This window comes from Rousettus aegyptiacus, unplaced genomic scaffold, assembly GCF_014176215.1.
Source record: "Rousettus aegyptiacus isolate mRouAeg1 unplaced genomic scaffold, mRouAeg1.p scaffold_m13_p_1, whole genome shotgun sequence".
NCBI classification, from domain to species: Eukaryota; Metazoa; Chordata; class Mammalia; order Chiroptera; family Pteropodidae; genus Rousettus; species Rousettus aegyptiacus.
Genome location: NW_023416284.1, coordinates 143,773,412 through 144,061,769, shown reverse-complemented (window position 1 = coordinate 144,061,769; position 288,358 = coordinate 143,773,412). Strand labels below are relative to the sequence as shown.

Below are 288,358 nucleotides of genomic sequence, written 5' to 3'. Positions count from 1 at the left end.
AAAACCACTAGACGTGTGAGTAAAAAACCGTTTTGGAAGTGGACCCTTCCGTCCCTAGCAGATGCCACACAGCTCAGAGACAAACTCCCCAGTCCAACCTTTCCTGAATTCCTGACCCACAAAATGGCGAGATATAATAAGCCACTAAGTCTGGAATAGTTTGAAATACAGCAACCGGCAACTGGAACTGATTTAGGGGCATTCTTTCTGCTGTACTGTGTTTTGTGGATTATTTTTCATGCCTGAGAGAGAAGGATTGTCCACCCGAAAAGAAGGGGGAAGAACCACTTTAAAAAAATAGTTAATCTCCATTTGCTATGGATTGAAATGACAGGCAGAAGTTTTGTTCCATATACAGTTACATCATATACGCACACATCAGAAGTGTGTGTTTTCAGGGGGATTATTATTTTAATAGCATGTGTTTAATTTTACAGTAGTTTATATATATACATTTTTAACAAAAACACTTGATTTGAATTTATGAATGCAATGTAAAGTTGCATTTAAAAATGTATTTATTTAAAAAGGCCATTTAAAGATTTAGTGAGTATTAAGGAAATACAGTACAGGAAATGTATTAGGGTTCTCCAGAGAAACAAAATCAAAAGATGATAGATAGATAGATAGATAGATAGATTGATTGATAGACAGACAGATAGAAAGATAGATGATAGGGATTTGTTATAAGGAATTGGTCCACATGATTACAGAGGCTGAGAAATCCCAAGATCTGGAGTCAGCAAGCTGGAGACCCCGGAGAGCCAATGCTGTAGTTTCAGTTCAAAGTCAGGCAGACTTGAGACCCAAGAAGAGCTGATATTTCAGTTCCAGTCTGAAGGCAGGAAAAAACTCATGTCCCAGCTTGACTGCCATCAAGCAGCATGAGTTCCCTTATACTCAAGCTTTTTGTTCTATTCAGGCCTTCAACTGATTGGATGAGGTCCATGCATATTTGGGAAGGCAATCTGCTTTACTCAGTCTACTGATTTAAATGTTAATCTTATCCAAAACACCGTCATAGACACACTCAGAATAATGTTGGGCCAAATATCTGGGCATTCCATGGTCCAGTCAATTTGATACATAAAACTAACCATCATTGGAGGTGTCCAAACACGACAAATATTGCAAATGTGGACCTAAGGATATGAAGTTTGGTAAGCACTCCTTTGAGCCCTAGGCTGTCCCTGTCTCTGGTCCGAGGGTTGGGAGCTGAGATCTTGGGTGGTATTGCTTACTTCAAAGGGGCTCCGATGCTCCGAGTCCTTCCCATGATGCCTCCTGAGAAAATTACTCTTTGGCTTTCCAGCAGCTTTTAGAGAATCTCCCTGTTGGTGATGCTAATTCTCGTGAAATTTGAGCCACTCTTCGGATTCCCGGCTGCACTCTTGGGAGTGCCATTTCCCAGCGTCCCACAGCTGGCTGCCATGGGTCCTGTCAGTGCTTTGGATGGCCCACAGTTCTGCAGCTGCAGTTTAGGCACCCTGCTGGCTCCCACACAGGATCATATGTCACAACAAGCTTGGTCCTCTCATGAGAGAATGTCTGCCCTGGAAGTCAGGGTGGTTTGGACACCCTGTCTCACTGTCTAATGTTACGTATGGCTCAGTGGTGACAGAGATCTCAGATGTGATGTATATAATATGACTTCATTGGAGCTATGATTGGTCTATGTCTCTTGGCCATGAAGACAGCTGGACATTTTCATGTGCCCCTCTGGGCCCTGCTTGTTTAGATGACGGTGTGTGGCGCCATCGATTTTACTTGCCCACTATCCACTGTCTGTGAATTTGTGTCCAAACTGCCCCTAGAAGAAGGATAAAAATCATTAGAACAACAGTTTTATCTGTGTGGCCTCTTTGACCTGAAGCGTCATTGCAGAACAGAAAGTCATTAGTGGGCGCCTCACCAAGAGTGAAGGAGACACAATGTTTTCTTTGGTGGAAGGCTTCTGATTTGGGGCGCTGACACCAAGTGCTGCAAATCATCACAACCAATTATTCCCGACCCCTGTCTTCAGCTGTCTGAGGGAGAGGTGGAAGCCTCCACCGTGTATCGAGATGAGTTCACCGCAGGACTGTAGAGGACTAGGGGCGCGTTGATTCAGAAGTTATATGAGGAACAACAAGAAGCACAACATTCAATAAAGAAAACAAGCAAGTTCACAAAAATGAGCTGTATTATTTTGATTACTTATTTATAGGATAAAAACGGCAGCAATCTGTGCCTGTAACTGTTTGCTCGGGGTGCCCTAATAAAATACCAGAGGCATTTAAACTGAGTAGCTTAAATAACGGAAATTTATTTTCTAACAGTTCTGGAGCCTAGAAGTCCAAGATCAAGGCGTGAGCGATCTGTTTTTTCTTGAGGCCCCTCTCCTTGGTTCGTAAGTGGTTACCTTGCTATGTCCTCACACGGCCTTTCCTCTGTGTGCTCGCGCCCCTGGTGTCTCTCCCTCTTCTTATAAGGACACCCGTCCTATCGGATCAGGGCCTCCTCACTCTTATGACCTCTATCTCCAAATACATTGGGGTTTAGGCCTTGAATATATGAATTCGGGGTTCACAAAGCAGTGGACAACAGTGCTTATCTTAAAATTTCAGCTGATAGCTTGCATACATTTTCCCTGTAAACTATCAACGGTAAATGGGCTATAATTTATAATGTCCTCTTATGACTTAGCAAACATCCATATTTCTTTGAATTTTAGGTAGGTCACATTTCTGCTGTAGCCACTCCAGATGGCCAAAGGATGTACTTTACAAAGGTTCCAACCCTCCTCTCAGGATGCAGGAGGTTGTCTGAGGTCTCCAAATTCTTTTTAAATGGCAACTGGAATCTCCTCCTACCTCCTCCTCCCCTAGAAGAGCAAGTTCACAAAACCCATAAAATGATGAACCTCATCAAGGAGGGTTGTACTGATAGAGTTGGTCTTGACCCCAGAGCTTCTGCTTGCTGACACAGCTCCCACCGTACACTCTACCTGTCCCAGTGGGACATAAGACAGTGGCGAGGAGACATCCTAAGACACTTTGTGCACCAGTTGGGATGGGGAGTCTTGAGGGTACAGATTCTGTTTGAATGAAAATGTTAATTTTACTTGCATCCCTTTAATTAGATTTATTGAATTTTTCGATCTGGAATTTCCCTCTAATTCTTGAGAGATTAACCTGTTAAAATGAATGATAGTTATTGTGGCCTGAATTTTAAAATTGATGTTCAAATGTATTGCATCGCTTCCCCATCAGGTGTTTCACAAACTTCATTGCAAGGAGACTGAAGTACCATACGTTAAATGTCTTGCTTCAGGATCAATGACAGTAACAGAGTTAGGACAAAAACCTTGCATTCTTGAATCTTAGGCCAGAACTATTGTCAGCTGGCGCACAAAGTTTTCCTAGAATCCTCAGTTTGAGGATGGGCGATATGTGATGCTTGAGCGTGGAGAAGTTCGAAAATACACTGTTTACAACATAAAGCTCACTCTCCTTACTCATATTGGATGGTGTGAACTGAGCTTGACTCTGGCCTGTCCCAGTTTTGATTGACATGCCAGGAATTGAGAGAAAGCACCAGGAGAGCTGCTTAGGCTCTTTAATGGTTTTCCTGGGGGCTTTGTTGGTGTCCTTCTTTATACGCATACCACCCAATCCCCCGACTAAAGATTTCCAGTGAATTCTGGGCCCTGATGTGGCAGGCGGTGTGGGGAAGACCATACTGAGAAGAGTGAGAGTGAGTGCCCTTGGCTTTGGTTCCTCAACTGATAGTGATGGTATCAAGATTGTCGTGTGAGCCTTCAGGACAGAGGCCGATGCCCAAAGCGGCTGGCACCAGCGCTTGGCCCTATCAGCCCAGGAAGGGCCTCTGCTTGTTAACTGTCCCTTCCCCTGATCACGTGAGCCTGGGGCCCGGCATAGGGAGGTGCTCCTCATGTTTTCTGGGTGGATCGAGGATGTATGAACAGACACGGGGATGGGTGATTACGTGAGGGGGTTCTGCACCCACAGACTTTTTTGGCTGGCTCTTGGGTTCCAGGTTGGAATTTCAAGTTTTAATGGACATCTCCACTACATGTTCCACAGGCATCTTACGCTCAACATTTCCAAAACCAGACTCATCATTAACCCCTTTCCCCCACATTTTTTCTTCTTTATTCTGTCTTCATTAAAGCTGCCATTGCTTCCTCAGCTATATAAAAGGATAGTTTCAGAATCTCGGACTTCGCTTACATTTCAAACTGGAAAGCAAGTCCTTATTGATGCTACCTCCAAAAGAGTTTCCTGCACTCCTCCGTTTCTCCCTCCACCTCTCTGCTGCCCTTGCTCAGGCTCCTCTTAGCACCCTTCACTTGGGCTGGCCATGGCCTTTAGCCCTGCCTCTCGGCCCAGAGTTTCCTTCCTTCACCCACCTCATGTGTTGCACCAAGGTGACCTTTGTAAGACGCAGATCCACTGTAGTCATTCGATTGCTTAAACATCTCATGTCGATTCTATTGCTTACATCAGTGATTGCCAAATGTTTGGACGGTATTCTCCATTATAAATAATTCCTTGAGTGCGCATCTCATATATGTGTATTCATAGATTATATACATATGACTATATTATTGCATTATACATATTCTAAAACATATGCAAAAATAGAAATGAAAAAGCTTACATGAGCCTTTTGCTCTCCCCCATACATTCTCAAAGCCTCTGTGGTTTTTCGCTTTGTACTTTTGTTTCCTGAAATTCTCTTCCCTCAGTTCTCCAGGTGATGAAATTTTGGGTGTCCTTGAAGACATTGCTTACACATCCTCCCCTTATCCTGATTCTCCATACAGACTTTCTCTGCGCCTCCTCTTTATATGGTATTTAGATCTTTAACCTTCTCTTGTTGCATAACTTGAGAATATTTTGGACAAAGAGGAAGAAGGAAGGTTTCAGGATGTATGTCAGGTTGACACGTAGAACAAAATTGTAATACTAACTTCTTTCCTTCCTTGTCAAACATTCCAAAGGGGTGCTTTTTTGTTTTGCTTCTTTTTTCCCCCTTATTCAGTTTTTCTATTACTAAGGGTAAAATACGTCTCCCACAGATGAGTATGGAGGAGGCAGGCGGTCTGACAGACACGAAACGGGAGGGGAGTGATTGAGGGGACTGCAAAAGTAAACTTAATTCTGGTATCAAGCAATTAGGCTAATGTAATTTAGAAAAACGTCATGGGTGAAGTTTGTGTTTGTTTTCCCAGACTGTAATTAATTCATGGAAATGCCGTAGGTTGTTACATTTTAGTCAACGGATAATAGAACTGCTCTTTGAAATGAAAGCAGTGGCAACAACCTAGTCATTTTACGGTAGCATGAATGGAAGATAATTACAGTTTGAGAGAACGTTGTCTCCATCCAGAGCGAAGGCTTGTCTTGGGTGGGGGTGGGGGTGGGGTTGCTTTGAGCACAAATAGCAAAGTTTATGCGTGCCTCAGGGAGATGGCTAAGCATTTTCCTCATATAGCCAAGGAGAGAGCTTAACTCATTTTTTAGATATTCCAACCAGTATCCTATAGGGAATTGTGATAATAAATATGACAATAACATTGTAATGAAACAAGAAAGGCTGACGCAGTGTTTTCTTAATTTGTGTTTAGCATTAGCAGGGAGCTTTGCAACCCCTGGGCAGTGGAACAGGAGCATATTGGTTTGACCGTAGGCATTTTAATTACAGGTCCTGGGAACATCTCTGTGCTGTGGCAGCCAGTGAGACCTGGTCCCACAAAGCTTACCCAAGGCATGCTTTCCTCCTGGCCCTCAGCAGCCATTAAACGTCCTTACTGGAGGCAGGGGGCTGGGAGAAGGGAGGAAAAAGTTCCTTGGAAGAGGAGGACTCCTGGTGGGCTGGTGTCCAACACCAATTAGCTACTCTGGCTGTCGGCACTCAGAGCCCTTGTTTTAACAAAGTGGTGGCAAACACTGACAGAAATGGCTTAACCCCGAGATGGACCCCAAGGCATTTTTAAAGGCTCTTTTAACCCTTATTACCTTTTCATAATTTGGCTTAAACACAATGCAGGAATAAAGACATTGTAAATCAAAAGCTGTTAGCACACACGGCCCCTGAAATTTATGGGTATTAAGCAGAAAAAGCTTAGAAACATTTCACCAAATAATTTTCCAGTCCCCTAAGACACATTTAAATTTCTCTCTCTTTCCTCCCCATTGCTAATGAACATTTGCTGGCTGCCAGCTACTTAATGAACAGAACGCCTGAGCCCCAGGGTGAGGGGGGCCAATTTTTGCCATTGGACAGGCTGGTTGATTCTTATGGAGTGGAGCTCAAAGCTCTGCCCAGCTATCAACATCGTATGGACAAAGAGCCAGGAACCAAGAGAAAGATGTGGCCGCTGCCCTCAAGTCAGTGATGTAGCCTTGAAAAATGACAGAGTCTGTTTGCACTGAGCCTCCGACCCCACTTCTTTCACCTTTAGCCTGAGGTTGGAGGGTGGGAAGCTTCAGTGGGAGATGGTGAGACTAACTATAGGTAAGGGACACACTGCTGGGCCAGGATGGGGACAGAATACTCAAAGGCAGCCGCTTTCGTGATGGTTCAGGGAAGCAAGTGCTGGCTTCGGGGACCCGGTCTTGGAAGACAAGGTGCAGAGCAGTGGGCCCTTCGGAGGCCAGCGCTAAGGAGGGGAACCACCCAGTTTATGCCCTGGATGGTGGTTATCAGGTCTCGTTATGTTTGTGGAGACGTAGAAACCAATTGGTGGTGTTACTTCCACTTGTTCGTGAACTTGACATATAGTTATTGAGCGCCTCTGATGGGCTAATGGATGAGGAACATGGAATAACTTACTCTAGCCAGGCAGACGAAGTCAGACAAGTGTCCACGAGGTCCAGAAGTGGGTCTCCTGCCCTTTCAGGATCACTTCCAGGAAACCCCCCTGCCCTTCTCCTGCCCGGAGCTTCTTCTCAGAGGGCCATTCAGGTCTGTATCAGTCCTCTGCTCCCTTGTTGGGGTTATATCTGTGTGTGCACGTGTGTGCGCGTGTGCGTGCATGCATGAGCCTGTGTGTGTCTTCTCATTTAGGGTAAACTCCGAGGGCAGCTGCTCCCTTGTACATGAGGCTCTGTGATACAGCATCGGTGTCTAGGCAGCACAAGGTTTTGCCACTGCCTAGGTGGCAAAATCACCTCTTTTCATCTCTCTGAGCCTCAGCTTTCCCACTGTTAAAATACAGACAATAACACCTAGAGCACAGGTCGCTATGAAGAGCAAATGAGCTAAGATGTGCCCAACACTTTGTCTATTGCCTGGCCCACAGAATGTACGCAAAACATTGAAGCTATTCAAGTTCTATCAGTTAGCACACGGATTGTCAACTGAGCCCCTGTTCGTCTAGTAGGAACAAAATCTCTTTTTGATTGTCTTTCCTTCTTAAGTTGAGAAGGGGCCCTCTAAGTTAAAAGCAGAGAAGGCAGTAGGGACAGCGCCTCTGTGGTGTCACCTGGCCCTGGGATAAAATATCCTATTTCATTCAACAAGGGAAAAAAAGAGAAAGGGGAGGGCATCTCTTTAGATGTTCTTCTGAGGCCGATGGGGACTATAGAGACCCAGACCTCCCAACTGTGGCCTTCTCCCTGTAAATCCTGTGCTCTCGTGCTTCGACCCCCCACCAGTCCTGGGTCCCCCTGCAGATAATGTCTGTCACTTTACATGCCCTTGTTCTTATCATAATTGGGAATAGTATATTTCAGAATCAGGCTGATTTCTCATCAGGTCTCACTGCCCATATTACAGCTGCTATGTGCTCTTAGATCCAAGGACCCATAAAATAACTCACCACATATGTAAAACTTTACGTCACTCTTCGCTTAGCTAAGCTGGAAAATTTATAGTTTAGAAGAACACACAGTCAAGTTGAAAATGTGACTTTGGCTGGGTCTGGGCATAAGTGGAGTTTTCAGGTATAGTTTGGCAGCTTTCGTCTAACAGAAACATCAAGGCCTATAAAATCGGTTCGGTGTCAAAGAGTTTTAAGGTGTTGCATTAAATATTCCTGTGTGGCTGCCATTCCTCACCTTTTTAAAAATGAGGGTATAAAAATGGCAGGATGTGCTGCTTTCAAAAGGCCACAATCTCAATCTTTCTCACATTAGTGGGAATAAGCATGTTGTTAAAAAATATGGTATCCAATGTTTTCTCATTCATTTATACTTTCTGAATATCTATCGACATCTCTATATTTTAGGCACAGTCCTGGAATACAAAGAAAAGAGAGATGTGGTCCTAGTTCTCACAGAGCTGATGGTGTATTAGAGGGGCTGGCAACATTTCTTGAGAGGGGCCAGATAGCAAGTATTTCGGTTTTGGGGGTCATATGGTTTTGATTTTCGCACCCTCAACAGTGATTCCATGACTTTTCCACACCCCTCAAACCTCCAGTCACCCCTCCCTCCCTTAAGGGTACCAACCCCTTTCTCTTCTCCCTACACACATTATCTCCTTGCCTGTAAGACTGGTAGTAATATCTATAGCACAGGCTGATTGTGAGGATAAACTCAGTTGTCACGTGCAAAGCCTTCCCTCATGCTCTAGCTGCCACTTGAAAATGTTAATCTGCCTCCCTCCTTTCCTTCCTGATGAATCTGAGAAAGTAAAACCCCTCCCCCTCTTCCAGGCTAACCCATCTACCCATGTTCCCCTCCAACCCAAACATCTTCCCCAAGACCTTTATCCACTTAGCTCTTTTGACAGTCAACCTTCTCCTCTTCCTTGCTACCCTCTGCCTACAAACACACTTAGGTCTCCTCTATTTAAAAGAAGGATTTAAAGAAGAAGAATATGAAGGAGGAGGAACCTCAGTGTGATCTTACACTTACACTCTCCTCCAGCTACTGTTCTTATTCTCTTTTATCCAATTGACCTCCAAGTGCCTTCACTTTTCCGTGATCTCTCTTGGCTAATTTCTGTTTCTTCCCTATGTTTTTCCTTCTTAGAGACATACTGTGCTGTGGAAAAGGAGGGCTTTAGGGTCAAGCACACATCTCCACATTACCATTTGTAGCGTCACAGACCCTGTGCGACCTACACAGCGCCAAGATCCTCATCTCTATATAGAACGCGAACAATGAGCCCTCCCTCTGGAGGGGATTGTGGGAATCCAACCAGGTGATAAATGAAAGGCACTGTGTCAGGGCTGGGCATGGGGCAGTGCGCTGGACCAGGTGGGGACGGAGTCTTGCCAGGGAAATGTCCTCGGAGTCATTAGGAAGCATGACTTTGAATGCGCCAGTGCCAGCGGGGAGGTGGTAAGGGACTCCAGGGAGCTGAAGCGCGTGTGCAGGACAGCATTGTCTCTGGATCACTGGGAGTGTGCTCTGGGTCTGGATTGCAGAGAGGTAAGGTGAGAAAGACAGGCGGAAGGTGAGAGTCTCACCTAAACCTCCTCTAGAAGTACTAAGACTTTTTTTCCATATGGAGGGGAGAGTGGACTCCTGCATGTAAATCCAGAAGATAGAGGTAAAGCCAGGGCAGAGAAGTCTCTTGGAGGCAGAGTTCAGCTCTAGATTAGGAAGATGTCAAAATTCCAGTCAAGTCCAGCAATGGAGCTGGTTTCTACTTCCCACATGTGCAAGCAGGAACCAACGCACATGGGCACAGTGAACATGGAGGTGATGCTTCTATGCCAAATATAGAAAGAACTCATAAATAGGATGAGGGGGAGAGATGAATTTGAGTCATGCCCCACCCTCAACCCCACTGGATGGCCTGTGCTAGTTCTCAGGACTCAGGCTAGGGAGGGAGCAGGGCCTCACCCAGATAAGGGCTAGGTGTCCTGCTCAGCTCTGGGCTGCCTTGAGAACCCCGATTTTACCACACTATTTCCTTCAAGGGATGAGAAAAAAATGAGACAACAGGATAATGTCTTCTGCTAACAGGAGCAGCTTGGAGAGCTAGCTAATTAAAATTAAATGGATTTGTATATCTCTGCATGTGTGTGTTTATACACACACACACATATATATACACATATATATACCTAGGTATACAATAAAGTATTGTGTTTTGATTCCATATATTAGGTCTACTTGCAATGCTTAAACAACATATTGCAATTTGAATCTGCCCCACGTTCTCTCCTGTATCCTCTGGACTTTCCTTTGACATCCTGCATCAGAAAGGCTGAAATTAAAATTGAAGAATGGAGCCCTGGACTATCTTGCCTTCCCATGGGGCCTGGCCTTGGAACAATGTGGGCATTCTGCCAGGACTTAATTTTGTAGCAAGCCGTTGAGGGTTATTTATTTATTTTTTAATTATTTTTTTCAAGTTACACAAGTTGTACCCACACATATTCATGTTAAAATGAAAATTAGTAAATTAGTACAGAACCCACGTAGCTATGTTCTCAACACAGCAACTAGAGTGAGCCTTTGAAAACGTATCAGATCACTTCTCTGCTCAGCTCAGAAACGCCCAGTGGCTCTGCATCTCTCTCAGAGAAAGAACCCGTACTCATAAGTGGCCTACAGGGCATTGAATGCTCTGGTCCCCCATTCTCTCTTTTACCTCATCACCCACTCCTCTCCTCAGTCTCTCTATGCCCAATATCCTAGCCTCCATACTGTCCTCGAACGCACCAAGTGCACACCCCCCACAAGGCTTTCACACTTGCTGTTTTCTCTGCTCGGAACATTCGCCTCTCACAAAGCCCCATGGCTCACTCTCCAAGTTCTGCTCAAGCATTCCTTAATGAGAGAGGCTTTCCCAGACCATCGATATAAAAAAGCACCCTCACTGCTATCGGTTATCTCCCTTAATTTAGTTTTATAACATTTATTATCACCGGGGTTATTATGTATTTGCTTGTTTGTTTATTTATTGTCTATCTCCCCTCAGTGGAATTTAAGTTCCATGAAATGAAGTGACTTTTTGTTGTTGTTCATACTATATTCTCAGTGCCCAGAATACTGGCACATAGTAGGTACTTGAACACCTAATATTTGTTGAATAAGTAAATGAATCAATGAAAATTACGATAAGAAGTAAGGCTTTCTCTCTCTACCCTCTAATGTGCTCACTCCTTCCCATTCCACATTTCTCAATTCTTGGCACTGTAACAGCGTATCCCTCTAAAAATTGTCTTTGCGTATGCAAGAATACCTAGAGGCTTCTGATTCCAATTAGGATATAGAGCATGAAAGATTTTTAGTCATGAGAAGCAACAAGAATAACCTGGAAAAATAAAATCATTCTTTTCTATGGGATTAATAAAAAGTAATAGACATGGAGAAACCCTCATCAACTATATTCCAGAGAGAAAGGAGGCGTTCCTAGGTGTAGCAGAGAAGTGTAGCTTCTACACCTGGGGAGGTGGGCAGGTATAGGTAGATGTAGGAGTGAGGATCTCCCTAAGGAGATGCCCTGTGAGCCATCTGGGAGGCTGACTTTGAGTGTACCAGGCCAGAGAAGGGAGATTGAGAAAGGATTGCAGGAGCTGGGAATAGTGTGTGCAAAGATACTACTGCCTGGGGACCAGTGAACTTACAACTTGGGACTGCAATGGAGGAGTGCAATTGACAGAGAATTTACAAGGAGAGATCAGTTGCGTTTTATACAGCAGTATGTGCTGGTAGGAGGGACTGGAATCTGAAAAACCCCTGGAGTTTAGTCAGAAGATACAACCCACACCAGAAATTTGAATAGAGAAGATTTCATATAAAGAATTGCTAACTACATAAAAAGTTGTTACCTATTCAAAGAGGTAAAGGAGAGCTCTAAAGTAGTAATTGCAGAGAGCAGCGACTACCCCTACAGCTGAAGGAAAAGTGAATAATGAAAAAACTTAGAAACCTAAAGAAGGGGCCCCTTCAAGGCTGACATTCGGACCTCTGTGGAGACGGTGTGTTGACACACATTGGAGAGCACTTGCTGCTGGACCAAAGAACCACCCTCCTCCAGGTGACTCTGCCAAGACCCCTACATGCTGATCTACTTGCCACCAAGTGGAAAAACAAAACACTGAAAGAAGAAAAAGCCCCTTCTTTCTCTTCCAGGTTTGCAGCGTCTCTCCAATACCCTCTGTTGACAGGGCCCAACACCCAGCCAACTGGCTATGGAGAAATATCGTCTGCAGAATCCAGCCCCAGTATCACAGTGTAGAGCAAAGAAAGGTGCATTTGTTGCTGACAAGCAATAAATTAATAAGTGGCACAAAAATACATACATGAAAAACCCAATAAATTCATCTCCTCCTTTCTGAATTTAGCATCAGTGGAGGAGGGGCTGGTAAGCAGGGAAAAGTTATGTAGTTTCAAACATCCTCCTAGTTTTTGGATTCTGGGGCCCTGTAAGAGGTGAATTCAAAGGTAAACACAAAATTGAGGAAACCATTTGGGAGTTGGGCAAATCACAGGTAAACTTGATCTGAATAAAGCTACAGCTCAGCACCAGCTCAGTTAGATTCTAGGTAAACCTGAATAACCACCTGACAGGAAAGGGCTTGCAACTCTGGGAAATAAACAAAACTAAGCAAAAAATCATGTTCCATTCTCCACTATTTTTCTGTACACAATTCCTGGGGTACAATTTAAAAGAGGGAGAAAGATATAAAGAAGCAGGAAAATTTACTCATGATCATGAAAAAATATAGATGATAGGAATATATCCACAGGTGGGCCAGGTATATTAGCAGGTAAGTACTTTAAAATAATTATTATAAATACATCAAAAAAATATAAGGAAAAGAGATGTTATTTCAGAAACAGAAATGGAAACCGAAAATAAATAAAAACTAGTAAAAGTTGGAATTCTAGAATTGAAAAATAAAATATAAGACAAAACATTTCTGAGAAACACTAAAGAAGACATAAATAAGTGGAGACATATACTACGTGTATGGGTTGTATGACTCAATATTGGTAAAATTTCCATTCTTCCCAAATTGATTGATAGAGTTAATGTATTCCCAATCCAAACACCAACAGGTTTATTGAGCTTCTATGGAAATTCAAATGTAAATTATGAAATAATCCTGGGAAAGGAAAATAAAGTTGGAGGACTCACACTATTTGATTTTAAGACCTACTATAAAGTAAACATAAGAGTTTGGTATTTAAATAAGTATAGACAAATACATCAATGAAATAGAATAAAAGGTCCAGAAACAGGCTCAAATTCATATGGTTAACTGATTTTGACAAAAGCCCCAAAGCAGTTCAAAGGAGAGAGAAAACTCTTTTCGGCAACCTGAGTTGGGATGATTGACTATAGCTGTGTGTGGGAAGAATGAATCTTGAACCTTATTTCATACCATACACAATAATTAATTTGAGATGAATTATATACCTTAAACTATAATAGGTAAAACCACAGAGCTTCATAATTAGAAAAAAACAGGAGAGTATCTTCATGACCTTGGGATAGAAAAAATGTTCTTGGAGAGGCCACAAACACACTAATCATAAAACAAGGGGTTGCTATATTAAGCTTCATTAAAAAAAAAAAAACTTTGCTCAATGAAAAGCACTAGGTAGATATGGGAGGTGAACATACAGTGTGTGTGTGTGTGTGTGTGTGTGTGTGTGTGTGTGTGTAGCTGTTAAAGTGTACAAAGTATTCATGATCATGAGTAAACTTATTGGATTTCATTAACCAATGTCACCATAAAAAAATAAATTAATTAAAAAAAAACAACTCTAGTTGGAGAATGAATAGTCAAGCCATAGACTTGGAGAGTTTTGTAGTTACATGTATTTCACAAAGAATTTGTATCCAAAATATATAAAGAGCTCCTACAGTGCAATAATAAATAAAAAAGGCAAACAACCCAATAAATATTTGGGCAAAAGACTTTAACAGTCACTTCAAACAGAAGTTATACAAACATACACGTGAAGAGATGCTCACCAACATTCTATGTATCTAGGAAATGCTCATTAAATTCCATCCATTGGACTGACAGTACCCGTATTGATGAGAATATGGAGCAACTGGTCCCCTTTTACACTGGTGCAGTGAGGATGATACAACCACTGGACAATTGTTTGGCAGTTCCTTATAAAGTTAAACACAAATCTCCCTTATGATCCAACAATTCTACTCCTGGGTATTTACCCAAGAAAAGAAAATCATATGTCCACAAAAGACTTGTACATGAATGTTTCTGGCAGATTTATTCAAAATATCTTAAAACTGGAAGCAATCCAAATGTCTATCAACAGGCGAATGGACTAACAGATTGTGATGTATTCATACAATGGGATACTACTCAGCAACAAAGAGAAATGACTTACCGATGTATGCAAAAATATGTTTATGAGCTAAGGAAGAAGCCGGATGCAAAGAGTACATATCGTATGATCCATATATATGAAGTGCATGAACAAACAAAACTCATCTATGGTGATAGAAATCAGAGTACTGGTTGCTTTTGGAGGAGTGGGGCTGACTGGAAAGAGACATAAATGAACTTTCTAAGATGATGAAAATATTTTATATTTTGATCAAAGTATGAATTACATTGGTGTGTTACAACTCATTAAATTACACCTTTAAGACCGTGCATTTCACTGTATGTGAATTGCACCTCAATTAAAAAAAAATTATTTAGGAAATATAAATTTAAATGAAAAACTTCACAAATTATGGTAATATTACAAAAAGAACTTTCAGATTTTCTTTGTATTCCCAGAAAGTATAGAAAGAAAAGTGCCTTAAATTATAGCAAAAGGCTTCTGTAGAAATTCATATTCAAGTTAACATACCACTCTAGCTGGTAAGATAAAAGGCAGTATTTCCCCAAACTGAAAGGTTGATGTATACTACTTGTACTGGATTGAATAATGTCCTCCCCAAATTCATGTCCATCCAAGACCTCAGAGTGTGACTTTAATTGGAATCGGATCTTTTTAGATGTAATTAGTTAGGATGACATTATACTGGATTAGGATGGATCGTAGATCCAATGACTAGTGTAACTGTAAGAAGGCCATGTGGGGATACAGAGACCACAGAGAGCGGTGGAGACCGTGTGACAATGCAGTGATGTAGCTGCAGTGGAGTGATGTAGCTGTTGGCCAAGGAATGCCAAGGATTGCTGGCAACCACCAGAAGCTAGAAAGAGGCATGAAATAGATTCTCAGATTCTTCCGCAGGGCCCTAAGAAGAAATCAACCCTGCCTGACAGCTCGATTTCAGACTTCTGGCCTCCTGACCTGTGAGAGATAGACTTCTGTTGTTCTAAGCCAATTAGTTATTAGTTTGTGCCAATTAGTTATTACAGCACTAGGAAGCTAATACACTACTCAACTAGGTTATCAAAAAATAAAGTTTTAAATATTCCACCATCTGTCTGGTGTACTCGAGTAGATTTTAATTGATAAACTAAACAAAATATATTTTAAAAATACATGCCTTTTCTTGTATACATTTGTATAACATACAAATAGGATATACATATCTACTCTTTGGCTACTTTCTGTTGCTTTCTAATGGAACAATAAATCCTGGAGACAGTTCTCTGTTTGCACACAGAGGAGCCTGCTTGTACCCCTCTGGGGTACTCTGAGAGCAGGGAGCAATTAGTCTTTCTAAAGACTGTACCATATTTCAGAATATGGATTTCCCATGATTTATTTTGCCAGTCCAGTTCAATTAGAGAAAGGCTTATTAAATGCCTCATCCTGGGCGCTTTTATTTAAATCTGTTCCGTGCCATCCAATTCAGTGCAAACCAATTCAATAATTATTTACTGAGTGTCTTCTTTGTGCCTGTCATTCTGCTGTGATTACATCTTTGGTTTCATCTTAATTGACTACTGCTGCCCCTCAAGTCTCATAGCAAAGATACTTCTTGAAAATGTGTTACAAAATATAACAAGAAACTGATAATAAGACCATAGTAAAAAGAGATTGATGTTTGGGATGGATGAAACATTTTTATTTTCCTATACTGACTTTTGTATTTTGATAGGCTCTAATGTCCTTACTTAATGGGGCTTCTTAGATTTGGGATTTGCACCCCCAATAGAAAGGTGCAACTCATCCTGCAAAGAAGTGACAGAAGAAGAGATAAAAGCAGAAAAAAGGGGGCCATGTCTGGTTCACAGTGAGAAAGATACCCTCCTCGAAGCAGGAAGGAGGGGCCCAAATGTCCTGTCCTGCAATTGCTCAGCTGTGTTAAGCATTTGTTTGTCCAGTATGTTTCCCAGTTATTGGCTCTGTGTTTCATGTGCATGCAAGGGCTTCCTGCAGAATAAATAGCCACTGGCTGTAATACACACTATCCCATCAGTTCTTCTTACTGCTAATGTGAGGAAGCACATTAACCACTGCTTTCCCGCTTTCGAGTTAGACAGGATTTTAGGTGATGAGAATTCGGAGTAATCATTCTTTTAACTAATAATGTAGTGTAAATTCTTGATGCAGTGTGAGAGTGGACCACACAGGTGCCTGCTATATCCTGGCTCTGCCTTGTGCTGCTGCTTGGAATAATTTGTCCTTTTTCCACACTAAATGTCCTTAATATTTTCAACTGTTACACAAAGGAAAGTTCCCATATACCCTTCTCCTCTTCTTTTGGGTTTAATATTTACATTAATTCTTGCCCCCAGAAACAAGTGTAAAGCTCCAGATGTTCCGCAAACAATGGGGTTATTTTTTCCCTTGAGCTGGACACTCTACAGTCTATATTCCCATGAGCTTCTTGATAACATGGCCTGCACCACTGTCTAAAGAAGACTTGTCATTAACTAAAATTTCTAGACCTTTTTCACCCAGGAAACCTTTTCTGTAAAGCCTCTCCTGTAGATCTGTGAATGATATATCAGCTATTCTATCTTTAAAGTTTTCATTTGATTGCTTTGGTCCATTCAACTAAAATTTTTGCATCCTAATTCTGTAATTGTAGCATTGGCTGTCTTTCCCAGACTTGTGTCATCTATTTATTTAATAGGATTGCCTTCTAGATCTTCATACATGTCAGCAGAGAGAACATAACTAAAACCAGAGACCTTTGGCATGCCACTAGAGATAACCTGCACATCAGCACTATCATTAGTCATGCAATTTGGAACCTGGGTAGTGTCTCAATAGTTATGATTCCACCCCAAAGTAACAGCCTTCTGCTCACATTCACTATCTGAACCACGAAATAATCTTGGGAAATTTTGTCAGATACATTGCAGTAACAAGACAGCCCATGGTTATAGTCTTCCTCTGATTTCCAACCTAATTCTGATTGGCCCACCTCTCCCGCCAAGTAAATCCAATTAAGATAAGCCTTAAACTTTCAGGGACTTTTTCTCCTGGGAGCCAATGTTTCCCATATTAGTGATTACCACATTCTTTTGCAAGAGCTTATTTATTTGTTTAATAATTAGTTTCATAACTAATTATTCACATTCAGAATCCAACCTTTTTTGAAAATTTGGGTAAAATATGCTCCTCTGCCCTACTTAGTACTTTTTCCCCTTTCCACGATTTCTCGGAAATGTTCAGCAGTGGCTCCGAGACCCCATCTGTAAACACCTGCTGTGCTCGAGGGGTGTTTTGTCTGAGCTCAGAGAAGTTTGAGCTCACTAAAGTGAGGAGAAGCCGCCACCTCTGGCAGGCATTTCTTCTCTTGTCACGTGTTCTGCCACCTCCGGGTTGAGATCCTTCCCCTTTATGCAGCAAACAGAAACAAATTGCCCCTGAGCCCTGCTGGTAGGATAATTCCGTCCTTGATATTGGTCTGAAAAATAAAAATTCGCCCCACGACCCATTTCTGTATTCTGTAGTGCTCTTCATGACCCGCAGCCTGTTCTGCGCTTTGACCACCGCCAAGACTCTCCTTCCTGTTTCCTGCGGGAAGGGTGCAAGGTTTGTCCTAGACCAGGCATGACTGCGGCTGCAGGTACTCTTCCACTTGTGCTTGTCTTGACGTCTTTTTGTATCACAAGTGCCTTGTACCTAGTAAGTGTTCAATAAATACTCATATAGCTGCAGATTTTTAATAGGTAAACTTTGAAAACTGGTTAAACTGCTGTTGCATGGTCTCAGGGGACCTTCAACAAGGGAGAAGATCTGGCAAATTATCCAGGAAAACTGCTTGTGGACTGCTAACCCACTGGAGAGAGAACAAGACAAAGGAGCCATTATTTTTCCCTTTTTTGACCTTTCATTTAGCCGCCAAGAAGTGGAAAGCCACAATTGTATCATTCCCCTCCCTTTCTTTCTTTTTATGAGTCAATCAAATCCTATTTGCTGAGGATTCACTGTATATGAGGCCCCGAAAAGTCACATAAGCTTTTACCCAGCCCAGATTAGGAATTAATAATGTTGACGACTTGTCTCAGGGTGTGCACGAGGCTTCTGGACTTTTTGGTCTTGAGGAGTAAGTAGTCAGCTTTCAAAATGCAACATCTCACAGCCAGAGACAAAAGCCCTGGGAAATGACACTGCTTAGGTCTCAGCAGCTAACTTCTTGTTATCCACGTGCTTGTGGAGAGAGGCTGGGCTGAGCATCAGCTGTGCAAACTGTGGCAAGGTAGGGAGCCTTTCTGAGCCATTAACTCTGTAGATTTAAAGATTCTTCATCTTTATAACGGAGGTACCTAATAATACTTGCCTTAGAGGCTTGTAATGACAATTGAACAAAGTAATATATGCGTGCCTATACGCTTCATTAGTTCATTTATCTATTTGTTGCCTTGTTGGTCCTATGAGCTGGGCCCTGTGCTATAACTGTGTCTACTAGGGTCCACCTCTGAAGTAAGAGGACACAAGTGTGAGAGAAGTCACTGACGAGGGCTGGAAGGATTGGAAATCTTGCCTCAAAGATGGAGTGCTCTGAGGGGAGAGGAGTTTGTTCAAGGAAGACCCAAAGACAAACTTGGCTGTTCTGCTATGGGCTGGCAGGACAGCCTGGTCCACAGAGGTTCTGTCTTTGTGGTTATTGGCCAGACCTCCTTGGGACTGAGTGTGTGCTGTGAGTGCTCCTCCCTCTCAGGTGACCTGCGAGTGCCACCAAGTCAGAGCCATCTGGGAGACGGAGATTGAGAAGCTGTGTATTGGCAACACGCACATGGAGAATTCAGCTCTACTACATCCCAGTGAGACCCCCTGGAAGGGGGCGTGAGTGTGTGTGCGTGCGTGCGTGCGTACATGTGTGTATGTGCAAGCTGGAACTCGAGGAGACATGATGACCCGTAGGGGGTCTGCTTTTCTTCCCTTCACCTGAGAGTGGCTGGGTTCACCTATATGTCCCCACTGGGTTCTGCATAGGGACAAACACAGAATAGGTGCCCAGATAATATTTTTGAATGATTGAAAGGATGCATGAGGGGATAAAAGTTCATTGCTGGCCATTGCTACCCTTTTGAGGCTAAGAATGTCTTTTTTGGCCATGGCCTTTCAGCATTGTAAGGCCTGCGGGCCCACCAGGCTGTGCAATGGTGGCCATCGGGATCACTGGTCAGAGAAGCAGTGATGCCCCCATGTCCTTATTGGGCTGACGCTGTGACCGCACCTAACAGGACAACTGAGAAGCCTTGTGACCCTCAGTGATCAGAAACAAATTAGGACTGTGTTTGGTTTTTCCTTTCTTTAAGTTAGAAACACAAACACAGAGGAACGTCTTCCTGTACTCCTCGTTCCAAACCCTCCTTCCCTTTACCCACTCTATTTCCAGACCTGGTGGTAGTTTACATTCCTAATATTTGAAGATACTGGGGTCTTTCTTTGTGAAATAATAGGCGGAAGGCATGCGTCAGTGTGAAGTGACTGCCTGTATAGATGATGGATGGTGACAGGGCCAGGTACCAAGTACCCTGCCTTTCCCCCCAGCCTCACAGCCTTCTAGAGAGCTCTGAAATCTCCGATGCCAGGGTGTCAGTAACTGCTTCCCCCTGTGAGATGGGTGTCATCTAGCCAGGAGACAAGACTACTGTGACGTTCTGCAGGAAGGGATTTGGAGCGTGGCGTTCTCTGGATCAATTTGGGTGTATTTCTTTAGCTTAGTAAATGAAAATAAATGATTTTTTTGTTGTGTGTTGTCTTTAGGGGACTTGCAAACAAGTCGGTTGGAAAATAGAGTTCCTATTAACTGTCCTTCGCAGAGGAACCAAAAGATAAGAATCATTTGTCTGGGCACAGTAGTTAATTTACATCACATGGGGCTTTACAGATAACGACGGGCTCTCATGGTCATTTTCTCATCAGATCATTGAGGCAGCCTGGTAATGTGACCCTGACAAGAACTGGTGTCTCTATTTGACAGGTCAGGGCACTGATACTCACGAGTCACACTGCTGCTCTACTTACTTATCACCGTGAGTCAAAGCCAGCTCTCCCGATCCTTATTTGCTGGCCCCTGACCACCTTCTCTTCCCACTGGCCCCTCAACCACAGAAACATGGTGCTTGTCTATTGGAAGAGCAAAGATTTCAGCTAACAAACATGAAAAAACAAAATCAGTTTCAAGATAACTATGCACTTGCTCTTGACTTTCACCTCTTAAATGCATCTCTCCATGACTCGCACAAGAGGGGAGGATGTTGGGTCCTGATTATTTTCTGCTGACTGGTCCAAGGTGGTGTATCTTTCTTAGACAGTGAGTTTTTCAAGGGCAAATATTGAGTTGCTGCGTCTCATTACATAGTGCCAGTAGAGTGCCTTAGATACTTCAACATTTTGCAAAGAGTAGCGTAATGAAGATATCATAGTTACATATTTCTCAACTTCATTTTGAACAACTGTGTTCCTGAAAATTTGAGTAAAAATGTTTGCGTTGGAAATATTGCTGCCTAAAAAAGCCCTGTGTGAATCCTTGAAGAATTCACAAATCCCCAAGACTGGTGAATGGATTTGCACCATGCAAGGCATTGATTTAGAGTGTTGTGATTTGTGTTATTTGAATCTTGTTGTTTCAATGTTAAAGCTTTAACACTTTTTCTTAGCAAAGTATTTTAAAGGAATCCAGGTGTACGATTGGTGTATATTATAAAAAATCGTCTTGAAAAGAGTTTCTTTGTAGATAAGATTGAACCAGAAACAACCAAAACACCAAGCCACCAGTGCTTTCTCAAAACTGAATGTAAAGTATAAATAGAGAACAAAACAGGAAATAGTGGTTTGCAAAAAAAGAAACACTTGTACCTGCCCTAAAAAGTGCCATTCCTTAAAGTGTACAATGCGAGTTTAGAGACTGATAGAAAGTCACTGACTCCACCTCTCAACAGAGACAAGTGTCTTCCAGCAACCGTTGCCTTACTACTCCCCACGATACTCTTTAATAACCTTTTAAAAAGTCTGGATCATGCTGTACGTCACAGGCACTCATTCCATAGCGTGCTCTTCTACCCACCCGGTCATCATGAGGTCGGCCAGTTGGTTGAGGTGCCTTATACCACCTGAGCTTTTGCTGTGTCAGTGCCATCTCTTCGTATCCTACAAGGACTTGGGAGATATGGCTTGAAGGGTTGGGCTTCCCTCCTGTACTTCCTAACCAGCTCCGTTGCAGGTTCCCGCATGCTCTCTCGGGCTGACCCCAGGAGGCAGCTGTAGGGATTTGTACGAAAAGCCCTTTGGTGTACTTTGAGTTCTACCTACTAATGAGTGATCTCATGCAACCTCTCAGGGCCTCGGTTCATCATCTGTAAATCCAAGGACGATCATACTTACCATCATAGAGTCATGAAAATTAATAGAGATGAAGTAGGTGAAGGTTCATCTTGACAGCATATGGTGCACTGTGTCTTCCTGGAGTGGCTTTATTTTTAGAAAGCGGCTATCATGGGGAAGAGTTCTGAACCTCATGGTGGCAAGTACCCTGGGCTGGATCCTGCTGCCTCAGTGCTAGGGACTGGGAGGAGTCTAGGAAGAGGGCCTGGCTTACTGGTCACTCATTCATTCATATATCATTATTCAATAAACACCTGCTAAGTCCCTAAGATGTGCCAGATGCTGAATTAGGCGAGATATATGCTGCTCCTTCAGGGAGCTCTCGTATATTGGGAAAGACAGACAAGGTTACAAATAAAGAGAATGACATGTTAGAGGCTGATGCCTTTTGGGGAGAGTATAGAGCTATCTCTTGAAAAGCTGAGCAAAATTCAAGTAATACCACTTCTCTGACTCCACCTTTAAGTGGGGCACCAAGTTAGAAGCTTCTAGGGAGACTTATTGCGATTCATTTACTTATCTTGAGTTCTCTTTCTACCTTCCATCCAGATTAGAGGCAGGTCAGTTTTGTTATTATGTTAAAGCCCATGAGAACCCCCTGGAATGAGTGAGGAGCAGGTAATGGGGGGAAACCTCAGGGGTTACTTATAGGAGACCCCTTGAGCTTGGATGTTCTTTGGAGTCAGTAGTGAAAGAGGGAGGGTACAAGGCTCCGTTAGGCAGTGCCAGGAGGCAAGGACCTGGTGAGGGTGAGGTGGAGAGGAGCTGGAAGGTCCTAAACTCTGACTTTCCCTTCCTTGTCCTGTGACCCCCGAGAATCTCAGCCCCACAGGACCTCTTCTCTCTGAGTGTCCTGGGCTCTTTGGTCCTTATCTTTGAGATACTAGTTGTCTCAGAACTGTCTTCCTTTTATAACATATCTCTTCTCCCTTACCAAATGGTTAGCTTCTCAAAGACAGGAGAAGAGTGTAGGAAACTGGCTCTGCCATGGCACCCCAACCACCTTGAATGTCTCCCCAGAGACCACGCAGGCAAGGCTTGTGGGTAGCTGATCTAAGTCTTGGCAGAATCCCTGTGATCCTTCCGGCATGAGAGCATGGGAAGCCCGTTTGCCACTGGCTTCCCTATCTGCGCAAGGGGCTGCTGTAGGACAATTTCTCATTGCCTCTTGGGTGTTGATGAGCTGTGAGGCTTTTTCCTGGCTTTCCCTCAGGGAAAAGCTGCAGGCTGTAGAACTGCTACTCTGCAGCATGATGGCTCTTCTCATATTGCTGTCGCCTGGCCCCTTTTTTCTTCTGTGTTGTCCTGTGGGACAAGGGACAATGGGGGAGTCCGTCTCTTCTTGCTTTTGCTGTCTAAATAAGTAAGAAACTGTCTAAACCTAACATTTTGTTGTCTCTTTACCTACAAATCTTGGGGTTTTGTTTGACAGGGAGTTCAGAGATCTAAACTTGTATAGATGAGATGTCTGAGGCCCAGAGAGGTTAAGTGATTAGGAGTAGAGCCAGGACTGGAGTCCAGCCCCTAAGTTCAGGGTCATTTTCACCGGCACCTAGTTAGTATGCTTGATGTGCTATGAGTACTTATGGAATGGTTGCTGGTCTAGTCCGTCACGTCACTGGGGTTCTTAGCATTCTGGTCAGTGCAGATGTACACTACCGTGGCACATGAGGAGTGTAGTACCCACGGACTGGCTGTTGCTTTGCAGTCCTTTCAGAGTTGAGAGCACCTGGGCATCCCACCATCCACAGCTAGTGCAGCTGGCCCCGGCTGACAAACAGCTGCAGATAGCAGAGTCACTCATTCATTCTTCTCTACAGTATGAGATGGTAGATTAGGTTTATTTGTTTTTCTTTTTTGGATACACACAAAATACAAAGGTAGAAAACAGCATGCAGAGAAAAGTCTCTCCCTCCAGCCCTTAGAACCGCAGTTGCCCCTCCTTTCAAGAGAGGACTGCTATTATTTTTAAACACTTACAGATAATTTTATGTACGTATAGGTATATACGCATGCATATGTGTGTACATGTTTGTAACCTGTATCTTCCTCATTTGCCATGTGATAGCATGCTATACATGCTACTATGTAAATTTAAACATTTATGTTGAAGATTATTTTTCTCTGATTTTTCTTGGCTGTGATTTTGCGGACTACAGCAATGGCAGAGAGCATCCTATCTCCTTCCTCTTCTAGATTCCTTCTCACAACCCATGGGTTTGCATGTAGGCGCGTCCCCAAGTGTGACCACATTTAGACAGACTCTATCTGGAAAGATAAGACATTTCTAAAACAGACCTTCTTACAAGGTTCTCATTCTTCCCAGTCATTAACTGACCTTCCCAAAGGGCAGACAGATACCATTCTCTTCCATGTCTGTCTGCTGGGGTCTAACTAGGAAATCTCTTTAGTATATAAGGTTCTGGGTATTTAATGCTGAGAAACACTCATACAGTGATGAAAGAGAAAAAATGAGACTGGACAGCTAACCACAGTCCCTGTGGTTGCAACCACCCCTAGGCTAGAAGGACAGAGGGAGGAGGTGGTGTAGCAGAAGGCAGGGCCAGGTCACCCAGCACAGTGTGGGATGCTGTGGGCCTCCCTGGTAGGAGCTAGAGCCACAGAAGAGAAGCAGTTCCTAACAGAGACCTTATAAAGCAAAGAGAGAGGGTGATAACTTTCCTGGTTTCATTCATGCCAACTCCACGCTCCAAACTTATACCAGCACCTCCCATTGGGAAAACCCAGTCAGCAGCCTGCTGTCACAGCAACCTCAGAAAACAGCTTTGGGGAGCAGCCCCCTCTCGTACAGAGAATTGCAGGGGTAAGGTGAAGAATGGAGCTGAAAGAGAGAGGCCCGGGGCCAGCCCTCAAAGTCTCTAGAAGGTTGTCTTCTGAAAGGAGGTCATCTGAAGGGGAAGGTCTGTCAGTGTAGAGGACTCAACTGCAAGGGAACGGGTGGACAGCTGAAACAAGAGGTGGCCGCCCATCTCTTCTGGGCCTGGCACCTGCTTTCCCTTGCTCTGTGATGACCACGTTCCAACGAGCTGCTCCAGGTCAGTGGGCCCAGATGGTGGTGCTGGAGTTACAAGCAGCTTCTCTCTTCTTCCTGTGCTGGCTGAGGGGACTGGCAGGTCCCAGAAAATAGGTAGATTTAGGATATAGCTGAGTCACTGCCCAGCCGCTGAATTATTCATACCTCTGTAGTGTGCCTGTCACTCCTGTGTTCAAATGTCATAAAGTTTTTCCAAATCCTGCAGGTTGTAATGGGTGTTTCCTCCACTTCACTATGCATATTCACTGCTCCACTTCACTATGCATATTCACTGCTCTTGCTATGTATATTTCCTCCTTCTCCTTAAATATATGAGTCTTGGCTCTCTATCACCCTGGCTGCTGTACCCTTACTAGGTGCAGGGAAGGTTCCAGTATTGGGGGGAGGGACTTTTATAAGCTCAGGTAAGAGTGGAATGGATTTGACAGGCTTTTAGAGTCTACCCTCATAGCAGATGGCCAGTTATAAGGACACAGGAAGCCCCTGCACCCTACCCAACAGAGTCGGGAGTTCTACCTGTGAAGAAGGAGACACCTGTGTCTTGAACTCTCCATATACTTACTAGGCACATCTAGAAGCTTCATCTCTTCCAGGCTGAGTAAACAAGTCTGCACATTACAACTCCTCTAAAGACATCTGACAGACTCATCACTGTTGACCATTCTATTGGACCCGCTTACTATGTGTGACAACTGGGCTTTTTGTTCCTGGGTCAGTTTCTATTTTTCCAGGACAATTTGGCTTATTTACAGTTTCTCTGTACTCACCCTTGTCTATTTAGACAGATAGAGGCAAGAGCACATCAGTACTTAATGGAACAAAATACCTATAGATAAACTCTTTCGTACGTACTAGAATCAACAAAAATAAATACTTTATTCTATTCACACTTCTTTTGTATTAAAATGATTACAACTAGAGTTTGGTGTACTTTATCATAGTCTTCTGAGACTCATAATTTCAATTTACTGTGTTACGATTGTTATTATTATTGATTCATAAATTGTTACAACTTGCTTCTTTGTCCTCTTAACACTGTCCCTGATATTCTTAAAATCATCCTTGTTCTGGTAATAATAAGATGTTCCAAGGGAATCCTAACCTTTCTCTTTCTCTCTCCACCAGCTACGGAATCTCTAAGGAGTCCTGGTTTTATTTAGAGTGGAGGACAGTACCAGAGAGCAAAATGTGAGCATTAGGACTGAGTGTTGGCTTTGGCTTCTGTTGGCCCAATTGTAGTGTCAGAATTGGGGGAAAAAGTGTGCTAAGGGAGTGTGTTTTACCCATTTAACAGATTGTATTGCTGTCCCTCTTCTTATGGTATAAAGGTTTCATTAAAGTATTCTATCATATTGACATATTTATATCCAAAATTAAGAACTATGAATGTGCACCTGTGACCCCAGTTGTGGGTGATTGACCTAGGTGAGGTGGGTAAGCTGCATGGTGAATGGTATTGTCACAGGTGCCAGGAACACTCTGCAGGTTCAGTATTGCACCTAGTGCTGTAAAGAGCAAAGTGACATATGAAACACGGCTTCTGGCCTCCAGGAATGTACAGAAATCATTTATATGCATGAAACAATGAGAAAACTCTATAAACCATCATTTAACCAATGCTTGCTGAAACTGGAAGTATAAGCAATAGGTGATGAAGGAGTTGAGAGAAGCAAGAGATGAGTGTGTGGAGAAGCAAGATGGCTTGGCCACCTTGGAGAATGGTTGAAGTTTTAGATATATGCCAAGGCCCGTTATCACTGGAAACCACCTCACATACAGACCTAAGCAGCATGTGGAGTGTGAGTATTAGGGCACATACGAGGCCGTTGGCAAAAGAATGGTAGTAGAGACATCGGCTTAAGGTAAATTCAACGTAGTGACCAAGGATGAGAGAAAATAGGATTCTGGTTGTACTTTTGAAATGACAAGACGAAGAGCATTACACCAAGGTCAGGAACCCATTCCATGCAGTTAATAGAAGGAAATAATTTAGAGTCCATTAGGAGTCTAGAGATCCTTGTAACTACCACCCCTTAATGCTTTTAGAGACAACAGAAAGCCATTGATCCTGCTTACAGTCTGGTTGGCCCGCCCTTCTCCATGTACCACCTACACGTACCTGCTCTATCGCCAGCTCTGTTAATTTAGCTTGTTCTCTTTGCCTGGGACAATCCTATCTCTGATATTACCTTCTTATGTTTTTCCTGTCCTCGCTTCACTCCTCTCAGCCCTGTTAAGAGAACTGATTTCTTTCCTTCTTGGTGTTCTCGTAGCATTTCGTATGAAACCTCCGTTATGCCATCTATCTTAAATATTATTATTGCTTCTTTACCTACCAGCTTCTCTATGATCGGTGAATATATTAGGAGATGTGTCTTATTTATTCTCATCTGTAATCCAAGTGCCTAAGCACAGTATTTGACACTCACTGCATAGTCAACGGATATTTGTTGGATGAATTAATAAATGAATGAGTGGATGCATGAATAAATGCTGCAAGTGACTCGGTGACATTGGTATATGCTTTGGATTTGGTGATTCATTGCTCTTTACCTCAGTGAAGCACTATTAGCCAGGACCTTAATTTATATGCATTAAATTTACAAGACTAACAGGTAACATGTCATCCCAAATTCATAGACCAGATCTCAGTTTCTCTTGATTTCAGTTGTACTATTTCTAGACGAGCCTTGTTTTGGTAAGAAGAGTGTGACTCAGGAAACCAGCAACAAATTACCTGATTTGATGTGTCAAGCCAGGACTTGACAAACGTCAAACTTGGAGATTCAGAGACTGATTGTTAGGTTGTGCTAGGGACAGAATTTTTTTGATGTTTACTAAAGTTTTTTGCTTCAAGATGGTTTCCAAACCTGACCTGAGTTGAGGCAATCCATATTCACCAACGTCCACAATTGAAAACAGAGAAATTTAGTGGTATCGCATATACCTTCAGGGTTTTGACAGTTCTCAAATGATTCATACATTTGATTATATCAAATTATGTATCCACGGCCATGCTAGGATGGTTTTGGATAGCATTTGAGGTCTCCGAAGGTCTTTGGAGATGAGGAAAAATCTTCAGGGGAAGAGCACTAACGCAGCTGCCACCTGGTCCCTCAGTGAAAGGACCTAAGAGGATGAGGGTAGTGAGCTTGTTCTCTCAGGGGTCCAGTGAAGCACCCTGTTTACTATCTATTTATTGACATCTTTTTTAGTTCTGAAAATCTTCTGTAATATCTTGTATGATGAAGTCTTTTTTTACCTTTTTGTTATAATTTGTTTAAGATGTTAAAGCCGTGGCCAGCAGAGTTCTGTGTTTCAGGAGCCAAAACCATTAGAAAACAAGAAAACAAAAGGCCATCTAAAGAAGCACAAATTTCCAATAGAAACTTCCAGAGAATGAGAGTTATTCACTCATTGTTAATTTTTCTTTTTATATTATTTTTCTATCTGTGGTTAAAAAATTCAAGCAATATAAAATGGTACAAAGAAGAAAGCAAAAACAGCTTTCAATATTTTACTGCTCAGAGACAATGACCATCAGCCTTTTGATTATTTTTCCCAGACCTCTTTTTATGCCTAAACACATGCAGATTTATCTATATCTCTTTATGTAAAAATATATGAATAGAATCATACTATATATACTATTTCATAATCTTCACATATGCATGCATGTATGTATATACACACATGTATACTTAAATTATAAAGTATTCCACTTAGCAATGTGAAATAATTTAAACTAAGGCAGTCTCGACAGACATTTTGATTGTTTTCAGTATTTCGCTATTATAAACAAGGTGAAAAAAATATCCTTGGCCACATATCTTTGTGTTCTCAGATTATCTTCTTTGGAGAGATCTCACTAACAGAGTATTGTCAGGCTTATTCACATTTTTCTGTTTAATAAGTGTCAAGTGATATCTCAATTTATGTTCTTGAGAACTTACCGGTAAAACTTAGAATCTTTTCTTGTGATAATTGATCACTTACTTCTCTTTTCTTTTCTTTCTTTTTTATTTTCATGAATTGTGTCCTTTGCTCAATTTTTCTATTAGTGTGTTCTTTGTATTTGTTGGTTCATATGTAGCAAATAGTTTCCTCAAAGTTTTATTTACCTTCAAACTTTTTCATGATGTTACTTTTGATATATGAAAGTATTTGAGTTTTATGTAGTTATTTCTATCAGTCTTCCCATTTCTACTTCCTGAGTTTACCATCACACTTAGAAAGTCTATTGCCCCAAGGGTATAAAAATGTTGAGCTATATTGTCTTCAGTACTTCTTAATGTTTCTTTTATTATTATTTTTGTATATTAGTCTTAGATATCTCTAGAATTGATATTGCTGAAATATAGCTTAAATTTTATTGATTTATAAATGCCAGTCATCATAAATCATTTATTGAGCTTTCCTGTGTTGATATAAAATGGTCCTAAATTTTAAACTGATGAAAACTTAATATATGTTTAATTTCTGGACTAACTTTTACATCGATCTGATTGCTTACTCCTGTAGCATACTGCTCTTTGTTTTTCCCATAGTAAATGATCTATTTGTTTTGCCTAAATCCTTATAGATTTTTTTCTATTGCCTTTAAGTATTATTTTTATTAAGATTTATTGTTATTCATTCTTAAAGAAATTTTCTTAAGAGACAGAGATCCTCTTCATTCTGGAAGAGAGCCTTTTAATACATCTTTGAGTATTTTTCTTTTCTGTTACTTTTGATCTTTTCTTTAAACATATGATAAATGGTCACTATCTTCCATAGTTGTATTTTCCCTAAGAAATTTCCATCTGCCTTATTTCCACTGCATTCTAAGATTCCAAGAATTTGGACTCTCTTACTTTGAGTATAGATCTATGCTATTTTTACTTTTTAAATTGTTGTTTTTCATGTCTTAATTTTGGAAAAGGAAGTTTGGGGGATTTTAACTTTTGCTACCATCTTTTCAAAAATCTGTTATTGAAAGATTACTTTCAAGTAAGTGTTTTTCCCCAATTTTTAAAAATTATTCCAAGGAGACATTTAGAGAATTTTCCATGGTTAAAATAACCTCTTCGATTTTTAAGTCATCTATCTTGTTACTTAAAACTATTTATTTGTGATAAGGAGTTGGGTAACAGTATCTTTCTGACTAACAGATGAACTATACAATCATTTAGATGTGGTGAATTGGGAAGATTTCCTCTCTCCAAGTATCTCTCCAGTTATTGAGATACCTAGTATGCCATCAAAATCGTTCGCTGTTGCTCCATTAGCATGAAATTTGTTATCAGATATAGTTATCTGGAAGGTCCTTCATAATCCTAAAATGGATGTGCTTCTATGGAAAGAAATGGAAAATAACACAAGTCCTGGTTTTTCCTGCCAATAGGGAGAGATAAGTAGAACCACAGAAAACCTCAGTTTAAAATATGATTTTCTTCTGAAGAAATTTTTTTGGCATATTGAGGAATTTGGGGATAGTTAAGTATAATTTTGAGTGATACAGACTTTCAGGATAATGTGCTTATTAATTTGTTTTCTTCAAAACCTATTCGACAAGAAGAGTTTTGTGAGGGAGTCTCTCACTTAGCAGAGCATCCCGAGTTACCAGTGAAGAAATGCAGCAACTGACCCTTCAAGAAGACTCTCATTTCCAGGAGAGAAAGGAGATTCGATGCCTTCTCTGATCATGGTTTTTTTCTTGTCGACTTTTGATCTCGATGTCAGTAGATACTTTGCTGACCTCTTTAGAGGCAAGATAGAAAGGTAGAGAAACATGTCTTAGACTAGGAAAAATGCCTGTTTCTAACATAAACTAATAAGATAAACTAATAATGAAGGAGAAACGTAATTATGATAGTTTAAAATGGGACTCAAACCAAGTTTCATATAGCAAAAATCTTACTGGATAAATTTTGGTGGTTCTTCAATATTTTTGAACATCTCTCTCTCTCTCTCTTTCTGAAAATGAATATTTTGGATATTTGTTGGCATTGTAGAGTACAGACATTAAGTATAGAAATAGAGTGATGTTCATTGTTTACATGTTGATACGTTTATCTTTGTCGATCATAATTCTTTGGCTTTAATATGTCTTTGATTATATCATGTGTCATTATTTCATGTAGCACTAAGAAAAAATGCTCCCTATGGCAGGGGTCCCCAACCCCCAGTCCATGGATCGGTACTGGTCTGTGGCCTGTTAAGAAACAAGCCTCACAGCAGGAGGTGAGCAGTGGGCAAGAGAGTGAAGCTTCATCTGTATTTGCAGCCGCTCCCCAGTGCTAGCGTCACTGCCTCAGCTCCACCTCAGATCATCAGGCATTAAATTCTCATAGGAGCCCCAGTCCCTGGTGCCAAAAAAGGTTGGGGACTGCTGTGGGCCCATGGGATTCTGATGGGCTTACAATGCTGTAGGGTACGCCCTAATTTCAGAGATGTTAATGTGTGAAAAATACGCATCTTAGAATTAATGAAATATGGTATTTTTCTTAAACCGACAAAAACAGGGAAAATTGATATCCTTAACAACTTGTCGATCTATCTGAATTATTTAACAACGCAGTCAATAAATAAGTTTATTCTTTAAAGTTTTATTTACTGGGTATAATATTTCCAAGAACAATCAAGATTATTGATAGAATATTGTTATTTTTCAGAGAATTAACAAAGTGAATTTAAATTTATAAAAGATGTCCAAAATTTCACCCAGATTTTTTAAAAGAATTTCCATTATTTGATATTTTTTTCCCTGAGCAAAAATAATCTGGTACCTGCAGTCCCGCCCAGACCAGTGTGTAGGGACTGCTTCTATTGGCTTTTCTCTCTTTTTCTGCAGCTTTTTGAGCAAGAGCCTCTCATTTCTACTGTCAATTACCACTAATTCTCAGAAATAAATTTTATGACCTAATATCACTTCTGAGCTAGAGTCAAAAGTTCTGTCTCATTTATCACATTTTGGAACATTCCAGGAAGTCTGACCCCTGAGCCGAAGGTACAGCCGTTTTCTGGGTTGGGGTCCATCAACTACCTCTTGCTGCAAGATTTAGCTAACTGTACTAGAGACACTTGTTATTATTATTTTTTTTTAATGTTAAGAATATTATAGTACGTGGGTATCTGCTTGGAAGAAAGAATTCGTTCATAATGAACAGTTACCCATAGTCCACCATCTTTGCCATTGTTAATATTTTAGCGCATTTCCTTCTACTTTTTTACTGTGTAAATTTTTGCATAATTGAGATCATTTTTATGTGCAATTTGTGTGATGACTTTTCATTCAGCGTCATGTCATTAAGAGTATTTTAAAAGGCTTTTAATTAGTCTTTTGTTTTATTCTGCAGATAAATCAACTATTCTATTGCTTGTTATTTGAGCTATATACATTTTATTTTTGCAATTCTAAATCATGTTAAAAAGAACATTTCTGTATGTAAATCTCTGTCCACAATTTAATGGGGGACATAATTAACTTTAATATAATTGATTTGTACTCTTAAATTTCTTTCATGGGAAAAAAAGGTCATAACAATTTATAACCCAACCAAAGGGGTAGGAATGAATATGAGATAATGGCTGCATTTATTTAATATTATTATTATATGAGTTCAAAGTTGAACTAACTGGGGAACATGAGACACAGAGTCTTGTGTCTTGCTGCTGGTGACACTGTCGATTGTATCTGGAGCTGAGAATCTATCGTCTTCTACACCTAGCCAGTATCTTCCCCACTTCACTATAGTCCCGTGAAAAATTTGCTATCCTTGGAGTTATACGAGGGACCCAATGGCACTATAAAAGCTCCTAGTAGTGCCTGGCTCTCTTGTATTTGGTCTTCCCCTCCAATAAAGAGTAGGCTGGCCAAAATAACCAAACCAGATCTATGTTTGCCTTGCAAACCAAACAAACACTTCTGTTTTTGTTTTGCTTTGTGTCTGGACTAATTCTTAGCACCTCTTCTGCCTGTGAGCGCTTGTCACTTCCTTCTGTAAGACTGGCACCAGCAGAAATGCAGTCTCAGAGGATCCCTGGGAGAAAGCGAGGCCGACCCCCACTTCACTCAACACCTGTGAAGATGGCAGTTCATAACCTTTATTCTGCTTCAGCTGGTTCTTTACCAGCAGTGAAGATCCCAAAGAAAAGAGGGCGGAAACCCGGGTACAAGGTACGGCTTCATCATCTTTCTCCAAAGTGGTATTGGGCTGGGGTATGGGTGCTTGGGCAGAACTCCACTGCACAGTGTGATGAAAGGTTGGGAGCTGGGTAGAGACAGGATCAATAAGCTTCTGTCAATGGAGCATGTGGTGGACGAGGCCTCATTGTTACAACGTGGCACACAATGCGTGCTGTCGCTGTCGTGTGCATTTTTACAAGTGGAGAAAGCAAATTACACCAGATGGGGAAAGTTGTAAGGCGAGCAGATTTTCGGGTCAGAGCCACACACACATTGTTCAGCCTCACACCTAAATTAATGTTTCAGGCACTGAGCTTTCCCCTAACTGTGCCTGTTAGGGTGGCTCTTGAAACCACTTTCCAGAACTCACTTGTCACTTATTTTAGTAGAAGCAGATGATATCCCTGAGCCATTTAAATTAATAATGCAAGCAGACTTGTGTCAAAGGACATTGAAGAATTTTCCCTAATAGAGCGTCAACAAAGGGAACTCATGGTAAAAACACAGGGTGTTAATTCATAGCTTCCTGCCTATAAAATTTGCTGATGTCAAGTTTGGCTACTAGGAGGCATATCAGGCAAAATTAAAATCCCATGACCCTTTTAAGAATCAATGATTTGGAGAGGGTGAGGGCTGGAGAATAACTTCCCTGATACAACTGCAATCACTAAAGCAACCCAGACCCGAGGATTAGCTTCTCCTCTAAGATGTTTCTCAAGATGCTACTGGAGAGGAAAGACTGAGCTTGTTCTCTGCAACGCTTTCAGGCATTAGAAAATGAGCTCTTGAAGTTTTCCTTCATTTACTTTCCTTGAAATAAAAAGCTTATGTTTCCATCTCGAGATCTGAATAACTCAAACCAAAATGCAAATTGGCAATTAGCTCCTGTATATTCAGGAAAATGTATGGAAATTATTTCAGGTCAGCAGAAAGACAAAGCTTTGGGAAAACTGGTAACGATTCAGCCTTTATCCCTTTGGTTCTCTGCAGTTCTTCCAACTGCTGTGAAATAAAAACTGTAGATGGGGGTGGGGTGGGGGTGGTCATTGGTTTTAGTAAATGAAGCTTTTACTCAGCTATCTCCTGAGGTAAAGTTTTCTGTCACTGGTTATTTTTCTAGCAAAGAGAGCCTCCTTTTTATCATGGGCACATTGGCTTCAGGATTGTGTCTCTGAAGCTGGCACAGGGCAGGTCTCCCTACTCAGCTACCTGCATAGTTGCCGGAGTCTGGGAATTGAATCTGGAAGGCTGGAGCCAGGCAACCTTTCTGTTTATAGAGCCAGGGAACAAATCCAGGATCTGAAGAAACACACTGAAAACTTTTCTTCTTCTGTTTGGCCTTTCTCCTACTCCCCTGGGAGCTGTGACCCAAGAATAAAAATTACTGACAGACACAGCATTTCTGGGGCCAGGAAAAATGGAAATTCACTTCATGGAATGAACCCGACTTTGCAATTTTCCTGTCTCCTTAAAAGGGCGGTTTTCACTGCTCCTAACACTCAGAGACACCTCAGGGCAGGAAGAAAGCTTTTGGGAGGGTTAGCCGACCATACAGACCCTGCAAGAAGCAAGCAGATCTTGAAGCCATGCCTCCCAGGGTTTCTTTTCTGGGGACAGCTGGCCATAGATCTTCCTTGTGTCTGCCTTCCATATATTTGGGGAGATGTGTGGGAATTATTTCAGGTGAGCAGCTCCCAGACAACTAAGCCATGGACTTAGTGTTCAAAAGAATAGCTACCAACCAGGCGTCAGTCTGCATGAAGTTCTCATGATGACATGAGAAAAATAAGAACCATTTGAAAGTCTCATAAAGCTGAAGCAATTCCACTTAAAGGATTATTCTTCATTCTGAAATATCTGCTTTCTACTATTTTGGTGTTAAAGTTTATTATTTTATTTTATTTTGTTTTATTTTATTTTAGTGTTGTATATATTGTCAGGAATTGGCAAGATAAAGTTGACAGCCTATTAAGTCTTTCTAGTTTTATTTTGACAATTTCTTAGACATTGAAGCCCCATTTGCCATTAACAAAAAGGTTTTAATTGTAGAGAAGCCAGAAAAGAAACTGTACCGTTTCATTCCATTTACCAAATAGCCACTAATTTGGCGATTTTAACGATCTGGACACAGTTGAGGAGCCGGAAGCTGTCAAAAAGAATCCTGAGCAAGCAGAATAAGATATTAGTTGGTCTACCATTAAAGATCTTGTATTTTATTACTAAGAAAATGCTTTCAAGTGCTCCCTGAGTCTCTTTACCTTTACTATAGACGCATTTCTTGCAAGCTCAATTATAGCCATTTATTAACAACTTTAGATTTAAAGGGGAAGATATTTGAGGGGAGAAGCCTTCACACACAGCTGGACACCAAGAGGATAATAACAATTATCATTATAATTCTATGATAATATAGTAATAATATAGAACAATAAACTATACAATGTTATCAATATTATAAAATAATAAATAACAATATAATTTTGTCATATCAATAATAACGTCGTGGTATATTTACACTAACAATATTATCATAATAAAATGATAAGTTTTTGCGCCTTTGTCAGGCTCGTCCTCAGGAGGTTCTTAGAACATCTGGTTGTACTGACTGTATCACAGGTCTACGCTGTTTGAGCTTGTCACTTCTTGCCTGGTGCCATACCGAGCTGCTCTGTTAATCACTGCCCCTGCACATGTGGGCACTCTCTCCAGTCTACGTAAAGCACAAGCCTCTCCCTTAAGATCCAAGCACAGCTAACACAGGCTGCGACATTTAACCCCTTCTCTGAGTCTTGAGAATAACATAAGTGAATTACAAGCAGGAAAGGAAGAGTTCAACCAGCAGCTAGATGTCAGTGCTCCAGAGTTCATAGGTCATGCCTCCTCCTAGGGCCCATCTGGTCATCTCTTTCTTGGTCTCGGCCGGCAGCATCATTGCTGGGACATGCTCACTGCTGTGAAAACATTTTATGGCCTTACTGTCCCTTCTCGCCCTAGTCAAAGGAAGCAAACACCTCTTAACATTGTATTTTCTCTGAAGTGCTGTGCTCTGACTGCCATGAAAAGAGCCTTCTTCATAATCAAACAATATTTACATCTCAGTTTCAAGCATCCACTATAGGTTTAGGTCCTTCATTCAAAGACTCTGCAAGGTCAACAGGTAGATTCCATGACTAAAAACACCATCGCGATCTTTTTTTAAAGAGATAAAGAGAGAGAGTCAGCACCAAGGAGAAATTGTAACTTCCATCCTGTAGAGGCAGAAAATTCAAGGTCACCACATAGCAGGATTTCCAGTTTCTGTGTCTTTATGATTGGAATTCTGATTTAAGCAGAAAAAAAAGTCCTGGGTTTTAAAAATAGCTCCTTGTCTTCGATACATAATAATAATAGCAATAATAGTCATACTTGACATTTATTGAGCACTTCTATGTTTAAGGCTCTCGGCCAAAGCATTTGATGTGTATTTTCTTATTTGATTCTTGATAGTTGGATAGTGAGGGGCGTCAGAAAGACTTTAGGAACTAGGCATGAATCAACCAAGCCTCTCAGCCTGAGGCCACTTACTGTCAGTCCAGCAGCCCTCTACACTTTGCAATCTCTTTGTATTATTGTTCAGAATAGGAATTATGCTTCTCAACTCAGAAAAGAATAAATTATGTTCTGTTTGCTATGTTTAATAAGTTAAGAAAAGCATAACATGTTCTAGAAAGATTATCAGCCCTGAAATATTAAAAAAAACAAATGGTTAAAATGTTCTAAAATAGTGGCAATTAAGTCATTCATGATACAAAGTCAGCTGCTGTAACAAAAGCCAAATAACAGTGGCTTAAAGATGATAAAAACTAATTTCTCTCTCATGTTAAAGTCTGGAAAGGCCATGTGGGGCTGATGACTCCATTGTCTTGGGGACCCAGGATTCTTATATATTATTGCTCCGCTATCTTAACACCAAGTCTCTACCTCATGCTCTAAAATGAATCCTCCAGTTTCCATGATTCAACGAGACCAGCCAGCAAAATGGAGACAGAGGTAATGGCACCTTTAAGGGCTGAACCATCAAAGTTAGACACACATTCTTGCATCTCACTGGCCAGAACTTAGTCATTTAGGGGAGACAGGAAAACAGTGCTGGGTGACCAGGTGATAACCTAAAGTTCAGGGATTCCATTATTAAAGGAAGAAGTGAGCATGGATGTTTTGGAATAGCCAGCAACCTGCTAAGTACTTAATGAACAGTCCTCTGTTAACTGGAAAATTTATTTTATAGAGAAAGTAATTTTCTAATGAACATGTGTAAACACAATATTTTGTTTTCTTCCCTGTTTCTTTTTGTCATCTTCCCTGCCCTGCCCCACCCAAAAGGATGTGCTCCTGGAACTGTGTAACAAGGAAGTCACTTTGACAAAAATCTCAATTAAGAATATGTCCGAGCTTAAGTAAAAAGGGCTTTTTCTGTTTGTTTGTTTCAACACTTGCTTAATGTTTCTTTCTAAAATGTATTTTCTTAGAACTGTTGAAATGGTTTCAATGCTTCTTTGATTATCCAGATCTTATATTGCCTTAGAGTCATATTTATGAACACTAAATGCAGCCTAATTATAGGCAAGGGAAGAATGGGTATCTAATAACTCTTCCTGTGCCTATTTCCAAGGTCCCTCTCTTATTGATGGTAGGTACGGAGTGCCACCTGTGGTCTGTGGGGAAAATGATTACACAGGCACAAGGCAGGGACCATTCCCCACGGCCAAATAGTCCAACGCTGAGGGCAGGGACTGTCTCTCCTTTGGTCTCCTGTTGCCCTCCTCCCCTACCCCAGGGCTGGAGCAGGGGTCAGAGCTGAGGGTCAAAAGTGGGTCAGGGTTGAGCGTCAGCAGTGGGTCAGGGCCAGGGGTATGCTCATAAAATGTTTCCAGCATTCTAAGTGTGGCTCTGATATGAACGTTAGTTGATATTTTCACTTACATTAAGGAATAAAACAAATGTAAAAGTGAAGATGTATGTTAGAACTTCGCTCTTCTGTCAAAAATGTGAACGAGTGACTTCTTTGCTGACTTGGATAATAGTTTTGGACACCAAAAATATTCTGTTTTTTTGGTGCTGTTTACAGTGTAACAGCTACAAGCAAGACACATGTTTAAGTTCAGCCAGTATTTTTTAACATTTTTTTAAGTCCGTAAGTTAACAAAATAATAAATACAGCCCTAATTTGTAGCATTTGCCAGTTTTCAAGGTCTAAATATGCCCAGCATGGCCAATTTCAAGGCACCAGTGTGACATCGCTGAACAGAGCTGGGGAAAGATGTGCTGCGGCCCACCCTTGCAGCTGCATGCCCATATTCCATACGGATTCGAAAGTAACATAATTAGGAAGTGATGAGTTTTGAGTATCTATTATCTTTGTTTTGAATATACTTTAATTAATACTCCATAAGTATATATATTTTAGTTTTTAATCATGCTCGTGTTTCACAATCACCTTACATATAGTATTCCTGAAAATCTAACAATCGTTTATGTGGGCCCATATAAGCTAACTCCAGATCCCTCTGTTCTGAGTTCTGCTGTACAGAGGGTGTCTGTAACCAGGTCCTTTGTCTCATCTGCAGGGCAGACTGTTTTGACTCCATGTCCACTGATGCATAGACTTAGCCCTCTCACCAGTTCCCGTAAGCAACCCAATCACGCCAAGCATTTCTTGAAACGTGTGGTCTCTATCAAAGGTTATTGAGGTCACAGGACATAGCAGACAGCATTCCATTAAATAATTCTCACAAATAGATCTGGTTTTCTGAATTTCACTTTATCCAGTGCTGGCGTTTTTGGTTTTGTTTTTCTTCCTTCTTCCTCTGGATACTCATGGAGTATTGGCTTCGTTGTTTTCCTTCTTGGCTTCCCTCTATCGGGAGGAAATTAAACCATTCTTCCGGCCCCACCCCAGGTGGAGCGGCAGCGACCTCTCCTCTGCCCCACCCCACTTTCGCCCCTGGTTGCCTTTACCAATTTCAGCACCTCTCTGGGTCCAGAGGAGAATCTGAACCCAACAACCCATTTGTACTTCTGAAAGGCACAAGGGAGCCAGACCATTCCCCTCCCACATCCATACATCCCCTTCTGTCTTCATTATGAGGCAGGCGGTATATTGCACTAGGGTAATTTATTTTCCCAGGAAAGTTTTAGTGCAAAGATCTTTCAACTAGGCTCTCAGATTTGACTGAGGGGCATGTTGCTGAGGCAGGCCTCAAGGTCAAAGGATACGTGCCTTTCCTTCCCTTTTCTCTCTATATTTCCTTCCACAAATGTAGAGAGAAAAAGGCAAGAGTAAACCCAGAAACAGACTGATTCCCAGGAATGGAATTAGGTCATTGGCTACAAACTTCTTATTATTGGAGATGATTTGCATGTCCAACAAGCAGGTTGTTAGACTAACATCTGAGGTCGAACATGGTGAGGTATTCTATTTTCCCTGACTGTGCATCTCCTCAGAACCCTGAGAGAGTTCTGTATGAACAAAAACTATGAGCCTAAAGGAAGAATGTGCCCCCCAGGAAACCTGTGGGCAGGGACATGGACAAAGCTGTCCTTATCAAACAGGTGTGGGGAGGGGAAGGGAATGAGGGAGAACAAGAATTTTTTTTTTAATTGATATATTAGTTTCCTAGGGCTACCGTAACAACAAAGAACAAACTGGGTGGCTTCAGTGATAGAAATTTATTGCTTCACAGTCCTGGCAGCTGGAAATCCGAGATCAAGAAGTTGGTTTGGTTAGTTCCTTCGGAGGCTTGTGAAAGAGAATTGTCTCAGGCCTCTCTCTCCTAGCTTCTGGCGGCCTCAGGTGTTCCTTGGCTTTTAGATGGCATTCTCCTGTGTCTTCACGTTGTCTTCCCTCTCTAAGTGTCTGTCTTCATGTCCAAATTTCCCTTTTTATAAAGAGATCAGTGATAGTGGATTAGGGCCCACGCTAATGACCTCAGCTTAACTTGATTATCTGTTAAGCTAATTTCCAATTGAGACCACACTGACAGATACTGGGGTTAGGACTTCAACATCTTTTGGTGGGACACCTTTGAATCCACAGCATCCATACAGTAGTCTTTGCCTTTTCACTAGGCATTTAGTCCATCTGTGTTTATAGATGTTACTGGTAAGTTTGGGTTTAAATCCACATCTTATATTGTGTATTCATCTTGTTCCCCTCATTCTATGTTCATTTTACCTGTCTTTCCTGCCTTCTTTTGAATTTTTCAATTTAATTTTTGTCTACTCATTGAAAATTAAGCACAGTGTTTCCTATTGTATTGCTGATCGCTCTCGAAATTGTAGCATGTTTACTTACTAGAGTTTTTTCTAAAGTTAACCTCACCCTTACTTCTTCCTTGATAACACAAGGACCTTGGGACACTTTAACTACATTTATCTCCTTGTTTATTGTTGTTGTCACACATTTTAATTGTTTTGCTTATTTAATCCCTGAAGACATATTTATTTTTGTTTTATGCAGTCATTTTCATTTAGATTTACCTGCTTGTTTATCATTTTATATAAAATCTTCCTCCTCCTCCTCCTCCTCCTCCTCCTCCTCCTCCTCCTCCTCCTCCTTCTTCTTCTTCTTCCTCTTCTTCTTGTTCTCCACCCCCCTTCCTCCTCCTTCTTCTTCTTCCATATCAGACCTCCCACCTGGAATCTCTTTCCATTTCCCTGATGTATATCTTTTAAAATCCCCTTTAATATAGGTCTTCAAGTTCCCTTAGCTTTTGTGGTCTGGAAGTTTCTTTACCTTCATTTTTGGAAAAAATATTTTTGCTGGGTATAGAATTCTATCTATGTTGTCGGTTATTTCCTTCTTTGGAATAACTTTGAAGATATTATTCCATCTGTCTTCTGGTGTCCATTGTTGTAAAGAACTCAGCTACCCATCTAGCTATTTGAGTGTTCTCTGGAACATTTTGTATTTTTAAGCTAATTTTAAGACTTTGTGTTTGGTGTTCTATATTTCACTCTGTCGTGTCTACCTGTGGGAAGAAGCAGAGGAGTAAAAAGTCAGCCTTTGCAAGTGGAGTGTCCACCAAAAGGGGCTGGGGAATCTGGGATTGGTTCAGCTTGCTTTTCTGTTTACAGATCCAAAATAAGGTCCTGGAGAGTTTCTTGCTCCAGTTGTCTTTCAGGAGAAGGCCTTCTCTAAGACATTTACTAGAGAATCACTGGAAAGAGTTGAGAAGGTATCTATTTATAAACTGAGAGGTGTGACAAGGAGAAACTAAAAGAGAAGGGGTCAGTTGATGCCAAATTCAAACATTTTTCTAGAAATATGCAATTATGGCAGAAACAGAAGTACTAACTAAACAGTGTTTGAGAGGTTGACAACAAAAGATTGGTAATTGGAGGATGGAGATTGTGGTTGAGAGAATGTGAAGATGTATAGAGGCTGACTGCAATTTAGTAGAGGGTAAATCAACAGAACAAAATTTAAAAGTAAGTCTGGGGAGAGCGTGAACACATACAGTAGCACACTAACTTTTGGATCTGGGTTAAAGTCTAGCTTGGCACTCACTAAATCCTGTCCTAGGTCTCGTTACTTTGGCTTTTGGAGCCTGCCTTTCCCCAACTATAAGGTAAGGATAATAATACCTCCTCACGGGGAGGTGGCAAGAATTAAATGTAAACATTTAGCATAGAGCTAAAGCAAAGCGAGAACTCAATATATGTTTATCATTATTATTGTTATATTTGAAATTAATATTTTCTTACTTTCTGAATCAACATGAAGCTCCAGTCTTATCTTGTAAACTCCCTGAGCTAGTCCTAGAATCAGCCATTTTGCCAAAGAAGCTTGGTTCCTTTTATTGAAGAATAGTATTAGAAATCCAGAGAAGAACAATTCTGTTTTATTTTTGTTCATTTAAAAACAAATCAAAACCAATAAATAGTTTTTGTTTTTAAAAACCGAGCAATGACAAAGATGCATGTCTTGCCTTGGATAGGTTGGGACATACAAGGAGCTCCTCTTTCCACACACTGGGAGAGGTGCTGACAGACATCATTCCCCGTGTCAGAACCAAGGAAGGTCTTGGCAGCAGGTTCATATCTGTTTTAGGACCCTCCCCAAATCATGGGTGACTCTCTTTTCTGAGCTACGTTATTTTTGATTAGTTATATTAAGCAATGAGATAGAAATTTCAAAATGCTAAGTCAAAGGATATCCCTACTGATGATTTATTCTCTTACCAAAAGGTTATTTTTTAAAAGTCATATACCACCCACATATGCATGAGATTTTTCCTTTGTTCAAAAGTCCCAGCCATTCTTTTAGAAGTTGAATGAATACAGATGCTTCATTTTCTGGCAACCAGCTGACTTACTTCAATTTTTTAAAATTGTTTCACCTGGGCAGAAATGATGGGCAGAGGTAACAGCCAATTATAATTATATTACTTCATGGAGGTGAGTTCAATGGACATCTCTCTCTAATAAATGTTAAAATAGTGAGCAAGCATTAGATGCTAGGGTTGTTATGATGTTTCCATGAACAGTAAACGGTGTCTGGCTATCTAAGTCTTAACTACTATCATCATCACTATCATCTTTCTAGGGAAGGATCACAAGATCTTGGTATGATTTACTTAAAGACCACAGGGCGGCGGGTGGGGGGACGGGTGTGGGGCAGATGACAACTTGCTTGCTAATCCTGTTTTTTCCTCACCAACATCGTTATCTACATGTTGGCAGTTGGTGGACTTTAAGCCTGTAAAGCAGAATTCAGCTAAGGCTCTCCCAGAGTCCACTGCTCATCATTCCTGGGGACTGTCACACCACCCTCTCCATCACAAGCAGTGAAGAGTGGGGTATCAGTCTTAGAAAGACTGTCACGGGGATCCTTGGATCACGACCTGGGAGAACAGGCAGGGTGGCCACAGCCCTCATCGCACGTGGCGGATGAGAAACCACACCACAGCCATGGTAATTGAGTCACAGCAGGTTTCTGATCCGCGCCTTCTATCACTGAGGTTTCTTTTAAATTATTTTTAAAATACTTAGAAGTGTATTATTACCTGATAGGCCCTTTAATTTTTCAAATTCTAAACTCAGAATAAGATGAAATCTCTGCTGTTAATTGCAGCTTTTCACAGGAGCCTCAGATCACGCACCCATAGAGCCCTCTGGAGCCTATATACTCACTTCTGGCTGATTTCATTCCAAATTCACTGCAAGGAATTTAAATTCATCTCCACACATCCTGTTGTACCCTCAACGCTGCTCAGCAGCCACTCTCTCCGTCCTCTCTTACCCTCCTAGCTCATTAACACGCCCTCCTCTGTCCTCACACTCAGCTTCCAGCATCACCGAGAAAGAAGAAGCCATCAGAAGAGAACTTCTGTAAGCTCCCACCTACCTCCACATCCACAAGCCCCAGATCCAGACAATTCTGTTCTGTCTTCCTTCCCATGGCAATAGATGAAAGGTCATGTTCCTCTCTAAAGTCAAAGCTTGCTCCCCACAACCTGTGACTAAATCTCAGCCCCTCTCACCTGCTCAGAGTCCTGATGCCAGCAGTTCTCCACGCTCTCCCCTGTATCATCAATTTTTCCCTCTCTACTGGATTATTTCTACCAGCATTTAAACATATTTCTCCCATCCGAAAACAAAAAATCTTTAAATTTGTTTAATTGTGGTAAAAAAAAACACGTGGCATAAAATTTACCATCATGACCATTTCTAAATCTACAGTTCAGCAGTGTTAAGTATATTCACATTGTTGTGCATCCAATCTCCAGAACTTTTTCATTTTGCAAAAGTTCTCCATACCGATTAAACAACTCTTCATTCCCTCCTCCCTCCAGCCTCTGGGAACCTCCATTCTATTTTCTGTTTCAATGAATTTGACTATTCTTTGTCTCATATAAGTGAAATTATATGGTATTTATCTTTTTTTGTGACTGGTTTATTTCACTTAGCATAATGTCTTCAAATTTCATCCATGTTGTAGCAAGTGTAAGAATTTTCTTCCTTTTTAAGGCTCAGTACTATTTCCTTGTATGTACATACCACAGTTTGTTTACCCATTTATCTGTCAATGAACTTTTGTAGTTTTTCCACAATGACTATTGTGAATAATGTTGCTGTTAACATGAATATACAAATATCTCTTGGAGATCCTGCTTCCAATTCTTTTAGCTATATATCCAGAAGTAAAATTTTTAAATTTTTGAAGAACTGTTATACCGCACCACTTTACATTCCCACTCATCGTGCACAAGTGTTCCAATTTCCCCACATCCTCACCAACACTTGTTATTTTTTGTTTTTATTTTTGATGGTAACCATCCTAATTGGTATGAGATGATATCTCATTGTGGGGCAAAAATCTTTTAATCCTACTTTGCCCTCTCGTTATAGCTAATTCTGCATGCCCCGGCACAATAGTCCTTGAAAGAATTGACTTTACTTCCTAATTCCAATGCCTCTCTTCTCACAATTTCTTGAGTTTATTCCAATCAGTTACTTATTCCACCCACTTCACTACAACCTCTCTTAATAGAAAGTTGCTACATGTAATGGCCACTTCTGGTCTTCCTTGTCTGATCAGAGAATATGACGTAGTCACTCACTCTCTCCTTCATGAAACACTCTCCATTTGGCTCCCATAATGCCACACTCTCCCAGTTGTCTTTCTGCCCAACTAGATGTCTTTCCTGGTTTCTTTTTCTGGTTCCTCCTCAACTCTCCACCTTCTTATGTTGAAGCCTTATAGGGCTCAATGCTTAGATCCTTCTCTTCTCCATCTACATTCAATTTCAATTCTCTGATGATCTCATTTATTATCATGGCCTTAAATATCAACCTTACATTTATGATTCCCAAATTAAATCTCCATTTAGATTTTCCACTAGAATTCCATACTCCAGTATGTGAAATTGTCTACTTAACATCTCTGCTTAGACTTGGACATCTTGAACTTGAGATATACAAAACTAACCTCTAGTCTCCCCTAGTCCCCTATACTCTCATTCTCCTCACTCTGCTCCCCCCCCAAAAAGAGATCTTAGTCCACCTGCAGACTTCCTGGCCCAAACTCTTGGAGCCATCTTTGACTTCCTTCTCTCTCTCACGCACACCACACCCAGTGGGTCAGTAAGTCCTGCTGGTTCCACCTTCTAAATCTATCCAGCACCTGACCACTTCTCATCACTTTTACTCCTATTACCCTGATCTGACCTACCATCGTCTCTCATCTACTCTAGATTAGTGGTTCTTCCCCCTTTGCCTCTTTCGTCTCTTCTCAATGCAACAGTTAAAAAGATTATTAATATGTCTGTTCAGATCCTGTAGTTCCTCTGCTCAGAAAAGCTCAGAGTAAAAGTCAGAGAGCTTACAGTGTCCTGCGAAACCCTGCTGACTTTATTATTTCTATAGCATGTCCTCTAACACGCTATATCATTTATTTATTTTGTTTATTGTCTGTCTCCCCTCTGACAAAGAATGTCAGTTACATGAGAGTAAAGATTTTTGTCTGCTTTGCTCCCTGTTCTATCCCAAGCAGCTAGAAGAGTGTGTGGCTTACAATAGGTGCTCAATATATATTTGTTGAATGAATAAATGAATGAATGTGGAATTGTTGCATAACTAGCAGTAGTAATACTATTTCTTGATGACTATTAGTATTATTTTATCCTAAAAATACGGAAACAAGTTCAGATATGGATGGGTACTACATCTGTATGAACGATAGAATGTACACCCTTGCTACTCAAAGTGTGGCCCATGGAGCAGCAGCATCGGTACTACCTGGGAGCATGTTAGAAATGCAGAATCTCAGGCCCCACCCCAGGTCTCTTGAATCAGAATCTGCATTTTAATGAGACCTCCCAGGTGATTGATTGTGCCTTAAAGTTGAAAAGCACTCGTATTGAGCAGTAGTCCTCAATCTTAATTGTATTGGAATCATCTGAGTATCTTTAAAAACTCCATAAGCCTGTGTCCCATTCCCAGAGGTTGACTTAATTGGTCTGGAGTGGGGTCCAGGCCCAGGTCAGTAGTGAAAATGTGAAGTGACTGACTTATTTATTATTTTGGGATGGAGAGTTAAGAGTAAAACTTGTCTGTCCAACCTCAGTTTAGGAGGATGACTTGTTGGTGTTGACATCATAAACCATTCATCTCCTCCTTAGTCCATAACAGTACATTTCAGCTCCTCATTCATGGTTTCAAGCGAGACTTTGAAAGTGGCTGCTTCTCACCAGTGGAGCATGCACTCAAGTCCACACTCAGGGTACCTTCGATAGTCTCTACTGCAGGAAATAAACATTGAGCAGTATGTCAGCCCCTTAGAGAAATAGCCTTTACTTCTTTCCAACACGATCAGTGATCTTTGTGAGCAGAACACTCAGCAGAGAGCAAGGAGAGTTTCAGTTTCAGTCTCTGGGTGGCTGTTGGGAGAAGCCTTGTCCTCAAGATTCTAGGAAGCACAGGTTAAGAACTGTCTCCCATCCTGCATCCTGCGCTCCAGATCTAGTCAGATCTCTATGTGCTCCCATACCCATTGACTGACACAGTCGTTTTCTGGGTGGCTCTACTGTAAGGGTAGAGCTGACCTCTGAATGTGATCCCAAACATGAATCTTGAACGTGGACTGAATTTGAAGTTCAGCACCAAAGCTGCATGGTAGAAAGGTGTAGATGCATGACAGAGTAACAATGGCTAACTGCCATCTAGAAAAGATTCTGAGAGAGTGTGGAGATAATTTCCAGATTTTCATTGACCAAATGGGCTCTCTCTTGCAGCTCAAGTCTCGGGTTCTTATGACTCCTTTAGCCCTCTCACCTCCTCGGAGTACCCCGGAGCCTGACCTCAGCTCCATCCCTCAGGATGCAGCCACCATACCCAGCTTGGCAGCCCCGCAGACTCTCACAGGTAGGTCAGGCAAATGAACTCCAAGACTGTGATGTGCTGCCCATCATCTAACGGTCACTTTGTGTACTACTAGAAAGCTGCTACCAAGTACCTCAAATGAGGGGTTTAGTTATTGTTTTAGCTGGACAGTAGCTAGGATGATCAGATTCTTTGAGCACATGAGTTTAAGTGTCTCATAGCTTGGATTATTTGAAACTTGGTTTTCAGCGCATCTTGGGTTCAGCTGCTTGCCTTGGGGTGGGACTAGAAAGAGTGGTTGGTGGCCCAGTTTTTCTTTGTAGAGCCCGGTTTACTTTGCATCAATAGTGAAGCTGCTTACCTTGAAGAGTTTCCATCCCTGTGTTTGTACTTCCAGATCTCCTAAAGTTCCTAATCTCCCTAGTCCTACCTGGCACCCTCTAATCCATTCAGGGTGGTGGACAACCCAGTGTCTCATGGGGCACCCACAAACCAACAGTTCCTTTGTAAGAGTAGCAACAATCAGATGGTCCCTCTCTCTCTCTCTCTCTCTCTCTCTCTCTCTCTCTCTCTCTCTCTCTCTCACACACACACACGCACACACACACACACACACGCACACAAATACAGTCCCCCTTCATCACAACCCCACTCCCCACTCCCATCCCACTTAAATCCCTTAATTCTCCTCCCACTGCTCTTAGGTAAGGACCAAACTTGTTAAAATGGCCAACAAGTCCTACAGGCTTTGTTCCCCTGTGATCTAGCCCATTGTTCTCCTCAGTCCCCAGGGCCTGCCACAGGACCTTAGCATAGTCTCTTCTCTCCATCTAGAACAATATTCCCTCTGGTTGTATTTCAGCTCAGGCATACCTGTCTACTTTATGGGCTTCCTACCAGGGTCCCCGGGATTGGGTCTCTGAGCACCTCGCAGTGCTTCTCACAGCCACAGTCCCGCATCAGTTCCTGTGACTCTCTGAGTAGGTCTGCCTCCCAAACTGGGCGCTAAGCTCTGTGAAGCCAGGGACTTCGTTAGTTTGGCTCACCATTTTCTCTGTAAGGCCTAGCACAGTGTCTGACATGAAGGTCTCTTATTAATTATATTTCCTTAATTATCTGAGGTGAGTAGAGGAGAAGACGGCCTCATAGAATGAAAAGAGCACAGGCTTCGATATCAGAAAGACTTGAATCCAAATCCTTGTTGCATCGATAATTACAGACTTTATGAGTATCCATCTAACCACTTGAAGCCTCAGTTTCTTCATTAGTAAAGAAGGAATAATACCTATTCCCAGGCTTATTCTAAGGATTAAATAAGATAAAATATTTTAAGGGACTGGAATATAATAGGTGGTCAATAAAAATTAATTTTCTTTACCTTTGTCATTACTGTTTAATCCTTCCAAATCCTATAAGTGTCCTCTGAAAATCCCTCTTCAACACTCCTTTGCATTACTGGCCTCCTAGGCACAATGCTTGTGCTCTGGGGTGGGGGCGGGAAACATTAGAGCAGAGTCATTAATGTGTAGGATATGGCACCTACGATTAATACTTGTTTCCATCTCATTCTTTAAAAAATTCTATTTCTTGGTTACATGTACACAATACATTAATACAGATAAGAATGTGTATAACCTATTTATAAATAAATGCATTTTGGGAGATGTGCTCAAAATTGTTTTATTAATGTTAGATATTACTATAAAAGTGTGAAAACCATTGTTTGGGCTCACCTAAAGCAATGGCTGAGTTTAGAGGCTGAAACACAGTTTTTGAAGTAATCAACATTATCTTGAATTTTTTTATTCATCAAAGGTTAATAAAAAAATGTGGTAAACATTATGTGGAGCTTGACAGTTCCCTTGGAGGAAGAGGGAAGATTTCGTATGTGTACATGCCCAGCATGGAAATGCTCTATTAATGCAGTCCACATAGGTCTCCATAACTGTCCAATATTCAGATTTGAGTACCCCAAAGGGGACCCACCTGTCCATCTGTCCCAAAACAGGAGGCTCACTTGAGAGCAAGCCCTGGCAGTTGGGGTGATTGGCTCCTTTGCCTCTTTTACTTATTAAGTGAGAAGAACCAGTCTCACTTTTGCCATTTCCAGGTTTTTCAAGGCCAAGGTCAATGGGACATGGCTGAGGCATCCCCGAGGACTTGGGAGCAGCCCCCTGGCCCGATGTGCACAGATGTTGAGGGCTTTGTGGGTCTCTGTTTCCACAGTTTGCCTCTACATCAACAAGCAAGCCAATGCAGGGCCCTACCTGGAAAGGAGGAAGGTTCAGCAGCTCCCCGAGCACTTCGGGCCAGAGAGGCCATCGGCGGTGCTGCAGCAGGCTGTGCAAGCGTGCATCGACTGTGCCCACCAGCAGAAGTTGGTCTTCTCTCTGGTCAAGCAGGGCTATGGTGGCGAGATGGTGTCGGGTAAGGCGCTGGAGCAGGTTGTATGAGCAAGGCCATAGGATTCTCTGAAGAGGAAAGCAGCCATTCTCAGGCTTGGGGGACAGCTGAGGTCAGGGTCTGTCCTCCCTCTACTGGGCTTGAGGGCTCTTCACGAGCCTGTGTGCTGAAGGCCTTTCAGGGCTCAAGGAGAAGATACTTTCAGACCTGGACAAGAAAGCTGGACATCTGGAACCTCACCTTGACACTTCCCTTTCTTTCTACCCTCACTTTCAACCCATCCATAAACCATATTGCTCTAACTTCAAAATATAACCAGAATCCAGCCACTTTCCACCACCTGCAGCAACCACTCTGGTTCTTTTAAAAATATAAGTCAAATCATGCTCCTCCAATGCTCTAAATCCTCAGTGGTTCCCATACACTCCAAGAAAATGCCCACATCCTATAAGGGCCTACGGGCCCTATATGACCCGTCCCTGGATCCCTCTTTGATCTCCTGGTCACTTCTCTCGAGTTCCTCCTCTGCCATGGTAGCCTCCTTGCTGTTCTTCCTCTGTCCTCCGGCCATGCTCTCACCCTAGGGTCTTTGCACCTGCTATTCTCTTTCTAGAATGCTCTTTCCTGGCTGTCCATGTGACTTGCCCCTGGATTTCTTTCAGCTTTCTACTCAAATGCCTTATTTTCAAAGAGCCCTTTCCTGACCACCTTTTCTAAAATATCAGCCTTTGTTACTCTCTATTCTCCCTTACTCTGCTCCATTCCCTTTTCATAGCACTAATCACCATGCAGGGCAGTGGGGAAAGCTCATGAGCTCAACCCCATCTCAGAGGGCATTTTTTTTTTTAAACAAGAGCCTTCAAGGGCAATCCCTTCTGTCACTGTCATTGCCCTCCTCCAGTTTCAGCCATGACCCAACAGCTTCTGGAGGGAGTGGGAGTTGTCACCATAAGTGAGCGGCGGAATCAGGAGCTTCGCCCACTTCACATGTTTGACTACAGAGGCTCTTTCTGTCTTACTAGAGGCTCTCCACAATGGGCAAATGTCACCATCTGCTCTTAAGCCTTAGAGGATCAGGCCTTTGTAAGATGTCTTGAGTCCAAAGACTGGTGTTTTCTCTGGCCCAGCATTATGGACATGACCTGCATATCACCAAGAAAAAGGGAGAAAATTTGCCAGCACTGGGGCCATGAGGGTGACCCTGCGGGCTGTCTAAGAAAGGGTCAGGGAAGAGAGACCTTTAATGTGGCAGCTTCCTGAAGAACAAAAGCAGGGGCATTTTATTTAACCTCAGATCCTCAGGGCTTGGGCCTGGAAAGTATGTCCAACACAGCTTCCCCAGCTCCAATTGATTCAGCCTGCCTTCTGGAGTTTCCTCCAAGCAGGAAGCTGGGTCTGACTCGCTGGTAATTGATTAAAATAGAACTTGGCAAGGTCTGGGTGCAGGTGTCTGACCCAGAATAACTTTTAAGAGACTTTAGCAGATGTGAACAGAGATATAAGGAAGAAGGGCTGCACCAGAAGAGGCCGGGAGAAGAATCCTGTAGTCAGGCCTTCCAAGAGTCGCTTGGGCCGTTCTTCTCCTGGTTTCTGTCCGAGAGCCAGGTTCTCCATCCTGGGCCACAGTCTGAGATCAAAGGCCTTGTCCTTTTCCCTGCTAAATCGCAGGGCTCAAGACACAGACCCAGTGTCGAAAGAAAGCTAAGGCCTCTTGAGCGAGTCCCACCTAACTGTTTCTTTATGGTCCCTCCCCTCAAAGGTGGAAGAGCTGACCCTGTTTTCCCTCCTTGCCTACTCAGCCTTGCTGTGGCCTCAGGGGCCTTGGCGCTGGGAAGGAGCCTGACACCAATGCAAGTACGGGCAGAGATGTGCCAAGTTTCCCTTGGCTGAAGGATTCCCGGGAAGGCCAGAGCTGAGCACTTGGCCTTAGTGTCTGTGAGAATGCAGTAGCATTAAGAAGACTCCTCATGTCACCGCTTTGAGGTTGTGAAGTGGCAAGGTGGTCTTGCACGACACTGATGGTGATTGGAAGCTCAGCAAGGAGAGTAAGCGACAGCACTCAGATGGTTTAGGGAAGGACTCAGGGAGAAATAGCCAGACTCTCCCACTCTCCACATAGAACCTGGTCCTTGGATCACCGCTTTCTAAATATTCCCATGGCAGAATACATGGAATACGATGGTGACACTGGTGCTGGCACAGTGGGCTAAAGGAACCAAACTGCTATGGCTTGGCCCTGGCCCACCCCAAGGGCTGAGGGGAGTGGTATCACAGTACCCCGCAACCTATTCCCAGCATACTTGCTGGGGTGCTTTGCCTTAGCCACCTTTTCTCACAGGGGTGGACTTCATGATCTCACAAATTCCACCTCTTCTTCCAGGAGGTGGAAGGAATATGTATGTATATATATTATCCCATTATAATTAATGATTATTAAAATAAGTGGAAATTTTCCCACTTATGTAATTTCCCAGGCACCTCCAGGAATGCGTGCACACTGACTTTGAGAGAGCCCTGACGCTTGGCTTCAGTTTCCAACACACCTAGTCTTTTAAAGTACCAGAGGCAAGCAACAGTACTCGGGCTAAGAGGGAATTTCTAGAGCATTTGAATGGCTGGGTCAATACCCTTGGTGAGCATCTTGGGGGCTCTTTGACTGGCTTATCTATCTCAGTCACCTGGAGTATGAAAATGACAGGCAAGTCCACTTAGAGGCCACATGAACTAGAAAAAACATTCCAGGACCTCTCTGTAGTTTCCTTATTTGTAGCATCAGGTTTTGTCCACTGTCCGCATGGGACAGTCAGGAGGTCCAAACAAGATGAATATGAAAATTCTTATCAAACTCTAAAGAGCTACACAAAAGAAATGGATTCTTTCAATTTCTAATTAAAATGGATGGTTTATTTGTTTGTTAGTTTGTTTGTTTTTTAGTTCTGGAAACAAAACTAGCTCTGGTCACCTCTGCCCCAGCCCTTGCTGTCTGCCAGCATTTGGGAAATATAATGTAAAAAACCGGGCTGCTCTCTAGGTGTTGACATTGAGTGGCGGAAGCCTAAGGGGGCGCAGAATATCCTGTTTGGGATCTCCTGTGTGTTCTTCACAGTAGGGTGGGGTGCAAGCTTCTTGGGGTGAGACAGAGCTGTGAAGAGAATTACAGGAAGGAACACACTCTAGTCATTTAGAAGAACTGGTGTTTCTTCTACATTCTGGTAACCCTATAGAAATCAAGTCTGATCTAGCATCACTATGGAGAGATTATTGTTCTTTTATAAAGACTTTTCCCCAGAAGGCTAGAATAACCCTGACCTCTGTGATGCTGGATTAGAGACCTCAGTACAAACTCAAGTTTTTTTTTTAATATATATCTAGTTCTATCTATCTATCTATCTATCTATCTATCTATCTATCTATCTATCTCTATCATCTGTCTATCTATCTAATCATCTATGACAGAAATACTTAGATAGAAAAATAATTATAATGGGATAGTATACATAAATACATACATACATACATACATACACACATACATACATACATACATACATACATACATACATACATACATTTCTTAGCTCTTTCCACTGCAAGGCCTCAGAACTGCTGACACCCCAGTAGCAATGAGCACATCCAGTGCCCAAGTCTTGGTTTCTAAACATCACTCTTCTATAAAGGAACCAAGAAATCAACCAAATGGTTGATATTAGGGCTGATGCAGAAAAAATGCAAGATGAACCTGGAGCATTTTTAAGGGTCATTAACCAAAGACATGCTAAAAAATCAAACAACAACAACAAAAATGGAGGCATGTCATAGGGACACAGGAGTCAACCTGAAAGCTTTCAAAGATGAAAGCTGGAAGAATTTGAGTAACAAAATAAATAATGTAGTATTGGAAAACACATAGTACAAAATAAACATATTGAGTCTGTACTGATATCAATGAATGATTGAATGATTGAGTGAATGAATGAATGGATGAATGAATAGAGGAAAAACAACAATTCTTCCTTATAAAAGCATTTCAAATGATATACAGGCTCTCCCCTCTCCAGGAGGTAGAGCTTAATTCCTCCACTACCCTTGAGTGCGGGCAGGACCTTGTGACTTATTTCTGAGGAAATAAGAGAATTGAGAGTACAGTAAAGAAGTGTGACAAACATCATGTTGGCTAGGTGATGAAGGTTAACCCCCCAGTGATGTAATGTGGACATCCTGTAGCCCTGATCTGAAACAATGAGGAGGGCACCTCACCCCTATGGTTTTCCTCCTCAAAAAGTCATCACCCCAGTCAAATGGAGAGAAAATCATCAGACCCAAGTCGAGGGACATTTTACAAAATACCTGACCAGTTCACTTCAAAACTCTCAAGGCCATGAAAAACAAGGAAAGAATGACAAACAGTCACAAACCAGAGGAGACTAAGGAGACATGAAAACTACACTCAACGTGGTCTCCTAGATGAGATCCTGGAACTGAAACAGGATATTTATGAAAAAACAGGTGAAGTCAAATAAAGCCTAGTTAAAAACAAAACAAAACTAAACAAACAAAAGCCTCTTGCCCATGGCTGATGGACTCGTGGCTTTCTCCAGTGTCCTGCTCTGAGGTGCTGTCTCTGGTTTTCCAGTCTCCGCGTCCTTTGACGGGAAACAGCACCTGCGGAGCCTGCCTGTGGTGAACAGCATCGGGTACGTCCTTCGCTTCCTCACCAAGCTGTGCCGAAGCCTCCTGTGCGATGACCTCTTCAGCCACCAGCCCTTCCCCAGGGGCTCCAGTGCCTCCGAGGAAACCCAGGAAAACCAAGAAGGCAGGATGGAGTCAGGTAGGCTTTGTCCATTTGTCCTCCCCATGCCTACAGGTGGCCCCAGGTGGCTCTCTCCTCCTGGCATAGGTGAATATGCCGGTGAGGGAGCAGCCACAGCTCCTCCAAGCTCTCTTGCTGGAGGCCCACACACGGCCTCTCTGTGACGCCCGGGATTAGGGCTGGTGGGGACCAAAGATTCCTAGACCAAGCCCAACCAGGCTGCAGTGGGAAGAGATTACTTTGTTATGGCTTTTAGGCCTATGTTATTAGAACTTAGACAGTAAGACCACATTACATATAATGAGCGATTTTCTTCACTCTTCTCTAATTAAGACTCTTGGGTATTTATTCATCCTTATTGAATAGTTGAAAGACTATCAAACTAAGAAATCAAGAAATCCTGAAAAAACTAGGGCTAAAGAATTGATTACATCGGTTCGACCTGGAGGCCTCAGATGCCTATCCATGTAAATAAAAGGTATACTAAAGTATCTATTATTGCAAGAATTGGACCAGGCCATAAAGAAAATATGTCTTCCAGTGAGAGTTAGTGTTTCTTTCTCATCACAGAACATAAAATGACCCAGGGATTGAGTGTCTTTTGTACCACCAGCCCCAGAAGAGCTCAACATGGGAAAGTGGCCAATGGGGAGCGCAGCAAGGCCACATGGGCAAACTTGCCACGTGTTGTCAACCCCAGGGGCTAGATGCTAAAGGCAGGTGCTCTTCCCCCACTTAGCATCCCTGAGTTATGGATTTGCAAAATGTTAAACATGGCTCCAGGTTCTGGTTTCCAGGTTCCCAAGGCTTAACAGAAATGTTGCCTGTTTTCCTTCTTTGGAAATAATGTTGTCGATATATAATGAACACATATATAGACAGTGAAACTGGAATCTAGTCATTATGTCATTCTGTAGACATATGCTGAACTCTCTTCTGTTCCAAGAACCATGTAAGACCCTATCTTGGGATAAAAGAATTACATGAGCTTAGGAAAATTTTTGTTTTATTGAGCAACCATTATGAACTGACACATAGGCGGATATGTGCTCACAGAAAGCCTTAGAACATTCAACAAAAGGACACTTATAATAAGAATGGCCACATCTTAAGCCTAGGAAGACAGCAGGGAAGGATAAACATTTTTTAAAATTCAATTTTCAATTACATTTAACATACAATATTGTACAAGTTTAATATGTACAATATAGTGATTAGACATTTATATAATTTACAAAGTGATCACCCTGATAAGCCTAGTACTCATCTGATCCCACACATAGTTATTACAATATTATTGACTGTATTCCCTATGCTGTACTTTACATCCTCATGACTATTTTTATAACTGGAAATTTGTACTTCTTAATCCCTTTCATCATATTCATCCATGCCCGCAATCCCCCTCCCATCTGGCGACCATCAACTTGTTCTCTGGACCTATAAATTTGTTTCAGTTTTGTTTGTTCATTTATTTTGTCTTTTAGATTCCATGTATAAGTGAAATCATATGGTTTCTGTCTTTGACTTATTTCACTTAGCACAATACTCTCTATGTCCATTTAAGTTGTTGCAAATGACAAGATTTCATTCTTTTATATGGCTGAGTAATATTTCATTGTATATATGTACCACTTCTTCTTTATCTAGTTACCTATCCATGGACACTTAGGTTGCTTCCATATCTTGGCTATTATAAACAATGCTGCAATGAACGTATGGGTGCATATATCATTTTGAATTAATGTTTTGGATTTCTTCAGCTAAATATCCAGAAGTGTAATTGCTGGATCATATGGTATATCTTATTTTTAATTTATTGAGGAAATTCCATATTGTTTTCCATACTGGCTGCACCACTTTACAATCCACCAACAGTGCATGAGGGGTACTTTTTCTCTACATCCTCTTCAACAATTTTTGTTTGTTTATTTATTAATGACAGTCATTCTGATAGGTGTGAGGTGATGTCTTGTGGTTTTAATTTGCATTTTTCTAATGTTTAGTGATGTTTAGCATCTTTTCATTGTCTGTCGACCATCTGTATGTCTTCTTTGGAGAAATGTCTAATCAGGTCCTCTTACCATTTTTTAACTGAATGGTTTGCTTTTTGGTATTAAGCTGTATAAATTCCTTATATTTTTTGGATATTAATCCCTTATCAGATATATCATTGGTGAATATCTTCTTCCATTCATTATGCTGTCTTTTTGTTTCATTGATGGTTTTCTTCACTGTGCAAAAACTCTTCATTTTGATGTAGTCCCATTTATTTATTTATTTTGTTTTCCTTGCTCAAGGAGACATATCAAAAAAATAAACAAACAAACAAACAAACAAACAAAACTACTGCTGAGAGCAATGTCAAAGAGTTTAATGCCTATGTTTTCTCCTCAGAATTTTATGGTTTCAGGTCTTTCATTTAAGTCTCTGACCCATTTTGAGATTATTTTTGTATACAGTATAAGAAAGTGGTCTAGTTTCATTTTATTTATTTATTTTTGTATGCATCTGTTCAGTTTTCCCAACAGCATTTATCTAATAGACTAACAACCTTATTGTATATTCCTACTCCCTTTGTCATTGATTAATTGACCAGGTAGGTTCAAGTTTACTTTTGGGCTCTCTATTCTATTCTATTGATCTATGTGTCTGTATGCCAGTGCCATGCTATTTTAACTACTATAGTCTTGTAGAACTTTGTTCTTCGTTCTCAATATTTCTTTGGCTATTCAAAGTCAACTTAGATTCTTAGCATAGATTTTCTCAGAAGTGTCAAGAATCTTGCCTACAGTTTAACTTTAATTTCTTTGCAATCTGGGAAACAGAAAGAAATTTGGCCTTTACCAAGAAGGGTACCTAATTAAATAAGGCCTATGTAAGCAGGTGCTGTGTACTATGCTTTTCCTGATGTCTCTGTGTGTATGAATTGGGAAAAGCCTTATCTCTCTAGGCCTCAGTTTCCTAAATGGGGGGTTGGAGTTGCTCGTATATAATGTTCCTCCGGTTCTCACAGTATGAATCTAGCCTCTCCTGTAAAACTTAGTTGATTCAGAAATATATTCTAAAGCTAATGTATCTTCTAATGAATCTTTTGATGAGAATAGCAGAAGTCTGATTTCACTTCTCAAACTCTTGAATCATTGTTACATTGAACAACCAATGACCCATAAAGCCACATAATCCATGTCACCCATTCTCCTTTAAATGTATCCTGTGGGACCACTTCTTCCCAGTCCATGGATAAAATTTAGGACAAAGCTTGACTTTTCTAGCTCCTTTCAGGTAACAAAACATTCCCTAGTCAATGATTAGTTGTCCAGGTCGGTATGATAATTGAACTTTAAATTACACTCGAAAATATAATTACTCCCCATTTCCAGCTCAGGCCTCCTTTGGCCAGTTGCCTGCAGCAGTAAAGGAGGGTATGGCTGGCTTCTCTCTACCCCCTGCCCAGCCTTATGTTTTGCCTTCTCCCATATCTAGATAATAATGATTTCGAATCCTTCATGATCAGAGTGGGGGAAGGAGGAGAGGCAAGAAGTAGGAGAGTTTTTACTCGACTAATCCTGCTGTGCGTTAACATCATGCCCCCTCATTCTGGCAGGTGTGTAAAGCTGATTCTTCATCCTGTGAACTCTTACATGGGGCCTTTGGTGAGTCTACCATCTCTCACCTACATTTTTCCTTGGCATGGACAAATGTAGCTTCTCTGGCAGGTCACTTACAGTTCCTTTCACAGCCTCAAGGTATCTGCAGGTAAATCTCTAACTCCTTTCTACTGAGGCCCCCTTATGTCTCCTGAGGGTCCTGTGGAAAGGATATAAGATTACCTCACTTTACATCTCTTCTGATGGCCAGCACCTGGGTCCTGAAAAACATTCACATTCTTTACCAAAACAAACTGTGGGCATGCAGGGCGATCCTGGCAGGCAGCCCTCCTATGCTCTGCCATCAGATCAGCCAGACTTTTAGATTTCTGATGAGAATCAAACAAGAATCCATTGTGTCTTGCCAGTTCCAGGGACACATATCAAGCTATTTACACAGCCACATTGAAGCCCTTGGGAACATATTGACAGTTCTCACCAGTTCTCTCTCTCTCTCTCTCTCTCTCTCTCTCTCTCTCTCTCTCTCTCTCCTCCTATCTAAGATTTTTATTACTTACAATTTCTTTTGCAGGCTAGATGTAGTGGTCATCTATATGTATAAAACTGGCTTTCCACCATCCCTTTTAACAAGATCTGAATGAACACGTCACTCTGACATGTGATATCTATTGCCTTGCAGCCTCAGCCTAAAAGAAAGCTAAAATAGTTCATTTTAATATCCTGTCCCAGGAGCCCCCTTTCGGCTGTCCTTAAGTGGTCATTAAGGAGCCTTGCCTTGGTTTCTACCTTATTCTCCCCCCTTCAAAGCTCACCATGCTGAATGAAGTTCCAGTTTTCTCCCTGGAGTAGAAGAGCTGCCTCCCTTTTCCCTTGACTGAGGCAGGTATTTCTTACCTGAAAGCTGATGTCATTCCTAGTTGGCTCGGCTTTGAAAGTAATGATGCCCAAATGTCTTCGTGAGCCCTTCCCTGGCCCATGGCTGCTTTGAAAACCTGAATTGCTCTAAGTCAACCACCTTTGTGGAAATGGTTCCTCATGCCTTAGGTATTGCAGAATATTGAGTGCTGTGTGTTTCATTCATCTGGGAGCCTCAGAGAAGGTAGAGGAAGCAGCCATGGCTCAGTATTATCTCAGCGGCCCATTTGCCATAACTTTCCCACCAATCTGCCATGGGGCCTAAAATGACATCATTAGGGAGTTTGCCTTTAGATTAAGACATTGGTTTTTTAGGATATGCTTGTCAAAATTCCCCTAAAGTGTAACAGATCAAATTATTATTACTTTAGATAAGGAATTAGTTTATCACCTTCTTTCCCACCAGTATGGCAAGAAAGACATGGGAAAGATAAGGAAAAAGGAATGGACGTCTGTGTTGATTTTAGGCTTCATATTCATTCATAGGACCGCATCACTGCTAAATAGTTCATTTGCACCAGGCCCTGCTCTGCCCTGACATTGTTCATCGGTGCCACCCAGTTAGAGGGCTTGTTGTTTAAGCACTTTCAGAAGACAGTTAATTGGACAATAAAGAAATGTGAAGCCATGACACATAAGGAACTGTCAAAGAAATTATGTTTGTGGAAGACATAATTTTCTGTTCCAGTATATAACAGAAGGTCCCGTGGATTTGTTCTCTGTTGTCCTGAAGGTAGATTGAATTAAATCTAAGTTCTTGCCAATCAAACTCTAGTCAGGAGCCTCGTCATCTCTTGTGAAAGGCAAAAGCTCAGCAGCCCTCTCACACCCTTTATCAACAGGTGTTTTGAAGATGCATTAAAATTTGAGAAGTGTGGATTTAAGAAATACTCTCTCAGGTAGGGAATTTGGCAGCTGAATAACGAGGTGGAACTCTAAGAAGACAGCTCTCTGAGGAGTCAGGTGGAGTTGGCAGTGTAAAGAACATTGAAAAGTCAAAGCCATTTTGAAGTGGAAAGGGCTGCTTGGGTGGTAGTGATCTCCTCATTTTTGGTGAAAAGTACAGGCGTCCACTTGTCCATGAGGGGGAAACCTGGTAACGCAGAGGAGTGGGAGCAAGATGTCCTTTCTGGTTCTTTCCAGGCTGAGAGCCTCTGGTAGAGGTGGCAGAAGACGGCCCTGGACAGCAGGAGGTCAGGGTGCCCCAGGATCCCCAGCGACAGGACCTCCAGAGGTGAAGGGACACCAAGGCAGAGCGAGCGGAGAAACAGCTTCTTCCCAATTTCTTCCTCAGATCTTTGAAATGTAAATTTTTTTTGCCAAGTGATCTTTCTCCTACATCTGTGGAAAACCAGGCTTCAGACCCACTCCGCTGCCTGGATTCAGTCGGGCAGTTAGAGTTCTTAGCTTGAGACCAGAAACCTTAGTCATTTTCTTCCAATTCTATTAACTGATAGCCATACACGGTTTGTGTTTTGGGAAGTAGAGCAGCTGTCTAGGTGCTTTAGAAGAATGGAGGCAGAAACGTGGATTCGATAACATTTGTGGTTCTATCAGAAGTCATGAGATGATCATGGAAATGTTTACCTTACCTTTGAAGGTTGGAAAAAAGAGATATCAATTATAAATAAGCTTCAGACAGTGCTTCTCAAACTTTAATGGGCTCAGGAACCACCTGTTAAAAAGCAGGTTCTGGCTCCATAGAGCTGGTGCGGGGCCTGAGCGTCTGCATTTTTAGCAGGTGCCCGGGTGATGTCAGTGCTGCTGCTGGTTGGGGACCACGATTTGAATGATAAGTGTGGGCTGACAGAGTCTGCTCACGCAGGGAAATTTATTTCAGGTTTTAAGTAAAACGAGTCTACCTGTGCTAGGACAATGCCTCCCCTGTACAAGCGTTGCCACTGAAGGTGATGCAATGTCCTGTGGAGGTGTCCTGTGGAGGTGTCCGTGAGCTGGAGGAGAAGAGAGGGTTGTGAGGGAGCAGAGTGGTCAGGCAAGGCGACACAGGTACAAATCCAGGTGAGGAAGAGGAGGTTTACAGGGCTAAGAGGAGAGTGAAAGGAAGGAAAGAATGACAGTGTGGACTGGCCACCACTTGCAGCAGGATCTCTGTTCTCCCAAACCCTTGTTTACACATCCACAATGGCACTTAATTCTGCCTATATTGCTGAATCTGGGTCCAGATCTCATCTTTCTGCTAGGTAGACTTGGGGACAGGGCCACGCTGTTCCCAGCAGAACCTGAAACATAAAGAGTCTGCAGTAAATATTTACTGACTTGAATTCTATAAAACACCACAGACCAAGAGTCCGCTTAACAAGAGTAGCGAGTCTTCTTTGGAAACCACAAATGTGACAGCTGAACTCTTCTGCAAGATCTAACCGTAAAGATGGTTTCCTGCCTTTTGAAGGTTTAACATGATAGGAACAAATTGTTTACTTTATGTTGAGCAACTTTTTCGATACACGAATGGTAGGGGGTGGGAGATGAGGAAGCACATTTATTCTTGAGGCTTGATGTTTTCTTCCTTGGCTGGTGGTGTCTGAGCCAGGCACCAGAAGACTATTGGAGTAATGGACACTCCCAGCGTATTTCATTATGGTTGAAACCATACACCCATCATTTAGAAATCAAATGTGCTTTTTTTGTTGAACTATAATTTGTTTAATATCAGAGCTCTACAGAGAATGACTATGCAGAGAATATCTATCTTTCCAAAAGATTGGTTATTCCTTTAAAGAAATAGGGTTTATCCAGTGGCATGAGTTCCTTGATTTTGAAACATCCATTTAGTCCGTCAACAGACATTCTTTGAGCTTCCCCTATTTGTGATGCACTAAGGTCCGCAGGGCTGAGGCCACTTGCTCAGAGCCACACAGAAAGGCAGCAGCAGGGAGGACATTGAGCCCAGATCTTTTCCTCCCTGGCCCTTTGCTCTTCCTCCCTAGCCCGTCTGTCCATCGGGCCCTAACCACTTGCTGGGTGGGGCATACGTCCTGTTTCCCAGCTCAGAAGCATGACTCACAAAATGGATGTTCACGAGTGGCTTGTGGTACACCCATGTCACTTCTAGCAAAGATGTAAACAAACAAGACAACCCCAACCTCCACTTAGCAAAATCTAGGTGGAACCTGCACTCCCAGTAAGTTGATTCTCTCTTCTCCTTCTGGAGCTCCGATCTCAGTCCCTTGAAGCATTTGGCTCTTGCGCTTGTGCCCCTGCTGCATTGCTGCTGGGTGGCATACACAGGGCAGGCAGAGCCAGGAGAAATTTCTCCCTCTACGAAACCCAGAGTGGCCTACTCTACCAGATATAAGGCATAGTATGATCTGATGTTTTAATATTTATTTATTTATTTAATAAACAGCAGAAATTTATTTCTCACAGTTCTGGAGGCCGCAAGTCCGAGACAGGGCACCAGCGTGGTTGAGTGAAGGCCCCCTTCCAGGTTGCAGGCTTCTCCTTGTATCCTCACTCTGCAGAAAAAGTTGATGTGATATTTTAAATGAAATGACAGAGTTTAAAGAGAAATGCAGGAAGGCACGTTGCTCCTTGCAGCCGCTTGCCTCCCGCTGCAGGCCAGTGACTGGAATATCACAGAGCTGTGTTTGTCCTGTCACAGCCTTGAGCCATGTGAACAAAATGAGCCGTCTGGTTCTCAAGCCAGGTGTTGGAAAGGGGGTCATTTGGAAGGAGAACAAGGTACCAGTGTCAAGTTCAGGTCTTAAGAATCCTCGCAGAAAGTTTTGATGGAAAGGTTAAGAGTGTCCAAGGTTTTGCAGCAAATGCTCCGGCGTTCATATATCTTCAGACAGACAGGTCCAGGAGAAGCCCAGCCAGAGCTCCCAGTGTCGAACAGGGAACGTTTGCCAGTGCAGGATTCCGAATCTGAGTTCTGCCTATGTGCCAATGTGATGCATTTAGGAAAAGTTATTTATTATATTTTCAATTATATCATCCCATAAGTTATTGCATTATAAGGCTTAGGTTCTCTTTCGAGTTAAATGAATTAATAAATGCATGTTCCAATTAAGTTGTTAGAACCTCCCAAGGTATGCTGTATATAGGACAAATACCATATTAAATCATGTTGACCAACTTGATAATATTTTAATAGAAAATGTCTATATTAAAACACAACAAAAAGAAATTAAGATAACACTCCTCTTGTCCAAGATCACAAATAAAACCAGATTGAAGATGCCAACGCCTAAGACTTAAAGAACAGAATGATGAGGATGTTTAATACCCACGAGGCTCTCGATGGTTTGGGAGAGATTCCTATGCGGGAGTGTGGAGGAGAAAAAGACCCGCAGGGAAAAAGGCCATGGTGGACTCTTTTTTCCTACAAGGCTGGTCGTGGGAATGCTCTGAAAGACACTCTTCCCTCTGTCTCATTCCTTCTGTTTGAATAAAAAAATCTCCTGAAAATCTGCTCTTTTGTTCCTTTAGGCTAACTGTCTTTTATGTGACACTCCCACTCTTCAGTCCCCCATGAGTCACTCTCCAACGGGCCAGATGATGCTGGGGACCTCTGGGTCAGCTGCAGAAGGCCTCTGTGTCTCTGGCAGGCCTGTCCAGAGAGGCTCCTGCCTATGATGGAAGAGGAGAGGTAGGGAATGGGCCATAGCTCTAAGAAGATCCAAGGGCACGGTGACTAAGTTCTCTGATTTATACATCAGAACACAGGAAGCACAGGACTAATGGAAGGGAAGGACCAAGTATATGAGATGTAGCCATTCCCAAGCTTCCAGGGCCCACAGGAGCTGTAATTAGAGATTCTATCCAGCCCTCTGGGCTGTTCCCCTGGACTGATACCATGAACCCCTGTGGTGGGCCTAAGGTAATATCTGCAGGCTATCCACATCAGTGTCTGTTGGCCATGTATCAGAACAAGTGTTAAAATGGCAAACCATGTCAAGAGGAATTGAAGCAACTTAGGGACCCAATAGGCTTCTAAGATAAACTTCATGAACTCTCCTATTAGTGGGCAGTTTCTGGGCCTCATACATAAGCAGTAATCCCTTTGTTGAAAATAATCCTATAAATTTCCTGGTAGAGAATTGGACAGATATTCCACAGCAGATACATCATAGCTGCTACTGAATTAGTAATCACAGCTTCCAATCTGGATATGCAGAGTATGAAGAAAGAAAGAAATCCCCTTTTCCCATCTGTTTTTATCTATTGCTGTGTGACAAATTACCTCAAAACTTGGTGGTTTAAACTAACATTTATTACCTCACAGTTTCTGTGAGTCAGGAGTTTAGGCGCAGCTTAACTGAGTCCTCTGGCCCTGGGTCTCCCCCAAGATTGTACCTCAAAGCTCAACTAGGGAAGAATCCACTTCTTAGCTCATTCATGGGGTTGTTGGCAAGATTCAGTTTCCCATGAGCTGTTGGTTCCTTGTCATGTAGGCCTCTCCTCAGAGCACCTCCCAACATGGCAGCTTGCTTCATGAGCGTGAGGAATACTGAAAGGCACCATGAGCCTTCCTAAAAGTCAGGATGTCCATTTAGAACCAAAACTTATAAGGTGTCCTCTCTTCCAGGGACTCCAATATCTTCCTGATTAGAGACCACGTTTAATTTCCCCCAAGTTCTGTGAAAGACCCCAATGTGTAGGGCTATTGAGGACAGAGGGCATGTCTGTGGAAGGTCTCCTCCATCTTCACCCTTTCCCACCTCTTGGGAGTTCCCATGAGGCTTGAGGTAGGGGCTTGGCAAAGCTTCAAGAAACAAGATGGTCATGAAACCTGCTTTACTCTAGAGACTAGAAGGCATTCATTATTCCACCCTGCTGACTTCAGGCAAAATTGCCTTTGGGCAAAATTTCCACAGGAGGAAATCAACCCATAGGCTTAGAACAAAGTCTTAGGCAAACCAGAAACATCAGGGAGCATGAAAGAAGTTCACGCGGCAGGCACTAAAATTATGTGCATCTCATTAGGGGAGAAAAGATATAAATGTGCTTAAATGGATCAGAAGGGAGTCATGAGGTGGATTCTGAGGGCTGAGTGATCTGAACTTAGAGACAAGCTTAAAGAGAAAATCTATACTGGCCAGAGACCAAGTTAATGGAAAATTTAATTGAACCGAATGAAATGCTAAGCTTCATAGGTGGTGTGGCACTGTGCCCTTTGAACCAGGAAGGCTGGGACAAGAGGCCACAGAGGGCCCTCAGGGAAAACATGATGAGCTTATCTGATTGAGAACAAGGGGCGGGGCTGCCTAAGAAAAGAAAACCTGCAAACCTCCACAGGAACCTCAGTGAAAGGCAGCTCGAGGGCAGAGAGGAAATCTGCAGGTTTCTAGCACCAAGAAGTCCCTTAGAGGTCTCTCTGCCTCCCGCAGCACTGAGCAGGTGCTGGGCACTGAGCAGTGAGTGCCTGAGAGGAGCGTGTGCGAGGTTGCCTAGTGGCAGAGACACAGCTACGCAAGGTAGGAAAAATGCCCTGTGTCCCTGTGCCGCTCTGCTGGGGACCTGCTACTGTTTCCTAGGGCCTTCTCCCTCCTGCCCCCTTCCTCCTTCTGCTCCTCTCCTTGCAGGTCTTTTTCTCTACATTCTAGATCTTACTGACTGTGCCCCTCACCTGGTGAAGCGCTGGGTAATAGTTCTTCCAGAGCTATTCCAATTGCAGTGATATCGGGCCACCTGTATTATTTTCTTCTCTAATCTGGGTTTCCAGGCTAGGGGTTTTTGGTGCTGCCATCTCTTTAAGCAGCTGAGCCATTCACACAGGAGCTCTCTGGATGCTGACCCGCTGGTTTGATCTTCCTGTCAGCCTGGGCAGGGTTGTGTGGCCTGCTGGGCTTTGCAGACCTGCTGGCAGCAGGTCCCTAGAAAGACACAGGCTGCCAGCCTGGGGGAAGGTGGCAGTGATGATTGTAAAACAGGTTCACTCTTTGCAATTGGGGGGTTATGACTGATGTGGGGAGATGAGGTGGGGAGTGGTGTGTGTGTGTGTGTGTGTGCACGCACGTGTGTGTGTGTGTGTGAGTGTGTGTGTGTGTGTGAGAGAGAGAGAGAGAGAGAGAGAGAGATGGGGAGAGAGAGAGAGAAAGACCGTTTACTACTGGAAAAGAATAGTGTCTAAAGCTCTGGAATTTTGGGGTTATTATTGCATGAATAGATATTATTTGAGAATAATTTTGCAGATGGTGGTATTGTTGCCTTTTAGGGTACTTGGTGAGAGAATTCAAGTAAAGTGCCAGTTTAAATTTTTTAAATAAAATAAATAGTCCACGTTTACTTAACTGTGAGCAATTAGGTCTTGTGTCCTAAATGACAAATGGCAATTAATCAATGCCAGTCTGAACTGAAACTTGGTCAAGAGTGTCTGTGGTTTTACACACGTGGGCCCCTTTTTCCTCTCCACCTGCTCTCAATGCTTTGGGAATTTTTCTTTCTCTTTCTGGGTCTTGGTTTTCTTTTTCCTGTCTGTCTGCCTCCTCCTGCTTTTCTCTGGACGCTCTCTACATTCCAGGTGCTCATGCCTGATCCTATAGAACCGTAGCAAGAATGGGTTGCACTGGGCTTCCTAAAAGCCTGTGCAGAGGCCTCTGCAGGGGTGAGAGAGGAGGGGAAAGCCACGCACTCCTGATCCTGGAGTTTGCTCCCCAAAAAGTGAGGCTTAGACATGTTTCAGATTCAGAAGTAAGGGGGTAACACTTGAGGCTAGAGTGGGTTTGAACTCTTCTAGGGTGTCCTGTGGCCTCACTCACGGGTAGGCTTTATACAGTGGCTGAGGGAAACCATAGTCCAGATTAACCATTGTGAAGAAAGAACATTGGGCTCCCCTGAAGGTTACCTCTGATGGGGTGGCAGAGGCTTCTTTCGAATGTGCCATTTGTACATTTGCCTATCTATTTCAGCACGTTCGTGTGATCGCACAAAAGCAGGTTATTTCTTTTTCTAGAGGAAAGATTTAATGATTTACAAGTGGCATCCTTAGTCTCTAGGATAGGGCAGAAGTTACAGAAGAGAGGTACATAAAATGCCTCTTGTTTACCCTACTTTGCTGAGCTGGTGGTCTTCACCTTAAGTAGAGGTTGGGTTGTATCCTCTTATTTAATGAGAGGTGTCAGGGTAACAAGACAGCTCAATTCAGATGAGAAGGGATTTTCTAAGAATCCAAGAGAAAACGACCATGAATGACTTAACCGGTCAGCCTTGTGGTTGGCTGGAATCTGTGAGCAGGGTTTGTATCGGTGCTGGGCATTTGTGTCTGGACCATCCTAGATCCGCTGGCCCCATCTGGTGTTCACTTACCGGTCAGCCATAAAACCGTTTAAAAATTTTAGTTTTCTTTACAAGTACAGATTTGGTCCTTTTCCCCAACTTTAAATAGTAGTTTTAGGTAACAAACAATCTACGTGTCCTACTTTATCAAATTCTTACGCTACTAGAAGTTCTGCATAGTTGTAATTTAACTACCTCTATGTTGGATGACTTCATGGTTTTAAATAATATAAAGATTATGTATCCAGTAGTCATTTTTTTTTTTTTTACTAAAGCAAGAGGAACTGGAGTTAGATGTAAGGAAGAACTTTCGGGCGATGAGATTTGTAGCACGATGACCTAACCTGAGAGAGAGATTATAAAATGTCTTTGGGGAGGCTTTTAAATAAGAGGTTCAGTTATATTTACCTTACTTTCCTCTCTAGATATCACCCTGCCTGAAAAGAGGGGTAGGGGCTACCTCAATGCATTCCTGTGTTAATATATCACATTTGCAATTTTTACTATGTCTCACTAACACCTGTAGAAGCATTTACTCAAGATATTCTTTTCAATGGATTCATTTCTTTTAACTTTAGCCTTTAGTCATCTTAAGCAATGATGGTATCAGTGGAATCATAGTTTGATGGGCTAATTATATTTTACTGATGTGCACTAAAATATGTGACTATAAAAAAATAATGTCCACCTGTAGTTGTGTCTTCCAAAAAGATATATGTTCAAGTCCTAACCTCTGGTGCCTGTGAATGATAAATGTGAGGAAGCTACCCCCTTTGGTAAGAGGGTCTTTGCAGACATAATCGAGCTAAAATGGGGTCATGCTGGATTATGGGCCCTAATCCAATGACAGGTGCCCTTAGAAGAAGATGGAAATTTGGACCCAGTCATAGATACACAGGGAGAGTGCCATGCGATGGTGGAGGCAGAGACTAGAAGGATGTCTCTACAGCGAAGGAACACCAAGGATCATTGGCAACCACCAGAAGCTAGGAAGAGACAAGAAAGGACCCTCCCCTGGAGCCTTCGGAGAGAGTATGGCCCTGCTGACACTTTGATTTCAGACTTCTTGCCTCCAGATTATGAGAGAATATGTTTCTGTTATTTCAAGTCACCCAAGTGTGATAATTTCTGCAGCCTTAAGAAACGAACACACCAAAGTACCACCTAAAATCAGCTTGGGAACATGCTGGCTGGATGTTCCGTGAAGGTCCTGTTCAGTCCTGTGGTCGAATGAGGAAGGCCTTCATCGTATCAGTCATTTTTACACTCCGCTACGATGTGAGCGCCAACTCCCCTCTTTATAAAGGCAAGGGAAGGTTGTTTAATCAGGTTTGAGCAGATGCATCTCATCACTGGGAATGGCACCCTGGTGTGTGCACCTGGCTGTGCTGTTCACTCCAGGCTTCCTGGGAGCCACGGGCTGTGCGGAGCCATGGCTGGGGTTTGGTGGCGTCTCCGTGGTCGTCCACCTGCCCGACTTCAGAACCATCTTTTGCTGGGTAGAAAACTCGATGTTCTCTTGAGTCAGTTTTACTTTCTAATGAGTTCGTTTGGATCGTAGCCCAGAAGCTGACTTATTACCTTTGATCTGATCCATGGTCGTCGCAGTTTTTAAACCAATAATGTCCACGCTCCCTTGTTTCCCATTTCCACCGTGTCATAGGACAACAATCTTCCATCCGTATCTGTATTTTCCAACTGTCATGCAGCTTAGTGAATTATCAGCATTCTCTATCTTAAACAATCAGAATTATGTGGACATATTTAATTTGGATCTAAAATATTTAATAAACAGAATAAATGTTGTAGTCAAATCATTTTTTATTTTTTTTATCATGCATCTACATGAAGAATGTATATTTAGTCCTTTATAATCTGAATTGTAACACATATTCTGCCTAACAGCTGCCTCACTGCTAAACTGGCCCAAATGAGTGCCGTCTGTATACCAGACACTGAGTAGCTTCCTCACATTTACCAAAGCACCTGACACTGGGAACACAAAAAAGATTAATGTCCCAGACTATGAGTACTTTCCAACAAAGGACATGTAATGGTAACCTTGCTGCTTACTGACTTAGAATAGTGCTGACCCGTAGTAGGTACTCAATAAGTATTAGTTTTTCTCTCCTTCACTCCATTCAGGAAGCAGCCTAGTATATAGCTCTGTAACCTGGTCCTTTTTAGAATCTTCCCGCTGATGTCTTCTGACCCAGAGTAGAGACCACGAAGGCACAGGTGCAGGGTTCCAGGCTCCTGACGACATCTTGCAGCACTCCATTTGCTACGAAGCATGAGGCACAGCGCATGCTCGCCCTTAGGCGGCTCAGCTCCCTTGTGGCCTCGTGGCCAAAGCAGTGTTTGTCCAACTTGACTACAACACCTTCGAGAACATGTTCACACCAAACACGGGCATTCTGCAATGACTTTTAAAAACAGCTTTATTGAGATATGATTCATATGTCATCTAATTTGCCCATTTAAACTGAACAGTTCGGTAGTTTTTCGTATATTCACAGGTATGTGCAACCATCACACCCTTTAGCTAGCACCCTCTATCCCATCAACCCCCATGCCCTAGGCAACCACTAATCTACTTTTTGGTCTTTCGTGGCTGGCTTCTTTCACTTCGCATAGTATTTCTAAGGCTCATTCATGCTATAGCGTTATCAGTCTTTGATTTTTTTTTTTAATGCCTGAATAATATTTCATTGTATGGACACCCCACATTTTTGTTTATCATCAATTAATAACCATTTGGATTGTTTCTACCTTTTGGCTATTATGAATAGTGTTTTTGTAAACATTCGTGTATAAAATTTTTATGGACATGTGTTTTCATTTCTCTTGTATAGAGACCTAGGAGTGGAATTGCTGGGTCATCTGGTAACTATTTTTAACCATTTGAGGAAGAGCCAGACTGTTTTCCAAAGAGGCTGCACTATTTTACGTTCCCACCAGCAGTGTCTGAGGGTTCCAATTTCTCTACAGCATCACCAACACTTCTTAATATATGACTTTTTTTTTTATTATAACCATTCTAGTGAGTGTGAAGTGGTACCTCATTGTGGTTTTGATTTGCATTTCCCAATGACTAGTGATGTGGAATATGTTTTCATGTGCTTATTGGCCACTTGTATATCTCCAACAGCCTGTAAGAGCTGTAAGTACAGAAAGTCCTGATTTACTTGATGGGGGGCAAGCTGTGGATGAGGTTGGCTGATTCTTCAGGTCCTCTACTCCCCCTGCACTTTAGATTGGCTCTTTATCTCATCTGCAGGGTTTCAAGAGGATCATGGCACTGTCCAGATCGTCACTTGTGTCCCCAATTTGTTAGCTTTGGTGAAAGGTTAATGCCCACATGTGTTTTGGGACTAAAAGCCTGGGGAGCAAACAGAATTGCACCTGGTCATCACTCAGGCCAAAGTCTTCTAGCTCTGGGACATTGTGACTCCTGCTTGATCTGTCCCAAGAATCTCAAGCCATGCGAGGGACAGTAGGCAAGAGAAGAGGAAGCAGGGAGATACGGACAAGCCAGCAGAGCCTGTCGGAGGGGCAGGGCCATGGAAACAGAAAGACCTTTGTTTGAATTTTATTTCCAAGTCATCAGTAACCAAGATAATCACTTTTCCCTCTAAATTCAGAGGAGCACATCTCCCAATCCTTATTAGAATATGCTTCGTTGGTGAGGCAGATATTTCAGTTGGCTGAGAGGCCGAGCTATTTGGGATTATGCAGTGCGGTCCATTCCTCCTCAGCTCCCATCTCCACAGATAGTGGCACCCGTAATGCCAGGAAATACCAAGACTGAGCACCGGGTGGCTCCTTGAACTGCTTTCTGATCTCTGCTTCTCTGCTTTGTCTTCTTGCTTAGCAAAAACAGTCATCACTGAGGAGTGTCTGGTGAACCCTGTGGGCATGAGTCGCTACAGCGTGGACCCCTCCGCCTCCACCTTTACTCACAGGGGCTCCTTGCCTACCATCTCCTCGCTGTACTGCAAGAGGCAGAACTCTGGAGACGGCCACCTTGGCGGAAACTCAGCCACCACTACCAGTGGTCCCCGCATCAGCCCCATGTCCTCTGGAGGCCCCTCAGCACCTGGGCTAAGGCCCCCAGGCTCCAGCCCCAAGAGAAACGGGACCTCTCTTGAAGGAAACAGATGTGGTAATGTAATGCATGCACTGGCTTCCTTGTGACTTTACCTCCTCTGCCCATACGTACCCTGGGACCACTGCGCATAGGGGGAGGAGGGGACTGTGGCTGTTTGAACATGGAAACGCTGGGAAAATTAGAAGTTCCCATAAGCCCCTTCATGGATTTTTGTTGTTAATGAAGGCAGCCTTTGACGATAAGCAACGAAAATGATTTATTAGAGTAGGCTGGGCTGTAGTCATAAGTAAATTCCAAAATGTGGCTCAAATGTGATAGAAATTTATCTTTGTTCACAGTCCAAGGTGAGTGTTCCTAGTGGGGGTGCATCCCAGTTTAAGGACCCAGGCTCTGTCCATTTTGTGGCTCTGCTGTCCCTTAGGCCTCCATGCACCAGCACAAAGGGAACGCGTGGGTGGGGAAGGCACGCGTACACCCCTAGAGCCAGGGAGCGATTCGCATCACGTCCGCTCACATGCCTTTGGCAAGGGCTGGCCATTAGGCAAACTTAACTCCTAGGGAGCCTGAGGGGTGTAGACCAGCTCTCTGCCAGGAAAAAGAAGAACCACATGTTGGTAAAGAGTTTCCTTTTGCATAGTGAGTGACACTTGCAGGACACAAATATATGGGCAGAACCACAGTTATGCAAAATTTCCAGTGTTGATTATAATGCCACTTCTGTCTCACCCATTACAGATAGTTTGTTGGGATGTAATGTATAACAGTGTTATCATTCTAAGGACAGCTTGGTGTCCATTTTGGTTTTTGCTTTTTAAAAATATATATATATATATGTGTATTTTCAAGCTTTAGTATTTTGTAAGTGAATAGAGGCCATATAGCATGATGGACAATCACATGGACAGCAGAGCCGGATGATCTAGGCTAAAATCCTGGATATGCCGCTTCCTGACTGTGTGACCTTTTGCAAGTCTGAACTCTGTGCCTCAGTTTCCTCACTTGTGAAATTGGAATAATAGTACCTACCTCATAGGTTTGTTGGAAGGATTAAATAAGTTCATATGTGTAGTTAGTACAGTAAATAAGTTCATATGTGAATTTAGGCCTAGGACATAGTAAGAGCTCAATAAATGTTAGAATCAGAGATCATGTGAACACAATAAAAGAAAATAAAAGAAAAACTTGATTAAAATCTAAGGATTGGTCAGGTTCTCTTCTACCTCCCATCTCCCTCACCTAACAGTGTCTCAAAAATTCTTTCAACAGAAACAGTGGAAACAACAGTGTTTCAAACTAGCCGATGTTGCCTGGGGTGTGGGATAGCCTGGGTACCTTGAATACTTTGCACACAGCCTTGTTTCTAGGAGAGATGCATTCTCTGGGGCCAGGTCACTAAGAGGAGATAAAGACGTCTGCCCTCCCTTTGCCTTCACCCCCATACTTCCCACCCCAATTCCAGCTGCCAGAGAGGCTGAGAAGGCCAAGGAGACTTACAGACAGCCTGAGGTAGGACACTGAGGAGTCCCCTTTGAAAACTGATAGTCTTCCATTCAGGAGGCTTCTTGTCAGGCTCCAACCCCAATCCATATTCACTTGATTCTTAAAATGCTCTTGAGAAACAAAATGAAGAAAATGAGGTCCATAGAGAATGATCAGGGTCAGGACGGGGCCAAACGCCTGGCCACTGACTCTTCATTCAGTGAGCTTTGTATAGGACAGACTTTCAGATGTGTGAGAAGCTAGCTCTCTTAGTGTTGCACAGGACAGTCTGTAGTGTGAAGGGACCATACAGTGTCATAGGTGAAAGGGACTTTAGAGATCCTTCCCAATTCCCTCTTTCATATCTGAGAAGCACAAGTATACTCACATAGCTAGTGGGTGGTAGAGGTTTCATTCCATTCTTCATACGGCTCTATTATTAGCTAAAAAGTTTTCCCTGAATTATGAATACTCAAAAGGAAATTCCGCATGTGCTTGTGGGTATGTGTGAAACAGAGAGAGACCTAGAGACAGTAGTACTAGTACCTGTGCTAAAAAAATGTCTGGGATTGCTTTAAATCCTGATTCATAGTCATTCTACTTCTGGAGAATGTGAGAAATGACAAAAACTATCTTTAATTACACATCCATTCCAAACTGGGTTTTACTTTTCGCATGTCTCTGGCAGCTCCCAGTGAATGGACATGACCATCCATATACAAAGTTCTCCACGCTGGAGAAATCCGCCTTTGTAAAGGCATTTGGCAAAGCACTTTGCCTGCTCTGTTCCCTTAGGAGCAAGATCCATCACGTCTTACCAATGTCCAATCACATCTGCATGGCCTGACTGTCAGTCTGGACCCATCTGTCTTCCTGACACCGGAGCAGTTGGCGGAGCGGAAGGGGGCTAGTGTAGTTATTACCTCTGTAAGCAGGGACCACGGCAAAGCCTTTACAAACCTACCACTGGGAAGTTCCATTTCTCTTCCTTCTCGAGCAACTCCCAAGATGTGACAAGCTTCCTGCTGCTCTCTGTCTTGTATGACTAAAAAGCTCCCGCCCCCACTCCCGAGCCTGGCCCAGCTGCTGCTTTCCAGCCTGGAAAAGTGAAAGATGCCCCCAGCAAGCACCAGGCACCAGAGGTAGAGCCACTTTCCCTCCACGGCCAGCCGTCACCTGAAGCGCCTCCTTTGTAAAGACAAGCCACCCTGCTTGCTTAGCCCAACACCTGGGCTGAGACGGTGGGAAAACAGTTCCCTGACCTTGCTCGAAGGAACTTAGGCTCCCACGGACGAGGCCATGAATTAGTCTGGTATTTTTCTTTCCTATCGAATACAGAAAATTAGGTGTAACTTCTGCTCTGATCACTCTAAAATCATTCTTGGCACCGAAGACTCCCAGCCTTTGTAATCAGAGAATCTATTACCACCCTGATTAACGCCGAAGCTTAGATGGGCGGGATCCAGAAGCGAACGCGGTCTCCGTGAGGCCTCGTCCTCATGTTGAGGGCAGTGAAATCATCTCTAATAATCATGTATCAGCATTCAGATGGCTCTGGGAGGCTTTAACAGTTTCCCGGCAAAACGCCCATGCCAAAGCACCTTAGGGGACCCTTCCAGGTCTAATGATGAAGAGGCGGGGAAAATCTCAAAGTAAATCCAGTTCTCAGCCAAACCATTATGTATTTAGGATAGACTCGGAAATGTGATGCTGTACAATTCTCAGCACTTATGGAGAACTGAGTACTTCTCAAACACCTTAAAAAGAGGAAAAAAGAGACAGCAGACCACTGCACCCTGAGATTAGAGAAGGGGCGCAGAAGTGAAGGCTTCTCCACTTCTAATTCAGGATTACAATGTGGGAAGCATCTTCATTGTTCAGACTTTTTCTGGCCTGAAAACAGGATTAAGGATTACCATGCAAGGCTTTTGTATAAGTTATTTATACTGTTTCTGCAAAGTATATTGACTTATTTTACAATGACCGAGCCCATATTTACAAATACACTTACTTAGAAACATGGAGGAGTCAATAATCATAAACCCTGTAATGACAGGATCCCATTTTTCACCAAACATTTTGTCCAGGACCTGGTAGAGAAGAGAGGCTCAGCAGATGTTTGTGGAATGGATTGGGGTGGGGGTAGGGGTGGGGAGAGATGAAAAAGATTATCCTCTAGAAAGTAACATCTCACTGGAGGTTATAGACAAGCACATGCATAATTGTAATAGAAGGTAGACTGTGGAAAGCACCTTAATAAAAGAACAAAGATTTGGAAGTTAAAGGTGAAGGAAGGTGATGTCTAGACGGCAGGGCACAGAAATGCTGTCTAGGGCGGGGTCTCCCTGGGCTCTGATGGCTGGCGGAATTCTGTGGAAAGCAGGGAGGATAAATGCTTTCTAGAGAGAAGCAAAAGCCCCAGCTAAAGGTAGAGAAGGGAAGCTAGGGGAACACTCTGTCACAGTCAGTGTATAGTCATTCTCTGTCGCAGGAGGTCACTCCAGCCACTGTCTTGGGCTCAAGGGCCAGGTGGGAGCGGGCAGCACAGATAGGCGCTGAGGTCCTCATCCCAGTGTCTAATGGTCTCCTTCTCTGTGCTCACCCATCCAGCCTCAAGCCCTTCGCCAGATGGGCAGGATGCCAGGCGGCCAAGGAGCAGGAACCCCTCCACCTGGACCGTGGAGGATGTGGTCCGGTTTGTGAAAGACGCTGACCCACAGGCTCTGGGGCCTCACGTGGAGCTCTTCAGAAAGCATGTATGCATGTGGTGGGCCTGGCCCAGGAGAGGGTAGGAGGGGCAGGGGAGGCATGGAGGCGTGGAGGAGGTTCAGGGAGCTCTGGGCTGTGGAAGGGGAAGCCAGTGGGTCTGAACTAAGCCCTGGGGCACCACTTAAGGGAGGCCAGTTGGAACCACAGACTTCTCAGAACGCAGCAACCACTTAGTTTTATTTTTAAGGGATATTTGTCCCATATGGTCTGTCATTTTGGCCTGTAGTAGGAATACCTGTTTCCCTGCTTACTCGTCCATCTGTCTGTGCATTTGACAAATATTTATAGCATACCTACGATCTGCCAAGCAAACTATTAGTGCCTATTCCTAAGTTGTTGGAGGATTAAATAAGAAAATGCACACAAAGTTTAAGCATAGTGTCTGGCTCATAGATAGCCTCCTATTAGTAGGCATTCTTATAATTATTTAGGAGATTCTGAAATATATAAAGATGGTAAATGGGAAAAAAAGATAAGAATTAATACTTTGCCCGCCAAGCTGCTATAACCAATTACCACAAATGTAGTAGTTTAAAACAACACAAACTTACTACCTTATAGTTCAGTGGGTCAGAACTCTGACAGGGGTCTCACTGGGCTGAGTTCATGGTGCGAGCAGGGCTGGCATTCTCTGTGGAGGCTTTTGGGAGAATTTTTTCCCTTGCTTTTTCTAGCATCTAGATCCACCTCATTTCTTATCTCCCGATCCTTATCCTCAAAACCAATAACATCAAGCCAGGTCCTTCTCAGGTTGCTGACTCTTCAGTTCTTTCTTCTGTTTTCTTCTTCCACTTTGCCCCTTCCCCCAAATAATCCAGGATACTCCCCCTATCATAAAGTCAGCTGATCAGCAGCCTTAACCCCATCTGCAACCATAATTCACTTTTGCCAGGTAAATGAACATATTCACAGGTTTCACAGATCAGGACATAGAAATACTGGGGGAAGGAAAGGGAACATTCTTCTGCCTACCACAGTAACCATTACTTTTTTCCTTCCTGTCTCATTTCATTTGGTGATTCTGTTATAGAAATCCAACTCTCTGATCTGAGGAGGATCCTTATCTAACCCAATACTCACATTTTATTAGGGATATATTTGACCTCACCTAATAGCAGGGCCTTGAGAACAAGAACCACAGAGTGGGTTATGATTAGACAGAGCTGAGTGGGAGAAGGCTGGATCTCTTCCAGAGTGGCAGGAGATGGCGGAAGTCTGGGGGTGGGGTAAAGAGAGACTATTAGGCAATGACGCTCCTGGGAAAGCCCACAGGTGAGCTTTTCCCACTCTGACATTTTGCCAAGGATATGAGAAGTGAGTGACACAGAGTAGATGCTTCATCCACACTGGCTGGAGGGCTGGCAAGATGAATGAGAAGGGCTGGTGTCCCTTGTACAGTTATACGAGTCCTGTAACCACGCCTCTTCTCCCCATCCGAGTGCCCCAGATTTCTGCCCTTTGTCTCCACCTGAAAACAGCACTAGAGGTGAATAAGAAACCCAGATTTACTAGATTCATAAATTCAACATACATTCTGGAAGGTTCCCATTTTCAGAGACAAATGGGAGCAATGCCAGGCCCTCAAAGGATTGGCATTCTCTTAGTTGTTCTTTGTGCTAAACCCTGGGATGAGGCAGGTGCATTATTTAGGTGCACCGAGAATTATTGACTGGGCCAGAAAAACACCCCAAATCGCTCATAGAGTACAATTCATAATCTGGTAATCAGCTAAAGATAGGTGGGCTTACCAAGAAAAGAAATTAGAGATCAGAGGGATGGATGGAAGTCACAGCCTTATACCAGCACCTGGAATGGAAAGGGAACCACTAGTTTCAGGGTCTAATGATGATACTTTGTCTTAGTCAGTTCAGGCCACTGTAGCCAATGTACCAGGCTGGCTTATGAACAATAGCAATTTATTTCTCAAATCTGGAGGCTAGAAGTCCAAGATCATGGTGCCAGCCTGTTCTGAGTCTAGTGAGAGCCCTCTTCTGGGTTGCAGACTGCCATCTCCTCTTTGTATAAGGACACTAATCCCATTCATGAGCGTTCCATTGTGACGATGTAATTAACCCACAAAGTCACCACCTCTAAGTGCCACCATATTGGAGGTTAGGATTTCAACATATGAATTGCTGGGAGCACAAACCTTCAGTCCATTGCACATTTCTTGCTCCTTTAGCCCTAGATTGGAGGAGGAGATAAACATCATCTGCGGGATATTGGGATCACAGCTGGGGTTATGTTCGATTTCTTCAATCAGGAGAGAGAAGGAAAAGAAAAGATCCAGTGTATTATAATGACCCGAGGGAGGTGATGGGAAGAGGAATACGTAGTAGTTTTACTTTATCTTTTTGAGAAGATCTGGCTTTGTCACTAAGAGAAAAGTAAATCCATATTCCCTTACCTTACCCCCGAACACACCCTAATTGTAGACACTACTTGATCACTCTGACTATCTTCCGGGTTTTCTTTTTTCTGATCATGTTTCACTAGGAGATTGATGGCAATGCTCTCTTGTTGCTGAAGAGTGACATGATCATGAAATACCTGGGCCTGAAGCTGGGGCCTGCGCTGAAACTCTGCTACCATATTGACAAACTGAAGCAGGCCAAGTTCTGACGGCTTTTAAAACATAGAAGCAAAATCCAGACAGCAGATCTCAAGACCATCTTCTGCCTTACAACCTCCAGCCACCATCACAAAATCGATTTTCTTCTTAAAAACAACAGCCACAAAGACTTGGTCTTTTTCTAAAACTCGTGCATCTTGCCTTTTAAAAAATAATTCGGCGTGGCCCTTTTGAAGGGCTCCTTTGTGTTAATGATTTGCCAAAAAATACCTATCATTTTAAACGTTCCCGAGAGGTTGGTCCTATTTTTACAGCGAGAGTGGGGAACTGAATGCTGGCGCCCAGGGAGAACGCCGGCGGGTTCCATGGATGCGCGAAGGACCTTTGTCTCTGCCCGCTTTGCAGGGACACCTGCCGCAGCACCACCTGTCTTTGACTGTGACCTGGGGACCTATCATTGTGAGCCTTGCTTGATTCAGCTCTGGAAGCTGTCTTTTGAGGACAAATGCCTCACCTTGCACTATCTGGAAAACTTGAATTCTTCTGCTCACTGAAAGAGAAGAAAAACTGTGATGCTCCACTAGAGGGCAGACTGCTAATGAAATTTCAGGCCCCTCACTGCAGTAACCTGGTAATTCTGTACTCAGTGAACGGGTTAGGGTTTCTGGAAACAAGAGCTAGCCTACGCAGAGGAAATTTATTCCACAGTCAGCACCACAGATTGCAATTTCAAAAGACCTAATTACTTCCCAAAGGTAATTGGGGCGAAACCATCTTCTAGAAGGTTCTAGTTCACATCCAGTCATTATTACCGACTGGGATATGCAAGCAGCAAAGGCAAGAATTTGGAAGTACACTCTTCCCAGATGGGGCTTTGGAGTTCCTTCCCTCACAGAATCTTTACTGAGGTGTCAATGTGTTGGCACGCTGAAGAATCTTAGTGACATTTAGCCATGGGGGTTTCTTTGAAAAGGAAGAAGAAAAATGTCTCAGCTAAGCTTTGAAGTGGGAGAGTGTTGATTTCTAGTTACATTGCTGGATTACGTAGTTATATCTGTGGCTAATTTTTCTAGTCCTCAACAAATACACAGACATGCTATTATTGGGTTTAATTCAATTTACAAATAGGTCTTTCCTTCCTCACCGTGGAGTAATAGGAAAAAAATTGATTTTCTACTCCTTCACAGCTGTGTCCAGGAAAGTACGATGCGTTCACAATTCACTAGGCAGAAGGGCAACCTCGTCTCCATTCTTCTCTTCTCTCTCTCCTTTCTCTTTCCCTCTCTTTTTCTTTCTCTCTCACTGAACAAAAAGCATATCTTCAAAATGAATTTGCCTTTGCCTTGGGGATAGCCTCTTTCTTAACAAAGTACCCATAGTGTTGGAGGTGAGGAAAGGAATACTAGACTTTGGAATCTCTTGGAGGAGGATGAGGATTTTAAAAAAACGAATCTCAGGGTCTTCCCTGGCCTGAATACAAATTAGAAAAGGCACACCTACCTCCAGGATACAGCTGAGCAGGAGTCTGGGCGGCAGGGTGGAGCAGGGTGGGATTTCAGCCTGCTCACCCCTTAACCAGCTGCCCTTGTACAGGACAGAACCTATACAACCTTGAGGGTAACCCTGGGCAATAGGCATAGTGATCCTCTGTAAATCAGTTAGAAATTAGGTGAAGATCATAAGATACCTTCCATGCCATGCTGTCAGGCCCTCTTTGATGAGCAGTATTTGAGAAAGCACATCGCTTTAAGACACATGAATGGTGGCTGGACTTAAAGCTCAACAGAGAAGGGAAGGAGGAGAACAGTCTAAACCCTCCCACTGAATTGAGGTTGCATCATCAGATTGTGGAAGAGATCAGTGTTTATTGGTGTTGGCACCTGACAAAACTACCTTGAATCAGGCCTTGAGATAGAATCTTCAAGATTTTGAGGTGCTAAATTGATTGTCCCTCAAAGTTAGTTAATCATAAGTACTCACTGCTGGTCTGGAGTTAGGTGATTTTCTTCCAAACGCCATGGATGGTTTCTGTATTCAGAACTGCCAGTGTGAACACAGATCCAGAAACCCCATGCCCCGGGCCACTATGCTTGCTCAACCCTCAACCTTGTGGAGCCTTTTCCTTTAACAGATACCTCACTTAGAGGCTGTCAAAATTTTCTCTCACCCACTCTCACTAGCACCTCCTTCACTACAAAAACTTGAACATGGGTGCCCCCAAATTAAAATCATCCCCAAATAATGTCAAAGGAATCTTTTGAATAGTTTTCAGCAAAGAGAGATTTTCCCATCTCAAGTCTAGAAGAAAACTGGATCTATGTTCACGTGTAACTGCTCTCACGGAGGTGATACTTTATTTCAAATTAAACTTTAAGCAGGACAGATTGCCAAAGCCATGATATTTAAGATTTGACTTTTTAAAAATCTCATTACTCTTAAAGTGAACGCTCCTTTATCAGAGAATAACCTAGGGAAGAAATTCTTCCTTGCCTATTTTTGCTCTGGAATGCAATTAGCTGACCAATTATTGTAGCGATACTGCAATTATAATTAATTTTCACCCTTCTCAAAAATCTTGTCAAATCAACCAGCTAAATAGCTTAGCCGATGTAAAACACACCAGGCCATTTCCTCCAAACAGACCTTAAAGAGTCAGGCCATGTGTGTCACTCTTGCCCAAATGTGAGCTTATGTGGGGGCCTCACATTTGTACAGATATGGTACTTATTATTCCATTGCAGTAGCTTTGCTTCAGGTTGTGGCAAATAACGCTATCGTTTTGCATAATTCCAAATTAGAGTGTATGAGTGTGTGTGTGTGTGTTCATGTTCCAGACATTTTCAATTATACTTGTCTGTTAAAAAGTTTTTAAAGAAATCTAGAGACGATTCTGTTGCCTAAGGTACATTAAATATTTTATGAAGCACATTATTCCTTTTGTGAAGACTTCAGCTAAAAGATGCGGAGTGTGTGTGTGTGTGTGTGTGCGCGCGCGTGCACGCACGCGTGCATGTGTATCCTGACACTGTTGCTAGAAGAGCCTTAGGAAGTGGCTGGGAGTGTATCAGCCACAAATTGCTTGGTTTAATATGCCTCCCCAGCTTTGCAACGTGGAGGCAGAACCTGCTCTAGGCTGTTATTACTAAGTGTCCCCTCTAGTGACAGCAGGGTGCGCCCTGGAGGCAGCTGGGGGATGGTTCTGGGGTTCAGGCCAGGCAGAGACTGTGCGACTGAGGGCAGAGGCCTAGCCAGGGAGCCCTGTGGGCAGGCAGCACCTATCCCGAGTGCCTTGCTTAGTGCCCGCCGGAGCATACACTGGGCTTCCACCCACCATTTCCCTTTGGCAGGGCTGCCAGGTTTTTTTTCCTTTCGGTAAAAAAAAAAAAAAAAAAACGGAGTGAAGCACTCCTCAGGAGAACCAAATATGATATTAAAACACATTGGGAAGGAGCACTGAGCTTAGGTTGGTTTGCTTGAGAAGGAAAACAGTGAGGGAAGGAAGGCAAAAGCATACATTTCTTAGCAAGACACTGAAACGGCACCTCTTCTAACAGCCCCAACCCTTTCGGCTGCGATAACCTGTTTTTGTACTTATGTCTTGTATAGAATATTTCTTGCTGTTTAGAAATTAAAATTATTTTTTAAATTATATTTTGAGATTGCTTTAGGAGAATGATGTCATCTCTCCGAAGACAATTGAAAACTCACAGAGGTGACTGGGGAATTTAGTCATTGTCAGATGGCCTTGACAGATGAAAATATTCTGCTTTCTTTCTAAAAAAAAAAAAAAAAAAATATATATATATATATATATATATATATATATATATATATATATAGCCAGGTCTTCATACATACAAGCGGAAAATGAGTGCTCTCTGATGTTTGGTGTGATGGGGCATTTTTTCAACTCCTCTCCAATGGGATTAGACGATGAGGAAATCTGACTCACATTTTTTAAAATCTCAGTTAACAAGACATGAGATTGTGAAGGAGTAGGTACATTTTTTAAAAAGACTGCAGTATTTTGTTAAAGAGAAGGATGAAAAACTTGTCCGTAGGTGTGATTTCGTTTTTGTCATAAATGCACCCCAAGAACTGAGTGGAGCTGCCCAGCTCTGACACTGTCTTGCCATACGCCGTATTCTCTGTGGCACGAAAAGACTGTACTGAGAAGCCCAGAGGCGAACCCAGCAGATGGTAAGATGTATAGAGGTACGAACGTCACTGTCCCCATCTTGTGATGTCACTTCAGCAGCAACACCTCCGCGGCACGCACACCCAGCACCTGAGCTTCCGGCCTGGCTCCTGGCTGTGCCACCCAAGGACGAGCCCTGGGAGCCTCCGCTTCCAGGGTGTCCTTCCCTCCAATAGTTACCCTAATTGAAGATGATTCCTTCACGGACAATTGAAAGCTGGATTTTTGGAAATCTAGCATTTACTTGAAAGAGAATCGCTCTTATTTATTGCCACCAGTTAAATATTACGGAAACATGTCTGCTAACAATTTGCTTTGTGTAATTTGTTCTAATGCTAATAGGCAACAGCTGGGACACTTCCTGTGGTAAATTCCTTTGTGGTTACAGTGGTATGATCACACATGGACTTCACCAAAACGTTGCGCTTGAGAAGAAAGCTCACGCCGTCTCTCCCAGGCTTCAGGAAATTCCCCTAACTGAGAAGCAATTCTGGGCAAAAGCACATTTTTAGAGGAGGATTTGCTTTTTCCTCACTCTCTGCTTTCCCGAACAGGACCCTGGACCTGTGCTCTTAAAATCCTATGGAATGAACCTGGGGGTTCTCCTCATCCTTAGCATTGAGTGTGATTTCCTCCAGAGGAAAAGGCAGCACACACAGCTTACGAACGACGCCTTCCCACAGGTCAGTGTGCTGTGACAGGGTCGATACTGAGAGGAGGGGGCACAAGAGGAGTGGAGACACATCCAAGAGCCAAGAGCTGGCTTGGTGGTCGATTAAATAATGGTGTGAGACATGTGGGGACAGAGCATCGTTCTGTCCAAAGAGTCTAAATATACCACTGAGACTTGCTCTGGGCTGCCAGCCCACAATTCTCTGCTCTGACCACATGACCGGAGCCTTAGAGTTGGTTCCATGCACTCAATGCTTGTTGCAAACACCAACATGAACGTCTTCCACTGGAGCCTATTCTGGAACACGCCCAAAGCCTTGCTTCTCCAAACACTATGAAATGGCAGACCCTCACTGGGTGTCCTTTTACAGTAAGCGTGTGTGACTGGAGGCTACCTCCATCATCCTGTAGCATCCTCACATCTCAGGAAGGCTCCCTGGCCAGTGCTGGAAAGCTTCCCCCACAGCCCCGAAAAACGGCCCTGCCCAACTACTTCTCATTAGGAGGAGTTCACTCCCATAGGAAGTAGCTTATTTCTTTGTTGGACAGCTCTAGTTGTAAAAAAAAAAAAAAAAGTTATTTCTCAGAGAGACACAGATGTCTGTGAATCAGACACAGACGTTTGAGATGAAGCCAACTCTGCAATCTTTCTCTTTCTAACCGAGCTTGTCCATACAGTAACCACACCTATAATACAAACTGACATTGGCAAGTAGATCCCAGCTCCGGCGCATTAGGACAGAGGAGCAGACACTTTATATAAATGTAGAACTTAGGTCACGGCCTTTTGATTCATCAGTCCTGTCGTGAAAAACTAGTGAAATTTTTGTGGCCTCATACACACACAGAAAGGGTGGCGTGGAGAATTTTCAGTGTAGTCGTAAATCTGGCTGCGGTCACATAAGCATGTGATAAAGTTACATAAGTTTTCGTGAATAAATCTATAAGGTCACGCACCTTACAGTTGTTAAACTGTGAAGAAGGTGCTGTGACGCATTGAGGCTTTATCTCTTAATTGTACTTATTGGTGATATAATGAACTAAGGACGCTTTAGTCTAGACAAATGCAAGTTACAAATGGTGATAGAAAAGTAAACATGATCTTCCGTGAATTTATGAAAGAGTTATACAATTTAAGATCCCCAAGCCCAAATTAGAGTTCGTGCTTGTATGTGCATGCATGAGTGAGTGTGTACTTGTGAGTCAATGCCACAAGAAGTGGTAATTAGGAAAGGTTTGAGAAGGGATTGGAAAGGGAGATTTTGCTTTCTAGAAAATTCTATCTTACTCAGAAGAACTATCTACCAATGATTTAGAAATCAGACCCAAAAATATGTATAGCATGTAATTTATGTAGCTTACTTGGATAACATTCTGGATTATAGAGCGAATTCTCCATGAAAATATTTAAATCTTGGTACTCAGAAAAAGAAGTTGTTATCCAGCACCTTGCCTAGATCCTGCCATATAAAAGGTGCCTCATTAATATTAATTGGATGACTGAATAAATGAATGCTTGACTAGTTTTCATATTTTCTCCAAAAAGCCACTAGTGCTTTCGTTTGTTTGTTTTGAGCCCCGTTATCTTTGGTGAAAGGAAAATTGCCAAAGGGACAGAGACCAAAAGAAGAGCATGAGGCCTTTCGTTTCCTCTGACTCTCCAAACACTCGACTAGGTCAACCTCCACAAGTCACTGACTTGCATTTCACTCACGTCTTTTTGTCTTAAGAACTTACATTCCAATTGGCCTAGTGCTCTACTGCAAGCACTTGAGAGTAACAAATGATTATTGACAGCTTTCCTTTCAAAACATCTTTTTCTTTTCCTTCTCAATCTGTGACACATCTCAGAACCGCGTAGGGTTTCTATTAGCTGCTTAACTGCAGAAAGAGGTAAGTGTTTCTCTGGGAGGGGCAGAGAGCTTTTTCCATGAACCCTGCACACCTAATACCTTGCTTGCCTTGGGAGGGCAGGTCAGCCTCACTGGGCCTTCTCCACAAGCCACTCTCTCATATGTCCTGATGGTGGCAAGACTGAGAATACACAGCCCATAGGAGATGGGTAGACGAGACCCTTCTCCTATCCTTCTCCATTCTTTACCCATTTCTTCCCTTAAGAATAGACTTGGAAATATAGGGGGCTTCTCTTTTTTCTCAGATGGTTACATAGGACCATCAAGCACAGAATCACATGACCAACTTTTTTTCATAACCACACCAAGTGTCAGTGTTTCACCTTCAAAGAAATCACCTCAAAAGCCTGAGCAACTGTTCCAAGGATGTTGTCACTGCTCAGAATATTTTCAGTACCTCTCTTTTGGGGTCATCTTTAGAAGCTAGTACACATTCTTTTCAAAGGTACTCTGAAGCCCATCATCATCACGTGAGAGTAGATTTTTTTTTCTTTTTTGAAGCAGGTGGAAGCCATTGGGGTTGTATCTGGTAATCCATTGATATGTAAAATGACGTGTCTCCATACTCTAGTTTGTTGTTTCCTTACGGGGTCTAAAATGATTTGAGCAATAACAGCCATCATTCATTTGTTAATGTAAATATATTAGGCAGATATCAGTATAAGGAGCTACAATGCATAGGCTACTTTGAGGGCAACATTATTCGGATGTGTAACATTCACTGTGTTCATTTTAAAGGAATCTCATTGCTATGCCTTAAGGCATGGTAAGCTGAAGATATTCTCATACTGAGAATCCTAGAATCCCAGAGGAAGGGATGGGAGAAGCCTAGAGGGACACCTGAACAGCTCACCTCCAGGGTAGATCCTTCTCCACCCCATCTCCCGTGGGTCCCACACCACGCAGTGGGGGCAGATTATGGTGCAGTGCAAAAGAAACAAACTCTCCAAGTTACTGCCCCACATGCCCCCATGTCTTCATCTGGAGGATGAAGGGCCATCCAGATGACGTTTAAAGGCATTTATAGCTCAGTCACTTTCAGCAAAGGCCAGTAGAGTTATCGGTTCCTCACTCCTCCATTTTGTGACTTCTAGCTTCTGCTTCTCCTCCTGTCTGACCTCATCTAGACATTTTCTCATCCTCTTTTCTTACGGGCCCATAATTCCTCCTCAAAGCCATGTAAGCATCACTTTGCTGTCCGTTCTCATTCGTTCCTACTTTCTGTCTCATTCTTTCTTCCTGCCTCTGTGTTTGTTTCCTCTTTTCTGTTTTCCTTCATGCCACTAGCTCAAATGCATTTCGAGAAGGAAAGAAGGTGGAGAGAAATATGGAGATAAATAAAGAATTAATGGCTTGCCTCTTCCCTTCCTGGCCTGCCAGTCCCGGTCCTTGCCTGCCTTCCTCTGTCCTTCTATCGCCTGCCCACAGAATTCCCTGGCTCTGTCATGCTTCCGGCCCAGTCTCCACTGTTCTTCCCATTTCTCAAGGTCCAGCCTTCTCAGTCTGTCCTTGAGTTTGGAAACAAGAGTCCTATCCCCTTTGACTGTTTCATTCTGTGACTCACCCTGATGGCTCACTAATATCCCTCATCGACTTTCTACGAGCACAGGCCCTAATGCCCATCCCAATAGATGTCCCTCCTCCTTCAGCCCTGAAAGTCAAGAGCCAAGTGACCTAGAGCCAATCTGACATACCTCTTGAGAAGCATGAGTTATTTTTCCCAGCCACATTGCCTCCTGCAATCTGCGCAGAGTCACTCTGACATCCAGTAGCAATTACAAACATTCCACGGTTCTTTGTCCAAACCCACTTAGCAGTGACTGCACCTCCTAGTGACCAAAGCCAGGCCAGTGCCTCAAGATTAAGTGAGGAGGGTCCAGCCAGGATCCAAGATGAAGCACAATGACGATATCAGAAGCATTTCTGGGGTGAGGTTTTGTTTTTAGACATTTACAAGTCTGCTGAGATGTGTGCAATATTAAGTGGCTTGTGTCTGGGCAGGGTAAGATGATGATGCATTTCCCAAAGGTGACTGTGGTTTAGATGAGGGGGAAAGGCAGCAAAATTCTAGAAAGGGAATGCTTTATCCCTGGCCTTTATCCAGCAGAATCACACACCTTTAAGGTCTTTCTAGAAGTCAAATTTGTTTCCTTCACAGGAACTGAAAGTGTTTCTGCCCAAGTGTGAAAGCATTTGATGTCTTTGATTAACCATCACTTTTAAGTCACAATATTTAATTTGCTGTCATCTTGCAGCTATATCTTTGATCATTTGAGGATTTTTTAAAAATGAGCTCCTCTCATCTCATCCAGAAGTTTTTAAATATCAGTTGCTTCACATAGCAAATATTTTCTTTTACAGACATCAGTTGATTAGATTGTTTCTCTTCTGTAAATACCTAGAATTTTATTAATATAAAGATTTTATACTTTAAGTACATTTGTAGATAAATTTACTTTTTATTCTATACACCTACAAGAAAACTAAATAAATTCATAAAATAACATCGTTTGGTCATAACTGTCTTCTGTTGTTATTTTCTCTTTACACTAACAGCAAAAACTTTTTGTTAATTATGTGCCATTATAACATCACAAAGTGTTATGAGGCCAAAAGGTTTATGTTTTAGGCTGTAACTGTCTGACAAGTCTCTTGCTAAATAATGAGGGCATCTGGGTAAGTGAAAATCCGCGTCCTCTATGCTTGTGAGGTTTAATGATGATGCCTTTTGTTTTGTGAGTCGAGAGGTTTATTTTCCGATTCTTTCTTTCAGACCAGCCTTAGTTAATCTAACGTTTTCACCTCTTTCCTCTACTTCCCTCCCCGATAGGCCCATGCCGGAGGTTTTCTGATCATCTGGAAGAGTGGCAGCTGTACCCTTTCCCTGGTAAAGCTTCTGTCTTTAATGCGCACTATATGAAAGAACCAGCGACCAAGGGTGCAAATAAGTCACCCCCTCATTTCTGTAAGAGAAAACAGAATTGACCACACTCCCTTTCTCTACCTACATGGCTTGTGTCTGGGCAGGGGAAGACGATGAAGATTCTAAAGATTTTTAAAGGGGATGTGCGCGTGTGTGTGTGTGTGTGTGTGTACACATATTCATGTGTGTATTTATGATTGTATTTGGAAATTTGAGACAAAGATCATCTAGCAAAAGTTTGTGCACCGTTTGCTTGTCCAAGGCACATGTGCAAGAAGGACTTAGTGTATGTACTTTGGATACTCTAATTACCTGAAAATTCATTATGTTTTTACTTTTTGTGGACATAATGTAATTCTGGAACATTACTTCGACTCCATACTTCATTTAGAAGTGCTCAAGGAGTATGGAGCTTTGAGCTTAGAAAATGGTATAGTGTTAGGGCCTAGCTTTTTTTTTTTTTTTTTTAAATACCAATGGATCTAATTATGCAGACCAAAAATCAGTGAACAGAACTCATTGTAATGGGGAATAGCATTCACATCAGAGAGAAAGAGCAGTAAACTCTGTCACCTGGGGAAAGAGCCTCTCCTTAATTTTTGCTCTTTGCAAGCATGATACAATCAATGTTTCCTAATATTGGGACAATTCTCTCACCTCAAAGTGTTCCTATGTAATTGTGTTACATAATGGGAAATTATAATAGGCAATTTGGTTCCGTAATTCAGTTTGCAAAGCATGCAAACATAAGATAACTAGGTTAAATGCAAATAGGCATTACACTAAGGTACAAAAAACAGGGGGGAGAAAAGAGGCTATGTCCGTAACCTAGAAACAACCTGAATTTTATTCCTCATGTGCCTCAAAATGTAGAATTTATTAAAGTATTTATTCTCTAGTTTAATTTCATCACATGTTGTTCATACAGGTACATTATCTATGTGTGAACATACATGTGTTCTTACTGCACATATTTATAAATCTCTCATTTGCAAAAATCAAGCTTCAAGTGAAGCATGTTCTTTAGGAGTAAGTTAATGTGCTCAATTTCTTTTTTACAAAGTACAGTATTTTAACAAACAGACTATTATATATAAGACACCATATAAAAATGGGCTATTAATTTTTCAAAGTCTTTTTGTTCTTATTTGTACTTTTTCCTTTGGGCCAATTCTTTCACTGTTTAAAGGTTTATTTTTAATGTATTCCCTTAAACAGTGACTGGTGGGTACATTATAGTTAGATACATACAGTTTCATGATATAAACAATGCTGGCCTTAATGATTTTAATACTTTGAGTTTTCTTGATGCAGTTTTTTTTTCTAGTACAGTATATCATGGGCCTGAGTGATTCAATAAAATTTCTAAATCTTCAGATTCCAAGACAGCGCAGTATTTTCTGTTTCATGTTGTAAAAAACAGTTCCATGTTTTTAATAAAGAATGGAATTTATATGAGCTTGTGTATATTTTACCTGATCAACTTCTTTATGTTCATTATTTCTTCTGTCGGACTAGTTCCCATAAGTAGATAGCAAGGAAAACCCTTTCAAAGGGGACCCTCGGAGGCCTCCAAGGCCTATTCTCAGTTGCCTGGGAGGCCCCTCCCACCAGCTGCCTGCAGCACCTCAGGGCGGCCAGCCCAGTGCCTCTGGCTCAGGAGTGACTTGTTAGAGGAGCCCAGGATTCTCTATGGACTGTACTTCCTGTCCAGCCTTGACTACAGAAAGGAGCAGCCCAGGCAGGGAAGGAATGTGAGTTTTGATCAGAGCCCCCAGGGGAGTGTCCGCCCAGGGTCATCATCTTGGACCAGTCTCTCCTTCAGAATCTCTTTCCTGGTCAGTAATTAGGCATAAGAGGGCTGCCTCCTGTGGTAGTCAGGAGGATTAAAATAAATTGTAGTACTTGGAAAAGCCCCTCAAACAGTGTCTGTTGGCTCTGGACTCCTATTTCAGGCTGCTTATTCCCGGCAGTTGGTTATGACTGTAGCTGTCTGGGGGTCATGATTGCTCCTGGTTTTTGATCCAGTTCTCACCCCGGCCTGCCAGTTCCCTGCTCAGAGGCCTCCATTCTTACCCTTGTGTTTTGCAATGATCCTTGACAAAGGCAACATGATTCTCAATGAAACAATTTGGGACTTTTTTTTTTACAGGGGGCAGGAGGTGGAGAGGGGGGAAGGTGGGAATCCTCCTGTGCCAGGGTTTTCTGAGGCTGAGTAAAACCAGCAAGGAAGGCCTGGGGCCAACACTTGGGGGAAGTTGAGGTACAGACCTCAAAAGCCTTCTCTCACTACCTGCCCTTGGTTTGCCTAAAACTTAATAGACCCTGAAAATATTAACCTGAAAATATTGCTACTTGCCCTGCCTGAACAAAACCATTTCCAAGCTCATTTCTTCTTTTTCTCCTCTAGCACAGATCCAAACTTGGTGGCCTTTCTCATATGTCCATAAAGTCCCTGAACCACCCCAAGAAAACTCACCTGCAAGCGTCCAAGTACCCAGGTCCTAAGAACCCCTACTCTGAGCCTGCTCTCCTCCAAGTTAAACAAGCTCTGAAAACCTAGAACCTATTACTAGGTTTTTCTCATTGTTATATTAACTATTGTATCCTAATTATAAAAGGTCCAAGTGGGGGAACAGTCCCGAAGTAAACGTTGTACGTGTTTCTTTCTTCTGTCAAATGTGATCATAGATTTGGCCACCTGACCACTCGCAGACCTAGAAAGGAAGAAGGGACACCATAATGAAGGAAGCATCTTGCCCCAGATTTAAAGTGATTGTACGGTGTGAAGCTGACATCACCAACAGATAGGAATAGCACAGCTAGTGTGCATGACCAGGTGTGAAGCTGATGTACAGGCACAAATACACCTCAATGTGTGTATATATGTGTACTGCTCCTGCCTCATCCCCTGTTTCTTAAGGGCCAGAAGATAGACTGGACCAGAAGCCACAAACCTGGGTTTTAGTCCTAGTTTTCCCACAGCAGCCGAGAGCACTAGACAAGTCACTTCACCTGTCCAGACCCCAGGGGAGTTGGATTAGCTAAGGTTCATGTTCCCCCACCCGACAATGGCCCCCTCCAATAGCCCATGGGTCAATGGCTCAGCAGATCAGGCTATTTACAACTAGATTCTCTTTTCATTGTCTTCAAAGTCCTGAGCATGTAAAGAAGAGAAGAGCTTATATGGTAGGTGTGGACCTACCTCAAGGGTTTCACTCCTAAGAATCTACCAGGGAAAGCAGTTCTTAAGAACAGAATGGTGGTGATTTTCTCAGGTGAGTTACCAGAAAAGAGTATTGCCTACATATTATGTGAACCATTGTTGAAGATATATTACTCCATTCTAGGAATCTAAAGCACCATCACACACATTGAGCACGGACAGATCTTGCCTTCTGATCTCTGGCTAAGAACTTCCATTCATTTTAGTGCTCAATGAACTTGCACATTTTCCCATTACCCTTTTCATAAAAAAATCATTTTTTAAGTAGAATTGCTTTTCTCTTTGAACTCTTCACCAAGATTGATTTGATATCCATCTAGGAGTGGCTTCTAACTTATTGTTAACCTATTAGTGGAAGAAATAAAAAAATATTGAAAGGCAAAAGGCTACTTAAATGAGAAGTATTTCTGTAAAATCCCCTGAGGTTGGGAAGTGGAGAAGCTGGATCTGACAGTAGCTCTGTTGCTGGTTTCAGACTAACAGGTTTGGCAAGGATGTTTTGTTAGCAGCAGTTAATCAGCGAATCCCATTACTTAATAAGGTTGTCACTCTTAGCAAAAGCTGCAAATTACAGTTTCTTTCTCTCCAGGCTGAAGATAACATCCTCGAAATTCTGCATCTACAAGTAAGTAGTGTCTCTTAGCAGAAATCGGGTAAATGAAAGCACATTGAAAATGCTGTTTGTGTACCATTCCGGTTGATGTTTTTTTCCCCCGAATTTGCAGTCATGTTAGCCTGCGCTTCCCCTTTCCCCCATTGTTTGGTGCTGATGTGGACTGTGAATGAGAAAGAGATAGGAAAACACTCTTTTGTCCATCACCAGCTGCAGGAGACAAATCCTCATGTCCACTGAGAATAAATTCATAAGCTTGTAAAAGCCTTGCTAAGTCACCTCCCACCCTAAGCGCTTCTGCTCGGCAACCTTGACGGAGGCTTCCTGGTGATTTAGTGATCCAGGAGAGCCGCTTTCTTCGAACGAAACCACCTCTATTAACCCCCATGACTCTTAGGACGCATCTCATCACAGGGCTCTCAGAGTGAGTGGCCTATGAACTGTGCCTCCCTGTTCTCTCCGCTCTCCCTGCTCCACTCCCCTTCGCTCTTGCTGGTGTTTAAATCCCACAGCCTCATCTGCCAAACTTCCTCTTCCTGAGTTCATACATATCCACCCATCGCTTTCCCCGTGGGGCCTGGGAATCTCTGAGAAGAACCAAGTGGTGCTGAACACGTTGGCGTCAGCCTCGGTCTCTTACCAAGACGGAGTCATGTCCCATGTGGAAAGGGAGGCGGCGTGATGGTGAGCTAGTCTGCAGCGGAGGGGAAGTGCTGTGGACGCCCTCAGAGAAGGGGCAAAGGAGGCAGTCCCCCCCCCAACCCCCACCCCCACCCCCGGCAGAACACAGGACAGGAGGTGCTTGGGGGAAGGCATGTGGGAGCCTGGAGAATATTCAGGGGAGACTTTCTAGCCACATCACCTCCAGAGGGGCAGGTCGGTGTCTAACCACAGCCACTACGTTCACAGATGTAGACCCGGCGGGTCCGCTCTTCCAGCTCCACGGTGCTCCACTTTCTAGTTCCGCTGGTTTGTTCTGTCTGTTTTTCCTTTGGGCTCAAAAACCTCCAGAAGGGATGAAATAGAGAATTTTTCTGGTGCGGATGTGTTGTGTGTATGCACCGAGTTGCTCTACCTCGTTCCAGTTGTTGATGACATTTTCCCTCCAGCCCTTTCTCCCCGCCCACCCCTTCCCACGCATCCTCCGGTCCCCTAGCATCTCTTCAAGCTGAATATAATTTCCCCGGGGAGGGACTTTGTTTTTTCTGGCTCAATTATTCTATATGCATTTGCAGTCAAACACTTTCCCCTTTCGGTTGCACCTCTGTATCCTTCCTCCACTTGGCTCTTGTAGCATTTTTTTTCTTGGTGTTTTATTTCCTCCAATTGCCTCTTCCACCCCCACCCCCAGTGAGAACATCTCTCTGTGCATGTCTCGCAGCCTTACATTTTCCACCAGCAAACACACTTCCAAGGGCCTTAGTGACTTGTGAAAATTCCTTCCAAACTTGTCTCCTGGAAACAGGATGGCAGATGAAAGATTTCTTCATTGAAATTAGGCACTTTAAAGAGGCATCCAGTTAAAAAAAAAAAAAAAAAAAAGTTCCCAGTGGGCTTCTGTCTACACGGAGCTGCGGAGGGGTGCAGAAGGAGGCGTGGGCTTCAGGAAAGCCCAGGACCAAGCGCGCTGGGGTTCAAGGCCCCTCTTGCTGACACAGAATCCCTCCCCAAGACGGCGGTTTTGAGCCTGATGGATCATTACCTCGTTTCCTACCCATTGCTCATACAATGACTGCTGCTTGAAATATCTTGTGCGTGAAGTGGCCAGAGTTCCTCACGACCTGCTGTTCTCTGAGGGCAGAATATGATTTATGACTTGAGAAGCGGGTCAAGGCTCTGGATGTAATTCCAAGCTCTGATTTCTCATTTGGGCTCCTAACGTTTGGTTACGCAGCTGGGCGGTGTCCCCTCTAAAAGGCAGCTTTCGAGACATGAACCATTTCCCAGCTGGGGGTTTTAACTGGACCAGCAGAGTGCAATCGGAGCTTGGAGGAAACTCCTGGACAGGACGGTAGGAAACTCAGGGCCTGGGAAAGTGGTTGTCAAACTCTGGCTGAAAGCAGGTGGGAAGGAGGCACCAAAGGGGTTTTTCTTCTGAGCCCGGCTCACCCTGGGTGCTTCACACGCAGCAAAAAGGCAGACATCTCACTGCTTCCTCAAATGCTCTTGCTCTGTGGTTACCTGAAGGTCAGGGTAAACACATGGGGAACAGGCTCTAGCACGTCACTGAGATAAACTAGAAATCTGAGGGGCTGGCAGGGGCCCCTGTCTCTGTCAGGCCTTCAGTGCCTCCACAACCAATGTAGGCTGGATTATCTGGTTTTATGATTAGGCCTCTGTCCTAGGCAAAAACCAGCTTTCATAGGCCTTGTCCACAGTCTGGGTAGCCTCTTTCTGTTTCTTCTAGGGATCTGAGATATAAGCCTCTAAAAAGCTACTGAGATACCAAGCACAAAATTAGAGATCTTTATTTTATGTCACCTGGCCCACTTCAAGGAAGCCAAGGATAAAACACCTTCTCAGTAGGCATGTGTGCATGCACACGTGCAAACACACACATACACACACACACAGAGTGCTAGCAGCAGACGTGCCCATTATTTACTGTAGACCATAGTTGCGTCTGACTTTCAAGTAAACTATTAGGATCAACATCTTTGCCAGAATATTGAGTACTGAGGCATAGATGTGTGACCCATGCCAATAAAGTCTCCTTTTTCCAGCCTACAGTTCACCCTCCTCAGCCCGCCCTCTCAAGATTCACTTTCACACGTGCAGGTATTGTTTCTGCCAGCAGACATTAGCCATGTCCTGCAATGCCTTGGCGTGTGAGCACTTTCCCTCAGGAAGCCGGGACTGCATTTCCTCATTTAGCTATGTTGCAATCCGACCCTAGCTATTGACCTGAATTCAAAGGGTTGGGGTGAAGATCAGGGGCAGACCTTGAACAGTACATGCACCATCTTCTGAGCCTTTATAGGAAGCCTTTCATTGTCTCTAGGCAAAGGGAAACTGTTTTCCTATGTCATATAAGAGAGGCCTGCTTTGGCTGGCCTGGACAATTAAGAATTGGTGGCCAAAGATTCTTAGGTGCTTCCAACCAATGTCCCTATCCCAAATCTCAGGTTCCCACTCTTTTACTTGTAGGGCCACGAGTTTGACATAGGAGACCTAAGGCCGTACATTCAGTATCTTTTACAGCTCTGCTACTATTATCATCAGATCTTGGGACTGATTTTCAGTGCAGTTTGTCCTGGGGATGCAGGAGATAAGAGTTCAGGGCTGCCATAGAGGCCTTCTGGCTTTCCCAGCATCTCTAAGTCGGCAGTAAGCTGTCCTGAAAGGTTTTGTTTTTGTTTTTGTTTTTTAAACAAGTATTGCAATGTCATCAAAAGTAGCCAGCACCCTTCCACGGTCCTTATAATTATCCCATTCTATCAATCAAGAGCCACAGCCAATGTATATCCCAGTGGTTCCCAAATTTTGCTGCACAAAGAATCACCTGGTGATCTTCAAAAAATACCGACACATGGCTGGCTCCCGTTAATAGACAGTTTGATTAAATGGAGCAGGACCTAAATATGAGGTTATTTTAAAGCTCCCTACATGGTTTTAATGTGTAGCATTTTGGAAGCCACTGGTCAGTTCAACTCCAAAATCCATTCTGAGAGTCTACTTTCTAAGACCACTCTTGGAACTGTCTCTGCCCAGATTCCCCAGGAAACAGAGGCCAAGCAAAAGCCAATATGTTAAGATCTTACAGGGAAATGGGATTTCAGGGAAGCAGAAGTGAAAATAAAAGAGCAAATATTAGAGAGAGAGAGAGAGCAAATATAAGGAGGTGTATTACCAAACTGACCACAGCTTTCTAAGAAAATGATTGCTCAGTCATGTAAGAAATCACCAGAGGTACCATGTGACACTACCCATCCTCAAACAGTCCTTCCCAGGGGAAAAAGGGAGAAGGATTTATTTTCCAAGTCCCATCTTCCATTGAAGGGTTTTTCTTCCAACTCCCATCTTCCGTCGATCCTGGTCTTCTGGTTGCCATTCCTGGATTGTATATGTATGAGCACCAAGTGGGTCCCTTAGTATCTTACATCTCCACAGCAGAAGAAAAGCCCCATACAGAAGACGACAGGCAAAGATGTGTGGCATGGCACATGCAGAGAGGCTTTGCATCAGTTGTCTATTGCCTTGGAAAAAACTACCCTAAATTTAATGAGTTAAAACAACCACCATTTTATTTGCTCGCAATACTAAGTGTAAGCAATTAGGGCTGGATTCAATGGAGTGGTTCTTCTGTTGGTCTTGCCAAGGATTACTCACAGAGCTGCAGTCATTTGGTGGCTTACCTGGGCCTGAATGCTCCACGATGGTCATGCTCATATGTCAGGCAGTTGTTGCTTGCCGATGACGGGACCTCTCTCATCACAGGGTCCTTTACCCCTAAGGAGGCCAGCCTGGGCTTCCTGACGTGGCAGCACCACATTCCAAAAAGGAGAGACAAGGGACTGAAAAACCTCTTGAGGCTGAGCCTTAGAAGTTACATGAGGTCATTCTTGAACATTCTATTGGTCAAAGAAGTCACAAGGCCAACTCAGATTTAAGGAAAGGGAAATAGGCCTTGATAGGAAGGGTAGGATAGGCACACCGCAGCGGCGTGCACAGCAATGGCAGAGATCACTGCAGCTGTCTTTATAACCTACTGCAAGCATTGTTACTTGATGCTTACAAGCAGGCCCTGGGTCCATGGCACTAGTAGAGGTGGCAGCAGCCACCTGGTCCCGAGACAGAGGAAACAGCACAAGTTAGAGCCACTCCAGCCAAAATCAGAGAAGAATGTATGAATCTGAGTGGCTAGTACTTGAATCCAGTTCAGAATGTACAACTATCATCTGAAATAACAAAACATAAGAACAACTTAAAAATCTATCAATAAGGGAATGGACAAATAAACTCTGATGTAGTCATTCTAGGGAATACTTATATAGTAGCTAAAATGACATAGATGTAGCTGATGAATGAATGCCAGAAACAGAATGGGAGTGCAAAAAAGAAAGTTGAGACATACAATATTGATATAATTTGTGCAAATCTTAAAAATAATAAAACACAGAAATGATACCTTATACTGTTTAAGTATGCAATGTACATAGAAAAATATAAAAACACATATGGGAAAGATTTCTCAACTTCAGGAAAGTGGTTATCTCTGGGAGAGGAAGGGGCTGGGGGAGAGTGCTGTCAAAAATCTGCAACATGGTGTTTATTGAAACAAAAGGCAGCTGAGTAAATATGAAAATGCTAACTTTGGCTATATGTGGGCCTTAGATTCATGGATTTTTGTATCGTTATTTTCTATACTTATCATATATTCCTATATTTGTCATATATCATAATAAATGAATACAAATATTCTTAAAAGGCACCAGATTCCTTTTCTAAGATTGCTCCTTGATGGAAATATGTCTAAGATACACACCAGAATGTAAATAGTGATTATCTCTGGGTGATAGGATTTTAGATTATCTTTGTCTTTCAGTTTTTATTGCATTTTTAAGTATTTTTATTATCAGAAAAAAATATTTTCAAAAACCTTGTTTTTGGTTGTAATCACTCAACTTTAAAGCCATGTTATGTATGTATCATAAGAAAAATTAACAGGGATCATCATTTTGTTTATTGGGCATCTGTCTTGGCCTATGTTATTCCGCACCATTCTTCTGCACATCACATGTACAATTAGACACTCAATCCAGCTGTACATCAGCATACCTGGGTTTATGGTGGATGGGAAGGCAGGGACATTATGTGGCAGACAAAGCTCTTCCTCGCTGCAAAATGGATCCTCCACCCTACTCCTTTAGTAAATAACTCTTGGCAACAATAGCCTACCTGAGAGAGGACCCTCTCTAAGATACCATCTTCTAAACACAGTCCAAGGATACACACCATGTCACATGTATGCTGATTTTACAGTACTATCTTCCATCATTTGATATGTTCATCACTCTCATGTTATGGGACTCTGGAGTTTCTTTGTAATAACCAGGCTTGGCTCTCTTATCAAGGAGCTCTACTCGCTTCCTGCCCACCAGTGAATGAGAACAGCTTGTTTGAACCATCACTGCTAACTGTGATAGGCTGCATTGACTGCAAGTGAGAATTGTAAACTGAGAACACAGAGGCAGCACGATTACCCTCAGTCCTGATCTCCTCATTCAGCTGATGTTGCCATGAGTGAGTCAGAAGATGCAACTTAAAGTAGCTTAAGAAAAAATGGAGTTACTTAACAGAATGGATAGGAGTGGATCCAGGGACTAAAAGTACCTCAGCAGGACCATTTCTCAGCTGGCCATCTCAGCTTCTTTTTTTGTGTTGATCTTATTCTGTTTTTCTTCAAGAAATTCCTTCCGGTATATAGAACCAAAGAAATGGAAAGCGACAGCAGAAAGTTCCAGACTTACATTCTTCCTGCTTAGGATCCAAGAGAAAACAATGGGAGATTCACTAACACCATCAGCGCGTTTAATCTCCTTGAAGAACTCTAATGAGACCAACTTGAGTCTCCTGTCTACCATATAGACCAATCATTGAGGCCAGAAAGTAGGCCAAGCTTGGGCCACACTCCCATCTTTGTAGTGGGGTATGAAGCAGAGTACAGGGACTGCTGGCCTCATCAGAACCAATGACATGGACATGGAGAAGCAATTCTCTAAAGGAAGTTGGTGTGCTGTCATCTGAGGAAGGGAGGAGGGAAGCCTGAAGAAACAGAAACAAATGTCTGCCTAAAGCATGTAGGACACAGAGCTCCTATTCTGTAACCAAGTCTCTTAGACAGCATGGAGGCATCTCCCCGTGAAGCCTGTTTCCCCTGCCCCCGATTCTAAGACATGTGTGGGGCTAGCAAAAGGTATTGGGAAGACCTCAGTAGTACAATGACAGAAGTTCTTGCAGTTGTCTGGTAGGCTGGGGTGTTGGGAGGGTCACCTTGAATTAGCTCTAACTCCTCCTCTTTCTCTCCAGCTCAGTCACCACTCCCTCCCCTTGCTTCTCTTTCTCTTACTCATCTCCTTTTTTTATAAATGCAATAACCTTCATGTTTATAACCTTCTCTGGTAATAATTAAAAAGTTCCTTGCTTCTTTGAAGAAAGCCTTTGTGTTTCAGGGTCAGAGAACAATGAGCGAAACCAAATTTTAAGCCGATCTCATTTACAAACTTACACACAAATATTCTAAACAAATCATTAGCAAACAGAATCCAACAACGTATTGAGTTGCTGATACTCAACCATTTTGACCCACGAAAACAGCAATTTTATGTGCTTCAGTCTAAGTTTAAAAAATTCTATAACCAAGCTGGGTTTCATTTAGAAATACAAAGAGAGCTTGACATTTTGTATTATCATTGTAACATTTCATATTATCATCTCGATAGATGACTTAAAATATAAGATTTAAAAATTCATAATTAAAAAATTTTTAAAAACCACCAGGAATAGTATGAAATATTCTTAACCTAATAAAAGATAGTTACCAAAAAGCTTCAGCAAAATTAATGGTGGAACATAAACTACTCTCTTTATAAGTAAATGAATGGTAGATGTGGGAGCTAGATTTCCACTGTTAGAGAGCGAAGTTACAGACAAGAAAGGGTGATGGCTAGAATGGACCAGGTGCTACTGGGTTAGAATATGAGACATCAGTATGAACTCATGTTTAGTTTAATAAAGATGAAAATAGACATATACAGATATAATTATAGATATGTATATATATTGGTTAGTATATATACATGTATTTCTTAGCTATGTCTGCTGAGAAGTCTAAAAGCTGTAACACTCCAGTTGTAATGAGCACACCAATCACCCAGCTCTTGGTTTCTAAATTTCATTCTCCAATAAAAGGAACCAGAGCTCCTTAGAGAAATGGCTGACTCTAGTGCTACAGCAGGGAAGTTACAAGATGGGATTGGAGCATCTTATATTACCAGAAAGAAAGGAAGCATCAAAAACAAAAGGACGGGGCATGTGAAAGAGACACAAGCGCCAACCCGAAAGAGCTCCTGATGGCCAAACCTGGACCAATTTGAGCAACAAAATAAGTAATGTAATATATCTCAAAGTATAAAATAAATATACATGAGTCTATACTGATATAAGTAAATTTTTGAATAAAAAAACAAGTCTTCCTTACAGAAGAATTCCAAATAATACGTGTAAATATTCTGTCCTCTTGGACGTAGAACTTAATTCTCCCTCCTTGACTGTGTAATAAAAAGCTATAACTTATCTAGAAGTTAATTTAAGATGTGCAAGCCTTTATAAAGAAACAGAACATTTTTATTGAAAGATATAAAAGAGAATTGGATAAATGAAAAGATACACCACGTTCATGGGAGGAAAAATGCTCTATCATAAAGATGTCACTGTTCCACAAATTAATACATAACTTAGTAAAATTATAATCAAAACCCCATCAGAGTTTTTCCTGGGATATTTTCAGAGTAATTCATTTCCACTGACAGTTGGGTCACAGGAAAAGCTCGGCCGAGCAATGAGCAGTGGTGAGGGCCTAGGTTCTTTTCCATCATCCCAGGATGGTGGGTTCTGGGCCTCAGTCCCTCATCACTCCAACAAGGTGATGAGCAGAGGAGTCTTGTTTTAGGCCTATGACTGGGATGTATTTTGACATCAGCTGCATTCTGCATTTTTGAAAGAGAAGCAATGGAGAAAATTGTTTCTTACTATTTCTATTGCTCAGGAACCAAAGCTTCTTCCACCCGGGGCCAGTTAAGCCATAATAAATAACCGCACCAGTGGAAAAAATACCTCATTTCATTCCATGAGTTTCTAAATCAGTGTGTTATTCAGTTATCCCCTGACTTCATCAAATATTTTTCTCCATCACTCCACTATTGGGGATAGTGTCCTGCAGGAAAAACTTACATTCTAAAATGTGCATTCCATCTTCTTCCAATATGGAAAATCAAGTCAAAGAAGGAGGAAGAGTTAGCAGCCACTGCCAGCATGGAAACAAGCCATGGAAAGGCATCCGGGAAGAATCTTGTTGGAAGATGACTTTTTCAGGCCAGATCGGGAGTTCGCGGCCGGCAGCTCATGCAGGAACTGGCTCCTTCTTCTGCTTCCATGTCTGCTCCTAACCATCTCAAGGAAGCTCTGGGACACAGCTCAGGTCAAAGATGAACCCCAACAATTGCACACATGTGTGTAGTTTGCAAATCATTTGTCTAATTTGATCCACATAACGACCCTGTGTCTATTGCTATTTGAAAAATGGGGAATACGGCATGTTACATACAGATGAGGAAGCAAACCCAGACTTCGAATTCACAGCTAGTAAGCAAACCAGCCCGAACTCATGTCCAGATTTTTAAAAAGTCACTGTCCTGCACTCCACTGCCTCCACACGCCTCACATCATTGCTTTCCACGGCGTTATCGCCCCAGTGCCCACTTGCGTTGAACTCTTCAACTTGCGGTTTAGTTGCAGCGGTAGTTATACTTATCTAAAGACACATAGCGAGGCATGTGGTTAGTCCACAGGCAAGACTGAGGAGGGGGGGTCTTTTGGTAACTTAATCATCGTACCCTACGAACAAGAAAGGCAGTTCCTCCACACAGACCATTTCAAAGGGCAGCTGGCAGCACTGTCTCTGCTCTCTGTGTGTGGTGCTGGAGCCTTCTTCCTAGGCCTGCACACAGAGCCGGCATCTGGCCAGCCCACTGCTGACACCTTGTGGCGGAGAAACTGTGTCCCTGCCCATTTCCTATCAGAATCACCCCAAGAAAGAAGAGGCGGAATGCTAGGACCAGCCAGGTCTCTCCTTCTTCTGTCCTTTCCAGATGCCCCTGGCAGGCCACTCCCTTGAACCTGCTGCTCCAGGATCGCTTAGGGGCTGTTGTAACCCTCAGTGGATGGCTGCAGGTCTTCCTGAGGGCCTGGGCTGCCCAGCTCCTGCCGAGCCATGGTGGCAGTCACAGGGCCCTGTAGGTGGCACCTGTTGCCCAAGGCAGTAGCTGGCACACACGGCACTCGCCAAACAACTGACAGATGAAACAAGGATTTGCTCATAAAAATAGGCATGAACCAGACACCTGAACACTGGGTCTACTTTGGGGCCCTGTGTCTGCTGCTGTAAGCATCAGAAGGCGAGAAGAGGACACCCTGCTGGAAATAGAGCTTGTGGTAACCAGCCTCTTGTGACAGCCTTTGAGGCAAATTACAGTTTAGAGGCAGAAATCATCAAGGGACTTGTTCTGATGTCAGCAAGAACCCTTCACATTCTAAGGAGACACTACTAGTGATTGGAGACGGTTGCCTCTGAGATCTATATGTGTACTCTTTTAGTAGAGGCATCTAAACATGGAGTCTCATCACTGCTTGATGATGTGGTGTTCAATGATTTCAATTCAAGGTATTTTTAATATTCCTAATATTATCATCATCAGTGTGGCTATGGTTCACTTAATTTGCTTAGTCCAAATGTAAAACAGTTCTATCTCAACGCCCACGATGTCCCATTAAGCTTAGTAGCTAAGGGTCCTGAGGTAGGTATTTTAATCTCTAGCCCTCTGTTTCTCCATCGAGATGAGGAAAAGTTTGAAGAAATCTGTAGTTCTTAAAGTGTGGTTTGTGAACATCCATGCATCAGAATCCCTCGGTCTTATTACAGACCCAGAATTCAAAATCACTGGTCTGGGGCCAAGGAATCTGCATTTTAATCCATTCTTCAGGTGACTCTTATGCACATGTTGGAGAATCACTGAAGAAGGTAATGTGGAGTCTAGGATTTATTGAGACTTAATGTGCACCAGGCACTGACAACAAGAAGCTCTTCCCTCCTGGGAACACAGACGAGTGAACGAAAGGCATGAAATGACGACAAAGGGAGAAAGGAGGAGAGCGTGGGTAACTGCTGGGGGCAGTGTCCCTGAAGGCTTCACAGGGGACGTGACCCTAGAGTTGTCTGGAAAGATGTGTTCACCAGGTGCACAAAGAGTGCTGCTGACAGAGGTCCGGAGAGACTCGTGAGCAGCATGTGACTTTCCACCCCGGCGCGGCAGCAGCGGTGTCCTAGGGCTGGGACTGTCAGAGATCAGAAGCCCCACCCCTACTGTGAGGCCAGCATCTGTAAGAGGAGAGGAACACACTAAGGATTAGCCTGGGTTTTCATTTGATCCAAAAATGGATCCAAAGCTCTGGTAATCTCATCCTCTCCTTCCAAAACAGAGAGAGGTCAGGTCCTGTCAGAGGGAATGCCCAAGGGAGGGACTGAGCTATGTCCCTCGCAGGCACACAGGTGGGAGGGACAAGGGAGTGCCCGCGAAAGCGGGCTTAGGGTTTTGTGTCAGCAGATTACTTTCTTAATACAGAACATTTAAAAAATAACGATTCTTTTTCTCCTTCTTAAGTCTTTTTCCTGTCCCCACTCCTCTTCTCACTTTCAATTTCCTCGACTAATATTTAAAACTGTTTACTTTCTGTAGCTTTTGGAAAGATGTACCAGACCCATCCTTTCCCCCAACCCTCTCCAAAAAATTAAAACAACAACAACAACAACAACAACAACAACAACAACAACAACAAACCTTTATTTACTTATCGTGTGAGATCTGATCCATGTTCTTAAATCTACCCTCTGTCCTTCAGCATGAGCTCTGCCCAGGCCATCTCACCCAGATGGCCATTGTCCTGATGGCTTTGTGCACACACGGAGAGGAAGCAAAACACCATCCCACCCATCTTCTGCGTGGTGTGCTTGAGGCTGCTCCTAGCAGCCCATGAGAGCTGATTCTAAAATTTCAGAAATTTTTCAAGTCAGTTGTTAAATACAGACACTATTAAAAATTAAATTATACACATTACAATTAAAACAAAGGCAATAGATGCTCAAAACCTATCACTTCTCAATTATTTTACGGCATTATGCTATTATCTATGCTCTTGAGATTATAACATCCATTACATCTGAATAGCGGAAATACTATGTAATGAGGTGCCGCTGCACGTGTCTTGCCAACTCTGAGTTCAGTGACATCATGTTATTAGCTTAAAATTCATCATTGTGAAAATATTTACACCACAGAAATCAGCATAGGGTAGAAAGCAGGGCTCAATTTATTGCTTCGTTGATTATCTAGACTTCAGAAAGTGATGGAGATGTTAATAACGAGGATTAAACTTCAAAGTATGCCATAGCTATTATATTGGTACATTGCGAATAGCACAAAAATTTGAGGAAATATTTTCCCATATTTTAAAACTATTATCTGATTTAGAAAAAAAAAATGTCACTTGTGTCATCGATGAATAAGCAATGTTCCAACCTACATTTTTGTGGTTTCACTTTTGTCTTACATGTTAGCATAAGCAAATGTCACTGGTTTCCAAGTCCCAAGACTAGGTTGCGTACAGTTTAATTGTGGAACATTAAATAATTTTATTTTAAATGCTTACTATGCAGGCTTAAGCTTTTATAATGATCAAAACTTAAAAACCAGAGTTTTTCTTTAATAAAAAAAAAAAATCGAATGCTCATTCAGCAATTGCAGCCAGGTACAGGTAGAAGAATTCAGCAAAAATCAGCAAAAGCATTCTGCGATAATCAATTGGCTAATGGAATTTATAACAAAAAGTATTGTATATTTTATTATCATTTGTAAATTGTGTGCTATACATCCCTTGAATCAGCAAAATGTATGACAAATGTGTGTGTAAATATGTATATGCGCACATTCTATTTTCCAGAGAACCCGTAGTCTTTTCTGAGCTTTACATCTGTGGAACGCAACTCATACCCATCAAGGCAGCAAAAGCTTTAATTGGTTTTAATTGCCATGATGGCTACTAGAAGGAGCAGCAGAGAGTCCATGAAGACCGGGTTCTCATCTTGATACTGCCACTCACTAGCTCTCTGCCACTGGATAAGTCACTCAGCTTGTCTCTGTATCTCAGTTCCCTTAGTCACAAAAATGGGTGCATTGAACACTGTGAACGGTAAAGTCCATTCCAGCTCTAAACTGTTATGATTTATGACTATGTGAGAAAGGGATGTTTCTGAAGTTGCAGGACTGCAATCCAGGAGATTTTGGTAGCTCAAACATACCAACCTGAGGATTCCCAACTTTACATTTGGATACCAATAACATCTGTGAGGTCACAGATATGTTTTAAATACCCCCATGTTGTTTGTTACTATACTTTCAGTAGGAATGACACGAAATCCAGCCAAAGGGGAGGAAAGAAATCTTACCCATAAAGAATGTCTTTCAAGTTCTGTCAGTGTGAGGGAAAATAATGTAATTCTGCATATGGAGGTAGGAGTGAGATAGCTGTACTAAATCCGCTCCTCATGCAGGACACCGCTGTCCTAACTCCTCAGTCCCTGCCCCTCTCCCCACATAGCACTTGCAGGTCACTCAGCACCCAACGAATAATGACTCAAAAGAAATAATAATTAAATAGGTAGCACTTTGTAGCCTTCACAGTGCTGGGCAAGAAATAGTTAAGCAAGGCTGTCCTGAGCTAGGGCAGCCATAGGCAGGGAAGGGGCGCCAATTAATAACACTACACGGGAAGTGGGGAAGTGTGGGCCTCCTTCTCTCCGCCCAATGGGGAAATCCATTTTCAATTCTGACCTCAATGAGGAAGTTTCTCTTCCTGCCAAAAGGAGCGGAGTACACCCTTCCCCGCCCCACGGCTCAGCAGAAACAGAAGACAGAGGGCAAAGAGAGGAAAAACAGCACTGACTGCAGGGCACAACCCAGGACAGACAGAGCGGGAGTCGATAGAAACAACTTCCCTTAGTGAAGTTCAAGCGATAAAACGACTCATCACACACTCACTGAAACGACAACAAGGCCAGAAACAAGAAAACGCTACCTGATGAAGAACAGGAATAGTGGGAGACAAAGGGAAGGGCAGCAGAATTTGGAAGAGTCTAGACACACCACACCACTTTGCCTATAGGTTCCTCGGCAAAGAGTATACGGAAGGCAGAGCAGAAGCCCACTGGGTATATTTTAGTATGGTATATATTTTTTAACTAATATAAGATAAAAACCATATGTAGTTCTTATCCCATTTTTCTGTCCTTATAAAATTCTAAGTTGAAGAACCAACCCCTTAGGAACTGCTTTCAGATTGACAACTGGCCCAGGAAGATCCCCACTTTATGGTTAAAATCCAAGATCTGACACTTAGGGTAAGAAGAACCGGGCAAGCAGCCCTGCCCCTCTTTGTGGAATGAGAACTCCAGGATGTCTGTTTCCATCGAGGTGTGTGACCCTTTTACATGTTCACACGCTCTATCAGCCAAAGGTCCAACCAGGAGAACAGAAAGCACCTCAGACACCTACATACAAGGAAATTCAATGAAGGGGACTTGCCACATAGATGATGGTGAGCTGAGAAGTTGAGCCAAGGCCCGTGAGGTACCGCTGAGACCAAAGGGACAAAGAGAGAAGGCCATTATGGGAGTTGCAACATTAAGAGTTTTCTAGAGGGGTTTGGAAATGGGGCACAGAGGAAGCTGCTGCTGAAGAAGCTGCCTGAAGCGAAGAGAAAGGGAAAGAAATAGCTTCTTCCAGGTTCAGCCATACAGGCAGAGCAGGGGAAGTTAAGGAATGGGTCTGAGGGAAAACAGGCCCAGAGCTAGCACACATACTCTCATTTGGTCCTAGAAGTAACTCCAAGAGCAGGTAACATAATCTCCATATTACTGATGGAGAAACCAAGCCTCAGAGACATTAAAATCTAACACAGCCAACTGCTCTGCCTATGGTGGAGCTGAGACGGAAACTTAGATCTTCCGTCTGCACACCCACGCTCTGCCGACTCTCCCGGGTCCTGCAGTGGCGTGGGAGGCAGGTTTGCCTGTTAAGCTTCATGGCACATCCAAGCTACCAATGGTAGTGGTCCTTAACCTCCTGCTTGTTCCTGTGCCAGGAACCACAGTCAGGGTGCCACATGGTGCTCTGGCATGAGGGAAGGCCATTGTGGGCCAGGACTGCCAGCCAGGGAGGTGGACTCACAGAAGGTTTCTCCCAACTGCCCTGAGCCTCCACGAATGGCCTCTGTGTGCTCTTCAGAAGGCAGAGCAATGGGCCAACACAGAGGCTGTGCCAGCTAATTATCTAGCCCTCCTTCTGCTCCCTGGAAGCCCCAGCCCTGCTGGACGGCGGTGTTCTGTGTGTCTGATGTCAGATGGCCTGGTTCCACCTCTCAGTGGAGCTGGTATTTGGTTGATCCTTCAGGCTCCCCTTTGGCTCATAAAACATAAACATCTGTTGGGGTTCTGGTTGGCCTGTGGTAGACTTCAGAGTGGAGAGGGGTGGAGAAAAGGTGAGGGAAGGGAGAGGGGAGTTAGGGGAAAGGGAAGACTAGAGCAGGCTTTCTGGAGGAGTTAATCAGCTAATGTGTGACGGGGGAGGCTTTATCAAGCCAGAGCCTTGACCAGACCCTCCCAAAGAAGGGAGAGGCAAAAGATAAGATGGATTTTCATGGAGTTTCCTTGGAAAGCCTGAAGTAGAGTCTGCGGGTGCTTTTCCTCCATTGCTCTGCTTCCTCCAACTGTTCCTTTTCTCACCAGTTGGCTATTATTTTCTAACGCATTTTGATAATTACTTTATCAATCAAGAAGGATAAACAAAAGCCTAAAAATACATCCAAGTGAATGAGATCCCACAGCCAACCGATCTTCAGTACTATGATTTTTCTGTGTGTGTGTGTGTGTGTGTGTGTGTGTGTGTGTGTGTGTGTGTGTTTCTTTTCTTTTCTTACAGACGCATTTGAGAAACAGTTCGGCTCCTCATTCACTGGCGGTCCAACAGGACGTACTCACTACCTCTGCCCTCCTGCCGCTCATCCATAGGGCCAAAGAAATTCAGTGAGTTAAGGAAATGCTATCCAAGCAAAACAAACACGCTAAAAAGAAAAGACTCGCCCGCAGTCTTATCCTTATTAGAATGATTCTTTGCCTGTATTTGCTTATTAAAGCAACAGAGTATTGGATCAAGAGGTGAGAGAGCACTTCACGAGCCACTGTTTAAAAAAAGTAAAATGTAAGGTGTTTATATCGGTGCAACTGTTTAGAAAGAAAAGTTCCAGTTATTCAATGAATAGAGCTCATATTCCAAAAGCCAAAATATTGTCGAGATGTGCCCTGTGAGTGACTGAACATGAACCCAGACCATTCTCCTCAAGTGTATCTCACCAAGTGGCCCAGCCCAGCCAGGCTTATTACAAGCCCCAGGGAGAAGCCAGTGTGCACTGCACTGGGGAAGAGGCATGACCTCAACTTCTGCTTTGGTCCTAAATCCATGACTTTGGAATGAAAAAATCATTGGGCAAATCACCCTAGTGACCAATTCGAAAGGTTTTCCTGCCACTCCCACCTCCCCCCCTTCCCACCCCCTCCCCAGTTTCCATTTCCCAAAGTGACAGTGTCCCCTGCCAGGAGGGGGTCTGAGTTTTCTTTCCCATCGAGAACAGAACAGGACTAACAAATTCAGTGACTATTCCCGACAATCCAGTGCAGGTACTATAGGGATATCAGACCTGAAGGAAACTATCCAATTTATAGCTGCTCACGTAAAAGCCATCAGGAGAATCATGAAACGATTCTCCATATGGTGCCCTAAAGCTTCCAAAAACTATATGAGAAAGGGGCTTGGAAGGAATCCTTTCCTTTTCAGAAACAAGGAGGGTCGAAGCCAAGCATCTGCGGCAACCTGGAAAAGACACTCCTCCCCGACTGTGTCCCCAGGGCTGGCCTGGAGGGTCTGTCTGTGAAGCGGCCCAGGCAGCCGGGGTCGCCGACCTTGGCTTGTTAGGCTTTTCCACTAACCAAGCTTATGTTTTCTAGCATAAATGAACTCTACAGTTACATTGTGTGGAAGCTTCAGGACATGGTTTGCCAAATGGAAAAACATTTGGAGGTTGAGAAAATATCTTGCACATAAATTACTGAAGGCACAGAGAATCTAAAAGAGGGATGAAATCAGAAGCCAAGGAAAAGCAGGGAGGGTGCCAAAGTAAAAAACGGAGAGAGAGACAGAGACAAGGAAAGCGATGTAACGATCTCTCTTAATGACCTGCCTTCAGACCGAAAGGCAAGTTTCTAAGCTCTGTTTGAGCCTCATAAAAGCCATGTGCCTGAGTATTGGGAAATATCCTTTAAACGGTGAGATCAAGCCCCCATTCTTCACCCTTCCTAAGTGGAGTTCTTCATTGATTACGTTAAGTGCTGGCCACCAGTAAGAAACACAAAAAGCTCATTGTCCTTGACGGTGGTAAAGGCCAGTTACACACTTGTTAATGTCCTGATTTATGACACTGAAGAGATGGAACTGAGAATGGTGCTTCCTCTCTCTCTTTCGTCCTCTCCTTCTCTGCCTTTCTCTCTCTCTCTCTCTCTCTCTCTCTCTCTCTCTCTCTCTCTCTCTCACTTGCTTGCACTCTCTCTCTCTTCGTCTTTTTCTCTGTGTCTCTCTTGCGCCGTCTCTCTTGGTGGTGGTGCTGGTGGTGGAAACTATTAAAACAGAGGCAGATCAGGAAGTTTGTGATAAAGAGAAGCCAGGCTCTCTTCTGACATTCTATCTCTCTCTTGGCTTAAGTAAACTTGCTCCTTCAAGGCCTGCCATCAACAGAGTCGGGCTCACGTTTCACCACTAAATCTGAGTCAACAATCTCTAATCTGGACACTGGGTTCAGAATCCAGTCTCAGGTTGCGCTTGGAAGCTGACAGCAGGGACGAGAGCAGAGAAAAATACGGCCTTTGTTTCTAGTTTGATCGTCCCCACTGAGCTGAGCTGAGGTCATGTGTCGTTTTCTGTCATCAACAAGATAAAAGTTTGCACCTCCCTGGCCCTGAAATGTCTCTCTTGCCGTTTATATTAAGGCCAAGGAGCTCTCTGCCCTAGGACTAGAGGGCCAAGTTTGTGGAGAGCTTAGATTTGGAGTCCTTTTCATCTTTCTGACATATGATACCGTGACATAGGCAGCCCTCGCTGGGTTGCTATGCAGATATACAATTTCTGAAAAGTTACACCCGGAAAACGAAAACCCCGGGCTGGATTAGCATTTCACAAAGAACAGGGATAAAATGTGTAGCAGTTAGGCTAAAAAGCTAAAAAAAAAAAAAAAAAAAAAAAAAAAAAAAGTGAATTAATGTTTCATGAAAACAAACTCTTTTTTAAAGGATCAATAAGTATAAAAATATCTCATTGCATTCCTGGTCTTTGGTTCTGAGCCCTAATCCAGCTACTGCATGTGGAGGAGATACTGTGAGCCAAATGGCGGCGACTGGGAAGGGAGGTCTGGGTGCAGGCTGAGAGTTTGGGGGTGCGGGGGAGTGTGAAAGAAAAAGAGCTTCTGTTGGGTGCTATTGTTTTATAAAGCTCTTCTTCCTACCTGTAATTGTTTTCATTGTTTTTATTTTGTGATAATCTTTCCCTTTTGTTTAAATAAACCTAGAAAGAAGAAAAAACCTTACCCCACGGTCTAAAGGTTCTAGCTAAATTAACTTCAGCATGAACCTTCTTTTTCTCCACCAAGGTCAAAGAGCATGCCTTCCAGAGATCACACACTCACATGTCGGCCTTTCCTAAACAAACCTTTTTTCAAGTGTTTGCAATACCAGGAATTATCTTACATGAAATATTTAGATGGAAAGTGATATTTGCATGAGAAGTCGGAAAAGGGAAATAATTAGGGGTTTCCCTTGTTATCCCCAACACTGATGCCTTCCAACTGAGGTTGTGCGATGCTCTTCTGGTGCCCTTCCTGAGCTGGCCTTATCCACACAGCTAGGGAGGTGGTGGCCCCTCACCTATGGCTTCTCACCAACCCCAACTGCAGAAGCTCTGGAGGGAGGGCCAGAGTAGGAAATGGGGAAGGGGATTTCAAAGACACAGAGGGCGTAAAGAAGATTTAAGGGTCTTAACTGATCCTGTTCCCAACCACAGATGGGAGGCACACGCTGAACAGCTCAATCCTTCAGCATGGAATGAGAGTCGTGTGCTAGGGGCCCATAGGAAAGGCAAAGATGGATTAGCCTTGCTCCTTGCTCCCAGGCTGTTAGAGGAAAGCAGATGAGCGGAAATAACTAAAGAGCTATCATGTGGATCCCCTTGAGCATTCTTATTTGTTAGATTATGTAGTTGGCAGTGTTTGCAAAGAAGTTCTCATTCGGACAGTAAGTTAGCGAAAGAAGACATGGGCAACTGAATTTTCCTATAACTCAAGAGATGGGAACCACTTTTGTCACTTCAAAGGTTGATGCTACAGTCACTCTCAAAGATGAGGTGACATACGTGACAATGACTGGTGGCCATTATTAGGTACTCAATTAAATGCTCTTTTATTCATGCATGTAGGCATCCATCCATCTACAAGAGGGAGGGCACAATGTGAGTGTGCTGGTTAAGCGTGGGCTCTATATCAGGCTACTCACATGCAGTTCCAGGCTCTGCCACTTTCTTAGCCACTATGTACTCAGTTTCCTCATCTGTGAAATGGTAATAATAATAGTAACCATTACACAGGTTTGTTGTGCGGCATAAATAAAATAATGCAAATGAATAGCATTTGGATAAACACATATTGGATAAACGTCCGTTAAATTGAGTAGTGGTGTTCATTCCTTCTTGGAGGGTTTCGCAGTCTGCTGGTTTGGCTCAACATCGCATGTGAGGAATGGGTGAGGAAAGAGAACATTGTCTGTTCCCAGAGGTCTGGAAGCAGGCTGGAATGACATCATCAGACATGTGTCTCATTGGCTGATTCAGATTCAAACTGAATTCTAATCTGAGTTGACGCTGGTATTTCTGCAGCTGTGGTGCTATCAAAAGACCACTGCACGTGGGGACAGAGGTTTCAAATCTTGGCTCTATTATTCACTAGCTGAGTGATTTAAGCTTGAGCCGATCATTTAAGCTTCCTGGATATATCTTCCTCGTCCCAAAGTGAGGATTGCACTGCCTCTAGCATGTGGTTTTCTGAGAATTGCCTAAGATAGTTTGAGCGACTGCTGTTGTGGTGTCTGGCATATGGAGGCTGTCAACATCTCTGTCCATTTGATAGGACAGCTAGTTGACCAGGGATCCACTAGCCCAGCTCGAAATGACTGCAAGGTTTAGATTCAGCCCCCTGGGTTTCGGGCAAAATGATGCAGCCTTGTGTGGTCGTCAAAGTTCCACCACTGTTTTTAACATCCCTTTGCTCATCAAACAGGTGCCATGGGAGAAAGCCCAGCTTGCAGCTCAAAAAATCAGAACAACAGGAAATGGAAAAGAGTCTGCGGTCCACATGTCCCCTCTCTCCCCGCCCCAGGAAATTTAGCACGCGTGCCAAAGCGTGCTCTTCTCTTCCTTTCTCTGAGCCGCTGGCACCTCATCCCATCTCCTTCAAACTTTACCTATAGATACAACTAAATTTTGGGTGTTGTCAAAACCAGGTGTCAGAAGAAATTAGCAGATATTTTCTCTTCTGAAGCACAATATAAAGGTCACAGATCTCTCGAGTTCATGGTTGAGGCGCCAAGTAAATCACCTGAACCTACGGTGTGGACCTCCGGGCATCCTGGGCCCCGGCTCGGCGGCTCAGCATCGTGACAGGGAGTGTGGACGTCAGAGCCCACTGCTGGCACCTTGGACAGAAAACCCTTCATTTCATACCTCAATTTCTTTGGCTGTGGAATGAGGATGATGATAATATTAGCACTTCCCTCACAGGGCTGCGTGAGAATGAAATAAGTGAATGTGTACAAAACCCGTAGATGGGGCTGTGCACAGAGTGAACACCTGATGGTTGTGGGCTGTTCTCCATATCTCAGCAGAGGCTCCTCCTTTAACTAGAAGAATTACGTATGTTGGTGGCAACTGTTCATTCCATGCAGTCAAGAAGACAGACCAACGGGCCATTTTCGGGCATCGAAGACTAACTTTCCCTCTATAAATGTGTTCGAGAATCAAGGAATTACTAATCTCTAAGGCTTTTCTGAATAAAAATAGTTCCATGACCTAAATCACTGCACAGCACAGACACCCAAGGGCAGTGGCTGGCTCCTTGCAATGAGAAGAAGCCTTAAGGTTTGCTGACTGGCTGGCTGAATCGGAATAGTGCTCATGCCTCTCTCCCTTGAGCAAGAGAACCGTATGAAACCCTGTAGTCTTTCTGCGGTTGCTGCACAACTGCTCTGGTTTTCAGGCTATGCTGTCCTCTTCCGACATTAAGTTAATGAGATAAACGTACTTCAACTCAGCCCATGTTTTCCATCCCAAGGGCAAAGAACAGCTTTCAAAGGATGCAAAGTTAGAGGGCCACATTGCCCACCTTTGAGGACCCTGATGACATGGGAAGAGTAGTCAAGAAGTGGCTTCATCCATTTAAACGAGAGCCTGGGAGCCCGTGGGAGAAGTGATGATTGCACCTCAGGGAAATCAGGCTTAGTTTTATGGAAGGGTGGCATGGAAACTGCGCTTTGAAGAGAGTGGTTTTTAATTGTATTATTAAATAACAGTGAGGAGGGCTCTCCCTATGCTAAACCTAAGAGATATAAGGCAAACAAGACAGGATCCCCATCCTCAGGGACTTTGAAAACTAGCAAAGGGCATGGTCAGGTGAGCAGCTGGACAAGCAGAGGGTTATGTGCACTGGGATGGTGGTGGCCATGGAGGAAGCCTTCCCCAGAATGGGGTGAGAGGAAGTGTTTCTGGTAGGTTCCCCAGGAGAGAATCACCTGAGCAGTTGGCTGAGTCTTGATGGGCTGCAGAAATTGCCCAGGGAGGATGAGGGAAAGACAATCAAGGCAGAGACAGTTCCATGTGCAAAGACATAGGAGTGGGAAAGAGATCAGGGTGTCAGAAAAGAGCTCCTAATTCAGCAAAGGTGGAGTGCAGGTGGGACTGGCAGGCTGGGAGTGGGTGGGGCTGAGACGTGAGGTTGGGGGCGGATGGGAGGGCTTTGCTTGACACACTAGGCCCTTGGTTTTGCTTCTGCAGGCCATAGGGAAGCCCTAAAGAGGTTGTAAGCAGCATTTTATGTGTGCCAGGGTGGGGCCCAAGAAGGAACCAAGGAGGGGAGAGAGTCAATGTGAGTCTTGAGTGCTTTGCACCTGCGCCTCAGCCCTGGCCGTTGGCTGCGCCACGTGGGCAGTATGAGCTGGCACCTATAGGCCTGCGGCTCAAGCTGCCCTTCCAGTGTCAAGGGAACACCTGCTGTGCAAAGGGAGGGAAGCTTTGCAGAGCTGTGAATCCAGGCTCCAGATGGGCAATTCCATACACCCTAGAAAACATCCAGAGGGAGCCCTGGTGAGACTAAGTGGTCCATCTTTTTCACAGCTCCATCCTCCCATTGTGTGTAAGCCACTGGGTCAGGAGCCGTGAATTTTATAATTTTCCAGTGTCTCCTATCAGCATCAGACATGGGGCCCTGTGTTCTGTTGGGGTTTGATAACCACCAAGGAAGATACTGCCTGACTCATTTCTCAAAAAATAGAGCAGCCTCGGCACTCTCCCATATCCAGTAAGTGTGGCAGGCAGTAACCATTATCACTCAACCCTCTAGCTTTATTTTAAATGAGGGCCACTTTAAAACAAAACTGAATTACTGCCACAAACTTATAGGAAGTCAAAATGACTCTTCATGAAGACATCAAGTTTTTCTCCAGATTGGATGGGTAGCCTCTGGCACCAAACCTCCTGGGTTTTAATCCCATTCTGCAATTCACAGGCTGTGTGGGCTTGGGAAATTACTAAATTTACTGAGCTCCTAGTTCTTTATATGGAATAAAGGGAAAATAAAAAGACTTTCCTCATAGGATTATTTTGAAGATTAAATGGGGCTAATAACATATGCTCGGCACATGCTAGTAATTGTTTGCATTATTTCTGTTTCTCTTTATATATAATGTTGAAAGCCTCAAAGGATTGTGTATTTAGGGAACACTAAGATTAAAAGAAGGAAGAGAAGGAGGAAAAGGTGTACCGATGTCCAATGAGATGCCACAGAATCTTTTCATGTTGGAACAAAGGTACCTTTTGTTTCCACAAGGGTCAAAATGTTTGCTCGACAATCTTGGACTACAGACAAAAACAAAATCAATATCCTGGATGATTGTCTCTGTGGCCAAGTCCAGATGAACAAGCTATCAGGAACTTTGCACCAGGCAGTCACAGCTGGGTGCCCCAGCCCCTGGCACGTCTTCAGCTGGGCTTGCAGGGTTCCGACAGGGTTGTTTTCATAAACACAACCCGCACCAGGAAGCTTCCAGAATCCCTCAGTTTCCACGACAGAAAGAACCCAGCTCTCCAGAACCGACTCTTAGGATAGTCACCTAGAGGAAACTGTGATAGTGCCTAAGGTTTTAATGGACATCTATTTTTTGATGAGCTAAACCAAGCCAGGTGGGACTCTGGACTTTCTAGGATTCAGTTTTTTCATATGCAGAATGAGAGGACAGGATGACATCCACATTGCCTAGAACTAGGTATTGACATACTTTCTGCCTTAGGAACGTCCTGATGTTTAACTCAGGTACCAAGGGAAAACCAGATCGACCCACCCCACTCACATAAAGCTAAGCAGAAGCACCTCCCAGCCCACGTGGTGAGAGTGGAGGCGCAGGGGAGCTTCACCTCCTGGATGTGGCTGCTCGAAGCCTTAGAACTGAAGATCGGGACTTGGGGCGCACACAGGAAGGACCCCACAGGCCTCGGGCCCAGGAACTCACCCCACACGCACTGTGTGTGGGCAGCGGTGCACCCTCCAGCAGACTGGTGGTCTCCCGTCTGCAGAGAAGTATGACCTGCAGCAGGTGGAAAAGGGCCAGTGTCACTCCTACACCTTTACGTTTTAAAAAACTTACTGGATTTATTTTTAAAAATTTCTCCTAGGGGAAAGGAACATCTTCTGTAACAAGGAAAATAACGACAACAATAGTCATAATAATGAGAAAAGCAAAATAAGCACGTGTAAGTGCATTTTTTTTTCTTAGAGATTTATTTTTGTTTGATGAATCTGACACCGGTCTGGGAGAGGAGAATGTTGGGAGCCCCGCGGGAAAATGAGCACCCAGAGGAGGGACTGTTGCTTCCTGCATGGGTGGGGTTGGTGTTGGAGTTGATCTGTTTGTTTAATTTGTTGCTGGAAGTTTTCCTTTTGTTCACTTTTATAAATCTCTCCCCAGGCTTGCGAGCTTCCCCCCTCCCCCCCTCCCCCTACACCTCCCCCCGCCCCAATTTCAATTTTAAAAAGCGAGCTCGCTCGCCAGGTGTGTCCCCCAAGCTCTCACAGCTCTAATAAATAAGGAGCACCTGTAAAACAGTAGCTTGACTTGTTAAGTGACTCTGTACAAAGGAGGATATAGAAATACAGTATGTACACCGCATCCACGGGTCCCTGGTGCTTCAAGGCCAGTGAGACACTGACCTGGCCTTGCCCACCTGCCCGCCACCCCTCCTGCTGCCGGTGTGGCGGCTTTGTAGGTGGGGGCACCCGGACCCCTCCAGAGAGAACAATTGCTTTATTTGAGTTAGTAAACAGATACACTGAATCACAAGGTGATTTGATTTTTTTTTTTTTTTTAGTTTTCTTCTTTTTTGAATTTTTTTTCTTATTTTTTCTCTTTTTTTTTTTTTTTTCTGTACTCATCCGAATGGGATACTCCACGACTGTCTCACCAACTCAGTGCCAGTACACATGCTCTAGAGGACTTCTGGACTCGCAGCTACAACTGTACAAGTGCACACAAGAAAATCTACCCTGTTATCCTCCACCCACTGATTGAGGATCGAATTGCACATTTCTCTTAACCATGACAGGAGAAAGCAAACAGTGAAACAGAATCATGGGTGATCTTTCTCACTTTCCCTCTTGTTTTCATTGGTTTGTCCATACCATTCTAATTATCATGAAAGGGCTCTGCGTATAGAGAGATTGCTTCACTGGCTTCCTGGATCACCGAAAACCATCAGGGTTGAAATTTCATCCAAGTCTTTCGTGACGCCCAGCAAATATTCCCCCTCGGATTATTTTACACCTTGAGGGCATTTTGGTCTTCAGTTCAACACTCTTGCTCTGTTCCCAAATGGGGTGCTATTTAGGGGAATTTAAAGAGAAAGCTGAGAAGAATAAACATTTACCGAGTTCTCTTGGCATTCGGTCTCTGAAAAACCACAGTATAAACTATTCATGCTGCTTCTTACATCTGTCAAATCGAAAATTAAAAGCCATAAAAGTGTAACACTGAAAATATGGCATTAAAAAGGATAAAGGTGGCCTTTGTAAAAATAACAAGAAAAGTATATCAGCCAATAAAATATTCTAACTCTTCTTTTAAAAGTGCATCCTGGGCAGGACAGAGATGAATCTGAAGCGTTGGGACTCCAGTGCGATCCCTCTCCGCCATCAAAACGTGAACAGTATAGGTCCAAAACCGTACAATGCAAATCACAATTCTTAGTGTAGCAGCAAAACCACAGCAGTTTTTAAAAAGATTAAAAAAAGACTTTTGTTTTCAAATCCGTATCATCTTCCAGCCTCACCCTCTGAGCCTTGAAGATGTAGCAGGGAGAATACCTACATTGGTCCTTGTGGCTTGTTGGTGTTTTTTGTTTGTTTGTTTTTTTCTTTTTAAAACCACGGGCGAAATCCCTAAGTTCCTCTGGGGAGAAGCAGAGATGGTGGCAGCAGGAAGGCTGGGCCCGCTTGCTGGGTCCAAGATGTGCTGGCTTCTCTGGGCTAGAGGCCACCAAGGGAGGGCTGCTTCCTCTGAGATGCTTAATGACAGGAAGCGGCTTTATTTGCTTGAGTTTTAGCCAGAGGGGGTGGTGAGCTGACCAGCTGGTGTCATTGGATGGTGCGACATGGTTTGCTCTGCGCCCTCTCTTCATGCAAGGTACCCTGTGAATGAGTGTTCCTGGAAAAGAGGAGAAGGGGCCCGTCAGAATCCGCTGGACCAAGGCGCCCCTCCCCCCAAGCTGGGGAGAACCCAGGCGTGAGTCAGAGCAGCAGCACTCTTTCCAGACGTCAGGTCAGGCCTTACGCAAGTCTCCAGAACTGAGGGAGCACAGCGTGATTTTGACATGACTTTCATTCACGGTTCTGCTCAGGGTCAGCCCTGCCAGCTTTGTGTGAGGAAATGAAACTTTTTGAAATACCACAATGAGCATGGTGCACCACGCCCTCATCCGAAGACCACAGCAGCATCCGTTGCTACCCAGTAACTTTCACCCTCCCGTTATGCACAAACTACCAGGAGGTCTTCTGACTTGCCAAGGTCACCTCAAAGCCAGGCGAGGTCACCGGAGGACCCTGGAGCTCCAGACCTCACCCCTGTACTCTGCACAACAGCCTGGTATTTGCTGCAAAGGAGGAAAGCCAACAGATTCACTTCTCAGCACATGAAACATCGCTGTGGACACACAGACTTCTTTTCAGAGGTTTCCTATGGAGGCGACTGAGCTGGAAGAAATGCCCTTTCTGTGGGTCTTGCCTGAACAAACGTGAGCCATTCACATCTCTTTGTATCCAAACCGTACAGTAGCTTGGGAATGGAAGACAAGAAATCAACCCAGTCTACGGTCATGCTACCCTGAACGTGCCTGATCATCTGATCTCAGAAGCTAAGCAGAGCTGGGCCTGGGTAGTAGTACTTGGATGGGAGACCACCTTGAAATACTAGGTGTTGTAGGCAGAAAAAAAAGAAAGAAAAGAAAGAAAGAAAGAAAGAAAGAAAGAAAGAAAGAAAGAAAGAAAGAAAGAAAGAAAGAAAGAAAGAAAGAAAGAAAGAAAAAGAAAAGAAGAAAACAACAACAATAACAACCTGGTCTTGGGATCCCAGAGAATTTGAACAGCATTATTCACCAGGAAAGTCGGTTTCTAGGGAAGGTCCACCCCACCTTTCACCACAGACGTGAGGCTCTGGTTCACTGTCCCTACTGGTTTATTCCCTTGGTTAGAAATATAACTTTCTAAGGACACTTAGTCACTCTCAATATGCAGCCACTTAGAAGTTTGCCAACCAAGCTATAAAGTCTCTGAGGCCTGGGGCTGTATATGTTTTGCTCATGTGTCTACACCCAACAAGCCCCTAGTTCAGCTCAACACACATTTGTCAAATGAATGAGGGTCAAGCAGCTCTCAGCCCCCATGCCCCGGAACAGTGCCCTTTTGTTCCTGCCAATAAATGGTGATGTCAGAAATGTGCATGGGTAAAATTTGGCTAATATGAGGTAATGACAGAGGACTCATCAACATCTTTACAACTGCTGAAATTATTCCTAGAACAACGAACAAATAATTGCAGAAAGGTGATAGAATTTAGAACTTGAAGGGACCCCAGCGATAACATACTACAATGTCCTCATTTTATAGATGAAGACATGGAGGCCACAGAGACCTGGAAACTTGCTCAGGGTATCTGCAGCATGAATTTAGTACAAGTGTGAGGAGATCCAATGCCCACTGGGAGGACTAAATACAAGCTTGTGCTTTGAACCCTGCTATCCAAATCCTGGTGTTAATGGTAATAATAATAATGATTGGCCAAAAACAAGGTTTGAAAATCTGAATGTGCATGACAGGAAATGCCTGAGTTCCCCAAATCACATTAAATCACCAGATCTGTGTGCATTTAATATGTATATTAAATAACCAAAGTGAAAATGCAAAACACCACAAATATGCAATGGGGGTGGAATTACAAGGCCATGGAAACCTTTTTATTTGGCATGGTCAGATTTGGAAATGTGGATGTTTATCTCTGAATAAAGAGCTTTGATTTTTCTTTCTTTCTCTTCTCTTTTCTTTTCTTTTCTTTCTTTCTTTCTTTCTTTCTTTCTTTCTTTCTTTCTTTCTTCTTCTTTCTTTCTCTTTCTCTCTTTCTCTCTTTCTTTTTCTTTTCTTTTCTTTTTCTCTCTCTTTCCTTTCTTTTCTCTCTCATTCCCCTTTCTCCTTCCCTCCCTCTCCTATTCCTTCCTTCCTTCCTTCCTTCCTTCCTTCCTTCCTTCCTTCCTTCCTTCCTTCCAAAAACAAAAACACCTAGAGCCACCATCAAATGAGAAGCCAGAAAGGATAGAGACAGAGCCTCAGAAGTAACAAATGGATCCAAAGACACCAGTGTATAGCTTCTTGGGATGATTCTTTTAAATTTAGAGAACACAGCCTGAAACTTGCTGTGGAGGAAGGGAAACCATCTCCACCTCTGGGCTTGGAACCAAGAGTGACCAAATCTTGCACTCAGAGGAAGCCTCTGAATCCTTTCTTTAAAAAGGAAAAGAGAGAAAAAAAAAAGGTGCTTACCACTTTCTTCCAGTGACTGGGAATCACCACCATTTTGACTTTCCTAAGAACGCCGCAACAGCTTTTTCAGGAATGTAGTTTTTTTCCCCTTTAATGCAATCATCACCCCCCAAAGAGGACTACTTCTCAGATAAGTTTCTTTATATTCAAATCACCTTTGGACAAGGGCCAAACATGGACGGCATCAGCCTACTTGGAGACAATTTCGAGGCTTTCATAAGGAACTGGGGAAACGGGATTATAATGAGAGCCATTCTGGAACCTTAACTACAGCGTGTGCCATCCCAAACACTATAATAATCATTATTATTCTCTGGTATCTATTATTGTCTGGTAAATAATATGTGTTTCCCCCAAAGCTCTAAAGGGCGCAGCTGCACCACACTCTATTTTTCGCAGGCCCTCTCCTGCTGCTCTGAAAGCCTCCTCACACCGAGCTTATTTTAAGAGAATGGCAAAGCGGACAATTTGTGCTGTTTCCTTCTCTCTCACCACATACTCGCTGTGTCTGGGATACCCACAAGGGCCAGATGGTGGCAGTACCAGTCCCTTTCAGCTGATAACATTGGAGGAGGGAGTGGTACTGAAGTCATCCTCATTTGTTCTTCTGGCTCTGGTGGGTTCAGGGCAGCCGCCTTGTGGGTGACACAGGAATAGATTCTGGAATCGATGAAAATGAAGGATCAAGCGTGCACTTCGCCTTCCTGGTAGATACTGGTGTGCAAGGTATGAAACCCAAGAGAGGGAGAGGAAGCAAGCTTAGAGGTTTAGAAAGAGATCATGGCAGGAAGTTCTAGAGCCTGAGCCAGTTTCTATTTTGCCCTCGACAAGCAGAGGGAACTTATGGAAAATCCATCCTCCCTGTCTAAATTCGTTGATCTGAGCGAAGGGGAAATTACTACAGTAAGTGAGACAGATATTCAAGTCACAGTCTGGCATGACCCCAACTAGCTCTGTGACCTCGGACCTATTCCTTAATCTTCTCAAGCAAGCCTTGATCTCTCCTCTGTGAAATGAGAGCTTGGGTGAGATTTTCTATTATATCTTCCATCTCTCATATTCTGATGGTAGGATGTTTGGACCAAAGCCACCATCAAGTATGGGCGATTATAAACTTGAGCAGCTGGATATTAATCTGTTATCAGTGTGTAAGGAAGACTATTAATTTCTAGACCTCAAAGTCCAAAGTTCCAGAGTCTCCTTCTCTCCATTAACCCCAGCCCCTCCCCCTCTCCTGTCACACACTCACTGCTAGTGGAGATTTGTGAAGTATCCCTTAATACAGGGGGTTCTGGGGAAGTGGCTATATTTCTGCCTTACATGTGGGTTTTCCTCTGCATCTGAGGTTTGTCTGAAGGCAGAATGACCCAGGGCCCTGCTACATGACACATCACTTGCACACAGCCCATCCTGCATACCATGTCTATGCCATGTACGAAGACCAGCTCCACATCGCATGGTCTCCAGCAGGCAGGTATGGTCAGGTACCTTCAGAATTCCAGACCCACCTGCCCCTTTTGGTCAGAGGAATGAAGCGTCTTCCTCATGGAATCATAACTGCACATCAGGTACGTTGAGAGACCCTCTGACCACCTGGCATTTCTCCTTTTCAGCAGAAAAGCATTGCTAAGAATGTGATTGAGTTACTCATCCTCCTTTATCACACAAGAATCTTCAGGGAATTATAAAGAACAAAGTTTTGCCTGAATACTAATAAACTCTTTCGATGTTGATACTGTCAAAATATGACCATTCTCACATTTTCTTTGGCCTAAGACTTATGCTGGTTGCATTTAAAAGAAAATTTCATAATTTTCAAGCAACCATTTCCTAAAATGAATATGTATCTAGAGAAAAATGTCCATCTTGTTCTATGTCCCAACATTTCCAAGCTAGTCCTCCTGTAGCGTTAGAGTCTGCTTCTCCCAGAAACCTGCCTCAATTAATCTAATCCATTTTCCAAACTTTATTCTTCTTTCCTTCCTCTGATACCTTTGTAATTAGCATAATCAAAAATCTGGTAGATCCGTCCCGTCTTACCTGTTCAGGCAGCAAGCTTTCGTGCCTGTGATATTTATTCCCAGGACTTTAAAACCCTGCGGCATCAATTCTATGATGTGCAAGAAATGCCCGTAGCCAAGCTGGCTCGCCCTTGTCCAATTACCCAAGCCCTACCAGCGACGCCACCTATTCAGGCACGTCGGCCCATCACTTATCGTGGTTAAATACAGCCATTAAGTGCTGGCTTTGGCTATGCTGTTGATCTGGGACAATAACGAGTCCCTGAGGACTGGACTGATCTCAGGTAGCCGCAGCTATTCTGGGACACTCGCAAGGGGAGAGCTTCACGGTCAGTGAACAGAGCCACCTGCACCAGCTGATGAACCTGGATGTGATGCCAGACAGAGGTCTCCACACCAAGCCCATCTCAGAAAGAGCTAGTGTTTGGCGAGGTTATGCTGAAAAATGGTTCTCTCTCTTCTCATCAGCCATTGCTTCATGAGGAGTTCTGAAATGGCTTTTACCACAATGGAAAGAAAGCATTCTCATTTACGAAGTGGATGGCATCTCTTTTTTATAGTGCACTAATTGATGAAAGTCATTAAAAAACATCCCTTCTCCTTCCAGTGTGATTGCTATGGGAAATAGCCCATGGTGAGAAGGGCGCGGGGGCCAAAGGTCAACTTCAGCTTAGCTCAGAGCTGGGCTCTGGGCAGAATTACAAATTCATCCCCACTGTGCTGCTTACATCATGGCTTTGACAAACCTTGCTTTTTAAAAATACTTTTCTTCTTTAGCAATATCTCTTATTTTACTCTTTAATCAATGAAAATCAGAACCATGCAAGACTCCCCTACTGGGATAACTCTGTCTTTAATTCTTTGCTGTACAAATTAAAATTTTGGTTTCCTTTACTTAGTTGGTTCAATGAATTAAATGGGGAGATGAGTCTCTTTATTTTTACAAGTAGTCACTGCTGTTTCTTGCTGATCTCTAAAAGTTCCCCGGGGGACAAAGAACCCTGAACCATGGAACCCCGTCTTGTGCACTCACTAAAGTATCTTCACCTCGGACAGCAGATCTATCCTCTTTACATCAAAGCCTTCTGGAACCTGGGAGTTTAAGTAAATCAAATGACCCTGTCTCTGGCCTTTTTCTAAAAGCATGGAAGGATTTATGACCAATAGCGTACATTTTTACAATGTACTGGAGCAGGTGGCTATATCCATTCACAAGAGAAAAATAAAGAAGAATTACACGATATAGCTAAAGTTCTGCATAAAATTTTAAAGAAGAGTATAGAGCACTATGCCCCTGGCTTTCTGGATCAAGCACTTCCTATAATGGTTTGGGAATGCTGCAGTGTTTTCAAAGAAAAGAGTCAAAATGTATTGAGTTTCTACTTTATGTCAAATACTGGCACTAGACACTTTAATATACTTATTTCACTTATACACTTATTTCATTGAAACAACAAAGTCACTGAAGTATTCATTATTTTCCCCATTTTACTGATGAGGAAACTTTCTCAGGAAGGTTATGGAACTTACTTGCTCAAGGTCACTGCTAGAAACGGCAAAGATGGATTGAATTCCAGCTCCTATGACCCCAAAATCCATGCTCCCCTCCAGAGGGCGCTGCCCCCTAGCCCAGGTTTCATCTGTCCCCTTCTTTACCTTGACCGGTGAGGTCACAATGTCAGAGCTGTAAGGGCCTTAAAGGCATACATCATCCAGCTTCCTTGCTTTGCAAGCAAGAATTCTGAGAAGTTATTTGATTAGAAAAAAAAAAAATTGCGTTTCCATTTAAGTCTCATCAATATACGAACTAGCTGATGTTGCTTTGTGTATCTTCTAAAAATTCTGCCATGAACAAAAAAAGTAGGTGCTTATTGTGTTAACCCTGGGTTTGCTATTTCTCTCTATATATTATCTGAACCCAGGCATTCTAAGTTTAAAAAGAAGAAGAAAGAACCCAGAGGAAAAAAAGCAGCTTTATGTGGCAAGTAGCTATGGTCTATGGATCAATAATAGATTTTAATATTTTAGGTGAGGTCTGAAAAAGGTTTTTCTGACACTTTTATTCTTTACAACCAGCCCATTAGCAGGGGGTGGGGGACGGGCAGGCTTCATATTCATGAAAAATTCACAATAAAAAAAATAAGAGTGAGCATACTGATTCTGCATTCCTCCCCCACCCCCAAACAGCCAAGGAGATGGAGAATGTGGTTAATAATTGCATTTCTGAAACCCTTCAACCCCTCAACCCCAGTTGTTCAGGTACAATCTATTTTCTTTCTGAAATCCACTGCCCGTTGTGAGGAAGCAATGTCGCGGGTGACAAAAAATATGACTCTGGTCCTTGGCTCAGGGTGTGTAACTCAAGCAGCTTTGGTCTTATCCCGTGTCCCACTGAGAGGAAAGGCAGATGAGGACTCAGGTTCTAATCCTGGCTGCGCCATGTTGCGACTTTGAGCATGTGCTCTGCCTGTCCCAGTATATACTTCGAAAGTGGAACCAGACATCTTAGGAGAGTTTGGGGCATGGTTTCCCAACTCTCCAAGGCTGACAGGATGGAAATGTTTCATTACCTTCCATTGTACATACATCTGAGGTTCTGGGCTGCAGGGGCCACCATGACAATTTTTATAATAAGTACCTATTATGTGCCTGCTACCTCATGGGCACTTATATTTATGTTATTTACATTGGAGCCTGATAACTCTAAAAAGTGGGAACTATTTTTATTTTTATTTATTTATTTATTTTTGTATACAAGACAACCCTCGGTGGTTTTGCATGGAGATTCTGGAGCCAGGCTGCCAGTCAAATCCCAGAGCTGCCATCTGTTGGCCAATGACACTGGGTAGGAGATGGCTTCTCTGTGCCTCAGTTGCTTCATCTTTAAAATGGGTTTAATAGTATTCCCATAGAGTCGTCGTGGGCATCTAATACTTGGAACACCACCCACATATAGAAAGTACTCAATAAATATTAACTGTAACAATTATTGAGAAAATTTGAGCATAAAGAGGTTCTAAAACTTGTCCAGACTCTCTGGCTGGTAAGCGACACAGCTGGTTTTCAGATCCCAGCAAGTCTCACTCCAGCCCTGTGCTCTCCTCCCAGGCACTGCAGCCTTTCTACCAGGACAGCAACTGCCATTTCCAGGGCATCTGTGATATGCCACACTCCACATGTTTCCTTACCTATCCCTCCCAGCACTGTTATTATTCCTCATGACCTAGAGACTAAAGCTCAGAGAGGTTGAATTATTTCCTCCCTCACCTAGTAAAAGGTTCTGCTGGGATTCGAACCCAGGTTCGCCCAACTCCAGAGCAGATGTTCTCATCCACAAAGCCACACTGTTGCCTCCCCTCACTACTGAGAACCCACTGTTGCCCCACGGGTAAGCTTCAGAAGGTCTAGGGCCTGGCAAGTTTTAGAAAGATAAAAGGACATCTCCAAAAGTTGCCAAACTTCTTTAAAAGGCCTGGGGAGGATCTGATTCATATTCTGTAAAAATCTCTGAAGGTGTCTGAAGTAGAGCAAGCCAGCCAAGCCTTATGGCTGCTCTGTAGTCCAAAGACAGAACTATGGGTGGCCACTGTGCGGTCTCTGCGTTCACCATCAGGATAGTCCTCTAGATGGCTAGGAGAGCTGGCACTAGCCTCTGTGAGCCACACCGCTGGTAGCACCTCACCCTCCTCTGCTGGCCTAAGGTTCAAAGCAGCTGGTTGGTCAGAAGAGCAGAGCGCATCTCTGTGGCAATTGGGGCCTGGCCAGCATCCCTCTCGACTGGACTTTGGAATGTTCTATGGGTTGTGAGGTTTCCTTCCACCCTATGATATAATGGAAGGCCTACTCTGGGCACAAAGGGGTTCTTCCTCCCATGTCACCGCCACAATGGCTTTACATACTCAAAACATAGATATGGCAGCCTCCGTCCCTCACATTGTGGTGATAACATTTCCCGATATTTAGAATCAACTGCTGATAATTAGCCTGTCATCAGAATGCAACAATCAGCTTTAGCAATGCTAGTCTTTCTCCTACTTCCTTTCAGTCTACGAACAGCTGCTCAAGTAATTTCTCTCAGACAAAGATTTTGCCCTGTCACTTCTCTGCTCCAGGTCGTGGTGATGTTGCCTGATGCACAATACAAATTCCACAACCTCCTGCTCCTCTACCTACATGCTCTCCTCCAGCCTCCTGCTCCTCTCCTCTCTAAGCCCCTTGTTCTAGCTGAGTGAAGGGGACAGTCATCCCTAACGTGACTGGCTCTTCTCTGCATCCATGGTTTTTGATATCCTAATGCATCCCTTATTCCTCTACTCCTGACCTACAGTCCACGTCCCTACCCAGTTTACAACCTAACTCTGAATCACCTGCATCATGAACTCTCTCAGGGAAACTCCATTAGCTAGTCCTCTCTTGGGATTCTTCTCATTCATTCGGTCAATAGATACTTGTGTGACCACTCTGACAGCCCCTAAGCTAAGTACCAGGTTACAACAATGAGTGAACTGTCCCCAGTCCCTGCTGTCACTGGAGCCAACTGTCCACAGCATCACTTCAGTTTGCAGACAGGTTCTGCATTTTACTGGTAAGAGTGACCTTGGTTATTTCTGGTCTCTCTCAGCAGGTTATTAGCTCCTCAAAACAAGTCAAGGACTCCTGCCTCTCTCCCTCCTCTTCTTTTTCTCTCCCTCCCCCCCCCCTTCCTCCCTTCCTTTCTTCCTTTCTGGTATCTCTTAATAACGATATCCCTGCATGAAGTCAGTGTATAGACTATTAGTTAAATATGGATATGTTTTATCCTCTAGGGAAATAAATGAAGACTATTTCTGAACCATAAATAACTGAACGGGGCTGCCTCCCTCTGTTTGGATATGATTAGGAGTTTATTAAATTTTATAGATTGTAATATATGAATTAAGTATAAATTAAGAACTCTAAATATAGAAGTTATTATTCCTGTGCATAGGCCACACACACACGCGCACAGATGAAGCAGAGAACAAGTTGATCACATGAATGGATAGTGAGGGATGCTGTTAAAATCAAAAGTAGAACCCGGAACTGGTGGCTCCTCATCTTCATTTGCAAGGTGATAATATTTTTTCATAGTTTTTCAATTAGCATTTGGGATTCATATTGTTTAAACTTTGGTGAATATGAAAATAGACATGAAGTCCCATATTTATGATGCCATCCTACTAAATGAGAGGAAAAGGGGGACCTGGATATATTTTTGGTTTGGCATTTTGTAGAACTATTTTTTCTAACATTTGGGGTTTGGCTAAAACCAAAACTTATTTTGCCAAGCACTTTGGTCTTAATTTTTAAACCCATGTGTATTTTAAAAGAAATTCAATCTATATATTTCTGACTCATTTACACTTAACTCATGAAAATGCTGTTTGGTAAGATCTATTAGATGTCCAAACAAGTTTATGAGCCTTTTAAGCCATCTTCCCCTCTGTTCTTACCAGAAAGTTGTATTTTGCCACCATAAAGAGTGTGAGCCCCAGAGACCTGTGGTCAACTTGAAATTTATAACCTCAGAAGCTTAAATGGATTCTGAGTTTGGAAAAAGTTTTTTTTCCCTCTTTCCTCTTTTTCATATTAAGTGCACAAATAAGCTACCTATGATAAAGACAGGATACTACTGTGTCTTAGTTTCCAAGACAGCTGAGGTGAATAGTAGAGAATTCAATCTAACCACCAATAAATTGTCCCTAAGACATTTCGGAGAAATAATATGATACTTTAAGTTCACATGGACACAGATTCAGATCCCATACTCTAATAGAAAGTTTTACTAATTACTCTCAGGATAAGAAAAAGAAGTGGGAGTCAGTATAATTCAAATCGAACATGTTACATTTGGAGGACTGGGGAAGTAGTTTTTGTTTTGTTTTTGTTTTTTAATCAAACAACTAGCTCTCTGTTTAATGACTTTTCATACATGTAAAAAATAAGCTGAATCTACTAAAAATGGTATTTGAATGAAAACAAGAAGAGCAGGAAGAATGTGCATGTGTGCTGCAGTGACTTCACCCTGTATCTCCTATATATAGTGATGCTCAGATACTTTTCAATTAGCGTATTCTAGTGGGGGAAAGCTTTTGGATAAAGTACTTTAAAAATGGCTTAAAAATATTCAAAGTATACGCATCCAACACATCATAATGACAAAGTTTTACATTTAACCACACTCCAAATATCTTAAAATTATTCTAAATATGGGTTTAAGATATCAAAAGGGCTTGTTGATGGGATGCAGAACTTTGCAGAGAAACTTAAACCCGATCATTCTTGCTCCCACAACACCCAATCTGCACAATTTTTAAAGTGTGCATGAATAGATTTTTTTAGAAAAAGATCATGTTACAGTCTGAATTTCCAAAACAAGAGTTGAAGAATGAAATATAGGGTTTCCCCTTCTCTCACCAAATGCAGCTTAGCCACTTTGCTTCTAGATAATTTGTTATTGTAGGTTGGCTCAAATTTAAGACAGTAACATTTTAGAAACACTTGGAGAACTAAGCCAGCTGCAAGTAGGATATCATTACAAATTGAGACACATGTTGTATGGGAATACCATTCATTTTCAATACCAAAAACATGTCTGGGGAAGTAAGCCATGCAAATGAGGGAGAGATATACTTTTTAATTGCAGTTTTTGGATGTTAGGTCAATGTTTCATATCAAATGAGTCCATGAAATGTGTTTCTCCCTTCTGTTCTTTAAATGCTCTCAGTCACATTCTTACTTCCCTTTTTACCCAAAACAAAACACAGCTTGCTAGCAAAGAAAGGCAGCAAACCAGAGGTTCAAAGGAGGAAATGATGAGACAACCATTGGTGCAGCCAAACATCTGTATGGAGTGCGGCTGGGGAGCACGGGGCAGCTTTGATTAGTCGCTGATCTGCTCCCACGGCTGGGTGGAGAGGCAGTTCTGCCCTGTGTTCCCTTCTCCCTATTCTGAATTGTGCACTTGGGCAACATGGTGCAATTGTACAAGCATGTTGTTGCTTATTGTCCAGAGCTTGGTCCTAGGAGCACAGTTAAGAGATCTCAGGGGCGACTTGACTGGTTTCCAATCTAAGAATGTTTGGTACACTCAGGAGCTATTTTAAAGCACAAGACTAACTTCAAGTTATTATTGCTCCTTGCTTTTGCTCCATTTTCACTAGAATCTTTTAAATGGCCCTTGAAATAATGTGTTTGTGTGCATGCGTGTTTCCTCCTTGTTCATGGCCTCACATTCTCAATCCTGACCCCGCCCTATTTTCCACAGCATTCTGCTGTGGAAATTCACAAATCTGGATGACTCTACAGGGTCAATTTTTAGAGCTGGCATCTGAGACGGCATTTACTCCTTTTCCTTGAGAATGGGACCCTGTTAAATGATGCCAGTGCTACACTGTTTATCTTTTAAAGCTAATTTATTTGTTTCTTGGAAATGGACTCCTTTGATGCTTTTGAAGCATTAAAAAAAGTTTACAAATGCATAATGCATTGCCTTAACATGCATCCACACAATAAGTGCCATGCATTTAAAATAGCAACTGAAGAATACAAAACAATCTGCCCATGACAGGGTGAAGGGAAATAGAATGGCCGGCCTCTGTCCCTTTGGCACAATCTCTTTGACAAGAGAGTCTGGCAAAGGCAGTGATGGGGTGGAGGTAAGTGTTCCATGACATGAGGTAAGTGTTCCATGCTGTAGTGTATTTTGGTCTTCAAACACCTCTGCCCCTCCACAATGCTTGTCTGCACGAAGAGAGGTGTAAGTGATTGAGCTATGATGCCCAAGCAGCCACTCAGGCTGGCGAGGAAGTGATTCACTGGAAACCAGACAGGGAGCTTATTTCCAATGCCCTTCTGGGCACTGGCTTGTTAATGCTGGTCAAATGCCTCCCTCATTCCACGAACACTCTCTCCAGGTGAAGCAGCATGCTAGACACAGCCACATCAATGCCCCGATGTTTACTGAGCTGTCCACTTCTCGGGCTCTAGCCATTCCACGCCCTTGGCCCCGACAGCAGTGGAAGGTTTTCCACTGAAGGACAATGTCTCCCTATACAGTGTGCACTTTGAAAATCCAAGTGCTGGGGAAGTACCTGGCTTGTTTTCGTTCCTGCTTCTCTTTCTTCTTTCTCCATAGGTACTCACGGGATGTGGTACCTTGGAGAAAGGTCTACAACCTTTTGTGTAGTGTCCCTAAGGTAATCTTATGGAGGCTAGTACTACATTATGTAGCTGCATCAGTGACTGGGCAATATTAGGTCCACAGCAAAAAGTGCTAAAAATAAATTCTAAGTTTTAAGGGAAACTTACAATTAATTCAGCTTCCTCAGTGTAACAAGAAAAACTCCAACTCCAATATTGCTGGGTGATAATATAATTCTTCAGAGATGTAAAGCACATTTCTTCTGAAGTCAAAATTGCTGAACCTCTCCTCCCAAGAAAATACCTCTGTGCATAGGCCCATAAAACTTTGCACATAATTCCAGAAGGAATCGCTAAAGGCCATCCATGGACTAGTCCACGGAGCCAGGAGACCAGCTTGAGGGAGCAGCCACAGGGGCCAGAGGTCTGGAGGTCAGGGCCAGGACCAGTACTGCGCTGCATGACCCTGAGCGTGAGCTCCTTTTCAAAGTTCGTACACTAACTAAACACTCCTCTTGCCTCACTCTCACCCCAGCCCTGCTGACGGTGGAGGGTTATGGCTACATATGAAAGAAATAAATACCCGGTTACATGTCATTTTACTACTCCATTATAACCATATTGGAATAATATCTAAGAGTCAGATGCTTGCACATTAAAACCCTCCTTCAAGCTCTTGTCATAGGGTTAAAATAGACCCAGCAGCATTGAACGAGGTGTGTCTAAAGCCAATCTTGACACTGTTTCTTCCAGAAAACTCTCCTCTACGAGTCTGAATGATCACAGCAAGCACTCTCCCAGGTCTTCACCACTCACCTGTGCACATGATGCAGACCTGGCAGTTTCTTGCTGGCTCTTTGAATGACTGATACCTAGACTGGACAGCCATCTGTATCCTGACGGACAGCCGAAACCTTAACATCAGGATTATGTCGGAAATTAATGTTTCCAATAACCAAGTACTGGAACATTAAAAATCTCAGGTCTGCCACATGATCCGCACATCTCATTTGTATCGATTTCTTCTTCTCTCTGTCTTCTTTTCCTTGCTTTAGAAGGAGGCACCCATAGTAATATTTCAAATGTTTGGACTTGACTTCCCAGATAGCCTAGTACTCTCTCGAACTTCTCAGCCAAAGAAACTAAACTGGCAAAATTCACCTGTCACCTCCACCCTTATGGGTTTCCTAATGAGGCATGCCCTTCCATTCCCCCACCCCCTTCTCCCCACCCCACCTTGAAATAGTCCTTTCTGGGGTTGTGGCTCCATGACCAGACTAATCATTAAACTCTAAACTCCAAGAAGCCAAAACTACAGCTGCTTCCTCCAGGTCTGCTGGAGAAAACTAAAAGTGGAAGGAACCCTTGCTGATGAGGCTGGGGAAGTATCTTGGAACTGAGGCCAGGGAAAAACGTCTCTTATTTTCTCTCCGGTTCTAGAAACACATAAGAAATTTGGGAGACACAAAGGTGGGAAGTCATGTGGACTTATTGCTACTTGGGAATGGAAAAAGGGAGGGCAAAGGGTTACTCATGATATACATTTTTTCCATTGATTATTTCACTTAAAGAGAATATGTCATTTCCCTGTAAAATCGAGAAGGGGGAGATAATTTTCTTTTGAATATCTTCAAACGTTTGCAGATGGTTACTCTGAACTCCCCCAATGTACCATAAACAAGAGTAAACTGTAGAAATTCGGAAAATGTACAAATACAAACAGTTATACTCCAAGCTCCAGGGCAAAGGCAGAGAGGGGAATATTCCATTTATAAATAGAATACTTTGTGGATAGAATAGTTTGGGTAATGTTTATGCATTGTTTCCCTTATTATTTGGGAGGTTATTTTTTTCCAGCTTACAGAAGCTGCAGAGCTGGTATTTGCAGTCTTGAAAGTTGAAGATTAAAGGACATTTACAGCTTTTAAAATATTTTTTTACTAAACAATTAGTTCTGCATCTAGGAAAATAACTTCCCATTAAAATAATTTGTAATCATATCAACAAACAAGAGTGCATAAAGTCAGGTAACCAGGAATAAAATTTCAAAATCAAAAATATATATATTATAATTTGCTAAAAACTAGCAAATATAATTACTTCTCTGAAGACAACTGCAGCTATCTGGATTACTAATTTCAAGATCGAATCTATTTAAAATTATTTTCTAAATAGTAATACATTATGAGAATGGTGGCATAGTGAAAAGAACAAAGAACCCTGACTGAAGTTACCGACAGACTTCCCTAAGAAAAATATGAGCCACCTACAGCAGGGGTCCACTAACCCTGGGCTGAGCACTGGTACTGGTCTGTGGCCTATTAGGAACCGGGCCACGCAGCAGGAGGTGAGTGGCAGGTGAGTGAGAGACGCTTTATCTGTATTTGCAGCTGCTCCTTAATATTAGCATCGCACCTCAGTTCCACCTCAGATCATCAGGCATTAGATTCTCATAGGAGCACTGGTCCCTGGTGCCAAAATGTTGGGGACCGCTGACCTACAGCATATGGAGAAATCACTCACCTGCACCTCACCCACCAAGTTCACCCCAGATTTCTTTTTGGGTTTTCATACTTTCCACTTTGGCTTTAACTTGTCACCAAACAGTGTTCACTGTCAGGGCACAAAAGCCATGCAGTCCTTTATTTAACATATTTATTTCCAATTCCCGCAACCATACAAACAGGCTGGGTTTCTGAAGGCATGGAAGAAAAACAGCGCCATGTGTTCACAGAAAATCAGGAGGGGTCAGAGAATATGAATGAATTATGGCAGGTTGAGACTGTGCTTTGAGGTGACACAGAACTACAGAGGGCAAGAGGAAATGTGATTTAATGGAGGATAGGCGGTTCTTCCATCTTAAATCACTTGTCTTGTCACCCACTGTAGCTGGCAAAGCCTGAGTGTCTCTGACTTTAGAGAGAAGCTGTAATTTGTTGGGAGACCACTCATAAAAAGAACTTGCTAATCTCAAGGGGCTATGGGCAATTTCATCATTGCATCTTCTGGAAATGGCTAAAGCCAGGTTAATATTTTTAGTAACAACTCTGGTCCACACATAAGATCCTTGCCTGATTCTTTATTCAGAAACATATATCACCCAAATAGCCCTCATATATTTCATGCTTTTATGTTCTTTTGGCCCCATGCTACTTATGGACCAGCAGCACTATTCTTGACCTGGTCACTTCTCACTCCAGTAATGACAGTAAAATCTTTCACCTTTCCAGTCTTCCTTTTATGTCATTTGAATAATACTAGAATGTGTTTAAAATTACAATTCCCAATGCTTTCTGGCTTTCTAAAGGCCATCACTTTTTTTTGGTCCCACATCTTCCTATTACTCATGGCTTTGTCAACCAGATGAAATTACTCTGGTGGAGAAAGCAAGGGCATTTTCAATTCAGGTGACGATGAGAAGGCTGAGGCCATCTGTCTTCAAAAAGCAGAACTTGTAGATGTAAAAGCAAGAAGGAATAGTGAACTGATTTTTAGTGTTCTGCTCCTACTAGCAAAGCCATCAATGGAAAAGAAAACCTCAAACTGTGAGGGCTGAGAATCCCATCTTGTACCACCCAGCAAGGCCCCTTGCTCTGGCTCTGTGCTTCCCAAGCAGACTCTGGCTATAAGGGAGGTACGTGCCCATGTAAATATGTTGGACATAGAGACAATGGTCTGGACACGCCACATCAAGTGTTCTGGTCCACACCTGTATTTCTCACTGTGGAGTAATGGGCTGAAATTCTAGGTCCGTTGTTGCTGCTGGAAAAAAATAAAAAATTGAACACTGTCGAAAAAACAAAACAAAACACTAAACACTATCTAAACACTTAGAGAAGTTGGTAGGTAAGCTTGGTTTTTCTCTAGGACCTTTCCCCAAGGCTGTCGAGGTGTAAACAAATTTTATCAAGTAGGCTCATAAAGGGACAAATTAGCCAATTCTTATAATAAAGTATAGATCTAGAATCAGGCAGCCTGGACATAAATTTTGACTATGCTTATTAACTTGGTGATCTTGAGCAAGTTACTTAATGCCTCAGTTTCCTCGCCAGTAAAATAAAGACCACAATAATTGTCATTTGGCTATGGATACAAATAAAAACCACTGAGAAACACTTAGAAGAGGTCCTGCACACATAGATGTGAGCAATTATTCTTCCTAGGAGGTCCACTTCTCCTACCCAGGCTTCCTTCCTCCCTGGGTTTACATCCTGCCAACTGCAAATGCCTCGAGCACAGGCACCGCATCATATTCCCCTTTGTATCTCTCCAGCTCCTGGAAGGAGCTGTGTACAAGTGAGGTGCTCAATAAATGTTCTTCTCTCTTCCTTTCTTCTACATAAAGTTGACAAAAATAAAGTGAAAGTTAGCTTGTTTGCTGCTCTCAGGCGTAAAGAGTAGAGTTCAGGCTCTGGGTTCAGCAAGCCTGAGTGGAATACTGGTTTCCCGACTCACCAACTTGGGCCACATCTCCAAGCCTCATCTTCCTCCTTGGTAAGAGGCAGATGATGCCTATTCCTCCAGGATTGGCAGCAGGATCAAATGAGGCCACATCTGGGTATAGCGGGTATGTCACATGCTAGTTCTCCTTCCTCTTACTGAAAATCTGGACTCGTTATCAATGGCTCACTTGGCATTAAGCAGGATTCCCCCACTGAGGTCAGAAATACGCATCTCACCCACTTCGGCAATGTAGCCCTTTCCCCTGCCAAAGCTCCCACTGTCGGCTGAGGTGAGCAACCCACCAGATGAGCAGCGGAGCTCAAAACCTGAGAAGTAAAGCTGGTCTGTGATGCTTGAGGCCTGCCCTGGGGAATGCTGGTTGGTGACAAATAAAGAGATCCCATGAAGAGGAGTTATGAGCTATGGCTACGACACCCTTCCAGGCAAAGGGGGTTTAGTGGCTTGGGTGCAGTTGGCGTAAGCATGCAAAAAGGTAAGTTTTTATTCTCATCTTGGAAATGGAATCCTGTGGTTATTAAGAATATCTGGTGAGTTAAGACGTTCTGCCAATGAGTATACTAGCTCCAGGAAGTCGCCTGAAGTTGCCCAGCTCACCTTTTACCATGGCCCTGTAACCTCACGACTGAACTACTCGCCTCAAGTAATCTCTCCTTCCTCCCCGCCTCTTCATCTTCAACAGGGTGAATTACAGAGATGAGCATAATAATAAAAGTGTAATTAAGGAGACAGCGTTGCAAGTTGGGCTCAAAACTGGACTTTGACATTAAGTAAGTGACTTTGGGGATGGCACTTACATGCTGTGACTCAGTTTCCTCAGGTGTAAAATGGGAATGATGTTGGATCAAAATGATGATAGTGTGTGACCAAAGTGTACTATAAAACATGTAAGGTAAAATAAAATCATGACTATCAATTCCACTGTCTGTCTCGGTCTCTCTGTCTCTGTCTGTCTGTCTGTCTCTCTTCGTCTGCCTTGTAAGAAGTAAGAAGTGTACTGGCTCATGCAGAGGAGAGCCCCCGTGGACATACAAACCTTTTACTTATTCTGATTTCTAATTCGGAGGCACCTCCTTTTGAGAGGAGGCTCCAGGTCCTCGGGCCCGGCGCTGAGCATGGGCGAGGAGATGATGCACGGTGCCATGGCAGTCTTCTCCGCGGGTTTTGGCACAGGCTGGATCACGCAGCCCGTCTTGGGCAGCATCCGCAGGGCATACGCATGGTCCTCGTCCGCGGGGTTATTAAGGTTCGGGTCCGACTTGTCGCCCCCCGCCAGGGCCTCCTCCCCCATCAGCTTTTTCGCTGCCTCCCCGTCCAGGTGGCAGTTGGAAGCACAGTTGTTCTCCTTGACGGACTCCAGCTCACTCACCACGGGCTCCTCGGGCGACAGCAGCTTCTTGGGGGCCGCGGGCTGCGGCTGCGGCGGCGGCGGCGGTGGCGGCGGCGGCGGCTGCTCGGGCGGCGGCTCCGCGCTCTTGGCGCCCTCGGCGACAGCGCCGCGCGTGCCGTTCACGATGACATTGCAGGCCGCGGCGGCCTCAGGGCCCGCGGGGGCGCCCGGACCTGGGTCGCCGGCGGCGGGAGGGCTGCAGTGGCCGTCCCTGCAGCCGCCGCAGGTCCTGCGCTCCGCCGCGCCGGGCTCGCGCTCCGCCTTGACGTGCGCGTGCAGCGCGCGGTGGATCACGTTGTGCAGCCGGGCCCGGTGGCCCACGGTCAGGTCGATGACGCCGTCCTGAGGGCCCTGCAGCACGCCGGGGAAGCCGAGCTGGCCGCCCGCGCCCGGGGGGCTGCCGCCGCGCCGCGTCAGGTCCACCACCTCGCCCCGGCCGTGCTCCGCGGGTGCCAGGCTCAGCGCCTGGCCGGAGCAGCCGGGCGGCGAGTCCGCGGACTTGGACGAGCCCTGCTTGGAGTCCCGCGGGGACAGGGAGTGTCCTCCTGGCTTGCCTCCTGCCGCCGAGGAGTCGCCAGGGGCGCTCGGAATGAAGTTCTCCCCGTTGCTGGAAAATCCGTTGGGGGGCTTGGAATCATTGACGTGAGGGATGGGGATGGGGATGGGGATGGGCACGGGCAGGGGCACGATCACCGGGTATGGCACGAGCAAGGTGGGGGGTGGCACCAACGGGGCGAGTGACGGCAGCCCGAAATTCATCATCTGGGGCACTGGCATCGGGCCATTTGGCATCATGCTCACTGGGGGGAAAGGGAGACTTGGTAGGGGCGCACCCGGGGGCGGTGGCGGCAGCAGGCCCGGGGGGTTCCCAGGCATGGTCGGGGTGCTCGGGGGGTGGATGTGGGGCGAGAGCATGGGCCGGTGCATGGGACTGGAAGTGGGGCCCAGGTTCCTGGGGCCACCCGGTGGGGGCCCAATGCCAGGGAGCATGGGGTTGGACAGAGGACTGTTGGGGTTGGAGGCGTGGTGCGGCGGCCCACGAATGAAGGGCGGGCGGATCTGCTGCATGATCTGTTGTTCCATGAAGATGGGCAGCGGCACCGGGCCGCGGTTGGTCATCACCATAGGAGGGCTGCGAGGCGGGACACCGAGGGGAGGCCCGATGCTAGCGGGTGGCTGGACGGAGACAGGAGGGATGTTTGCAGTCTCACTGATGGGCATGGACTTGGGCACTGGCGTGGGGATCTTAGTGACAGAGCAGTTGGCAGTATCAGATGGAGAGACGGTGGTGGACGCCGATGGGCCAGGGCCCTGGCTTTGGCCAGCTGCAGCCACCGGGGAGGGGGCCTTCCTCCGAGCATCTGTTAGAGGAATATTCCAAGAGTCTGGAGTGAGCAGCTGCACCCCGGTGCCTTCTGCTTTATTTTCCATGGGAGGGTGTAATGTGCTGCACAGCCCAGCTGGAAGATTGGCCTGTGTCTCTTTGTAGAAAATGTCCATTTTGTATTGATTGAGACATTTTGCACTGCAGAACTGAAGCCTTCTTTCCCCATCCCCAAAATCCAGGTATTCTTTTGTGTGTCTTATGTGTTTACACCAGTCACATACCTACAACACAGTAATAAAAAGAAAAAAGATAAGCAATTTTCTTTGGTAGGTAGTGTTTCATGTTTCACGTAAAGGTTCTTTCAAATTTCATCTCAATTTTTCACACAGGGTGAAGTGTTTCCTTCTGAAAGGTAAAATTCTTACATATTTGTAAAATTATTTCTCTCAATTATTTTACAAATATGAACTCTTCAGAACAGCAATTATCAATATCTCCTATTTAAAGATAAAAAAAGAAATTGTGTCGTCCCCTTTATGGTGGACCCCACAAAAAAAGAACACATATACCTGCCCACACATTTTTGCTTGTCAAAGAGGCTTGCTATAAATGCAAATCTAAATAGTTTTGGAGAGAAGGATTCTCCAGAAAGTTGAGTGGGCTTTGAAATATAGCCTCTTAACATTCTCCTCATGCAGATTCACTTTACACTATTGACTGTGTTCGATAATGCAGTTGGGAAGGGTGTGCGATGTTAGCCAATAACACAAAGCGCTGAACATCATTATGTCTGCCTTCCAAGGGGAAACTTGGAATTAGTCATGAAGTCTGTGTGAGGTTTAGCTATTCCCAACCTGTGATGTTGCAGCAAGCTAGAATTATTTTTTGAGCTGTTTGCCCACTCTCTCTCAGTAGTCAGAATTTTTGGTGACATTTCTTGGCACACAGTCTTATTGAACAACTTTTCAAACCCAGAGAACGTTTTCCAAAAGTTGTTATGGCTTTTTCTCCCCTTCAAATCTACTCCTGGCAAAAGGAAGGCATCACCAAATTTATTTTAAAGTTGGGCTGCAGAACTAATTAAAGGCTGAGAGCTTTTCCCAATTGGAAATCACTAGACATCAAAGTTCAAAAAATAGTCATTCTCGGCTTCAGAACCCATTACTTTGGAGAAATTATTGTGATTTCATTAACACATTAATTTTGCAACACCATCAGCTCTCACAGATGGTGAAGACATGATCTACAATTCAAATATGACTCTTGTTTGCACAAATGTCTTTCCTTCATATGGCATTTTAAACAAGAATTAATATGAGTAATCTTGCCACAGCTATAAACAGATAAACAGATGTCAAAATTTTCAATAGTTCTTTCAGTGGCTTACTTTTTTAACTGAACATTACACACACTATCTCTTTTCTGATTTCTTATTTATTTATTTATTTATTTAATTTATTTATTGTAATTTCTTCAGCACTCGATCCATTTAACAGCAGAGGAAGAATTCTGAAATGCAGTGTAGTGGTAAGTCCATTAAATTTGAGTCTCTCCTCACTAAAGCACTGGTTCCAATACTGCTCTAAATAGAACCCTGTTTTTGTTGAGGGAGTGGGGTGCCTGTTGTTCCTTTGTTGGTCCATGTTGTTGTTGTTGTTGTTTTTAACTATGGTAAACAGATAACATCAAAGAATGATACATTTTAATAATTATTGGTCACATAAACAATGCAAAAACAACATATGCTGGGCATTTAATTACCCATCTCATTTAACTCTCGGCTTTCCTTGATTATAACAGTGGTGGCATGCTAGTGTGTGATTGTGAGTGTACACACTCATGGCAGTTGTGGGTCTGTAAGTATAAATTCACTCTTTTCCTTCTCACCTTTTTTTTTTTTTGTAGGTAATATACTTGATGGTGTGAGATTGAATAAGAAATACTTACTGGCACACATTAGTTTTTTGTTTGATCTCATATCACTCTTTCAAAATACTTGCCAAAAAAATAATTTTAATGCTAATATACTCCTGTGTTTCCCTTTAGTGTTTCTGGTTTCTCCAGAATTAAGGGAATTTTTTTTTTTTATATATCATAGTTAAGCTGTCTAGTTTACAAACAAGTAGATAATTGCCTCTGATGAGCAGAATCCATCAGACTCTCCAAATTCTCATCTAGATAAAGATTAAATAAACTAGTAGTGAATACTTATACATGTAAGTTATTATTTTTGAAATCCGATCACTTTAATAAATTTAATGTATAATAAAGTTGACATTTAAATTCCAAAATGAAAGAATGCCACCCGATTCTGTTTCAATATTAGTTAATTTATAAGCTTAAAGTGAAAGATCAAATATAGCTTCTTTAATCATGAACTAAAAAACACTATCAAATAATTAAACATTAAAATAATATACCAAAATTTCTGGCATATTTCTTTTGGATCTTCTTTTTTAACCATAAGGGAAAAGAGTGTTCTCTTAAATCTTTAATTGGTTTTTAAATTGCCAGATTGAATTATTTGGCTCTAGAGGATTCCTCTGTTTCCTCAAGCTTAATAAATATTTTCAAGTGGAGTCACAAAAAATAATCTAAATATAACTTAAATGTTCTCCCTTTACTTCCTTCACTTTCAATAATTTATTGATAAATAAGGAATGCTCATAGAGCTATCCCAACTATCAAATGAGAATTCTCCATATTTTATCTATTTCCACATAAGAAGCATTACAGGCATCAGAGTTCAAAGCAAAATTCTATTTCATCAACTTTTCCAGTTAAAGCAAAGGACTAGAACTTAGCTACTTGATTTTCTGCAACATCCCGAAGTGTTTAGGTAATAGTGTGACAGTTTATGACTCTCTCATTTTGGGTAATGTGAGTATGAATGTGCATGTATCCTTGCCTTATTGCATTTCAATTCGGAACACTGATTTAAAACTACAGAAAAGCAATCTTTCTGAGGAAGCAAAAAATTATTAGAGAAAAAAATTGTCACTTAAGAAATAATGAATCAAGTCTGTTTTACAGGACACATCATTTAAGATGAGGTCAATGAATTTATGACACAAATGGCTATATCATGTGAGGCACTAAAACGCAGTACCATCATTCATTCTACATCTAACTAATGACACACTTCTAGTAATTAAACATTTCATCACAAGAGCCTGAGCTGATTGCTTAAGATGTGGAGGTTAGGTGAAAATATATCCTGGAGATCGCTCTCTTTAAAAAAATAACATTTGCATCCCCATGAAATACACAGCATGTGTTTCATAAACTATGGTTTTCTGAATTGTGGTGTTATGAGGTATTCTTCTCTTCTTTTTCCACAGTTTTTTTTTTTTTAACATTGTGAGGCATTATTTTTTTCCTCATTATGCCAAGAGGTACCACAATTCCTTCAGATATTTTAAGAGATAAAGGTTTAAAAGTGCAGAGCTCAACTCACTAGGTTCTGGGATGACTTCCCTGTAATTCCACCCTGGCTTTGTTTCTGTTGGAATCTGGTCCCCTTGGTTCCCCTTCCCTCAGGTCCCAGATTGGAAAAAGCTGAGGCTGAAGCTGTTCAACAATGGCAATCTAGGGACCGAAAAATCAGCTCATGGAACGCCACTGGATGAGACAGCTGAAACGCTTCGTAGCACAAATACATAATGTATCACCAGGGCGACAAAAAGATCACAAAGGAGGTAAACAAATGTGTATTCCATTCAACCTATAGCAGCAGTCCTCGAGAAGATTAAATTCCCCTTCCTGGGATGTGTCCAATTCTAAACAACAGAATGAACATTTCCTTTAGTCCATTTAGACTATTTATATTTTGGTGGCTGGCTGCCAGGATGGTACTTATAAGCTCAGTGGCCTGATGGATTCACTCCTTTCCTGTGAAATAAATGTGTGGCAACCTACACCGCTAAACTGCTCAAAAGACACTGCCTCAGCAGAAATATCACTTGCTCTTGATATAAGAAAACTGAAAGGCAGGACTTCTGGTTCCTATAACTCTTTCCATCTTGTATTTCCCCTGGAAAGAAAGAAAGCTATTCATGTTGGCAACTGAGCCTTATTTTTATATAAACGTCCAAAGTCAAAGCCAAAGTATGCCATGAGGTTACCCACATGGGCACAATATATACATTCTGCTGGGTTTAAGAGAAGAATCAAGTGACTGTGGGAGGAAGACAGAGTTCCTAATTAACACATTAATCCCCTGTCAGCTGCAGGAGTGAAGTTCATCCTTTAATGGAACCCACTACTGCCTTCTGAGTGGTAATCTTGCATTAGGCAATATTTAATTAAGAAATCAATCGTTTGATGAAATCTTTCGTATCTGGGTAAAGACATTTATAGCAATAGAACAGTAAAAAGATATTAGTGATCCCTTGAATGCCATCAACAATTTGAAAAACAAAACAAGATCTTCACGTGCTTCTGACTTGCCACAGATATTGCACCCAGGTGATAGCTCAGAAGTTGTAGTTCCTTAAGCAAAATTGTAGCTTGCCATAAGATACTGGTTCCTTAGATCTTGTGGCATTGATCTTATACTTCAGGCCAGTTCAAAAAAATCATGAGCTCACCCAAGAGTGAAGCAAAGGAAGATGGAGAGACATGCTTGGGGTGATCAGTGTTTTAAAGGATTTGAGGTCTGCCCTATCTGTAAATAGTCACCTTTCAGTATGAGTTGAGAGCCTCAGATAGACCCCACCTGAATACGTGCTTCCAGCCTGGTCCCAGCATCAACTGTTCCTTTGGGTTTAAACATTGCCTCCATCAGGGCACTTGGGTAGCAAAGGATGCTATAGATATCATGTGGGATTTGAAATCAGAAGATGTGAGTTTCATTCTGGACCTTGTTACTTACTAGTAGTGCACTCTTATGAAAATCTCAGCTTCAATTTCTTCATCTGTGAAATGGAGTTCATAGTAGTAACAAGTAAGGGTGTGTGTCAGGCATATCATTAGCTTGTTGCATAGTGTATTTTTTCAGTCCCCCTTGTTTCCTTCATGGTTACTGATATCCCAGGAACATCCCATATGTTTAAGTTAATTTTAACTTAATGGAAGGATGTTTCTATGGCAGTCTACGGAGGGAAAAGAAAATTTCTGCCCACAGCCTTCCTATGAACCTGTGTGTTTTGAGATAGAATGGAGCATGCGTCTCTTTCTGGGCTAATGCATACTGTACCTCACAGACTCCGGTCCCCATCCCCCCACAGCCCGAATTTGTAAGAGACTCTCCCAGAGGTAACACTGGGCTGTCTGCAGTGACAAGGTACCGTGTCCCACTGTCCTGAGAAGGCTCTTTTCAATTCCTGCTGAGCCCTCTTCTTTTTCCAAGGCCAGTCGTTCTCTAACTCAGGCAAAAGCTGATAAAGTAGCACGGCTGCTTGGAAATGAGTGTTAGAACCATTAAAATGAATAATTCCTCTTAGGCTCAACTGCTGTTTGAATAGTGGAAGCCATAAACTGTGCTATTCATGTTTTATTAAAAAACAGAGCTGATGAACGATCTGCTTGACTCATTACATCACAGAACTATCTTCCAAAGGAAAGGCCATAGTCACGGTATCTATCACATGCTCTTAAGACAGGATGACCCAGGCCCTGAATGGCAAAATGCATGTGAGGACAAAACTCCACAGAGGGCAGACAGGCACATCAAAACCGATGGGGGGAATCAAGCCCACAATCTCATTTCCCTGCAAAGCTGGTTTAGAGAGTAGAGGAAGGAAAAAGATGACCTAGCCATAGATATGCAAAGCAATGCAGAAATCAGAAGAGTCATTTAGAACCATCAAGGGCTATTTGTTTTGTTTTGTTTTGTTTTTTTTAAAGCAAATTCATGGAGAAGTTTATTTTCAAAATAAGCTTTGCTAGGCAGGTTTAGATTCCAGCATGCTGATGTTTGCTACATAGTTCTTTTTCTTTAAGGGTCTTATTTGATTTTTTGTTGCTTCGTAGTTTGAGAACCTTCCTCTATCTTTCTCTCCTCTCTCTTCTTTCTCTTCAAATAGCTAATAAGCATCTTTGTCAAAATTGTAGATTTCATTAGGAAACTGCCCTGTAGGAACTTTATACCATGACTTGTGTTCTACTTATAAGTTTTGAGCTGGATTTCAGAAATCTTAGCCCAGGTCACCAGAATAGATCCTTCCCTTTCACATGTGCCTTGAGCTTTGTAAGACAGAATAGAGATGGGTTTGGTTCAGGATCTCAATGAGCGCTGACAAATGGCTCATTACTGACCCAAGTCTCTATTTCCACAGCAAAAGCAAGAGATGGAATCCTGGCCTGTATTCCGTGACCGCAGGTCTACCCTCACAGCCAAATACATGATTCAGAAGAAGGTGATTTTCCCCTTTGGTCTGACATATTAGGTTGCCTAAGAACATTAGCATATCATCACAAAACTTTCTGCTTCATTTAAGCTGGATAAATGTAACTTACATCTTCCTAACACAAGTCATCCAGATGGAAACTGAAAAATTCAAACATCGGAAAATCTGGTCTACCTGGTGCCAAATGTCTGCCTCTGTTTTCCAGTTATTTGGCCCTGAGAGGACACAGAAATAACCCAAGACATTTCAGAGCAATGAAATTTAGTCCTGAAAGGAACCTCAGAGATCAACTAGTCCACTCCTTCAGCCTGCAGCTCTTCCTGGTGGAGCCAGGTACTTAATCAGTCTGCGCCTCAGGTGCTCAGCTGTAAAGTGCGATCATCAAGAGTGACAGCATTCCCAGAGAAACACAGGAGGAAAAAAGATCCAGCAAATGACTGCAGACGTGGAAAAGTGCCACAGAAAAGCAGATAGGGATGGTCCTACCCCATGCTCCTGCCATGTCATGTAACTTTTCTCTCTGTTTTATCAACTCCGGATATAACTGACCTACTCCAAAAAATCTGCCATCACATAATCCAATTTATTAATTCATAAGTGAAAATTTATTGAGGGCCTGCTATGTGTCAAGCACTGTGTTAGGAATCGGGATATGAGTTAAGTAAAGATGCATCCCCTGACCTTATACAGCTTATGTTTTTTGGTTTGTTTTTAACTGAGCTGCTATTTGCGATGCTTTGATTTATTCAAAAATAAGTATTTAAACTGTGCTCAAAAAGGCACTGGACTGTGAGCCCGTGCAGGAAAGATTCAGTACCTGCCCTCAAGGATTTCAAAAGCTTTCTACTGATACAGACATGGGAGAAATCGACACACACCTCCTCCCTCCAGAAGCACTCCGCGTACTCCAGCGGATGTGTTCTAAAGGTTAAAATTCACCTAATAGTTTTTAACCAAAAAATAGTCAATAATTTACTCTCTCAATATCAACTCCCCTTTGTTCTAACCCAACACAGTGACTCCTTTTTTTTTCAAATGTACATTTGAATTTTTTTCGGATTTCTATTTACCTTTTTTATTATAACTCTTCTTGTTTTCAAAATATATATGTTTGAATCTCTTTTCAAATGTATCTTTGACCTCATTTATCATTGCTCTCTCTGTTTTCTAAGTGTATACTTGAATATTTGAAATTTCATTATTTGTGACTATCAGAGCCTCCTCTGTGAAAAAGTTGCAGGGAGGGAGGGACCTTGGGTTGGAGACCCATCAAACTGATGTATTAAGACATGAAGCGTGCTAGTTATCTGGCTTATCTCTGCAGTTATTCACCTCATTCATTTCTTCTGTTATGCAGACTTTGTAGAAAATGGCAAAATCATATTTAAAAACATGTGGCTTTAGTTCAATAACACAGTTAATCATATATCATGATGGAAATCTTTGGAAGGATTGCTATTGTCTGTGACATCTGAAATAGTCTTTTTTTTCCTAGGGATTTTATTGAATGTGCCTCCCAGCCTCCTCATCCACCTGGGCTGTGTCTTGGCATTGACAATGGGCACCACCACTGAAATGCCATTATACCAAGGCTGTGTGTGTGCAGGTGGTCCAGGTCAAGGACACCTGGGCAGAATTAACAGCCACCTTGCAGCTGCTTATGGTGACTTTTCATTCACTGATCAACTATGTACATACTGATTATTTAGAATCTGCCAGGCACCTGGCTAAGGGCTTTCAATCCTCTCTCATTCAATCTTTTTAACAGTCTCCTGCACATTTCTCTGCTCCCTGGGTTACAGACTGAACCAGCTCCTTCCTATCTGTGGATAGCCAGAATTGCCCCACTTCAGCCCCTGGTATCCATCTCTGTCTCATTCTCAAATCTCTCCAGGACACTCCATCAAAAATAATGGCTTTTTCTTATATGCCTACTGGAAGCCCCAATATGATGCAATAATAATAGATTATACTAATAACAATAAGTAGCGTTATTTAACCATGCTAAGCATGTTAGATGGATTACCTCATTGAATCTTCACAAGTACCTTACCATACAGATCACTGGGGTTTAGATAGGTTAAATAACTTGCCCATGTTACCCTCGCAGGTAATAGCTGCCAGATCCAGATTCTAACTTAGATCTGTCTGGCCTCAAAGCCCATACTATCTCAAGGATTTTTTTTTTTGCATTTTCCTTTAAAACTACAGGGTTAAGATGGTTGACTAAAATTTCATAACTTTTTTTTAAAATTCCAGAATCACAGACATTGAGATCTCTAAGGAACTCTACCTGTCAAGCCCAACCAATCTCCTCCAGCAAGTTGGGGTTTCCTTCTACACATAGATTGTCTTCCAGGTGGCACTTAAACTTCCTGTGACAGGAAGGACCATCTGGATCCATCCACACATCCAAAGAGTGATTCACACCATAGATACCTTTCTCCTTTGCACTGACTTCTCTGGTGGCCTCAAAAGAGGGTCGCAATATAATTGCAAAGTGCTGTGTAGCTTTATTAGAAAGTTTAACCAATCCACATCCGTATCACTTCCGCCCACTGGTGGTAGGTCTGTCTGCTCACCAGGGTCCCTCAGGACAGCTCCTCTTCCAAATCTCAGCCTTCAAATACTTTAAAAGAGTCATCATATTTTCCCCAGATTGCTATTTTTAAACATCTCCATTCCTGTGCTCATTCCCCAGGGGACAATTTCTCAGAGCTCTCCCTGTCTGTCCTGTGCCTTTTACCCAGGCATATACTTCACCTCAGTAATGCCCCTCTTAAAAAGTGGAGCCCAGATTGGAATGCAGCAGCCTCACCAGCACAGAGTCCAGGTAGAACACTATACCTCCACTAATGCCACCCAAGAAAGCATGTGCTTCCTTAGCAGCCATATCCCACTGTTAGGTCCTTGCTATTTAAAACAAACATTTGTTGAACATCTGTTATGTACAAAGCTTGAAACTTTCTACTTTAATTCTGACAACAAACTTGTAGAGAGTAGTTACTGGTTTTCCCATTTTACTTTAAAATGATATGGTTTCTCTGAACTCTCACAGCCTACGAATAGTCGAGCCAGGATCTCGATCTAGAACTTCCAACCCACCCTCCTTTCATTCTACCATGCTTCATGCTGTGAGTTTCTGGTCAACCAGAACCTTTTTTCTCCTAAGCGCTCATCAACCATTTATTTAATGATCTATTCAAGGACTTTTGAGGGTAAGCCATCAAGACTACTGGTCTAGAGTTTCAGAAATCATAAACTCTTTCCCAATTTTGAAAATCTGGTCAACATTTGTCCACTTCTGTCTTTTGGAAACCTTTCAGATGGAAGTTTGGCTTTGGGTGGTGAACACGCAATGCAATATACAGATGATATATTTATTGAATTGTACACTTGAAACCTATATAATTTTAATAACCAATATCACCCCAATAAATTTAATTTAAAAAGAATGCTCTCCTATTCGTCATGATAGAACAAGGATTCTCCAAAAGTAGATTTGAAATTATCTACAAATTCCCTCAGAGGCCTGGGAGATCTAAATTTGCTTAGTGTATACAGCAGGTGCTCTCTTCTTATCTTCTCTGCCCCCACTGTGGGATTCATAGCCCTCTTTATGGCATCTGTCTTACTCTTTGCAGTCTAGAGAACATTCCCACTATGGAGACAATAAAAAGAAACCAAATAAAAGTTGCCCAGCCTTGCTTTCTCACCCTCTTTTGTTAAACATTACACTATTTTCTCTAAACACTCATCTGTCCAATTCTACTTCTTGTTCCTTCCGTGATGGCAGCCCTAATAGCTCCTTTCATTACCTTGGGCAGCTCCCCAAGGGTTCAGCTTCTCATGTACCCTAGCCTTCCTGACACAATATACATTTTCAGAATTTCCCGCCCACTGGTTTTTCCCCCATCCCCACAAACTACACTGATCCTCTGATTGTGAGACCAAATCCACCTCTCTTGGAACTTTAAAATAATCTGCTTTTCTAAATTCTAGGGAACATGAGTGATCATATCAATCATTCTCTCCCTCTGCCACTGCACATTCCGAGATGGTTGGGTCACTTCCCCTCTCCATCCACATACCAAGAAGCTCTCTTCTATATTAATCAAAAGGATGTCAAATTAGGATTCCTCTCACTGCTTCTCTACCTTCTCAGAACCATCTGCAAGGCATGAGAAGAATGATCATTTTGTATTTAAGATTATAATATCCTTAGCAGATGTCTAGATAAACTATTCCATATCTTTCTTCTTTACTAATTATTATGTTTTTAATGTCTGCTTCAGATTTTGTACTTAATGCCCCAAAATAATTCTTTTGATGTTTCCCTTATTTTCCTAAAATTCTCACCTTGCATTTCCCCTAAAGTGTATGGATTGCCATACAAGGATATATTTTCCTGAATTGTACTCACCTATGAAATATGTTAGTGGAGCATGTTGTTTTACATTTTATTTTTATATGTTAGCTCTAGTCTAGGCATAATGCCCCCCAACCCCAAAGTCTCAGCATATTTCTGAGGTTGTTTTTATTTTTTTGTGCCTATGATCCTGGGTAACTTGGTCCTTCCCACACTCTGCATTGGTAGAGAGATGTCAGAGCCATTCCTGCCCACGACTTTGTTTACTCTTGAGAAGGACTGGCCCCTTCTTCACTACCCATCTCATACATGCTGCCTTCACTGTGTTCAATTTTACAGGTCTGTTGGACAGTTTTTGCCTCTTTCACACCTCACAATTTAAAGATTTCCAATGAGATCCTTAGAACGCTAACCACATTCTTCCCAATTGTCAGTCCATGTCCTAGGCTTTTACTCTTCAGCGTGATTTGGTGAGGAAAGCAGTTGGGCTAGCAATCAGAAGACCCAAGTCCTGCCTTCCCTGTGACTATAGGTCCTGCTTCTGTGCCATTGGGCCCTCTACCTAACTTCAAGGCCTGCTGTGAGGATCAAAACAAATAGTGCAAATGAAAGCACTCTGAAAAATATAAAGTGCCATGTTACATATAGATATTTTAATTTTATAATAAATGTACAAGAATAACATATAGATTTTTTAAAAAACACAAAGCCAAATGAACTACCTACACTCTACTCTTATTTATCCATTATTCTTCTATTATATCTGTTATAAAAAAAAAAAGAGGAAATCCACTACTATGAATTTTCCTGATATGTACTTCCAAGTAAAAAGTGTAGCCCAAAAATAAAACCCAGAAACCCAAATCGACAGAACACTAGACCCCCCCAAATTCTCCACTGTGTTTCCAATTGCTTGTGCAGTGTTTGACAGTAACATAATTGCAATAATGAGGAGGCTTGTGGGCCACGTTGTGGTCTTAAGCTCACTACCAGTGCTTTAGCCCTAGGCTCAGCTTCGGGCCAGCACCAATCACCCCTGCCAGAATCACCAATGGAATCCCTTATGCTCGGTCACATACAAATATGACATTTATGGCATCTGGTGCACGATGCTGCAAATTTTAAAGGCTCACAGTGCTGGGCTCGCAAATTTGGGGAAACGAAATAATTTAGGTTTCCTATTCTCTTTTTATTTAATTAAAACCTACGTGAGACTGCCCACTTGGTGACAGTTTCTTAAGTGTCTAGAAGGGAGGTGCTGGACTGCTTCTGATTTCACATCTACATGTCGATTCTTTTGTCTCCAAAAAGCTTCCTAGACGTTTGTGGACTGTCAGTTTGCCTAGTGCTCTTCCATCTTTGCTCTATGAATTTAGCCATCCTGCTGTGATAACTACCTGGTGGAAAGCCAATAGTCCACTAATGCTAGATTCTCCACTGAGCATCCCTCTTCCAACTCTGTCCTTATAAACAGATCCTGATTAGCCCAACCTAATCTCCCCATCCAGGATGAATGTCTGAAGTGCTAAAAGGTATGAAGCAAGACAACCTGGGACAAAGATACATATTTGTATATATTTAAACACACCTGCTTTTATTTATATAATTCCTTTCTTCCAGTAAATTCAAGTGGCTCGACAGACACTATCACAATACCACTCACCATAAGTCTGTAAAAAGACAAGCAGCCAGATTACATACCTTATTTTAGAGATAAGTAAATTAAGACTAACAACATTTATATATCAGCTGTCAGGATTTGGGCAGAGGCCCACCTCATAACCCCTTGTAGCTAACCACATCATTCTTTGTTCTACTCTGAGGAAAGAAACAAAATGGGGAGGAATACTTTCACGTGACCAACTATAACTGGACTTTTGGCTCCTAGGTGAAAAGAGAAATGAGTATGATAGAGTTGCCCAATCCAAACAGGCTGAGCAGTGGGCCCCAGATCTGGAAAGATACAAAAGAAAGGTATATTTGGGGGATAATCTAAATATGTGAGGCCAGGCCTCTCTTCCAGTGCTTAGTATCTAAGAGAGAAATAAAAGGCATTAGTGACTGTACTCTGCTATACCAAGGCACGGCCTCAGTACAGTCTGGCATGTGTAGAACTGGAGAGGAACAGAAAAGGGAAGAAAGAGGAGGAGGAAAAGAACTGGGTACTAACTACCTTTGTATCAGCACTGAACCCGTCAGCTGCTGAGTGCCCGCCATGGCCACAGCCCCACTGCTTCCCTGGCCATGGCTGCCCGCACTCAAAGACACCTCAAGACATCGGTGCGACAGCGTAATCCAACAAAACAATCGGAATTTCTTCTTTGGGAAGCTGGGAATCAAGATAACTCCAAGAGGCTAAGCTGTGTTGGGGCACTGGTTGTGGAATAAAGCCAGAGGGCCACAGAGGACAGGCAGTACGCAGAAGCCACGGGGCAACGTAGGTCCTGAGGTACAGCAGGGAGAAGGGGGCTGGAAGTGGGGTGGCAGGAGGAGAAGTCAAGCGGCAGGGAATTGCAAATATGTAAAAAGCCACGTGCTAAAGCGGGAAGCAATGATGGCTGCTCCCAGGGGGGCGGGGGGCAGTACGACAGTGCGGTGGCCTGGTTATTAGACCCGTGCTCCATGAGGATGGCAGCGATGGCTATTCCCCTGTGCTTATTTCCTTGGGCTTAACAGTAAGTCTCCACAATGAGGAAAACCAAAAATCTAAGTCAGTTTTATACACTTTCTCTGATTTAACCCTTACCACGACCCTTTCAGGCATTACTATCTATGAAGAGACAAGGAAAATCTAGGAAGGGGGTAGTGACCTGGAGGCCTTGCATGATCCCCAATACTTCATCCCTGTGATTAAGAAGCTCCTCAGGACATTACAATGGTACACCCTGCTGCGGGCGCGGAGTGCCCAGGGCTGGAGTGGGCGCACTCACACTCAGAGGCTGGGAGACAGCTGTCCTCTGCAGGTTCCGAAACAGGAAGCTGACACCCGGACATGCCTCTTTCACATACCTGTATACACCAGCACTATTTCCAAGGGTCACTGCGACATTCAGTCCGTGCCTATTTCTCAACTCACTGCCACTGCCCACTTCTCACCAAGGACCTACCCCTACTCTACTGCCTAAAGGGCATTCTGAAAAACACTGGTCCTGTCAGTGCTCTGCCCCTGAAAAAAGGACCCATGGTCAAGTGCGCCTGGGAAATGTTGCATGCCCTATGCTTCTCTTGGAGATTCTCAATGCACATTGCCACGTTTAAGCCTCTGAGAAGTTCTGCAGAAAAGAAACATGTTTAATTTCATTTATCCAGAGTTTCCTCAACTTTCCACAAACAGAACTCCTTTTTCTAGTAGGCTCCTGTGGAAAAACAATTTGGAAAATGCTGCTTTAATGAGTTCGATGCATATAAGACAGAGCCAGGAAACCTAGGGCTTACTATTTTCCCTTTGATTAAAGCTTTCCGTTGTGGTATTGGGCCTGGGTCTCACGGAACTTTTACCACCATCCCTCCCAGCACACTGTCTTGCACACGGTAAGGGTTCCACACGCAACTGCTGGTTGTTAACTGAACTGTAGGGAAGGCGAAGGCGATTCTTCTTTACCCTTCTGCATGTTAAGAGGCTCTGTCCTGCCAAGAATCAAGGTTACGCATCCTCCTATAGCACCTCACTGCTCCTCAGCTTCCTGTGCTCTCCAAGCCCTAGACCCTATTACATTTCACCCTGTGGTTTCAGCTTCTGCAGTCACTACAAACTCAACTTTTTTGCCCTCTCAGTTCTAGTTACCCCACAGAGCCCACGAGCCTGACAGGATGTCATGAATACTGTTACCTAGTGTGTGACCTTCCGAACCCTGAAGCTCCACCCGAGAGCATTTTAGGTCACACTGCTGCATTTTCTGCATTACAGCTGAATTCATGAGCACCTCATGAAAAACGAGCCACCACGATTGAAAGACAAACTCTTAAACCACAACAAGCGGCGTATCAGTATTATCATATCCATACACAAAGAATACTCCTTATCTGTCATGCTAAATAAAAACATAAAATCATGAAAAATTACCTTAATCAGCCATGCTGGCACACTGATTTTGAAATAGATTTGATTGGTCTACATGGGTTTATTCTACTCTGAGTCACACTGATCACTTTGTCCCTTCCTTTGGCCATTCTCTGCCCCAAGCCTCTGGGAAAATTCACCCTCATCAAGAGTGAGTGACACATGTGTCCTAAAGGTCCAGAAGAACTGTGTTCTCAAAAAGAAAATGGGCGATTGACTATCTCTGGACTAAGTAAATTCTTCTAATCAGACACCTACATTCTGTGTAACGCATACTTCATGGCCTTGAAAGACTCAACGGAGGCATGGATACCCCAATACTGAGACTTCTAACGGGTAACCTAACTCTCCCAAGTTCTACCAGTTGGAAGAAACTCAAATTTTTTTCTAAGTCCTGTCAACAATGGACAGTTATTTTACCCATCAATTTGACTAAAAAAGGGTTGCAGTAATTATTGAGTGAGAAAGCATAACACTACCTAAGCTGCCCATGCCTATGTTTCTAGAGACTTTAAGAGAACATAGGTTTGGTCCTGTGATGGTCAAAATGAAATGTGGAGTGAACGGGCTCGCTCGCTGGCTAACGGAGCTTTTGCTGTGTACCAGTGAGACGTGAGACATGAGTTCGGACTGGAATTCCATTATGGGTTTTTAATAATTAAACATTACATGTTTGGAACCTCATTCTTCTGTATTACTTTTTAAATATTAATCTATTTACATCAGCGGGACTTCCTGCAGCTTGACACGCAGTAAACAGGAGTCACACTGAGACAGACAACTATATTGGTAGCTTAAGACATCTTGACTGTTCAGTACCAGTAAATGTGACACTAACCCAACCCTACACTGAAATTACCCCGCGTTTTAGAAGGCGGCTTGTTCCATTTTTCAACACACTGACACATTTCCTCATCATTACATTGACTTTTTAAATTAGCAATAATCCAAATTAATCTTCATTTGAGAGATTTATAATTCCCCTTGAGCTCTCTGGGGCGGGGAGCACCCAGTCCTCTTCAGAAACAGGGTTAGGAGATGGATGAGAAAGGAACACGAGAATTTCCTTGGATGTTACCCCACGCTGTGATGAGACTCCAGCATAAAAATTTAAAGACAGAAGCACACATAAAAACCTCATTAAGGGCTGACCCTACTCTCCACAGTGCCCTCATGCTGAGAGGACTTCTCTTTGGGTGCACAGCAGCCACTGCCCTGGGGGAACATTGCTGCTTTTGCTAGAGTCCTTCCCTCCTCCCATTTCATCATCCTAGACAGTAGCTCCCAGGGTGCCCCTCCCCCTGCTGCTGGGGAATCTCTGACTCGGTTTTCCCAACTGTCCACTGTCGGTCCTCATCCTGGCTCAAACACAGAACATCCTGAGGACAGAGACGAGGCCTTGCCAAACGCCTGCACGCACCGGCGGATGGCCTGAGGTCAGACTGCAAAAGGATCTGGGATTCTAAACCAGGCAGGACTATCAAGGGCCGTCTAAATCCAAGGATGAGGAGAACCGAGGCAGCCAGCGTCACTGCTCCGATTACTGACCCCACGGTTTCCACAGTAAAGTAATCATCAGACGGGCTTCTGTGCTGAGCCCCTCGCCAAGCACATCACATCGTAGAACAGTCTCCGATTTGGTTTCAGTTTAAGGATTTTATTTCCTTTTCAGACAAAGCTAGCGGCACAGACCAGCCATGGTCTGTTTTAAAGAGTAAAACACCATTTCACTTAATAAAAAAAGATGTAGGACTCAAAGTGGAAAATTACACAGGAGGTACCCTCCTGTGTAATAAAAAAAGAGCCCAGGCAGCTGCCCACCTCTGTGACCACAGAGGAAGCGGGAAGTGCTGACACTCCAGGGAGATTAAACATAAAAATCTCCACCAAATGTCAGTATATCTGTCTATTGTTTTACTCGTCAGTACTATTAAATGGTTTATGCAAAATACCAAAATGCAAATGTCTCTAACTAATCTCGGAAGGAAGCCTGTCCGGGCAATGCGTGCTGCCCAGCATGGGTGATCCAGGAAAGCTGCAAGTTCTACAGCAATGACTGGCGGTCGGTCTCCGGCTGCTGGTCCCTGGAATCGGGGACCACCCTGAAGACTTGTCTGTACCTGACTTTAGAAAGGATAGCAGATTCCTCGCATGTCGGGGAAAAGAAAAGCTGGAGGCTTATCAAAGTTTCTGTAATGGCTAAGGCCTTCATCTTCCTCAGTCAGCAGTATCCAATTCTCCCTGTAGCAGGCCGTTCAAGACCCTTTTCCACCAGTCACGGGAATGGATGGATTTTGCCTCCTCTTTCTGCCCTGTGGAGGCAGAACGGCAGGTAGGTGCCTGCCTAACCCCAGATTCTCTCCAGAACTTTCCTCTGATTCTCAAATTCAGATTATTCCTTTGGGAACACACCATCCTTCGAATAATTCCTGGGTTTAGAAAAGCAGGCAGTGCTATAGGTGGACAGAAGTCATTCAGAAGGGGATCTCCCACTGAGCTTTTCATGTTTACAAGAAAGATTAGAGGAAAAGAGAGAAAGCTGAGCACTCTCCTTTTGCCTGATCCCCAGAGGCTGTGGTTTCCTCAAGATTATCTCAGACTGTGTCCGTCTGATTTTCAAGCGACTTGGAAAATACTGAGTAGCATTCCCTAGAAAATCTCTAAAAGCTTCATAAATCTATTGCTTGGAAGTACCCCACTAATATTCAGTCTGAATCTTTCTTTGCTTGATTTCAATTCCATTACTCCTACCCTAATTACACCCCTTGTCTTGAGCTAAATAAATTCCTTCCTTCCTCGGTATTTACATCAGTCAGATGTCTGAAGACCATGATCATGCCAACCACCAAAATCCTCAGACCTCACTATTGTGAGCAGAATGCACTAGAAAGAATGATAATACAAACAGTCCCTGTGTGTGCTTCTGACTCCAGCTGGATCTTTCCTGCTTTGTTAGCTACTAAGATCCTTACCCAGGGAATGGCCCCATTTTGAGTTTTTAAATTATTAGCCTAAAGAGAGAAATAACAATAGGTCAGAGCAGTACATGGTTGTCAGGAGATACTTAAATTGATGCTCCTACTGAATTTGTAAACAGAAGAAGACAAAAATCCTGAAAGAGTAATTAACTCTAAATATTTCCTAAATTTCCATCAGTGATGCTTAGTGAAAAATTTTTAAAGGAAGGACATACTTTAACAGTGAAAATGATAGATCAATATCAAATTCACTTTGATACTGGTTTTGCATTCAGTGTATAATAATTCAGCAACTTTTGGAAATTCAAGGTCATAACACCTTGGAATCCAACAGGCACCAGGGGAGTCATTTCACTGCTTCAATATGCTTGGCTGCTCATCTGACTCAACTGTGACGCTTTTGCCAAAAGGGAACTCTCTCTGTCACAGGGGTGCCCATGCTATGCTTGTTAGCAAACTCTTTCTGGTACCGAGAAGAGATCTGCCTTCCTGCAACCCCTACCCATAGCCCCCTACGCCCCTTCGGGGCCACCCGGCATGACTGCATTCACTGCCACATGGCCGTCCTTCACATATCTGGCAATGGGGTATGTGTTCCCCTGGCGCTTTCATCCGAAGAAGAATATCCTCAGTTGTGTCCACTGTCCTTAAGGCATCATGACTTCCAGACTGTCACCGTCCCAGCTACCTCTGCCTCACCGCCATTTCATTCTCAATATGTGACACCCCAGATGAAACACAACACCCTTCTGAACCCACCCTCCAGGGATTTCTAGAACTGAACTTGCAGGAGACTGCACGGTGTGGTTTCGTAATTGTTGGAATATTTTAAACTATTAGCAGCCAATGTGTATTGATTTATTCAGTAATTTAAACTGAGACTTGAATTCCAATCCTGCCTTTGTCATTTTCCAGCTGTGCAACCACAAGCAAGTTATTAAACCTCTCTGAATAGGAAGAAGTTAATTAGTTAAGAATACGATATTGGAGACTGTAAATTCTAAAGACAATAATCAAGCATTATCGAACTCTCTGTGAACTTTTAGAAGAATCATTTTGTCTTCTTTCTTTCTCTTCCCACTACCACTACAATGCTCACAGAAAAACAACAACAACACCAAAAAACAAAAACAAAAACAAAAAACACCCGATTTCTACAGATAACAGTAGAGCGGGACTTTGTTATAGCTAATATCGAAGTAGTCATAGAATGACAAAATACCTGAGTGTAACTGCAATCAACAATAACCAAATGATTATGCATTTGTAATAATTGTTTTTCTACCAACCCTTTGAAATACTTTGAGGCATCATCCTTGAATCAAAGTCAAAGAGATAGATATTTTTCTTCTGGGATTATTAGAAAGACCTTTGAGAAACTCTACCAAAAGGTCACATGTTATATAATTCCACTCATGAAATATCTAGAATAGGCAAATTCTTAAAGACAGAAAGTAGATTAGAGGTTATCAGGGGCTGGGGGAAGTGGGGAGTGAGGAGTTATTGCTTCATGATTACAGAGTTTCACTTTGAGGTGATGACAAAGGTTTGGAAACAGGGGTGGAAGTTGTACACTGTAAGAATGCCACTGAATTATACACTTACAATGGTTAGAATGGCAAATGTTACATATATTTTATAACAATATTTAAAAATAACCCCCAAAATTCCTGAGACACACTTCCCAAAGTTTCTGATTCAGTAGGTCTGAGGTGGGGCCCAAGAATCTGCATTTCTAACAAGTTCCCAGGTGATGCTAATGCTGCTGGCATGGGGACCCCATCTGAGACCACTGCTCCAAGCCCACAGAGAGGCTAAGCAAACCTTTCAACCCCTGTTCTCATCCTGCCTTGTTTTGCTGATTGTCTAGAAAAGCTCAAACTTCTATGCATTTTAGCAACGTCAACACAAGCTGGAAATAATAAAAGCAGCTACAGGCGGGCCAGCTGGAGGCTATTGGTTCTGCCCTGGTGTTTTCTTTCTCACTCATTTTTGAGCCACTATTGACAAGTAGTAATGCCAATAATTGACACCAATTTCAGCAGGGTAGAAACAGGTACCAGTCAGAATAGGCAGTGGGTGAGTGGTGAGGTTATCCAGGCCTTGTCCTCAAAAATCTTGCCCACCCCTGCCACTCCAACCCGATCCAAACTTGCCACCTTACCAGTGAATTATTTTCTAATAGGACTTAGAAAAGTGCCTGCCGTTTAAAGTTTCAAAAGAACTCAGTGCCAGGCTTCCTGATATTGATCTGGGCAAGAGATTCATACAGGGCATAGAGGATGTAATGCATATGTCTCATTTGGGGTCTGGTAAACTGCTGAAGAGCTCACATTTCTGGGATTCTCTTTTTTTGACAATGTTGGGTTCAACTCAAGTTCACTGGTTTTCCCGATGGTATTACTTAACATCTTCAAATTTAATATATTTTGATTCCTGCTCATTTGAGTGTTTTATTTCCACACATGCATGCTTAATTGCGCTAAGTATGCTGGACATTTTCCCTACTGAGGTAACACTGCACAGCTTTTCCACCTGGAAAGAACAGCATCTTGTCACCACCATTGAGTAGCCTGTCATCAATGGCTGGCACATTAATATCCATGGCAACATAGGTGAACCCAATGCCTGGCTGCACTAGACATCACATGGAGCAGGTCCTTGTACCAGGCTCAGGGAAGGTGATAGCTTTTACTCAGCAAGCAGATAAAGTGTTGGATCTTTTCAATTTGCAGGGCTGTCATGTTTAAATTTGAAAATGCTGCTTATAGCCAAATGTTAGTGACAGCAGCCTGTGGCGCCCATCACAGTTTGCACTCTTACTCCTGCTAAAAATAGGCTTGCTTTCTCTGGATTCCTCCAAACTCCACATCTGCAAGAAGTTTTTGTTGCCGTTGCTGGCCCTTTCTTTTTCAAAGATTATTGTTCTTTGGCTCCTGTTCTTTGGATTGGCCAAGGACCCCTCTTTTCTCCCCTTCCCTAGGAGAACACAACTCCAAGCAATAATAAACGCCTCAGATTCAGACAGTCCCACAAAGGCCTCATATAGACTCTCAGTTATACCACAGGCCTCCGCCTCTGAAGTCTTTAGTGACACGGGACCTGGGGCAGCTACGAGGGCTAGACTCATCTGACCTTCCGTAGTACAGAACGGGGCCTGACCGGACTGGCTAGGGAGGTTGGGAAGCAAAACTGGAGGGCGATGCTTCTGAGTTTGGGACCCTCTTGGCAGCCACAACTGCACTGTCCAAGCAGACAGCCTGCTCCCTCCTGTGGGCTGGAATCGTTTTGTTTTCCAGGTACTAAATTCACACCTAGGTAACTACGGTAATGGTGCACTTTGAACAAATGTTCAACTCTTCTCAAGGCAAGTGTTCAATTGGCTTTATTGTTCTTTCCACCTACTACACATGGTATAGGGAGCAGGGGGAGGGTGGGGAGGATGGAAATGACATAGTTGGTTTAGGTGTTTTCAGACCAGTCAGAAGAGCTTGTTTGGAACAGGACCTGAACACCTCTAGATGCTTCAAGTGCTTTGGAACACACTAGAATTACTCAAGGAACTTTTTCTCTGCACCGCCCCTGACACCCAGGGATGCTGATTCAGCTAGTCTGCAATGAGTTGGGCCTCCCGATGGCTCATGGGGCAGTCACACAGCACCTACCAGGGCATCCTGAGGAAAGGCCATGAGTTGGCTCACAGACTCTTGGCTGCTCAGTCGTGCTCTGTCCTTCATTCCCAGACATTCTTCCTTACTCCCTGCTTGCTACCTGGCCAGTCGCCTCTGATGCGCCCTCCGCTTCAGGAGCTAACAAGGATTCTGGCTGTGAAATACTTAATAGGAGATAATCCAAAGAGGTGTTACGGCTCCTTCTGCCCCAGAAAGGAAGAGGGGCCAGCTCTACAGTCCCGAGCCAGCTGTCTTACTCAGGGAGAGCCCAGAAAGCTCCAGACCAAATGAGCACTGAGGGAAGAGAAGAATCTATCTCATTCCCCTTCTGTTTCCAGCTCTTCCTAAGTGCCCAACACATAGCAGGTGCTTCATAGGGTTTACTGGTATGTTGAGGGCCTTCTCAGAGTTTTCCTCAGAGCTTACAACCTATGTGGCAGAAAGGTAGCCTCCAGTTGGGAGAGATGTGCCTGAGAAGAGGTATCTATAAATGAATTTCCGTGAAGTGAGCCCTTTGTGGCCCCCTATCTGGCTTATGGATTGGGAGGTTTGTGTTTTGGTGGGGGGATCCTCATAGGGCTGGAGGCCCTCAGTCAGGAATGGATCAAAGAGCACAGATGATCAAGACCTGGAACACCTGGGCAGCATTTTAAGATCATGACCCCACTTAGTGATCAGTCCCAACTTAGTGCTTCCCTCCTGGTTTAGTCCTCCCTAGAGATAGTGATGGCAAGGCTTCCCCACCAGAACCTCTGTCCTCCTCCTTCTACCTGGGATTGTTAATGCCTAATGGAGCAAGACAACAAGCTCACCCAGCTCACAAGCGCTGCCAACACCATGTTCTACTGCAGCCTAAAAATGCCTCGAGATCAAGCAGAGAGGTCCTGGGGGAAAGTATCACCTAATATGTGTTAAATACAAACTTCAAGTGGACCTCTGACACAGAATCTCTGCATTGTGCTCCACAATTTTCCTGTGATTTCTCTCTACCATCCATAGACACCAATGTACTCTTGGGATGTGCTCAGGAACAGGCTGTATAGCCTCACAGTACACATCTTGGGGCTCTTCCTGTCTACAAAGCTATTACTACAAAACCTGGCTACCTTCAACAGTCTATGTGCACATCTGTAGAGTAGTGATCTTCAACATGGGATAGGGGTACCCCAGAGGGTGCAAAGATGATCCACTGAAATAATCAAAGAAAATATTAGAATGTCTAATGTTTTTCACTGATGGGGTATAATAATCTCAGACCTGCTGAGATCACAGGTCTAAGTGATATAGTCTGGCTTCACTTTTTTTGAAACACTTACTGAAAGTAGCAGGTTTGGGTGGGGAGGAACATGTTTAATGATACTCTCTTGGTTTTTCTTTAAGAAGGGGGATGAAATGCAGGTCAAAAAAGATGGATGCCCCCTTGATTCTGTGTTAGTCTAGAGAGGTTTCTGATGCCAAATCTACCAGACCCACCTGATGCCAAATCTAAAAGAATCATGTGGCCTTTTCCTCCTTGGGACCCATCTTGGCCACTTTTTCCCTTGCTCAAAGCACAGGTGACTGTGATTTCCAATGTCCCTTGAGTTCTTGTCCTAGACTCTCAGCTCCTTGCGGGTAGTTTCTCTTTCTTAACTCACTTCTTTAATACCTTGAATACAGCATGTGATGGAGAACCCTTGAAAACATAATCTAAGCTTTCATTTTAAAAGAGATGACCATGTCATCATGAGATCACAGGGCACTAGACAGTGTTTTCGGAGCTTTGGATTCCATAGTCATTAAAAGCTTAAAACAGCTGTTAAGCTTGCCACCCTATGTCAGTCCTTTGAACTATTTTTGCCTAAAGACATGTTTGAAATTACTATTTATCATCACTGGCATTTCATTTTTAAAGAAAAGAAAAGGGACATTTTAATACCACACAAGGCGAGACATAACCTCAAAAAGAAAGATTATCTTTCCCAGGCTGGAACCTTCTGCTTCCATAAAGGTCTATACAACATCCTCGTTCATTATGCCCCAGTCCACAGATCACCATTTAGGAATCTCTGCGGGGAAGGGAAACAACATAAAAATTCCAACCAAATATGCGATAGCCTTTTGTTCCCCTGAGTGGTCAAGGAAGAGACAAGCCCAATTCTGAACAGAACTCTGATGCATAAGATGTAAGATTTGTCTCACCTCTCCTTCCTCTATCTGCCCTTTCGTTATCCATCCTCTTTCAAGGCCCTACCCTAGGCAAATGAAACCCAAAATGTCAATCCTTATAAGGCTCTTACCTTAGATAGCATTAAAACCCAATGAATATAACCTGTAATCGTGGAATTACAGGTGAGTGGGTGGCCTATCCCTTCCATTTGTGTAACCCCGAAGATCACAGCATATTCATGGCTACAAACCAATCCACCTCCCTTTAGAGATGACCTGTAAAGAGATTCAAAGCTCCGTAGCCATTAGGACGCTGGATTGACAGTGTCTCTTACACCTGACCAGAACCAAAGCTCTCTATAGAACCCCATGAAATACTAATTAATGATTAATGCCATCATTTGAACTAAAGACAATGTTATATCCAGAAGATATAATCATATCAACCTCAAGCCACATACTACCCGCAAGCACACTAAAAGCTGTTGAACTACGCATGATTAGCTTTTTCTAAGTTGTTCAAAATATTTTTTTCTGTTGTTTATTCAGTTTGTCAAGTGCTGGCATATGCTTGCTACAATAGGTGCCAGATATTAAATGCTTAAGAAAAATTAAGAGAGAAACTCTTAAATGGAAAAAAATTATATTAACTTTTTTTTTTTGCAACAATGCCAGTATCTGACATCAACGGAAGAACATGAGGTCTAGCTAGATGTGCATCAGTGTTCCTTGGGAGCTTAATGATAACAGGCCAGACTATTTTACATTGGACCTGTCCCAGAAATTCCAGGTGGCCATAGACATGATTCTATAAGTTAACTGTCTATTTCCTGTTGTGCAATAAATTGTCACCAATTGCATAAGGAAAAAAAAAAAAAGAGCAGAGTAGTACTACAGCTACTTTGAAAGTCACGGGGCAGGACAGGAATTGCCCTGGCTACTCTTCCCACAGTGCACGGTCATCTGCCTGAGCAGAGGGAGCTAGCCAAGTGGGACCTCTCTTGGTCCTACAGGTAGAAAGCAAGGGTCACCTCCCCTAAGGTGAGCTGCAAGGCAGGAATCCTCGCTTGGATTCCAGGGATTAAACAATAAAGCCCAAATTCCTGGCACCAGACGTAGTTTTGGATTTAGTTTCCCATTAGCTGCCTCAACTTTTCTTCCTAAATTGAAGTCCTAAGACTCAGACATCAAAAACGCAGAGGCAGTTGTGGGCTGAACTTCCCAGAGGAGCTGAATCCTCTCAGGGCTGCTTCCCCCATCACTGCTGTACACCCACCTTCACCCACGCCCAACCTGCTCCTTATAGAGACTCCCAGCAAGACACTCTCTCAGCTGCAGGTAAGAATTCTATCTGTTGCACGCAAGTTTCTCAATGGCTGTGAAAGAGATTCCACGATGGGGGAAGGGATGTGAAGTGTGAATGTGTTGTGGGTTTGTGTCCTATAATGATATGGAACCTACTGAAGCAGACCCACATCTACAGGATAAAAGCCTGTCATCATACCTTGTCCAGAGCTTCTCAAACTTCAGTATGCACATGGATCCCCTGGAGAGCTTAGTAAAACACAGGTTCTGATTTGGGGCCGCTGAGTGGGGTCCACACCGCTGATGTGTGGACCACGTTTTGAGTAGTGAGGGGCTATAGGCACATTGGGGTTGGAGGATCAAGGGGACCTCATTTTCTGAACCCCCAAAGCAGGGGATATGGTCTGAGGAAAGGTTTGGGTTTGCCTGCTGAAGCCAGAGACAGTCTGGGAGCCACACCATGGGGCTGAAGGTTTGAATTTCCTGGGACGTTCTCAGAGATTGGGGGCAGTGGTTCTCAAACTCAGCTCCTGAGGACACACTGTTTGTAAGCTGGACCAGCTGGAGCTGCTACTGCAATCAATCTGCTTTTGTTTTCTCCCAGACCACTGGAGAGAAATCTTAATGCACTGATTTTGCAAATTTATGTTTTTTCTCCTATGTATTTTCCTCGGCTTTAATTAGAAGTCTTCAAGATTTAGCTATGGCAGGATAATCTCTGGTAGGAAAAGGGCAGCTAACAGAGCAAGAAGCAGTGACTGCCTCTCAGTTCCCCCAATTTCAGCCCTGCTGGCTTCACGTGGGTCTGTAGATGGCAACTGCCTGGTCTTAAACATTCTGGCACAACCATTAGTCCTTTGACTTGCTTTATTCCCTCTGTGACTTTAAAAAGAAATTATAGCATACAATATATGAGAACAAAACGAAATGTATCCAGAGAATACAGGAAGCACAAAAGCTGCTTAACTGGTAGCTGGTCTGTTCAGCATAAAGAAATTGAGGAAAATTTGCACGTAGGGGTAGGCAGGCAGAGAGGCGAGAGAAGGAAGTGGGAAGAGGGGAAGATGGCTCTGAGTAGGCTGACAGATGACTGAAACCTTCAGAGAAATGTGGCCAGGGAGAAATTCCTGGGGGAAGGTGACCAAAGAACTTCTATGAACTGGAATGTCATATTTAAGCTCTTCACAGTCCATGATATAAAAGCCTTCACTAACTTGAACCTTCAGTAAAAGTTGCTGCATGCACCCACACACATGCACCAGAATCCGGCTCGAGAACCTAAAATATCAAACTCACAGGCCACAAAGCGCTGGCACAATTTGCAGGCTTGCGTCCAGACACAAGGACCCAACTTCAAGGCCAACTTGGGGGTGTCGTTACACCACACCTCGTTAGGGGGTGTCTTCATAGGCATACTGTCTCAAAAGCCTGAGCCTGCCTGTCCCCTGCCCTGACTTTCTTGGTTTTTGAAGGGAAGGAGGTGGGGAGGGGAGACAGGTGGCGACGGGGGTGAGCGTGGAAGTTCGGGATTGAGTTTAGAAATATGAGACACCACTCCCTTCGGGTGACCCCAGTTTCTTCCTAAGTGGAGTGGCCAGGTCTTCAGAACAGGATGAGCAGGGAAATAAACTCCCATCACAAGAAAATAACTGCAGCATGCATAAACAAGAATTACCCAGATTCAGTAGAAAAAGACTTCTCTCACAGACCAAGGCAGCTGTATCTGCTAACAAGCATTCAAAGATGACAAAATCAACAAGCAAGTGGCAAAGAAATACTAATGGAAAACCAGGAAGTCAATCACGCTTAGTTAGACAGCTTGATTATATATTTGTGAATCTGTTTATGACTTTATATTTCATATGTGTATTATAGATGGCAAAAATCACTCCCAGTTCATGCAACGGAGATTAAGTAGGTCAGCACTTCAAGGTATTTTCAAGAGTGACACTTTTCCAAATGCCATGTACCTGAACCCATTTGCGGACCACTGATCTATGAAAACAGAAAATAAATGTGATAGTAGGAAGGCCATGCAAATTCTGGGACATGTGACCATCACTCCAATAGCCAAGGTGCCCCTGTCTGCCTGTGGGTATAATGTCCTGATAAAAAGATGCCCCCACATACACCCCTAAAACTAGCCCTGCGAATAAGGAAACTTTCTGATGACAATCCAATTTGCTCAATCCAAACTTATCTCCTTATCCTCTGGTTTTCAAGAAATTATTACAGAGGCTGGGGGTTAAGGGTTCTAAACCTTAAGAGTTACAGGTATCCTCTGCCCTCTGGCCCTGCTTCCCTAGGGACTTCTGACAAGACCTCACAGTACCTCACATTTCTGGGTAAAAGGGACTGGTGTAGACATCCTGGCTTGGTACATCACTATGGGTGTAGAGGTTTTCTTCACGATCCTATAGTGCTTTCTCAGACTTCTATTACGTGGCACTTAAACTACTTTTGAGACAGTTTTCCACTGTGTTTTAAAAGCCAGCCCTGGCATGTCTGTAAACATCAGTTCATATTCCTGGAATAGATCTTTTTTGTGTTCCATCCACTACCCACAGGGGTACAGATGGCATGTTTTATGTGGTGGCCACTATTTACAATTCAACCCCATGGAAGCCCATGAGATGCCACAAATGAAGCCCACACAGGAAGACAGCCCCTTGGACACAGACATTTGTCCCGACGGGCCAGGAGGGCCAGGAAAGGACACACCCTGAAAGTACACGAGGTGCCTCTGCCACTGACACACATCCTCTGTTCAGGGCCAGCGGGGTCTTGGGTATCCCCAGGAGACACACGGATAGTCAGGCTTCACCCAAGCAATGATGGGGTATGCATGGCCAGTGGCTGTAAGCAGGGAAAACAGCACACAAAATGCCCAAAATTGGCTGCAGCGTTAAAAACATCAACAAAGCAAATCCTTCCCTACCAAGAAGGCTCGCCACATTCATTTGCATGTTCATGAGCATCTGCCAGCTGAGTATCAATGTATCCTTCTTTCTGTTCTGATGGACAGCCATTAATCACGCAGATTTGACTTTGTTAGTACCTCAGTGAGAGGATAACGGAAGCAGGGTTTGGGTGTTTTTTGTTGTTGTTGTTGTTGTTGTTGTCGTTGTCGTTGTTGTTGTTGTGGGAGCGGAGAGCAGGAGGAAAGGGGAGAAGAATCACTTTACTCTGAAGAATACTCTGAAGAAGCCACTGCTGCCTCTGTCTCAGACTAAGATAACATTTGCTGAAAATGTCAACAGATTGCTTCTTGAGTTAGAGTTGTGCAGACATCAAAGCTTATTTTAACGGGGCATTCTGCTTAAAATCGCTTGGTTGGTTTAGACATTTAGAATGTCTCTGACTATATAATTTGGATTAAGAGGTTTTTGTTGAGTTTTACTGATTTAGCATAAATCAGAAGGACATACTGGAATAGACCCCTTCACATAACCAGAGCTTTAGGCCATTAATGTAGTAAAATTTGCTCTTTGTGTTGCATTTTTAGTTGGTTCTTTCTCTTTTCTTTCCTTTTTTTTTTTTGATATATTTTTTTATTTTTTCACATGTCTTAGTTGCTATGCAGAGGCTTAGCACTCCTGTATGGGGATCAGTTCCAGACTTCGGTTTGATTTGAAACAAGCCAAGCAAATCTGCCTAAATGTGATTTCCAAACGTTTTCCTGTTTTCCTGTATCTCTCTCATCAGGAGATTGGAGGAAGCTGAAAAGCAAGTCACTATTTGGGTTCAAATAACACTGGCCTGTTTTTCTCAAGTATTTGGTTCAGCTGGATGACCACTGCACCTCTGAAATACTGCAATAGTTCTGGGTCGCAGGAAGCTAATTTTAAAAGACAGATAACTTAACACTGGCAGATGAAGTCTTTTTCTTCCATTTTTACTTTTCTTTCACTCTTTCTTTTTCACTTTCTCCATCCATATCACATTGACTCAATGTGACTCAAAAAGTTAATGGGAACTGCTCTCATCTTAATTTAGCAAAGAGAGAGAAAGAGTGAGAGAAATGAGTGTAATTTGCAGATGTGAGCGCAGGTCATTTATAGGTGTGTTATATTAGTATATTCATGAGCCTCCTGGGACAGGCATGCTGAGCTATCCAATAACTTTCTTAATGTGTAATTACACACCATCGGACTATAATTGATTGATTGAAAAGAGAATGCAGGCAGATGTGAGGGCAAGACTCTTCTGCTGCTCATTAAATGAATATGTCCTTCTTCTCTTTAATAAGTTAAGTGGGACTACTCAAAAGCAATTAAGTAAGTAGCGAAATTCATTAAATTGTAAGTAATTATTGATATTAAATTCTGTAATAAAATTCAAGACTCTGCATAGTTTTATTTCAAAAAGAAGTATGATAATTCTATAGGGCCAATTCAGCGGAACGAGGGTTCCAGAGAAAACCGCATCTTGGACCCAATGACTTTCTGTGTGAAAATCACCTGAGTCGGGGGCGGGGGCAGGGAAGAGGGGTGTTCTAGAAGCTCTATTTGCCATCCTGGACCAGCCAGAGGGAGTGTCTCACTCAAACCTAAGAATGTAGTACTTTTTCCAAAGTAATTCTTTCATTTAAAATCCAAATCTAAATAGTTCAAAAAGAATGAAAAAATACATTTAAAATCCGATGCCTTCAGACTAGATTCGATACCTTTTCCAGTAGCTCACTTCAACATAAACATGAATATGGAGAGTTGAGTACAAGGTGGAGAAATTTTTTTCCAGGCCCTACCCCCTCATTTGGGAAATTAACTTGGGCTATTGGGGTCGGGAAGAGGACGAGATGTACCATCGTTTAGGGAGAGAGCCGCAGATGGTTCTCAGGGCCCATAGGTGGCTTCTATATCTTCTGCCACTATTCATTCTGCCCAAGAAACCGGACAGCTCAGAAATGCGTCAGAGAGAAACTCAACTCAGCCAACGCTGCCGCATTCCAGACATTTCTGACGCTCCCTAGACACTGGAGAGACCTTGGAGTCTGAGTTAGCTGTGGAAAAGTGCCAACAGGAGCCACACCAGTATGGTTTGTTCATTCATTCATACAGTAAGTATTTTCTTGAGCTGCTATTCAAAACCTTTATAGAGGTGATTCTATAGGTATCCCTCTAGGTCTATAGGTATCTGTATGTGTGTGTGTGTGTGCGTGCGTGCGTGCGTGTGTGCGTGCGTGTGTGTGTGTGTGTAAATGTACAAAGATCTTATAAAAACCAGGGGTGGAATTGTGTAAAGATATAGTCTATTTTGCACCCACCCAAGATGATCTTGTGCCCTGCACACGGTAGGCACTCAATAAAAGCTTTCTAACTGAATGGTGGAAGGAATCGATGGGCTTTGAGGAATGCATGATAGTGTGTGGTACTTACACAAAGTTCTCTGTTTAATCTATAGAAACAGTTAAGAAATGTTAATGCTTGGCCCAACTAAGGCAGAGATAGTGATGGTGGCAGCTGAGAGTGAAGGAGAAATGATTCCAGAACCTTTATCTATTCTCAGGTTTCTGCTCTAACTTTCCCATCCTTAATAGCCCTGTCATTTCTCTCTTGCAATCAAACACTTAAAATGTATTGTGGTTATTTTTTTAAAACAGTAGATTCAATCATATATTTTTTTTTAAACTTGTACTTCCAAATCTAAAAATAACTTTGTATGGTTAGTTTCACAATCTAAAAAGAAACAATTGTACTTTCATTGTTTGCTGGGACTGACACTTTGATGACATGATAGCCAGTCCACTAGATGCAAAACTGGGGCCGCTGGTTCCTGGGGTGGGGCACCGTTGCCACCATGGGTCCCATGAAATGCATCCCTATTGCAGACTGACCAGACACAGAGAGAGTGGGAAGATATGTAACTCTTGTTCTTCCCCACAGGAAGAAAGAAAAGCGCTTTATGTGTACCCTGACCCCTGACAGAAGAAAAGGATTCCAGTTTCCACATACGTTGTAATTTAAAAAAGCATAACTAAAGCTTAAACTAAATTAGACTAAATAGGTATATTAGATCAGAAAAAAAAATCAGAGTGTGCATAAAAACATTAGGTCTGATTTTCTGTTTGCATGTTTTTCTGCTGTAATAGGCAATTGAGTGTCCCATAGCTCATTTTAATCTTGAACATGACCTTGATAATCTGTGTAGGGGCAGCCTGACTCTTTCAAAGAGGAATTCTAACCAGGAAAGACTCTCTAGCTTATATGTTAACTAAATGACATCTTGCTCACAATATTTTAGATTTTTGTTTCTTTGTTTTTCATTTTTACAACTATAACAAGTCCCAAATGTATTCCAGACAGCTAAGTCAGGCCCGAGGAAAACTGATTGATCAAATCAATAAATAATTACTACATTATATAATTGATATATTCTGAAATTTATCAGCATGTGAACAAAGAAGACCAAAGAAGTGGGTGATGGTGTTTACTTTCCAAAGAAAAGTGAAATTTTAAATGGTCAGGTTAGAATAATTAGGGAATGTAGGATTATGAGAAATTTAATTTGGGGGATTAACTAGAAAACCCTTTTGTGTAAGACATTTTCTCCCAAATCATTTTATATTAATATAATATTCTGTCTTAGCAAACACAGTCTATTCAATAAAATATTTTTTCTCTGTTAAAGGTCTTGAAAATCTTTAGGGTCATTACTGGATAAATACCAATTCTTCTTCTAGACTGTTGTACACATGCAAGGTAAAGAATAAGCTAAGTCCGTACGATCAAAAGCTATGTATCATAAGATTTTTCTCTTTGTTTTTAAAAAGCAAAGATTCTGAATACTCATGTGAGTTTTATTTATTGGCATTTCCTTCTTTCTCTTAAAAGCTGAGTACAAAAGATGTATTTTGTCCCCCTTATTAGTTACCTTTTATTGAGTGCTTATTACATGCCAAACACTTTATATGTATTATCTCCTTTAGCTATTAAAGGAAATCTAAATAGTGTATACAGCTATTACTTCTGTTTTACAGATGCAGAAACTGACCTTCCCAAGGCCACAAAGCTAGCAACCACATAGCCAGGAAGTGGACCAAGCCAGTGTGATTTCAGGACACCTATCTACACTGCCTCTTCTGGGCTATTTTGTGAGGGAATGAGTTATTACATTCTTGTTAAGGGAGATTCCATCCCTCTTTAACCAAATTTAAGGAGGCATTTTTCCCCTAGTTAACATTTTTACAGTTTAAATCACACTGATTCCTGAATCATTCTGGATCATAAAGGTTTTCAACTTTCGTTGCTTGCTTCTACTTGGATCTTGTTTTTTTCCATTGCACATGACTAGCTACTCAATTAAGGCTGTTATCCAAAATCTAAATTTACAAGCAAATTGGCTGGAGATTAAATCTTTGCTAGTTATTTATATTAACGTGGTCATAAAGATTTGATGACCAATATTTTTGGACAATCATTTGCAGCCTCTCTCTCGCCTTTCCAGCTGTGAGAAGACTTTGTCCTCATCACAGTGTGCTTGGACTATTTTAAGTGCCTTCTAGAAGGCTCTCTGCTCCCATTCTCCAACCTGCTTTCATAATGGTGCTTCTTGGCTCAGGTACCTAATACAGATCCCTATAGCCCAAAACACCAAATGTAAAATTAGCTGCGTGGCTCTCACTGTTTTAATTATTTGACCACAACTTGCTGAATTAAAACTATTCTCTCCATTCTCAAAGTGATGCCAGTCCAGGCGGTCTCTCAACTGACCCGCTATGTGCTTACTGCTCACCCCTGCCCCTCACAATCATTCTACCCATAGTCTTCTCTTTCTCTGGGATACCCTTCCATTCCCCACCCACCCTCTAACGACCAGCCTGGGCCCCACCTCCTCTGAGGATCGAGTCCTGATGACTCCAGCCCACTCCCTCTTCCCCATTAAATGACCCTTTACGTCCTTAGTGCACACATGCTGCTTTGGCGTGCATTTCTATTCTCTAATCACCACACCACCCCATCTGGTACTTTACTATACACTGGAAATTCATTGTTTACATAAGCACAGTTAGTTTATAAACTCCTTAAGGATTCATAGTTTACACTTTGCTTGCACTGCACAGCACTGGGAGATTGAAAGGCAAATGTCTTCAAAATCTCCACCACGCATATACCCCATAACCACCTACTCACATTAATTCCACATTTTGGGATGTGTCCTTGACACTAAATATCTAGATTTTAAAAAAAGGTTTTAAATCTTTATAGATATTATCTTCATGCAGTGTATACAAAACAATAAGTTTATATATGTGTGTGTGTGCACGTGTGTGTATTCAGACCAGAGAAAATATATCCCTAGAGAAAAGGTCTTTTTGGTTTGAACGATCAAGGCCAGCTAGCTCCATTGATGCAGCTAAGTTTTCAACTTGGCTGATTTGATGACAGAGCATTGCTTAAAAATCAAATGCTAAGGAAAAATGAAAATAAAAATTTCATTACAACTTTATTTTCCATGCTATTTTTGTGTATTCATATGTCAATATCAAATCGTTATAGAAAAAATACTGCATCAATGATTGAGATGTATTAGCTGACATAGGCCAATAAGCACTTTTGTAATGCACTAGTTTATCTTCATTTTCCTTTATATATGTATCCACATTTCTAAATAGGATAGATAAGTTTGCCTTCATATACTGTATTTTATATGTGTATATGTGCAATGATAGTTCATATTTTCAAAATTCAAGCTATCTGGTAAATACATAAATATTTCTCTAAGCCAAAAATGGTATTTACTTCCCTGAGAGTGTCTTTACACATTTATTAGACAATGCAGAAGTTAAAAGCACCACTGATTGAAATGGCTATGTAATGAAGACCCCCAAAGTATTTTACATATCTTAATAATGTGGATATTTTTCATGTGAAGAGCTTATCCTAACACATGCTCGATATTTAAATAATTGCCTCCCTTCCTATCTCAGGCTTTGACGTTTAAAAATGTTTATAGGTTTTCCCCTATATAGGTTTTCGCTGTTCACACAAAGAAGTGTAAAACAGATCCTGCTGCAATATCATAATCAGGATCAACTTTTCCCTTCAAAGGAGATCTAAACACTATTAAAACAGCAGTGTATTTCACATAGTTAAGCGTAAGGTGTGACTTTACCTACACAGACTGACATCCTGAATGTAGATTATAAAATGTGAAGCACAGGAAATGCAACCATGTGTATTTGCCTCTTCCGTAGGTTGGGAAGGCCTCTAAGGGATGACAGTAAAGGTGATGCTGATGGATAAGCTAATTTATAAAAAACACACTTTATCCTAATGAAATCTACAGTTTGTTCTATTAAAAGAGAAAGAAATCACTACTCCTCTACCAATGTATCTTCATGAAGTTTCAAGAGAAATATTGATACGCAATCCAAAGTAGAACATTAAGTAATTTTCTGGATAATTAAGGTAAAATACTGCTTATTATTTTAAAGCTGGTTTATCTGGGGTATGTCTTAACTGGTTTAAAAATTCACTTTGAAAGAATGAACAAAGGCATCTATCGGCTCCACTGAAGGAAGAGTACCCAGCAGTAAAATGCTCAGCCAAGACAACCACAGGCCAGCTCTCCCTCCACTCAACCTTGTCAAGTGGCTGATTCCTAATCCAGAACTAACCATTGCATTCTAGTCCAGGTAAAAACCTAAACTACAACCAGGAGAATATGTTACTGCACGCAGCTCTCAGCCAAAGGAAGCCTCGTCTGGAATTAAAGGAGGCTGTCTCACCACCTGATTGTATGTGGCCTTGCAGTAGGGTGTGGGAGCTAGGAAGACAGCCTTCCAGGAAAGCCTGACGCTTCAGACTGGAGGAGGAAACGTACAAAAAACACCATTATGAAAGACACTTCAAGCCAAATGCAGTGAGAAAATAATTATTTTAAAGACTTGTTTTCCTGAACCTGCTCATTTGCAGCTTAATCATGGGCTCTAACTTCCTTTTTCCCTTTTAAAATTCCCTCTTGCCATTCCCTCATCACTCTCACATCCCTAACTCCAATTTCTTGCTTCCTTTATTATTCACAAGTATCATTCATCTCAACTCCAAATATTTTTTATACCCCTTCCCAAGAGACTTCTGTTAGCTTGTTCTTCTAGCCGTAAACCAAGCACATGACTGAATATGATGAATATCAGTTCTGGCTGGTTACTTGTGCAATTTTATACTGATAATTGATATCCTATCTGAATTTCTGATTCTGCTTGGTATATGGCCTAGAGTTTCCATGAAGCCATCAGAGGCAAATACTCTTTGGTACTTTAGGTAATTGTTCATTTCTAGCAATTAAAACAATGAGAGAGAATGTGACCGACACCTGACTCCAGTATGCTACTTGATGGCCAGAATTCTCAAAGTAGCGGATCAGTTCACTTTAAGGAATAAAACTGTATCAAACCAAAGGATCCCAGGCTTATTAAAATGGTCTTACTGATCATAATAAGAATCAAAATCTTCAAAAGAAGAATTAGCACTTATCATAATCTATTGCTGTCAGATTTAAAAAATATATACTCAAATTCTAATATCACATTGAAAAATACATTTTCTATAGTCTACCAAAGTAAATAACATATACTTCGGTGCCTTTACCCAAAATTTATTACGTACTTGGAATTATGCCTTTCTGAATAAATTCTCCTTCCTAATATTCCCACTGGCTTCAGTATTCTACCAAAGAATTGTTACCATAGAGAAGTTAGAGAGAGTGATTCTGAATTAATATTTTAATTCCTTCATCTCACAAACATAGATTGAACCCCTTCTCTAGCCCTGGGATAAAAGGATGTATCAGGCCTGGTCCCCGCCCTGAGAAGGTGGCAGTATGTCTTGGCCTGAGCACAGGCCGGAGAGATGTGGGTCAAACCTCAGCTCTGTGACTGCTCACTGGATCTCCTCCCCCAGTCCAAGGAATGCGACATCTTTGAATTTTAATATCACCATCTTTAAAGCGGAAATAACAATATCTACTTATGGAGATTAAAGTTATGGAGATTAAAGGGTCTAAAAAAGGGTCTATAAAGACCACGGACAGTGCTGGCACCTTGGGGGCACCCCACAAAGGATGGTCTCCCATCTCCTTCCCCTGACAGGAGTCCACATCCATTTGCTACTGGAGATATTTCCATGTATATATTACATTTTTTCCTTTGCTTCTCATTTATATTTTTAGTTGTTTATTTCTAAGATTAACAATTTTACTACTGAATGGCAAGGCAAGATGAAGAAGTCTTGGACCATATAAAAAGGCTTCTGTGACAGATACATTTTTACAAAAATGCTTAGCTCTAAGAATTATCTGCATAATGTCTCTTGTCCCCCTCACTGTTCACAAGGAAATGTTGCAGTGTTTGTGTACAAATGTATATACTCTAGACTTTCAGATAATCTGTTGCTAGAAAATTTGGCCAAGTGGTAACCTATGATGTGCTTGAAAGTAAGCAACCTTGGAAGAAACAATCATGATCATAATCACAACACTGATTAAATGCAAACTCTTTGCCAAATACTGTTCTAAGAACCTTATGGGTATTCATTCATTTATATCTCTCACCAATTCCACTAGATAGCTACTATTGTTCTCATTTTACAGACAAGGACACAGATTCAGAGAGATTCAATGACTTGCCCAAGGTTGCACAGTGATTAGTAGAGTAGTGGAAATTCCTGAATTGGAACCAAACAGCCTGGCTCAAGAGCCCAAGCTCTTCACTACAATACCATACTATTTTTTTGGAAGTTTTACATTATTCAGAAAAGTACTCCAACATTGCAGTACCTCTCAAATCGGCAACATCTGCTACCCAGCTAACAGGCATCTCTGGTGCTCTCAGCATAAATAGGCCACTAGATGGATGTTCAAGGGCTTTTCTAAAGTTCTTTGTTCTAAATTAAATTATTACATATGGGCTTCTATCCAAAGCAATTGGACAGAGATTCTAGTTAGGGAATAAAGGCAAGTACTCCCAGCACCTGTCTTAAGATTTTATTTAAACTAATGGCACCTTCTAGCTCCATTTTATTAGTAATAAGACTATTGCTTATTAAACTTTCACTGTGTGCCAGGCATACTAAGTGCTTCACATACATCATCTCATTTACTCCTCAAAATGACCCTAGGAGGCAGGTACTGTATTTATCCTCATTTTGTTGATAAAGACACTGAGGCTCAGGGCAGTTAAAAAATTTTCCCAGGTTGCACAGCTGACAGATCTGCAGAGCAGGAAGTGGGGCACCCACTCTAAACCACCACGCCAGTGTCTCTTAGAGAGCACATGGTCGTTGATACCTCTCTCTGGCTCTAAGAACCACTGCAACGTACTATGTGAGAAGCTAGCAATGATCATGAAACTAGAAAGGCAAAGATCTCCACGCCTTGGAAAAGGGTTCTTGCCAGATCCCAACGGTCTCTGATCAAATCAAGGGTATCTAAGCCCCGAAAAAGTCCTTACACCAGGAAAGAAGCTGGGGAACTCTAGCCCTCCACCAAGTAGTTTTTCCCACAAAAAGGAAACTAAAGTGACAGAGTTAAAATAGGGTTTGCATGAGAGGGAGGTGAAGGGAGGCAGTCTACAGAGGGTCTTTGTATAGGACAAGAAGAAGGCTCTGAACCATAAGACCACAGCAACAGTGAGAGCCAAGAGGCTGAAAAGAAAGAGGGAGGAGCAGCAGACCCAGCGGCGAGCAAGGCGAAACAACAGCACAGAAGGAAACGAGGAATGTGCCAGTGAGACAGGACAGTGCAAGCAGAATCCAGTTCTTCCATAAGGATAAAGGGAAGGTCTAGGCGATATTCCTGGAGCGCGTGCCTTTGCCACCTTTATCGGAAGTGCCCTTGCTTAGTCTCATATTGGTCCTTGTCTTTCTGAAAATTTCTATTTTTCTAAAACACAGTTCTAAAAACTGCAGGAGCCCCAGACTAAAAGAATCTGGAGGGTGGGTAGAAAAAAAATGGTGGGCTAGGCCCACTCTCCTTAGACAGCAATCAGTCTCTGGGGTTTTCTGGGTCATTTTACACTTTGGGGCTTTTATAATTACTGTGTCAGGAAACCGGTACGCAGCATATTACATTACATATGTAATATGATATTTTATTTGATGTGTTGGGAATCCAACTGTGTCACCAGGAATTTTAATTCTCAGTGCCTATGCTGTTCAGCTGTAACATCAAAGAAATGGTGTAAATTCAAGTTGACCTGGGACATGAATCTGGTTTTCGGTAAGGGGAGGGTCTTTAATTAATTTTACCTATTTTGAAAAGCCTATCGATTTTCAAGTGAAATGTGGCAGTTTCTATCACCTTTGGGGGGTTCTCATTAAGTCTCCATGATCTAGTAGGAAAGACCTAGCAATAAATGACAGCAATCCAGAATTCTACCCGCTCCCCCCGTGATTGTGATAAGCTAGTATGTACTGAAGAGCAGGGCTCGACTGCAAAGAGATCTGATCTTATTTTTAAATAAATACATTGAGAACCAAGAGCCTGAGAGTAAAGAAGACTCGAGTCATGACAGGCACTTCGATATGTTTTTTACCTTAAGGGTTTTTAAACTGGGTCGGATCATCTGAGCCTTACAAGGCTGTGCTGAGTGGGGAGAGAAGAGCACACCGCACAACTCAGAGCCACTTGTTTTATATACACATGTTCCCAAAGCGCCAGTTCCCAGTCTGATCGATGTCAATGGATTCTTTCTAGCCAGAGAAGTGGGGTGCTGAAGTTTCACCGAACAAATACATTTGCTTCGCAACACTCCAGCAGAATAAAGGAGGGCTGGGGTGGGTGACTAGAGGGTAAAGGGATAGATAAAGCAAGATTAAGAATCGATCATTGTTGAAGCTGAATAATAGCTGAATAATGGGGTTTCACTATATGACTCTGCTTTTGTGTATGTTAGAAATTTTCCATAATAATTTTTTTAATCCATGGAAGTACTAGAAATTTACATGAACTAGAACTACTAAAGTCGCTATTTGATAGGCTAGTGTCAGTTACTGGGACCTCTGCAAATGGGCTGACCTGGCAGCTCACCCTCAGCCTTCAGGTGCTCTACCCACCAGCAAACTTAGATGCCAAATGAGGATCACCTGGCCTGTACCTTCCCCTCTCCTTGCCCTTGTCCATGCTATTTCCCTCTGCCTCGAATGTCCCCTTCCCTTATCCCCCGGATCTGACTATCAAAAATCCAACCCATGTAAGGCCTGGATCAAAGTTATCCCCTCTTTGCTAAGTTTCTAACTACTGCATATGGAAGGAATCTGCTCCTCCTCTGTCCCTCAGAACTTTGCTGGTGCTCTCCTGGGGCACGACTCACTACGTAATGACAGCAATCATAAGAATAAGAAGAATCATAATAATAGCAGCTAACATGTACCGAATGTTTCTATGTGCCAGGCACTTTAAATACGTCATCACTTTCAATCCTTACAATATCCTCTGCGGTTATTACCGTTTACTATTACATTTTACAGATGAAGATCTGAAGCTCAGAGAGGTCCAAGAGGTGAAACAGGGATTCCGTTTGATATGATGCCAGATGTGTCACCATACATTTTAAGCCTTTGTGCTCATGGTCCTTGCTATACCACCAGAATGACGCAGTGTAAATTAAAGTCTAGCTTCTGTGCAATTCTAACTTTCAGAGCCCACATTCTTGATGACTACAATACTGTGTATGCCTAGTCCTCCTACTGAATTGTAAGCTCCTTCAGGGAAGAGACTGTGTACTCTATTTTTTGTCCTCCACAAGCACTGTCTAGTACAGTGCCTTATCCATACAAGAGGCTCAACAATGTCTTGTTAACTGAACACTACATTAATAGAGAGCAGTTCTGTATTAGTAGTTTTGATAAAGGACTATGCTCAGTTCTGGTAATCTAGCTGTCTGCCTGCACAAGGAAATGAGATGGACCAATTAGCCCACAGTAGAACTACCTAAGCATCTCTCCTCCTTACCATCTCAAGGCCACAAATCTAAAATAGTTTAAACTAGTTTTCATCTTCCCCCTACACTGGCATTGTAAGTGACCAGAAAGAGTTCTTCCCAGATGCTATTTTTATTTCTCCTCCCAGCTGTGGGCTCCCACTGCCTCCCTCTACTAAACCCTCATCCCTAACAGCCTTAGGAAAAGCCAAAGGGAGTCGGACTTTGTCTAGGTGGTGACTTGGGAATCTGGAACTGAGGGAGCCAGGCTGAGGTCCCTCTTGAGTATCCTTTCTCTTATTTCCCTTTCAGTCTTTCTAAACCTGCTTTCTTTCCAACCGAATTACTCTACATCTTAGCCTCTTCGACTGTATTTTGACCTTCGCCGCAAATATAGTAATGTTCTCTGGACTGGCCCTAGGAACACTTGAGGAATAAGCTTGGTTGCCTTCGGTTTCTCCCCCAAACTCTCAACATTCCTCTTCTTCCAGGTACAGTTCTTCTCCCTCCTAGCACCCTGTTTATGCTACAGTTCCATAAAGTCTTACTCCTAGCTGGCTTTCAAGAACTAAGAAAGTACTGGCTGATGAGAAGACATCAACTCATAATATGATTAAGGACCTCTCTTCTAGCTCTTAATTCAACATCTACCATCGATATGAGAATTTAAATAGAGGAAAAGGCCTACTAGTCCCAACAGGACGAGGCAATAATGGTAAAGGGACCAGCAATGGAGTTGAAATTTGGGGCAAAGGTTAGTCACCCATGGCTAGTTCTAAATGTTCCCTCTTCTGGACTCTCATACCCATGTTACTGTGGTGTTAATATGATGTGAATCTCCTGAAATTTCTTTTGTTTAGTTATTTGCCTTGGTCATAAATTTTGATATGCCAGCAAAATACCCTGTGTGTATGTGGGGTGTGTGTGTGTGTGTGTGTGTGTAAGCACCTATCTATGAAGAGGTAGATGGGGCCACACTGAATTGTGATATATCATATAATGCTCAAGTTTTACCTGTCACTCATCTTGACAGCCTTGGATTTTCAAAATTAATTAAAAGCACAAGGGGGCTGCAGCACAATCAATAACCAAAGAATCTTGGCCACCAAGCTAAACTTTTAGTCATCAGTGTTGCACATTAAGTTTGAAGGCACATATCATCATTTGGGATTTAAATAGAATAATCAATACCCTACAGGAGATCTACAGTTGCAAAGCAGAATTTTCTATCAGCCAATGCTTTCATTATCAGTGTCTTCTGATGACACATAGTAGTGTATCCTTGGCATTGATTTTACTTTACTTTCGTTTAGGTTCCTTAATATTTCTCCCTCTTCCAAGAAGCAGAGGCTGGGGTGTGGAGATACGACAGAGATAATCAATAATCAATAATAAAGTCAGAAGCAATGACTTATCTACCTGGCCAGGACACTTTTCTGTCAGTGTATGTGGCCCAGAGGGTTAGCCTTTCAGCCATGAGCTCCTGATCACCTGGGCCTAGAAGTAACCTGTCTCCTCAATGCTTTCTTCCAGCACCCCAACAGGTTTCCCCACTTTCTAACCACCACCCCCCGCCAACCACCACCACCACCACCACCACCACCACTAACTTCCCTTGCTGCAACAAACTATGCAAGATGGCAGAACCACCCTTAAGCTAAGAAAAACTCTGTAGTGAGTCTGCAATCTTCTCTCACGGATTCTTTAAAAATTTGCTCTAAACCTAAGAAAACTCCAAGGACTTCGTATTTCTCTCTCAATAATAAACAAGTCTCTTTCATATAGAAGCATAACTTCTCAAGGTTTCATAATCAGCCAAACACCATCGCTTCTCTTGCTGCTGAAAAAAATCAAATTTCTCCATGGAGAAATAAGCTTGCATGCTTTTTCTCTTTATTCTCCTTTTTCTTTTATCACAAGAAAATATGCTGACCAAAATAAAGCATTTCCAACAGTGACTTAGAAGAACAAGGATTGCACCAGTCTCTCAGAACTACTGCCAACACATTATCGTGTTTAAGCACAGCGATGACTAAACATATAATTTTTCTAAAGATAGCTGGAGAAGCTGTTCACATATACATTTCACCTCCTTTGGTATAAACTGACCACAACCAAGACTCAAGCATATTCATTTTTCTAATAAATATGAAAAATATCAAATATGGCATATCACTTTTAACAATTTCTCTGAAAAATAATAAGTGACTTCCAAAAGCATTTTGATACCCAAACATAGCCTAAATGGCCCATATGGTCTTCTGCTGGATAACCATAGTTATGGAGTGAAACATTAAAATGACAGAAAAGGGTTTTCTTAAAAGGTAATGGAGGCAGGCCTGGAAGTTTAAAAGCCCTAAGATAATAAAATATAAGGTGAGCTAAATTTTCAGGGAGGAAACAATTGCATTTACAAGCAGTGAATTTGCCTGCTGATTGGTCGGTCAAGGGACGAGTGGTGTTATTGTAATGGAGCAGACAGTGGGGCAAGGAAAGAAGTTTCTTGCTGTCATCATCTGACTACTGCGGCTAGGATGGCTAAGAGCTGTATTTTTCTCTCTTCTGCTGCTCTTTGGACACTTTGTTTTAAACGAACAGTTGGTATCAGAGCTAAGTCCAAACACTGTTACATGTGGGATTTCCTAATGCTAAGACCTGGCAGAGCTGCACCGGGTTCGGCCAAAAAACTAAACAGAAATGAGACTACCTCAAAATGTAACAACTGAGCATCCTCATTCTCTTTCAGTGTTTTCATTTAGTTGGAGCAAATGTTTTGCTTTAATGCAATTGAAAAGAAAAGAACATTTAGGGACAACATAGCTAGATCCCTCATAACGCTTCATTTTCCAAAGCAGTGTTTGAATCTCTAAATAAATGACAATTCATTCTCTGTTTACTTTAGGTAAACAGAAAATGCATTGCGGAGCACTCATTTTCAAAAGCTAATCAAGAACATTAGGTCCCAACAGATTCATTTAATAGAAATATAATAGGCATTCCTGCTTGCTTTTCATCTTGTCTCGCTGTAAATGCTAAAATGAACAGCAAATTAACCCTGCGTTGGAACAGAGTCCCTGTCACAGCTGATATCCTCTCTCTCACGACTTGTAAACATCCCAGCATCCTGTCACTGCTTTGACTTCTGCATAGGAGAGAGGAAAAGTGCCTGATTGTGTTTGGCAAGAGAGTGTAGGAATACTTGAATTCTAAAGGGAGTACTGCGTGTTAACTCTGCTATCTTTCCTAGCAGAACAAAATATTACCATGTTGTCTCCTAAAATAGTGTACAATTAGGAAGTAGGAGGAGGGGTGGGGGAGAGATTTTTTTTTCCAAGCTACATGTATCAACTGTCTTTCTCTATATTTTTAACTTTACTAGCCGTTCTCCAAATGGCTGCTTATAAACTACTACACAAAACAAGCTAATAAAGACAGGGCCATCCAAGCTCTATAATCAGATATAAAAGATTTGCAAACAATTTGAGATCTTATAATTAATATTCAGCGATATCAGAATTAGCATTTAGTACTCTATACAGAAAAACTATAATACTTCATAAATTATGTAATAATGAACAAACCCTTTCAAAAACTCTTTTCACTGTGCTAAAGTAACATTCTAGACTTGTTGTAAGTATATTATTCTTACAAGTAGTTCGCAGTTATTCTTGAAGGCAAGCCTTGGAGTTTCCTTAGCATAGTGCTGCTGGGGAAAATTTTCAGCATGTCCATCTTCATCTCTAGCCTGAAGGGAAATATAATGGCCTATTTAGGGACTTACAAATAATGGAAAAAAAAAAAAGCTAAAAGCATAACAGCTCAGATCATTAAACAAACGGGAATCCAGAAATAACAACATTATTAAGTTTGTTTAAATACGCAGTACGCCTTTTAGATATCAAAACTTGGGATTTATTTTTCTTTACATAGTTTAGTTTGAACATGCAAATTCATTGTGGGGTAATATTTAAAACAATATGATAAAAGCAAACCAAAATAAAATAATTTTGTTGGAAATTACCACCACTTCAGTCTTCTAGCGACTTCAGTTGCACATTTAGGATTATATGACATACATACGTGTTTAAACTTTTTGGCATGCTTAAGCAACCTCTAGATAATGAATGCACTTTTTAAAAATTCTAATAGCAAGGCCATAAGAAAAGCAATTTGCATAGTTATATTTTGCATTGTAATACTATTAGAGATTCCCCTCAATTTTTAAATAAAAATCTGAAAGGAGCAATGATCTAGTAAGAACAATGATTCTTCAATCAAAGGCAGTTAAAAAATAGATTTAATTAAGAAGCTGCATTAAAAGTTACTGGTTATTTTGATCTACACTGTTAATTAAGAAAGCTGAAGTTTAAATGGAGACATTAACAGAACCCATCAGCAATACCACTTGCATACAGTCTTCTCTTTCTAATCTCCATCGGTTTCTGGTTTGGAGTTGGAGAGAAGGGAGAGGTAGGTGAAAGGAGGCGTGTCTGCAGCACACTCATTAAACCATTCATTTGGGTGACACTTGCACTCTGCTCTGCGCTCATCTCATCTTAGCCCTAACTGCTCTCTCTTTCCTGGCCTCCCGAAATTCACAGCTGAGCTGTCTCCCTCACATATGGCTTGCATATAATTATGCATATTCCGTTTTGCACTGCATTAAAATGATGAGCTCCTGGCTCCCTGCCAGCTGAATTTAAAAAGCCCAAGTGAAGTAGGAAAAAGGAGAGAAACACAGGGAGAGCCGCACAGGAAGCAGCAGGTAGTTCTGTCTGCTGTCTCTTTAGATAAAATGTATGTCTGGCACCAAGGGAACAGCTGAGAACTACCTGTTGTGATGTATGGATGACGGTGGAGAAAACAATAAGCGTAGCGATGACAGCGTGCATGTATTGTTTCTCCGCTAATGGAGTGAAGTCTGCCCGCTGACAAGTATCACTCAGTGCTCCTCAGCTAGACTGCGGATTGTCATTTTAGAAAGGGATCCGTAGTTTGTGCATTTGAGAATGTACAGCTTGGTTTCCATAAAGGCTTCTGCTACTTATTGCAGGGCGGGAAAGGGATGGAATTCGGTAGTGGAATGTCATAGGCAGTAATACTTGAGTTTCTAGACGTTCGTGCGGGGCGGGGAGATCGCATGCTCGGTTTTGATTTCATTTTTGAGATTTATGAACATCTCTGGGATTGGGTGCCTTTTTATTGTCCCTTTCCTCCTCCTTAACAAATCGGAATAAAAGTAAAAATGCAGGTATAAGATTGGACTATACGTGGCAGAGGAAAATGTGTAAGCACGGGTCGTCTCTAATGGCTATCAAGGCACTGAAGCCCGTTAACGTTTCTTCTCACTGCATCAGTTCTAGTGTGCAACTCCATCAAGGTTTAAGTAAATATAGCCTTAAATGGGACTCATTTTAAAGTGGAACGTATAAATAACAGGCAGCTAAAGAAGGCAGTAAGATGCCAATAGGCCTAAACGATGTTAGGTTCTTCGTAACTGACTTTTAATCCACTCTGTGTGGTATAGGTCTCTCAAAGACAACAACATCTATTTTACCTTTCTTACTCTGCCATGCCCAGTGCCTTACTTTTAGTTGGTACTTAATGAACATTTAAGTGGTGAGGGAAAAAAAAATTCATACATGGATTGCAACTAGTCCCTACCATAAACAACTCTGTACAAAATGCCACCTCAAAATATGCTAAACTTGGTGGAGGTTGATCATATTCCTGATGCTCTCTGATACATATGCTTGGAAACACACTTTGCATATAGTTTACAAGGGCTACTATTTACATATGTATGTCTATGTTCAATATATATGTATCTTGTATATAAATATTCATAAGGTAGAATGTTTATTATGCATGTACTATGTATACACATTCATACACACCAGATGCCTGGGGATATTTTCAACATTAGTGGCAAAAATACATTCATTCCACTTACATGTAAGGTGCTCACAATGTTTTTTATGTTTTTAAAGAACAAAAAAATTCTAAGATTTGAATGTGCTTCCTCAAAGGGGCTATAAGATTTCATATAAAGCCTCATAACTTATAAAGCTAAATAAAGCAGCTGTGTTAGAGAAAGGAGAGGGGAATTAAGGTGATTGGAAGTGGAGAAAGCCAGAAACTTGCTTCTTTATTGAATCATATATTTGCCTCTGCATCAAACTCACATGGTGCTGGGCATGGTCTGCCTCTGACAATCAACTTGATTCCAGAGTCTAAGAAACTATTTGCTACATTTCCACAGCACGCCACAGAGATGGATAGCACCTGATGTGTGAGGAGACCCGACTCGATCACCTCCGTGGGTACGCACACTCGCACTCACGCACACTTGCACTCACGCACCCTACCCTCTCACCGAAGTGACTCTCTGCATTCTGAAGTTTTGTAAGGTAAAACTTAAAATTATTCTTACCAAGTGAGTTAAAATAATTGCATTCATCTAAGGAAGTAGTTCTGTACTCTGGCTGTAATTAGAATCATCTGTTTTTTTTGTTGTTTTTGGGTTTTTTTTTTTTTTATAACATTGGTGTCTGACTTCTCTTTCCAGCCTCCCCCGACTTTTCCAAGACTCTGATTTAATTGGATCAGGGTAGGGCCTGAACATAGGTGCTTTCAAAAAAATAAATAAATGAAAAGCTGTCAGGCGATTGTGAGGTACAGGCAGGGCTGAGAACCACCTGTCTGAGGAGAGTGGCCACCAGTATCAAGAGGAAGCCTTGGCAGAGTTGGCAAAAAAGATTCCAGAGATCCCATGACTTGTGCCTTGCGGACAAAAAATTCTATTTCTTTTTAGTGTCTGGTATAACAGATAATCATAGAACTACTAGAGCACTTCCTCAAAAAGGCCTTCCTGATCCTCTCTAATCAAGTCAAACATCTCCACTCTCTCTCTCTCTCTCTTAGACTAGACACAGGTGCACCCTTACATGGGCTGGCGTGATTTGGGCCGCCTCTACTCCACCGTAAGCTTCCCAAAGGTAGGATGTTTCTGGTTCATCACCACTGGATCTTCAACAGTAAGTGCTCTATAGGCCTGGGCTCCGTTATCAGTCCATAGCAACTTGGTGGGAACATTAGAGTATTTTATAATCTCTTATATATTGAAGCCAGGGCCTTATCCTGCATCTACCCATTTTGGGTGGCCAACAATGGCGTATCAAGGGGGTGGGGATGATAAGGGAGCTGACAACCCCTACAGGCAGGAGTGTTTAAACCCTGAAGACGTTCAGAATCACCAGTCATGGTAATAACACAAAACAGACTGACTTTCAGCTGGTTTTACTATTGTTCTTAAATTCTCTACAGATGATGCCTTCTCTAATTGCCTGTCTCGAGGCAGACCACCCCACTGCCAGCTCTTGCTATCCACTGGGGCCAGGATGCCTGTGTTGATGTCTGACTTTGTTCCGGAGTGACCAGTTCTGACAGAAGGAATGTCAAGACACATCATGATGAACTCTCTCCATGTGTCTTATTCAACAGCCTTATTCTGACTAATATGATAGATATTTATGCCAACCCTGGGGGAAAGCAAACAGGAAACTATTTTTTTTTGGTATTTGACTACAAATGTGACTGTCAGACCACAAGTGCATTTTTGATCTATTATTCTAAGACAGCTTCACTTCTGCCATAAAAATAGAAATAAAAATTAAAATCCTTCAATTAATCTGCAAGGGGATTTCCCAGTCTTGCTGACAGTCATGCATCCATTCTCATGTTGTGCCTAGCACTTGAATAAATGTTAGATTATGGGAGAAACTTAGACTAATTGCTTCTCTACTTCAAAAATCTCTGGCTGAAACAAGCTTTGTATTCACCTCTACCTGGGAATCATCGCTAATTCACTTTTTTATTATGACTGTTCCATACAGCAGACTTTCGTTCTCTTTCAAAGAGTTTACTTCTTCCTTTGGACCAAGCTTTGGTGCCCACGCATATTCAAGCAAGATCAGCATTCTGCCTGCTCTAGAAGACCCCGTTAGAAAATGGAACCTTCTAAAAACAGCTCCATTTACCTACCCCAGAAGAGTGAGATGTTTCTGACTCAGTGAAAAGGTTAACACTGCTGCCATTTAAGCAGAAAGGTAATCAGGCTTCCAGAGTTAAGACCTCTCTGCAATGAATGGGAGTTTACACCTCTGTGTCATTGTGATTTCAGAATTTCTTTTGGAAACAAGGAAAGGTTCTGCCTGGGGAGAGCTCTGCAGAGCTTCCAGACTTAGCTTTCCAGTGCTGCGGCGGAGGTAACACATGTCATCTCACACATGTGGTGTCATCACCAGACTCAGGAACAGCAGAAATAGTGCATCTCAAAGTTGTAGAAACAAGTTGAGAGATGAATAGTTGTAGAGAAAAAAAAAAAAATCATATTTTATAAGTAATTTTTTGAACCAGAAGTAATAGAATTCCTTTTTCAAAATTCAAGATAAAAGCACAGGGATACCGCTTCTGAAAATTCTTCGAATTTTATTTTCCGATATCCCATTTTCTGCTCTATCCTTCCTTTGTGAAATGCGTACACATGTTCTCTTGAGGAAGCTCAGAGAGAAAGAAACAACGCTGTCACACGCGGCCTTGCAGGGTGTTGTGAACTTGAAATAAAGGTCAGCCCATTTTCTTTGCCTCTCAGTGAAATTCCCTGGGCCAGAATAACAAAAGGAAGCCTGCAGAGTAGTTACTGCTTCCACTGGAGTTACTTCCCAGTTATTCTCATCTTGGTGGCCCAACTCCTCATGACTAAAGTCCCAGTTCCCTTCCACTGAGTTCCTACCCTTTACCCCATTTTCTCAGGGTAAAATCCAATTCCACCCCTCTTTCCCACTTCTCCTAGAAATTTCTAATGTATCCTTTAAGACTCTGTTCAAACTGCAGCTTCTTTAGGAAGCTATATAAGACCGCTTCCTCCTGATCCTAACCTGGGCTCTGTGCCTCTCTGTTCCTGTACGTGCCAATTCCATCCATCACATTGTATTGTGACCATCTATGTGTTTGCCCTCCCCACTTATCTGTGAAGTCCTTGAGTATAGAAACTGTTCTATTCAGCTGCAAATCTCCAGGGCCTCCTCTAGTTCCTGCTATATTTTAAAGGCTCCATAAATAGTGAGTGAATGAATGAATGAATGGATGGGTTCCTGTCCTTTAACTCTAGCAACTGGACATTCTGCCTTACACTCCAGTCCCCAAAGGCAAGTGTTCTGCCCTTAAACCTCAGGAGTCCTCTCTATCCCTGAGTCTCAGCAGGTCTCTGCCAGAGCTCTCTGATCACACTTGTCTCACACCTGGACCTTTGCTGACTATCCAATGCACTTCTGCCCAACACTTGTTCCTCCCACTTGGTTACATACAAGAGTCTTAGCCTCACTGTAAACTTTGTACTTGATTCAGACAACAGCCAATAATCCTTTTATCTCATATGTTTCTCTCTTCTGCCTCCCATCTAAACTGACCTTTGCCTAACAAAGGTCAGCCTAATCTCTGGTCTTTGTCTCAACCCCAAAAGTCCATTCCTAGATTAACCAACCTGGTGCCTTGCTCCCTGTTTCTGATTTCTCACCTAGTTATAGTGCCCCAAGTCAGTCTGCGTATAACTTGGTGCAACATCTTAGTTCTGACTCATGTCTTATCATCCCTACCACTGCTTGAGGTTAGAGACCAAGTATTATGGATGAAGTCCTCATGCTCAGCGAAGGACCTTGTAAAACAAACAATCCAGCCAATATAAATTGAATGGATTCCTTAACCTTTTGCTTTTCCTACGCCAGGGCGCAGAGTGTTTTGGGGTTTTTTTTTCCCACTCTGAATTCCCTGCCTCTACAAATGGAAACCCCTTAGGTATCAGCTGTTTCTCTGCAAATATTCAAGTCACTGAACAGATCACAGAGAGTTGCACAGCTCGTGGGCAAGACTGTGTATGCACACAGCGTGGGTAGAACTCTTTCTCCTGGGCAGAGGACTCCCACCTGGCATTGGGCTCTCTGTTCCGGAGATAGCCCAGGCATCCAAGAAACACAAACTTGTGGACCCAGGCATCTGCTCAATTCACGTTAGTATGCGTCTTTGCATCAGAATCCCCTGCCCTCCCTTTCATTAGCTCATCACTGAAGACGGACTATGACATTCCAGCAATAGTGCTATTTTGCTTTGTTCGTTTAATAAAAGGTATTTAAATGCCCATTTCACATGTGGGCCAAGGGAGAAGCTATTTTCCTAGTGACATTCTTGCTAATTCTCCATCCTCCTCAACTAGCGGGCAGAGGGGCTGTCCCTACACCTCGTCAGGCTCCTCTGACAGCTCACGCATCTCTGATGGATGAGAGGGACTGATTGGCTGCAGCTATTTTTTCACTCCCTACAAACCTTTATATATATCATAAATTTTTTATATCCAATTTGGAGTCTTCAAAGAATAACGGTAACAAATATGCAACATGAAGATAATGGGAATCGAATCATGTTTATAGCCTCCATGAGCAGCTCCTTAAACGATGTCAGGTCAGAGCCACTCGGAGCTGTGAGTGCGTGAGGCTATGGGGCTGATCTCGTGCCTGATTAATGGCTGTCCTTACTCACGGGCCCTAATGGACTGCATGACAGTTACAGCCACAGATTCCACATCAGCCTGAAATACAGCCACCACACAAACTAAAATACATCATGCTCGTCCCGGCACATTCCAGCTGTGTCTGGAATAATCAGAGCGGTCGCTAAGTGGTTCTGAAAATCCTCGTTTCTGCTTTTCATTTTCTAATCTATTTTTCCTTTATCAGACAGGTGACCCTTCTGGATTTATCTTGCATTGCTCTTTGTTAGGTCACCTGAGTGTCTTTGTTTGGTAAGAACTGTTTTTTCAAAGGGTCTGCAGGTAAGGCCCAGCAGCTGGGGCTCACAGCCTTCTTTTCTATTCTCTGCTACAGTCACACACACCACCATCACATCCCGGGCAGCTTCTGATTTTCCCAGAACCCTTGATCCATGGTGGATTATCTGGGCTCCTTGATTGCTCCCCTCCCCCACCTCCTGCCTCCGCCCACCGCTTGCCTTTTGGCTTTTTCACTATTCATTTGCATCTATTACCCAGGGACCCAAGAGTAGAAACAAAAGGCAGGGAACCACAGATGACTCCACTTTGCTACTGGTGGGTGCCTATAAAATGCTCGAATAATTGGCCTAATCTAGGCATTTCAGGTGGTCTTTTTATTTCTCTTCTCTGAAATCACTAGGCAGAAAGGGCTGAACTCATGGCTTTATGTACAGACCTCATGATGGACCTGAGAAATTAGAGATAATGTGAAACAGGCAAGGGCTGGAAGGGGCCTCCAGGACCCCATCTGTAAGGCTAGGAAATGATCCAGACGTTATGGAGGAGATTTATTACCCACAGGAAGTCTCCCCAGAAATAACCCAGCCTCAAATGGGAATAGGAAACACACCAGAACCAGATAAAGATACTGCTCTGGATATTATCAGGGATTCCTACCAACGGCTGACATTCCTACACCTCTTACGTAGGCACCAGACACCATTCTAAGTGCTTTGTACATGTTAATCCATTTAACATACACACGCAAACAAAATCAAAGCAAAAACTTAAAAGGTGGTACTAGCCTTCATTTTTGAATGAGGAAATTGGAGCACAGAGAGATTATGTAGTTTACACAAAGTCACACAGCTAACAAGTAGCAGAATCAGGATGCAAACCTAGGCAGTCTGCCTCCCAAGTCCATACTCTAAACCCCAATGATCTACTACCTCTCCACTAGTGTTAAAAACAAAACAAAACAAAACAAAACAAAAAAACCTACATATAAGAAATGTGGAATAACTCTAAAATACTGATGTCATTAATTTAACAATATATATATTGTCAACTAAGGGAGGTTTTCATAATTTTTTGTGTTAGCATGCCAAGATTAAATATACCAAGGAAATTAAGAAGGAGGGTATTTAATGACAAATATAACTGAAGTGGGCAGGGTGCTCTGAAAAAGAGCCTAGGAAAAGAGAGGACAGAAAAAGAGCAAGCACAAGCCAGTAGGTCTCTGGCGCAGCCTGAAGGAGATGGTATTTCAAAATTTATAGAATTAATTCTTAAAACAAACCAACTTCTTTAACCTGACTCTTATTAAATAACCCTAAGATCACTGATTATACACCTAAACCCATCAACTGCAGAAGGACATGCCTTACAGAGCTCACTCAGCTATTCAGATCCTTTAGCAATTTCCTTTGTCAATCTCTAAAAGAATTATCAATGTTATCATATTATTTTTTATTAATCCCGTAGATGATGCTGTACAGACGATGAAGGACGTGTGTGTCTCTTATCTCATTTAGTCCTGGCATTCTGGTATACAAATGCAGATGGTGACTTTGGCTAGCATGAGTCAGTTCATCAAAGCAGTGCAGACCCGTGAATGAACTGGTGAAACTGAGTCCCTGGACTTGACTGAACTGTGGAGATTCTTCAAGGTGAGGCTGTGGGGAGCCAAAGGCTAGTTCACCAGTCTCCGTTCAATACCACGACACCCTCCACAACACCCTCCGCGACTAGGAATGACGGAGACAGAGCAATGTCAATGGCTAATGAGCACAGGTGGTGGGAAGACATTGCAAGAGGTTTAGGTCAGGGTCCTCCTAGGAGTGTTAGCTTGCTGTGTCCTCGTCACAGAACAAACCTTTCAATAGTGACCTGCCACATCACACACGTATGGGTCTTGGCAAAAGGGAGCCAGGAAACACGTGAGAGGATGTGGACGAATCAGTGCACATCTCTCACTACTTACAGAAGAAATAACTCAAAGGGCATACCCCAGGGATGGTGGTCGTGGATGGCTGAGTCACAAGCTGCAACAAACGGTGTCCTTAAATCAGTTCCTAATTCTGAGGTCAAGCATTACAAATTCTGAATTAGCAGCCATACCTGTCAAAAACCTTGATGTCGCAATTGTTATCTGTAATAATGCTTTTCGACTCAGCCCAACTTAACTTTTTCTTCCACCAGCAACTACAGAAGTGCCATAAGCAGGGTCCAGATACAGCAGGGATGCCTACAGCTTCTCTGGACAGCTCAAATGCTAACCCTCAGTCCACCCCATCCCTAGGTGCCCACCTGTAAGTTTGGCCTTTAGAAGCCCCAGGGTGTTCTCAGTAACCACCCTGTACTCTTGCCACTGGTTCTCTTACCAGCTCTCACCTGAGCCCACTTCCAAATCATTCCCAGCTCTGGACCCTCACCCATGACTCTGGGCACACCTTTGAGCCCTTTGACCTGTGCACTTGGCCTGGCTGGCGCTGGCTGTCCCTCCCGGACATAGCCTTGGACTGGCCATTCTGTTCCTCCACTCTGGACAGCCACATGAGGGTCACCCTGGTCACTGCTCTGGCCTGGGGCAGTTTTACAGTCAGCATCCTATGAAGTGCCCCATATACAATTTATTTTAAAGATACAATTTCTTTGGTAAGAAGTAGAAGTGAGAATTATGCAATGTTTGTAAAGATCTAAAATTGGCCTGAACACAAAGCAGAAAGACCAGGACTAGGAGTAAAACCCAACTGTGACTGCTTGTTCTCCACATAAGTGTCCTGACCATGTGGAGTGGTGCTGTGCTTTACGCCAGTGGAAGCAGGCAAAGGAGAAAGACAGGGAGCCATATCCATTCACTCTGCGCCTAGGTCTTTCAGAGTGTGAGGTGGGGATGTGACCCTGAACAGCATGGTCTTCCTGACAGTTTCAATTATGATCCATGCGCCACCTGACCTGTTAACAGAGGCTTAAAGGAACAAAGTCTGAATTGTCTTTTTCCCAAAACCAGGACCAATGGGCCTGTCTGAGGAGCCAAATGCAAAGACAGCAGCAAAGGGGCTTCATAAATAACCTGCTCTGCTCAAACGACACTCTCCGGAGTCCTAATTTTAAATCCCAGCCACTCTGCAGATGATAAACGGAGGTAATAAAAGTGAGATTGTGGCTTGTTTAAATAGAGGGTAATCGCTTGAGCAGAATTGGTGTGGAGAGAAGGGTCTGTTGAAGCCAAAGCTCAGTATCAGGTTAAGGTCCACTTCTAGATGATAATTTCACCTAAAAGTTGCTCCTCTGTCACATTATTATTATTATTATCATCATCATTATTATTAACATTTCTAGGAGATATATTTTGGAATCAAAGCCCAGCTGACAAAAGATAAAAAGTTATCTGGGTATTCACATCGTTTCCCTTTTTGGTATAACTGAGAACAAGAAGATGTGTTTTTTCTCTGCACAGTGAGCAGCCCTGTCCCTGTTGTTTGCTCCATTCCCATTCTCTCCTTCACATAACCTTCTGGTTACCAAAACTCCCAAACTATCCCAGTTCCTCTGTACCCTCATATCTCAACTGCCCATTGTGGTCCTAGATATGAGATAATGAGGAGCCACATTAGAAGGAGGTTTCCAGATCACAGACTGGACCCCACTGGAGAGAATATCACCACTTCCAGAAACTTCCAACTCAATGCCTGCTTCATGGAGCTGTCACCACAAAGGAAGAAAACTCAATATAGAAGTCACTTAAACAGTAACACTAAGACTAAAGTTTGTGCTGTGCCAGGCACCATGCTAAGCGTTTTGCAGACTTCGGCTCATTAAAGTTCCCCAAACCCTTATGAAGCCCATATTATTACCACCACCTCCATTTTGCCAGCAAGGAATCTGAAGGGTGGAGAAGTTAAGGAACTTGTCCAATGCTAAAGAGCTTATTGTGGCAAAGCGGGACCCTGAATGTGGGTGTCAAGCCACCAGGCACAGGCTCGTGACCCCCCACCACACTGGCTCTTCCTCGGTAGCATAGTCAGCAGGTGAAGCTGGGCTGACGATAAGCAACAGAAACTATAGATATTACTAGAAGGCAGAGAAGTCATGGCTCAAATGTCCCTGTGGCTCCTTGTAGGAGAGAGGAAAATCACCGTCCTTTGTGGTGAAGCACTGATGACCAACACAACTCAAATGGAGGGGAGCACCTCCCTGGAGGTCCAGGCCTGAAGGTCAGTCAACTAGGCCAGAGGCAACAAGGCAATAAGAACACAGACAAAGCCTGATCAGATCAAAACCCTAAGCTCCCTAGGATAGAGGGTAATGGCCTTTTCAAGACTCTGCACTTGAGGTATAAGGCAGAGAGGAGGGAAGGATGGCAGGAGGAGGATGGGAAGCACACATGGAAACGAGAGTGTGTGTTGGGGGGAAAGGGTAGTGTACATCAGCAGGAGAAACTGTATGGAGACGGGAAAGGATGCATTCCCTGAAAGTGACAGACTTCTCACTAGCCGGCCTGCTCAACTTAAAAATCTCTCTTATATTTGTACATTCTACAAATTAAAGCTTATGGATTCCGAGGTGAGAGTGGGAGCCTGAATCTTTTCTTGGGTATCAAGATACATTGAGATGTGTTTTCAAGATTCTAAATTCATAGAACTCTTCTTGTGGTTCTTGCCTAATCATAGAACAAAAAAATGTTATGGTTTGATGAGGAAAACAGTAAAAGAAGAATAAAAATGATCACTTGATATAGATATTACTAATATTAGCCTTCCCTTATCAATAAAAATAAGCAGTGTTTACATGTAACGTAGTATGATAAAGAAATCTGACTCATTTCTTTGTCTTAAGGAATAAAAGAATTTTGCCTTTGAATTATAAAAGTGTTTTGCCCAATTCCATAAACTGTAGGATGAACTATGATATATTTATGCAAAACCACTATATATGGCAGTGTGACCCCACAGAAAGCAAACAGCAGTGACAAGGGCACTTATATAATTTTTTCCTTAGGCCTCATTCATTCACCCATTCATTCGTTCATCGTTTATTGAGCATCTACCATGTGCCCAGTAATTTCAGGTAATCAAACAACTAAGCATCTAAAATGAATGGTAGTCAGCCCACGTGTTCAACACATTTTAATTTTTTAAGTTTAATGATAACAGTAAAGCTGATGACCTCATGCCAAGGTCTAACCACACACTATTTAGAGTATCACAATTTAATACATTTATACCTTATTTAAAATTTAGATTTTTAAATAGTTATAATTTTAAAAGGTAAATAAAAGTAAATCACAAAAAGGCAAGAAGTAGAAAATATTCTTGTAAGCAGACAAGAATTATGAGGAAGTAAAAAGCAAGAAAAAGTGAGAGCGAATTCTTAAAGGCCAAGTCCTCCGTGTGCCATTTGGTTGAGAATATTAGTACAGAAAAGGGTGTAGGGCTGGGTCATTTGGTGTCAATACTAAGTTTGATTTCTGGTGCCACCAGTAAAATGGGGCGGAGGTGGGGAGGAGAACATAATATTCAGCTCAGAAACTCATTGCAAAGATTAAATGTAATAATCCATCATATGTCCCACACAGTGCTTGGCACAGAGTAAGTACTCAATAGAGGACAGTTATTTACATTTCATAAACCTATTTTCTTTTCCAGAGAGAAAAACTCAGCTGGCAGGAAGGCAATAGGGACCCACTATCTTTTCTTATCATTAAAGTCTTGATTAGAATTGAGTTGTGTGCAACTCTAGAGCAACTATAGAGCATGCACAGTAGCCAAAGGCAAATGACAATCAGAAGACACTAGCAAAGGCTTGAGGACTTTTAGAAATGCAGAAACACACCCAATAATCAAGATCCCCACCCTTTACACAGCCTGGATACATCGATATTTAATGACCACTTCTCTCTCTTTGGCCATCTGACTACCCACTTTGCTCTCTGCAAATAAGACATCATTTTGTTTTCTTTTGATCTCTTCATCTTCCCTTGTGTTTCATGAGTGGCATCTCCATCAAGAAACTTTTCACACTAGCTGAGCGGTCTGGCATTTGTGGAGACTACTATATGTTGAATTCCTTGGCCCTCATCTCATTTTTGCCAAATACCGTTGTCCCTCAGCATCCATCGGGAATTGGTCCAGAACACCCCCTGCAGATACCAAAGTCCGCAGATGCTCAAGTCCCTTATATAAAATGGTGGAGTATTTGCATATAACCTACACACATCCTCCTGTATACTTCAAATCATCTAGATTACTTCTAATACTTAATACAGTGTAAACGTTATGCAAATGGTTGTTATACTGTATTGTTTAGGGAATAATGACAAGAAAAAAAAGTCTATACGTGTTCAGTACAGGTGCAACCATAGCACCCCTAACTAGACAGTACATGTTAGCAACAATGTAACTTTTTCCTGAAATTTTTTTTATCTGAGGTTGGTTGAATCTGTGGATGTGGAACCCGTGGATACAGAGGGCTGACTGGAACACGATCGAGGATTTATTGTTCATCCCATTCATAATTATATTATCTCCCTTTATCCCTCATTTTCCAATTACTAACTTTGCCATGTATCAACTTTCCTATGCAGTAACAGAAGACACCTAAATCATTTGCTGATTTAAGTACTCAACAGGGCTCGGGCACATGTACATTGTAACCCACACACTCTTTCCAAGTTGAATAGCTTCATCAAAGACAGAGAGGTGTAGACCAAATAAAAGAGAGGGAAAAGTTCTGAATAATTTAAATTTGATTAATTATTTTCAGATGATGTGCAAATGAGTGGACACTATTTTTTTATTTGAAAGACTAGGGCTTTCTTTTTTAACAACATGTTGCAGCATCTATTAGGTCTCTATTTGTTGTAGAATCCAACTCTAAATTGTCTTTGAGTTTTATTTTTTAAATATGTTCATCCCCATCTTTCTGACACATTATCTCGTCTTTGCATTTGGAAATAGCTTTCGCTTACTTTACAGATTTATTTCATCTTAAAGTTAAATGTCTTCCTTATATGAAACATTTTCATCTCTATTTCTCACCATCCCTTGCTCTGTTATAGGAAGCTTCTCTACAGGTACCACAAACTATTTATGGTCATATGTTTCTTCATATTATACCCTGCCCTCCTGTGCTCTAAGATCTGATGTCTCCAAAGATATAATCAAAATGAAATTGTATTAGTTTAGATTAGCATCTGTGACAGTGATTCTCATAAATGATACAGACAGGGCCATAGCTATAATGTCTGTCTTGTTTTGAGGTAAAAATGAAAAATGACATCTTTGATGGGGAAGATTCCACAGAGACCGGGTAGAAACGCGGCCTGTTCCTCTGCTCACAGATAGCTCTCTTTCCCGTCATATGGCTGACAGGTGTGTAATCATGTTCCTTAGTCACAGTTTGTGTTAAAATAACCAATTACCAAATGAATGAGGATTGAGCTCTGGTGTGACTTTCGCCACCATTACAAAGTGACGATGTGCATCCAAAGCCTGGGCTTGAAGGGGAGGCTCTGACAGGTGTCTCCCAGCCAAGGGTGCTCTCCGAGGCTGAGAAGACACTCCTGGTCTATAATGAATCTCCTAACATGTAGGAGTTTTCTCCTCTGGCATCAGCCCTTAAGAATGAAGATACCAACCGGGCAACTAGGGACGGTCAGTTGGATTTCCTGGGCAGCTCAATGTTCCTACTGTTTCCTGTCCTTGGTCTTCCCAGGACACACACCCTCACCTCTCACTGAGCACTCTCTAGCACAGCTGTCCCCCTTCCCACCCAGACTTTCATGTGAACAAGGTAGTATCTACCATCAGCCTGTTCCTTCCCCTGAAGTGAACATCACCTTCCACCAGACCCCTCAGTGACAAAGGATAATGCTGAAATCCAAGGACCTTGCTGTTCCAAATATATCCTCATAGGAAAGGAATTCCCCGGATCTACTGGTCAGGAAAGGTGAGGCAGCAAGCAGGGAGCCTACACAGCCACACACTGTTCTATGTTGTGGGTATAGGCAAAAGCAGCGAACCCTTTAGCATCCATGAAAAATGTAAGCATAAAAAAAAAAAAAAATTCACTCCTTCAGCTGGCCCAAAGGTTATTTGTTAACATGTTGGGAGAGAATGCCCGCAAATAACACAAATAAAGTCAATATAGAGAGTTAGGATAATAACTTATTTACAACAGATGGATTATAATAGCACTGTTATTATACTCGGACCAACGCCTCTTGTCAGATATACCCGCTTGCAGATGGAGAAGACCAACCTCCCAGACTGGGAGCTGGAGTTGAAGGAAGGCGAAAGAACGTTACTGCCCTACGACTTTGTTTCGCATCGGTGAAGTGGGGCTAGTACTTGTTACCCATATTTGATTAAATGAGAGGGGTTGTAACCACCAAGTAAAACCGATGGAGGAGCTCAAGAAAAGAGTCCAGGTTGTGTGTCCACCAATATCTTTTGGTCAGAAATACTGTACACTTTCAAACAAATTAAGTTTTCAGCAAAGCCAAAAGAGATGATGATTCACATTTAAGGCAGCAAAATCAAAGTGAAAAACAATTAACCTCCATTATCTCTGGATTGGTTTACTTAGGCTAAAGGATACAAAGGAGATTCAATAGATTCAAAGAGGTGAGTGAAAAATACAGTTCCTTTATATCACTCTTTTTTTTTCTCATAAAAGATGTTCTACTGAAAGATATACCTACAAAGACCAGACCAATGTTGCTTCCCTGTAAAAAGTCTTGTACGCTGTGCTTTGCATGAGGCGAAGGACAATAAATATTTAAGGGGAAGGAAAAAACATCAGCTGTTTTCACTCCCGTCATTCTTCTGTAACCAATGAGTTTTTTCACCACGGTCTTGTCATCTTCGTTAACATAAGTGATAATTACCCTCTGTCCTCTCCTACTGGAAGGGCAACGGGATTCCACGCTGGCCTCAACAACAGCAGGCACCCTGGGGGCGAGGCTGAGGGAGGAGGATGAGGTTAGGGCTGCGTAAAGGTGAGTGGGAAATGTTGTGACAAATGAGCTTAAAAGGGGGGACAAAAATGCAGGTGGCTGCCAGGGTGCCTTTCCAAGGAGGAGGCGAGGCCTGGTGTTGGGTATGAGGTTCTCTCCTTCACTTATTCATGTGCTCCTGGCAATTTTGGCAGTGGCAGCTCGAGTGAAAAGCACACTGCTTTGCACATATGGTGGAAAGAATCTCGTGCATCAGTTGAATGCATACTGTACTACATACACATTCTGTTTTATCTCCAGGCCCAGCCGTGCTGCAAACGCTTGCAAATTGGGAAACCTTCTGTGCAGTAAAAATACGGACAGGAGAAGCTAGACTGTGACTTATCAGATGTGACACTAGCCAAAAAAGCCAAAGTAACTAAAAGTTAAGGCATGTGCTTCACACTCATTGCAACAAAGGCAGCTCTGCAAGGTGGGGACTCACAGCCAGCATTTACTCCATTTCCCTGCATCCTGCACTTTCGGGCCCAGTAAAAGGGCTTCCCTTCCACACACATGATCTCTGGGAACCTCTGTCTGTATCCATGGCTGCTTTATTTTTTGGAACATTTAAAATTTATATGAAAAAATTGTCAGTGAAATTTCTGATTTTCCTCGGTAGGGGATAGGGATGAAATTGCTATTTTCATCCTCCGATTTATCCTTTGGTCTTCAGCCTGCCATCCTGCAATGGAATGCCACTGTCCTTAGCGAGTCACAGGCATCATTTTCACATTCTAAGTGTTTCTAAAAGCAAAATCTGACACTTCTCAGGATTCCCCATATATTTGGGATACGAAAGGAACAAAGTGGTGGATTATTCTGACTTTCCCTCTTTCCCACTCTTCCTTTACCTGACCCCCAAATAATGATTTTTTAAAACAACTGGTGTCTAATTAAGGAGACTGATTCCTTTCTCACTTCAAATCACAGATAAGCCTTTCTTTTCTATTAGCCTTGTATACGAGTAGGAAGAAGGTATGAACATGTAAAGATTTCTTTAATAACTTAAGACAATTTTTAACAGGAGTCAATGCATTACGGCTTCTATTGCTCTTTTCCAGCTTACTGAGAATGGTACTGCCTCCTTGTTTCACAAACGAAGTAACCGAGATGTAGCCAGGTGATCCAACCAAAGGTGTGTAAGAATCATAATACAGGGTTCCTGGCAAGATAGTGTTTGCTTAGTGCACAAAAAAGAAAAGAGTAGAGGGTACCCAGAAAGATTCCCAATATTGTCCCCACTATCTGCTGGCAGCTCCTTCTAATCAAAGACACACCTCTCCCCTCCTAACCCTTTGTCTGTGCAACATCAAAGATTGTGAAGAAGCAGCAGGCTTAATAATGCTGAAGTGTGTGTGGCTCTTTTCCTAATTTATTCTGTGTGTACAATTCATGATTTCGTTTCCAAGTTATTTAGAGTCATCCTCTCACAAATGTTAGGAGTGATGGAAGTTAACCCCAAACTGGTGGAAGCTTTGAGTTGCCTGAGGCATGCTTTGGCTCATTTCAGTCAGTTGTTCATTTTCAATATGGTTTTAATTTGTTGAGTTGCTAGAAACAATAAAATACATATTTAAAAGATTGTGTTTTATAAGAACTCCACAGGCAACTTTCCACTGTTCAGCATTTTGTCCAGCTTTTTTCTTCTTTATTTTGTTTTTGTGACCGCCCTTTTTTTAATGAGTCGAAATACACAGAAACTACAATAAAGTCAATAAGTGGAAATAAGTCTTGCCATTTAACTCTATTAACAATAATGCGTGATAATTAGTATTGACATATCTGAAATTCTTAAATGGAGATTTCTGAGCAGTATATATAAACCAAAGGGAAAGAACTCTTAGATACTTGGACGAAACCCCAAGTTCTTAAAACAGACCTTTTCACAAGGTCATAAGAGAACCAGCCAGATGAGTTTAAAAACTGCCCTTCCTTCCACAAACCTACTCTAAGGCCAGAAAAGGCGGAGCTGGAGGGATTCTTGGTGCTGCCTGCAGTCTTTTCTAGTTCTTCCTTTCGAATCTCCCTGTGCGCTCAGCCTCCCAGGGCAAAGACACACCTTCGGCATCACAGCTCGCCCTTGCACAAACATGTCCTTACTCAATCAGGAAACTGCCCCCTCAAAGTCTATGTTCTTGGGCATTTCAAGTACTGCTATTTTGTTTTGTATCATCAAAATACCTGTGTATTTTACTACTCAAATTCTGGGATTGGTTTGCATTTTAATACATAGTATATTCAATCATTAACCAAGGCTCCACCTAGAGGAACTTCTTCCGGTATTTTAAATTCATTCTACTTCAACTCACAAAGTTAACAATGGGAATTATGGGAAAGAGGCACTGTAAGATCTGGTCCCTACTCTCAAGGACCTTAGCTAGGAGTTTTCTGCCTAGTGCAGATGAAGCACGTACACATAACAGGGGGGGGCGGGGGAAGTGGCAGATTCTAATTTCAGTGTAGACCCTGCTAAGGCAGCCTGTGGGAGAGAAGCATCCCCTCTCGGCTGGAGTGGTCAGGAGGGAATGGGGTTTTAGCTAAGCCCTGGAGGTAGGCTTTCAATCGGAATTTTATTCATTTTTAAGGACCAGTCCATCTTTCAGCTTTACACTCAAGGAGCAAGACTGAAGGCGAAGAAAGTGTGTTTTGGTTATAGATTTTGGTTATGGATTATTAAGCCCTAAGCTTCTAACATCATCCCATGTGCTCCCTGTGAAAGACCTTTGATCATCCTTGATGACTAGCATAGTGCTTGACATAAGTGAATACTCAATAAATATTGGGCAGTGGACTCGAGATAGCAATCAAGGTGTCTGCCCACAACATTCCCTTCTAAGGGTCTGTGTTCCGTGTTGTGTACCACATGACCCAGCCTTAGCTGACTGGACCAAGGATACGCACATGACCCAAGTGCTGCCACTAGATAAGGTGTCCAGCAACCTACGATGTGCCCTGTTGCAAAAAGATAAACTGATTAATTCGGATTTCCTCTCTCAGGAACGAGAACTAAAATATACAAAAGACTATAGTAGATAATGATGGGAGCTAAACCGAAAGGTCACAATATTGAGAGGAGCTGTGTTGGAGTCATACCTGCTGAAGTGATGAGGAGCAGGAACTATGGGGAAGAAAAGAAATTTGGTTGATGCAGAGAAAAACACGGAGCAGACAGCCAGAGAAAATCAGAGATACCATGAGAGGAGGTGGAGAGAAGCCAAGCCCTAAAGCTGCCTTGGTTCTCACTACTTTCTAGTTCCAATTCCTTCCCCCCTTTCCTAAAAAGCTGGGCTAAAATAGACAGTAATAATCTTCTGTCTTCAATTTAACTCCACTCTCTTCGCTTTCAAAAGTCTCAATGCTTGTTTTCTTTCTCTCCCATGGCGGAGAGGGGAAGCGGCTACTGCAGATGAAAGGCCTCAAAGGGTGAAAACACATGAGGATTTTGGAACCATCAAATATCTCCACGGCCTGCTGGGTCTGATGGACTGGGCACTGCATTATGTCTTAGACAGGGAAGGAAGGCACAAGTGCGAATGGTCTTTGTTTTGTTTCGCAGGAGAAGACAGCAGTGTGAACAAGCGGAACCAGGTTTCTGTGCGTTTCTCTTCATTACCTGAAATCACCACAAACTGTGGATTAGACAACACTGTCTATTTGGGGAAGAGTGGAGCTAGAGGGGATTCTATGTGTTTACAGAAAATCAGCCACGGCCTTTCACCCTTCAGGGCATCTGCCATTTCTTATTTCTGAGAGTGGCAGATGTCAGCTCCCTTACTAAGGGACAATTTTTTAAAAATCTGTTTGTACAAATAAGCTGACACAAACTGAGCTGAAACCCACTGGGGGAAAGTACAAGATTATGCTTGAAGCAACTGAAGAGCACAGCTTCAACCGCCTTCGCTGCACAGCAGGAGTGAGGTGAGCCAGGATGCCTTCCCACCCCACTTCCCTTTATTTCTATTCCATGTAGCCCAGGTTACAGTTTGGGAAGGTACAGAGACTGGTCGATTAACCTGAATACTTAGATTAGGTTCATTTTTAGGTTCACTTTGATTTTTCAGTCTCTGGCTCTGCACTAATATCTAGAGATTAGGTGTGCATTCCGCAGTTTAATAGAACCTCATTTCTGTTTTGTTTTCAGTTTTTTAGTTAATATTATTTACTTACTTCATTTATCTCCAGATATGCGGCCAAAGTCCAAGAAAGTGATGAGGAGTAAGGAATTACTCTCTAAACTCTGCTTCCTCTCCTTGGGGTCCACCCACCCTGTCCCACACCTGTCCGCTTCCATTCTCAGCACAGGAGCCCTGGGAACTTAGAGTAGGTCCAGGTCACCTCCTACCCAGATGACCACAGGGGAACTGAGGAGTCAGTTTTAGATGTTGATCTTCTCTCTCTCTCTCTCTCTCTCTCTCTCTCTCTCTCTCTCTTTTTCCAGTAATCACCTGATCTGAGTCAGACCCCTTGTACTGGATTTAGAGAACCCAGTATGAGAAGGTGGGGGTGGGAGGTACAGGTAGAACTCTGCCATGGTAAAGACTCAGAGGCAACCTGGCTTCAGTCAGACTGAACCTGCGAGGATAGACTTGTGGAGACAGCCTATAGCAGATTGAGCAGCTCAATGGGACCTAACAGCGACTCAAACCTGTGGAGAGCTAGGTCCTATTTTAGTTGTCTGTCACCTCCTTTGTGTCACTAAGTATTATTGAGTCCTGAGGAGGCTTCTTGGGGTCTTGACCCTTTAAATGGAGAGGGGGCTTTTCTCCATTACAACAAGAGTTGAAATGCCATGGGTTGATCCAACCATATAATGCAAACCAAAGAAAAAACATGAACGATCTCAAAATCTGTGCTGCAGTCATCCAAACTGCAGCTTCCAATTGCCATTTCTTCTTTCTCTCTTGCCCTCTTTATTTTGATCTGCTGCCCTTTCAGGCAGCGATTGTGTTTTCTTTAGCAGACCAGAGGCAGTTTGTTTCTGAGTTAAATGTCACTTCAATATTTCCCCAAGTGAGATGTTTGAACCAGTTTATGAGTTTCCTAAGCAACAGAGAAATGCTGGAAAAAACATTTGGTATCTCAGGTCTAAAAGCTGCCTTAAACTTTGGCTCCCGGACACAAATGAAACAGATAGATTGAATATTCCAGTCTCACTAAAGTTACAAGTTGAAAAATAAAGTACTGGCGTGAAAGCACAGGGCTGTAAAAACCAGCCTCCTAACACCATACCACTCAGGTGTGTGTCCCCAAACAATGCTAATACTGAAATATTCTAGTGACAGTAAGAGAAACAATCACGGCACAAATCCAGAAGTATGAAGCCACGGTCAACAACTAATGCGTGAGGAGGGAAGTAAGCTTCCCTAGCCAAACACAGAATCCTGCAGGAAAATTCCTGTGGGAACCCAGATTATGCCCTGAAGGCTGAGATTTGATTAACCTTCTTGTAGCATGTGTAACGACAAATGTTATTGGTCATAAAATTATCCAGTCCTTATTAAAACACAGCTGCAGCTCTGGGCTCAGTGACCTCCTGGGGGAGAGATTTCCATAAGATAGCGGTAGACTTTATGGAAGAAGAGGGCCTTTCTAGCCTTGAAACTACAGGAGAGTGTTTTATACTTTAATGAGGAGTTCTTGAGAGAGACCAGGCTCCTTCGTATTAAAAGCTTTAAGAAATAGAAGGGCCAGATTACATTCAGTCTGCTACTTGGTGGGCAGGCAGCCCACAGCTCACAATATGGAGATGTCTTCCTTTATGGGTAATGTGCAGTCACACTCACACAGACATACCTATCTTTCATCCAACCATTATTCCTGAGGAAGTTTTCATTTCTCTTTGTCTTATACAATCACAGACTCTCAGAATTTGAAGGAAACTTAGAGAGACCCCCTGGCCCAACTACCCAACCAACTCTATCACTATGTAGAACTGTACGAAAATGGAAACCAGTCTTTGGAAACCCCAGTGGGGCTACAACAGGGGTCCCCAACCCTGGGCTGTGGACAGGTACTGGTCTGTGGCCTGTTAGGAACTAGGCCTCACAGGAGGAGGTGAGTGGCAAGCAAGTAAAGCTTCATCGGTATTTGCAGCCGCTCCCCAGCACTAGCATCACCACCTCGGCTCCACCTCAGATCATCAGGCATTATATTCTCATAGGAGCACTGATGCCAGGTGCCGAAAAGGTTGGGGACTGCTGGGCTACGCAACCCTATGGGGTGTTATTGAGGGCCACCACAGTCAGTGGAACTGATTCCTCTGAATGGCTGGGGCTGGCCCTCTCAGGTTGTGGGGGCCTTCCTGTGTTTCCCTGATACTCCATACTCATGAAGAGTGGCTCTGAGGCTCCTTCCCCTACAAGCCAAATACCACTGTGGGAGGGGCACCCTCTGCTTTTCTGGTCATACTGGTGCATCCTGGAGTGACACTTTTTTGTCTATTCCAAGTTTTTAAATAGCTAGGGATAAAATAAGAACAATGAAAATGCTTATTCTTTTCTGTAGTTGGTTCCTCGCTGTTTATATCTTAACTTTCTTTTCCTCCACGTGGGCCACTAAACTCATTTTTATTAATGAAGTTTCCTTTGTGAAATTTAAATCTGCTCCTAGAAATCCTTCGCCCCCCCAAAATATTATTTCCCCAGCTTAATTATTCCTAAATTGATTATTTATCTGCTGAAAAAATCAGAACCTAAATCATTTCAGAGTTGTGTCTCACTAATTTTTGTCTCAATTATGTAAATTTCCCAATGGTATATAATATTTTTACTTAAATGACATAAAGCTTTTCTTGTGAAATTATTTTGGACCATCGAGTTCCTTCGATCCACGATTCTTATTTTTCCATCTCTTGCATATCACACCTCTACTAACATGTTATCACTTTGAACATTTTTGGTATGAATTTTAAAAATATAAGCAAAATAAAAATAGAATAGTGAATCTCCAAATTTCATTCACTCAACTTCAATAATTGTCAAATTTTTACGTCATTCAATTCATCCATCCCTTCTTTCAATTTCTTCCTTACAGAAGTATTTACAGTAATCCTGAGTCATTTCACCACTACATATAGCAATATACATTTTCTTCTATCAGTTTTTACATAATTTTGATATTATCTTATTTTCCTTTTTTGAGGTATCGGCATTTCAACATGTCACATTCGCTGTCTCTACTTTGTAGCAGGGCAGGGGAAGGGGAGAAGATTTGCCTCACAAAATAAGAACACTCTATCATGAAATATCAAATTCTGGCCATGAATTGAAAGTCTTTTATTATGCCAAATTGGCATATGAACATTATTTGGGGAAGATAAGTGAATGTGCATAACTATACTTACTCAGTAACCATCAGGTAAGGGGATGCTAATGCCCATATTCTCATCAAGACATCATGGCATCATGTACCAAATGACCTGCCAGGACCTAAAGACAATCTTTCGTTTAAAATGTCCTTTTTAACCTCTAAAAAGGCTTCCTTTTAATATTCGATCATTAAGTGAAATTCAGTATTGAAGAACCAGGGAGCAGTTAGGAAGCAAACGTGTGATGATTTCATAATATTTTAGTACAAAGAATACAAGATTTGAATGATTTCTTTTGAATACCACAGAATCCCGGACACTGGAAAGAAATAGAAATATATGACACACATTTCTCTCTGTTGTTCTTATTTCTTTTTGAACTATCAAGCTGTAATAATTATTCAGTCTGAGCAGCCCCCAATAAATGAAACAGTCCTTAGACAGCTGTCAAAGCTCAGTCTTCCGGAAGCTTTGATTTTAATGAAACTCATTAAGGAAAGAAATTAACAGAAAATATCATAATTTGTCTTGTTTCAGAAAACTAAACAGAAACAAAGGGCTTCTTAACCTGACAAGGAATCTGACCAGCTCCTTTATTATAGTCAGAGCTCGCCACCAGGCAGCTCTGCACATGGACAGGACTAGGTTAGAAAAAGTGCTTCCTCTCAGAGGAATGGCCAGCCCTGGCCAGCCCGGGCCACCCTGGCCCAGCACAGCCCAGTGACTTGTCTCAGTTTCACGGGGAAAGGCTTCCTCAGCCAGGGCTTTTTGGAGCCATGTTATGTGAGCACAGAAGATTCAAAGAAATGAAAGGCTACAGAAAATGTAATGCCCATTAAAGGGTTACAGTTGGAGAAACTGTCCACACATCTGGCTGAAAATGCTAGGTCTAACTTCTCTCTAGATGATGAAATTTTAGCTTGAATTTTTTTTAAAAAAAATTTAAAGAAACCCCATTAAGTATATGCTTCTTGCTTTTCCTTTTCATAATGTTTTCCAGCTCAAATTAAGTTGGAACGTTTCAAGGAAGAAGCATTTACCAACACTGCTATCTACTAGCTAGGACATCCTGAAGGAAGACACTGATGATGCACACAGACTTAACAATGACAGGTGAGGAACAGCCCTGATGTGGGTATGTTTAGTGGATAAATACGCATGCAGATGTAATTGGCATCTCACCCTCACAGGTGAGATATCATCAGAGACAGATTTTCCCAAGGGAAGGGCATCAGAAGTGTTTGTGAAACTGAAAGCAAATATATTATTGACAGTGGTCTCACTGCTGCGAGCACATATTTGAGTCCCTCGTGGGGGGGAAAAAAAAAAAAAGCCTGAAAGGGTGGTTGGGCTTTTCCGGGAGACAAGATAAGGAGCAAAACAGAGCAGGGGCCATGTACATGGTGCCATAGCACCCCTGGCCATGCACACCCACCTTCAGCCTGATGCAGGGAGAGTCAAAAGCACAGTCTGACTGGGAAAGAGACCTGAGTCCATTCCCAGCACGGCCACTTAAGGGCCATCTGACCTGGGTAAGTTATTTAGCTTCTCTGAGTCTCAGTTTCCTCCCACGTAAGATGGGGACAAAATGCCTTTTTCCATCAGGTTGTTACGGGGATTAAACCACATAAAGTGCTTAGCCCAGTGTCTGATATAGTGATAACTTTAAAACTGGGATGCAACTGTGAGTTTCCGCAGGTGGGTGGGGGAGGTGCTAGCGTGCTAACCCTTGGGGTTCAGGAAGGCTCTTAGGGCCAGGATTTGGGAAAAGACAGGATGGATCTTGGGAGCTAAGTCCTAGAAGGAACCAGAGAGGAAGGACTCCTTCGTGAGGTGGGGGCAGAGGTGAGACCCTGGAGGGGAGCAGGCAAAGTCCCTGCACTTTGCTGACCTCCCTCCTGTCACTGCACTGTCCCACATGCAGGTCCTCAGGAAAACCCTCGAATCCCTCCTGGGCTAGTCCTATCCTTACCAGGGGCTCTACCCAAGAGACTCAGGAGAGAGGTGCATAAAGCTTATCTGAATATGACTTGGTATAGGGAAGGTTAGATAAGGCTCCCAAAATCCTCTTTTTTACAAGCTGATTGGTAAGATAAAGGCAGGAAGCATCTAAGAAAGTAGAAACCACCGGACAAAAAAGAGTGGAAAAAACAGAAAAGTTCTATAGAAAACGGTATTATTTCAACTATTGAAAAGGTCATTTTGAATTATTTTTTTCTACCTTTTTCTGGGTTCCATTTGATATACATGAGATCCCCCCCCAAAAAAAAAGTACTTCTCCCAAAGATAATTCAGTCCTATGTAATGTATTGATCATCATTCCTTTTCAAAAGAGAGATTGCCATGTATATGGTAAACCAGTGAGTGACTGTGTTTGCTTTGAGGTTCAAACTACATGTGGATGGTATTAAGGGAAAATAATCAAATCTATGTGTCACCCATACCCATATTCTCACATATTACAAAATAAGAAGATTCACATGGTGAGGCCAGGGAATGGCTGAGAATGAGATAATTATTCCTACCACTAGAAACCTGGGAAGACAGATTAGTTGACCCGCAAAGGTTTTATACAACCCAATGATGTAGGGACAAAGCCCTGTGGATGGGTGATGAAGGGATTAAGTGCTCCTGAGTCCGGGTCCATGGACCCAGGCAGGATTATGCATACACTGTAAATCTCAGTCTTTTCCCAGTATCTCCTCTTTTTCTTATTTAATGCCTGTTTCTATTCTTCTCTTAAAAATAAATTCCACCTGAATTTTTCATCTCTAATCCATTTAGATTCTTTGTGCTGAAGGATTTATATATTGAAAGGAGAAAAACATGACGATCAACTAGTATACCTTTTATTCTTGCAGCTTCCATAGCCTCTGTATGGATTCCCGGGTTCAAAAAATACACCCCACACTTGGTGGTAAAAATGAGGATATCTATTAGCCTACAAACTAGCCCTTTTTAACATTTAAGTAATCTAATTTTGTAAACAAATTAACATTCTTTTCAGTGCTCCTTATTTCAAAAAGTCAGATCTAGTTTACTTAGTTCAAACTTATTTATTCATTCATTCAATGAATATTTATCAAGAATCTTTCATATTGCTGACACATTTTTTTAAATAAGTTTTTATTTTTCAATTACAGATTGCCAACATGGTTTTAAACATTGGGAATATAAGACAGACAAAATCCCTATCTTCATGGGGTTTTATTATAATGGGAAGTATGGGCAATAAACGAACATCTATAAAATATATATGCTATCCAGTATTATATACTATGAAAAGAAAAGCCATTATAAGAAGTTACAAAGTAATGGGAGCTGCTGATCTAAACAGATATTTGTTGAATAAAATAACAAGTCCTCAACATAACTAAGGCAACTTTTAAATTTCTTATCTCCTGAGTATGCTATGAATTAGTATGTTAGAACATGCTAGCCATGATATTCTGCAGTTTTACTTATTAATTAGATTTCACTTATTAACTTACTTGTGCTCTGCCTCATTCCAGAAAAGCTTTATGGCACAGCTACTATGCAGTCGCACAAACTGCCCTGACCCTTCGCTATTAAAGAACTGGATCTTTATGAAAAAAGTAGAGACACAAACTCTATATATCCAAAGGATTTCATTTGCTCCCATCTGAAGTTGATTTTCTTGACAAATTAAGTATGTCAGTAAGTACTCAAAACCAAGATTTTCCAGGAAGATCAAATGAAGAAGCTAAAATCAATACAGGTAGCAACTACTTCTTATGACCATAATTTTCATAGAAATTGAACTTTGCCAATTTTTTTTCTCAACGTGTCAGTCTCAACAGCACATCAGGGTTGGTTCCGTGAATCAGCATCCTAAATCTACAACATTCAAAGGTTGCATTCTAGTGACATACAATGAATGTCAGTATTACATGAGAGGGCAGAGGTCGGAGGAAGAAAAAGATAATTCATAAAATTATATAGAATCATCCTTTGCTGATCCTCCTTTGTAGAACAGAAGTCTACATGACACAAGAAAAAGGATAACTTAAAAACTGCAATGTAACGTGTACAACTGATACACTCCCATAACCAATCTCGGCCCCTCAAAGTTCCTCTCAGCAGCCAGATTTCAAAAAGATGATGATGACAGGCAACCCCTTTCATTGCTGTGAAAACTCAATTCATGAATAACCAGGGCAGGCTACACAGAATGGGAGCGGATAAAGTGAAATCCCTGTTTCAAATCCACTACTTGGCAAGCAGTGTCTGTCTGCTGCAACATTTTATAACAAGTTTCCAAGTGCTTGACTCATTTTGACCAAACCTGATAAGCAACTAAAGGACATGATACACTTCGATTCTGTGGTTCATGTTCCCATTCCCAAAAGAGTAGCCATTAAGTTTTCTTCCATAATTTTTAAGTTTGAGAAAAATTTTATATAGAGGTAACAGAAACAAATCTCTGCTTGTGACAGAAAACCTATAGCTCACATAAGCACTAATATTTATTTAATAAACATTTATTAATACTCCACTTAGTAATAAAAACATTTTTATATATTTTATTTTTTAAATCATTTCTAGAAGTTTTTCATTAATTACTTATGCAGAGTTTGTTTTCATTTTTCTATTGATTTCAAAGGAAAGACTAAAATGCAAAATACATTTTCTATATTTTAGTTTTAGCTCTGCTTTGCATTTATACCATGTTCATTTTATTCACAAAATAGTCCCTTGAATTGATCACAAAATGAGTGTATCAAGTGCACACAAATATATGTGCATTAAAGAAAAAAATTGGTAATGATCGAAGAGGAGAGATTAAGTTGAAGTCTAGAGGTATGTAATGCTTTATAAATTGTAAAATGTGACAGAAATGAATGTTTTTATTATTGCTATTGTTGACATCCTATCTATTAATTGCTTTTGAGGCTCATTAAATAATGTTAGGCCACAGCTTTTTAAATTATCACGTGGCTGTCTTTTACCAGTCACCTGATTTTCAGGATTTCCAGATGGACACATCTATTCTGAGGTCTGACTAGCCTTTGATTCAACCAGAAAGAAGGTTCAAACTAGTTCAACTCCTACAGCTGCTAAAAGCTCTGTCCCAGCTGATTATTTTCATGCTACCTCTTTTTCACGTATAATTGTGATTCTCCTGCTCAGAATCTAAGTTTGTAGAAGAGATTGTGCCACTTGCTTTGTTAGGCACAATTCAATGCAGTTGAACTACATAATTCATGCCATTTTTTTTTTTCAAGCCAATTCACAGAGAAAGAGCATTGGGAAACCACACCATTACCTCTTTTGATATGACCAAATTGTGTTCAGTCATCTGCTCTCAGGTTCGGTGGATCAGAAGGGTCTCCAGAAAGAGTCTAGGTGATGTATGTCATCTGCTGTGAGCACTATGAGACTTCAGGTAAGCTGGTGTGTGTGCGTGTGTGTGCACACACGCATGCATGTGCATGCATGTGTGAAGTATGGCACAGCTTTAACAGAAAAACCTTAACTATATGGAGATTTTGGAGAGGCCATTATTAGGTCATTCAGCATATCAAGGACAAAGTACTGATTTACCGTATTAGCTTCAGAGTGTTCATTTCAGCCTTTTACGAATGATAAGCCACTGACTGGGATCATTAGACACCACCCTTGAATCAGGACTATCTTAGAACACTGGCTGCCTGTGCCCTGTTATAACACCTCTATTATTTTAACAAGCAGAGCTGTGGTCTGGTTTCCCCGACCTGCCACAGAATTCTCAGGTCAAGTATAAATACATATTACAGAGCACCCTCCGGCATGCATTGTTAAAGACCTCATTAAAAAATCTCTAAAAGTCTTCAACTGTGCAACTGGAAATGTTTCCAAATCCTCTTATCCCCAACATAACAAATCCTATTGTTTATTAAATCTGATGTTTTGTAAATGTGATACTGCCTGGCTTATAAGGGAGGAATATCTTCCAAAATAACCCAAGAGAGTTCTTATGGAAAGAAAAGCAAATCAGGAGAACTCCCTTCCATGGTAAGAAGACAATTCCAGGATTAGGAGACACGACAGTACTGCTAACCAATTATGGTTCTGTCTGGGTCATGTGCTATCTGTAACAGAAAGAGGCAAGATGGCAGATGCCCTGGGTTATTTTAATTAATTTAATCATGTGACTAATTGGTCTCTGCTGGGTTTCTGTGGTAACTGCTTCCTAAGTGCTGATGGGCAATTGTGTTAAATGTAGCTTGGAATCCGCACGTAGGGCGCAGTGCCTTGGAGAGCCTGCGAGGAGGGCTGTGCAGCTGCGCTCGGAAGGTGCCCTGCTGGGCCTCTGATTGTCTGACTGCAGAGCGCCTACAGCTGCAGCGTCCTCTGGATTCAGGCCCCGCCTCCCTTTTCTAAAAGAACATTGCTTACCTACCTATGTGGGTGAGAACTCACCATGGACAGAGGAAAATGATCTGTGATCAAAGAATACTCTGGTTCAGCAAGGATTTGGAAATTAGATGGAGCAAGGTATCTGTAATAAAGGCACATTGGAATGGGGGAGAGAGAGAGGGAAAATTAAGGCTACTCTTCTGCGAATAATATGCAGCCCCAGAAGCGACCATGTGTTATTCATAGCTGTCCAAATGATACTAATAAGCCATCTTTTTAAATGCCTTGCGGGGTTTATCCTTTTTTTTTTTTTTTCATTCTCTTACAATGCCATCTCCTCCTTGTCACCGAGAAGGTGCGTGGGAGAATGGGTGGGTGGATGGCTAGTTTTAGAGCACAGTCTACTTCAGACAGATGGAAGGAAAATGACTTCCAAATTTTCTCATGAAGTGGGATATGTTTGTATTTGCGCAATGCATTCTAGCACCTGTGCGGAGAAAAAAATGTAATCACAGATTTCCCTCAGAAAAGGATTAAAAAAAAAAAAAAGTAAAACCACTAACTGTGGCACAAAGACGCTGCTGTACTTGATCAAGCCCTTCCATCTGCAGTCCCAGGCAGACTCCCAGGACGACAGGTTCTCCCCGTACCACTCCCACCCTGAAGAAAGCATGGTCAGTGCTTGGACCATTCTAGAAACTGCTTTCTGAGATCATTCTTCTATCTATTGGAATGGCAGTGTGAGTGACATTTCCAGAGCAGGAGTGAATGGCAGAAGCAGGGGGTGGCGTAGCTTTTTCTAAAGAAAAATGCCATCGTGACCCACAGAAGCCATTCTGTGTCCTGTGCGCCCCAGACTGCAGCAGAGGGGCAGCTCCAATGGACTGCTCCCCCTCTACGCACACCCGGACATGAGCCAATGTCTTGGTAAATTAACTTAAAATGGCTTCATCTAAAAATTTCACATTAGGCATGAGCATTACATGGGCTGACAGTTTAAATTCCTTTCAGAGGTGGCACAGAGTTCTGTTAAAGGGTTCCAATGCGTCTGACAGGACATCCAGGCAGCGAGTGTTATTTAATCCAACATCTTGCTAAGACTGGGAGCCTCCCCACATCTGTTATGCTTCTGTAATGCAAATGGAAGAATCTGTCCATAACATCACAGTTTTGTGACTTTAATGACATCCATTTTGAGAAGTATCTGTCTGCTCTAAGTATTGGACAAATCGTGTCATTTGCTTCTCAAGGAACACACAGTGAAAGGAGCATCATCTCTGGCACTGAGACCAAACTGTCCTCTCTCCTTATACTGTAAAGTTTATAACTGGATGCTTATTGGAAAAATCTGCCTGTGGATACCAAGAGTACCAGTCAACCTCCAGTCTGCTTGTATTATCCTTCATGCTGACAGATTTACAGATCATCTGTTCTGAACCTCTACTACAGGCTGCATAGGTCAAAAACCTTCCATCTTCTATTTCTGATTTAAGGGAATAACTCTAGTTTTTAGGAGTGCAGATGGAGAGCTGAATTCTCCCACTTCCAATAACCCTTAGTTATGACTCTAAACCTGGATTCACAAAGTCCATGAATGAATTTCAGAGTCTATGAACCCATGAAATTACCTGTGAAATTCTGTGTGTATGTCTATTTTCTGGAGAGAGGGTCCACCGTGACGTTTCCTTTGGATTTTCCAAGAAGGCCATGATGCAAACAAGAAGTTAAGGATCCCTGCCCCAGACATGCGTGTTTATGCCCCAGTCCACCTCCAACCTGCTTGTAATCTGCCTGTGAGTATCAAATTATTTAAATGGGGAAACCTTAGCTGTTATTTCTTTAGTAGTCTACTTTAAAATAGATTCGAGCGCTCTTTCTCCATGTGGCCAAGTTGTCCTCCCAAACTACTCCACCGAAGGAGCCCAGACCTTATAAAGAAGGAGCCATGATTGATTACTACACAGCTTTGTGGAAGAGGCCTGGGCATCATCTCACGGACTATGGCATGAAGAAGATCAAGTGAATGTGGCAAGAGTCAATCCTTCCCTTTAACTCATCACTGTTGGCCCAAGGCTCAGAACTACAGTGAAGCTGCTCGGGAGGCTGTCCCTCCTCCGTCATGTCACTCCTCCAGCCCCTCTTCAGTGTCTGGTCTTCCTCTAACCCCCTGGCTTTCTTCCCCTTGCCCTTCCCCCACCAAGTCACCTTTGCCTTCCTTTACTTCACTTTCACCTGATACGAGAGCTGAACATAGCACATTAAAATAATTGAGCATTCCCTTTTACTGTCTAATCAATACATCATCTCCCACCATTTTCCATCAAGATAAATGCACGCTTAAAAACAGTTTATAAATGGAGCAGCCAGTGGCCACTTTAAGAGAGCCCACAATAAAAAGTTTAGAATAACTGATAGAAATGCCTCAGATTAACTTCGCAAAATTGCAGAGTTAAGGTCAAGGAAAATCCAATGATGAGACCTTGAAGGCCCTCTATCCTTCCATATTGCATTTAATACAAATCAATCAATTCATCTAGTATTTTCAAGCTGGTTTCTCAACCCATCGATGAGTCTCGACCAGTAACTTTTTAATGAAATAGAACAAAAAAAGAAAATATTAGGGTGCATCACATAGAAATATAAGCAATTTTCCATAAAACTTCATTTTAGTCTTAAATACACATGCCCTGTTTTGTATATTCTAAAACCTAAACATTTTCCACATTTTAATATTCTTAAAATCGTGATGCATTTTATAATTGTCAGCCAGGTTGCAGTTGTAACATAATTGTGTGAAAAGCTTCTATTGACACTTTCTGGTAAAATCAAGAAAATGCCAGCATCAAATGACTTAGACACTATGAAAAGGGCATGAGCTTGTGTGTGTGCGTGTGTGCGTGTGTGCACGTGTGCTAAACTGAAAAGCAAAATGTATTTCTTACTAAGGCTCATGGTAAATAAAAGTTTGAAAAAAGTATACCAAACCCTTTTATAAAGTTTATATGAGCACTTACTAAATATCGACATTCTAATCATGAAAAAGAACAGCTTCTCCTGCTCTTCAGGCAACTGCCATTACAATTCTCTTGTTGACATCCGAGACCACATCCTTGTACCATCTGTGGCGTCTGTCCTTCGCTAACGGTGTGACCCCTGCAAGTCACTTCTCTTCTCAGGGCCATAGTTTTCTCATCCGTAAAAGGAAGATGTTAGAGAAGCTCCCTTATAGCACTTGCTGTCTGAACAGTTCCAGAAGTGTGCAGACAAGCGTTCAACTCCTCACAGTCTGTCACGAGCCCTCTGTACATCCTCTCCTTCTCTGCCCGCTTTATGTCTTGTAGGCTTCTTCATGATACAAGCCGAAGATAAAATAATGTCATGTCAAAAATCAATTTTTAAAGTCATGTAATAGGGTTTTAACTATTCCTACAAAGTCTGTAATATTTTTAAATGTTAAAACACAATGCGGGCATTACAGTAAGGGGTTATACATTGGTGTTTTAACGTGCGACATGTGTAGGTCTTATTCTTGACTCGGATCCTTTTATTCTGCCTTCCCGCCCTTAGCTTTTTTCCTATTCATCCCATTTCCTGAATTTACATTTCAGTCTCCAGCCTAGCGTGTGCTCACTCATGCATACAGCCTGGGCCCTAGGCTGAGGAAGTCACTCTATGGTCCCCAGTTCTTCACATCTGTTTCAGCACGCCACATACTGCATTATTTGTTTACTTGTCGATCTCTCTTATTCAACTATGAGAGCCTTAGAGGCAGAGACCTCTCCTTATTTATCTTTGTAGCCCCAGACACAGAACAATGCCCAGCATGCTGTGGATGCTGAATAAATGAGTAAATGAAGAGACTTGTGGCATGAGGACAATTTCCACACAAGAACAGGGAAACTCACACACCCTGAGCCTTCCTCTGAGCATAAACCACGTCTCAGATTTCTGTGCTCCATAGTGCCCAGCCCTGAGATAGGTCCCAGCCTCTGAGGACTTAATCGAGTTGCTGGTTCATTCACTGGTTGAACAGACACTGATCTGTACCCAAAAATGCATTCCTGTGCTTCTCCTGAGCCTTTCACTTCCCAAGCCTATTCCAGTATCTTGGTCCAAGTGTAGGGGTGGTAGGTCCAACTGTTTCTGGCCTTGCTAGCAGCAGTCCTGAGAAGGGGCTGAGTGACAGACAACATGATTTCAAAACCAAGATGAAAGCAACCAGCTTCCTTCTGGTCCCTACTAGGAGCAAGCTTAGTCTTACAGGTGTAGAAAGGAGGGGTGCCACGGGAACGGCTGCCCGGGAGTGAGAGCAGCCACGCCTTCTCCCATGCACAGCTCGTTTAGCACAACATGGCAGTGGCTACCACTTTCTGGGCCCCTAGGCGTCCCTTGAAAGTACAGGTGATGAGAGCAAACTATCACTCCATCTATCACTCCATCTATCAATCTAGCATTCCATCTCCCCACATACATATTGAGAAAGCAATTGAAGTCCACATCACCATTACCAACCTGGACCAAGCAGTTAGCCAAATATGTAGGCCCAGGGGATGTCACACATCTCCTTAGCCAAAACTGAGTTACATGGTCATGAGAAATTAAATTTAACTGATATTTATTAAGTGCTAAATGGCTGTATTAGAAACATAAAGGAAGTGAGCAAAAGGGCTTGGTGGAGGAGGGGTGTTCTGCTTGAGGGGGAATGAAAATGTTATGTAAACTCTACCTCTGTTTACTTTCGTGCACTTTAATTTTCTCTCACCACACTTAACACAAAACAATGCCCTAAATTAAACACTGTAAGGCATCTGTACTTTTATCCAGTTCTTCCTGAATTTATGTTTAATTCCAGTTGTCTTGATTTAAGCCTCAATAAATACAAATAATTTCTATAAGCTCCATCCTAGGTAAGAGGGCTTGGGAGTATGCCTCTTCATAATTGATTCTGAGGATTTTATCTGTTTTTAATTTACTCTTTAAGTCAAGTTTAATGCTCTGGAACTTGGGAGGCCAATATTATTTTCTACCTATTTAACAATTCAGGATAAAGAAAAATGAAAAAGATATCATTGATACAAGACTTTCTCTGGTATCATTGACACAAGGCTTTCTCTGGTGCCAACAGACCATAAGATTGTGGATTCTTTTTTTTTCTTTTAATCAGTATTGACTTGAAGTTCCATTAGATTTACAACAGTTGTGTCTGCCATCTTTACATGTTATTCACAAATTCCTCATACTTGATGTACTCTCAGTGGTACCACTTTAACCAGAAGTAAGAAGTTGTCAAACTAAATCATGGGCCTGGGGTGTGAGTCTACCTTTTCTCTCTTACATCCACCTGAAATAATCTAAATCACCCCTGCCTTGCAGCATGCTTCATCAGCCCTGCAATGCAATACAAAAGGCGAAATGTTTTCCCAACCTAGAAACTCATCAACTTGAACCCTGAAGCATGTCATCTGAATATCTTACTGCAAAAGCAGGAGCAGCTCACAACTGCTATACACGACCATTAACAACCTGCTTGCATTTCCAGGACTGCCTCGATGGATTAATATATGCACTATGTATTAAACCATCTGCCATGGAGTTTGAACCAGTCTTTCTCCACGTGGCCAACTGCAAAGGTTACCCATGAGTCTTAAGAGGCATGGTACACTTTCACTACATTTATCTTTACAAATTCTTTAGTTTTATTATTGGTTCTATTGGCCTCAACAGTACACTTTTTCAAGCTCTTGTATCCCATATTTGTATAACCTGGAATCTAATGAAAATCTATTTAATCCTCTATTATGTCAATTCTTTTAAAGTTCAGCATTAACCTTTTATAAAATCAGGTTAAAGAAGGATGGATTACACATTTCCAATGAAGATGGGATGAAGTTTGATGATTGGCCTATTGTCTGACATACTTTTATCTACTTTGAAAAATTGTCTTTAATACAGTCAAACATTTAAAAGGTGTTTATTTGTTTGTTTGTCTGTTTATTTGTTTCATTCCAGGCAAGGAATGCAATTTAGCCCCCTTCACACTGGACCAAGTTCACTCTCTGCAGAGGCTGAGAGGCAGCCCATATAGGGAACTATGGAGATTGAAAACGTTTTGTCCCCATGTACTAGCTAACAGCTCAGTGAATGGAATTGCATCTGATGTCAGGTTACCTCATTAAATTTATATATTTGTAAAGCAGTTTTTTTTTTTTTTTGAGGGAGGTGGCGGAGTAAAACGGAAGTAATCCTCTGTTTTTTTTTTTAAATGAAAACAACTTAGAGAAAGTAGCAAACTTCCCTTCTCTCCTGTCATCTACTTCTAAATAAGCAATCAGTATATTAAGTGACACTACTCTTAATACAAATCCCTGGGGTGGCATGCTGTTAATTCTTCTGTACTCTGAGGAATATCGTCCATTTGGTACTCAGGTTCTTAATCCCCAGGCAAAGCTTTATTCCTTGCCTCGGGTTATTTATTTTTCTCAAGGGTGTCTTCGGAGGGAGTCAGCCAAACTCTAAGTGAATAACTTGGAGTTCTGAAAATCCAAACAATTTACCTTACTTTTTGCAAGGTTATATTTGGTCACTTTTATTTAGGTTAATATTGAATGTTAACTCAAGACACAAGTACTGTTTTTCTTTCCTCATAGGAGGCTTCTCAGACGGCGACCCTGCAATCTTTGTACTGTTCTGTTATCCTCCAGAGTCTGACTTTCCTCAAAATTATAAAAATGGCAGCTCACCAATCTAAAATCTGGAGATTTTCTGTGTATGCATACACGTGTGCCCGACATGCGCATAGGAACACACTTGGAGGACTGCATCCATGAGCACTTGGGGGTACCCCTGGAAGAGGCTGGAGGCCCTCCCACCCCCAGCGATTTCCCAATTCTCACATATGCTTACAGATCTTAATAACACTAGCGGCAACATCAGACCTTATTTCCTTCGTATGCTTTGGACCTTCTCATTTACGGCACTGAAGCTCCTCAAATTTGCTCCAGTTGATTTTCCTTGGAGATTCAAATCACCATTTAAATTGTATTGAACCACTAAAAACACTGTTCTACCTCAAATATACAGGACTGGGGAGCCACACCCAACCCTGCACATGCCGCGTCCCTCTGTCACACTGCTCTCTGATCGCCTTGCAGCACACCTTCTGGTGTCCAAGACACGAAAGCACACTGTGAGTTTTCACTTTCTTTGGTTGCTTTTTGAAATGTCGTCGGTTTGCCCTTTCCATTTTCAATTGGTTTTTAACAGGTCTTCTGAGTTTCCTGAGACAGATTTTTCACTTTTCAAAAAAAAATGTCTTTTTAGTACTAATAAAACTTTCATATTTGTCTGCTTAATCACGCCAGCTTTACTGTCCCCTTTTTACTTTTTTGTTTTTGGCTCAGAGGTATATGAACCATCTGTGCCTCTAAAACAGTTTGCTTAAATAGCCTCCAGGCAGATTTTATGGTTTTTAAGTTTTTTACTTTAACCTTCAGCCTGCTGTTAGCCATTTTCATCACAGTTTTAAAATCAGCCTCTTTTGGAAACAACTGTCACTATATGTGGTTTTCAGAAGTTACTGGAACTGGAGAGGGGCTACTGACTCCAGATAAACTGTACTGCGGTCCTCGTTCAGCCACCTGAGGCAGGTGCGGGCGTGGTTAGATTCGATAGGGTCATCTCGTCCCTCTGGCATCGCAAACAGCAATGTGGACACCTCTCATTTAGAATGTCCATGTCCACGTCACCCAGCTGAGACTCGGGAAAGTAAAGTCTGAGTTACTTACCTGCCTATTTATTTATCATTACATTTCTGCAGAGCTGTCATCATGATCCTAGGCACTAAATGAGATACCAGGCTGAAACAAAGAATACAAAGAAAGGAGGAGAATTCCTTCCTTCCTACTACACCACTGTGCCATGAGAGTCGCCCTCTGTTACTGTGCCAGTAGACGTTACTGTTTTGTTTCCATTTTATCATAGTTGTCTAGTCTGGGGACCTGAGTGTCAATAAGCACTCCTCTACCCTGGAATTTATCATCACCTGAACTTCCTGTCTGCTCTTGCATTAATGTTAACATAGATCTATAGTTCCCTCCATAACAAAATCACATCCCTTCCCACGCCCAGCCCGAGGTGGTGGAGAGGGGACACCCCTTCTGTGGCTCTTTCATCAAAAGTAAGTTACCCCACTTATTTTCAGGTAACCAGCCTTATCTGTCACACTGTAATTATATTACTTTCTTCTCTCACCCAATCTTTTCTCTGTTGGCACTGTTGCTTTTAAACCACTTAGGCTCTTACAGTTATCACTATTTTTATTATTATTTACTTATTTATAACATACTTCTACCTTCAGGAGTTACGAGCTGTCAATATACTCCCTGAAATAAATTAGTAATAACTTGCTAACTATAGTCCATGAAGCTGAGCTTAACGTCAGGGAAGGCAGAAGCCAGCAGGCAAGCAACAAATTCCCAAGGGTAGGTCGAATGAATAAATGAATGAATGAATACACTGAAAAATGGATACATGGGATTATTGTTCCGGGGAATATTTGTTTTCTTGTTTGTAGGTAATGTCCCGTTCCTTCACAGAGAACCTAAAATTAGCAAAGAAGTGGCAAATCAGGGCCAGGATTAGATACGATGCTGCCGTGTCCTCAGCCCAATAGCCCTTCCTTCTCCTCCCGCTCTGCTTAACATCTCTTCATCTTTCAGAATTTAGTGTAACCCCTACTTCCTCAGGGAAGCATCTAGATCTCCTGACTAGTCCAATCTCCCTGTCAGCGGCTCTCCAGCACTGTGCCCACACCACCATTGCACTTGTCACTGTGGCAAGTTCATATTTGTGTTATTATTTAAATAAATGTCCACCTCCCACTGGACTATAAGCTTCATGAGGGCAAGAAGCAGGTTTTCCTTGTCCACTGTAACTTCAGTATGACCAGTGCAGGGCCAGGTACATAGCAGCTGTTCAACAAATATTTGTCTGACTGATTAATTAATTAATAACAGTGAAAGTTATTAAGGTCTCTGCTCCTTTAACCACCTGAACTTGATGCACTCATCCTCAGACTAAATCGCAGTTTGCTTCAACACTCCCCTTTTGGTTCTGTTTAGCAGAGTTTTTAGCAACAAAGTAGCTTAAATATATAGGCAGGTGGCTAACTCTTGATAAGTAACTGCAGCCTCATCCTATCACCCATCCCATCCCAGGCCTCTGCCTCCCCACATCCAATATGGTCCTCGGCCAACATCTTCCCGGCCTCTTACATTGATGTAACTATACTGGGCTATCTGCTGTTCTAACTGCACCATTGTTCCTCTTCATAAATGAGCATGTCTAACAGCTAACTACAATCCCTTTGTCTTGTTCTGAGCAATCTCATGTTCTATAGAGTCCAAAAAGAATAGAAAAAGTGCTGGCTTTGCCTGTTAGAATTGCTGTTATCAATAGGACAAGCAATAACAAATGTTGGGGAGGATGTGGAGAAAAAGGAACCCTCTTACACTGCTGGTGGGACTGCAAATTGGTACAGCCACTATGGAAAACAATATAGTGGGTTCCTCAAAAAACTAAGAATTGATCTACAATATGATCCATCAATCCCTCTACTGGGTATTTACCACAAAGACTTGAAAACTCATATCCAAAAAGATATTTGCACACTGATGTTAATAGTAGTATTATTCACAGTGGCCAGGTCATGGAAGCAACCAAAGTGTCCTACGATAGATGATTGTATAAAAAAGCTGTGGTATATATACATAATGGAATATTATTCGGCTATAAGAAGAGATGGAATACTGCCATTCGCAACAACACAGATGGACCTCGAGATAATCATGCTAAGCAAAATAAGCCGACAAAATGTTGAAAACCACATGAGACCATTTATATGGGGGATATAAACCAAAAAGCAACAAAAGAACGGGACAAACAGAGACTCATGGACATGGACAACAGACTAATGGTTACCAGAGCAGCGGGGGAGGAGGGAGGTAGGCAAGGTAAAGGGGGTCAAATACATACTGACAGAAAGAAATCTAACTATGAAAGGTGAACACACAATACAATATATATACTGTTAAATTGTACACCTGAAACTTACTGGATTTTGTTAACTAATGTCACCATTAAAAATAAATAAATTAATAAATAAATGCTAAAAGCCAATATTCTAATAATCAGAGTTTCAAAGCAATTGGTCCTGGATAGAAGCGGTTTGTTTAAGAACCCTATGATGAATGTTAAATGCTTTTCAATCTTTCAACCCACACTTGGATTCCGATTCCTTCTTCCACATGCCAAGAGTAGATGCGTGTAGTATGTTCATTGCATAAAGAATTCAACCTCAGGAGATAACCTCAGGAGATCACCTTTTCTCCTCTCTAGTAGATATTTGTGGGCGCTAATCATCAGTTATCACTCTGACCCCTTCCCTCTTTTAACAGTTTCCAGATTCTCATTCTCTTCTCCACGCAGCCTCCCATGGGCTTTAAAGGAAAATGAGCCCAACTCTGATGTCAGAGGAAACCCTGATTGATTTAAGCAAATCTGAACATATCCACTGCTCTGGTCATAATCCCCAGTTCAGAGATGACCATGGGATCTAAACATAGGCAATCAGTGCGAATTTCGAAATTCTTGCTTAGAATGCTAGGTACTCTGTCTTCTATTGGATGTAAACAAGTGCTGCTAGTAGTCATCCCGTGATATCTGGGCCCTTGCTTCGGAATATAACCAACACTCTATAAAGAAGTATATAGAGACGGGAGGAAATGAGACCACGATAAGGCCAGTGAACTGCAGGACTAACTTATCTGAAGCATGCTCTAACTTAGGACTATTCAATTCCATCAGATAAAATATACGATTTATTGTTTAAACCAGTTTGAGTTGGGTCTTCTGTTACTTGCAAAAATCGAGTCTACTCTTAAAATAAAATAAACTTCAGAATAATTCTTTTATCCAAAGATAGTTCCCTTAAAGTTACCATCTCTTTTTCATCACACTATTTCTAGGGGTAGAGCTTGAGAAGACCTGTAGAAGCTATCCGTCTCCCAACCCAAGACTTGGGTTCTGTGTTGAGTTTGCCTTCTGAGGCCTTAGCCACACCACTAGATTGGGGGCAAGCTCCATATACTCTACAGAAAGAAAGTAGCTATGTCAGAACATTTAAGCAACAATGTCCATCCTTGGTTCATTTCCTCCACACTTCAAAAATAAAAAATAAAAAAACCTAAATTGGTTCAACACACTTTTGCTACTGGGAAATGTTTCATAACTACTAGTGAATAATTCAGCGAATAAGATATTTTTAGTTTTCTATTGCCAGAGACACTCAACTTTGATGGGAATGCTGTTGCCTTTCTTACTCTCCAAATCCCCTTTGCATCTAGGATCTTAAATGTACTACTTCCTTAACACAGATCCAATCAACAATGAAAATCATATCATACTCCCTGCTCAATATCTCCCAATAGTTGCCATCACACTTAGAAAAGAATCCAAACTATTACCTCTCAGGCCTGCGTGATTTGGCCTCTGACACCTTTATCATTCGACTGCAGTCTAACCTTCTTGCTGTTGTTAAAAAATGGCAAGCCTGTTCCTGACTGAGGCCCTCTGCTTTTCACTAGGTCCCCCTCCTCTCCGAAACCCTCTGCTACAAGCTCTTCACATGACAAGCTCCATCACTTCATTTTGTTTCTACCCACACATCACCTCCTCAAAGATAACCTCTGTGACGACCAGACAGAAACAGCACCCTATCACTACCCGTCCTCTCACCCTGCTTTTTCTTCATAGCATTTATCACCACCTGGAGTTCTGTTACATATATGCATATTTTTACCTTGTATATCATCTATCTGTCTTTCTTAGAGAATAAAGTATAAGTCCCTTTAAGGCAAGGACTTTTCTCTTGTTTAATAATGTATCCATCAAACCTAAAATACTGCCTAGCCCATTCGAGGGGCTCGATATATCTTTTTATTTTATTTTTTAAAGAAAGAAAGAAAGAACAAATGAATGAATAACAAGGTTTTTTTTATATATATGTAATCTTGGCTAAAAACAAACAAAAAAGCATCACAGAGGAATTTATCTCCTGTTGGGCAAATCCCACTTACCTTTAACTATTTGCCCAGCTTTATCTCACCTACCTCTGGATCTCTGTATCCCTAAATCCTTTGACACTAACAACCTAAATTGCTCCAACCTATAAAACATACAATGCTATGGATGATCACAGGAAGTGTCAGGGCCTTCAAAGATTCTTATAACAAAGAGTTGGATGTACAGACATAGAACTGCTCATCATATTTTAAATAACATAAAATCATTCTATTGAAACAGATTATAAAATAATATATAATTTATTGGATCCATATAGAAATCATTACTTTATCATGGAATGTTTGGCAAAAGACCTGTGAAACAGATAAGCAGTCATTAGACCTCAAAACTCTTATTACCCACTGAACACCACAAATACACTTATTGAGGTAGGGTCTAGCTCTCTTACTGCCAATTAGTTAATCAAAAAAGTGAAACACTAAGAAAGTTTGTGTGAAAAAATTGGATATAAAATCTTTATGTCATAAATATTCCACTATGTCTGTGGAGAAAAATAACATTTCAAAGGAAAGCCTGTAGATTTTCCACAATCAAAAGTGGTTAAATATTTTTAAATACGTTTCAACATATTTATGAAGAAATTCTCCTACATGCCTCCAAAGCTCTCTCATAAATCAGTATAATGTTTCCAAAGCACATTTGGAAGTAAAAAATTCATACCTACCAACTATATTTTCCTCTATTAGAAGATGAATTAAGCAGCAAATGCATTAATGTCTGAATTTATAATAGGAGTGGTTAACTCTTAGCCATAGCAAACTAATGAGGAATATTTTACTATGGAAGGATTAATCATAGCCCTTCAACACTACGTAATTTGACATTTGGAGGACTTAATCATGAATAGATCTTATTCTTTTATTTACTTTTCATCATGGAGATGTCTTACAAAGACAGCACGTGTTAGAATAAATATAACTCTTAAGCTCAGTAGCTCAATCTTATTGCTTTAAAGAAATGGTTTTTAAATAATATTCCATAGCTTTTTAAAATAGCCCTCACAGAAGCAACACTACTGTGATTATGTCATCTCGGGGCCAATGCAGCTCAAACACTGAGAAAACATCAGGATAGATGTAGAGGGCCTCGAAACCGGACTAATCCTCTGTTAGCAGAGAAGTGACAACACAAATTCTGGGAGGTTGTGATTACTGCACATTGTCTTCCCTCCCCAGCCATTGATTATCTCTATCTTTGTTAAGGACTACAGGAATTTCATTTAACTATAGTGCTCAGTAAATTGTAGCAGAGTTCAAGCATCTTTTACAGATTCATTAAACCATTGATCTGCCTTCTCGTGCTGGTAGTAGTGCCCAGCTTTGGCCCACAGCCTGGGTTTGCAGAGAATGCAACAAACTGACGTTTGTAACCTCTAAAGACAGTCTGTCAGTAGAAATTAGATTCCACCGTGTGCACGGCCACCCTAAGAGTGGATTGTGACACAGGGAATTTCCTATTCTCAGTGTGAAATGCTGGAGCAGAAATTAAGTAGCCATCCACAGCAAGATTTTCTTTATTCCATTCTAATAATACGAACAAAGAGCAAAGAGCTCACAGAACAAAGAATCAATCACACATGGCTTTCCCAGTTCACACTCCTGCTTTTGTGGACAAAAGCTATCCAGAGGTATTGAGATAGGGGAGAAATATAAATAACTACGGGCATCCCTACAGTCTGCATCTCCTGCATATGGCCCTCCTGCTTGTAATAGGGTTTGTGACCAGACCTTGCAAAAGTATATGAAAGAGATTCTGGACTCAAACTAATACTTTAAAATATCTCAAGGCAACCACCTGGTCTGTCTTATGCATGCACTTATTTAGACAGTTAACATTTTCAACAAAGCATATGAATCAATAGAGCGTAACTATGATCCTAGGAAGATGCACAATCATTCTCTTTTGGTTTCTCTGGTCAGACCACTAAGAAACTTCTCCCACCTCTGATCTTTATAATAACGTCTCATGACACTTCCTTTTAAAGTCAGGCACAAAGAGTAACACTGTGCTTGATGTGGCTTATGATAGGAGAAACACATCAAAATGACCCACGAGCTATTCTTTAAATGCTCATTCTTCAGATAAACCTGAACACTGTTAGCAGCAAGGTGAGAAAGTTGGCAATGCAAGTGACTGGATCAATAAGGAGAACGAATGTCCCAAATAACTAGATCCTTTCCTGATCATTTGTTTTACTGAACTGCCCATTGCCCAAGCAGGCAGCCAGACTATGAACTCAAAGCACGCACATTCATCACCATGCAGCCACAGTCACCAGAATACAATGTAGCTGATGCAATCTGACACTGTGGTTAATGTTAAAAGGGAGTGTGCCTTTGAGATGGATTGGATAATTACCAGCAGTTCAGATTAGAAAAACCTGATTTAAGTGTATAGCATTAGCTAGCACCAGAAGGAGAGCCAGAGATTGACTGTGTCTGAAAATTAACATTCAAGTATATATGTCAATAGCCCTGTGTATTGATCTTTAGGGGACTGGATTCAGATCTATAAAAAATGCCCCCTTTCCTTCTGCTCAGTGGAAAAAAAAATGTTGAACATAGATTAGGGCTTGAAGCTATTTGGAGTTTAATCATCTCTTCATATTTAATCTAAAATGTCTAATATTATTCAGAAGTTGACATCCATTCTGGAAAATTAATTAGAATTATTTCTCTGTTCTCCCCATAACCTCCCAAAATGTAGCCCATTAAAAACTAGATGTGGTTGCTATTCTTTTCTTTCAATACAAACTCACTTGCCCCAGTCTGTTTGTGTTCCAGGTATCCCTAAGATCAGTATTTTTCAAATGGTATTCAAGTGTTCCAGTAAACATGAAGATCACATACCTCTTCCCCAAGCGCCTGATGACTTCGTAGGGCATGGCGTCCCACCCAGCCTGCAGAACCTCTGCCTGGAACTCTTTCTGGCTTTTTCCAAAGCACAGCATCACTTTAACCTGACCCACATCTTACTTCACCAGAATTCTTACTTAACCAGAATTCTCCTGCTCTAACCTCACCCTAAATGTGTTTTTTTTAACGGCTACCTAACACCCTCCCCACCTCGTCTGCTCCTGCTTTTCTCAGAGGTTCTCATTTGCAGCAGCTCATCAATATTCCGTTCTATATTTCAAAACACCAGAGAACAAGAAAAGGTGTGCTCTCCTTTCCCCAGAGCTTCCCTGTTTGTTGTGACCAAAAGGGAACTTGGCCACTGGCCTACAGGCTAAAGCTTTGGGAGGCAGAGGCCACGCTAAATGCAAGTAGTGGGGTGGGCCTGCAGCACATTTCCAAGGGACAGTGCAGAACCAAAGCAATCACCCAGCAGGTAGGCAGACCCAACAGGCTCAATGGCACCCCATAAAAACAAGGTAAATCCACGGAAAGAACTCTGGTGCTCCCTCAGCACATTTACTTGTTGATCAAAATATTTGCAAGCAACTGGCAGAAGCAAGTCCGTGGCCTGAGTTTCAGGCAGTCAGGGAACAATAATTACAAGTAATTTCTTAATGTCTTTCCCCAAACCTTCGTGAATGATTGCCATTTTGCAAATTAAATCTTGCAGGTGTTTAAAGAAAAAAAAGTAGACAGGTTAATCACTAGATTACCAGGGCAATTGTTACACATTTCTTCTGCACTACTAGGTTCTATAATTAAGTCTGAAACTGAGAATCTTTCCCAGGATGTATTCAAGTTTAATAAAAAGACCAAAAGTCTCAATAAAATGTAACTCCAAATAATACGATGATACGTGCTTATCAGTAATAGGTTCTTCCACAAGGGATCTCTTCTAAGAAGAGATCGCTGTGTATCTAGGGATATAGTTTGAACGTAAAAGAAATACTTATCAAACAATAGTCCCTTCACTAAATGTTTGTTGTTATTATTATCATGATTTTTAGGAGGTCTTAATAAATCATCTAGAAATGTTGTTTGTCTATATAAGCTTCTTATTTTTAATCCATCCCGATCCTTATCGCGTATCTGCACAGGTTCCTTCCCACCACGGTCTGTCAGGGAACAGGAACATTATGATATTAAAGAAGTATTTCTATCTATTCTTGTCTCGAATTTTTGAAAACTAGAACAAGGAAGCAAAACTTTGGTGTTCTTGGGAATTTGTGTCTATTTCTAAAGTATTGGTGCTACTAATCCATGAAGAACACCATAAATTTGAGATCTGAACAAGGAAAGAAAACAATCATTTTTTACATTGCCAGTGCTGGCCATTTGTCTTGAGTTTTGATTTCCTGCTTGATTTGCAGACATTAGTTTAGACAACAAAATATTTTCCACGCAGAAGTATAAAGATCAAACACAGGATATCTGGAAATGACTACTATTTGTGGTCTTGTTAGTTACTCTCACTTTTAAAAGGATAATAGTTACAAGGCATTACTCTCTTAAGAAAAAATATTTTTAAGGGTCTGTTATTGTGCAAAGTAAAACTGCTATTAGTTGGACTAAACACTTTGACATCTCTTGCAAAACCACTAAGGAGTCTCCGCAACTTTCCAGTTCCTAGGTCAATCACTAGGCTAGAAATATTCTCAAGCCCTTCTCTACTTGTGGCCTCAGAAAAGGGCTGGGAAAAGAGTGAGCTATTAGTTCCCTGACAAGTCTCTAGTGCATCTAGTAATGAGACTGACATCCCATTGTTCGGCCAATGTCCATGGATGACACAAGTATTTTTTTTACTGGCTGTTTTAAAAACTTTTGAGCCTGCTGGGGATAAGGATTCCACAAAATATAATTTGAATTAACTCTATACACATCTTAGGGAGAGCATCCTGAAATGCGTAAGGTAGAAGTTAAAGGTTCATTAAATAAATACGGCTGTGATTCACAGTCCTCTCCAAACAGAGCATTTTTGAAGAAAGCCTACATACTTGCAGCAATCCAAACAATTCTTCCAATAAAATTTTAAATTTAGTTTAAAAATATAACCCACATGCCATGAAGGGTTAATTTGGCTTCAATCCATCCCACCTTACTTCACAGTGCCAGGCGTTAGTTAGTAAAAAAGGGACGTGGCGTTCTTAATCTGCTCCATCAAACAAACCCAAAGAGAAAGAAGGTTCGAGAAGCGAATGAAATTTAAAAAGCCGGTTTCTGGTGGGCCACCGTTTTGAGAGTGGGGCTATTTTTGTCCTTGTTTTTAGCAGAAAATCGGTTCCTGCTTCTATCCCCAAGCATTTGTGAAGAGGAGAGCAGGGGAAGCACAGGCACAGCTGTCCAATTTATATTCACAAATGCAGGTGTTGCTCAGACACAAAACAGAGGTCAGCTGAATACTGCTCCTAATTAGCTACCTTTTTTACTAGGATTTTTCTTTGTGAAGTTATGTATGCAATTTGGGTTCAACGTAGAGCCCATTTTTAGATCTCAGCATGCTATCCACCAAGCAGGCTGTCATTATAAAGCATAATTTACAGCATAGTTAATCTTACATGTTTTTTTTTTAAATCTACATTATACCTAAGGCAAAATTCTGTTCTGCACACACATTACTTACTCTATTTTCCATCCACTTCTCAGTATTTAGAAGTGTAGAATTAAGCCAGAAAATTTTTTATGTAGGAATGAGAAGAATTTTGGCCTTTCCCTAGGATTAAAAAAGTCCACAGTTTTAATAATGGGGACTAAAGACTTTATTAAATGATACAAGAATAGACTAGCTATTTGCTATTGTCTTCAGCGGGGAACGCCCTGGGGCTGATTTCAGCGGTTCTTAGAAATGGCAGGATGGAGAACGCTACCTAATACAATCCATTAGGAAACCCAAGCCCTAAATGAAATGACCACAAAATCCTATCAGTTAACAGAAATGCAGCAGCTGTACATGTTTACTGTAACACAATAGGATATTGTTACAGAGATAACACTCTTAAAATTATAAAAAAAAAAAAAAGAAGAAGAAGAAGAAGAATCCAGCCAGCAATGTGACCAGTTTATTTCTCTGTTTGAAAAATGAGAACGTATAGTGTGGCAGAGATTTGAAATACATAAATAAGCATGAAGAGTACAGTGAAGACAGCCCACTAACGTGCTTCTGGCATCGGCCATCAAACAAGCCACTGTGACTCCCAGGTTTGCAGGATGTGAAAGGTAGAGGTCCTCCTCCCCCTGCTGATTTCACCTACTCTAAGTATCCCAAATGCTAATTCTTATCTTGGCTCCCAGTTACCCATTTTTCAAAACTATATGCAGTTGAAGTTTAAATTTGTTTGACCTTTAACTTTATAATGATGTAGTATTACCTATTATTTATAATGATGTAAATATATATGGTACCATTATATGTGGTATTTTATATAGATAGATAGATAGATATAGAGATAGGTTATAGATTATAGGGGGCTGTTTCTCCAATTGAATTGGGTGTCTTTCTTCAAAGGCTTAATAAAGTAAAACCACATTTCAAAGTATCACCAGGATTGCGACAAATTCTTCTTGCTTGATTTTTTTCACTATAGGCAGTCCATCAAAATTCAGGCGCATAGCCCTTCAGAATCATAAAAAGACAAAAACCCTGTTCTCTAACCATCTTCTAGGATGGAATGCAAAGTATTTTGTTGTGGTAAGCAGGGCTTTGAAGACAAAAGCGCTGGGTCCACTCCTGTGATTGTTATCCCAGAGTTCAGCACTCAAAAGGGGGAGCCCCCGGGTCTCAGATCACTTTTAATCCTCTTATATTAAAACAAAATGTGTCTCCCGTGCATTGCTCTCGCCACCCTCCTCTAGAGCCTCACTGGTCCCTCCCAAGGGAACGTGAACTGCACTGGTGACTGTCCCAAAAAAATTCCAAAACAGTTTCCTGACTTGCCTCCCTGTTCCAGTGAAGATTATGAGTCTAATTCTTAGAGACTGCTTCTAAAATTCCACCCCACTGAATCCTGCAGCCTAATTCTTTCAGCATTATGTTTTTTGGCAGAGTGATGTGACCCAAATTTGCAGGAGATAATTTGCTGCAACAGTGCTTCTTCGATGCAATGAGCCTGAGATTAGCATCTCAGGATTGCAAATATCAGACTTAAAAATAATAATAATAATAATTGTTTGCTTCAAGAAAGGACAGATTTTGATCTTGAATTATAGAAATGGAAATGCTCAGCAAAGTGTAGACGGTTTTCTAAATTAAGGAAGCTTTACAGATCAATGGAAAATAATCAAGAACTAGCAATTTACTTCAGTAATTGGTGGCAAAACGCTATAGAGGTTCTTTAAAAATTAAGAAATTAGCTGTGTGTGTATGTGTGTTTGTGACTGTAAAAACATCATGCATTCCATTTCCCATAAGTGGTGGCCAATACTATTTTAAAAGGATATATTCAAATCTGAGATGTCTTAAAATAAAAAAAAAAAATAAAATAAAAAAACAAAAAAAACTACAACTATGGCTGTTCCTGTGTTCACCCACCATGCTTCTCACAAATGCTTGGCTATGTGAGCAATGCTGGTTCACGTATTCATTCTTTCACCTTTTCTCGAGATCAGTCAACTTTAATAGAAAGTGTCAAGAGAGACTTGACAGGTTTCTTGATTAGAATTTGTGGATCAGATTTTGGAAAGAGCCAGAGCAATATTCCCATTGGGAACAAGTATTAAACTGAGTGAACTAAGCTTTCTGGCCATGTGTCTGTGGCTAGTTTCTCGGCCTTTATAAAAAATCTCTACCACTTATCTTTCAAGACTCTAGTCTATGCACTCTACTGCTAGAAAGTCACTGTCACTTAGGATACCAGCTGCAATCACCATGTCCTCATCAAATTCATTCACCCTCTCAAAATTCAAACACCAAGACAAGAAAAACTGAAGAACAGGTTACACATTAGAAGGGGATTCCTTATTCCAAAAGATTAAGTATGACAGAGAGAGAGAAAAGACAAAACAGAAAGGATATAAATGACAGATGCGCAGTGCTGTCAGCTAGAGGCTAAGAGGCACGTGCGCATGTGCTCTGATGAGGCCTGTGTGGGCCGCCTCTCTCTATGTGCTCTTACCTTATTTCTCTTGAAGTAGGCTCGTCGGCAGGCTGCAAAGCACTTCTCGCTGCAGAAGCTTTTCACCTCACTTCCCATACTCAGGGAATAGCGCTTGATTCCCACTTTCTGGCACCAGGCACACATTATTTGTACATTTGACACATCATCTTCTATAATAAAAGTATAAGAAAAATGTTCATATCAGAAGCAAACATCCCTTCAAACTTAGACACACCCTGAACCTGAATGAGATATTTGAGGTGTGATTTAATTTCCACACCTCACCGCTTTCCGACCTAGTAGCTCTTGGTGGGAAGACTCCGTGCTTTTTCTTTTCCTTTGGGGGGTTGGGGGGAATAGCTCTTACATTTCCAAAAGATGTCATTTACTTAAAAACCAGAGCATGACTGCAGAGCCATAAAAATTCCTAGGGGTTCTTAGCCTGGCAAACATGCTTTTTCTGCCTAGTTGTAAAAGGACCTACTTCTTCAAAGGAACTGCTCAAAGCCTACAAGATCCGCATTGAGTGGGATGCTTATACCCACCTATGTGATGCCCTAATGTGAACCTGGACAGTCAGGAGCCAGGATCCATCTTGGCATGTTCCCTATTACTGTTACATGATCTGGGGGTGTTGTTTACTCTTGCGATATAATGATTCTCACGTGATATGGTTAGTGAAAAAGGAAAGATGTAATGGCCAGATTCTGCTGATAGAAAGGCACTAGCCTGGCTCACTTAGTTGTCTCCTATGATGCAGCCTTCCCACAAGGGTGTCCCCGGGCAGGTGCAGGCCTGATTTAAACTCTCCTCCATGTGATGAGGTTCATGTTCCCTAGAGAGAGTAGTAATGGAGTGTCAGCAATGAGACCTGAGGTCACAGAGCTTCCCAGATCATTCTTGGTTAGATTGGTGGTCCTCGTAGCTCCTGTAGGACCTGTCAGCCATGTCATGGGGATGCTCAGAATGATGTCAGGTAGTATGCAAATATTTTCAATATTTAAAATACCATATTTCTTTTCCTTTGTAAGAGAAGAAAACAAATTTAAGTAGTAAAACAAGCCCATGATATCATGAATACTGGTGCTTAAAACAAAGGCTTTTAAAGCAAATCAGTTAATCAAATGTAATAGTAAATCATAGTGCAAGTGGTAAGATATTATGACGAAAATGTGATGGTGATATTCAAATGACTGAAGTCTGGGGAACATTGGCAGGAGACTAAAAGGAAACTTTAAGTAGAATTTTAAAAAATATTTCCTAGCTGTCTTGGTCCTGCCAATTGACAATGTGTGTGTATGACTGATCGCCACTTGGCCACATCTCTTTGTCCTTATGGATTTTTTGTTGTTGTTGTTGTTGTTGTTGGTACTAACCCAGACTCATGCTCCAGACATGAATGGTAATCACAAAATCCCCAACAAGCTCTGGTATAGTGTTGTCTGATTTCTGAATAAAATCCCCCAAAGACTAATTGCTAAGCAAGGCCTGGTCCATGAGCTGCTGACATATTCATGGTTCATAGAGTCTGTCATGCAATCATTCCATTCCCGGGAAAAGATTTGGTTTGAGGTAGTGCGGTCATCAGCCTGCAAAATTAGAAGCAAACTAATTTGTAGTGCAGCGATACGGTTTCTTTTCCCCCTGAGTATCATCACTCAGAACTATGTGCAGCATTTTTTATTTACTTTAATAGAATAAAAATTCCAAATGCCTGTTTTTATTTCACAGTGACATATTATGATTTATTGTTAATTATAATAAGTGAGAAAGCATAAAAATGACCTTTAATGTTAATCAAACATTTTTGATAACATAACTTTCTTTAAATGGAGTCAACACTAGTAGTTTCTGTTTTTCCCAATAGATTATCTGCTTTAAAATCTTAAATTCCTGAAAAAGAAGATGATACAGTAGAACTCTCACAAATGATCCACTGGCAATAAGCTTGACTCTGGTGAAATCTGTAAGGAAAAAAAATTTTTATAGGGGAAGTTATTTGGCCTGAGTTCAAGGAAGAAACCCTACTTCCCAAGGAAGAATTTTAGGACTCGTATTAGGCTTCCCTCGTTGTTTCTTCCTTTACATGGTCTGGTTTGGGAAACAAAACATAAGATTTTTAGTCCTAGCTCTCTAATTATAATGGATTAAAACTGAAATGACAAAGACTGCGAGAAGCAAAGGCACTTGGCCTGTGCTCTGGCCTGGCCTAGAGGGTTGGCACTTGGGGCAAAAAGGCAGCTTGCAGGGTTTTTTCTTGCCTCATTATCATCACTAGACAGACCTGCTTCTCATTTTTTTTTTTTTTTAAGGGAAGGCAAGGATACTTTCTTATAACAGACCTAATGAATTTAAAAAAAGGAGAATTTTAAAGCAGATTATTTTTATAAATCATTTGTACTATAAAGATGAAACAAAAGAATATGCACTTTTGTTTTTTTAATCTGGTAACTGGAAAACTCTTAGAATGGTGGTTAGTATCCATCTTACTAAATAATTCAATATTTCCACAGTTTTTCATAAAATTCTGTTGCATTAAGGCAAATACTGAAAAACTTCCATCAGATTTCTCTTTTTCTATCATCAAACTGTTATCTATAGCTAATACTCCAAAGAAGAGTCTGGTAAGTAGATTATTCTAAAAGTTGAAGAAGACATTTTTAGATATCTCAGGTATTCTAGCCTTATAAAAGTCACTTTTATTAATATTATATTTTTAAAACTAAGAAAGAACTGTGATTTTTCTAAATTTTTCTGTCAGCAAAAAATCATAGCTCAAAATTCTGGCACCAGACACGAGATGGTGCCCCATCTTAAATAGTATGACTGCACCCCTAGAAAAGTGAGATTTTCCTAAGTGCATTTCAACAACCACACCTTTTTTTTTTTCTTTTTACCTGAAACCCGAGAATTACATGGGTGCTCTACACTGGAAAACAGAAGGCCCCAGCACTTTAGCCTGCTTTAAATTTTTTTATTTGAAAAAATATTTCTTCTGACTAAGAAAACTCTGATTTCCTATCTTATAGTCAGGTTAAATATTTGTGCCATTAGAGATTTAAGATTACTTCAGAAAAGATTCGCACAGCGAATTTTTCTTTACAGCCATTAGCCCATGTATTTTTCATAATGAACAATGCAACAAATGCAAAATATTTACAGCATTAAATCACATCTCCAAAGTGAACAGTTTGTATAACATGATAACATTTTCATATGATAATATCCTATAAATATGCATCAGTCAAAATATGCATGTTTCAATTAATCATGAATTTTGTACCACCTCTTTAGGACTTAATTAAGCAAAATGTTTAGGGCATTTTCTTTCTAATCTAATGTTCAAAGAACTATGGAACATTATTCTGCTTTACATCCCAGAAGGGGTAGTACAGATTAATTACTCTAAGATGAAATCAAATTGTATTTATCATAGTTCAGAGAAGTATGAGATCAAGCATTTCTGGAATGCCTTGCTAAAGTTGTTTGAGAAACTGCCCTATCTGGTGACTTTTGAAAATAAGGACAGCCACTGGTCAGTGTCATTCTAGAGGCATTAGAATTGGCTGTGAACATGCATGATACCTTACCTGAGCCCAAAGAAGATCAGGGGGACCTTCATGGCCCCCAAGTGATTAGACTACAGATGTAACATTCCTTTGCAACTTTCATGGCAGTCAAAGACTGAAGAAAAAATCTGAAAGTATTTGCTAATGATATTTTTTTCTTCCAATAGTTCCTAAAATGCACACATCCAGATAATTATTTCAAGACTTGAATTACACTTGAAATAATTTGCAAGGCAGTCTGAAATGACTGTGTGCTCTCCACACCATGAAATGAAAGATGGCACAGGTGTACTCAGTCAATCTATTTGCTGGAGCAGCTATATTTAAGAACAGAAAGAAGACATGGTCTGGAAAGCAAGCAAGGAACTGGGGTTAAAGTTTGCTTTCTTTTCAGTCCTTCTTGGGATAATTCAATTCCAAAAACTCTAAGGTAGTCCAATTTAAAAGTCTCAACAGAGTCCTACAGAAGCTTCTGTACAGTTTCCTGTGTTCTAGAAGTGAATATTTAAGGACACCCAGAGAAAATTTGAACCATTGAGCCAAAAGGAAAATAAGCATTGCTAGCCATTGTTTAGTATTTAGTAGATGCCATGCCCAGTGCAAAATTCTTTAAATCCATCATTTAATCTTAATCACAAGCACCACCTGCCAGCAGGTACTAACATTATCTCCATTGTACAGATAGGGAAAGTGAGGTTTAGAGGTTAAGTAATCTGCTCCAAATCATGCAGCCAGTACATACCATAGCCTGCAGGAAACCAGGCTGTCTGACCCCAGAGCCCAAGCTCTTGACCACTATGCCTTGGAGGCCACAGCCTTTTTAAGCATGTGAGATTACACACCGTCCACATGGATCTCCCTCTACTGAAAGGATTAAAAGCTGTCACAGATTCTACTACATATATGGAACACTGATAATCATGACATACTAATAATCAAAGAAAATGAAATCAAAAAGGTCAAAATGTCTTTGAGAAGACAGTTGAAGTGTTACTCAATATTTGTCGATTGATTAAAAAAAACCAAGTTAAAGGTTTGCAGTGAAAGTCTTTACCTCTTATGACTATAGAACTTGAATTTGCTGCAAAGTTCCTGTCTGAACTTTCACCAGCAACTTCCACTTAAACATTAAATGATGAGAAAGAACCAATAATACCTAGATCTCAGAAAGCATTCATTATACCCACATGCAAGCAATATTGTATCCAGCTTTCTCTTTTATAAGGAGGGGGGTCACAGCAGAATATAGATAAGATTGATGTTCCATGTGGGTCAAGTGGGGAATCACATCTGTAATTTCAAAGATGCCAATAAGAATTTCCTAGCTTCAAAGATTATCCCTCAACTACTCACTATTTAAATTCTATCATTAAAGAGTAATTTCTTTGACTAAATATTTCTTATATCCCATTTAAACACAAATTCCCTGAAAGCAAGAAGGCTCAATACATATTTGCCAATAATGATTTACGCTTTAAAATGAGTGATTCCTTCTGAAGAACAAGTTTTTACAGAGAGTGGGGAGAAGGGCTGAGGACAGGGTTCCAGTGAAAAAGATGGAAGGCAGAGATGGGAGAGGCTAGGGCACCAGATGTCTCTAGTCACTACTTTGCTAACATCTAGCGCTAGACGTATAGGCAGGGCAAGCCGAGGGCAGCCAAGCTAAGATAGGGCAGACAGAAAAAAATACTGTCTGATCACACTTGGGTACAATGTCAAATATTTTCAGAGTGCCTTTTAGACGTGAATGTAAAGTACAGCAGAAGTTGAAGGAGGTGCGTGAAATGGCACAGAACTAGGGATCACTAGTAAAGAAAGGTAACACGTATACTGCTTTGCAAATCTAGGTATGGTCGAGTACAGAGAGACAGAGACATAAGACGCTGGTGAAAGTATTAACGCTGCCCCTTCTGGTTGTATGAGGTGGGCAAGTCACTCAAGGGTAGTAATGCCCACCCTAAGTGTAGCTGTGGTGAGGATCAAACGAGAGAAAGTAGGAGTATTCTACGTATGAGTGAGCCTTCCTCAGAATTACTGGCAGTCAGAGCTGTAAGAAAGGGTAGGTGTCAGCCGTCTGTATGCTGTGTAGAGAGGTACCAGCCTCTTCGATCACATTCCCTCCCATGAATGACATCTATAGAACCACTATCTTTGAATACAAAGAACAACCCAGTAATTGGTTAAATTTCACTAACTCAGACTATTTAAGAATAAAGCCATTAGATTTAATAAAAGCTTCACTTACAGTTATTCTTTCTAAAAATAACGAGTTAATAGTAGACAAGGTGTTGCCAAATATATCACTGTACTGACAGATATTCTGTAATTTATAGATGGGAATTCTTTGTGATTATTACATCGACTATCCACACATGGGTAGATCTTTCTATTCCTGAAAAGTGTGCTCTTTTAAAAAGTATCATAGTAACAAGTGAAATTGTTTGCCACCTTGGTAACTTAACTATCAAAAATTGCCAAATAATAGAGTCTGAGTTAATAAAATCTTATTGCACTTATTTCTCATTTAAAAAGTAGGTGCAATTAAATGATAGAGGTTCATACAACTATGATTCCTTGTAGTGCCTACAATTATTCCTATGTTTCTTTTGGAAATAGAATTATTTGAAGTGATTTCAAAAATTTAAATAGTTTGCACCCCTCTAAATAGAGTAGTACTTGACCCCAAAATAAAATCTAAATCTCCACACATAAACTAACATTTGATTTAAGTAAAAGAAATGAGAAAATATTACACAGTATGACAGAAAAATGAAAAAATTTAAAACTAATTTTCAATTTTCTAATGGAAATTTTCTAGCCAATTTTAATTATTTACATATATGAATATATACATACACGTATATGTATACATATACACATATATGAATAAATTAGACATTTACATGCAGATCCTTGCACTGGTAACTGGTCAAGAATGCTGAGTTGAAAAGGACACGACTCTGTTCCCAAGAGGACAGAAAAGTGTGCGACTCATTATATGACAGGCGGAATGTGGTAAGAGGTGTAGAAACCTTTTAGAGCCCACAGAGCACAGCATTTGAGTTGGGTCTGACTGGTCTGGAGAGAAAGAAGGTTTAAGAGAAGAGGAAAAAGGACAGAAGAACCGCAGGAGACAGGGAGGGGCTCCATGAAGGGAGGAATCCTGAACTCGCCCTTTCTCCAAGACTGTGTGAACAGCAAAGTAGGAGATTAGACTGGGCAGATGGGGCCTGATCAAAGAGTCTCCTGAATGTCACTCTGCTATGGGCCAGGGGGCACACCTTTATTCCACAGGTAATAAGAAGCTCCCAAATATTTTTCAGCAGGACTTGACAGGAACAGAGGTGTGCTGAGAAATGGTATTTCAGTAGGATGGATCAGAATTTGGAAAGACTGGAATCTTGCTCCACATCTAGAAACCTCAGCAAGCAACATGAGAGTGGCTCCATGGCTCACTCACCTTTGTGTGTTCAGTGCCTAGCACACAGACGTGCTTAAACTATGTTGAATGAATGAATAAATGAATGGATGGATGGATGGATGGATGGATGGATGGATGGATGGATGGATAAATGGATGGATGAAGAGGAAAGGAGATAAAGTTTCAAACCTATAGAGTAAGTAGAAATGAAAAGAAGGAAAATAAGAGATCTCATAAAGTCACAAAGTATTCTCTCTTGAACACCATACTAACTTGGATTCTTTAACAAGACACTACTAAGCTCATGTGCCTGCATATCTTTATCATTAATTTGAATATCTACCTAAAATGTCACTGATTTTCCAGTGAAGAGATGTCTCTTGAAAGCATCTCTGACAACCTTGCCTCTATTTCTCAGTATTCACTGTAGAGAGTCTGTCTTTCCTGTGTACTCGTCCTCAGGAACTGGAATAAGAGGGTAGACCTTAGGAGCAAGGAAAACCCAAAGCCTTCTGTGCACCACGTCCCAAAGCACATGCCACAGAACACCACCCTCATGGGATCCTTAAAAGGGGTGTTATTTTTTAAAAGACTTCCATTGTCAAACATGTATAGAAAACACTGGTAAAGAAAGTAAACAAGAGGCTCTTTACTATAATATTTTTTGGTTTGTACACTGTGTACAATTAGGGATCTTTGAGAGGGAGATAGAGTGTGATGTATTTCACAAATTTGACCATGGATATGTCTTTCCACACAGAAGCCACATGACTGGACTTCTGAGGAAGCATTTCTGGGACATGCTGCTCTACTGCCCTACATCAGCACAGAAGCATCGGCACTTCCATGTGGGTCATTAATTATCTATAAGATTTCTTCTCTTTTGCCAAGAATTAGATCTTTCATTGCTAGGAGCCTCCTTTGTCTGCACTGGGCCATGTGGTCAGTGCTGGGTGTGCTGACCAGTGCTTACCAGTCTTCGATAAACATCACCACATGCTAAGATGAGCATGGTCCACAAAGTCCTGTGGTGTCAGCTACCTGCATCAAACACAGAGAAGGCAACTCTTTTCCTGTCTTACAGAGAAAGTGGCAGAAGTTCAGAAGGCGATGGGAGAGTAACACTGCTCTTAACAAACTAAACAATCCCTGTTTCCACAGACAAGGAACTCAAGCAAAATCTTGTCCCTCTGACTAATTCAAGGTGCCCTGGGACAATGACGCTACAATCACGCTCTCCATTGGCCCTCCGTCTCCTACATGGCTGAAGATCACTCACTTAGGCTCAACATCTAGCTGACAAATGCATGTGATTAGGGACAGAGCGGCAGGGAGCGGGGGGCAAGATCAAAGATGGTGCACCAGCAAATCCATCACTGCTGGAAAAGGCAATTCCAAGCCCCTGCCCTACACGGAAGGGCACCACCTCCAAAGAAATAACAATGGCAGTACTATAGGACTAAACCTGCTTTATATAGAACGTCAGAGCGAAGAAAGTATTCCCATCACCTACTATTTTATTTGAGGGACTCATTTCCCCTTCTGGAATCTGGCCATCCCATTAATTACACTAATGGGCTCCACAGTGGTTAACAAAATTTCCCAGGGGAAATCTTAATTGTAATCAAAGGATTCATTTATTTACTCAACTATGTGCCACACACTGTACTAGGAGCTGGACATACACTACAAACGAGGCAGATATGATCCTAGTCTTCAAGGAGCTTACTATGGCTGGCCCCAGTGTAAAATGCCAATGTGCAGTAGAAAAAGACTGTATGTAGACAAACCAGGCCTGCTCCCAGGACTGTGTCACCACCAGGGGGTCACAGGAGCCAGGTGTTCGTGGTGACCACAGAGTCGGGTATAAGCAGCCCCACTGGAGGGGAGTATAAGCAGCCCCATCATGAATGACCAGCAGGCCAGGTCAAACATCTCAGCATTCTAGCTAGTTTTGCCAAGTAGCACACCATGCTGGGGCTGCCATCCCCAAGGAGGCAGGCTAGAAACTCAGGTGAGAGGGACACCTGGGAAAATTAAAGCATTCACATGAAGCACTTGCTTTTCTCCTCCTCAGAACCTCTTCTCTCCAGGCCCTGAACTACAAATTCAAAAATTAAAGAGTTAGAAGAACTTCACTTTACTAAATTTGTTAAAAGAACCAAGGTGAACTTGCTGGAACACTGTCAACAAGAAAATTTACTTCCCTCTTCATCTTTCCCATCTTGAAATATTTATTTAGATTTAAATAAGGATAATTAATAGTTGAAGGACTCTCTGAAAGGGCCCTGTGCCAATCCCTACTTAGGAATGTGATGAGACATAACACACCAATATAGCCTGGCTAGGAGAAAAGTAGAAGCACACCAACAAAAAAACCTATCAGAGTCCTCTTCCCTCCTCTCTTCACATTCCCCTGGGCCATATCGTCTATGTACTCCTGTGACTCCAGTTACCAACCATAAGATGATTTCCAAAACAACACAGTTATCTCTCATGAGATACTATTTCACACTGCCTCCAAGACTTCTTAAGCTCGTCATGCCCAAAGCTGCACACACGTCCCTCCCCCTAACCTGCCCTCCACTTTGCTGTTCATCTCAGTTCCTGGTCCTAACATCCACGCAGTTACCTGCTAGCAGAAATCTGGTATCTTTTCTGCCTCTTCCCTCCCTCTTATCTCCCACGTTCTGATTATTCATTAAATCCTCCTAAATAGTTTCAATATACCCACTTATCCATTCATTCATTCATTTATTCAACAAATATTTATCATTCATTCATTCATTCAACAAATATGTACCAGGCACTGTTCTAGGTGCCCTGTCCTCATGGAGTAAAGCCAGCAACTACACATGGCCTCCAATTTCACTCCCATCTAGTTCATGCCCTCCACTCTGGATATGGGGAATCCTATCGAAACACAATTCTCATCACTGCTCTCACCTGCTCAAAACCCCTCAGTGGCAATGACTGCCCTTGAAAAGAAGCTGAACTCCTCAGCATGGCCTCCATGGCCCCCAGGACCAGGCCAGCCTCTCAGCTTGTCTATTCTCTGAGTTCTATCTTCTTCTACTTTCCTGGAACCTCTCTCCCTTGGAGCCTTTCTATGTGCTGCTTCCTTACTCACAACCTCAAAATCCTTGACTAATTTAGTACTACTGCTCCTTCACATCTTACCTGAAACCTCATCCCAGGGAGGTCTTTCCTGACCCCTGTCCTAATCAGATCCCACAGCACTCTGAGCTTCATCATCTCCAGACTCAATTGAGATTCCTTTGTACTGTCTTGTCTCCTCTACCTCACTGTGAGGTTAAGACAAGGACCAAGTCTGTCTTGTTCACTAGAACGTAATGACTAATTTGGGCCTTGGCAGGAGACATTATGTTACCAAGGAGAAAAAGCAGAATCCTTACTAGATGCGCCTTGGATGGTTGGGTCCCCAGTTAGGGAGGAGGAACAGGGGGGACCAAGGACACCATCTTCAGAAATCACTCAGTAATCACTGCTATGTGTTGCCTTAGAGGGACACACCAGTGAAAAGCCCCAGAACAGAATGCAATCGTTATTTCCCCTCTCCTTGGTGAAGTCCACGAACTAAGCCTTCTCAACTTAACAGAAACTTTGAGAAGTCAGCACTGGAAATGTCCCTAGAATAACGAGAGTTATCAACTTCATCATCCTATCTCTCTCTTAACCAAACTTTATTTATATCTTCAAATAGTTAATAGCAAATAGTTCAGTCAAATCTAGGTTAGTTCCAGAATCACAGCTACCCTCTACAAGCAAGAGAAAGCACAGCTGACATTTCCTCTTATTTCTTGTTAGCATCTTAGCTTCTTGGTGACCTGGGGCAGGGTGTTCTGGAAGTATTATCTTAGCTAGGTCATGCTCCCCAAAAGACTTTAAATAATGCCAAGAGAAGTTCTGGGCTGCCTCAGGGAACACAGGGGTAAGTGATTTAGACTTCATGTTTAGATAGCGTCCCTACTTCGGAGGTGAATTTTAACCCTCATTTTGCAATTAATGCAACTGAATGACCTTGAGGAGGCATTTAGCCTCTCCAGGCCTCATGTTCCTTGTCTGTAAAAAGGGCATTTAGCTAGATGATATTTTAGGTCACTTCTAATTAAAATTCTAGGATTCTAAATCTCTCAAAATAAGATCCATTTTAAGGAGTTCAGGCACAGGATATTTTTTCTTTTCCTCTTTTTCTTGAACTCCTGACTTAATTTTTTTTTCTTTTTCTCCTTTTGTATGGCCACCACCATTGTCCCTTGCCCTTATCACAAGAGGCATAGAAAATTCTTTGGCTAATGGGGCAATTTCTGAAGTGGTCCTTTCTGAGCTCTCTAATATTTGCATGACCAAGAATCTGTGATCCTCTTTTTACTCCTTTATTATATATTTATGCTTGACTTTAAAGGGAATAAAAATGAATGTTTATAAAATTCTAACTTTTATACTGTTCTCCAATAATTTCTGACCTTTCACTGTGGACTTCCACAGACATGGTATTTTATACTGTCCACAGAAAACAGAATCTGAGACAGAGATTTGCATGCAGGTGGTTTATTCGGCATGTGATTCCAGGAAGTAGAAATGAGAGACAAGGGAAATGAACCCGAGGAGAAGGAAAAGCGCACAAAACAATGTGTTACTGAGTTGGCCACTGCTAGGGGAGACTGGTGTTCAATCATAAAGAACATTTTTTGGAGTTTATGAAATATATTTTTAAAGTATTCTCCCAGGGGACAAAAGGAGGAAGCATTTATTCATCAACTCTCACGTCCCAGTGGTTTAGTGTGTTAATTTCCCCACACTTCTGGTTTGCACATGTGTGAGCAAGTGTTGAAAGGATTTACATGATATCCGTGCTGCCATATCAGAGAAGCCCCAGAGCAAGAAGCGAGAATCAGGCATAAGGCAAGGCCCTTTCAGAATGTACATGCTTAAGCTGTCAGAGTGCTACAGCATACACTGGAGTAAGAGGTGGGGCCGAGAGGCTCTGGAGTGGAGCACAAGAAGCGTCATACACAAGAGCTGTCATCACTGCAGAGCCTGGTTTCTCAATCATGGAGCTATTGATGTTTTCAGCCAGATAACTCCTCATTGTGGGGCTGTTCTGTGCATCGTAGGATGTTTCTTAGCATCCTTGGCCTCTACTCGCGCTATGCCAATAGCGCCCCCTTCCAAGCTGTGACAACCAAAAATATCTGCAGATATTGCCAAACGTCTCCTGGTGGGGGAAAAGTTACCCTCTGATAAGAACCACTGGTGTAGAGTATTGTGTATCCTATTTTTGTCACTTCTCAGTGCCCCTTCATTTCTCTCCACTTTATACCATATCTAAAGCAGCTCCCCCGTAGACCACTGTGGGGGATAGTTATGCCTTATGCCCATAACTTAATTTTTAGGCTTCACCATGATATATTTCATTTAAATAGATGATGATCCCTCAATAATGAGGAATGATAAGATTTTAAATTTGGGAAAGCTATGAACAGACTAGATATAGGATAAAATGTTATAATGACATTCTAGGACTAAGTTGCTTAAGTCAGAAAAAGAGTTAAAATACATTTTTTTGAGATCTAGGTCTCTAAAACAAGGGCTCGATATTTTTTGAGACAAGGATCTTTTCCCCTGAATTATGCATATAGGTTCTACTCACAATTTCACATTCAACTTCAAGGCCCACACTCACCCACCAAAGCCCATCATGCAAGGAACCCCTAGGAGACCATGCTAACTATTGTTGATGAACATTTGGATTGTTTCCAGTTTTTACCTATTGTGAATAAATGCTACCATGAAGATTCTTCTACATGTCTTTGGCTCACATATATACACATTTGTGTTGAGCACATATCTGGCATGGAATTATTGGAGAACAGGATATGTATATGTTCAGCATTAATAGATATTGGCAATCAGCTTTCAGGAGTGGTTACACCGGCTTATACTATCATCGGTGCAGTTGCTCCATATCCTCTTCAACACTTTGTATTACTGGTCTTTTCCATTTTAGCATTCTAATGTTTGTGTACTGGTATCTCATTATGATTTTAAAATTTATTTTACTAATGACTGAAGCTGAACAACTATTAAATGGTTTATGGGCCTCTTGGAAATTTTCTTTGGTGCCTGAGTATATTTTTCCCCTTTTTTCTACTGAGCTGTTTTCTTTTTTATTTATAAAGAGATTCTTTATATATTGTGAATGAGTGTTTTCTGGGACATAAATTATGAACATCATCTCCCAATCAGTGATCCACCATTCATCTTTCAAAAGATGTCTTTTAATCAGCAAAATTTAATAGTTTATTTAATCAATATTTCCTTTATGGTTAGTGCTTTTAGTATATCATTTAAGAAATACTGGCCTACCCAACATCATAAATATACTCTCCTATGCTTTCTTCTATAAGCTCTAAAGTTCTTCTTATCACATTTAAATCACAACCCATCTAGAACTGATTTTTGTGAATGGCGTGAAGTAAAGAATCCACATACATTCTTTTCCCATAACCATAGTCTTTATTGAAAAGACTATTCTTGCCTCACTGCTCAACACTGTCATCTTTGCTATTACGGACTCAATGTTTGTGTCCCTTCAAAATTCATATGTTGAAGCCCTAACCCACAATGTGACAGTATTTGGAGAGGGGGCCTTTGAGAGTTAGTTGGATGAGGTCATGGGGGTGGGGCCTTTGTCCAATGAAACTAGAGCCCTTATAAGAGACACTAGAGAACTTGTGCTCTCTCTCTCTGCCATGCGAGGCCATCTGCAACCCACAGAGAGTCCTTCTCAAACACCAACCCTGATGACCTTGATCTTAGACTTCTATTTTCAAATTATGAGAAAATAAATTTTGGTTATTTAGGCCACTCAGGCTACGGTATTTTATTATGATAACCCAAGCTAATACACTTGTCATAAATGACGTATCTTTTTAGATATGTTTTTGGAGTCCGTTGCAATAGAATACATATATAAATATATATATATATGTGTGTGTGTGTGAGTGTGTATATATATACACACATATGTGTGTGTGTGTGTGTATCTTATCAGAGGGTAACTCTGCCCCCCAGGAGACATTTGGCAAAATGAAACTGCAATAATAGCCTTATGGCTCAATCACAAGGATGGCAGGTTGGTGCTTGCTGTTGGCGGAAGGTATCAGTTCTTGTCCACATGGGCCTCTTCACAGGACTGCTTGAGGTTTCCTTGTGCTCCCCCACAGTGAACAATCTGAGAGAACTAGGCAGAAACTGCAATAACCTTTTATGGCAGCCTTAGAAGTTGGTCACACAGACCACCCCTGATTCAATGTAGGAAGAGACCACACCAGGATATTGGGATCATTGGGGGCCATCTTGGAAGCTGGCTACAATAATTTCATTTATCTGAACTCCAAAAATAGACAAAATAAAGTATATTGCTTAGGGGGGAACACTTATGTGTTAAAACTAAAGAGAAAAAGGCAATGGTTGCCGCAAACGTGGTTACCTCTTGGAGGGAAGAAACTATGAGTCGACAAGGATCATTATTTGTAAAAAATATATATTTATGTTTTCTGTACTTTTCCAAAGTGTAATATATTTCATAGTTTCAAAAAGAAGGTTTTTTAAAATTAAAACAAAAGAGAATTGACAAGAGAAATAGAAATTATTTTTTCTCTTTTATGCCTAAAATGTAGAGTAATGAATTCCTAAAGGCTAATTTAAAGTATGGTTAAAAGAAAAATAACAAAAACAGCAATAATACTAATAATTATAAAAAATTATTTAATTGTTACAGTCTTATAATAAATGTTGTGATCTGGTCGTATAAGTCTTCCCATTTGTTTTTTTTTTTTTTCCTTCATTTTGTCTTGGCTATTCTTGCCCCTTTGCATTTCCATGTAAATTTTAGAAACTGCCTTTTAATTTCCATAAAATTTTATGCCGGGATTTTTATCAAAATTGAATTAAATATATGTATCAAGTTAGAAAGAAGCTGCCTTTTTAGAATAGTCTTCAATCCATAAACATGGTGTGTCCTTCCACTGATATAGGGTTTCTTTTATTTCTCTCAGTAATGTTTATAGTTCACTGTGTAACCATCTTGCACATATTTTATTAGATTTTTTTTCCTCCTGGGTATTTGATGGTTTGATGCTATTTAAAAAGGTATTTTTAGATATGTTTAAGTTTTGTTTTTAAATTTTTTGTGGTTGGTATATAGAAATATAATGAATTTGGGGGTATCAACTGTGTTCAGAGACCTTAATGAATGCACTCATTAAATGTAATAGCTTATCTGTACAAGTTTACCTTGTTTTACTGTGCTTCACTTTATTGCACTTGCAGATATTGCATTTTCATCAATACCCAGCAAAAATATCACAACCCACTAAAGGTTCAAATAATGGTTGGTATTTTTAAGCAATGAAGTATTTTTAAATTGACATGTACATTTTTCAGACATCATGTTCCTGCACACTTAATTGACTACAGTATATTGCATACATAACTTTTCTATGCATTAGGAAACAAAAAATTTGTATGACTCACTTTACTGCAATATTAGCTTTAGTGTGGTGGTCTGAAACCGAACCCAGAACAGCTCTGAGGTTTGCCTGTACATCAATGGGAGAGGCATTCTGTTCTAAACGAAATGTCATTTCTACCTTTTACATCTTATATTTAATAAGACAAAATTAAAACAGAAGTGGTGATAGTGCTCATCTTTGTTGCATTCCTGATCTCAAGAGAAAAGCTTTCAATATTTCACCATTAAGTATGATATTTGCTATAGGTTTTTTGTGGATACTTTTTGTCATACTAAGGAAGTTCCATTATATTCCTACTTTGCCAAGAATATTTTTTATTATTTATTGTATTAATTTTTTTCAAATTGTTTCTGTATCTATTGAGAATATTGTATGAGGTTATATTTAATTCTGTTAATATGGTTAATTATATTGACTGATTTTTAAATTTTAAATCAACATTGCATTCTGAAAAAAAAATCCTAATCGGTCATGGTATATTACCCTTTTATATATATATCACTGGCTTTGGTTTGCTAAGATTATGCTCAGAATTTTTGAATCAGTGTTCATGATGAATAAAAGTTTTCCATTTTAATGTAACCCAATTACATAAAATTATCACTTTCTCTACTTCTAATTATGAGATCAAGGTCATGCTGGGATCATATAATGAATGAAAGTGTTTCTTATTTTCCTCTTCTCTAAGAGAGTTTCCCAAAGTTTGGTTTTCCTTCAGTGTTTTGTAGAATTTACCACTGAAGCTATCTGGGTCTAGAATACTCTTTGTAAAAATGATTTAATTATTTAATTTCTTTAATAGAAGTAGGACTGCTCTGGTTTTCTATTTCTTCTGGTTTCTGTTTTGGTAAATTAAATTAGACAGCATGTGACTTTTGCAGAAATTCTGGGAATTACTTGCAGTGATCACTACTTACATGTAACATCAAAATGATTTGGTTTAATAAAACATGTGTGATACAGTCTTTTTATTTACTCACACTTCACATTTTTTAGCACTTTTTATATATTTTAAGTCTACTATTTCAAGTTGCTCATTCTTCCCGAGTAAATTAACAATCATTGAAACTTGTCCTAAGTAGCATAAATCTTCCATTAGACTTTTAGCTGCTATAACTACACAGAGGTGAGTTTGCTTTAAATATGTTCAATCAATTAACAAATATATATTAAGGTATATTAAAATAGACCCTTTTAAATCATGAAATCAGGTAGGCAATTCACTATGCAAGTCACAAAATCAGTATTTTATAAATGTAGGGAAATTACAGATTACCTAAACTAACTACATCATTTTTCAGGCAAAGAAACTAAGGCTTCAAGAGGCTAACTGACTTACTCAAGATTACACAACCAGTAAATGGCAGAGTTGGCATTAACAGCTCAGGTTTCCTGATTCTTGCTCCAGTAGTCTTTCTACTACATCATGCTACCATTTAAATTACACATTCCATTTGGCATTAAGAATAATTGAACATGCTGAAATTTGGCTTATATTTTTAAAGATCTCCCTTACATAAATAAAGATAAATAGGACCTATATCACAATAGCATTTTCAGACTTCATTTTGTATCTTTTTGTGTCTACTACCATGCACCTTCCAAATGCTCCTAAAATTATATCATACTTTCAAAGTCACACTAGAATGGAGTTTTGATTATATTCCAACTACACTGTAAATTCTTGGTGGTCAAGGATAATGATGTATATTTGTATTATCTAGTACAATATGGAAAACATTCAGTAAAAACTGAAAGTGACTGAAAGACTGTCATAGTATTTTGAATAATCCAGAGGTTACGAATAAAGCTTAAGGAGACATATGCCTAGCTTCAAATATCAGCTCTGCCACTTACTACCTGTGTGACCACAGGAAAGTTCCTTAGCTTTTCTGAGTCTCAGTTTCTTCGTTTATAAAACAGGATTAATAATAGCATCTGCACTGAGCTGTTGTGAAAATGAAGTGAGATAATCTATTAGCACAATGCCTGGCTCATAATATGTACTCAAAAAAATATTAGCTGTGACGAGATTATATCATTACAGTTATTAACTACTCTTATCGCACCATTCACCGTAATTCCTCCTGTCCTTGTCCTAAGTGATTTGGAAAACTCTCTAAATCTGAGGGTTTAGTGAACCTCTTCTTTTTTGGAGACATGTATCTGCTACATAAATAGTCATCCAAATCCCATTAACTCTAGGTCATTTTATTTAATAATCATATTTTAAAAGTTGGACACATAAATAAGTGGCAAAGCAATTTTGATTAAATCCTGTTTTCTCAATGGCTATTTGGAATACATCATTCATAGGCAAGCTCCAAGAATATTGAATAACAGATAAAATAAATAATGATCATAATGCAAACCACATTCTGATTCCCACTTCCCTGCAAGTACGACTCCATGTAAGAACTATAAGAGCCAAAAAGTAACATGCTTATTAACTGTGGGTTACTCAGCTATATACATAGAGCTTAGCAGATCATGTGAATGTTTCCACATTCTCAGTTAAGCTAATGGTTCCTTAGAGCCCAGTTCTTATAACCCCTTAAGAATTTCAAGATTTGCCTGAAAAAATATATCGTATTTCCATGACTATGACTGAACACAAATTTGGAAAGCTCACTGAAAGCAAACCATTCTGGAGGAAAGGAAATGGTCATTGTTTTCAAAGAAAGGCAAGACACTCCTGCACACAGGAAATCAAGCTGGCCTTAGGAGCTTGATCTCATCTCCCTCTACACAAACCTGTGGGTGTATACTGTGTGGATAGACCCTACCTTTCACCTCACACATAGGAACATGGTGGAAAACAAGAATAAGATCATTTACCACTTGAGGTAAAAGACATTTTATTCAAAACTGCCATATAAATGCAACTAGAGAAATATATTCTCTTTTTTTTTTTCATATTTCATTTCATTTTCAAGTATTTAGGGATTTAGATGGACTTGTAATAGCCAAGTTATAAGCCTCTGGGAAAACCTGTTAAAAGACCCATATCTAAAATGTTGTTTCCTAGATACACAGTGTTTTCTGCAGGAGGGCTTAGTGGATTTTGCACAAAAAAGGTTGCTGCATTTCATCCTTCCTTCGTAAACAAAAATAATTACACTAACAGTTTTATTTTCATTTTGTTGTTGTTGTTTAATTCTTGGGAGCAAAATGTTGTCATGAGGCAAGTCTGAGATTGGGGTGTAAAAATCCTGGTTTTAGTCCCAACTGGTTACTTTGATCAGCAGTAGACAAGGTGGGGAGACCCAAACCTGCCCAACCACTGCAGAGGACAGGTGTCCCACCAATGGAACCTAGAGCTACTATGCTTGTTAAGCTGTAACAACCAATATAAGGTCTTTGAAAAAGACTGTATTTAAAATCCATTTTGAATGGCTTTACTTCAATAGTCAAACTTCCAGGAGAGTAGGGCAGGCATAGTATTTTGATGGAGCCTCACTGCAGCGCGGTTCTCACACTCCACACCGAAAGTCCTTTAATGGCACAACCCTCTTGGAATAGAGTCCCGAAGGGTTGAGCTCATATTAAAATCTCTCCGATGAGAAGAATTACAGCAAGGTTACAATATAATTAACCTGAGTTATCTTGCTGATATATATTCTGATACTTCAGACTATACTCATGCTGTGATTTTCAAAATTAGCAAAAAAGGAGGTTTTCATATCTATTCAAACTAAAAGAATAAAAAGAGTCTTTGCATAAAAAGAAAGAGTTGGTCAATTCTTTCAATTATTTTTTAATGTTATTCTTATAACAGTGTTTTGGGGTTTTTCTAATGGCTGCTCTGTATGGCAAAGCCTTATTCTGTCCACTTTCTAGAATCTGCAGAAAAGTCTGTGTGATTCTTTTTTAAAGATCATGACGATTCCCTTCACTGCTTTGAGAGAGAGAGAGAGAGAGAGAAAGCAAAATCAGGGATATTATCCTGTGTTTATAACAAGTCTATTACCATAGTAACAACTGTGATGTCACAAACCCTACACTAAGGGCCAAATTCTGTCTCTGAGAAGGGAAGGACAGCTTAGCTTCAGAAAGCGGACGAAATCGGATGCAAACATGTGCAGCCAAAGACAGTCAATGCTTGTGGTAATCGTCTAAGCACAGGGAGTTCCCCTGCTCTGAAGAAAGAGAGGGCAGAAACAGAAAAGCTACACCCACACTCTGTATACAGCTGTGGAAGAGGAGAGTGGAAATCCAAGAGAGTGTGGTATCACCATGTTCCCAATCATGAGTATTCTACTGGGCCCCCTGCCTGCCAGACATGAATGGGGCTCAGTGTAAGCCCACCTGAGTACATGAAACTCACTGTGAAAACAGTGTCTGACCAACTAGAGAGAGCCCTCTGGTACCTCGATGAAGAAGCGGCTTGCCTTATGATGGCAATCACTTGCAAACCAAAGTGGGGTTTTACCCCTACAAGTCATTCAAGTTCATAGAACCATGGATTCTCGGGGTTATAGAACTCATCAAGTCTCCCAAAAGACTCTAGAAAATAACCTTCTGCAGGAACAAGTTGCATCCCCTGTCACTGGGGAATGTGAAATAGCAAATTATTAAGTGTTCTTATTCTGATAAAGTCTTGGGAAGTTTTGTACAAATATGATGAAAACACAACTTTATATTAAAAAGAATATTAAATTAGGAGAAGACCTTAGTACTAGTCTTGGCTGAAGTACTCAGAAACCACAACCTCGGAAAGCCATTTAATCTATTTGAGCTTCAGGTCTTTATTTAATAATATCGAACATGCTAATTCCCAGGGTTATTGTAAAGATCAAATTAAATAAAATACTGAGTGTGAATGAGTTTCACCAACTATAAAGGATTTAATACAAACACAGGTATTATTATTAGCATTTTCACACAGCCAGTTACAGTACAACAGTAATTTGAACACTAATAGTTATTTTATTTCCAAGAATCCAAGGCATACATATGATCCTCATCTACCCTATCCCAAGAGGTGAACGCTCGTATGATACAGTCAACTCAAAATTATTCAAGGGCTGATTATCGAGGGGCCTTTTGCTTCTGGCCATTTCTATCATTTATTAGTTCCCCTCAAGAATGCCATGTTAACCTACATGTGCCCCACTTGCTGCCAGTTTTCTAGCACATGTAGGTTAACTCTAGTAAAAGTTTTAGCAAAAGGAAGAATTGAAATGATTAACTAGAGAGAAGTTTTGAGATAACTGGCGGACTTTACTTATCCATAGATAAGTATCTGGGAGGCTATGGTCAAGGTCCGACAGTTTAGAACTAATTCAGATAAGTTACGAGCATTTTCTCAGTGAACAACAAAGTGGGTGTACTGTCTTATGTATGTGCAATAGAAATCTGAATAGCAGTCATTCATTCATTCATTGGTAAAGTATCTACTATGTGCCAGAACTCACCACATACCCTGAAAACCCCCAAATTTTCCTGCCTTTGTTGCTGTCCTTCATGATAGTCCACAAAGCACCTTGACAGACAGAGCTCACAGCCTGACTCTCAGAAACTCTATTCACCTTTCAGTTATCATGAAACTTTTGCCAATTTTACCCTAATGCAATGTTTAGCAAGTTATGATCCCTAGGCCAAAGCCTGCTTGCTGCCTTTATTTGTAAATAAAGTTTTATTGGAACACGGCCATGCCCACTTGTTTATGTATTGTGTATGGCTGTTTTCCTGCTACCACAGCAGAGTTCAGTAGTTGTAATAGAGACAGCAGGGCTCCAAAGCCTAAGATACTACCTGGCCCTTTACAGGAAAAGTTTGCTGATCCCCGAACTATAAAATATGACAAAATCAAAATTCATGTCTCCTATAAAAATTTCTTGTTAGGAACTAATAGAGTAAGCTCCTTGAAAGCATAGAACCTTTCTATATCTTTGTTTTGTCATATAGATACATGGAGTAGGATCAAGTTAAGGCTTAGGGAAGATACAGAAAATTAAACACGTCCTTTCCTACATTTTGTTTTGGAGTTAACATGGAAGACAGCATAAAACCACTGGTGTTTGGTTACTCTGGCTTCTAATTCCTCAGAGTTCCTATGTCTAAAACTTCCAAGGCTTAATTTTTGGCCTCCATCCCTTTGTATATTTATTTCCTGATCTGATGTGGAATTAGAATTAAATAGAAGCTGTGTGCTTGAATTCCACGTGGCTTGCTCAGCAGGAAACTCCAAGGCAGGTTTTTTGGCATGCCAAACTCATGTTAGCTTCAGCTATGCTAATTTCCAAAGCTGTTTGCTTTGCTCAAATAAATCTTAGAGGGGAATTTGCATTTGGGTGCACACCTTTTTATGCACAAATTATGTGCATGATAACTCTAGGGCAGATTAAGGACTGAAAAAAAGAAAAATGTATAGCGTTTACTGAATGCCTTTTGTATGGCAGGCACCATGCTAGGTAGTTTTACAGACATTTTTTCATCTCATGGTCACAACAATCCCCTGAGATAGAACTGTGACACCCATTTTTACAGAGAGCAAAACTGAGGAGAAGAGAGCTTATGCAATTTGTCCACATTCACAGAGCTGGTAAGTGACCAAGCTTAGATTTGAGCCCAAGCTATCTGAATCTGAAAGCTGTGTTCTTTTTACTTAGTCACACTGACTTAAAGATACCCTCATCATCATAACCACTCACCTAAGCTACTAGACAAACATTTAAACATAAACCCTACATTTACAAAATTAATCACCCTTCTTCTCTCCAGTTGGCCTATGTAAAATAGGTCTATGTAAAATATCTTTTGGGAGATAAATTTAGGCCCCTATGCATCACAAAACAATCAAAGAAGAATGGGGCATAAAAAAGGCAAACTTTATATGATACAGAAGCTATGTTAGTAATTAGTCGACAAACACAATTATAAGTGATTTTAACAGGTAAATGGATTTTAGTGACATATCTAAGGACCTCAGTATGAAAGGATACTTTTCCTGCTAAAATGAGTAGGCCAAACAAGAAAATGTGTCCATACCATAAAGGATATGTTAGTAACACTTAGAATATGGTATAAATATGTCTATAACATCAACCCAGGAATTTATATCTAATATCTTCACAATTTAAGGAAACATAAGAAAACACCTACCTTCCCTAAAGAAAAGGTCATTAGCTTTAGTAAGTTATAATAAGTAATGCTGTCAAAACTCAGTATTCATCATTATTCAATTCAATATACAGAAAAATGACCAGTGTAGCAATTAAGCATTCTAACATAATTCCAACATTTTAAAGCAACCCAGATACACTGTTACTTAACTTCTTTCTCTGTGTAGAACATATCTGGAACCTAGCCTGCAATATCACATCATGCTCAGCCCACTGCCACCAAGTTTAATATACTGCCATCTAATTCTCTGGAAATATAAAAGAACTGACAACATTTTCAGGCAAGTGAAATTCAGATCTCCGTTGTTTTTTTTTAAAAGCCTCCATGAAAGCTTTCCAGGAATTAGAAGGAACTCTGTGGCAGAGACAGGTAATCTAGGCTGTTTCTTAAGAGGATTTAGAAGAAGGCACATTGAAGAACAAGTCTGCCACACATCCTCTACAAAACCGCCCCTTCTTTTAGAAATGGGACCAGCGCTCATGACACCACCACCTGGATCAACCGTGCTTCCTTTTCTTCTTGCTAACCAGGTAGTAAATATCTTATTTTTTAAAATTATTTCACCCTTTTTATTTTAAACAGATGATTTCAGATGAGGAAAATAACATTTTTATAGCCAGTGATAGAAAAAGTGTATTGTCAGTTAGTTTACAGCCTAAGTAGTAGATTGGGGAATTTGCTTAATACTGTGACATTCCTTTAAAAAATACATGCACTAACATTTCTCATCTACAAAGTTTCTAAAATAGTCTTTTCCAAAATTTACTTAATAATTATTCAAAAGATAGTTAAAACAACTTTCTATGAATCATTATTGTTGGAAACCTCAGTAGTGCCTTACCTGCTGGTGGCTTTATGAAAGGTGGTGGAATTAAAGGTACAATAATGGGCACATTGCCATGATCCTTTGACCCTGCAGGTGAGTCACTGAGTCCATTTCCTGTGGCAAGCCCTGAATAGCCTGTGCTTATATTGTATGGTGAAATAACACTGTCCTCCGGTAATTTTGGTTTTGGCAAAGAATTTTCTGTAAAAGAAAAAAAATCACACTCAGTATGACAAAAGGACTTATTTTCCTTATGACCCCATTTTCTCAAGTAAAATAGCTACATAACATAAATTTTTCCTTGCAAATCTTTAAACACTTTACCAGAACTTCACAGATCATCCTGAACCTTTTAAGGTTTTTTACCATAAATTTCCAATAGGCTCCTTTATAATTTGCTCCACTGTGATAGCTAACATCCCAATTGTATCATGATGATAAATTTTAGCATTATAAAAGCCCATAGACAATTGAGAAGCAATTAACCTTTTCCACTACAGAGTGATATACAGTAGGTGTCACTCTATGGCTACACTAAGGGGAAAGCTTAAAAAGCAACCCCCCACACATACCCAGCACTGCAAATAGGTCCCATTGTATTATAAACTTGGGTCATAAAATCAGCAAAAGAACCAATAAGACAGAAACAAATGATTAGGAAAAAAACTGTTGTTTCATGGAGTAGATCCATTAAATTAACCTATCAATATCCATTAAAAATTAACAAAAAAGAAAATAAAGAAAATTTACAATAATGTGAACTTTGTATATTTTATCTTTGTATATCAATCATTAAAAAAAACTCAACGACAGAAAACAACTTTTTTCCTCTAGTAGCATATCCTGGCACTCATGTTCCCCAGAGGCAAGATTATTACCTAGACCAAGTATTATTTGAGCTATTAGTTTATGGAATATAAACTCATGACTTGCGTTTTTCATTTACAGTGAAATTGATGATACTATCTCTGTAACATGATGTGTACCATTTCATAGCAAGCTAACATAAAATTTATCACGTCCATTCAATTCCACATGCCTGCAGGACAGCTCATTTACATTCCGTGGGTTGGCATATAAGAAGGAAAAGCGCTATCTTAGAGAGACTGGAAATAAAATGCATGAACAGGTAGTTTACGCCAATAGTTTTGAATGTAATGCAAATACTGATCAAATTGCCAATAATGACACACAATCAGTTTAACCCACATTTTATTAAAGTTCCCCAAATAGGTTGCTTCTTCACATACTCTTCTTCTTTTCTTGGACAATGAAACTCATTTCAAATTTAGGTTCATAAATTCAGTATCCATATCAACACCCACCAATGGGTCTAAGCTCCCCTCATGAGCTATACTGCACTGCTCCCACTGGTAGAATCAGTGTTAATTTAACTCTTCCTCTAATTTCCACTCTTTAGCTGGGCTTTAACAGAAATTCAGATAGAAATATATAGGATCCAATCAGCCACTACTTCTTACTCCTCTGCTTACCCTATCCAAGGGTGTGGGGATGGCAGAAGGGTAAAAACTTTAAACACAAAACAGAAATAAGGCTTTCCTTTAAAATTCCCACCATAAAAAGGGGGGAAGGGAGAATTACCAAGGTAACCATGATTCTCTCTCGCAGTCTCAAAATCTAAACCTAACATTTCACTTAACAGAAAGCACCAGTCCCTAGCAATTGATATACCAAAAGGCTAAGAAAACTAGAGAAGAAGCTAGCAAACATTGTCCCTTTCTATAAATTTGTAGGCAGGACTACAGCATTTAAAGTCCTAGCCCTTTTCTAGCTAGTTCTCCCATTGCTGGAAGATTAAGCTGTGTTTATTTTTGTTTTATGTTTTGCTCTTATATTCTGTGGAATTCTGCTTGTGGGAAAGCACTACTGAGGATGTAAATCAACCATTAGCATAATCAACAAAATGAGTCCCAAAGCAACTCAATTCTGGCAGGCTGAGATAGTTAATCCTTCTTGGCATGAACAAAGGGACGTTAAATGTCATTACCTTTGAGAACAGAAATGTGCTGCCGGCTCTCTCCATCTGTAGGGTAGCTCCTGAATTCAATATCTTCACCATCTTTTAATTCAACCTTATCATAGCCATACCAGCCAAGGAGTTCATTCATGGTGTTTTCTGCAAAGTTCTGAAAGAGAAGCATAGGCTACTTATTTACATAATCAATAACTATTTGAAAAGAATGCATAAATCGAATTCTATATGCACTACTCATTTACTGCCAGCCCTGCCCACCCCACCCCAAGAGCAGTGTTTATTTTCCAAATCACGTTCAAAACTTGTACGGCATTTAAATCTCAGGATCCAATTATGATAGGCCTTCAACCATTTGCAATTTAAAGATAATAAGAAAAAAAGTATTTGTCAGTTTTGCTTACGAACAGAAAATCAATTTTAGCGTATTCTACAAAGTCTATCTCACACTAATACAAAAATATTGAAAGCACAAAAACACCTAAGAAAAGATTTTGAAAACAAAAACAATTAATTGACTCTTTTGTGGCTCAGATTAATTTATATTAGAATTGCTTCATGATTCAATGCTGTTTCTTAACATGAACCTCATCTCAGATAAAGCAAAATCTCAGCAAAGCAATTATTTGTCGACCACTACCACACAGAAAGCTGAATAGCTACAAGGGTCTCCCTTTTTGATTTTTCCTTTTGCAAGAGTATTCTTTAAAAATCAATAAATAATTTGCTTTACAAATTTCTCTATGAAAAAAAAAAATTTCTCCATTAAATCAAAAGTCCCCGTGTTGTCTTCTGACATGTAACATAAAAGTACCAAATAAGTTTAAGGTTACTAGCCAGCCCAGATTTTGGATAATGCATGAAAACACTTAATGAACTATAAATCATTGGTTAATATAGGGTATTGTTGTTGTTATTACAGATATAAAACTGTGAAAATAAGGATATGGTTGGACAGATTTAAAGCCTTATATCAAGCGACTATTTTTTATGAATTTATCAACTGCTAGATCTGGAAGCAAGATAGATGTGAGACTGTTTGTTAATGATCTTAATGCTTGCATGTGCCTTAAAGCATCTCTCTCTGAGAACCAGAGAAGAGAGTGGTGGTTACCAAGAGTTGAGGGGGTATGGGAAATGGGGAGACAATGGTCAAAGAGTACAAACTTCCAGTTATAAGATTAAGAATTCAGTGGCCCGATTCACAGCATGGTGATTATAGATAATAATAGTGTACCACATACTTGAATGTTGCTAAGAGAGTAGATCTTACATGCTCTCACCACGAAAAAGAAATGGCATAATCAACTTGTGATGGGATGGAGGTAGTTGCTAATGCTATGATGGTAATAATTTTGCAACCTATAAACATATCAAATCAACATGTACACCTTAAACTTACACAATGTTATATGCAAATTATATCTCAATGAAGCTGGGGTGGGGGGAAGATTAGATAAAAAGAAGGGACCTACACTACAGAGTAAGAGTTTAATAAATGTTTGTTAAATTATTTTTTAGAAGTATCTCTATCTGGCAAGGCAGTCTGAGACTCCTAGACTGAGCCAGAAAAACTACGTTTAACCTCTCTGGCTCAAAGACTCTTTTCTCATTTTCCCTGGAAGTTATATTTCTGAATTATACTGGGATGTATAATTTATATACATGAAAGAAAGCGCCTGGGTTAAACCGGAGTGCTCACAGCCTCTGCATGTGAATTCCAGGTTCTCTTAAATTTCACAACTTCATATTTCACCAGGGGTTGTATTAAATACACACACACACACACACACACACACACACACACACACATAGGTATATATATATACACACATGTATATATATATGTGTATATATACATATATATACACACATACATATGTATATATACACACATGTATATATATATATGTGTGTGTATATATATATATACACATATATATATTACACTATTGACTCCACAAAAACAAACCTGTCATTTCAAACCACCCATAGGATGCTGCATTTTTTGCTTTAGTACCCACTTAAGTTTAGAGCTCCAACTGGCTCTGTGATAGTATAGTGCACAAGTAATTTTTTAAAATCTAACCAGATTGATTCAGTGTTAACCATCCGTAAGGCCTATAGTCAGTTATATCAAGTTTTAGTGAGGCATTTATTCTCTCTGATGGCTGGTCATATCTACATTAAATAGACATTCTTTTCATGAATGCACAAAGATGATATGATCGATATGTATAATAAGCTCAGCAACTTCTGGAATACCACTGAGGAGATCTCAGCTAAATGCTGCTCTACTCAATCAAAAGAGATCCCTTTAATGAGGCATTAGTCTCCCCCTAACACTCAATTTCTTTTCACTGAGCTCAGTGCCTGGAATGGAGAATGACAGCCCCTGAGCACACAAATCGAGGTCTTCCATCAGTGGTCTGGCAGCAGAAATCTCCAAGGATAAGGTTACACCTTGCATTAAACAAACAAACAAACAAACAAAAAATTCAAAGTGTTAAAAGCCAAGTTCAAGCCATCCTATTGGTTTGTGTGCTGCTTGCCCAGATCTCTAAGAGAATGGTGCCAACAAGACAGAAAATCTGCATAGTAACTCCTGGCCACCGCATCCAATTTTCTAGACCATTTATATCTGGGTGCCTGTCTCTTCAGTTCTGTCTAACCTCTGAAGTAACCTCTGAAGAAAGGCTACAGATGCATAATTCATGGAGCAACCTCCCAGCCAAAGATATGGATTTGTTTTAGTCTAGCTGCAAATCCATTCAGCCTTTCAGAACCAATCCCAGGAATGGAATCCAGAAGTTTCACACATTTGGATAAAAACTGAAACTTCAACTGGAATATTAATACCAAATTCATATTATTTGGGCACCTTAACTGCATCACTTAGTTTATGGTCTGTGCTGAAAACGCAGACACTTCATGGAATAATCAATATGAACTTGATCTATTCTATGATTTTCGAGTTACTATCAATGTCAGTGAAAATAAACTCTGAAATATTCCCTTTCTTGTCATTGAAAATAAAATAAAATCCTTAATGTTTTGATATATGACTGCAAAAGTAGAAAACAAAGGTTTATAAAGCCTCAAGCCATAAATTGCAAACCTTTCATCAAAGGATAAACCAGTTGAAAGAAATGGAAAACGAACAACAAAGTTTCTTATAGTGTTAGTAAAAGAAATAGACTATTACCTCTGACTTACACACTATTGGATTAAGAAATCAAAGAATGCCAAGGCATAAATAATTTAAACTTTTTAATTTTTAGGTAGAATTAGATGTTAGATATCACATGGACTGATTACAGTGTTAAACCAAAGGAAATGAAATACATTTTTGCAGTTATCATCCAAGAAAGAGGACATATTCCAGAATAAATGAATTTAATGTTTATGGCCCATAAGGATTTTAAGTTCTTCTGGTAGTGTATTCAGATAGTTTTTTCAACATTTTTAGTATTGTAATCCTTTTAAAAAGTTTTCCATTAAAAGAATTATTTCTTTCCTATATAAATTTCTTCTGTAAGTTACATTTTTTTAAAAGGTTAAAATGCAAAGAGATTCCGAGGTAAGAGTAGTATTCAATAATAAAATAAGCTACTGTACTAAGAGAGGCTGTAAAACTTGCTTTCCCCCAAAATCTTCACCCAGCATTTGTCCTGAAACCTTAGGACAGGAAACTGAAGTAGAGTCTCTTAAAGTCCCTCCAAATTCTAAGATTTTGTGAAACCAACAAACTTCTACTAATATAAGAAATAAAATACCTTTGCAAAGAAATATCATAATTATACTGATCACACATCATAAATTTTACTGAACAGCCACTATTTCAAATATTTTATCATTGCTCCCATAAACCATCAAAATGTGCCAGAAATTTTAATATTCTGGCATCCAAATCACATTTTGCAGACTGCCTCTCGCCCTTGGAAGTGGCACAAAAATCCTCTCTCATACCATGTGGTCCAATTTGGGTTTGGAAAATAGGTCACTATAATTATAATGATAATGTCTAACACTCTTACAGCACTTGACAGTGTTTCCATATCCTTTAACTCTCGTTTTTTTCAATATCCCTATGAATTAAATATTTGATTTCCACAATAAACTTTTGGTGCACCTTCGTAACATCCTCATGTTACAAAAGAAATTAGAGCACCCAGAAGGTAAATGACAGGCATGAGAGATCACCCAGTAAAATCAGAACAAAAATACAGATTTTCTGATTCCTACATCAGGTCATTTTATATTATAAATTCTGGAAGGTCCAAGGTGTCAGAAATTTCAAAGAAGCTATCTCCTTGGACCAATCAAAGAGGTGCACAGAAATCATACGACAGGATGCCAACATCACATGTAAAGAGCTTTCCAAATGTCAAGGTTCAATATGAACGATTTTTAATTTAACATTTTTACCAGGTAAACAGAGTTGTCTTTGAAGCACTTTGAAAATAGCAATTATAACAAATTCTCAAAACATCTCTGAAATGCAAGTACTTCAAGGTCTTCAAAAAGGACTAATGATTTTATTTTGAAAACAGCAAACAGATTTTAAACTATAGATAGGTTATCACTGATTTCTTTCATCTCAGGCCTTGCATAACTGCATGTCCATGTGTTTTCAACTTTGTAACCTACCCGAGAGCCGAAAGTTTTCAAAGACCTCCCAATCATTCAGTGAAATGTGGGAAAAGTCATGTCCTCCTCCCTACAAATATAATTCCCATTTCACTCCAACTCCTAGTTCTAGCAAAATATGTCACCTATCCCAGATACACTCTAAGTTACTTGGGGAAGAAATCTTTTATCTCATTTTATATCTCACCTAGCGCAATATCTAGCATTCAAAATATACTTAAGAAATGTGTGAATTCATTTGACTATGTTCACAAATATCAAAAAAAAGTCTAAATCCAGAGACATGCTCAAACAAAATTTATGAGAACTGGTTTTAAAAATAAATAGATGCACATTAAATTATAATATCCCAGCATTAATGAGCACTCTCATAGTCCTGGGAATTTAAGCTGATACAACTTTTAGAAAAAGCAATTTGACTATGTATTAACAGCTTTAAAAATGTATAATATACTCCTTAATTCAGCAATATTATTTCTAGACATTATAGAAACTATTCTAAGGAAATAGTGCAAAAATATGCATGTTCAAGAATATTTATCTCAGTGTTATTTTCTTAGAAACAAACTGTATCAATAAAAATTTGGTTAATTTACAGCTTTATCATGGAATGACTAACATGGAACACTATTTTGCCACTAAAATGTATGCTGTTGATAAATTTTTTCTGCCATAAAAGCTATTAACCATATATTGTTTTAAAAGGAAAGTTAGTATACAATAGGACCATCTTTATTTTTTATTTTATTTTTTTAAAACTTCATTTTCATAGAACACATTTACACATTAGATTCCCATGCAATTTTTTTTTTTTAACTATATATCATACATAGAAAAGGGCATGAAAAGACGTACATCAAAAAGACAGTAATGTGTCTGGGTGGGGAAATTTTAGGCTTTTTCTTTTTGCTTATTTGTATTGCTTATTCTACTATTTCTGTCATGTTCATATATTATTTTTGTAAAAACAAAAAAGTTGTGATTAAAAATTAATTAACACATAGTCTTCTCCTAGACAATCATGTCAGCCACATTCATAGTCCTAATGACAATAAGGATCTGTCAGTTACTTTACTTAACTTCAAAACATTCTGACACCCATTATCCAAGAATGTGAAGCATATGATAAATACTTTCAGAGGAAAAGGAAACCCCCAATCCTGAACAATTTACAAGGCAGGGGGAAAAATGCTAATATCTTTGTGCTGGTTAAGGTTATGAATAATAGAACGATAGCTATTTTGGGGAAATATTTTATCTCTCTTTTCACCTCCATGTGTTCTAAGTTCTGAGGTAGATTTCTATTAAGTATCACTGGACTCACTCATTGAGATTTTAAAAAGGAGTTGGGAGATGAACCTGCAAAACTGAGGCAGTTTCTTTTGTAGAGAGTAGGCATTGAACTTGATTAGAAGTCAGTTTCTAACTCTATCCCCAGGTCTGGCCTAGGGCTGAGTCTAAATTATCTCTCTTAACACAGACCCAGGGGATGGGTTTTATTTTATGGCTCTGCCAAAAAGAAGGTTGAGGTAAAATGTAAATAGTGCAAAGAAAACATTAGAAGAGCCCTTTACAGATTACAAAGTATATTCATAATCCCACTGGATCAGATGCTATTCCAAGGACAAGCTACCCCCCACAGATGATCCATTAGAAGGTACTCCATATGCATCAATTAATAAGAACAGTCACATACACATTCTTGGTGAAGACTTTATCCATTGAGTCCTGCCTGCTGCTTTTACCTGAACTACAGCTTTTTAGCTTGAAACCCTTTGAAGATGGCTACTGTGCTCCAGTTAGGTCATTTTGCAACAGTGTTCTCAACCACAACACAATGATTATAATGCAATTCTATACGCAGAGGATACATCATATCACTAAAATCCAACTCTGGCCTATAGCAGATCTGAGGAGAAAGTCTTGTCCTCCTGTTGATATATTTGAATTGGATGGCTGTATAACTAGCATATGAAACCGAAATTGTGTGCTCCCACACATAAAAATCTATGTTGTTTTATTGTCTTTTGACATAGAGCACATTTTAATCTGCGGCCAGGACATTAAATACCCAAAAAAGGTCACACAAATGCTGTGAAATTGTGGACATCAGCCCTCAGGCTAACAATGTGGCAGGCACGGCAGGTGTGCAGCTGTGTGCAGCTGTATCCTTTCACAGCTGCAGAACTGCCCTAAAAACCGCCAAGACTTGTTACATTGTTTTCCTGCCCGTGCCAAGCCACTGGCCTTACAGCAGGACACAGTTCCATAGCCCTTTGGTTATAGAAGAGATATTAACACCCATCAGTCTACAGATCTTAAACTATACATTCAACAAATCTCGCTCAGCGCATGCTTTCACATCTGTTTACGTGTCTGAATTGCCACCATCAAAAACAAAGCACTCCTTTTTTTTTCATATCCCTCTTCTTTTAAGAAAATATTCAATAATCTTATTAGCTTGGGAGTGCAAGTGTAGCTTCTTATCCCATACGAGGAAGTTTTAGACCTCAGAGATGTTTTAATGACCCACCTTCTCCTACTTCTAATAATTAAAAAAAAAAAAAAAAAGTATAAAGACTCTTAATAAAAAGGACACTTCCTTAGGATATATAAAAAGTCTGGGCATCCTAATAAGACACTAAATTTCTCTGGAGCTCTCCTTTTTCAGTCACTTGCACTCACTGATATTTATGCTTTTTGAGGCCCTGTTTTTGACTTTCCTTTAAAAACTCTGTTGCCTCTTGGTTTCTATGAGTCTGTCTTTCACACAAGGAGAGCAGGGCTTGGCTTCTCAGAGCAGTGCTTGGCAAGCACAGAGGCAGGAAACGCAGAAGGGAATGAGTCTGTCAGACTCATTTTCTTCTAGTTCAAATGTTTATTTCAGATTTGGGAGGAAGTGGAGTGGTTCCTTTCCATTTCCTCGTTTCTGGAACCTGCGAGTTGTATAAGGTTTAGAGAATCTCGCTCTACCGCACATCATACTCACAGGTTCACAGATGGAGAAAGAGATTTTTTTCAGAAAAACTCTGGCTTGAACCAAGCAGAATTCATCACTCTCCACGCCCTTCCAGGATCATCTCTTATGGGTTTAGATGAGAGCTTAACAGGACGACTGAAAGCAATGCAGAGAACAAAGCTGGTGGGCTCAGGAACACACTACCAAGGGGCAAGGGCCATGTCTGTACTGACATTTGTTCCTAGCCCTGCCACGTGGCACATTGGAGGCCACTGCTCAGCTGGAAAGGTCTGACATAATTTGTGAATGCCACAGTAAGATCTGGTCCTGAGCCTACTTTCTAGGAGACTTACCGTGTCTAACACCAGGATGGAGTTTCAGCAGCAAAACTTAAAATATCTGTTTTAGTAATGAGCTGATTTCAACCTTAAACATGCTGACTTTTCTAATCCATACTCTGATCTCTCTCTTTTTTAAGCCAGGCTTTTTATCTCACTGCACTCACCAGCTCAGTTCTGCAACTTGTTTTATTGTCTATGCAATTGACATAGGTCATTTTTAATGCCAAATGCAGACCATCGGAAACCAAACTAGAAAATCTTGTGGTGAGTTTACTACTAAACTCTAACAGATGTGCCTGAATCTAACTGTAGGCATTAGACTGAAGCATAACTTTAGGTACAAATTACTTACTAAGAATATTTACAGACAAAACTTCTTCAGCAAAGGGGACCCTAAGACATTTAACACAGATTATTTTGAAGTTTAACAATTGATAAAGAAGCCAAATATTGTAAATGTATTAATTATGGTTTGTTTAGGAAACTTTCCAGGCCAGAGAGCTCGATGTAATCACACTGGTTTTGTCAACGAGTTTTAAAAGATAAAAACCCTATTCATTATCTCCACTCATTGTGTAGATTTTTCTAGTTGCATTACTGTTTAGTAACCACTAATGACATTCACGAAGATTTATGTGCACAAAATACATACTCTTAAGTGCAACTATACATACACTTATGCGTCTATCAATACTCGTACATCTAATAGTACAAACTAGTTTTTATACTATATCTACCATGTTCTGAATGAACTACTGAAACAAATGAAACCTTCCATATGTTGTAATTGCCTCCCAACATCCAATTTTTTTATGATACATGTAAGGTAACAGTATATTTACATTAGATACAATCACAATATTCACTTTAGAAACCAAAAGTAGTCAAAACAGAAAATGCATTTTAAAAAAATTCCCTCTTTTGGTTGCTAATTAAATAAGGCATACTGATTGTAAGTACAGTGAAGTAATGAGTTGTTTTAACCAAGGGGGAAAAAAACCACGATAAACGGAAGAAAAAGAAAGGAAAAGATAAAAGAAACATTGTAAAGGTCATAATGAGACAAACATTTCTACTTGAAGATGTTTTCACTGAAGTGCAATCTAAGCAAGCATGCCAAGTCATGTACTTTTCACACACAAAATTATATTGTATCAAATTTAAATTTGTTACAAGTGCCATGTACATTAAACCAGTGATAACGAAAATGTAACTCAATATCTGATCTAGTGAAACAGCAACCAACATTAGCTCCCAGCCACATGAAGACAATCTCCAATGCCATTACTGGTGTCAGCTAAACCTCAGCCAGTTTGTCCTCTCCAGCCATTTTTAAATAAATATGTGAGTATCTCAATTAGGAAATGAAGGAAGTCCCTATGAGGAGGCAATTTTGTTGCTCATTCTCAGTGCCCTGCATTTGCTGTACTTAAAATAGACACTTGTACCAATGTCCTTTCTATTACCCGAAGGGGAAAAAAAATCACATACACACCAGTCCTTTTTCTTTCAGCTCGCAGAGAAGCAACTTGATCCAACCAGTGTTGAAACCTGAGTAGGTCACTGTACACCATGATAAAATTCCCTAATCCCTGAGCCAAATCTCCCTAAGGGGGGCCTCCTCCTGATCCTCCACTTCCCAGGCTGACTTTTCCATTCGCTCTCTCCTCTTCCAACCCCCCTCCCCTTCATTTCCCCTACCTTCAAGCCTTGATATGTGATCCGTGGTGGGGGCTCAGGTTTCCGTTTTTACAGCTTAGGCCGTGCTAGCTGTATACATTCCTTTCTTTCTGCCGGGCAGTGATTACTTACCAGGGCTTAGTTTACACTGGTCCAGATGAAAGCCGTTCAGATGAAGGCAAACACAGCCAGGCAGCTCCAGCGGCACCGATATGAAGCTGCACAAGGCCACATTGTGTTCTCAGTGACATTTTGTTGCACATATTTTTATACAGGGCAACCAACTTGTTATGTTACTCTACACTTTAGATGGAGTGGTAATAATACCATGAGGTTTGGGGAGGGGTTTTATTGATGTGGCTATTAATATTAAAAGCAGGAAAATTTTAATAAGCTTGAAATAATCCTTCTACCTTATGTCTATGAGAAATAACTTTTATAAAGAAAACGTTTAGTGCTATTATATAAAAGGGATGCCTACTAAATAATTCCACTAGAAATGGGATTTCATGACTCACTGGCATCATGAACATTGACATGACTGAAGATTTCATCCAGGGGTCTCTTATACGTTGTTCCAAACCAAAGCGATTGCTTTCTTTGCTGGCTAAAACTTATTTAATGCTATTATGCATTGAAACGATAAGGATTAAAACTTCAAATAAGTGGAGAGTTAGAAGAAAAATACAACATTGTCAGGAAATTCTGTGCATGAAGGTTAATTCCATACTTAGTCCTGCAGCACTGCCTAAAAATTGTATAATTTTTCCTTTCACACAATGTTGTTTTTGTTTCTTCCTCACCAGTTCAGACAAACATCTGTTATACTGTAGAAGGACAACTATCTCCCAAACCACGGAGTGCGCCCGCAGCCAAAGTCAACAACGCGAGCCCCAAGCATCCAGCACAGTCAGCCTTTATGTCCAGCCGGGATAACATTTCACATGTTTTGATTAAAATTAGCTAATTTGTAATTCTAGAACCTATGAAACTTAAAAGCTGCCATCCATATAGATCACATTAGGCAGTGTTTTAAAGGGCCAGTGCACACTGATTTCCCGGTGGCTTCGCCTCTCTCCTCTTCCTCCACCCACAATTTAAAATGAATGGAAAAGTAATCTAGAAATGCAGGACAAGAGGGAAGGGCAAGTGAGGAAGAACGGCTGTGGTAGACTGTTTGAATCCCACCCCCTTCGGAAAACAACTCTTACTGGTCTTTTTTTTTTTTTTTTAACTGTCTAGAATCAATGGGGGTTCCTATCACAAGGAATGGCATTGATTCCCAAGGCAAATCTTCCTTAACTCTCAGGAATAATGTTACACCTCATGCTTCCAAGCTCTAAGTTCCTCACCCAGACATAAAAACCCTAATTCCAAAATTTAGATTGTCTAGAAATTTCCTGGAGATACACATATAAGCCCCTTTCTAAGCATGGGCTTTATGCAAGGCCACTCTCCCTGAATATGCTTGTCCCAATCAAGAAAACATCAAAATGTAATAAATCTGACTTAGTTGCGTGGTATTTTCATCCAGTTCGTCTTTTAAATACAAACTTAAGTCAGTTGGCATTGCTAAGAATTCTATGCGGAAGATGGGGAGTACACCAGGATGGCTACGGAATGAAAACTAAAGACCCCCAAAATCTGCTACTTGTTTGTAACTCACAGGGGGAAAAAAAACCACATAAATAAAATATTTTTTAAAAATCGAGAAAGACTCGTGAAATCAACACAGAATAAAATCCTAGCTGGGCAAAAGGCTGCAACTTCATGGAAAAGACGGGGCGGGGCGGGGGGGACGAGGGGGGCCAGGAGCTGAGTGGTGCTCTTGTGCAATCGCTCCAGCGTGAACAGCTGGAGCGCCAGGCGGCTGCGCTCGCCACCTCTGGCGCACCGCTGGCCTGGCGGGGAGCCCGGCCTCGCCGAGAGGACTCCGGGTTGGCCTTTCCAAACAATGGGCAGGCGCTCTGAGAAGGCCGCCCCTCACACAGCTATCTTTCAGCGAGGCTTGCCTGGGTCTGCTTAACTGGGAAGTGAAGCATGCAAAAGCGAGCGGGAGGCGGCGGCGGCGGCGGCCGAGTGAGAGGAGCCGGCAGGGTCCAGGGAGGCAAGCCGGCCGTCAAAACGGTACCCAGCCCCGAGCCGCTCCGGCCGGACTCGCCCCGACACTGACAGCCTCTTTACACCGTCACAGCTGGCTACTTGGGAGGAAGCGGGATCGAGAAGCGGGAAGATGAGCCAGCAAGAGGGGTGGAATCGAGCGCTCCTGGGGTGCCTCGCCCTGCAGCTCTTAACTTTGGAGGGATCCGAAGGACGGTCCCCGAACAAGCGGAAAAAAACTACACCGCAGACTTGTAAAGCCTCTTCGCCATGCCCACCCGCCACTCGGGCTCCCGGTCCCCTCACCCTGAAACGCGCCTGTGCCAACCTGGGGTTTATAAGGTTAAATAGAGTGTGGTTTCCCGGCCTCCCCCCCCCCCCCAAATCAAATCGGAGGTAGGCAAATCCCGGGGATGCAGCCTGCGAGTTGGCCTCCGTTTTGCACCTGGAGGAGGAGCTGAGGCATTCGGGGCATCCTACAGAAACTGACGAGCGCTCCCCGGAACCCCCCCAAATCCATACAACGGCCCAAAGGTAGCGGGCGGAAGAAAGAGCTCTGTCTCTCCAGCCCCAAAGTCCAAAAATACCTTCATTTCCTCATTGATCTCCCTTTTCACTGGGTGAGCCGGTTTCCTGCTCCTTTTATTTTCCGGAGGTCTCCCTTCTTTCTCCATTTCTGCCATGTTTTTGTGTCTGGTTTCTGCGGAGATGAAATGGCTGCTGCCGCCGCCGGCGGTGGTGGTGGTGGTGGTGGTGGTGGTGGTGGTGGTGGAGGTGGTGCTGATGGTGGCAATGCTGGCGGAGGTAGCGGGGCTGGCGGGGCTGGGGCTGGGGCTGGGGCTGGGGCCGGGAGGGGGAGGGAGGGCAGGCGCCGGAGAAGCGGGGTCTCTTCTAGCGGTGGAGAACGTCAGTGGCTGTCAGAGGGAAAGGTAGCTCGAGGAGTCTCGGGGATGCCGCCGCCGCCGCTCCTGCTCCCGCTGCCGCCGCCGCCGCCGCCGCCAACGCCGCCGCTGCTACCGCTGCCCCCGCCGCCGCCGCCGCTTCTGCCGCTCCTGCTGCCGCCGCCGCCGCCGCCGGGCTGCATCCTCGGTGCCCCGTGGAGTCGTCAGCCATCTTCCGTCGCTCTGTCGGTCTGCATGGGCGAGGGGAACGAGGGCCCGGCGCCCAGAGAGCTGCTCGGGGCGTGCGTGCGTGGATGTGTGTGTGTGTGCGCCCGGGAGAGCGCGCCAGCCCCGGCGCCCAGCGCCTCCTGCGAGCAGAGCCGGGGGCGGACCGGGGGCCGGCGCGGGGAGGGGGAAAAGGAGGGAGGTGGGGCAGGGAGGGGGCGGGAGGAAGGGGGAAGATGGGGGGCCTAGGACAGCCCCCAGCTCCCGAGCGGGCGTGGCTTCCACCGTCACTGTGTACGCCGGTGCCGCGCGGCTCCGGGGGCTGCTTGCGGCCGCCTGCTCATCCGCGGCGGGTACGGGCGGGATGCGGCGCCCCTCGCGGTCGCCACCTCTGCGCGACGCCCCCTGGGCCTGCTTCGACCCCGGGCATTCTCCTAAGCTCCGTACTGTGGGTCAGGCGGCCCGTCCCAGAAGCTGCCGAGGAAAAATGAATGGGGGTGAAAGAAGGAGATTGGGCAATGGCAGGGCGTGGGGACCGGAGGTCGCTCTGCGAGAGGGCCGCTTTCCTCCCCCTGGGCAACGCAGATTGAGCTCGCAGAGCCGGGGACGCGGGGGAAGGAAACCACAGTCCTGACCTCCCCACAGCTGCCAGGATAGAGTGCAGCCCTGAGGGGGACTTTAGGGCCCCCTTAGGGCGCATGGAGGCCGGTTGGAGAGGTCCCCGAACCCCTGCTCGGCTGGTCCCCAACGCGGCGAGGGCTACGGCTGCGCTTGCAAGAAAGCTTTTGCCTCCCAATGAACCACTTAGAAGTAGGACATCTCGGCCTTCAGCCCCCTGCTTCCTTTTTTTCTTCTTTCCCCTCCAGAATTCATTCTCATATTCTCTCTCTCTCTCTCTCTCTCTCTCTCTCTCTCTCTCTCTCTCTCTCTCTCTCTCTCACACACACACACACACACACTTGTGTCTCGCTACAATGTAACAGTTTTACCCTGTGACTTCCGCGCACACCCTTGTCCCAGTGCCCTGGGTTCAACCCTTAAAAGATTGGGTGTTTTGGGGAGCTCAGGGTCCTGAGTAGGGTTGCATTCTCCAAGAGTCGCGACGCCCTCGCCACGCCCGGGCGGGACCTTCCCCACCCTGCCAGGCTGCACTCTTTCCCCTGGACTTCTCTGCGCGCCTGCTCTCCCAGAGCGGTACTCGGTCCCTTGCGCTCATGCGCCCCCCCCCCCTTTGGCCCTTTCGATCCATTCCTAGGGCCAGACGTGGATTGCGTTTGTCCCTCTTTCGATTGAGCCATTGGCACGAACAGTTTGATGGGGCTTCCATGAAACACGCTGCTCTGAACGCTCATACACGCTCGGGGGGGACACACAGATGTTCCCGGCTTCGCTTTCTCGCGCCGCGACACTTCGTAATTTTACCTGACACAATGCGATATGGGGGTGTCCATTGTTCCACTGCTTGTTATTGTGGAGTGTTTCTTATGACAGTGGTGGAACTTAAAATTACACATTTTTTAACTTAAAAAAATAGAATGAATTCTGTGTGGGGATATGAGTTAGTTTTCCATTAAAATCTCAGTTTGGCCTGTCAAACGAGGCTCATTCTGGATATTACATTGCCTAATTTACATTTCAGCGTTGTTTTGTTTCTTAAACGTCAAATTAGAGATATTTGGGAGCCTATTCCAGAAGGCTGATAACTCCACCTTGGCTATTTTGCATTGTAGCATTATTTCGTTTTATAAACGCCAAATTACAAATACTTGGGAGTGTACACAAGAGAGCTGAGCAATTTCTCTCGCCTCTTCTATTCCGTATCTGGAGGCAGCGAGGGGAAGCTGCACCTCGCTCCTCGAGGCTCGCTGGATCCCAGGAGAGCCAGGAGGAGGCTAGAGTGAGCCACTGAACCAGGCTCCGCTCCCGCAGGGGGTCGGCGCGAAACTCCTGCCTCGAGAAATGTCAAAAAACCTGGGGCAGTTATCTGGGACGCCGAAAAGTCAAGAGAGGAGGATTGATGAGGTTTTAGGGAGCGCTCTGCTTACAGGCATCTACTATTTGAGATTTTTCTAATAGCTTCTGGAAGGGTACCCAGGTATACACAGGTTTTGAGCCCCACCCAGCCTTCTGGCCAGGTCTCGAAGCCAGCTGTTGCCCACAGTAGACCGAAGATGACCCACGCAGCAAGGATGCCGGCAGGAGCACAAACCTGCTTGCACTAACACTCCACGGTTCCTGGGCATTACTGAGTGTGTGAGAGTGGGTGTATTTCTCAGTGAGAAATACCATCTTAATGCTCTTGCCAGGAGAGAGAGAAAGAAGAGGGAGTTTGGGGGAGTTTTCAGTTTGAATTTCATCTAAAACATCTGATAAATAATATGTGGGTGGGAATTTGTTTTCTCTGTTTTGTTCTCTTGGTCTTTAATGAGAAGTAGTGAGAAAACTTTTTTTTGACTTTTGAATATTCTAGAACTGTAACATATGTTGTAAAGTGCACACAAAGAGAAGCTTTTTGTCTTTGGGGAAACATATTTAAGTCCCCTCTGTTTCCTTTGGTGCCAGAACCATTACAATTGATTCACTGTTGTTCAGCCGATATCAAATAACAAGTTATATACCCCAAGTCCTAAGATACAGTTTCACAAGAATAAAATAAACAGAAAAGGTGAACTGTAGCCCAGAATTATATTTAGAGGCAGCTATACTTCCTTTAAAGAAAAGTGCTTACTCTTCAATGGTTCAGGAATTTAATAAAAAAAAAATGATATTAATTAGCCACCTATTTCTTCACAGGCATATGTCCTCCAGAAAACTAAGTTGAGAATGTTATATTAGAATCCACAATGCATACCTTCAGTGATAGAATGAAAGCTCAGAGTATGTGTGAGGAAACTTAGTCTAGAATTAACTTCAGAACTCATGGTTGTTACACCTTGTTAATGACAAAGGTGTAGTTTTCTTTACATCTACTGTAGATGAACACAATTATTATGAGAGTTGCTGCTTTATGAATTTAGACATACCATGAAGCCAATAATGCTCCCTAGATAACTTCATACAGTCTATAAGAGTATAACCCTATGTGGATAGGAACAATCTCATACATTTCTCAGAAGAACCACTCTTTTGCTACTATGATTTACCCTTATGCTCCCCAACCAGCCGGGTGCACGCACGTGCGCGCGCGCGCGCGCACACACACACACACACACACACACACACACAGCTCTGGACATAGAAAAAGTCTTCATTTTCCCTTTACTACCCTACCAGTCACCAAGATAGGTACAGGGCTGAACTTTCACACATTCCTCAGGTATATTTTTATGACTTCATTTATTATTTAAGGTTACTCTTGATATTCATTCTAACCTGGTTTACCTGGAAAATACATCAGACAGGGCATGGGAAGTTTCCACGGTGATCTGCCTTTAGCCTTCAACCTCTAGATCTGTTTCTTTGTTATCTCCAAAAACACTTAACTCATAGGCTCTGTCCTCATGCCTTGTAAGGAATTAATAAGTATTTGCTGATTGATTAATATAACATAATAACAAACCTACAAAGAGACTTTCCTATATATTGTTTGAAATCAATGCTCATCTTGAACAAGCTCTGAGGTCTAACCAAAATATGGGGCTAAAATATGCAGAATAATTACTATGCTGAAAACATTAGAAGAATTATCTCATTTAATATTCACGAAATTCTAAGAGGCAGCTTCTGCTGTTATCCCCATTTTACAGATGAGGCAACTAAGACTTACACAAGCTATTAAGTCACAAGCTGGAATTTGAACATATAACTTCTGTCACTCTAGATTTGGGGTTATGGATACTTTGCTAATCTGCTTTAATGAATTTTTTTTAACAATTTGTATTTTATCTAATTTAAACCCACATTTTTCACTTTTTGACATCTCTGAGACTATGATGTATCTTATAATGAATTCTTACAATTATGACAGCTTTTTCCCCCTCAGTGATATATAAAATAATAGCGCATTTTCCAGTCAATGATATATTTGGTTATGTTGGGTTTTGCTGCAATAGCAAATCATCAGAAAATCTCTGGGACTCAGAACAACAAAGGTTTATAGTCCTTGCTCACACAAAGTCTGCTGAGGTTCTGTGTGATTCTCCAAAGCAACTGTCCTCCATGTGATGGCTTGGCATTGCATCTCCATACCAGCATTTGCTTCCACAGTTGCTACTATGGGGAAAATGAAACCCTGAAGGATCTCACACCAGCAACTAAATGCTCCAGCCTGGCTGAAATATATGTCACTTCTGACTCCAATCAAGTGACTAGAATTAGTCATATGGCTCTGCCCAACTGCTAGGGAAGCTGGGAAGTTTACTCCTCCCATGTTTCCCAAAGGAAAAGAGAACTGAATATGGGTAAGCAGTTAACATTTATACCACAAAGCCTCTTGATTCAATGAAATATGGTCATTAGGACTTATTGTAAAAATCAGGGATCTATTTTATTTAAAACCAGTGAGCAGCGATTGGCCTGGGATTTGTTGTATTCCACCGGAAACATACTTTCAAAGTTCATGCTCATGTCTAATTTCAAAAAACAAAATTCAGAATCAATTTCAAAAAGAACATTATGAAATAGTATAACTATACTGCTTTAGTTTTAACCAGGGCTCTGTAGATGAGCTTGCAGGTCTTTGGAACCTCCTGAAATCATATATAAAAAAGTTATATACAAACAGCATTTTTTCTAGGGAATGGGTTCATATCTATCATCAGATTCTCAATTGAGATTCATAATTTATTCATTTATTTATTCAACAAACATGTATTGAGGTTGCATTATATTCCAGGCACTGTTCTGGGTACTTGGGGTATCCAACAGCGAACATAACAGACAAGTTCCCAAATATCACAAAACGTATAGTCTGCAGAGGGGACCATAATTAAGCAAACTAGTTACAAGGAAGATCATTCTAGATACAAAGAGGTGACACGAAAGAACAATATGATAGAAACTGGCAAAGAGTGGGTATAAGGATTGGGGGTCTGCTAAAATGATAATGAAAGACCTTTATGTGGAGAAATTTTATCTGAAACAGGAAACATGAGAAGGTACTGCCTATGCAGAGATCTTGGAACCCTGGAGAAAAGTATTCTGGTAAAGGAACTGAAGAATGGATGTGCTCAGCATGTTTGAGAAATTGAAAGGTAGCTGGAGTATAAAGAATAAGGAGGAGAGTGGTAGGAGAAATAGTGAAGGAGGAATGCAAAGGCCAGATTATATGGGGCCTGTGGGCCATGGTAAGGGATCAGAATTTTAAGAGAAATGTAGACAAATGCACAGTGTAAAGAAACCTTCCTTTATATGAGAAGGCCTAAGTTTCTTTCTGGCTTCACTATTTATATGTGTGGATCATCTTGTCATCATTAACTCTGCTATTAAACACCAAGTTAACCCAGCTAGGCACATCCCTGAGTGATTATCCCCTTCTTTCCTTGCTGTTCAAAGAACATCTTTGTCTCCTTTGCCATGGTGTCAAGGTGAAGACCACAACCTTCCCAGAAGAATAGAGGCCTTCCTTCAGCCATAAGGATATAAGAAGCTCCCCAATTAGTCATGTCAAACAGACTCGTTTCTTTGCAGGAGAAAAAGGAGCTTCATCCTTTCATGAGGACTTGTGCAAGGCATTTTACGTTACTCTTCATTTGTAAAAAAGAGAATAGTAAGTTACATTTTGGAGTGTTGTGTTAAGACCATATAATGTCCATTAAAGTGAACTAAAAATAAAACTACGAATGTCTATATGCAAATATGTATTATCTGATCTTCTGAGGATCATTATTGCTTTACAATAGCCCGAGTTTATATTGCTGACCTTAAAAATAAAAGTTACTTTATCAGCAAACATGAATTTATTCAAGAATAGCAGAGAATTGCAATTCAGGGCAGGTAAGCTATGGGGAAACCATAGGCAAGTACACAGAACAAAGGAGAAGAACTTCCTTTTACAGAGGAAAGGGGAAAGTGGGAGGAGCTGCTTATCAACAAAGAGTCCATTGGAGGAATCTGGGCATTGAAAGTGTAGTGGCTTTTCATTGGCTGGATTGTGACAGTCTCTCACTGACTGGGCCATTTCCGGGGAAGGAGAAAACCTTCCTCCTACCAGTGTAGTAGAGTAGAAAACATCTTGTTGCACATGCAAGACACACCTCTTCCTATTTGGAAAAACCGACAATGAGTGAGAGGGCATGAGAGCTCCCTCTACAGGCCCTCCCATCTCTAGTCTTGGTTGAGGTCTCCTTTATTGAGTTTCACAATAATACAGATGTGTGTCAACTTGAGGAAACCTGATACATGAGGAATAATAGCCTACATAATAAAAATGCTCTTCGTTTTCAAAATAATGTACACCAGGATTCCTTTTAATAGTGATTTGCTAGAATGTGATATAATTTATAAAAATGAGATCGTCATATACACTTTCAAAAACATTTCAGCTGTAGCCATTGAAGCAAGCATACTGAGACCTGTAAATTTAAGGAAAGGTCAATTTGAGTTCTAATTTTTAATATTTATCCATTGAAGCACAGATCAAACCCCAGTATTTATTTATCTCAGGCACCTCTATACTCAAAAAGTAAAAGTTAAGCTCAACTATCAATGTGTATATCGAAACGTAAAAGTTTTAGGTGTAGAAAGCCTGTAGAAATAAATGAAGACGACCCAAATAAGAACAAACAAAGGCTTTTTTAGAGAGAAGAAGTCATCCACCATCACTTGCATTTGGCAAAGACTTAAAGGCAAGCATGGGAGTAGAAAAGCTTTATAGTGAAAAAAAATGAAAAAGCTTCAGGTATACTCTAATGGGAGGTTGTTGGCATGGAGAAGCTGAAGGAGGGCCAACCAGAATATGGGCTGACTAGAATAGAAGCAGGGCATCATGTGTGATCAGTTTGGTCCTGAGTTGGCAGGTGGTGGTGGTGAGGAACTGAAAAGCTGGCAGTCATTGACCAATCCTAACCATTCGGGAAGATTGTGGTAGAGAAGGTGGTTTGACTTCTCTGGTTTGTTGCTGCAGAGGTAGCGGGTCAGAGTTCTGTTGTCTTACATGGTCTGGCTGTTGTCCATTTGTACAGTTTGTCTCTCGATTAAAATTAATTTATGTCGGACAACTGAGAAGAAACTAGATTGAGATGTAAGGCAGCTTCTATTTGTGGTCAGATAATATTTTGATGTATTAAGAAGTATTTTGTTTTGTTGTGCTTGCTAATTCCTTTCTATCTCATGCACTCATTCATTCAAACTAGACTTTAGAATCCATTGCTTCAGGGTAAGAATATTATAAAAGAAATTCACAGAAAAATATGAATTGTCCATGACTTTTGAGATTTAAAATGGACTTGTGAAATTCAAGCCAGGAAAAGTAGTTTGAGAGAAAGCTCTTTTTGAGTTTCAAAAGTCTAGATTTTGAGTATCAAAACCTGATGACCTGAAGGATTTAGATTATAAAGTTCATGTTGTAAAAGGTAAATTAGGGAAAAAATGGTAAGCCAAAGGATGTTTTCCCAATCTAGAAGAAGATCATAATTCTGTGTGATTGGGAGAAAGAAGGAGCAAAGGAGCTTAGACAATGGAGAAACTTCACTTTAGATTCCTAACCAGAACAACTGGAACATTTTCTATGTTTGAGGGAATCTGAAGGCAGTGGGCAGAGAGCAGAGGTGGCTCCTGCTTCCCTTCTAAGATGGAGCCTGGAACAGCCCCGAGCCTTGTAAAACAAAATAGCCCAGCGCTGTGCATGCAGGCACAGCGGTATGAAGGAGCCTGGGCAGACGGTCCTGAGGTGTCCATAAATACTCTCCACTCGCCACAATGTGTGTGTGCTTCATGTGTGGCTAAGAGTGGAGCAAGCGTGGCTCTGAGACTGCAAAATTGGAGCAGTCCCACACCTAAAACGTTTGATTAGCAACTTCACAAAGACTTCCATCTCAAAGGATCCTAGTTCGAGAGGCGACTCTGGCTGAGGAGTAAATGCCACCTACCCACCCACCCGCCCACCTGCCATGTAGATGCCAGCTGAGTGAGAATAGCGTAGGGGGTAGGCATGAGAGAGGACCAAATCAACTGAGATGTGGTTTCATTTCCACTGCCAGGTATAGTAGTCTTGTAAAACAGAGATTGAGTTCGGTTATAAAGAATAAAGAACGTTGTAGCAAATACCTGAGGTTTTTAAACAGATACTTATAGCTCACACATATATTTACCCTATGACTCAAATTTGCTTTTAAGCAATTAAAAAATGGAGTTTTCTATCTTCTAAAGTAAATTTGAGGCATTATGTGCCTAATTATCTAATATTTAAATAGTAACTCTCAAAGGAAATGGTTTGGGGTGGTTATGGCCTTACTATCTTAATAAGACCAACTTAAACACAGAACGTTTTCAGCAATTAGTCAAAATTTTGGTAAACATAAAATTTACCTTACAATCTGAGTTATCTTGAATTGCCATTGCCTTCCATTGATGATATCTATTGATGAAATCAGAACTCTTTCTTTGATTTATATACATACTAATATAGACTTACAATAATATATTTCCTTCAGATAAATAATCAACTGTCATTAAAATTATTAGAACTCCAACAATTCTATGTTGAGCGATATCATATTGAATACCTGCTATAAGCCAAGTGTTTTACACATTATGACTTTTATTTCTCACATTTTAGGAGAGTGAGGCTAAGCACAGGGTCACACTAGGAAATGGCCAATCTAGGATAAAAATCCTCACTCCGCCAACTTCCAGACAGGTGAGGTATGCCTTCATCTACACATGGCTGTTACGGATATTAAAATAGCCATAACAAAATACTCAACATTTCAAATGTAACATACTACATTTTAATATTCTCAAAGCAAATATGGTATTCAGTAAATGCTCACAGAGAATTGATATCTATGTTTTGACCCATCTCCTTTGAGAAGCATTACTTGTAGTAAGAATCATTTTTCTTTCACAGAAAATTTGTCTCCAATGTGCTGTTGGGCCATAAGTTGTCTCTTTATTACATCCCAGAGGGAGAAAGTTAAGTAGAAAAGATTCTGCAGTTTAACTATGAGAGGATATTATACATCTAAATGGAAGAAAAAAATTCATCAAAAGTTAAGTAGATAAATTAAGGATTCCATAATAAGTCTTGGGATATAGGCTGTGTATTTCTTTGCTTGTTTTTCAATTTCATTCAAGCTACTAAATTTGTATACCAGATGCTGAAGAAAGACTCTTGCGTCAACTCAGTTTTACCCTTTCCGTCTGAAGTCAGTTGGTCTTTGGTGCAGCTTATCTCCTTTTGAGGGCCTGGAAGTGAGGGAGAGCTGGCAAGGACAGAAAGAAGAAAGAAGATCCAGCCAGATACAGTGACTCGAAGCTGCACCACCCAAGAAAGTCTCAGGATATACAACAGGGGAAGGCACTGAAGTCCTAAGCTGGAAAACAAAGCGAAACAAAACAAAAGCCCAGCATGGGCAATGCAATACTGAACACAGAGTACATACCGAGGCATCTTTTTATATGATGAGTGGTAGAGTTTTGTGGCCTGAACTCACAGACAATTACATAGAATTTAGTAATACAAAAGCTACTATTTATTGAATGCTTCTTGGACCAGAGACTGTGCTAAGTACTTTACAGAGATTGTTTTGCTCAGTCTCTCATTTCTCAGATGATGAAATGGAGGGTTGGAAAGATTAAGCATTCGCTCAGTAAGTAGGCCAGCAGTCTGACTCCAGAGTCTAGAACACCCTCTGCCACCTTATAGTGCCAAAGTATTGGTGAGGGTTCTTATTCGCAAGCAACAAAAACGAACACTAAAGGAAAAAAATGGTGGAAGAAAGGGGTCTCATAGATCCCAAGAGACTGAGAGAACAGCCTTGGAAAACAGGTAGGGATCCAAGGCTTCAAGGGGCCAGACTACAGGAAGACTATCCAAGATGCTGCCATCTCTGCTTCTGCTGCACCACCACTGGACATCATGCTGACCTCATCAGCTGCCCCAGATGCTCTTCCTTCATCTCTGGGTGCACAGGCATGGGTGGGAGGGTTCACTGCCAGGTGTTGGGGGCCCTACTCCATGTTCCAGGGTGTGGGGGGAGTAAGAGTCAAACTCTTTGGCTTCTGCAGTGGAAAGCATGCTCCTACATCCCAATATCACACTCAGTGAAGAATTCCCCCAGATGTAAGGACAGATGGATTTTGACAGGCAAAGGAATGTATAATGCCCTCCCAGATTTCCTACTGTAGCCACTTTGTAGTAAATCATTCCATTAGGAAAGTAAATGTAGGTCTGTTAAAATAATTTTGAAAGGTCAGGCAAGGTGGATTTGTGCAAACATTAAATACTGCAGATCAAAACCTGATTGGCCTAGAAATTCATCCTAATAGTGTTATTTGCAATCTCTAAATGCAAACTTTGAAAAGACAAATTTGGTAACCCATATGCTAAACATTAATTAATTAGAATGTTTAGGGAATGGAATGTTCTTATTAACTTAAATTTCTAACTAAATATGATTAAGGCTTTTAAAAAAATCCATAAACCTTTATATTTCAGACCTTGCCACTAGAATTATTAATAAAATATTTGGCTTGTAAAGGTTTTGCAAAGCCTTAGAATTATTAATGCCAGAATTATTAATGTAGTTATGAAGTGCAATGGGTGTAGACTACTAAATGCGTACAGATTCCTAGGGTTTGTGTTCCATGTACATTTCATTAACTGACTTCTGACATAATTTTGCCTTTTATTTTCTCCATTGCATAAAAATAGGGTAATGAGGAAGAAATAAACTCTTTCCATGCATATGTTGTATTTGCATCCCACTAAAGGCAAGCACACTGCTAAGCACTGTAAACATGAGCATAAATAATAAAGACATTTTAAAAGTGAGGCAGAAATTAAGATAATGGAATGACTAAATCTGAGTGAGAGATAGAGGCAGCATCTGTCTGAGTTGGGCTTAGGGATGATGAGGAGGATATTGTCAGATAAGGGATGTAGAAGAAGGAGCACCATAGACAGAAAGAACAATCTGAAGCAAGGGGCCAATATGTGAAAGTACAGATAGAGTTAAGAGAAGAGAGAATGAGTTGGTGTGCCTAGGGTGAGTGTGTTAAAGGGGGCTATGAGGTTATTCCAAAGGTAGGATAGGACTCATTGCCAGTGGTCTCAAACACCATCCTAAAGGAGCGTGGGCTTTTTGTGGGAGTTCTAGGAAGCCACTGAGTCTTTTTTAAAGATGGAGGCAGTAAGATCATCAGTGTGGAAAAGGAAGACCACTTTGACAACAGGTGAAAGGCAGAAGAGACCAGAGGTAGGAAGTTAGATAAGAGATGTTTGCAATAGCCTAAGTGGTAATAAATGATGGCTTAGACCAGTGCAGTAGTGATTGGGAGAAATTCTTTCTCTCTAAGATTTACCTTAGTGACAGAATACATAGGAATTGATATCTGATTAAATGTGATCGATGTAGGGGGTTATGTGAAGAAATGAATGTTTGTATAATAGGGCCCATTGCATAGTAACCATCTCCTTTTGCAAAAACAAGAACAATAATCATTACACTTCTAATTAGCTCATTGAATAACTGGAGCAGTAGATTCCAGTTTTGATAGATTATCTCTCCATCCTAGACCTAGTAGATTGTCTGGAAGAGAAGACCAGTAATCCATATTTTTAAAGCTAACCAAAGATTCTGATGATCTGTCCATTTGAGGAAGCACTGCAAGTGAAAATGTAAAAAGGAAGTGACACTCAGTAACATTAGATTCAGCAATATCTTCTCAAGTCCTGTCAAAGTCTTCTCTCCCTCTGAAACATATCCTGAATCTCACTACTTCTAATTCCACTGCACCCAACCTAATCTTAGGCCCATTTATTGATTGCCAAAACTTAGTAATTGCCACCTACCCGAGCTCTATGCTTCCACTCTCACCCCTGTGTAATCTGTTCTCCACAAAGTGACCAAATCAATTCTTTAAAAATGTAAAACAGACTTTGCACACTCTTGCTTAAAGTGTTCCAGTGAATTCCTATCATACTGTGGTGGTTTAAAGCCTGATTCCCCTTCCCTTGATTATGAGCTATACTTAGTGACTCACTTCTAAGAAATAGAATGTGCCCAAACTGATGGTGTGTGATGTCCAAGATTAGAACATAAAAGACATTGTGGTTTTTTTCTTGCTCTTTTTTCTTGGATCACTTGGTTGGGGGAAGCCAGCTACTAGGTCATGATGACTTTCAAGCAGCTCAATGGAGAGATCTATATGGCAAGGAACTGAAACTCCCTGCCAATAGCCAGCCAGGAACTGAGATCTTTTGCCAATAGCCATGGGAATGAGCCATCTTGTCAGGACAGACTCTAGCCTCAGTCGAGCCTTCAGATGACTGTAGCCATAGTCAATGTCTTGACTCCAGTTACTTGAGTATTCCTGAACCAGAACCACTCAGCTATGCGGCTCCCAAATTCCTGATCCTCAGAAACTATGAGGTAATAAATGTTGGTTTTAAGCACCTTCATTTTGGGGACATCTATAAAGCAACAATAGATAAGTAATACAAACACTTACAATCCAAACTCTTTGTCATGGCCAGCAGACCCTACATACTCAGTATTCTGCCTATATTAATAACTTTACATATCACTCACTTTGTAGAAAAGACTATTAGTTATGATTATTAGCAACTATTTGTCTCCTCTTTGTTTAGAAATAGTCACCAAAGTTTATCCAGCTACATGAATTCAAACTAATGACCATATTTTCTAGCCTCCTTCACAGAGAGATATGGTTATATGACAAATTCTGACCAATGGGATATGAGCAGAATGTTGTGTATAACTTCCAGTTTGTCCTTTAAATGGAAGGAATATGTCTTCCTTGTCCTTCCCCTCATTCTTGATGACTGGAATATCAGTATGGTGGTAAAAAGATGGAAGCTGGACCAGCCATCTCAAGCAACAAGATGGAAGTCGTATGGTGACCATGGCAAAACAACAAGATAGAAAAAGCTCAGATCCCCGATACCATTGAAACAGGGCTATCTCTCTGGTCTTTTACATGAGCAAGATATAGGGCTCTCTTTTGTGTTTAAGTCATTGTATTTTTTGGTCTCTATTACAGCAGCCCACCTACACCTTAGCTAACACTCAGCAACTTATTCACCACATTCAACTTGTTTGCCACATTGGTCATCTTTCTTCTCTTCTGCTACCCTGAAGTCTTTGACTTTGCTTTTCCCTCCTCTTGGAATGTTTTCCCCCCAGGTCTCTTCATGGCTGACTCCTTGCTCTCAGGTTTCATTGTGCCATCTAAAATACTCTCCCCTCAGTTATTCTATATTACTTAATCATGAAGAGTTCTATTCCTTTCTTTAAAACCACTTTTGTGGTTTATTGGCTGTCTGCTTTGCTATACAGTGATGAGTTCTATTCTTCATGGCACTCATCAGCACCTAAAATTTTCTCATTTATGTTTATTGTCTGTCACTCTCCACTGGAATAGAATCTCCATAAGATCAAGAACTTTTTCTGCCTTATTTCCTGCTGAATCTCCAGTGCCCAGAAAGTGCTTTTACCTAGGTACTCTCTTAGTGTCAATTGTGTGAGTAAATGAACAAATGAATTAATAATGATACCAAGAACCTACTCCTTTGGTCACTTTTCATAATTCGGCCTTGTTTATCTGCTGAAATTAGGGTAAATTAGGTAACAATAATGATTTAGGATTAACAGAAGAGTGTCAAAGAGTCTCTTCTACCTCCATTATTAACTGCTCTGATTTAATGAGGAAAAAGAAACATGGAAATGAATTTCAGCTTTGGGCATTTAAAACCTAACAAGAAAAAAAATTTTTTTTTAAGCTCATGAAAATATTATGCCTAAAGAACAGATTCTCTTAAATCCTAATGTAGATTATTGCATTGCACTGATTCTAAGATGTCAACTATTTAAGACATGCCATTGTGTTTTGTATCTTGAAAAATGAAAAAATGCTGCTGTTTTATATTGTGTTATTGTTCCCAATTTCTGCTCCTACTGCCTCTACTCAGGCTCTTGGTGGGTGGAGTAACATCTCTCCCTCCATTGTCAGGTTAGACACATGACTTGCTTTGGCCAATTGAATGAGAGTGGACATGTAAAGGCCATATCCAGGCAACTTTCAATGTGCTTGTGAAGTTAAATTAAGCATTTGCTCCCTCCCTACATCATGAGATGGTGGTAGAATAGTCTTGGATTGTGTCTTATCCTTCCTCCAGGATTCTAGAACATGTGTAGCTGTGTAGAGATAAGCCAAGCCCAGTTAAATCAACCATAGCAACGGCCAGTGGAGCCACAGCCATCCCACAATCTTACATCATGTGAACAAGAAATAGGTGTCACCGAGATATTGATAACAACAACAATAGCCATGACAAACTACATGCCACCAATTAATTTCAGAGATATTAAAATGTAAACAGAAGCATGTCTTAGAATAAATAAAATATGGCATGTATTATATACATTATATATCAGCACAAGACATATAGCAGGTGCTCGATAAATATTTGTTGACTTGATATTATGTACATGATAATGTGGAGTCCATATTTTTAATGAGAGTCTTCTTGATAAATATATTTTTAAAGAATACCATATGTAACATTATAATCTCAGGTATTAACTGTAATGGAAACTAAACTTTATATAACAAGCAAAGTTCAAAACTAGGAAAAAGATAAACTGACTTTTCATTACCTCCCATCTGTCTCCACCTCTCTACTACCTCATACAATTTTTTGATTTATACCCCAAAGGGTTTCCTCTTCTATCTGTCCCCTTTCATAGCCCATACAGCTAGATATTAGTCTATTATTTGCAGGGATCACCAGAGAATAAATGTAGCAAAAATGGAGTTCAGTAGCCACTGGCATACACATAAGACAAAATATTTGGATGCATGCTTATATAACAAGTTTTTTACATACACCCCCAAACTAGATAAGAGGCTGAATAAGCAAAGGAGGGACATCTAATACTGCCACAAGCAGTATTAGAGAGATGTCAGCATTTGCCAGATGAAGTGCCATTTATTGTCAATACCAGGGGCAGTGTGGAAGACACTGCCCCTGGTGTCCTGGAGCATTGCTCACTGTATATAGTCTAACGCCAAATTGTAAATTAATCGTAAGATATAACTTGGATATATTTACCCAGAAAAAAGCAGTAGAAATAGTGATGACAATGATGATGCCCATGATGATGATGGTAATAATAACAATGTAATAGTAAATGTTAATTGAGCAGAGCACTGACTATATGCCTAGCACTAAGCTAAATGATTTACATAAATTATCTTATTTGCTCTTTGCAATAGTATTATGTGTTAGCTATTCCTGAAATAATGCTTTGTAACAAGCCACCCAAAAGTCCCAATAACATATAGCAATAGGTATATTATCTTTCTCATCAGTCTGCAGGCCAACTCTGGTTTGGGTGATCTAGGCTGAGCTCCGCTGCATGGCTGTGATTCAGGCTGTGAATGGGGAGACTTGGCTCCAGGGTGTGTACTGGGTTCTGATCTGCTCCATGTCTTACCATTCTGAGGAGAACAGCTACCTGGGGCATGTTCTTCACATGGTGATGGGAGCAGTGCAAGAGGGCAAGTGACAACGTGATGCTAGGCTTGGAACTAGCACAGTCACTTCTATCCACCTTCCATGACCAAGACTGACATTGATAGGAAGGGAAAAGATACTCTACCTCAAGGGAAATGGGACTGAATATTGACTGAACTATAATCAAATCTATTACATAATAAGGTAGGTATATAGGTATTTTATACTTGTTTTACAAGTGAATAAAGACATACCTGCCTAAAGACATACAGCTAGGACATAATGAAGCCAAGATGTGAATCCAACCTGTCTGATTTCAGAGCCTAGGATCTTATCTACCACTCCATGTAGTTTTAACAGGGAAGACACAAGAAGGCATTACAAAAATAAATATAGAAGCAGTGGTAATTTTGAAATAATAATTGGGACCTGAGGAAAAGAGAATGATGTAAGATAAAAGACTCTGACTATTTTGAGATCCTAATCAATAAAGATGATTTTCTCATTAGCTTTCATATTTGCAGGAGCATATATTGTAAGAATCCAAAGAAGGATGTGGGTTTATTTATTTTTAGATTCCCTCCATTATACAAATGTTAACATTTTATATAACTAGATACCACTTTCGTTACTTATTTCCTATCCACCTACTTTGAAACAAGGGAAATCTCATTTATTCTGGTAATTGTGAGTAATCTATAAAGTAAATTATGAGTAACACTATAACGTGTCTCCTTGTAAAAACACATGGGGGCTTCAGTGTGAATCATATTAAAACTATATTAAAAACAATGAAATCCAATAAAAACACTATATTCAAGCTTTAAGAGGCTTGCAAACGGTCTGACATAGAAAGAAAAAAATGAAGGCACGATTGTAAATATGAGAACCAAGATTCAAATGTCACAAACAAATCCTTTGATACTATTTTTAAGAAAGAGAAGAGAGGATCTGACATAGATGAGAGGCAGGAGGGAGTTCTACATCTCTGGGATTTCAAGATCGAGATCTTGACCAGTTCGTGCAGCTTCAGTGTCTTGGAAGGCCCACGGACAAGCTGTTTTTGAACTCCATATGCTTTCTATAGAACAAGTACTTTAGAAGAATCATTTACCTTCTTTCTACAGTAGCAAAAGAATCTAATGTCATGAGATATAACCCTAGATCAGTGCTACAAGTAAAACCCAAATCTACAGTAAGACTCCTATTTCTCACTCTTGCTTTCTCTATTATATGATTTCAATTTCAAATTGCAGTCACGGTCATTCATTTCCCTTTAGTATAAGTCTAAAACTAAAACATCTTCCAAAGTATGAAACTAACTAATTATAACTTAAACTACCCACTTTTGCCTTGTTTGGATCTTGATTTAAAGATATCAATTATATAAAGACATTTTGAAGGCAATTTGAATATTAAGAATGTTGGTAATTTTATTAGGTGCAATTGGATCACAGTTACTTTTTATTAAAAAGAGAAGTCATTATTTCTCATAAATAAATTTTGAAATATTAACAGGTAAAGCATTAGGATATCTGGAATTTGTTTTGAAATACTCTAGTATTGTTAGGAAGAGGAGTGCAAAATGTTGATAATTGCCAAAACTGGATAATAAGTACATAAAAGCTTATTATTTTTTCCACTTTTGTATAAAGTTTAAAAACTATAATAAAAAGGAAAACAAAATTTAAAAACACCATAACAAAAAAAAAAAAACAACTGTAAGAGAAATCTAATTCAGAAGATGTCTTCAACAGTGAACAGATTTCTCTCTAAAATGAAATCAGTTCTAAGCCATTTAACTTGCAACATCCTTAAAAAAAAAAATCACCATAATATTCACAAGCAACAGAGCATTTCAATTGTCTTTTTTATGTATATACATGTTTACACTATGTGGGTAAACTGTATCATTACTTCTGGAATTAAAAAAAGCTATTCTCCTAGAAGTATAAGAAGCAACCATACTTTATCTTTTTTTATTTATTTGCAGTTAGGAAGAGCTACATTTGAGTAGTGAAGAGTGAAGGGGGTTCATGTTGTAAGCCAGGCACTGATCTAAGTACTTTATGAACTCACGCTAATATCCAAAATTACCCATTGATACAGGTATTGTTGTTCTCGCCATATTACAGCTAAGAAAATCTAAGTGCTGAGAGCAAATTACATAATTTGTCCAATGTTGCACTATTGGTTAATAGCAAAGCTGAGTTTCAAATGCAGGGCGTCTGGGTCCCGGGTCTGATCCCTTAATCCCAAACTCTGTCACTCTCCATGGAAAGTGTGTATCTCTTCATGGAGCTGTTCTTTCTTAGACTTTGAGGAACCAGTTTCTTTCATTCTTAGAAAAATAAAGCAACTCTTTGACATCAGCATATTTCTTTTATTTTGTCATACACTTCAAACCAATCACTCCCAATATAGTCATAGCAACCCTATAATATCCAAACATATTTATTACAGATGTTTGTTTATGACATGATTTCAAAGAACAGAAAACATTACAGCAAGCTCTACCAATTGATTTAAATCAGGATAATCTGGAGAAACAGCTCTGACACTATAATAGTTGACAACCACATCTCTCTGATGTGGGCAGATGTCAGCTTCTTGGAAATGATCTTACATGATTTTTCCTAATCACCTGATCTTCTCAGATGGTCTTTTGCAAATTCTTTTCCACCCAGCAAGTTGATATTACTCCTTCCATATTCCAGAATTAATAATGGAATCTCTTTCTCTCTCATTTCAGATATATTATCTTTATTTGAGAAAAAAATAGTTTTTAAAGGTCTCTTAATCTATAGGCCACATTATAATAAACTTTGAATATATCGACTTTAATTTGAGGGAATTTTAATAGCCATTTCTAGTGAGAAATTAGTTTGAGTCTACCTGGGGCTTCGAATTGATTTATTTAACTGAATTGGTCATTGAACTTATGAAAAGAAGGCTTGACTGAGATTTTTAGTAAATTTGTGAAAAGTGACTTCTTAGAATTAACTAATCATATTGATTTGATTGTTTACCATAGATACATTCATCCCCATCCCTAAAAAAACCATTTTCTTATTTTAAAAGAAAACTAAATTTTAAGACAAAGGTAATTTAGGGGTTATATTTATTTTCAGGTAATTTAGGGGTTATATTTATTACAGATCAGTAGTTACTAACAAGATACCTTGACAACACTATAGTTTGAAGTCATCAATCTTTATATATCTAATGAATGCAATATGTCCTGACTCCTTTATACCTGATATTTCCTATATATACATTCTATGCAACAAAAAATGGTTTTTCTATATATAGAATTCTATCAGAATTACTCTAGAACTCTAGGGAATGGAGTCTGACCTATATATTTCTTTTTTAAAAAGAAGAAAGAAACAAAGAAAGAAATAAAAGAAGGAAAGAAGAAAGGAATGGAGGGGCAGGGGAGGAGGAGGGGGAGAAGGAGAGGAAGAGAGAACCAATAAGAAATAACAAAAAATACTGGATTATAATTTTTCTAGAATAGTGATTCTCAACCTTGGCTTCATATGATTGTGGTAATTTTTTGGTCTTCATGAGAAATGTTTAAATAGCAATGGAGAACTAGCTAAACTTGTAAATGATGGAGACATTCTCTACTCTGGGCTTCCTGATCTTATGGTAAATAAAATACAACTCAAATAACTTTGAATTTGAGTGGAATGGTGGAGTGAAGATGGGAATGAAGAATAAAGACCTAGTTCATTCATTATTCATCTGACCAACAAATATTTATTTGGTGGCTATTTTTTTTATCAGATACTACATTAAGAGTAAGGATACAATAGCAAACAAAACAATGAAAGAAAAATGATAGGACTTGTTCTGAAATCCTCCTAGTGGCCCTCAAGCTTGAATTTTTGTTAATGCCAAGATCAGTCAGGTTGGTTGGAGGAGAGACAAGAGACAGAGAATGAAATGATCATAAGGACAAGATTAGCCTACTAGTTAATTTCATTGATGGAATGAAAACTTTTTGATATTTAACTGGACCCAAGAGATCATCTACTTTTGTTTTATAGATGAGTAATTTTAAACTTAGAAAGGTTAA

The 288,358-nt window shown here is 41.5% G+C and overlaps 2 protein-coding genes, 1 long non-coding RNA gene and 1 pseudogene across 16 annotated transcripts in view; 3 read left to right on the top strand and 1 right to left on the bottom strand.

Annotated features, from left to right (window-relative positions):
- The window catches only part of SCML4 (Scm polycomb group protein like 4), a 91,165-nt gene extending 10,126 nt beyond the window's left edge, over positions 1-81,039 (top strand). For 3 of the 11 annotated variants that reach the window (XM_016160200.2, XM_016160199.2, XM_016160198.2), the window contains 7 exons: positions 32,650-32,863; positions 46,648-46,777; positions 48,962-49,162; positions 53,772-53,966; positions 70,590-70,880; positions 74,916-75,061; positions 77,571-81,039. In XM_016160200.2, the coding sequence (XP_016015686.2) occupies positions 32,708-32,863; positions 46,648-46,777; positions 48,962-49,162; positions 53,772-53,966; positions 70,590-70,880; positions 74,916-75,061; positions 77,571-77,696 (1,245 nt within the window). In that variant the 5' untranslated portion in view covers positions 32,650-32,707 and the 3' untranslated portion in view covers positions 77,697-81,039. Of the gene's footprint in view, positions 1-2,364; positions 2,386-32,649; positions 32,864-42,559; positions 42,827-46,647; positions 46,778-48,961; positions 49,163-53,629; positions 53,645-53,771; positions 53,967-61,848; positions 64,915-70,589; positions 72,333-74,915; positions 75,062-77,570 lie in introns of those variants that run through there. The other 8 variants (XM_016160201.2, XR_004950827.1, XM_016160202.2 and 5 more) reach the window with 8 other exon arrangements.
- Positions 81,040-115,195: 34,156 nt separating this feature from the next.
- On the bottom strand, positions 115,196-268,799 carry LOC107518488 (sine oculis binding protein homolog). Of its 4 annotated transcripts, none has more exons than XM_036220575.1 (7): positions 268,116-268,798; positions 255,814-255,952; positions 253,821-254,006; positions 230,319-230,470; positions 180,330-180,425; positions 135,199-137,160; positions 115,196-117,136 (listed from the first exon to the last, which is right to left on the bottom strand). In XM_036220575.1, exons 1-6 carry the CDS (start codon positions 268,209-268,211, stop codon positions 135,202-135,204), a joined length of 2,628 nt encoding a protein of 875 aa, XP_036076468.1. In that variant the 5' UTR covers positions 268,212-268,798; the 3' UTR covers positions 115,196-117,136; positions 135,199-135,201. The 4 variants fall into 4 exon arrangements, with proteins under 4 accessions (XP_036076468.1, XP_036076475.1, XP_036076462.1 ...); XM_036220582.1 differs by lacking the exon at positions 115,196-117,136 and adding an exon at positions 265,561-265,646 and having other exon boundaries at positions 132,311-137,160; positions 268,116-268,225; XM_036220569.1 differs by lacking the exon at positions 115,196-117,136 and having other exon boundaries at positions 132,311-137,160.
- On the top strand, positions 117,794-117,913 carry LOC118605301 (annotated as a pseudogene).
- A 172-nt stretch (positions 268,800-268,971) lies between the features above and the next one.
- LOC118602813 lies at positions 268,972-274,429 on the top strand. Its single transcript, XR_004950817.1, has 2 exons — positions 268,972-273,034; positions 274,128-274,429. It is a non-coding gene; the product is annotated as an uncharacterized LOC118602813 (long non-coding RNA).
- The last annotated feature ends 13,929 nt before the right edge of the window (positions 274,430-288,358 follow it).

Coding starts and splice junctions, on each gene's coding strand:
- LOC107518488 (XM_036220575.1), bottom strand. CDS start 268,211: ATGGCAGAAATGGAGAAAGAAGGGAGACCTCCGGAAAATAAAAGGAGC. Junction 255,953..268,115: donor AGATCAATGAGGAAATGAAG/GTATTTTTGGAC, acceptor CTTCTCTTTCAG/AACTTTGCAGAAAACACCAT. Junction 254,007..255,813: donor GCACATTTCTGTTCTCAAAG/GTAATGACATTT, acceptor TTTCTTTTACAG/AAAATTCTTTGCCAAAACCA.